The following is a 282,902-nucleotide window of genomic DNA, read 5'->3' on the forward strand; positions in this document are numbered from 1 at the left end:
TGGTATGAACTGCATAGGTGATCTCAAGGGAAGAGTGGGAGAGCAGCTGTTCAACATGGGCTGAGGTGGGATTCTCCTGACTCAATTTCCCCACTGATACCTAGCAGACTTTGAGCCTGACTGAATGCAAGTGGACAATCTACTCCTGCCTGGAATAGACATGAAGTTGGGGAGATAATGTATCCCTACAATGTCCCTACTCTTGGTGGCGATTTCCTATAGTCAAAAGATTTGTAAGCTTACTACCAGATCTACTCAATTATAGATTATGGGTAGAGGAACATCCGAGGCTGTCTAAAATTAAGCTATTAGGCATAGGCCTTTAGACCAACAACATTAAGTTAGGGTCCTTTTATTCTTAGTAATGCTGTGGAGACAATTAGGTCAAAAGCTTGTGAAGTGAGCAACATCAATATTATCTGTGTCTCAGCTGGCTTATGTTTTAAAAAAAATTCTTTTGTGGTCCATATTGTAAATGCTTTAAAAAGATGTATCACCTGACTCCCAAAAAAAATCTACCTGGTCATAGTGTATGATGATTGTGATATATTTCTGTAATCTCCTTGCTAGTATTTTATTTGAAATTTTTGCATCAATATTCAATAGGGAAACTGGCCTACAGTTTTCATTTCTTGTTTTGGCTCTTACTAGTTTAGATGGGGGAAGCTAGGTGGTGCAGTGGATAAAGCATCAATGCAGGAGTCAGGAGGACCTGAGTTTAAATCTCCCCTCAGACACTTGACACTCACTAGCTGTGTGACCTTGGGCAAGTCACTTAACCCCAGTTGCCTCAACCCGGGCCATCTCCAGTCATCCTGATGAATATCTGGTCACTGGATTCAGGTGGCTCTGGAGGAGAAGTGAGGCTGCTGACCTGCACAGCCCTCCCTCCCTCAAAACAAAGTCAAGTGCAAGTCATGTCATCATTTCTCTGATGGCGTGGTCTTCTTCAGCAACAAAGGACGAACACACACGCACACAGACACACACACACATGCACGCACACACATGCACGCACACCTGTTTAGATATCAGCACCATATTTGGGTCAGAAAAGGAGTTTGATAGGACTCTGCCTAGTTTCCCAAATAGTACACATATATATGTAGTATTGGAATGAATTGTTCTTTTAATGTTTAGTAGAATTAACTGATGAATCTATATGATCCTGGGAATTTTTTATTCGGGTGTTCTTGATGAATTGTTCAATTTCTTTTTCTAAGATAGGGTTTTATAAGTATCTTATTTTCTTTTCTGTTAATCTGGACAATTTATACTCTTATAAATATTCACTAGGGGCTGATAGGTGATGAAGTAGACAGAGTGCCAGGCCTGAAGTCAGACCTGAATTCAAATCTGACCTCAAAAATTTACTAGCTGTGCAAGTCAATTAGCCCTATTTGTCTCAGTTTGCCCATTTGTAATATGAGCTGGAGAAGGAAATGGCAAACCATTTCAAGATCTTTGCAAAGAAAATCCTAAATGGGGTCCCAAAGATTCAGACACAATTGAAATGACTCAAGAACACCAAATACTCACCCATTTCAGTTAGATTGTCAGATTTATTGGCATATAATTGTGTTGGGGGTGTAAGCTCAGTTCCATGTGGACAGTCTCAGGCGGGTAAAGGTGAGAGCTTCTAAACCTTAGAGTTCTCATGAGGCCCCCCAGGGAACAGCAGGGAATTGAGGTGTGAGACCAAGCTATCTCATGCATTTCCACCTCTTCCCGTGAGAAAAGTGCTGGGAGAGAGCATCCCCGCCCTCAAGATTGGCCCAGATCTGAGCACACCTATTGTTATCTAACAGGCACGGTATTCAGGTGCAAACTATGCGGCTGGAGAGCTTAAGTAGGGTCAGGAAAGCCTGAAGGCACTCTTAGCGCTGAGGGACCCTTACAGGACAGAAGGCCCCTCTTCCCTCTCTCCCCACTTCCACTTCTGCTTTCATTCTCTTACTGTAAGATCTTTGCCTCCTTGGGAGATTTCTCTCTCTCCTAAGGAAGAGTTCCCCCTGCACATGTAACCAAGACCCTGAATAAAGCCTAACCCTTGTTCGACTCTGGAAAGTCTCTTCTCTCATACGTTTATCCGGTTTGGCCAGCCGAAGACCTGCGATACGTAAGGTAAGACTCGGGTAGCCCTCAGGCCTCTAGGCCTGGCATAATTGGGTCGAATAACTCACAAGAATTACTTTAATTTGGGGGAGGAGCCAAGATGGCAGAGTAGAAAGATACACATATGCTAGCTCCAAACCCACAGCCCATAAAATACCTGTAAAGAAGAACTCCCAACAAATTCTGGAGCAGCAGAAGCCACAGAACAACAGAGCAGAGGAGATTACTGTTCCAGAGAGAACTGAAAAACTGACTCGAAAGGTCCGTCATGCACTGGACCCAGAGCGGAGCCCAGCCCTGCTTTGGCCACGGCACCGAGGGGAGCAGATCCAAGCAGGCTTCAGGGAAAGAATCTCCAGCAGCTCTGCAGGTCCCTCCACCCACAGGTGACAAAGGTCAGTGAGAGAGTCTTTCTGGGTGGCTGAGAGGGGAGTGGGGTGTCCCCATGATTCAGGCCCCCTCGGAAGGCAGCAGCGGAGGCAGCAGCAGACAGGGGCTCCCAAAGCAGACAGGAGCTTGGATCCATTGTTGAAGGTCTCTGCATAAATCCCCTGAGGGAACTGAACCCCAAGTGGCAGCCCTGCCTCCACCTGAGCAGCTGAACTTAATCTCACACTGCATAGCAGGCCCACCTCCACTGAAAGCCCTGAGGCTGGGAAGCAGCATTTGAATCTCAGACCCCAAGCACTAGCTGGGAGGATCTGGAGGTGAGGTGGGTGGGGAGAGGACACTCAGAAGTCAAGTAACTGGCTGGGAAAATGCCCAGAAAAGGGGGGAAAAAATAAGACCACAGAAGGTTACTTTCTTGGTGAACAGATATCTCCTCCCATCCTTTCAGATGAGGAAGAACAATGCTTAACATCAGGGAAAGACACAGAAGTCAAGGCTTCTGTATCCCAAACATCCAGAATAAATATTCAATGGGCTCAGGCCATGGAAGAGCTCTAAAAGGATTTTAAAAATCAAGTTAGAGAGGTGGAGGAAAAACTGGGAAGAGAAATGAGAGAGATGCAAGAAAAACATGAAAAGCAGGTCAACACCTTGCTGAAGGAGACCCAAAAAAATGCTGAAGAAAATAACACCTTGAAAAATAGGCCAACTCAACTGGCAAAAGAGGTTCAAAAAGCCAATGAGGAGAAGAGTGCTTTCAAAAGCAGAATTAGCCAAATGGAAAAGGAGGTTCAAAAGCTCACTGAAGAAAATAGTTCTTTCAAAATTTGAATGGAACAGATGGAGGCCAATGACTTTATGAGAAACCAACAACTCACAAAAGAAAACCAAAAGAATGAAAAAATGGAAGATAATGTGAAATATCTCATTGGAAAAACAACTGACCTGGAAAATAGATCCAGGAAAGACAATTTAAAAATTATGGGACTACCTGAAAGCCATGATCAAAAAAAGAGCCTAGACATCATCTTTCATGAAATTATCAAGAAAAACTGCCCTGAGATTTTAGAACCAGAGGGCAAAATAAGTATTCAAGGAATCCACCAATCACCTCCTGAAAGAGATCCAAAAAGAGAAACTCTTAGGAACATTGTGGCCAAATTCCAGAGTTCCCTGGTCAAGGAGAAAATATTGCAAGCAGCTAGAAAGAAACAATTCAAGTATTGTGGAAATACAATCAGGATAACACAAGATCTAGCAGCTTCTACATTAAGGGATTGAAGGGTGTGGAATATGATATTCCAGAAGTCAAAGGAACTAGGACTAAAGCCAAGAATCACCTACCCAGCAAAACTGAGTATAATACTTCAGGGGAAAAATTGGTCTTTCAATGAAATAGAGGACTTTCAAGCATTCTTGATGGAAAGACCAGAGCTGAAAAGAAAATTTGAGTTTCAAACACAAGAATCAAGAGAAGCATGAAAAGGTAAACAGCAAAGAGAAGTCATGAGGGACTTTACTAAAGTTGAACTGTTTACATTCCTACATGGAAAGACAATATTTGTAACTCTTGAAACTATTCAGTATCTGGGTACTGGGTGGGATTACACACACACACACACACACACACACACACACACACACACACACACACACATGCACATGCACACACACGCACACACACATAGAGACAGAGTGCACAGAGTGAATTGAAGAGGATGGGATCATATCTTAAAAAAAAATGAAATCAAGCAGTGAGAGAGAAATATATTGGGAGGAGAAAGGGAGAAATGGAATGGGGCAAATTATCTCTCATAAAAGAGGCAAGCAAAAGACTTATTAGTGGAGGGATAAAGAGGGGAGGTGAGAGAAAAACATGAAGTTTACTCTCGTCACACTTGACTCAAGGAAGGAACAAAATACACACTCATTTTGGTATGAAAACCTATCTTACAATACAGGAAAGTGGGGGATAAGGGGATAAGCAGGGTGGGGGGGATGATGGAAGGGAGGGCATGGGGAGGAGGGAGCAATTTGAGGTCGACACTCATGGGGAGGGACAGGATCAAAAGAGAGAATAGAAGTAATGGGGGACAGGATAGGATGGAGGGAAATATAGTTAGTCTTATACAACACGACTATTAGGGAAGTCATTTGCAAAACTACACAGATTTGGCCTATATTGAATGGCTTGCCTTCCAAAGGGAAGGGGTGGGGAGGGAGGGAGGAAAAGAAGTTGGAACTCAAAGTTTTAGGAAAAACTGTCGAGTACTGTTCTTGCCACTAGGAAATAAGAAATACAGGTAAAGGGGTATAGAAAGTTATTTGGGCCTACAGAACAAAAAAGAAGATGGAGACAAGGGCAGAGAGGGATGATAGAAGAGAGAGCAGATTGGTGATAGGGGCAATTCGAATGCTCGGTGTTTTGGGGTGGAGGGAGGGGACAAAAGGGGAGAAAATTTGGAACCAAAATTTTGTGAAAATGAATGTTAAAAGATAAATAAAGAAAGAAAGAAAGAAAAAAAATTAGAATGAAACAGATGGAGGCTAATGACTTTGAGGCTAATGAGAAACCAAGAAATCACAAAACAAAACCAAAAGAATGAAAAAATGGAAGATAATGTGAAATATCTCATTGGAAAAACAACTGACCTGGAAAATAGATCCAGGAGAGAAAAGTTAAAAATTATGGGACTACCTAAAAGCCATGATCCAAAAAAGAGCCTAGACATCATCTTTCATGAAATTATCAAGGAAAACTGCCCTGATATTTTAGAACCAGGGGGCAAAATAAATATTGAAAGAACCCACCAATAACCTCCTGAAAGAGATCCAAAAAGAGAAACTCCTAGGAATATTGTGGCCAAATTCCAGAGTTCCCTGGTCAAGGAGAAAATATTGCAAACAGCTAGAAAGAAACAATTCAAGTATTGTGGAAATACAATCAGGATAACACAAGATCTAGCAGCTTCTACATTAAGGGATGGAAGGGCATGGAATATGATATTCTAGAAGTCAAAGGAACTAGGACTAAAACCAAGAATCACCTACCCAGCAAAACTGAGTCTAATACTTCAGGGGAAAAATTGATCTTTCAATGAAATAGAGGACTTTCAAGCATTCTTGATGAAAAGACCAGAGCTAAAAAGAAAATTTGACTTTCAAACACAAGAATGAAGAGAAGCATGAAAAGGTAAACAGCAAAGAGAAGTCATAAGGGACTTACTAAAGTTGAACTGTTTACATTCCTACATGGAAAGACAATATTTGTAACTCTTGAAACATTTCAGTATCTGGGTACTGGGTGGGATTATACACACACACACATGCACATGCACACGCACACACACTCACACACACAGAGCACAGGGTGAATTGAATAGGATGGGATCATATCTTTAAATAATGAAATTAAGCAGTGAGAGAGAAATATGTTTGGAGGATAAAGGGAGAAATGGAATGGGGCAGTTTATCTCTCATAACAGAGGCAAGTGAAAAATTTTTCAGGGGACGGAAAAAGCGGGGAGGTGAGAGAAAAAACATGAAGCTTACTCTCATCACATTCGACTAAAGGAAGGAATAAAATTCACACTCATTTTGGTATGAAAACCTATCTTACAATACCGGATAGTGGGGGAGAAATGAATAAGCAGGGTGGGGGGGGGATAATGGAAGGGAGGGCAGTGGGAGGAGGGAGCACTCTTGGGGAGGGATAGGATTAAAAGAGAGTATAGAAGAAACGGGGCAGGACAGGATGGAGGGAAATATAGTTAGTCTTACATAACATGACTATTATGTAAGTCATTTGCAAAACTACACAGATTGGGCCTATATTGAATTGCTTGCCTTCCCAAAGGGAATGGGTGAGGAGGGAGGGATGAAGAGAAGTTGGAACTCAAAAGTTTTAGGAACAACTGTTGAGTATTGTTCTTGCAACTAGGAAATAAGAAATACAGGTAATGGGGGAGAGAAATTTATGTTGCCCTACAAGACAAAAGAGAAGATGGGGATAACGGAAGGGAGGGATGTTAGAAGGGAGGACAGATTGGTGATAGGGGTAATTAGAATGCTTGGCCTTTAGGGGTGGGAGGAGGGGAGAAAATTTGGAACCCAAAATTTTGTGGAAATGAGGTTGAAAACTTACATAAATAAATTTAAATAAAAACAATCCTTTTTGATCTCTTCCAGGAATTCTTTCTGGGGGCCTATGACCAGGCTTTGCTTGTTGCTGTTTTGATATCATTATCTTCTTCTGAGTTTGTGTCTTGATTTTCCTGTCACCATAGTAACTTGTTATGGTCAGGTTCTTTTTTTATGCTTTGCTCATTTCCCCCAGCCCATTTATTTCTTGACTTTCAACTTTTTATTAAAATTGGGTTCTGCTCCTGGGGTGGACAGGGCACTGCCCAAGCTTCAGACCTCTCTTGCTGCTGTTTTCAGAGCTAGCCCTGGGGGTCTGTAGGTTTGACAGGAAGTTTGGGAGGGCTCAATTTTGTGCTTTTCTTCTAGACCATCTTGGCTCAGTCCCCTGTACTTTTTGTTGGCAGGTTACTCTTCATTGTAATCCTAGCTCCTATGTCTTCTGGAGTGTTGTATTCCAAGCCCTCTGATTCTTTCCTGTGGCTGCTCAATCTTGTGTGATTATGACTGTAGCTCCAGCTTTCTTTCTTTTTCTTTCCAACTGCTTGTAGCATTTTCTTCTTGATCTGGGAATTCTGGAATTTGGATATAGCATCCCTGGGAGTTTTCATTTGGGGATTTTTTTCAGGAGATGATCAGTGGATACTTTCAATTTCTACTTTGTTCTCTACTTTTAAGATAACTGGGTAGTTTTCCTTTATAATTTCTTGAAACATGATGTCAAACCTCTTCTTGGATTTCAGATAGACCAATAATCCCTAAATTATTTCTCCTTGATCTGTTTTCCAAGTCAGTTGTTTTCCTGTGAGATAGTTTACTTTGGCTTCTAGTTTTATTTTGTTTTAAATTTTGTTTTATTGTTACTTGAGGTCTCATAGAGTTTCTTGCACTCAGCCAATTCTGATTTTTAAGGAGTTTTCTTGAGTATTTTTTCTTTTACCAAGCTGGAAAATTTCCAGTTCTTTCTTCCATAATTCTCATTTCTTATCCAGTTCCTTCCTCAAGCATTTGAATTTTATTTATTTAAAAAAAACCATTTCAACCTTTAAAAAAAACTCTGGCTTTGTCTCTTCCAGGATTTCTACTTGAGTTTGCACCCATGCTGGGTTTTCCTCTGAAGTTTTGTTTGTAGATGTTTTGGAATCATGCTCTTCTTCTGTGTTTGTGTTCCTGCCACCATGATAGCTCCTTCTGGAAGCATTCCTTTTTTGTTTGCTCATTCTTTCAGGATTCTTCCTGACTTTGGATTTGCTGTTAGGACTGAGTTCTGTTGCACTTCTAGAGAGCAGGTGTAGGATGATCATGTTGCTCCTTTCTTGGGGTATTGAGTGTCTCATTCAGGATCTCAAGGACAGGTTGGGGATCTACAAGTTTTCTGTGTTCTCCAAGGATCTTTCTGATCCAGGGCTGTGTTTAATTTCTGCCCCTTTGACTTGACCTCTGCAAGTTCCTGACTTGGGCTTGGGTCTCAGGAAGTTGATACGGCTGGACTCTGCCCCTATCAACCACCGAGAACTCTGCTGATTCAGAGAGCAGAACTATAGGTTCTCCTCTGTCCTAAGATTTCTGCCCTGGTCATTTCTCTGTAGACTGGGCTGGACTTGGAAGTCAGACCCTGCTCTGTGCCTGAGGTCTGAGCTATGCCTTTGCTGCTGCCCCTGGCTATTTCCTCCCTTCTTTTTCTATAAGTAGCCCAAGGCCTCCCTACCTGGAATGCCACCACTCTAGGCAAGTCCCTTGTTTAGTCTGCCCTAGATCTGTGAGCCAGAACTGGATACTGGGCAATGAAGCTGCCAGTGCCAAAAGGCAGTTGGAGATGTAAGTCCAGAGGTCAATGGAAGTTAGGGCTGGCTAAGTATATTTGACAGTCTTCAGCACTGAGATGACCATCGGATCCATGAGAGTGAATGGGAAATGATATAGGGGGAGAAGAACTCTGAGAAACACTCATGACTGGAGGGGATGGGGAGAGCTTTTCCCAAATGCTCTATCATTGAAGGAGTGGCTCAGGGCATTCACCTCATGATTTCCCACTCCATTACTCTTCTACTCTTCCTAATTCCTAGAAACTCAAGAGGAATCAGCTCTCTAATGGTCACCTCAGATTATTTCCCAACCAGCCAAAGGACTTCATAAGACCCCAACTCCAGATAGCCTTCCCCTCCCCACTTTAAACTTTTTATGTGTTTTCTGTTCCTTTATACTGTAAGCCCCCAGAGGGCAGGAACAGTCTTATGCCCTTCTTGGTAACTGCAGGGCTTAGCAGAGTGCCTGACCTACTATTAATAAATGTTGATTGACTCTGATTCTCATGGTTAGTGGGCATGCATGACCTGGATGAAAATCCAGGAAGGAAGACTGACAGGGAGTGGTCAGATGGAACTAGGAGAGAGAAGCGTCCTGGAAGCCTAGAGAGGAGGTGAGTAAGAGAAGAGGGTGACAACGGTACCCAAGGCTGTAGAGAGAAGACCATTAGATCTGGCACCATATCTGAATGTATCTTGCCTTTGGCTTACTTCACACTTGCATTTATTGACTGGGTTCCTAGAAGGTTAGGTTCTAGGGGATGGGGTGACTGTAGGTCTGCATTCCCACAATTACAGTTTTTACATCTCCACTGGTGTGTTCACATTAGCAACCAGCTAGTGGACAAAGTTAATTAGCACTTACAAAGTCATTTAATGAGATGGAGTAGTGAAAACATTAGCCACAAACATCCCCCTAACCCTGGGGTGCGCTCTTTCTCTAAAACATGGAGAATGTTTCAGTGGAAACAATATATTTACATCTGTTGTGGCTGTGAAGCAGTTTCAGCAACCGACTCTTTCTGATCCATGTGGGGTTTTCTTGGCAGAGATACTGCAGCAGTTTACCATTGCCTTCTCCAGCTCATTTTACAGATGAGGAAATGGAGGCAAACAGGGTGAAGTGACTTGCTCAGGACCACACAGCTATGAAGTGTCTGAGGCCAGATTTGAACTCATTGAGTTGCTCTGATGGGAGTTGCCACAGGACTGGCCAATGGCCATCCCATCTAGGCTCCAAGTTCTCCAAGGTGTCTTAGCTACCATTTGGTGAGGCATCTGTGTTGTCCAACTGGCCAGTTCCAGTTTGGCCCCCAGTGGGCAGCACCTTTTCTACTGACAGGGGTTATTTGTCCTTCATTCTCAAGGAGGATCATGATATCAGGGAGGTGATCCGATGCCATGCAAGTGAAGTGAGTTTAAGGAAGGGAAGCCTGGCAAAGTCATCAGCCTCACTTTTGCCTTCACAATCATCTGGGTCCAGTGGCTGGATATAGACCAGGACAACTGGAGATGGCCCTGGGTGCAGGGGTGGATCCTTGGCCTTTTTAAGCTAAATTCATTAACAGGTCTGAGTGATTAAGGCTTAATAAGAAAAGAAGCAAAGAATGACCTCTTAAAAAAATCCATTTGGAAGGGGAAGACCCTCAGGGCTTTTGGTCAGAGTGTTAAGGCTGGTCTTGAAGAGAAAAGAAGAAAAAAGTTTCAGAGATTACAAATTTATATTGCCTTTGGGTAAAGAACCCTCAGGTAAGGGTGTGAATCCACACCCTATGTGGACAGAGGGGTGGGAAGAAAGGAAGGGAAAGGAAAGGAAAGAAAAGAAGGAAGGAAGGAAAGAAGGGAAAAGAAAGGAAAAGAAAGGAAAGGAAGGAGGGAAGGAAGGAAAGGAAGGAAGAGAAGGAAGGAAGGAAAGAAGGAAAGGGAGGGAGGGAAGAAGGAAGAAAAAGTCATTTGGTCAACTGGGCAGGTCAAGTTTGGCCCCCAGTGGGCAGCTACTTTTCTTTCTTCCCTCCCTCCCTTCCTCTCTTCCTTCCTTCCTTCCGCTTAACTGCCAGTGCTCTGTCCAAAGGGAATGTAAATTTTAATCCCAAGCACTCTAATTAGTTTGAGAACGCCAAGGAGCCATCTCCATTTGTCTGTATCTGAAGCCAAATGACTCCAGAGGAGACCGTGAGGCTGGTGGCTTTGCCAGGTCCTCCCTCACTTAAACTCAATTCATTTGCATGGCATGACATCACCTTCCGATTGTCCTGGTCCTGTGGACAATGAAGGACAAACGGGCAGGATGTAGTAACTTTTAGGGAGCTGTCATGCTTAGGCAGTTCTTCCTGACCTCTAGCCTGAAGCTGCCTCTCAGCATTTCCTCCTCTTGCTTTATCTCAGGCCGAGTAGAGCCGGTGGACCCCTCTGCCTTTTTCAGTTCCATGAAGCCACCTCATATCTTAGGACTTCCAAATACTCCCGTTGCTTCAGCAGATTCTCCTATGACTCTAGGCCCTGTATCCCCCAGGCCCCTGCCCACTTTCCAATTCATCTGTGTTCTTGCTGAGCAGAGAATTCCCAAACTGGGCCCCAGCCTCCACGCGACGGGAGAACTGTCACCTTCCGAGTCCTGCACGAGTTCTAGAGCTCTTCATGTATGTGTGTATAGAAGTTCACGTCCAGCGGAGGGCGTCGGGCATCTGGGAAAAGAGCTGACCGAGCTCACCCGGGCTTGGGGCTGGGGTACAGAGGGGGAGTTCCAGCCTGCCAGCGGCTTGGTGAAGGAAGAAAGGTGGCGATGGGCCCTGGCACGGGACACAGAGAAGTCCACTGGGACAGAGGCTCAGGAGAGAGAGAGAAGGGCCAGCGGCAGGGAGACACGGGAAGGCACACGAAAGGCCACAGGAACGAGAGGAGGCTGGAGGCCGTTCGGGCTAGCTGGGAAAAGGGAGCGGAGCAGGCATCAGAGTGGGGCACAAACAGGGTTAGATAGAGCTCCAAGGCCAGGTGCCCAGGACCGTGCGGAGACCTAGGGTGAGCCGGAGTCCGTGGGCAGCGAGTTCCCCTCCCGTTCCGAGGCTCGATGGTCACTTGCCAAGGCTAGTACATTGGGTGGTTGGTCCAGCTCTGGCAAGGAGAGGAGGGGACCGGGCGTAGGCGGAGGGGCAGATTGGTGAGGCAGCGACCAGGGGTCTGCACCTGAGCCCGGGGGGGTGGGGGCAGGCGCAAAGAACTCCGAGAAGCTGTTGGGGAGTGTGGGGGAGGGGAGGGGCGCCTTAGCGTCCGTTACTGTTTCTGTGGGACAGTGCGGGAATTCCGAGACCAAAAGTTTGACTGTGCTGCGTGGCACCTCCCGGCCCCCTCCTCGGTCACTTCGCCCTTACTACCTCCCCCTGGATAGGGGTGGGAGCTGAGCTCAGAGGCGCGTTCCTCGGGCTGAGCCTTCTACTGCGGGCGAGAGGGTATAACAGGGTCTGCTCCCCCAGGGCACCTCCCCATTGCCTGGGGGAACGGGGAGAGCAGAGAAAGCCCCTCCCCCATTAAGACGCGCGGCGCTGCCCAGGTTGGGGCGAACGGGAGGGAGGAACCAAGGTTGGGGGGGGAGAGGGGCCGGACCCGGCAGGAGCTGGGAGGGAGGGAAGGAGGGCGTTTCTCCCCCCGGCCCTCTCCCCGCCCGGGCCCCGGGGCCCCCAACAGGCTCTATTTAAGGCGGCGGCGCCCGCAGCCTTCCCTCGCGCTCCTGGCTCTCTCTCCCCTAACGGACGATGGCTTCGGTGCGGAGCTGCCTCGCGAAGTTCAAGTCTTTCCTGTTCCTGTTCTTGACCCCACTGCTGCTCCTGCCGGTCATGGTGTTCCCCCAGTCCAAGGTGAAGCTGAGCTCGGAGGCGGGGGGCCGGGGCTGGGATAGAAGCGCTGTTGGGGTTGGGACCCAGACCCGAACTAGGGCCTGGGCGAGAAGCAGGGGCCCCGCAGTGCACAAGAGATATATAAATGGATTGTGGATTGAACCCCGAGCTGGGCCGGGATTAGGGAGAGAGGGAGGCACAAGACTCCTGGCTAGGACAGCGGAGACCAAGGCCGGGCAGAGATTGGATTAGGGGCTGGAAACAGGAGCTGTGCCAGGAAAGAGAGCCTGGCAAGAGAAGCTTGGGGCCACTGGAAAGGAGCTGGCGGCGCGGAGTGGAAAGTCTCAGGGAGCTAGGGCTGTGAAGATGCCTTTCAAAATGACCGCATTTAGAGGGTGAAAGCCCCGAGAAGGGGCTCGAGGCTCGGGATCAGGATGATTAAACACAAAGGCACTCGCCCTGCAGTTCTGAGCGCACCCCCCCTCCGCCCCGGGGCAGGGACCCGTGGGGAGCGGTCTGCAGCCCGAGGCCGATTGGTGCTCCCTTCCTGGGGGATGCCTCTGATACCTACATTCTGGCCTAGGTGGCGACTTGCCTCCGTACCTCTGGGCTTTCTTTCTCTGTCCCTCTCTCCTCTCTATCACTCTTTCTCCTCTTTGTCTCCCCCCATCCCCTCTCCTCTCTTTTCTGACTCTCCATCTAAATCTGTTTCTTTTTCTCTCCCCCTTCTCCGTTTTCTCTCCTTCCTTCCCCTCTGTCTCTGCTTTTTCCTCCTTTTTATCTCTTGCCTCTCTGCTTTCTTTCTTTGTCTCTCTCTCCTCTTCTCCCCTCACTCTGGTTCTTTCTTTCTTTCTTTCCCTCTTTCCCCTCTTTTCTAATCTCTCCTGCCCCTCCCTCTCCCTCTGTATCTGCTTTGTCTCTTTCTCTACCTCCCTCCTCTCTGTCTCTCTCTTCCCTCCCTCCCTCTCTTTCTCTTTGTCTCTTTCTCCTCTCTCTCCCCCTCTCCACTTTCTCTCCTTCCCTCTTTTTCTCTGTGTTTCCCCTTTCTGTCTGTCTCTCCCCTCCGTCTGTCTCTCTCCTTTCTCTCCGCTCTTTCTGTGTCTCTGTCTCTCTCCCGGGCCCCTCTTTCCCACTCCCACCCTTTTGCCCCCGCTTGCATAGTCTTACCCTTGAGCGGACTTGGGCTTCTCAGTGTTGCTGGTCTCGGAGCCTCGCGGCCAGGTCCGAGCCATCTTGAGCCACTGGACTTCTTCCCCAGGCTCTGCATCTCCCTGGGGGCTGTGCCCCAGAGCACTCTTCCCTCTACGGCGCCTGGGGCTCCCCCACCTAAAGCTCTCGTACGTCCCCTGGCGGTGGTCCTCGGGAAGGACAGGAGAGGCGGTAGACCTGCAAAGAAGCCCGGAGTAGTCTGAGCCTAGGCTTTCGGAGCTTGGCCACACCCCCGGAGCTGTCCAATCCAGAGGCTCTTTGGGGCCAGGTCTTCTGCCGGTGTCCTCTGCTCCTGTTTCTGCCTCCCTAAGATATCTCTCCTTGCTCCCTCCCCGCAGCCGCCGGCTCCCCCCACCTCCCAAGTAGTCGCAGCTCCTCTTTCCTCCTCCCTCATCCATTCTTTGACAGGGCACCAGTGAGCCCAGGCACTGTCCTGGATGTATACCCCCTGGCATCCCGAGGAGCCCAGGGGCTCTGGTTAACTCCAGCCCTCTGGAGTTCTGCACCTGTGTGATAATCTGGCTATTATATGCCTGGGGCCAGGGAAAGTCAAGCCAGTGGATCTCTGCTCTGGGGCTCAGTGCGCATTACCACCTTCCCCCCCACCTGTTGCCCCAGAGGTGCGTCTAGCTTGAGAGTCTTTGTGGTGACTCAGGGTCGTGTGTGTGGGAAGAGACCAGTCAGGGTCAGCCTCTGGTCACCAGCTCATGGTTTCTAACTGAATGAGGAGAGCCATAAGGAAATGAGGGGTAGACGCACGGAGTGGAGGTGGGTTCAGAGAATTCTTACCAACACTAACTGGGTCCCCTGTTGTGATTAGACTTGCGTGGCTAATGGTAAGTGACTGGCAGCCCAGGCTTCTCCAGTAGGATTGTGCATACACACAAGTGGGAGGGGGGGAGGGAAGCCTTTGGAACCATGGGGCCCTTCTCCTTGACCAGACCTCAGGGGCAGGGAAGGGGGCTGCCCAAGAAGATACCCTCAGTTAGAGGAGGGAAAAATAGGAGAGGCCCAAGTGAGCTGACCTGGGACCCTGCTGAACCTAGAACAGGAACTCTTAGAGGGCAGGGACTGACTTGGCTTGGCCTCCCTGTAATGAGTGCTTCAGAAGTGCTGTGTGGGTCGTCCTGAATGACATGATTTGGGTTCCTTTGCTCCTCCTGGTCTCAGCTGGATGCTCCTCCACTATCCACCCCCACTGATTTCAGGGAGCTGAGTAGTAAGCTGAGGATCATGAACTGGTAGTGGTCGGGAAGGTCTCTGAGGAAGAGAAGCTATCTCAGATTTTGACTCGCTGAGTGACCCTGGGCAAGTCTTCCTCCAGCCTTGGGGCACCATCTCCCTCTTCCTATGTGCAGGAGACCAGGGCCTGTGGCTGGTGGGGAGAAGAAGGTGCAGGAGGGCCACCCAGCCAGGGGAGGTGAGACCTGCCGAGTCCAGTGCCCCAAACTTTCCCTGACTGGTGATGGGGAAGGGGCTGAGTGGCATTCAGGCCCAGCTTCCTCTGCTGGTTCCCTCTTATTTCATTATCTGTGCAGGTATACCATGTATATTACCATGCCCACTGTGTATGAGTGCACAATCATGAACACACCAACACAATCACTCATGTGCACCCTGGCACACATTTGCGCATGCAAATAATATGCCCCTCCTGCCCAGGAAGCTCTCTTCATGGACCTTTCTTCCTCTGTCCCTTTTCCTTGTCTGGCATAGCCTGTCTGCAGGGAGAGCAGTGGGAGGCTGTGAGGCCTATAGACAGAAATCCCTGCCTCAGGGGAACCCCAGACTTCTGAGCTCAGACAGGGCAAAGACCAAGGTACCCAATGGTGTTGCTGAAGCGAGGGCATTTAGCTGACATGCTCCATGGACAGAGCTGTATCCTGAGGTCTCTGGACATGGACATTATGGACTCCCACTCCAGTTCATCCCTGCTTGCCTGCCACAAGGATTGTGTTAAGGAGGGGCTGACACATTTCCCTAATCCTCTAATTTGGAAGTGAAATCTGCATACTCCTTGAGTCCTTCTCTCACGGAATGAATGTGGCTAATTCTGTGGCCCCTGGGCATCTCAGGCTGACCCTCAAGCATGGAATATTCTGACCTTCACCCTCCTTCAAGGAGGGTGCATCCTTCAAGGTTAAGCTGGGGTTCCATGGCCTCTCTGAAGCCTCCCCAATATGGTCACCATGTATCAGGGCTCTCCTTCCCTCCCCCCCAAGAGAATGTCACCCCCAGCTCCCGGAAGAATGCTTGGCCCCTAGTAAGTGTGCCACCAATGCCCTCCCCCACCATGGGGCACATGGCAGCCCAGTCCATGTTGTCCTCTCTGGGTTCCATGTGCTTGTCCCAAAACTGCTCTCTTCCGTCTTTTGGAGGATCAAATGATCATTACATGTCCATTTCAGATTCATGATCAGCCTCGATTCTATCCATCAGTTTCTTTCTGCCTGGGTGGTCTGTAGTTTACTCCCCTGAAACTACGAGCCTCTGCTGGGCATCCCTGCTCTGACCCCTGGATTCCCCCAGATGACCGCATCCTTTTGAAACACAGTTTTGCTAACCTCCCCCTCTTTTCCCTCCCCTCCCACCCATAGTTTGATCTTCTGGTCACTGGTCTCAGCCCATCAAGTCTCACCTGAGGAAGCTGTGAGGTCAGGTCTTAGTAGCTCTCTGGAGTGGTTGCCTGCACTTTGGAGAGGATGGGAGGGGGCTGGGGATTTCATTATTGGCTTCTCTCATGGGTGTAGAACCCTAATTCAAGGAAGTGAATGGACTTTAGAGGTTACCTAGTCCAATCTCCTCATTTTATAGAGGACACTGAGGCAAGGCTGCTTGCCCAGATCACGCTGTGTTCGATCCTCTGACTCCAGAACCAGGACTCTTTCTTGTGTGCCACTGTTGGCTGCTAGGGGGTGCCTCAGTAGAGAAAGCAATGAAGTTGGAGTCAGGAAGACCTGAGTTTGAATCCTGCCTCAGACACTTCCATAGCTGTGAGACCCTGGGCAAGTCACTTAAACCTCAGTTTGCTTCACTTTCCTCATTCATAAAATGGAGATAACATCAACTTCGGGGGGATTGTAAGCATCAAATGAAATTTCTATTATGCTTTCCAAACTATTCTTATTGTCCTGTGTTTCTCTCCTTTGCCTTGGCTCTAGCACCTTCTTGCCTTGGGCTTCTGATTTGGAAGGTGCACGTGGACAGCAGAGGGGAGATGGAGAGCCAGGGCACTGTCATGCGTGCCAGTCTGGGGCCCTTCATTGCCTGGGGAGCTCACCCTTTTTTGGCTGTAGAAATACTCTAGCTTGTTCTGGAGGGCAGGCATGGCAACACACCCAGCAGACCTCTCTTAGGGCAGCTGCCACCTGACCCCACTCTGGTTTGTGTTGCAGTCGGGTGATTGTGCCTATGTCATCCTCCTCATGGCTGTGTACTGGTGCACAGAGGTCATCCCCCTGGCTGTGACATCTCTCCTCCCTGTGATTCTATTCCCTTTGCTCAAAGTCCTGGATGCCAAGCAGGTAAGTCACACTAGAGGGGCTTTGGGCAGAGGGGACTTTGCCTTTTGGGCATCCAACCTGCCTGCCTGCCATGCCTTCTTCTCATGGTCAAGGGGGAGGTGCTTCCTGCATCTTATTGCTAATTTTTGGAACTAGATACTCAGAAATGAGGATACCTATACTCGTCATTCCCACCTTGTAGATGAGCAAACTGAGGTTCTGAGTAGTAGGACTTGTCCAAGATCACTTGGATGGTAAAGTCAAGCCCTTCATGCTTGAATTGCAGAGCTCTCTGGCAGGTATCATCCCTGTCCCTGGACAGGGTGTGAGATAGAGTGACAGACAGAAAGGCAGACAGGCAGATGGACCCACAGACACAGATAGACAGACACTGCAGGTTTTTTCTGCCCATCCTGCAGGTATGTATCCAGTACATGAAGGACACCACAATGCTCTTCCTGGGGGGCTTGATCGTAGCTGTGGCTGTGGAGCATTGGAAAGTTCACAAGAGGATTGCCCTGCGTACCCTCCTCCTCATTGGCATCTCACCTGGCCTGTACGTATCCTGCTCTGCTCTTCCTGACTATCTGAGTGTGAGCCTGAAGAACTCATAACTCAGCACAGACAGACACATGTGAGAAGAGACTTGACAAGGAGGAGACTAAGGCCCCCAGAATGGCAGGGATGGGCCCATGCTCCCCCAAGGAGAAAGTGGCAGGACAGCTCACCCTGAACCTAAGCCTACCGAGCATGGGGAACCCATTGGGAAAGATGGCAGGGCAGTCCATGGGGAAAGGAATGGTGATGAGGATGGCCAGTCAGGGAGGTCAGAGTCTTCCCCTTGGGTGCCCACCCTCAAGAGGCCCATGGTGGGCAGGAAGCTGACTCTTACCCTAACTCCTCCCTGCAGTCTGATGCTGGGTTTCATGTCTATCACGGCTTTCCTGTCCATGTGGATCAGCAACACGGCTACAACAGCCATGATGGTGCCCATTGTCCAGGCTGTGCTAGACCAGTTGAATGTGACGAGCAAGGACAGCATGTTTTACCCATCCAGTATAGAGCTCTTGGATAAGGATGAACAGGAGCTCAAAGGTGAGCCCTAGTTAGTGCACAAGACCAAGGATAAGTGTGGGCCCGTTTCCAGGATGGACCCATAGGATAGCTGTGGAGGGCTTAGCCACTTCCTCTTCCTTTACCTTCTCTGACCCAAATCCTGCCCCTTCCATCTGAGAGGCAAAGGAGAACAGGTGCCCCTGCAGGCTGTCCTCCTCTCTGTCCTGGTTGGTTAAGGGGCAGATTCTGGGCAGGGCCAATCATTTCTTTGAATAAGCCAGTAGGAGCAATGGTTGTTGGTGGTGAAGGCTGATTCTCCCAGAGTCAAGCAAATTTTATTACCCATTGTTCTAAGTAAGACCTGGCCTCAACAGTGGTCATGTGGCTTATAGAGTGGATGCTATTTTTCCCTAGATGGGGCTTCCAGGTCTCTCCTTTCCAACCAACCCACTCTCTGGGACTACCTGTTCTCGGCCTTCAGGCTGTGAGCCTTCTTCCTGCCTTGGGCTGGCACCCTTGGCCTCAAGTACCTTCTCCTCTACTTGGATCATCGGTGTCTTGGCATTGACATTGTCCTTAAAGTATGAATGCTCCCTTCCCATGTCTGAGCCCTCATCAGGTTTGGTGTGTGGGAAAATCATAGCTCTAGATGATGGATGATGTGGCCAGAGAAACCTTGCCTGTCTTGCTGACCAGCACATTTTGTGGAGCTTTCTGGCCCCTTCCTGCAGTGTGTGAGCAGGCTTGGAGCCTTGGGAGGGCTTGGCCAGGCTGGTGCCCAAGGTAATTACTCCTATTTCCTTTCTAGTGAAAAGTGTGGTTCCCCAGGCCAAGAGCAAGGGGGCAACAGCAAAAGACAGAAATATATGCAAAGCATTGACGCTGTGTGTGTGCTATGCAGCGAGCATTGGAGGGACAGGGACTCTGACTGGTACTGGACCCAATATAGTGCTTTCAGGGCAGATGAGCACGTAAGTCATGGGCTTCTCCTGGGCTCTTTAGAGTCCCATCAACTTTGTAGAAGTTGGGCACAAGGGGAAGGATTGAGAGGCAGACATTGGGACAGCCAGTTACCTCCCCCCTCCCATCTTGGGGTCCATGTGGCACTAGCAGTTCCAGGAAGGAAAAGTTAACCCAGACACATTTTCCTGATGGCTTCCTGCCCAGACCATGCCCAGATTGGCACCAAGGATTGTGACATTTCAATGCCAGGTCATTCATTTACACCAAAATGGTGCTGGGTGCCAGGGGAAAGAAGCATGAAATAATTTCTTGATGGCCAGTTAAAGTCTTTCATTTTTAAATAAAATAATTGTATTCCCTCCCACCCCATTACATGTGAAAACAATTTTTAACATTTTAAAGTTTTGGGTTCCAAATTCTATCTTTCCCTCCTGCCCTTCCTTTCCTCCCCTAAGATGGTAAGCAATCTGATAAAGGTTATACATGTGTAATTATGTAAAACCTTTCCATATTAGTAATTTTGTACAAGAATACTCAAAGAAAGAAAAAGAAAAGAAAGACAGTGAAAAATAGTACGCTTCAGTCTATATTCAGTTAGTATCAGTTTTTTCTCTGAAGGCACATAGCATGTTTGTCATGAGCCCTTGTTTGGGACTGTCTCGGACCATTGACCATAGCTAAGTAATCCACAGTTCTTCATGGCATAACACTGCGGTTACTGTGTACAGTGTTCTGGTTCTGATCACTTCACTCTGCATCAGTTCATGGAAAGTTTTTCCAGGTTTTTCTGAAATCATCCTGCTTGTCATTTCTTGTAGTATAGTATAGTGTATTCCATCACAAGTCATATACCACAACTTATTCAGCCATATCACTTTTTTTTGAGGTGAGAGGGAGGGATGAAATTCAGCATTAAAAAACAAATATCCACCACCACCATGAGGGTCCTATGGGAGAGGCTGAGCCTCATTGCTGAGGCTGAGCTGTGTCCTCACCCTCCTCCTTCCCTCCTCTTCTCCTCCTTCTCCAGCTTGTTCCCTGAAAGCAAAGACATTGTCAATTTTGCTTCCTGGTTTGGCTTTGCCTTCCCCAACGTAATTCTGATGCTCACCTTTTCTTGGATCTGGCTCCAATGTGTGTTCCTGGGCACCAAGTAAGTGGGGGCTGCCCCATGGGGAGAGAAAAGTGAGAACACTGCCCAAAATAAAAGAAGGGAGGGCAGGAGGGAGGCAGGAGACCCTATAGCCCCCACTCTGGTGGATTGCAATCCTTCTGAGATTCCTCAGATGTGACACATCCTGATGTCACTTCAGCCTCAGGGCCTAGGACCCCTTTCACTCCTGGGGGGGTAGCTGTCCTGCTCCCATTTCCTGCAAGTCCCCAGGGAGGAGGGGGCTTTGAGGTCATCAGACCCATCTATGTCACAGGGGATGTCCCCAGTCTAATGACATTGCTGGATTGCAGATCTTTGAGGAAGGCTAGAAGCACCAATGAAAGGGAAGCAGCTCTCCTTCCCCATGTCTGTCCTCAAGTAGTTGTTTACCTTGTGTGGGAAATGGGGACCAATGGACCCCCAGGGTGAGAAGGGGCAAGATGCCTCCTGAAGGCCAGCCATGCTAGCCTTAGACTGACTGCTCCCCAGGCTTTCTACTGGTCATGGTACGGAGCATTCATCCTGACTTTGACTCATGTTTTTGTTCCAAAGTTTTAAAAGAAACATGGGTATTGGTGTGGAGAAGACAGAGCAGGAGAAGGCAGCATACGTGATGCTGAAAGAGGAATATGAGAAGCTGGGTCCCCTCTCGTACGCAGAGATCAGCGTGGTCATCACCTTCCTGCTCCTGATCTTACTGTGGTTTTTTCGGGATCCTGGCTTCATTCCTGGCTGGCAATCACTTTATTGGGTAGACAGTAAGAAAAAGTAAGGGGCTGGATCTCTTCCCTAGAGTGTCCCCTAGCCCAGCGTCTGCTTGCCCCTTCAGTTCTTTCCACAAGGGGGCCCACCTTGCTCTGAGCAGCTGTCATGAAAGGGCCAAAGCAGGAAGAAAGGGGAGGCAGGCCTGTGTGGGGTGCCTGGAACTCAGAGATGACTCTTGGGACCTGGGCAGCATCCTCCCAGCACTCAGAAGGAGGGAGACCTAACCAGGCTTTTCCCTAATCCTTCAGGCAGAGAACTCCTAATTTGCGAAGGAATGGGATGATGGGAGGGGACTCCCAAAGGCCAGGCCAGAGTGAGGAGGAAGGGTACATCAGGCATAGGGAAATTCTGAGCATTGGCCCAGAGGTGGGATAATTCTACATGTTTTCAAAGTTAAAGGGATAACCCAATGATAGGGAAAAACGCTCAATAAGTCTGGAAGGGTTTGGTAGCGCAAGACACCAGAAAGTCCAGATGCCTTGGGCAAAGGAGGCTGACCTCGATTGTGGGCTTGAGGCAGTCACTCCAGGTGGTCACTAAGCCCAGGCATGACTTGACCAGCCATGTGCAAAGGAAGGAAGATTGTTCTAGGGGTGGCAGGTTGGACTAGAGAAAACTGAATGTGGGAAGACCTGTAGGGAGGGTCCTACAGTAGTCCAGTGGTTGGGTGGTGATGAGGGCCTACGTGATAGAACTGACTATAAGGGAGAGGGAAGGAAGTGAAAATGGTCCCAACAGAAAGTGGGCAAAGAGGAGACTCAGATAGCTCTTGTCAGAGAGATGGAAGAGCATCACCAGAGTTCACATTGTGCCAGGCACCATGTTTCCTCCAAGGGCCTGGACAGGGGAGCGGTGGGGCCACAGCAGAAACCAGAGAGTTAGCAGGGAAAAGATATTGAAGGAAAAGTAGCTTGAGGTACTGGGAGAGACAATTCACGAAGGAAATGTCAGGGATGGAGGTATAGCTATGGAATTCCTCTACTAAGAGTCAACGACTGGGCAAGGGAGAAAGTGAAAAGAGGTAGAAAAGTGGCTGAGGACACCATCAAAGACACCCAATGGCAGGGTTTGGAAGAGGACAAGGAGTTCCACCCTTGGCCTAAAGCCCAGGATTACCAGAGCATAAGCTCTGATTACATTTTCGGACACCATCTCCGCCCTTTGCTCCTTTTCTAAATCCTTTGGTCTCTTCTGAAGCTTTCCACCACACTGGTAAGAGTGATGAACTCACCACCTGAGCTCCTCACACCTGCAGGACCCTCATCCTCAGCAGTACTTCCTACGTTCATTGTTGTGTGCCCTGGCTGGACCAGACTTGGGAAGTCCTTGTCTTGGATGGGTGCCCCAGGAAGCCTGACAGGCCACGTGTCTCTGACTGGGTGGAAGGGAGGAGTCACTGGTGTGACCCCTTGTGGAAGCTCAGTCTGCTCTCAGGATTTGTGGGATGCTCAGCAGCTCCCTCTCATTTGGGAGGAACTTCTCATCCCAGAGTTAGCTCCAATGCTTCCACAAGCTAACTCCTGACACACATCAGGATCCTCCTCAGCCTCTCCAGAGCCCTTTTCTGTTCTCCATCCCTGAGGAGCATTGAGTCCCACTGAGGCAGACCAACCTGTACTTTACTTGTGGAGGCAAGAGTCTCAGTATTCTGTGGTTCTTATTAGTAACCTTTGTCCCAAGTCCTCTGTTAGCAGGGAAGTGGCATCATTCTGAGGTCTTGGGGTCGGGAAGGCTGAGGTGTACCTGCTGGCAAAGGGTCAGCAAATGCTTGTTTAAAGAGGGGGGAGGGGAAGGGCTACAGAGGGAGACTTGTGAGCTTGGGACAGAAGATGAAGCTGGAACAGTAACCTGTAGGGTGACAGATGATGACAGTGATGCTTCTCTGAGGGAGGGGACCTCAGCAACAAGGAATGGGTCTACCTCTCCTCCTGGTCCTGTGAATTTGGTGGGAGATTGTGGAGAATATGAGCTCCAGTGGAGATGCTAGCCAAGACGGTGTTATCTCAGGTAGCAGGAGGCTTCAGTTCCAGCCAGGGGAATCCAGGGGAATTGTTGAGGGTTTTACTGAGGACACCGTAGATGAGTGAACTGGACTTGAGTGTCCTAGAAGGAGTTGTGATGTTTAGCAAGGTTGTGAACCTTTAGGAGGAGGGGCATGTGGCCAGGAATGGCAGCCAGATCCACCACGAGGTGGACAGTATGCCAGTATGGACCCTGGGCTCCTGACATTGGGTTCATTGAGCTGGGGAATGGCCAGTTACTAGCTCCAGGAGGGAGAACTCCCCTGGGCTGGGTGTGGCACGCCAGCCAGGAGGCTTGTCCCTTGATCTGGCTCCTGCTGGCTCTTCACTCTGTGCTCTTTAGGTACGTGTCAGATGGCACCGTGGCCATCTGTATATCCGTTCTGATGTTCATCCTGCCTTCCCAGAAGTTCAAGTTCAATTTCCGGAGCCAGACTGAAGAAGGTGAAGCCCCTGGGTGGGGGGAGGGATAGCTGGCCTAAGCTGTGGGGGGCCCTGGGCCATGGTCATTGAGGAGGCACCTCTTCCTACCCCATGTCTACCATGGTTGTTGGGGTCTTTTATTTCAGAGTGGAAAGCTCCATTCTACCCATCACCCCTGCTGACCTGGAAGGTGGTTCATGAGAAACTTCCCTGGGGCATTATATTGCTCCTGGGTGGGGGCTTTGCCTTGGCTAAAGGATGTGAGGTAACTGTGGGTTCTTCTGTGGCTGTGTGGGGACACCTGCATTGGGGGCCTGGCACCAGAAAGGGGGACCTTCTTTCCATCTTTGTCTGTCCCCCATGCTGGCACTCAGCAGCAGCTCAGATGAGGTGGGATGGGGAGAGATGGGGAGATTGTTCTCTGCTTGGACCCAGATCTAGAGTCTTTAGCCTGGCAAGAGTTGGAAGGGAGGATGTTGGAAAATTAAACCCACTAAGGCCACACATTTCACTTTCCTAATGAGCAGATGGGGACAGACAGAGATATGCATCCCCCTCCCCACATGGGCTCCCTCTGGACCTCTGTGTCTTCCTTACATGGAGATAGAGACCCATATGCAGTGGGGCTCTAGGGCTTTCTGTCTTCCCAGTGAGACATCATTCTACAGCTTGAGTACTGGGCCTATGTACCCCCATGCTCCAAGGCTATCCAGACACTCCTCTGCTAGGACAGCAGTCTGAGAGGACTTGTCCAGAACTTTCTTTGCTGGCACCAGGGAGTCCCTGAGGAGGAGGACAATTCTCCTGGCCCTGGGGACCAGTTCCCTTGAACAAGAGCCAGGAGACTTTAGCTCCAAGGAGCAGCTAGGCCACCAAGGGGCTCGGACATCAGCATGATGGGGAAACTGAGGAAGGGCCACTGAATGAGAGACCTAAATTAAAGGCAGGCATTAGGTCCAGCCATACCATTGCCCAGTGTGCAGTCCTGAGCAAGGCATGTCTGAGCATCAGTCTCCCTATCTGTAAAGTGGGCACCAAACACTGGATGGGAAACCCTACAGGGAAGGTGAGGAGTTGGCAGCAGGGGGGCGGTGCTTTTGCTTGATCTGACATCTAGGGATGGTCATATTTTCCAAGGGCTGTCCTCATGTTTGCAGGTCTCGGGGCTCTCAGAGTGGATGGGAAAGCAGATGGCACCCCTGAAGTCCTTCTCCCCACCAGTCCTGGTCCTCTGTGTCTGCATTTTAGTAGCTGGCATCACCGAGTACACTAGCAACATTGCCACTGCCACCCTCTTCCTGCCTATCTTTGCCTCCATGGTGAGTGGACTCAGCATGGCCAATGTTCATGGATGGCATCCTTCCTGTGGGGCCAGAGCATAACCCTCCCGCCTTCCTACCACTCCACCCCATCCCATTCCTCTGAGCTTTTCAGGCACCTTGGATGGGTATCTGTGGTTAGGTCAGCATCTCATTTTCCCCTCCAACCCCCTACTCATGCTTCTCTACCCAGCAAGGGGTTTTGCACACAGTACAGCTTAGCTAGGGCTTGTTGCTGAGGGTAGGCCCTGGGCTTCAAAAGCTTAGCTCTTGTGGAGTCAGTAGGGAAGGGAGGCCACACGCAGTCCCAATGTATATTTGGAGACATCAGGATTTCTGGAAACAGCTCCTCCCCTATATTAAACTGACCAAAGCGAACCTGACTTTGGAGCAGAAAGGAACCAAAGAGGCCCTTTAGTGTAGCCAGGGCCTCTTCTGAATGAGGCTAACTGGTCCTCAGACCCCAGGCACACAACATTCTATGGAGACCAAATCTGGGGCATCTGCCCCAGTCACTGAGGTGGCTGGTGAACGTCAACTCCTGGGACCAGCCACCCTTCCTTGAGATCCAATCTTTAGCAATCCTCCACTGCCCTTTGCCCTCCTCCACCCCCTCTTCTCTTAATAGGTTGATTCATCAGTGTTACACTATTGGCCCCTGGTCCTGGGATCGGGAGGGGTCTTCTAGAGACAAGAGTCATAGAGGTCTTGGACTGTCACTAGAGCCAAGAGGCAGTTAAAGCAAAACCAAGTGAGGTTTTCCTCTTCTTACATTAAAAAAAAAGATGAGAAACCTCCAAATAGCAAAGTGCACTGTCCCGCTGAGAGTCAGGAAGTGAACCTAATGGATGGCTGAGATGGGTTCGCTTCTCTTGTGGCCACCAAAGGCACCACGTCTCCCCGGGGAGGCCCACAACAGAGGCCTAGATGCCTCCCCAACACCCTCTTTAGGGCCTCCTGTCATCTGGTCCTGTTGTGGTCACAAGCCCTCCCACAGTGAGCTGGCTGGCTTTCACCAACATGCTGGGCTTTGGGCTTTCTGGGGCTGAGTCCATCCCCTCATAGCCTGCTGAATCCAAGACTAGACAAGAGGGTGGGTCAGGGTCCCTGGGCCCTGGACCTCTGCTTCTTCTGGTATCATTGGGAAACCTCAGCCATGATCCCACGAGAATCATGCCCCCTCCCCAAGACAGCCAGAACAGCCCTCAGAGAAGGGCTTCTCATGGGATAGACAATAGATGCCAGCTAGTTATCCAAGGACATATGCTTAGAGCAGGGGCTGAATGGTGGCTAGACCACCCACTGGTGTGTCCCCTCTGTTTGTGCATGGAGGACAGAGGGCTTTCATTAAGTCTTCAGGCTCTTGATGGACTCTCCCACTCCTCTTTTTATGAAAAGGAAGACTTTCTATCACAAACAGGAAATCTAATTGTTCTTTTGGGAAGTGTCTCCTATGCCCCCAGACCCCAGACTCTGGGATAGTGGAGATATTTCTGCTGAAGTGACTGACATGATGTCATGGATCCCAAACCAGAATGTCTGATTGAGTTCCCTCCCAACCTAAATCGTTGGGTTATTGGACTGAATTTATGAAATAAAGTCCAGACTCTGGGCTGTATAGATACCCCAACCACATGTGAATGATTCTCTAGTGCTGGGAGCATCTGCTCCTTCCCGAATACTTATAATGTCATTTTTTATTCTTCTTTCAGTCCCAGAAAATTCAAATCAACCCCCTGTATATCATGATTCCCTGCACCATGAGTTCATCCTTCGCCTTCATGCTACCTGTGGCCACGCCTCCGAATGCCATCGTATTCTCTTATGGTCACCTCAAGGTTTCTGACATGGTAAATAAGTACAAGAAAATTGTAAGATAGTGACGGAAGCTAAGGCATGGGTGTGCCCACCCACATGGGAGGTGTAACTCCACATGGGCCCTTGACTATTCCCCTCCAGTTGGGATAAGGGGCCACAAAGTCAACTAGACTGCAACGCATCTGTCTCCTATTTTGCTGGTCTAGGAGCAATGATTGTTAGATCCAAGCTCTTTCCTATCCCTTCAAGGACAAGGGGCATGGCTTAAATCCAAAGGCAATCAAGCCTTTCTCTTCCTACCAAATAGTGGTAACCACCATAAAGAGTGAACCTTAGAGAAGCTCATTTGTCTGAGCAGATTGCAGACAGAAATCCAAGAAGTTATACACATTAGCATCTATCAAGCAATACACAAAGAAGATGAGCCTTACCTACTGGGAGGGAGATACCTCATGGTAAGAGAGAGGATGAGGAGAGGAGAGTGAGAAAGCTGAATTTCACCCAAGGGTAGAATTTGGGGCGGAGGGGGATGGTGAGAGAGGGGATTCTTAAAGTCTGTAGAGAGACAATAGCAATGAGGGACATGTTGGGGGTGAGAGGAGCTACTTTCCCAAGTTCTTTTTCTTCCTGGATTCCTTTCCAAAGAAAGTCTGGAACCATCTGTGTCTTCTCATAAAGCAGGCAGGAAGGAGGCCTCTACCTCCATGCTCTCATGCCAGATCTGCCCCTTATACAGACTTGTAACATCAAGTCCTCATCCTCTCCACCAATAATGAGAATCATGCAAATATTCCAAGTTTGCCTTCCCATTAATGGAAAAACTTCAAAATATAGTCATAAAATTGAGGAGGAAAGACCATTGTCCAACTGTAGGGTCAGTTTTTGCATTTATATAATGCACTTTTCTCTAGATGAACTCAGTTTCATTCTTTGGACTGCTCTGCTACTCACAGCTAAATACAGGCTTATAGAACCCTGAATCTATAAAGAAACTTAGGGACAGCCATTTAAAGAGGTGAGTGTGTGTTTGCACAGGAAGCTCTCCAGTGAGCTGGAGGAAGGGTCTAAGCCAGCATCACCAACTGGACAGAGCTCAGGGGAGGGGTGCATTAGAGCTCCTTTGAAGCCACTGCATGGTGATGAGCATACCCCGGAGGATTCTGGGATTATTGCCGTTTGGCCGAGCAAGAAGAGGAGCTCCAAACAAGTTAAAGAAGACATTGCACTGTGAGAGAAGACGCAGGAACATCTGGCTGCTCTAGATGAGCTGCTCTCTCCAGACGCAGAATACTAGCATGTTTGAACATTTCCAGAACCACTGTCCTTGGTCCTGACAAAGTCTTCCGAGTTCATTAAGAATGGAAGAGGTGCAATAGGACTTGAGGTAGGCAAATGTCTTGACTTTCCCAAAGGATTCCAGGTGTTGCAAAGGCTTCTGGTTAGGTACATCTTGAACAGAGTTTTAGAGCTGTGTTGGGGCCAAAGGAGGCCCTGAGGATGCAGAGCTGGTCATGTGGGGCGTGTTTTTAGTCTGTCTCAGATAAGCTCTTCTGTCTCCAGACTTGTGAGTCTTTCCAGGTGAGACCTGGGAACTGGGCTAAGCCCAGCTCCTGAGAACCTTCCCTCCCTTAGCATCACATGCCCTCAGGGAGAGCTTCTGGCTGTTGGCCCAGTGCCATCAGATTGTTTAGTCTGATCCTAGTGGTCCCTTCTTCCCTCAGCCCAGGCTTGCCAGCTTTAGTCCTTGGTTACTTGACCACCCTCCTGCTCTCTGGCTTTCCTTCAGGGATGCCAGCCACCTCAAATCACTCAAGACCAGTCATGACCATGGTAGCATTCTAGGAATCCTGGATTCTTAGTATCTCTACCAGCTAAGGGCATCAGAAAAGGGACTAAGCTGTGTTTCCAAGGATCAGTGTGTAAGCCCAAGTCAGCCTAACTTGGAAACCCTGCTGCCTATCTGATTGGCATTCTGAATATGGGATTCTATGCTACCAAAAGTGCTAGGTCCTGACCATCTTAACATTTTTATTACAAATGAGAACAGATGAGAAAAAGAAGTTGTATTTACCTGAAAGTATTGCCCACCTTGAAGAGGAAGACTTCTCACCTTGGAGAAACAGAAAGGCATTGTCACAGTTGGTTTTAGTGTGTGCGCAAAGGTAATAAGAAGAGTTGCCTCATGGACATTCGGTCAAACCATGCTGCAGGGCTCAGGATGAGTTATTTAGCATGGAGGATTAGGAAGTGGCTAATACGCTCCAAATTAAAGCACCATAGACTTTAATAATTATTGACTGCAATGCAAAGGTTGGGGGTGAGGAGCTGCAGGCTTCCCACCCCTGAATAGGCAACAGAAATGAAAGCATTATGGGGAGGTGACCCTAAATATTGACAATACTTCTAAAAAGGGGGTTCTAGAAGTGAATTCTCTTTGAACAGAATCACTGATTACTCTAATAGGAAGGATTTCCAAATCAGTTTTCTATGTTAGAATAAAGATAAAATACAACAAGAAAATAATGGTGTGAAATTTAAGCAGTTTCAAGTTGACATGTTTCACCAAGCTTTTGATGTCAAAAAAGGAAATTTAGGGGCAGCTAGGGGGCGCCATACTGGGTAGAGCTACTGCCTGGAGTCAGGAAGACTCATCTCCTTGAGTTCAAATCCAGCCTCAAACACCTAGTAGCTGTGTAGCCCTAGGCAAATCACTTCACCCTGTTTGCCTCAGTTTCCTCATCTGTAAAATTAGCTGAAGAAGGAAATGGCAAACCACTATCTCTGCCAGGAAAACCTAAAATGGAGTCATGGAGTGTTGGACACAGCTGAAAAATGACTAAACAGTAAGAAGGAAATTTAATCGATGTGAATCCACCCCCCAGTGAGCCAAAGAGCCTAAATTCTGCTTCCTCTTTGCCAAGTGGAACAAGATGGCAACTGAGGACAATGCCAACTGACAAGAGCAGAGCACAAAAGCATTATTATGTCTTCAGTAAAATGAGAGAAAGTTGTAGGACCAGTGAGCTCCTGCTCAGGGAAATCACAGGAAAAACTGGGACCAAAAAAATAGGCAGAATGAAAGGCCTTTTCCAATAGACTCTTTGCCATTCAGAGCAGTGACCCAAGCCCACTGGGATTCTCAGCATCATGTGAGCAAATACAGAAGACAATGGGGAAACAGCTGGACTAGACCAAGTCCACACCAGTGATGGGGGCATCAAGGGAGCTGAAATAAGGGACACTAAGAAATGCCTGAAAAAACCACCAAATCCCAAGTGACCAAGAAAAACTGTATGAATTCATGACCCAACTTTCCTATCTCCAGAAAATGTGGATCTAAAGAATCTACCCAGGAATCAAGGTCATACTAGACACACAAGGGGAGAAAAGGTGGATGAAGAATACCAATTGTTTGGAGCATGATCCACAAGCATACAGACACACTGGATGATTTCTAGCCAAGGTCAGATGCCAGTCTCCAGTATCTCTAGACATTCAGTGTGGGGTCATTAGGCTTCTGGTGGAGGTTTGACCTCTGAGGTTCCTTCAGCTGTGATTCTTTTTGAATGAATGAAAAAGCACTTATGTGCCAAGTGCTAGCTACACATGTGTAAAAAACAGGCGATCCCTGCCCTCCAGGCGTTTCTACGTTGTCATGGGAGAATAGTGAGGAGTGGGGTGGGGATTACTTGGTTCCGGCAAATTGTTGTTTTCTGTTGTTTGCCCTTCATTCTCCAAGAGGGAGAATGTCATGGGGACGGTGACATCATGACATGCAACTGAATTGGATTTTAAGTGAGGTTGGGCTGTGCAAAGTCATCAGCCTCCCTCGCTCCTCCTGAGCCATCTGGATTCAGTGGCATGGTGTAGATCAGGACACCTTGGACACAAAGTGTAGAGATGGCCCTAGAAGCAATGGGAGACCTTGGCCTTTTTAAAGCTAAGGTCTCAGTTTGAAGGCTAGGTAAGAAATGAGGCAAGAAATGACCCCTTTTACCTAGTCAAAAAAATTAATCTTGGAGAGGAAGACCCTCAGAACAGAAACAATTGCTATTTACATTCACTTTGAGCCACTGAACCCCAAACAATGACCAAGATGGGCTTGGGCTGAGATCTATTGTTAGCTGATCCACGTGAATCAGATTTCTTAAGGCACGGTCCTTAAAGAAGAAATCTAGCCAGTAAACCTCAAGTTACTTTGCAAGGTTTCATAGGGAAGCAGGTTGACATAGCCCATGCAGGTACAGTGGTCATGCTGATTTCCATCAAAGTTTGTGGTTCTACCCATGTGGGGCCAGATGTCTAGGGAGGTGAATTTGGTGATAGTGGTAGAATGTAAGTGGAGTGGTGTCCACAGTTCCACAGCAGGTGTGAATCACAGATGTGCTTATCACCAGTTTTCTCTGCTGCCCTGCTAGTGTGTTCTCAGCGTAGGCAAAGACTGCCTGGGGCAATGCAGTGAGAAGAAGGAATTTGGGGGCGGTCTGCCTTTGCTTTTACTCTGTCCCATTACCCAGCCTGGTCACTACCCAAGTGTTGACTTGTAATCTCTTTGTTCCAGGTGAAAGCAGGCTTCATAATGAACATAATCGGCTTGATCTGTGTCTCTCTAGCCATCAACACCTGGGGACGTTTCTTATTTGACCTTGACACATTTCCAAGCTGGGCCAATGGCACAGGGACCAACACTAGGAACTAAAGGTTAAGTGGGTTGGCTGCTGTGGTGGGAGGGGGGAGGGGGGAGGGGAAAATGGTGGTAGTCTCAGGGGCCAGTGTCCCCAGCCGTGGCCTGGGAGCAGCCGCTGTGACTCGCTCAGAATAGCCTTTTTGAACAGCCTGTGTCTGCTTGCAGAGCTATGGAACTACTTGCTCCAACAGGGTGAAGATGTGTAGAGATTATGTATCTCAGCAAGCTCCTGTGGCTTGAGTAGATATTCCACACACTAGATAGAAGGCCAGCCACTCTTCCCAGTGTCTACTCTGAGAGGCCCTTTTTGCTTCTCTGGCAGTCAGTGGAGCATCCTGCAGCAGACCCCAGAGCCCACTGACTGGGGCAGGGCTGGGGTTCCAGTGCCTGTGTGTGAGGCCTGGAATCAGGCCCTGATGGGTGTGGGGACTTCCTGTGTCTGCCCCTTGGGTTAGTGAGGAGGCAGGGCCTCATCCCTCTGCCGTGGGAGTACCAGACAGTAGCCACTGAGTTTCCTTTCACTGACTCAGCTGCTGGAGGGAAGGAAATCTTCCCCAGGTTGTGGTGAGAGAGAGAAAGGAACCTTTCAAAGTTACACCAACCATCCCTATTTCCCAGACGCTGTCTCAGAAGGAGTCTCCAGAACAAGAGAAGGGCCCCTCCCCTACAATTCTGCTCCAGATAGATGTTGGCTCTCTGAAATGGTGCAGATGGCCAGGGTCCTCTGGCAGGTGTGGAGGTCTCTGACTTTTCTGGCCTGAAGCAAGCTCGACTTTTTAGGGACTGCCTCCTCTCACTCATCTACCTTGGTCCACACTCGGTCAGCAGCTCCTTCTCTGGCCCAGAGGCCCCCCAGCCCCTGGATCTGTAGAAGGCTGGACAATAAAGTCACCAGGCTGAAGAGATCCCACTGCCTGCTTTGTGTATCACAGCTGCCCAACACTCTCGCTTGTCCTGGATCCCTTAGGAGGGGACTGCTGCACAGTCCAGGGAGGGAGGTGGGCAGAAGGCTGCCCCACAGTCCAGGGAGAGCAGTTGCAAAGGGGAGGATGTAGGCAGGGTTAGTAGCAGGAAAACCTCCTTAAACAGCAGACCTGTCCAGCAGAGGACTGGTCTGCCCCAAGAAGTGGTATACTCCTCACTGGTCCTCTTCAAGTAAAGTCTGGACAGCCACTTGGCCAGTATGTTGTCCAAGGTGGGTTGACTGGGTACCTCTAACAGTCCCTGTAATGCCACCAACTCCCTCCTCCTTTCCCCTTGCCTTTATACCCAGAATTGGTCAGTATGAAAGGGAGGAGGGGGCTCAGACATCACCTGAAGACTCTGGTCCTAGAGGAAATGGGGAGCCACTGGAGTTTACTGAGTAGGAGTATGTGACATGGTCTGACCTGCTCTTCAAAAAAAATCAGTCAGCTGGATGGAGGATGAATTGGACCATTAAGTGCCTACTATGTGCCAGGCCCTGGGGATGCAAAGTCAAAATAAAGTTGTGGCCTTCAAGGAACTCAGCTAGGGAAGCTGGGACTTGAGGGAAACCAGTGGAGGAGGCTAGGGGGTGTTGGAGAGAATGTCCATGGCTGAGACCCAGGGGCTTTGTGGGAAAAGCAGAAAGGGAACCAGTCTTAGGATCCCAGAGTTTGGGGAGGGGAGAAGGCTTCCACTTTAGACAGGAAAACAACCCATGGAAGCCGAGCAGGCAATGTGGAGTTTATTGAACGAGGAGGTAAAGTGGAGGGAGCTGCCCTTTGGTCTCTGAGTAGAGAAGGGATGGGAGGGGGCAAAGATGAAGAGGCAGTTTAGGGGACACAGTTGAAGGCACCTAAAGTCTCCTGATTGGCAGCCTGGCTTTCTGGGAGGTTGAGAAGGCATCTGGGAAGAGGGCTGAGGACAGACATGCCAGAGCAGGACCCATCCAGGGGCCCCCAGAGTCTTTTCCCAGCACCCACAGGCTGAGGTGCAGGGTCTCAGGTGGCATGTGCCAGGAGGCACTAACCTGCCATGGTGCCTGGCTTGTAGGAAGAAAGGCCAGTCGCCTTCATCCACCCATTGTGTGGAGATTTTCACACACCTTACTACTCAGTCCCTCCTCCTCTAAGTGCCTGTCCAGAGTGGTTCTACAAGTCCATAGGGATCTCTCTTCACACAAGGGAAACCCTAATCATCTCTATGCCATTCAAAGAATCCTGTTTCAGAGCTGGAAACATTTGATTGCTGTGCCTCCCTCCAACTGGCAGGGTCCTCCTCGAGGCATGATTACTCCAAATTCAAGGCGCCCTGTGGCTCTGTGCTGCAGCATAAAGCCCCCACTAGTGTGCTTCCCTGGTGTAGGCAACTTGGTTACACAATTAGCTCACAGTAAAGACATTTGCTGAAGTGCCTAACACCAACAGTGGTTACAAACTTTTCCCACAGAAACTTGAGCCACACTTTGCCACAAACACAGCAGTAAGGAGTGGACACATACCACAGTGAAGCATATATTCAGGGAAGAGACAGCAAATATAGATGTTTGCTGTGTGCCTGGTAGTGTGCCAAGCACAAACAACCCCTACTCTCCAAAAGTTTGTGTTGCTGGGGAGATGAAATGTAATTAAATGTACATAAAAGTGGATGGCAGGTTCCCCTGGGGATCCCACCCCCACCCCCACCGAAGGCAGTGTATGTGCTGCAGGAGAGGGGAGGGAGGAAAGTGCTTTAGACAGAGTGGATGGAATGAAAATGGGACAAAGAACATGTTTCAGGACTGGCAAGGAGGCTGACCTCCTGGAGCCTCGCAGGTCTAAAGGGGAGTAAAGTATAAAAAATACTGGAGAGACAGGAAGAGGGAAGGTCCCAAAAAACTTTAAAATCCAAACAGGCTTTTCCAGGCCTTTTCAGGTTCTGGGAGAGTACTGGTAAATTATGAGGAGGGGGCAGAGGTGACATGGCCAGCCCCTCGTTTCAGAGTGATCACCTTGGCAGGCATGTGGAGGATGGCTTGGGATGGGGAAGGCTGGAGATGTGGAGACCCCCTAGGAGAGAAGATGAGGGCCAGAGCTGGGGGTAGATGGAAGTGACATTCCCTCCATGCCAAGGTTTCAAGCTCGAGTCTAGAAGAGGGAGGGTGGGGAAGGAGCTTTCTTTTGTAGAACTTCTGTGGCCAAGATGACTGACACATCTCTGACACAATGGGTCCCTTCTGACCTCCCCCTTCTTCGGCCATCCTCTGGCAGCTTTCCCTAGGCTCAATCACCTCTGGGCAGCTCGCTCCATGGGAGTTTGGGAGCTGCTCCTCCTGAAGCTTGACTTCTGGTTGGGGCTAACTCCTTATTCCAGTCTCGTACCTTGACTTCCCCTATGCCTGCCTCTTGCTGAGCAGTGTCTATCTTCCACTGAAAAAGAGCTGCATGCCGAGATGCCCTTGCCAGTGAGTGAAATCCTACCTCCCTTTCCCACTACCCTACAGAGGGAGGTGAGGTGTGAGTCTTTCTCCAGGATGGTTTTCAGCAGAGGTTATGGTTGTCCTCTGAGCAGGAGCCTAGCTCAAGTGCCCTTGAGCACTGGCCATGCCCTTGGAAGACCTTCCAGCGGCATAGATGACCCTGTACCTCCTGGGATTCACTGGAGAGTCACTGACCTGGGAACCTCAGCACTCTGCCTGTCTCCACAGACCTTTAGGGTGGGGGCTCCCAGGAGAAAACATCCGGAGACATTGCAACCAGCTTCACTGTGACCTTGACCATTATTACCTCGAACTCTAAGGGACCTCTCTTCGCCCTCAGTGGTGCTGTTATCACTTATCAGATCTGAGCAGGCTGAACTCTTTCTACCACCTTCACTAAGGTGGACATTGAGCTTCTGGGCAACACGAGTCCTGCCTGGAGCTCTTGGGATTCAGAATGTAATGTCTCCGACAGGAGAGTGTGGTCTCTCCTGGCCACAGGCCCTGAGTCACCCTGTACCACCCAGCCCTCACCTTGATTTCTGATAGAATGGGAGGAGCTCAGAAAACACCCATTTCAGGATAGGTGTAGAAGGCTCTCCCTGGCAAGCTGCCATCACAGATGTCCTAGGAGGGGGTAGGAGAGCAGGGGTGTTCAGGGCCCTGAGGGTCACCCCTTCCACGTTATACCCTTCCTCTGAGATCAGGGGTCAGTGCCAGGGTGACCAGCCAGCTTTGCCGTTGCTCTGGTGCTCAGCCTTCCACTGAAGGGTCCCAATCGCTGTCCTTTCTCCCATCTTCCACTTTACCTTCTGAACCCTGCCAAGGTCTATCCTTCACCCTCTCCCTATCCCCAATACCAAGGCCCCAGGCATTCCCTACAAGGAGTCCCCAGCCCTTTCAGTACCAGTCTCCCAGGGCTTCTCCATTCCCAAATGGCCCCCCAGGATCCTGGACTTTGGACAGGGTCTGAGGGCTGGAGATGAAGATGAAAGGAGAGAAGATGCAAACTCTTTTCTGCTGGAAAAATCACTTCCTATGGCTGGGACTTGCTCAGAGTTGCTGCTCAGTGAGGAGGCTCCACCAGGAAGACCTGGAAGGAGGGAGCTCCTCGGGCTCCTGCCTGCCCTCCTCATCCTTCCTCATCTCCACGAGGCCCAGTCCATGGGACTTTCTTTTGCTTCCTGGCTCAGCCCCCTCCCTCCAATGCTCACCTAGCTTTGCAAACCTCTTGCTCTCCCTAAGACAACTCCTCCAGCCCTGTCCTGAAAGCCTAAGAATGCATTCAATCTTTTGGGCTGCCATATCACACAATTTGCTCACATTAAAACTTGAGGTCCACTAAGACTCCCCAGATCTTTTAGGAATGGTTCATGCTTGGGAAGTTGATTTTTTGACTTCATATTTATCCCATTAAAATGTCATCTTACTAGAGTTAGCGGGAGGTTCTGGCCCATTGGGGACATTCTGTGTCCTGGTCTGCCCTGGTCAAGTCTTAGCTGGAGTTCTGTGCTCAGGCTTCTGGATGCTAAGAGTTGAAGAATCACATAGATAACCCAGTGAAAAGGCCAGGGATTGGACAGCTTTAGCTCTGAGTAAGGAAAGAAGACCCGGCTGGAGTGGAGGTGAGGAAGGACTGGCAGCTGGCTCCTGATGTCTGTGTGTCTGCCATGGGGCACTGACTAGATCTGACCTCCTCAGCCTGCACCAGAGACAGGAGCAGAGGGGAGAATTCTGAGGCTAGAGGTGAGTCAGTGTACCTACTATGTGCTGGTCAATGTTCCTCATGGTAAACACCTGAGAGTCCTCGCTCTCAACTCCCATATTGAGAACCATGGTTGCCTGGCTAGAAGGATGCAAACAGGGAGCACAGAGATATGCTGATAAGTGTTTAATAATCATCTCTTCAGAGGAAAAAAATGTACACTCCTGCTCAATCTGCCTCATTAGCATTCTTTCTACGTCTGTCTTAGGTCTAGACAATAGCAAAACAGCAAAGCAAGACTGGACATGTATTATTGCCCAATTTATGAGGTATAAATGCACCCCCTGGATATTTAACAATAGGCTTTTAAGACCTGCCTGGAGGTGGGACACTACCTGCGGGGCCTGAGGGAGGCTCTTTCAGATCAGCCCATACTCCTGAGAGTCTGCGATTTCAAGCCCCAGGACCCATTCCTTTGGCTCTCACTCCAATGGGATCAGGTGGAAGGTATCTTCTTCTGTGGCTCTCCTCTCATCTTGAGTGCCCAAGCTCCCAGTGGTGAGAGCTGGTGACCTGGCCCGACCCTGCCTGTCTGCAGTGGGGATGGCTCTTGGCTTGGGGCTGGGAGAAGGCTGACCAAGAAGGAGGGACTGGTTCCCCAGCCCTGCAGCAGTGCTCGGGTAATGACAGAGCAGAGGTATACTTGGGGTTTACCACTTGGCATTTTTAGCTTCAGAGCTGCCCAATTTATCATCGTGCTGTCCTGGTCAGTGCTCCACAGAACCCCCAGGGCCTGCCCAAGAGGCCTCCTGCTTCTAGCTCAGCTTAGGACAATTCCCACGATATGTTTCTCTTACTCAGTGGGTCTTGAATGGCCACTGTGGGCAGTCAGCAGGAAGAGGGCCAGGGCATCCTCCTGTTCAGGCCTCCTGGCTGGCCTTTGAACAAGACCTGCCATCTCTTGGCTCTGGCCACTCCCTCTGGCCTCTCCCCAGGCCTGGCAGCTCTCCCCACTCTGCTAGGACCACTAACCTCCTGGCTTCCTTCAAGTCCCAACTAAAATCCCCCCTTCCCCAGGATGTCTTCCCCATCCCACTTAGCCCAGTGTTTTCTCTCCCTTCCTTATCCTTTATTCATCCTGTACAGACACCCTTTGTCTATTTGCACACTGTCTCCTCCATTACATTGTGAGCTCCTAAAGGCCAGGGCCTGTCCTTAGCCTCTCTTTGTGTCCTGAGCACTTAGCATAGTGCCTAGTGCTTCATAAATGTTGACTGTTGATTGACTGATGCCCCAAGGGGAGCAGGAGGCAATCCTCAGCCCCCCCCCATTTGAGGAATGTCTTTGCCCCATTTATCAGGGCAGGGATTGGCTGCCCACTGCCTGGAGGTAGCAGAGTCATCATTGTCCTGTGCAGAATCTGGGGGCCTATTGGGCAGAGCACTGGACTTGGAGTCAAGAACACCATGTTCCAATCCTGACTCAGATACTTACTAGCTCTGGGACTCTGGGCAAGTCTCTTCCCCTCTCACTGTAAAATGAGCAAACTGGACGCAGTGGCATGGAGTGTCCCTTCTAGCCCTAACTCTGGAGGCCCTGTTGGTGTTAGAGAGGGCTGCATCAAGGACAGAGAGGGTGAAGAAAGGCCCTCCCTTTGTCCAAGGTGGGCCTGGGACCAGAGGTGTTGAACAGCTCCATGAGATCAGAGAATTCTGGGGGTGCTGGGAGCAAAAGCAGCAGAGCCTTCATGCCCCCCCCACTCTTGGGCCTGCCAACTCACACACAACTCTTCTTGAGTCTTGGCTGCAGAACACAGTGACCTGGACATTTAAACAAGTCAAAAAGATAAAATACTTTTGTGTGGGATGACGAGGCCCCTACTCAAATTGACTAGTCGGAGGCATCTCAAGATAAAAACAGAATGTCCTTTTTTCGTTCTCGTGAGAAGCGGGCATCACCATTCCCAGGCAAGTCTGGAGAAGAGAGGCACAGTAGAGAAGCAGAAACATGATTATATAGCTAATAACCACAAATCCATCCCCCTTACCCTTTTGGTCAAGAGCCTGAGCAAGCAACTTCTTTTCAGAAATTGCCCCAGACGCAAAAGAATTGAGGAAGAGACTGAATAGACATCTCCCCTATTTGGCAAAAGGTCAAGATTGTACAATATGATTAGGAAATGGGTAAAGCAAATCTGGGGAGAGGGGAGATGGCTGGTTTCACAGCTTCAAGTTCTGAGAAATTGAAACTCAGCCCTAGAGTCTGATCTACTTCAGATTTAAGTTCTTGAGAAGTTTTCACTAGCCATCACACTCACTTTCAATGTGGTTCCACTGGCCCTGGAGCTCTAAGGGGACCTCAGCAGAATTGGGAGCCCAGAGTCCCCTGGGGCTACCACTCACTGACCAGCTGGGCCACCTTGGGCCAGTTCCTTCCCTTTACAAGACCTTTTGTTAGGGTCTTCTAAAGACTTCTCCAGGTTTATGTCATCTTCCCCAATGGCATGGAAGGTCCTTGAGAGGAGACTTTTCCTCTGACCTGTGTATCTACAGCAAGTCATACTATGTGCCTGGCACATGGTTGGTGCTTAATACATGCTTGTAGTTGGACTGATCTTGAGGAATCAGCATGGCTTGGTGAGTATAATGCTCATCTTACATTCAATCAAGGTTGACTTTAAGAAAACCTGGGTTCAGATCCCTTCTCTGACAAATACCGATTAAGTCATTTCACCTCGGAGTAGGCTCAGATATAACTCAAAGGCCATAAGTTATGGGGCAGATGTTGCTGGGAGTCCCCTAATCAAGGAGTTCATTTAACCCTAAACTTAACCCTAAATGGGCACCTAGTCCCTGTCCCCTCAGCCTTGGGCTCAATCATAAGGACCAGTGTGGTGGGCACCTTAACCAATGAAATCCCAAGGGTGGTCCCCATCCTCCCAGACTCAGGCACAGTTATGAGTTTCCATGTGGGGGGCTCCTGCTCTGGCTGCCCTGCCTGCTCTGACTCTGGGCTCAGGAGGCTACGTCTCCAGAAGCCATCCTGGGTTTCCTTAAATGTTAAGTCCCAGAGGGCAGGGGCTGTCTCCTTTTTGCCTCTGTTTCCCTGACCCTTAGCAGTCTCTGGCACATGGTAGGTACTTAATACAAGCTTATGTTTGATTCTGATGGGAAAGTCAGAACCACAAGGGATCACAGCATTGAGAGGTGCCAGAGATTATCTAGGTAAACCTTCATTTCACTGATGAGGCAACATGTGCAGAGGGGGAAAGTGAGCTGTCCCAGGAAGGAGCCCAGCTGGGACTAACCAAGGACCCATTGGAAACAAAAAATTTCTGAGCCAAAAGAAACCTAGCAAACAAACCTTCCTGTTCAAATAAAAAAGGATTTTGGGGGGAGCTTTCTGGGACATCCTAGAAGCTTTGATCTGCCCCTTTTCTCTGAGCCAGGGGCATGATTTGGGGGTGGAGCAGTCTCCTGGTCTCCCTCCCAAAGCAGTTACAGTCAACCTGACCTGAGTGGGATGGTCATGTCCCACACAACAAGGCTCCCAAGGGTCTATTTGAGTTACTCAGCAACATCAAACCCATGGGAGGTGGCTTTCATCTCTCCTTAGGCTTCCTCTCAGAAAGGTGGGGTTCATCTGACCAGACTGGGAGGGCTGGGCAAAAGCCATAAAGGCAAGCCATGCCCCTGAGAGATCCCTGGGTGGTCAGCTCGAGGCGATCACATGAGCCAAGCTGAGCTGAGCTCAATGTCCTGGGGGGGGGGGTGCCTCCTGGCACCCCCTGCCCCCAACTCTACCTAACTCTCCCCTCCTTTGAGAGAACTGCAGCTGACAGCCTGACTGATAAGGTTTAGCAGAGGATGAACTCATTCCTTGTTCATTTGTTTATTCATTTGTCCGTCTCCCACATACTCAGCCCTGAGCTAGACAGCCTTTACACAATGACGACATCCTCCCAAAGCTGGGCACATACTTGAAGGATACTCCCTTTACTAAAAGTACATTTCTTTGTTTGAAATTGGGGGTTAGAAGAGGTGCCACTATAACTATGGAGGATTCCAGGAACTAGAAGGCAGGCTCCCTATCTTGCAGAAGTCATCCATACCTATGGAGTTAAAAGGGTCACTCTGGCCCCAATTCTGACATCACCTCATCTACCCTTTGCCTCCCTCCAAGAAGAGACAGGAAGGTGGTGCTGAGCAGAGAATGAGAGAGTTTCTGAAGGGGAGAGATTCAGAGACAAGGAGAGACAAAGGCAACCAACCTGTCCCAGACTATTGTTGGTATTGAACTTGTGACAAGAAGATAGCAGCCCCCCATGGCAGTCAGCAGGGTATTAGGCTTGGGGTGTTTGCCCAGCAGCTCTGTTTTAGTGATGGGTTCACAGGGGTAGACAGGTGCAGGGGCCAGACTCTGGAATTGGGAGCCCCTACAGGGCAGCCATGAGTATCACTGAAGACTTCTAGAAATTCACTAGTTTTGGTCACATCTAACTCCTTGAGACTCCATTATGGGTTGTCCTGACAAAGATATTGGAGTAGTTTGCCATGCCCTTCTCCAGCTCATTTTACAGATGAGACAAACAGGGTGAAGTGCCCAAGGTCACACAGCTAGTAAGCATCTGAGGTCAGATTTGAACTCAGGTCTTCCTGACTCTCAGCCCAGCACTCTATCCATTGAGCTGGTAAAATGTCTAGACAAGTGTTGGGGGTGTAAGCTCAGTTTTCACGTGGACAGTCTCGGGCAGGTAAAAGTGAGGACTTCTAAACCTCAGAGTTCTCACGAGGCCCCCCAGGGAACAGCTGGGGATTGAGGAGTGAAACACAAACATCTTGTTTTTCCACCTCTTCTCAGTAGAAACTTGCTGGGGAGAGCATCCCACCCTTGAGATTGGCCCGTGGTCTGAGCACACCTGTTGTTAATTAGCTAGGGGCTGAGAGCACGCATGGTATTCATGTGCAAACTATGCGGCAGGAGAGCTTAAGTAGGGACAGGAAAGCCTGAAGGCCCTCTTCTGGATGCGGAGTCTCCTCTGGGGGCTCTTGTTGCTGCGGGGCCCTTGGAGGGAAGAGGGTCCCTCCCCTCTTCCGTTCCCATCCTTTTGCTGTATGATCCTTGCCCCTTGGGAGGAGGAGGATTCCTCTCTCCTGAGGAAGAACTCACCCTGCATATGGATACGTAACTAAGACCCTGAATAAAGCCTAACCCTTGTTTGACCCTGGAAAGTCTCTTCTCTCAATACATTTATCCGGTTAGCCACCGAAGACCAGTGAAAAGGTGAGTAGACTCGGGTAGCTCATCGGCCTCTAGGCCGAACAGACAAGCTGCCATAGATGAGTTAACTGGCTACACCCTGCTCTCTCTTCCTGGGTGCTAGGAGATGGGAGGCACCTCTGATTGGCTCTGCCCTTTCCTTGGCTGGGGCATGGAGGCAGATGGGATTTGGGGAGGAGAAGGAAACTGACTCCAACCTGAAGGGCAGTACCAATCAGTGGCTGGATCAATTCTCTCCTGGGAAGGTTGGGAAAGGAAGGATGGGGAAGCTGCCCTGGAACGATGCATGTTTCTATTGGCATCATAGTTGACTATTTTCAGTCTAATTAAGCAGTTTGTTCAGCCAAAGCCTGGCATGAAGGACAGCGATCAGAGCCACCCATGAGGGCATCAGGTCCTGTTCTCATCAGAGGAAGGAAGCAGCAGGATTCCTGCTTGTGGGCGTGGTTCTCCAGTTATTGAGGGCCCCTGATGGCAGGTGTCCCCACTGATGACAACAGCAGGACCCTAGAGCTGTAGGGGTCAAGGTAAGTCATTGAGGGTCCCTCCCGAGGCCCTGCCTTGCTTGAGGCTGCTCACCAGCTTACACAGGAAACACTCAAGTCTACTCCAGTACCAGTCACCTGGTATCCAGCAGAGGAGGGGGACACTACAGCCAAGGTGCAGAATTTGTCCACTTAATTTTATTCTCCAAAGTGAGGATCCAGGGAGAGCTCCAGTGTTTATTATTATAATACTGAGGGTGAAAGGGGTCCAGTGTTTGTTGGAGGCACAGGGGGGTGTGGAATCCTAGTTCTTTTAAGAAGATCCTAAGAAGAGCCGGGGCTCTTCAAGTTCAGTTTTCAAGTTCAGAGATCAGCCCCAACTCTCTGGTCCATGACTGCATCGTCTCCCAGGATGCCCATCCTGGGGTCCCCTGGCCATCCCTTTTTCTCAAGTACCAGCTGGACTTTGTAGATGACCAGAGTAGGGTGATCTGGCCCTAGAAAACAGGAGTGCCTTCAGCTTTCTTCTCTGTATACCTCAAGGTACAAGAGTGAATTGCATGTTTGGGGAACTCACACCCTACCATAACCTGGGGGAAGGAAGGGAGCAATACCCAGAAACCCACAAGGAAAGCTAAATCCCTGGTCAGACTTCAGGTTTTGCCCTGCCTAGGGCTTTCTGGGATGAAAGGGGCACTGTCTGGAATCAAGATCCCACCTTGAGTGTTGCTGGCTTTTTAAAAAGAAGTTTACTTCAGGTGTATTTATAGTAGTTCATTTTGACCCCAAGTATACCCTCCCAGCATCTTTGACAACCATGGCTCCTGTGAGGTGACCACGAGGATCGTCTCCTACAGGGATGTCTGGGGCGGAGACCATTCTGGGCAGGATTTGATGATGAAGATGCTAGAAAGGAGGGAAGGTCAACATCTAGATCTGGCCCTTTTCTGCCTTGTTTCAAAATGATCTTTGGGTAAGTGGGGCATGATGGGGGCTGAAGGAATCCTGTCCCTCAGCTATGCTTCTTTGCAGTTTTGTTAATTAGTCTCTGGGAATATTTGAAGGGACTCAGGATACGATAAGAATTGGAAAAAAAATTTGGGCCATCTCTCAAACAAGAGTTTGGAGCAGCTAAGGGACCTGAAAAGGTCTCTTGAACAAGGTGGGATTTTAGGCGAGTTTTGAAGGAAATCAGAAGGGGAGGGGGGAGAACATTCCAGCCTTCCCTGAGGCCAGACAGAGAAAATGCAGAGTTCTGGTGGGTTTTGTGGGAATACCAGAAGAATCCAGGAGGTTGAGTCCAGTACAAGAAAACCAGGAGGGGACATTGTGGAGGGCTTTGAATGACAAACAGAATTTTATATCTGATCTTGGAGCTACTGGGGAGCCAGTGGAGTTTACTGACCTGTCCTTGGACTTCCTTCCTTTTTATAAATTCAAAAGCCTGGCTTACATCATATTATAATGTAATATATTATATTATAAATTCATTGAGGCTGACTGCTCAGGCCCACCACTCTGGTCCCTTGGATCCCACACTCCTTCAGGAGAAAGAACTTGAAATTACCAAGACTTGGCTGGCCTCGACCCCCTCTGCTGGCTGCCATTGGTATTTTACCATTCTTTTAGTTTTTCAGGCTGTTGACCCAGTAAAATGAAATTGGCTCACCAGTCACTTCCAGCTAACAGTGGGAGAACCACGCTGAAATAGGGGCTCAGTCCATGAAGCCATTGGTAAAAGTGCCAAACAGCACAGAGTTGAGACTAAATGCCTGGGATCCTCCATGGGAGGCCTCCTTCCAAGTTGGCCTCAAATCATTAGTGCAGATGGTTAATTAGATCCAGATCTGCCTAATTGTCCCTGCGACCAGTCCCCTCCTCTCTAGCTTTTCCAAAAGAACAGCATGACATGTATTCTTAAATGCTTAACTAAAGACTTGGTGAACTCTTATCTACATCACATTTCCAGTTCAGTAACATTATTTAAAAAAGGAAATACGCCTCATCTTCTCTGACTCCTCTCAATAATCACCACTTCCTTACCTAGACGGTCACTGCCAGGAACTCTATAATCTGTAGACTCCTTTTGCATTCCTTTTTGGAAAATCAGGACAAGCGGTCCTGAGGCCATCCAGCTGTGTCCTCAGCTAATCTCACCTTTCCATCTTCTCCATGAGGACAGTATCAAATGCCTTATTAAAAGCTTTACTAAAATAGAAGTAAATGATGAACAAAGAATTCCTCTCATCTGCCAGCTTACTAATTCTGCCAAAAAATGAAATGAAGTTAGTGAAGTACAACACACACACTCTGGTCTCTCCCTCCCAATCCTCCAATGTGCTGGTAAGCTGGGTCCCCAGAGAGAAACTGATGACTATTCCCATCAGGGCTCTGGAGGCAACAATATTGCTTATGAGTTCCCATCCAATAACTTTGTTTTTAAATTCAAATTTTTACAAGTTCTGAATTCCCTCCCTCCCATCTCTACCCCCACCCAAAGAGAAAGCAAGAAGACAAAACCTATTACAAATATAACTAATCAAGCAAAACAAACGCCCACATTAGCCTCATCCAGAAATATATACATCACTCTGGAACTCCAAGTCCTTTACCCGGTTCTTTTCATGAGCTCTCTGAAGTTATGATTAATTACTCTGTTGATTAGAGTTGTATTTCTCTAATTTAGATATTTCTCTTAAGGCTATTGATAGGTTGAATTTCTTCCTCTAAAAAACGCTTAATCACATCCTTTGAACACATTGATTGAGAAATGACTCTTATTTTCATAAATTTGAACCAGTTTCCTGTAAGTCTTAGATATGAGCCTTTATCATTTATAATGAAAAATGCTATCCACCTCCAGAAGAAGAACTGACAGAGTCTGAATGTAGGTGGAAGCAGACTATTTTTTACTTTTTTTCATGTTTTTTTTTTTGGTCTGTGTTTTCTTTCACAACATGACTAATATGGAAATATGTTTTGCATGACCGTTACAACCTTTATCAAATTGCTTGCCATCTTGGGCAAGGGGCAGCAAGGGCGAGGATGGAAGGAGAGAATTTAGAATTCAGATTTTTAAAAAAGAATGCTAAGAATTGTTTTGCATGTGTTTGGAAATTATATATATTATACATATATGATTGTATGTGTGTACATACATACATATATACATGCATATGTATACACATAAACATACACATTTTATATATATATATATATATATACATGAGATTATCAGAAATACTTGCTGCAAACATTCCCCCTCTCCAAATTTCCTGCTTCTCTTCTCATTTTAGCTGCATTGGTTTTATTTGTGCACACACTTCTTAGTTTTATGTAATCTAAATTGACCGTGTTCCCTACTGTCAATGTCTCTATCTCTAGTTTTATCAGAAACTCTTCCCTTCCTGCCTTGCTCCTCTAATTTATGATGTCATTCTTTATGCCTAAATCATGTACCAATTTGGAGTTTTTCTTGGAAAACAATATGATATTTTGGTCCGTGCTTACTTTCTGTCAAGCTACTTTCCAGTTTTCTCCAATCATTTTTGTCATATAGTGAGTTCTTGCTCAATAGTTGGGATATTTGGGTTTCTCAAACCCTAGGCTATGATGATCATTTGCTTCTGTTTGTGGTACATTAATCTATTCCATTGATCAACCTCTCTATTTTTCACCCAGTACCATTTTTTATGATTGTAATTTTGTAGTATAGTCTGAGCTGGTAGTGCTAAGTCTCCTTTTTCAGTTTTTTTCTTCATTAATTTCCTTGATTTTCTTGACATTTTTTTACTCAAGATGATTTTGTTATTTTTTTTCTAGGTCTCTAAAGTAATTTCTTGGTAACTTGGTTTGGCACAGAATAAGCAAATTAATTTAAGTAGTATTGTTATTTTCAGTGTATTGGGCTGGCCCATCCACCCATGAGCAATGAATATTTTCCTATTATTTAGATCTGTCTATATGTGTGTAAAGAGTTGTAATCATATTTGTATGCAGTTACACACACATCTATCTTGACAGGTAGGCTCCCAAATATTTTATATTGTCTATTGTTATTTTAAATGGAATTTCTCTTTTTATCTCTTCCTAGCAGATTTTGTTGGGTGTACGTAAGAAATGCTCAAATGTGGATTTGTTTTCTATCTTGTGACTGTTAATTGTTTCACTTAATGTTTTTAGTTGACTCTCCAGTGTTCTCTAAATAAAACATTATATTACCTGAAATAAGGGAGAATTTTTTCCTCTTTGCCCATGCATATTCTTTCTGTTTCCTTTTCTTGTCTGCATGCTAGATCTAGCACTACATTGAATGGAAGTGGTGAAAATGGAAAGCCTTGCTTTATTCCTATTCTTATTGGAAAAGTATTTAGCTTATCTCCATTACAGATAATGCTTGCTCTTGGTTTTAAAAAGATACTAATTATTTAAAGGAAAGTCCTAATTATTCATAAGTTTTCTAGGTTGTTTGCTGTTTTTTAACAGTCATGAATGTTGTGCTTCATCAAAAGCTTTTTCTTCATCGATTGATGTAATTATATGCGTTTGTTAAGGTCAATTATATTTATCATTTTCCTAATATTGAGACAGTCCTGCATACCCAATATAAAAGCAGGCTGTACCATACTTGGTATAGTATCTTTGTGATATGTCACTATCCTTTTGCTGAAATTTTGTTGACAACGTTTGATCAATACTCATTAAGGAGGTTGATCTTTCGTTTTCTTTCTCTATTTTGCCTCTACTTGGTTTAGGTATCAATACCAAATTTGTGTCACAGAACAATTTTGGTAGAGTCTCTTCTATTCAAACAGTTTATATGGTATTGTAATTAATTGCTCTTTAAATGCTTAGTCAAATTAACTTGTAAATAGATCTAGGCCTGGTTTTCCCCCCAAGGGAACTCATTTATGACTTGTCCAGTTTATTTTTCTAAGATAGGAGCATTTGAATATTCTATTTCTCATAGTGTTTATCTGGGCCATTTATATTTTTGTAAATATTCATCCATTTCATTTAGATTGTCATTTTTATTGGCATATTGTTGGACAAAATTGTTTCAAATAACTGCTTTTCTTTCATCTTCATTGGTTGTTAATTCATCTTTTAATGATGAATTTTGATATTGGTAATTTAGTTTTATTCTTTCTTTTTAAATAAATAATCAGATTACTCAATGGTTTATTTAATTTATTGTTTTTTTTTTTTTAAAAATCTCTTACTTTTATTTATTAATTCAATGTGTTGGTTTTTTTTACTTTCAATATTGTTAACCTCTCCTATTTTGTTGTTAAATTAGGAATTTTGAACTTTCTAGTTTCCTATTTTTTTAGTTGCATGCACAGTTCATTAATCTGCTCTTTCTTTTAGTGACGTAAATGTTTAGAGGTGTAAAATTTCCCCTAAGTACTAATTTAGCTGCATCCCACAAATTTTGACATCTTTTTCATTGCCATTATCTTTAATGAAGTTATTGATTATTTCTGTTAGAGACACATGTGATGCTAATGAAGTATCAAGGAAACTTTATTGCATCAGAGTTCAGAGGAGTTGAATGTCTTGGCTAAAGTGGGCTCAAACACCCCGCTGAGTACAGAAGTGAGATGAGCTATATACAGTTAATTCAAAACAAATCCTCGAATCAGGGAACAGATTGGTTAGTTCCCTTTAGGTCACCACCTTCTTTACACATCTATCACGTACCTCCTTGATGTGCTTCCCCCCTTTCTCTAACATATGAAATGTGTCTAATTTTGTGCTTTTTCTCTCCCGGGGGCAGAGAAGTTAATTTGCAAATAGCTTATTAAACAAGCACAAAGAAGAAAAGCTTTCTCCTGGTTATTCCTAGTCACATTTCTGAACCAGTTCAGACCAAATCAGCCCCTATCCTGGTTCTTTGGTTTTCTGAAGGCCACTGTCTGTCTCCTGATTGGTTGAGTTCATCTGTAGTCTGCTAGCCTTCTTATTATCTGACGTATTCTCGATGACTTCATCAACTAGTAACAACTTCTGTGGAAACTTAACTTTTTGCCGTCTCTCACGTTTCTATAATTTGTTATTTAACCTACCTAGCATTCTTTATGATTGTGTTTGTTTCCAGTTAATTGTTAATCTTTGCTTCAAATGTCCTTTATTGAATATAATTTTATGGTGTTATGTTTGGTAAAGGATGCATTTAATACTTCTACTTTTCAGAATTTGATTGAGGGTTTTGTATCCTAATCCATGGTCAATTTTTGTAACTTGTGTAAGCATAATTGAAAAATAGGCATATTTCTTTCAATTCCCATTTAATTCTCCAGAGATCTACCACATCTGACTATTTTAAAATTCTATTCAGTTACTTAATTTCTTTGTTTGTTTGTTTATTTATTTTTGGTTAGTTGACCATTGTTGAGTGGGGTAAATTTTAGTTTTATTATCAATTCCTCCCTGTTACTTAACTTTTCCTTTATGAATTTATACAATATGAAATTTGGCGTTTATATGTTTATTATTAGTGTTAATTCATTGTCTATGGTACCTTTTAGCAAACTGTAGTTCCCATGTTTATCTTTTTTAACCAGATCCTTTCTCTCTCCCCTCCCTCCCCCCTAAGCCCTGTCCAAGGATTATACTTAGTTTTTCTGGGTAAGTTATTCTTGATTGTAAACCTAGATCTTTTACCTCCCAGAATGCCATATACTAAACTCTCTCCTGTTTTATAGCGGTGGCTGCTAAGTCTTGTGTAGTTGTGACTATGGTTCTTTTGAACTTGGATTCTTTCTTTATTACAGCTTGCAATATTTTTACTTTGACTTTGGAGCTCTGGATTTTTGGCTATGATATTCCTGGGAGTTTCCATTTGGAAGCTGTTTTCAGGAGGTGACTGGTGGATTCTTTCAACTTCTACTCCACCCTCTGGTTCAAAGTGATCTGTGCAGTTTTATGATTTCTTGAAATATGATGTCTAGGCTCTCTCTCTCTCTCTCTCTCTCTCTCTCTCTCTCTCTCTCTCTCTCTCTCTCTCTCTTGCAGGGGAAGAGACATGGCTTTTGGATAGTCTCATAATTTTAAAACATCTTTCCTCATTCTGTTTTCCTGATCAGTTTTTTGTTATGAGATAGCTTGCATTTTCTCCTATTTGACTTTGTTTTAACTGTCTTCTGGAGTCTCTTTAGTCAATTTTAAACTTCAGGGAGTTATTTTCTGGGGTACAGTGTCATGCCTCTTGTTCTAAGGTCTTCATTCTCTTTTCATGTTTTTCTTCCAAAGCTTTCATTTGATTTTAAAATAATTTTTGGCTTTTTTCTTTAAACTGCCTTCTTTAGCTCTTCCTGGAATTCTTATTGGGCTTGTGTCCCAGCTGCATTTTTCTCTGAGGCAAGCTTGGCTCATAGATGTTTTTAAGTCATTTTCTTCTGTGTTTTTGTCTTGAGCTTCCCTAATACCACAGTAGGTCTTTATGACTGAGTTATTATTTATTTGCTCCTTCTTCTAGCCTACTTCTTGATTTTCAACTTTATATCAGGGTTTGGATCTGCTCACCTCTGGGAATGTCTGGCCTGAGCTTTGGTTCACAGTTCAGTCTAGGGGCCTGCAAGCTTTCAGTGCTCCCAAAAAGATATGATCTTGAGAGAGGTCTATTCACTGCCCTGCTAGTCTGAACTCTGCCTGCTTACGACCCATGTTTGGGTCTATTGTCTTGTCCTTAATTGAAGGTGTCAACAGACAGCTGCTGGACTTACCTACCCACTGTTAGACTGCTGGGAGGTTCTGTATGTCCAGAGGGATTGAGCTCTGCTTTGCTCCGGTGATCCCACTGCAGGCTTAGGCACTAGGCTGCTCCAGTCCTGGGCTCAGAGACTCACAATGCTGTTTCCTTCCAGATTTGTCCTTGCTCAGAGATAGGGCTCACACTCCTGACTACTCCTCTTTCCTTTGGATCTATGACTGGGACATGGGTAACAGACAAAAGAGCTGCCAGACAGCCCCTACTGCTGCATCCAGAACTTGTTCAGGAATGCTCAGGATCTCTTGCCCCATCTCAGCCCTCTTTAGTGTCTGGCTCCTGGAATGCTCCCTTCCACCATGTGTGTTATCGGGCATCTTCCTGTCTCCACTGTCCACAGACTTCTCTGTTTGTCTCCCTAACCCACACTGGCCTGGAGAAATTATTCACTATGACTTTCTTGATAAGAATTTTTTCTGAAGCATTTTCTAGCTCTTTACTGAGGAGATATGCTGGGCAAGCTAAGGCTAAAATGCTTTCTCTCTTGTTCACCTTGACTCTGCCTTTGCCACAGGCTCAATGAAGAATGAATCTTGGGGAGGGGGGGAAATGAGGGGGCATGCCCTGGCACCTTCAGTAGGAACTAGTTTTTCCCAGTGGGCATCATTCAGTCTTTCCAGCAATTGGTGGGTAAATCATATCTCCTTGGGAAGGTCCTAAGTCAGGGCCCCGAAGATGTGCATTTAGGGTTTGTTGGGTCTCTCATAGCACTACACACATCGCAGGGTCCATCCCCTGCACACAGAGCAAGGGACCAGAAGCCTACCAGGTATTCTGAATGGCTTCCCAGAACTTGGTGAGGGGCTTCTCTCAATGAAGAATTGACTTGCTCTACATGTCCCAGTACCCAGACACCTCAGAAGCCCCCTTGGCCTTATCTTGGAATGAGGGTAAGTAAGGTCTTCAAATGAGTCTGTGACAGAAAGCTTTAGGATTTTAGGACTGGGTGGGGATGGATTGCACTGGCACCACCCCTCAAGTCCCTTCCCCACCTGGCCTTGATGCCTGTTAGTGTCCAGGTTGGGAACAGAGCTGTTCTCTAAGCCAGCTCTCCTGGGCCTGAATCATTTTGAGCAGAGGTTATAGGGGGCCGCATGTGAGACGCTAAGACGCGGCAGATCTGGCAGCACATCCAGCCCTGTGGCTCACGTTGGACCAAGCCTGACATTCCAGGCCCCTCCCGTGCAGCCACAAGTGCAGCCTCAGAGCCAGAAAACTCTGGGTCTCGCCCTCAGAAAAGCCGCAGGAGCTGCCTCCTCACCTGTGGCTGTGGCTGCCCTGTGGGCCGAGTCAGCAGCTCCGCCCTCTCACGTCGGGGATATTGGGAAGCCAGGGGAACAAGCTGGCTTTGGAAAGGCAGCTTACCTGCTCAGCCCTCCCTTTCCAAAATAGAATCCCAGCGAAGAGCTCAGCCTCTAATTACCTCTGTCCTAACCATCAGGCCGACCAGTGATGACTGTGATCGGCCGGTCTCGAGTTATAATTATAGAGCTGGAAGGAAAAACTGCCGACTTTGTCCTGGCTCGTTATAAATATCACGTACCCCGTCTTCTCTTCTCTATGATTTACTGTACTGGAAGCAGACGGTCCTAGAGTTGGCCCCCAACTGGCCTGATGTTCTGGAGCAGTAGAATCTTGCAGCCCAGGCATGGATGCTCCAGGCTGTCAGCCCCCACCAGCGTTGGCCTGGGGGGGAGGGAGGTCTGGCCTAGAGTCCAGGTTTTGCTGCTGGCATGCTGTGTGGATGGGGGAAGTCACCTGCAGCTGCTCTTTGATGCCTCCTTGGCCTCCTTGTCTGAGGCAGGCGTACAGTAGGAAGCCCCAGGTACCCGGTGGTGAAGGCCTGGGTTATGTCCACCACCCCCACCACTAGCTAGAGATCACTGTGTGCTCCATGCTGGCTCACACACTGATTCTTAGATGTTCTCGGGCTTTCCTGAGTGATGCTTGATGTTCACTATTCAAGGCAGACATTCCAGTGCCAGGGTTTGTAGTGCCCAGTACACATTTGGAACTCAGCTGGGCTCATTAAATAAAGGACAGTTAAAAGGGCAGGGGTGTGTGTGTGTGTGTGTGTGTGTGTGTGTGTGTGTGTGTGTGTGCATGTGTGCGTTGGGGGACATGCTAGAGTAACTCGAACTATTGAGAAGCTTTTCTTTCAGTCTCCCATTATTTGGGCCACCCTCCCCCACCCTGCCAAAGGGTCTCCATCCCGATGGGTTCTGCAGGTGTGGAAGGTGGGCCAGGTCCCAGGCTTCAGGAATGGAATCTACCAGGGCCACTCTTCCTCCTGACAAGTGAGGGCCTGTCCAAAACTCTTCTTTCTGGAAGAGTTGGTGGCTGCCTGTAGCTTTGGGCTGAGCCCTAGCATGTCTAACTGGCCTTTGAACAGTTGCAGGCCCTCCAGGGAAGGCCAGACATAGGCACGCTCAGCATACAGACTGCACTCCCACCCAGACCTCAGGGGTGGGACCACATGTGACACAGGAGGATGCTGAGATCTAGGGGGAGAAACAGCCTGACCAAAGCTGGTGGCAGAGCCAGAATTCAAGGTCAGGCTTCCAAAATCTCGGCCTGGTCATTAGGCCAAATCTGTACTCAGACCCACGTTCTGATGAACTCAGTCTTGTGATCAGCAGGACAACATGAGACTTGACAATAAGGACATCTGGCCCTTCCTGACCGCCTCTCCCTGGTCAGCATGCAAGCCCAGGACAGGTTAAGTTAGGTAGACAGAGAATTAGAATTGGAGATAGGACCACCTGAGTTCAGATCTTGCCTCAGACACTAGCTGTCTAGTCTTCCTAGATTACTGACGCTGGGCAAAGCCCTTAACCTGCCTAAATCTCAGTTTCCTTATCAGGAAAAGGGGACAGTAGCCATGTGTGCCTCCCAAGGTTGCTATAAAGATCAAATGAGATGGTATGGTAAAGCATTTTATATGTGCTTCTATGAGACAAGGAAGCAGGAAGGACCAGCTGGGGACTGGGATTCTCTCATGCTTCCTGGGAGCTTTCCAAAAGATGCAGCCTACCTTCCCTTGTCTCTACTGTGTGTCCTCTGCATATCTGAAAATAATTTTACCTCCCCTAAAGGGTGGCCTGAGTCTCAAAGGGTGGCCTGGGTTCTAAAGGAGTGGCCCGGGTTCTAAAGGAGTGGCCCAGGTTCCACAGGGAGGCCCAAGTTCCAAGGATAGCCCCGGTTCTAAAGGAGTGGACTGGGTTCCAAGGATGGCCCAGGTTCTAAGGGGTTGCCCTGTACTGGTGGGTACTCTCTCTCACCCATACTTCTGCTGCTTGGTGGTTCAAAGCTCTCCTTCCTGCTTTCAGGGGCCCAGATCAAGCACCAGGTGGGGCCTCCCTGTGACTCCAAGCCCTCCCCTGCTCTTCTTTCAGTCTAGGGGTGCATTTCCCATTTCCATCCAAGACCTAAGAACTAAGCCCAACCCCAAATCAGCAAACAGTGAAACAATCCCAGGAAAGATCAGGGCCTTTGCCAAGAGAGGAGCTCAGGATCAAAGACAAAGGAGAAAAGCCATCTTTGGAGAGCCCCATCATCAGATGAAAGGCCAGCGCCAGGTCAGGGCCACAGGAAATCCTCAGGGTCTGAGAAGCCCCTCACAGCTAAGGCTTCAGGGGACTTGGAAATGAAGGCCCTGGATCTGAAATCTACCTCTGCTATTTCTCACGAGTGACCTAGGGCAAGTTATTTTCTCTATGTGGACCTCAGTTTTCCCAGAGGACACTTAAGATTCCTCCCAGCTCTCCATCTGTGAACTAAACTGAAGACTGGGGATGCTGAAGCAATGACCAGATGGCTCCTGCCCCCTTGGCCTCTCACCAGCCTTCTCTCATTGCCCAGTGAAACCTCTGCTTGGGCACCTGCTGCCCCCTACTGTCCATTTTTAGCCTTAATGAGGGCAGGCTTCCGACATCCATCCAATTCTGCCAAGGTGCGAAGGTCCAGGCTGCTTCTGCTCAGCTCCGGGGCAGTACCAGGGCCAGTGAGGGGGAAGGTGGACAGGAAGATTAGGGCTCTATTCCTGCCATGAGAGCTGTTCAGTGAAGGGTGGAGAAGAGCAGGGTCCCTAGAGAGGCAATGATTCCTGAGGATGCTGAGCTTTGGAGGGGCTGCTGTGGGACATCCCTCAGCTGCACACAGGACAGTCTGGCTGGCTTGGAGAGCTTGTGAAGGTAGCTAAGTGAGTCTGGAAAGGCAGACTGGAAACACACTGTGGAGGCCTCTGCCCACCACTCTGGGGCATTCTCACTTGATCTGAGAGTCAGTGGGGAGCCATAGTTTTTGAATGAGGGAGTGAGGTGGTCAAAGATTTGGGCCTTTCCCATCCACCATCATCCCTTGGCACACAAGAAGCAGCTTTGTCCAGGGATGATCCAGTTCTCCCCATGCTGGCCAAAGAACCTTGGTCCATGGCTTTAGGAGGCGAGCTTCTCTTTCCCTTCCTCCTCTTTGACCCCCAGTCTCCTGAAGTGGATTTGGACTCTCCTTGCCACTGTGAATCTTGATGACCTGGGGCATTGCCTTGTCTTCCGGGATGTAGATGACCCTGAAACCTCTGTATGCAAAACTATTTGCTCCAGGAAGAACTTAATGCACAGGGCACTGAGTAGGCCATAGGAAAGTCCAGCTGCCTTCCATGCTGCTGGGATCCTCTGCCTTGGCCATCTTGGGGGCTCTCTAAGGAGCACAGTGACTTGGGAGCTCCAGGGCCTGGTCTGTTAGGGATCCTTCACCTCCCACTGCCTGTCATCATTTTTAACCCAAACAGAAGCTGTTCCACAAAGGCAATCCAGTTTGTTCCCTAGTATACTAAGGAATCATGACTCACATCTGGGCCTCCTGATGGCTAGCTTCGAAGCCTATTTCCATGTGCTGAACTAGACTTGCGTATTGCCCAGACCCCCCATTCCATGCTTTCTGAAGAGCTCCTGTCTCTAAAGAACTGTGCAGTGCATCCTCAGAACAGCCCTGCAGGGTGAGGAGGGTCTATTACCTAATGCATGTTTTTCTGTTACCATTTTAGCCAGAAGAAGTGACAAGCCCAGGTGACAGGGTCAGTGAGGGTTAGAGCCTGGGCTTTAACTGGAATCTCATGGGGGGTGAGGGGAGGGGGCTTCCCACGATGTCTTGTTCTTTCTTCTACTCTGATGCCCTCCCCCAGTCCCATCTCCCAGTTCGGTTGAGAGGGATGAAGGAGAAGTGACCCACCCTAGCAAAACAGGTCAGATTTACCCTAGCCAGAAGGAATGTCTCCCTAGCACAGACTTTGGAAGGAACACGTCATGTTTCCTCCTCTCTACTAGAGTATAAGCTCCATGAGTACAGAGACCTGGCCAGCTTTGTTTTATATCATCCCCAGGCCCTCACACAAGCTGTGAGCACACAGCAGGCACTCCAGAAGTATTTGTTGGGTGCATGGATAAGTAAGTAAGGAAGAGAATGGAAGAAGGAAGGAAGGAGGGGAGGAAGAAAGGAAGGAAGGGAGAGAGGGAGGAAAGGAACGTCATGTGGGAGGGGCAGAGAGAACAGTTGGGCTGGGTGGCTGAGTGCAAGAGGGAGAGGAACAAATGTGAAGTGAGTCTGAAAAGGCAGGTTGGGGCCAGCTGTGAAGAGCTTTAAAGGCTAAATGGGCAGTGGTGTGCAGATAGATGGTTAACAAGCAGTTCTTGAGGGGCAAATGAGACACTTTACAGTTTAATTTGTGTAATTAACATTTTCTCCACCACTTTCTTAAGTCTAGACAATCAGCACAACAATCCCTCCAACTGTGATGTGTGGGGTTCACTGTCTCCCAAGGTGTAAATGATCACACTGAGCATGGAGCTGTGGGCTCCCCCACTTGCTGGGCAGCTCTAGGTGACTTCAGCAAAGCCCTGTTAGCAGGGATTTTATATTTCCTTCTAGAAGCTGTATAGAATTGTTGGGATTATTGAGCAGGAAATCACATGACTGGATCTGTGTTTAAGGATGTTACTTTGACAGCGCATTCTAGGGCTGACTGGAATGGGGAGAGACTTATCCATACCATGGATTTGCTTGAGTTCCTGGTGTGAAAAATAACTCATTCAGGCTCCAGAGAGATGAAGATAAAAGAAGAGTTTACAAATGCACTGCAGCGTCCTGCTGGATTGACACACCCTCCAGAAACAAAAGGAAGCCTTAAAAACCCATGCCCCACCACAAAGTCCCTCTCCTGTCTCCCTAGAGGCTGGGTAATGCAGGGCGTACAGGTTTCTGATCCTCCCTCACATGTTCTCCCTCTCCTGTACACACATCGTGTAACCACTGAGATGAAGCCTTAGCCCTCCCAAAGGAGGAGAATGGGCATTCCAAGCAAGACTTTACTCCGTTGACTTCTAACCTCAAAGCAAGATAAAACCCAGCTGGAAGCATGCTTTGCTGCGTGAGACACGAGGAAGGAGTTATGTCTCCCACTCTGCTGGTTGTTATTCTAAATTTATGGACACACACTTCTCTATTACGTGTCTCAATTTTCCTTCTGCTGCTGGAAGATACTCTAGTGCTAGTCTATGCTGTTAGTGTCTTCTACAGCCAATTTACTTTCCTGCATTTGCTGCAAAGTCAAAAGACTTCCTGGTACGCATGCATCCCCTGGATTAAAAAAGTCACATATTACATAATTTTGGTGGAAACAAAAGGTTGTTTTTATCATTCCTCCCAGTCCTTCTCCAGCTTATTTTACAGATGAGGAAACAGAGGCAAACAAGGTGAAGTGACTTGCCCAGATACAACTAAGAGCCTGAGACCAGATTCTAAACTAGGTCTTTCTGACAGCAGGCCAGGCACTCTAATCACTGTGTGCCACCTAGCTGACAATTATGAGGGAAGTGGCCCTATTTCACAACAGAGGAATGGGGAGAGACTTGTGTCAGGCAGACCACCAGCAGGCTTCTTCAATAGTCCAAATATGAGATGATGAGGGGACTGCACAAGGTGGTGGCACAGGTAGAGAGATGTTACGAAGGTGACAGGCCTTGGTAACTAATTAGATCTAGGGGTAAAAGGGAGGAGTTCAGAACATCCCCTAGGTTGCAAATCTGGGTGACTAGGAGGATGGCAGTGCCTTCCACAGTAGTGATTGTGTGGTTTGTCCTTCATTCTTGAAGAGGACCATAACATCAGGGAGATGATGACATGATTTGCAATTGACTTTGATTTGAGTGAGGGAGGGCTATGCAAGGCAACTTTCTTTTCCAGAGCCATCTGGGTTCAGGGGCCAGATATCCATTAGGATCTGGAGGAGGATGCAGTAGGAGATCTCAGCCCTTTTAAGTCTTCTCAAGGGATGATCTCTTTAATGATAATAATAATAAAATCAAACTGGAAGGGGAAGACTTTCAGGGTTGCTGGCCAAAAGAGAAACAGTTAATATTTGCATTCACTCTAAGCCAGGAGGGCCAGTAAAACAACCATTAAGGCAGGGATCTACTGTGGTCAGTCCTTCAGATCCAGGGTAAATTGGGTTTAAGGCTTTGTCTTTGAAAAAGAAATCTAGTCAGTAAACCCCAAGTTTAAGAAGGAAGCTTTCCACCATCAAAATTTACATTCCTTCGGACAGAACATCAGAGAAGGGAAAGTAGAGGAGAAGGGATCGGAGGAAATGGAAAAAGAAAGGGGAAAGGAGAGGGAGAGACTTAGGAGGAGAGGAGCCTTCCACATTAATAGAAAAATGAAGAATGGAGGCCTGTAATGTTTGAGACATGCTGAGCTGAAGAAGTCTACAAGACATCTTATGGGAGATGGCCAGTAGACAGTTGGAGGTCTCCCTCCCAAAAAAATCGGCAACGCAGGAGACCCAGAGAGGCCAGGCAGTAGAGTGAGCTAGGTCTCGGGGCTGCACAGCAGGATCAGTCAGAGATTAGATGTTTGGTTTTTCTCCAGGGCATTTTTCCGGAGTTACAGATAGTAAAGTAACAGTGTAGCCCTCACGCCCGACCCCAGGGATTGGATTTTGCGCCCTACCCAGGTAGTTACTTTGTATACATCCTCCCCGTACAGCTCCTAGTATAGAACGCGTTAATTTCAAGGTTGCTCCTTCCGCCCCCTGCCCATGGCTGCTTGTGGTTACTTTGTATCCATCCGACAGTAATCTGTCCGACTTAATTTCAGGATCGGGCTCCCCATCTACAGTTACTTTGAATCCATTCTACCGGGGAGAAGTCTCCAGACCCAGACAAAGTCAGTTTCAGGGGCTCCCCTCGCGCTCCGCCCCCGTAACAATAGCTGCTACATTGTAATTCAGCTCCTCAGCAGGTTGACCTGTGCCTCGGGTGCTCGGCGGCGGGCACTTACAAAGCACCCAGCCCCATGCGGCCCGGAGCCCAGGCGGGGTGGAATTCTGTAGGGCGCAGTGATCCCGAGGTAGGGTGGCCCCGCTCCGCGCCCCCTTTCCCAGGCAGCTGCGCGCCTCTCCCTGAAGCACCGCCCGCAGCCCCTCCTCCACCGCCCATCTCCCGCCCCCTCTCCCACAAGACGCCGCGGCACGCAAGCGCGTGGGGTGGGACGCGGCGCAGGGTCTTAGGGCCCGCGGTGTCGCTGGCGCGGCTGCGGGAGCGGGGCGGGGCGGGGCGGGAGCTCGCTTATGGCCGCCGCCGTCGTCATGGAGACCTCGGGTGAGTGCAGGCTCCTGGCCGGTTCCGGGCTGGGGGGGAAGTGAGCTCCTGGCTGCGGCCCATTTCGCGGTGGGAGGACTGCGAGGCTCGGCTGGGGCGGGAGCGGAATCTCACGCGGCTCCGGACGCGCTGAGCTCTCCTCTCTTCCGCAGACGACGCCGGGAACCGGCTGCGCTTCCAACTGGAGCTGGAGTTCGTACAGTGCTTGGCGAACCCCAACTACCTGAACTGTGAGTCCCCGAGGCTGCTGAGCTGGGTGCTAGAGGCGGCTGGGGAGGCAAGGGCAGGGTCCCGACTGTGTGTGGTTTTTATTGACAAGAGCAGGGCTCAGGGCACTAGGGCCAGCAGGTAGGGGAAACTGAATCTGCTGCCAGGGAATGATTTTGAGACTTTGGGGTAATCCTGGGGCTGAGCTGCCCCAAGGCATTGAACATCATCCTTAGTCATACTCAGCACTGAGAAATGCCAAAATGCCCCAAGCTGTTCCCTTTTTCTACCCGAGCTTCGACTCTAGTAATTGAGCTTTGTTCAGCCTTTCTCTCCAATCACCTGTTCCTGCTTACCTCCTTATCTCTTTTCATCCATCCATTTCAGTGTCCCTCCCTCCACCCCTTTCACTTTCTTAAAAGACCTAGCTGAGTAGTTGGTCTGGGATGGTGATCTGGCCTATCGGAGAGGGGCTGGCATGCCCAGCCCTGGGAGGGTTTCTCTTGTCTGCATCCTGTGGGTGAGCAGGTGGGCCCCAGAGTGACTTCTTTGTCTTCCAGTCCTTGCCCAAAGAGGGTACTTCAAGGACAAAGCTTTCGTCAATTATCTGAAATACCTGCTTTACTGGAAAGAGCCAGACTACGCCAAGTACCTGAAGTAAGTCTCAACAGCGAATTCTGAATTTGGAAGCTGATGTTTTGCCTTAGAAGAAATAATACCTGACTGGCTTCCCAGGTGCCTTCTGGGGGTTGGCAGAGTGCCAGCTGTACTTCATCCTTAACTCAGGCAGCTGTTGGGAGTCAGGAAAAGTCAAGTTGAAATGTGGCCTCAGACACTTCTAGCTGGGTGACCCCCAGGCAAGTCACTTCCCCAATGTCCTCCTGTTTATTCTACTGTATGAAGGGGATAAATAGCCCCTCCCTTCCAGGGCTATCAGGAGGAGCAAACGAGGTTATAATTGTAAAGTGCTTAGCACTGAGTAGGTATTTAAAGGGGCCTTCTTTTCCTCTCCTTTATCATAAAAGCACAAACTGAGGGTCACCTAACCCCATATGCAGAACATTCTCCCTTCCCTGCCCAGGGTCACTAGACACCAGCTCCTCCAACGGCCCTGCCCCCACCCTGTAGAACAAAAGTTCCATGACATCAGGTTGTCCCTACATTTGAATGATTTGAGAGAGATGGCCTGTAACTGTCCCACTGAATTAGGGTAGATGGCCAAAGTTGCTGCCACTCCCCCCCTTCCCCACCTGATTACTGCACTTTGGGCTTGGCCCTCTCTGGGCCAATTCAGTGGCACGGTCATCCCTCCCCAGGTATCCCCAGTGCCTGCACATGTTGGAGCTGCTGCAATATGAGCATTTCCGAAAGGAGTTGGTGAATGCCCAGTGTGCCAAGTTCATCGATGAGCAACAGATCCTGCACTGGCAGCATTACTCCCGAAAGCGGATGCGGCTGCAGCAGGCCCTGGCTGAGCAGCAGCAGCAGCAGCCTCAGCAGCACAGCACCAGCAGCGCCTCCTCTGCGGGAAAGTGAGGGAGGGGAGCCTTCCACAGGCCCCTCCTAAAGGCTGCTCAGTGACTCTCCAAACCACCTGGTGGCTTCTTTGTTCTAATTCCCAAACTGAAGCAAAGTAAAGTTCTTTGTCAGAAGGGGCCAATGAGGCAGCCTGAGTGTCTCAGCTGAGAAGGCCCGTTGGCCTTAAGGGGAGGACCGGGGACCTGCATGGCCTGCCGGGTGAGAAGGGCCACAATCATGGGCACAAGGTCGAATTCTCTGGCCCTGGGTGTGGGGGAGGCTTGGCCCAGACCTTGGGTGGGAATAACCAGAAACACAAATGACAAAGAAGCCCTTCCACCCTTCACCAAGGGCGCTGTATTGGCAGAACACTCATTAGGGGCGTTCTTGACATTATTTTGGCTAAAGTTACTATCACACAGTTGATTGCGAGGTTCCTTTACAATCGCGACATCGGCGCTGCCGGCGAAGCTTGCCTAATCCTCCTCTGAAAACAGCATCTCCACCAGGCTGGCTTTCAGACATTCCGCCTCCACCAACTTCTGAGGCTGGAAGACAAGCCCGGGAGTCAACCAAGGCTCCCCTTACCCTCCTCTCCACCCCGCCGTAAGTCAATCATTGACTTGGCGGTTCCCTGAGGGCACTTGGGCCGAGTTCCAGCTCGGCACCGCCCTCCACCTCCACATGCCCCCGGGCCCGGGCAGAAAAACAGCTGGGGAGGGAGAGGAGGCCCCCCAGGGGGCAGGGAGGCGGGGTGCCCCAGCCCGAGCCGAAGAAGGGGCCTGGCCACTCACCGTCCCGTACTTGAGCAGAGTCGGCACTGCCGTCAACTTGAGTTTCTTCTTAAAGTCATTGTTGGGATCTTTCCAGCTACGGGGCAAAAAGCGCGCGAGCCGTGGGTGCCGGGGCCCGGACCCTCCCCCCCCCCCCACACCCTGCCCCGGCGCCCCGCCCCGTCCCGGCTCCGAGGAGCACTTACTAGGGCCGGTCCCCGACTTGGCAGTAGATGAACACGGCGTTCTCGGGGATGTGTTTGAGGGCCTCCAGGACCACAGGCTCGGCTGCGAGGGGACGGAGAGAGGAAGGGGAGGTCACTGGCCAGGGGGAGGGAGAGGCCAGGGCCTGGGCGCGCGGGCTCGCTCACCGTCCTGGAGCCCCGGTCCCCCGCCCCCGAGCCTCAGTTTCCCCCGGCTCACCCTGCACGCAGTCCGGGCACCAGCTGCGGCCCTCGGCGTCCTTGTCGCCCGTGAAGTAGACGAAGATGGTCTTGTCCCTGTGCTGCTCCACCGCCCCGCAGAAGTCGCCGAAGCCCGACACGCGCACCTCCTCGCAGTGGGCCATGCCAGGCTAGGCTCACCGGGACGCTCTCTGGCCAGGGCGGGGCATCCACGTGGGGGGGCGGGGCAACAGCCACTTCCGGGGCTCCTCGCTCCGCCCAGGGCCGCCCGAGAGGCCGGAAGGCCTCGGCCAAGTTGCTACGGGAGGGCCAGACCAGCCCCGCCCCGCCCCCCTGACTGGAGGGGGGGGGGGGGGGGTTGCCCCTTCTCGGCTCCCGTCGATTGCCTCCCTCCTTAAGTTCCGGCTTCCCGGCAGCCCCTGCGTCGTTGTCCTGGTAACGAGCTGCGCGGCCGGAAACGCTGGCCCGATCGCCGAGAAGCTCCGGGAAGCAACTCTCGGAAAACCTGGCCGGAGGAAGTAGGGCCCGCTCCATCTCCCGTCTCCTCCCCTTTGCCCAGTTCGGGCCTCCCGGGGCCGCCATGGGCCCCAGCAGCCTGCAAACCCAGGTACCCCCGCCCTGTGCACCGTCCTCAGCCACCGGCCGCCATCCGGAGGGGGTGGGGAAGGGTCTGTAGGACCCGCAGACTCTGAGGAGCCTTCTGGAGACACCCATCCCTCTTGGGGGGGGGGGGGTCTGCCCGCGATCCCCGCCCCCACACACCCAGCAGGAAGCACCTACTGTGTGCCGGGCAGCGCTGGCGACTCAAGGAAAGCACACCCCCTCCCCTCCGTGGGGGAGAGGCCAGACCAGGCGGGAGGGAGTGGGGCGGCCAGCTTCTCCCCATCCACCCCAGCCACCAGCACCCCCCTAGTGTGCGGGGCACGCTCACGTATGTTCCTGCAGCTGTGCGAATGCATTTACATGCATGACCACACCGCCCACCCCCACGTCCACGTGTGACCTCACTCTGTCTCCCCCCACCCTCAGCTGCAGTTCAACAGGAACGTGCCGGCGCTGCCCGATAACCTGGCCGTCCGATACTCAGGCCCGCGCCCCATCATCATCGAGAAGCTGAGGCCCCCGGACAGCGCCAGCGCCCCCCCGCTTCTCAAAGGGCCCCGCCGCCAGGCCTCCATCCCCTTCACCGTCGTGTCCGAAGAGAAGCTCAGCCTGGCTATCCGCTTGGCCAAAAGAGACGTCAAGAGAAAACAGCTTGGGGAGCTGGTGATGGGGGGCGCCCCCAAGCCCAACCTGAGCCGGACTGAGCTGACCAAGCAGCCTCGAGGCCCCCTCCCAGGCCGCCAGCGCCCCTCTCAGGCAGAAACTGCCAGTGCCAGGGCCAAAGTCCATGTCTCAGGGGTCCCTGGGGCCGACTCCCTGCCCATGAGGGACCCTGGCCCTCAGCCCCAGGCCCCGAAGGTAGGGAAGTCCCAAAGCATGCTAGAGCTCCAGCGGCTGCACAAAGAGCTGAGTGCCTGTCTCCAGAGGATGGAAGGGATGGCCTCCAAAGGTGAGGGAATCAGGCTCCCCAAGGTCAGCTCAAGGGCCACCTACGAGTCTGTATTTTTCTTGGAGGGGCTGCTTGGGCCTAATGGTGAATAGGCCTTTGGGGACCCTTCCTCTTTGTTCCCTGAGGAGGAGCCCTCTCAGGAAGCCTGTCCCCCTCCAGGCTTTTCCCCGTGGAATGTCCTTCCCAGGGTTTGATCATTGCTATTTGCAAGAGAAGTCTCTGGAAGAAGGCAGGTGGTGAGCCTCTCAGCCAAGCAGGAATCCTGTTCTTGGTGGGGGTGGGGGCAGAGAAGGGACAGAGCATGCAGGTATTGGAGAGCGGCTGGCAGCAGGGCCTTTGGGGCTGCCTCCTCCTCCTAATGCTTGGGTAGAGTCCCAGCGTGATGGCCTTACAATCTGGGGCCCCGTCAAAGATTCTATAGCCCTCATCACCTGCCTCTCACCCAGCTGGGGAAAATCTCCTTTCAGATAGACTGGAGGAAGACCTGGATCCAGCTGTGGCTGAGCGGAGCCGAGTGCGGAACCAGGAGCAGGCTGTCCGCACCGCCCGCACACTCTACGCTCTCCAGCAGCAGGTAGGGACCTCTTTTCTCTCGTGGGCCTGTTGGAGGCCCTCTTGATACCCACTCTGCTCCCCTCCCCTAGGTGGGCTGGCTCACCAAATGCCAGGGTCTGGGGATTTTTTTAAGGAATGTCTCACCCTTGCTATGCCCTCCCTGGATTCAAGGGCTCAGGCTCCCTTTGTTCTTCCTTCTGTCTCGCTCCTTGGCGCCTTTGTTGCCCCATGTCCTGCCCCAACCTGCTCAGGTCTGCTTCCTCCGCCTCAGGTGGCAAGGAATGTGAGACTTCATTTTACACAGAAAGGAGTTGAGGTGACTTGCACCAGGGTCACGGGGGAGGGAGTCTCCAAGGTAGGATTCAAAGCCATGTCTTCCCTTTATCTTTCTCATGACCCTTTCCTAACGTCTCCTCTGCCCTGAGCTTTTCTAAGTTTTAATTTTTTTATTACAAACAAATACATCTCTGTCTTGAAAGACCTGAGAAGGTTGATGAGCAGCCATTTGTATGAAAAAGTGGATGCGTGAGGTTTCCCGAGCATGTCTCTGATTGTTCTCATCGTTAGACAAGACAGTAGATTTCATGAGCAGTTTTGGTCTGTATCTTCACCTCAGACATGACTAGGCACAAATTAGGTCAATGGGTAGGATTTCAGCAGCTGTCAGAGTGGGTGGAGAGGCATTCTAGGGGTAGAGAATACCCTGAGCAAAGATGTGGAGGCAGGAGAATGCCTGGTGTCCAGTTTGCCCAGAGGACAGCACCCATGGAGTGGGGTCGGAGGGTAGAGCAGTCTGAGGGCTCCTGCAGGTGCTTGATAGGGGGCCCCTGAGTGAGGATGGGGGCAGCAAACCAAGGATATCTGTTCTTTGGGGCCTAACATCTGGAGAGTGATTTGGGGGGACCTAGAATCTTCTAGTCTGCTCTTCCACATATGCACCCCTCCCCCCCAGAAAAAGGACTTGGTTGGTTTTTTCATGGATCAAATGCTCACAGAATGGCTTGGGCCCAGGAGCTGAGAAGCAAAAGGGCCAGTGGGACTCATTCCGAGGTCCCAGAAGTCTCCCCTTGGTTCCTCTGTTTGGAATGGAGAAATGAGGGCGCCTTGGCGAGAGTACAAGACTAAGCATGTCCAGTCAGAGTTATAAACAGAGGAGACTGGAGGAGAGAGGCGCTTGTCCTGTCTCCAAGCAACGTCTGAGGAGGGCACCATCCACACTGATCTCAGCATTTTCACCATGAGAACGTTGGGAAGAAACCAACTCTGCAGACAAACAAGCAGGAAGCCAGCTGGGGAGCTGGTCCCACCAAAGGAGGAGCTCCTCCCTCCTCCCCGGGGGACTCTCCAAAGGCCCACCTTCCTTCCTTTGCTCTGTGGGTGAAACTCCACCTGCATCAGCACCCCCCCCTCCTCCTGCTGAGCTCTGACTGAGGTGGGGGTCCCGATGCTGAGGCTCTGCTGCCTGGTGGCCTCATTGGTAGAGGTGGGCTGAGAGCTGGAAGGAGGTCAGCCTCTCTGGGCTTGGCTGGCATCAGGCCTGTCTGTACTCTTTCCCCTCCGTGGCCTCCTGAGGTGGCCACCACTGACCTGACCAAAACCATGAGTAGAGAACATGAGGATAATCCAAGCAAGCAGCTCTGAGAGTCAAACATGGTGAGAAGCTCCCCAGAGAGATTACGGCAGCCCAGCTGAGGCTGACAGGGAGCAGCCCAGGCAAAAACATGTAGGTGGGAGATGACCAGTTGGTCTGAAATGTACAGAGAATGGCCGATGGGGAGAACTAGGGAATTGGTACAGAAAGATGGGTCAAAGAAATACCAGGCAGAAGAGTCAATGATTTGGTGTGGAGCATGGTCTGGACACAGGAAGACCAGTCAGAAGTCCATTGCAGTCGTCTGGTCAGAGGGGACGAGGGCCCAAATCAGGGAGGTGGCTCTTTGTGTGGAGGGAAAAAGATGGAGGACCGAGGTTAGCTACCCACTTGGGAGGCAGACCAGGAATTTGGTTTTGGATATGAAGAGCTCAGGATGTCGTTATTAAAGATCTACGTGGACACTTTCCCAGACCTAAAGTCATGGTAAAAGGTCTATGGAGAAGTTCTTGGATAGGAAGGATAAAGACCATGGGCCTGGGAACGGGGCAGAGCTGGTAAGTGGCGTCTGGCCCTTCCAGCTTGGAAACCCCCCCTCATGGTGCCTGGGGAGGAGCCTGGAACATATGTATATGGATTTCTGATGAGCTTCTGTGGGTGTTAATTAAATGAGATTTTCAGGAAAAGGGCCCGAATGGCAGAGACTTGACCAGCAGTGACCCTTCCAGCCAGCCAAGGCCCAACCAGCACCCTGTGCTGATGTCAGGGGTGGGGGTGGGCACCTCCTCACACAGCTGATCCACCCACTCCTGAGGGCTCTTACACCGTCTTATTTGGTTTTGATTAATTGTGACATTCTTAAAATGTCACACAATGCACACAAAAGAGCAAAGACTGAATTTCTCCATGAAGAAGCCCAACAAAATCTTGGCATCTGGATCTTCCAGGAAGACTGCAGTGGACTGAGGGAGCCCAGTAAATCCTAGAAACTCACCTCAGGGATGACCGGGGGCAACTGCTCCTTCTGAGGAGACTGCCTGGTGCCTTCCCTGTCCGGTTTATGTCCCAAGGATGTAGGTGGAGCTGGTGAAGGAGCTTCATCCGAGCTCTGTGACTGCTGGAAAGAAAGGCGGGCACCCTGGACAGTGGCACAGCTCCTGGGCCTGTGGTTGGAGTCGGCTGCACTTTGAGGGCCTTTTTTCCCTGGAAATCGGCAGAGGTTTAGCACTCACACAGTCAGAACAGGAACTTGACCTTGGCTCCAGTCTAGGAGAAGCTCCTCCCTGCCATGCACACTCATATGCGCCCTCTCACATGCATGCACACACATGCAGTTAACAGTACAGGCACACGCAGTGACACATACCCTCATGTACACACACATGCAATACACATACCTTCACATGTACCTAGATACAGTACATCAATTCATACACATGTAGACACTTGCACATATGCACATGCAATACTACACTCATGCATACAGATGTACACACAGCACATGCATGTATACACGCTTGCATATGCAACATACATACACTCAAACAGCACAGGTGCTCACACACATGTACTCACACTCAGATGCACACAGTACACACACACACACACACACACACACACACACACACACACACACACAATTTGTCCCTCACAGCTGATTCAGAGGGCTGATGGCAATACCACCAATCATGTGCCCCTACCCTGGGTTTACACTGGGCCCCCTTGTCCCCACCAGCTCTTCAAGCCCACTCTCCTCACCTGTTTTTTTCTCTTCTAACGAACAGGTTAAAGAAATCCAGGAGGAGCTGGCTAAGTTAAGTCCTAATAGAATCACGCACACTAAGAAGGTAAGGCCAGGAGGGTTGGTCACACCTTGAGCCCTGGGGGGGGGGCAGGTTCTCAGCAGCCCGTATCTCCCATTTTCACCAGTCCAGGGCCATGTCTCGATTGGCGGCTGCCCACCGTGGAGCCATCCGAGCCTTGCGGATGTTTGTCAGTCAGTTCACAGACTCAAAGGAGCAGGTGGTTTCTGAGCGCTACAGAGAGCTGGGCAATCTCATTCGGCAGCTTTCCATCTGCTCCACGAGACTGGACGCTGATCCTTCTGTCCCAGTTGTGGTCCTCGATCTCCTGCAGCAGATTGAGGTATGGCCGTGGGGAAAGCGGGCAGGTGTGGGTCCTCGAGAGAGCACCAGCTCCATCACTCAAACTTGAGTCCTTCCTCTCTGGCCCCTCCTGATGGAATATAAGCCTAGCAAAAAGCCATATTAACCTGCTCCCTAGAGCTATCCTTGTTATAGATGAGGAAGACCCTGTATATACGTGTGATTGTGGTGATGGGGATGCAGGCTGGGGGTGCTCCCTGCCGAGGCCAGACTGGCCCACATCCTCAGAAAGGTGGGTTGCTTTGTTAGAGTACATCGAACAGATGGGATGAGTGAGCCCCACTTCAGGCTCCCCCTCCACACCCCTCTCCCCCTTCTGCTGCACCTCCCCCCCATTAGACGATAGGCTTCAAGGGCCCTGTGTCTGGCTCTTCTTTCCCCCTCCCCCCATCTATTTCCATAAATTACCAGGTAGCTGGCCAGCAACCTCAAGGGCTCCCTCCAAATCTGCCTGTACTCAATGGATTTCCAGGCCTTTCTTGGGCTCTGGTCTGTCTGTGTAACCTTTCATTCCAGCTTGTGTGTGTGTAGGTGTAGGGGAGGGTGCCAGGGGCACTTAGAAGTGTTACTCTTCAGAGCCTTGAGGGGAAGCCAGATCATCTTTCCAAAAGTTAATCGTGGAGGATTTTGGGGTTTTGCCATGGTACTGGAGAAGTTGGAGGAGTTTGTAGTTTGTCCTCCTAGTGATTTGTCATCGGCCACAAAAAGGCTCTGAGCCTTCATGGTAGCTAGCTTGGGGCCAAAGAAACCCCCCTTGTGAAGGCCTGGTGGTGTGGGAGATGGGACGCAGTAGTTGTTGATCTCCTAATGAGCTGCCATTCCGTGCCAGGTCATTTGATTTTTAAATGTCCCTTTTTAGGGCTAAGCTTCGTGCTGGTTACAAATCAGTCCTATAAAGTGCTCATTTGAGTGGTTGAGATTTCCCTGTTTTTGTCTTTAAAGATTGTCACATTCTGTGACCTAAGGGCATTCCTGTGCAGGAGGCAGATGGTGAAGAGGGTGTTTGATAGCTGGAGAACAGCATTGATTTCTCACTGATTTCACAGAGTTTCTTGATGAGTTGAAGAATCCCTTTGCCAGGGGCTGCATGGGGGCCACTCATCTGGACCTTTGAGTGTGTCTTGAGTCTTTGGAAGATAAGTTTCGTGTTTCCTGGCAGGAGTTAGATTCCCTCCTGGAAAGGAAACAGTCACTTGGAAAGATAAAGAAATGCTTCCCCAGAGTTCGAAGCCAATCTCCGCTGGGTTTCCCAATGGCCTTGGAGAAGTCTTTTAGCACATCCCCAGTGAGAGAAAGGAAGCCCACGGTGGCGAAGGAGAAACTTGCGCAGGAAGGGAGGCGGCCTGTCATGCACAAGCTCCCGGAGGGTGAGTCTAGCTGGCTGGTCTCAGTGGGGCTTCTCTTGGAGGTAGCCTTCCCTGGCTTGGATGACATTGTGCTCCTGGAACCTCATGGACCTTCAGGAGTGCCTTTCAGTAATATGGGAGTGGGAGGAAGCCCTGCTTAGTCTCTCTCCATATGGTCAGGTCCTCCCATGCCTGGAGCCAGAGAGCCTCTTCTTAGCAAAGCCCCCAAGCCTGGGCTTCAGGAAGTTAGACTCCTCCTCAGGGATCAGAAAGAAGGGACCCAGGCCAAAGAGGCCTCAGGAGCAACCATAGGTTGCCCATTCCTCTCTGTCCAATAACACATGAACTTCCCTGAGGAGGACAGCAGGTGGCCAGCTGCCCAGAGCTGCTCCACACAAAGTGGCTGTAGAGAGAGCCCTCCAGTGGCCAGTCGATGCAGTTGGAGGCAACCTTGCTGTTTCCAGCCCCCATACTTGGCCTCTTATGGCCTACTGAGCAATACCTGATGGTTTGGGTGCCGCATGCAGACCCTCAAGTGGTAGTGGGGTGCAGGAGAGATGGGGGGCCTCCCTCAAGTAAGCAGGATGGTGCTTCTTCCTTGGCCCAGGAGGGCCAGGCTGGAGTCATCTCAGGAAAAGAAGGGGCAGCAGGTAGGAAGGAGCATGCTTTGGGCTCTCTGGGCGCTTGGATGGTTTGGCCCCTCACTTTACATTTGAGGAGCTGAGATGCAGGGAGCTCGACTGAAGGAGAGACATAGAGCTGGTTTGAACCCTGGCTCTCTGGGCTACTTTGGCTCTCTCTGTTCTCAGGGGGAGTGGAAGAGAAGGCCCCAGGGCTTCCTTCCCCCTGAAGCTCCCTTCCTCTCCATCTTCCTTTCTTTGTTTATTTTGTGTCTCCATCTGTGGGTCCTGCAACCAAGGCCTGGTGAGGAGTGTGCCCAGTTTCAGCTGATGCCAAAGTCGGGGACTCTGGGTGGGCAGCCTCCCTAGCTCAGGATGCTGGCCTCAGTGCTGGGAGTCCCGCAGGCCCTTGGCTGGCCTGGGAGGGGGTGGGTCGCAGCCCTTGGCAGTTGCAGGTTCATAGAGGTCAGAAGCCATGGGCCTGCAGCTCTAGGGCCAGGCTCTGGCTTCCCATATGTGAACTTCAGGGGCAGGGCCTGGGGAAGGAGGTGGTGAGAGCCAGAGGAGTCCTGCTAAGCAGAAGTCAACTCACCTCTTGGGTGATCCTGGCTCCCAGAGATGGGGGAGGTGGGGGTGACCTGGTCTGACATGGGCACCTGATCTGGACTGATTGTTCCTGTGTTCTCCTTCTGTGTCCTCTGGGTAGATGAGCACCCATCTTTTGCATGGAGTCCCCTGCACCAGATGTTGGGCAAGGGGCCGAAGAGCCAGGCCAAAGAGGACCTCACCTCCTCCGACCAGAATACTGCTTTCGAAATAGGACTGGCCTCAATGAAAGCGAAAGGCGTGAAAACGCGGCCACTGTGTGCTGCCAGGCCCTTTCAAAGGCGAGGTGCTCACACAGCTGCCAAGTCAGAGCAGGTATGTCTTGGTTCTGGGGTTCGGGACGGGTTTCCAAAGGCGGGCGGTGGCTACCCTAGGAGCCCCCAGAATTAGGGCATCACTGAGGCCTGCCTGCTCTCCCAACACTCTCCTTGTCCTTGTTGGGTTCACTCAGTCATCACAAATGGCTGGGGGATTGAAGTGTCTCCTCCGGGCTTGGGGGCCCATCTGACTTTGAGGAGCACTTCATACCTGTGGGATGGCACAGCCTCTGGAGTCTTTCCTGAGTCACAAATACCAGGGGAAATGAGGCAGCGTGGTCAGTGGAGGCTCTGAGTTTGCTCAGTCACAATTCATTTCCAGGTACAGTGATTGGCAAGGCTTTTATTCTCTCAGTGTATTTAAGTGTTTATTTTCTCTTTCTCATTTCGTACCCCATTCCCCCAAAAAGAATACCAGAGAAGGTCAGGCCAAGCCCCTCCAGTGTATGTTGGGTGCAGCAGGTGCCTGCTCTGTCCTGGGGGGCAATCACTGTTCTCTGCAATGGGTCACATACACCTTCCCTAGGATGGCCAGAAAAGGGGTCAGAGCAGGGAGGGGACAGTGGACTTGTTGGGAGGGGGCCAGGATGAGCAGCTCATCTCCTCAGGGTCCAGAGGTGGTACCCGATTCCCCTGAGAGCAGAGGGGGTGCCCCGCAGCAGAATTAAGGCTGCAGGATGGAGGCCTGGCTGCTCTGAGCTGTGCTCAGGTCCCTGCAGTTGCCAGGAGGGTTAGTGATGTAAAGGGGAATGGCTAAGGGAGCTCATTCAGATGCCTGCTGATGCCGTCTTACTCCATGCTTCCTCCGTACCCAGCCATCTCATGGGGCGGGAGGCTGCCCAGGAATGGTCAGGCCCATGCACTTAGCATGGTCCCTCTCTCAGGGCCTCCTTCTGGCTACAACCCTCAGTCTTTCCCTCAGCTTCCTGCCTAGCCGCCTCTCATGGCCCATTGCTCTCCGAGGGGCTGCCTGGGCACAGTGAGCCGGCTTCGTTTCTACACTGTCCACTCTGGCCAGGAGAAAGCCAGTCAGCAAGCATTTTTAAGTGCCTGCTAGGTGCCAGGCAGCCTCCAAAGTATTGGGGTTACAAAGATGATGTGATCTGTACAAAGTGGAAGCAAACCAAGGAGGGCTTCATGGGGAAGGTGGCAGCATGTGCAGAGGTTTGGAAATTGATAATGGGGGTCCCTGGGGCCCTCCTGGAGATGAGCTGGTGAAAGCTGGGCCACCATCACTGTCAATAGATGAATGGGCGTTTCTTGTATAACAAAGTCAAACTGGTAAAGCTATGCGGTGTCCTACGTCTGTAGCCCGCCACTTTTGTGTTTTAAAGAAATTTGGTTAGTCCCCTCCCCCACGCCATTGAAGAATAAAAATCCAACATTTTTGCAACCGCATCAGAATCAGGCAGAGCCGTTTTCCCCTGGTGGCTGTACATGTGCACACGCACACACATGCGCACACATGCACACACACACACATGTGCACATGCACGCACAAGGAGGACTGGCATGTAGAAAGAGCCATGGCTGTGTCTGGCACCACAGAGAGGCAGTGTGGGATGAGGACTCCCTCTGCCCTCTGGTTTCATGTTGGTGGGTGCTGGCAGGCGCTCCGCTCTTCTGTTTCTGCTTCTTTCCTCGTTGTATCAATGTCCTTGAAGTTGTTCCTTTTTTTATCGTTGTATAGAAGTCATAGCAGGAGCAGTTCTGGTTCTGCTGCCTTCCCTCGGCTCGTGGCACTCCAGGTGCTCTGGCCTTGTGCTCCCCAGAATAGCTGGACCAAGTGGGACTGTGGGGGGGGGGGTCGGCATTTGTCCCCAACCTCTCCAGCCTCTTTTGTTTGGAGGAGTGGGAGGGGAGGCTCTCCGAACTGGCCTTCACAGAACCCAGTTTTCTTCCCTTAATAACTGCCTATTCATACCTTTAAACTGGGAGCTCTTTTCTCCTGGAAATTTCAGTCAGTTCCTCATAGATCTTAAAGATGAGACTTGTCTTTACCAGAGAAACTCTTTGCTCAGACTTTCTTCTCAGTTAATTGTTTCATTCTTAATCTGTTTTAATTTTCGCTGTCTGGATGGTCCACTTTCTCTTCTCTGATCCTGTCTTCCTGCTTGATCATGACCTTTCCTAGTCTTACACCAGTGCTGCATTCTTGGCATCAGAAGCTCATGTGTTGTAGCTTCCAGTTACATAAAGCATTGTGTCTGCTCATCGAGGCTTCTGCTTCGATCACTTTCTTTTTCTAATGCATTTCTCCCCAGTTTGTGTACAGAGACCCTGTCTGTGTCTTCTGTTGGAAGCTGAGCTTAAAGTGAGGCAGAGAGGCCCCTCCCTGAGCAGGTTCCCACTGTGGGTAAGGCCGTGATGAGAGGAGACATATTCAGAAGCAAGAAGAAAAGTCGAGGGCTCTTCTCCCAGAGAGGGGGTGGGGGGATCTGCTCGAGGAAGGAGAGCGAGAGAGGCTTCAGGGATGTCCAGCGGGCAGACTGGAGGTCAGGAGAGAGCATCCTTCAAGCTGTCACTGAGCCCACAGGACATGGCAGAGACCTGGGAAGAGCCTGGGCGCATCACCAGCGTCCCTGCCAAAGGCAGCCCTGAGTACAGTGTTTCCTCCCACTCTCCACATAGGCCGTTGTAGGCTCCCCCTGCTCTTCCTCCTGCCCTGTTCCTCTCACCCCCGCTATATTTATAGAGAAGGATGGAGGCTATTTGTCATGAGTTTCCTTTTTGTCCTCTTCTATCCTTTCTGAGCCCCTCAGCCTCCTGCCTGCCTCCCATTCTCTCCCTTTAGTCTCTGATAGAGCGGGTGTCCTTCTTTCCCAGAGCACCCCCAGTACATGCGAGGAAAGGGGCCCCCCTTGGTCCCTTTCTGTTTCTCTGTCTCTGTCTCCTCTTTCTGTCTTGTCTCTCTCTCTCTCTCTCTTCTTTCTGTCTCTGTCTCCTCTCTGTCTCTCTGTCTTTCTCATCTCACCACTATTTCCTTGCAGAGAACCCCAGGTCCCTAGGCCTGGTCTGCAGCTGCTGCTGTCCATTGGACAACTCCATCATGTCCCGTAGACATCTCATGTTCTCCTTTCTTCCTGCTGGGATTTCCTATGCAGGCCCAGACGATGGCAGCAGCCTTCTGGGAACCTTTGGACCCCCAGTCTCTTCTTCTCTGGTCCCACTTCCACACAGAGGGCAGAATTGTTCTCTCAGGAAGTATTCCTGGCCCCCTCTTGCTAGGATAAGGAAGAATCTGGCATCCGATGGGATCAGTCTGGCTCCCATGTTCCCTCCCCATACCCTCTGTGTTTGGCCAGATGGCCCTCCATCTCCCACTGCTGGGCCTTTGTACAGGCTGTATCCTCTCACTGTCGCACTTTCCTCCATGCCCCCATCCTCTGGTGCTCCTTCCTGACCTTCCTGACCGCCCTGCAGTCACCTGGGAACATTTCCTCTTCCTTGTGTCAGTTCCAAACACAGTGCCTGGCACATGGGAGGGACTGAATAAGTGAAGGCTTTGGGATTCAGTTGGACATGAGTGGCTGAGAACATGGCTTTTCAAGCTTGGTTTCTTTTATTTTGGGCCCTGGTGATGGTTGAACTCACCTAGTGGTGTGTGTGTATGTGCGTGCATGTGTACTTGTGCATGCATGTCCTTGTGCATGCGTGTGCATGTGCACCTACCCCCCACATTCACACACACCTCTGCAGGCCCTGGGAGGGAGCCTTCCATAAGACTTCTGGTCCAGCCCAAGGTCCAGGGGACCCAGGGGGAGCTGGGAATCAGGGCTCCTATGGAGTAACAGGTCAGAATTCCCTGCAGGGCTTCCATAAAGCAGAAAGGCTGAGATCCCACCAGGCGCAGGGCCAGGATCACAGGTTCCAAAGGACAACCGTATCATTCAGATTAAAGAAGAACCAGCCCCCTGTGAAGGACCACCGTGTGCCCTGGATCCCTCCCAACCCCACCTCCCCGTCAGCCTCTCCTAAATGGTAGGTGCAGAGGTGCTTGGAGCCCCCTGGAGTCTCTGGGGAGGGGACTAGCTGCTTCCTGAGTCGCTGTGCTGGGGCCTGTCCATGCATGCCCTGTGTTGCAGCCTCTTCATGATCCCATGCTCCCCCAGGGCAGAGAAGGCGGCCCTGTGTCCCAGCAGGAACGGGCCTTGAGAAGGCATTGGTAGCACCAGTGGCTATGGCAACACTGTGATGCCTTTGGGGCTGCGTCCACCTGCCTGCTCCTCCAGCTCCTGAGTGTGGGGAGATGGTAAAGAAGGCCTGTCTTTCTTTTCTGTAGCATTTCTTGGGGGAACGGGAGCACCAGTTCCAGAGATGCCAAAAAGGAACCATCTCTCCAACCAGAGGCAGTCCAGGAGGAAGGAGCCTGCACAGACCCCATCAAACATGAGGCTCTCAGGTTGGCATCAGCGGCCCCTTCCTGTGTGTGGGCCCCTGGGCTGCCTGCCCCCTGCCCCCCACTCCCAAAGGCCAGGCCTCTCAAATACTTCTTCTGTGTAGGGAGCTGGCCTGGCGCCATCCACAAACCAGAGTAGGGAGGTCCCAGCCCCAAAGGAGGGGAAAGCGAAGGAGCTGCCTCCAGACACCCCTGGCACCTTTGCTGCAGACGAGGTGAATGGGGGAGCTGGGCATGGGAAGCTCCCTAGGGACCTCTGAGGGCCACGGCTCCACAGGGCATGGTGGATGTCATGGCCAGCTTTATCCTTGGGGGGACCTTAGATGAGTCTGGCCCAGTCCCAGCCCTGCCCCCATTCCTGGCTCCACTGATAGGATGGTGCCTGTCCTAGAGCTGGCCAAGCCCTGGGGCCCGATATTCCCCAAAGAAATGGCCGATCAAAAAGCCAAGGGGCTCAAGCCCCAAAGGCCCAAGTGGGTCTGGCCAGGCTCTGAATGGTGGGGGTTGGGGGGTGCCATCCTGGGGCCACTGGGGCCCTCTGAGAGCAAGGACCTGTCCCCAGGAGGAGGGGTGCCTGGCGAACAGCCTGGGCACCAGCAGATGCCCCTTTCTCCTCTCAGGCTTGCCTGGCTGGACACTGAGAGCACCCGGAGAGTGACAGAGCTGGAGGAGCTGAAGGCCCAGGAGCTGGCTGATATCCAGAGACTGAGGTAAGTGGGTGAACGAGCGAGCACTGAGGACGTGGGGGGAGGAAGAGCGTGCATACTTCCATAACATGCACATGCACATGTGTGCACAGTCACACACATGCTCACACCTGCACACATGTTCCCATGTACATACACATGCGTGGGCATCTTCGCAGTACACATACATGTTCACATGCGTGCGCATGCACTTACACCTGCACTTGGTCACATCTACTCACAGGTACATAACACATACCTACAGTATGAATACATATGCACACTCACATGTACTCACACATACATGTGCTTGTACATTTATGTACGCATGTGTGCACACATGGCATACTTAGACGCCTTCACAGCCCATGCACACAGACACATTTATGTGTGTGTACGCATACTCGCATAGACAATGTCTGCTCACTAGTACCTATACATGCCTACTCACACCTGCTCACATATCCAAGGTACTCATGCACACATGTGCACACACATGCACATTCACCTACCCACCCTCAGACATATAGGTACACATGTTCTGTACATTGGATTACTGGTGTAGACACACCCAGACACACTCAGACACATTCACCTCTAAATCCAGTATCCGGGGTGTGTGCATGTGTGCATGTTATGTATTCTCACGATCGTATGTAACCATGGTACGGTAATCTGTCCCACACGTCCTTACACATCCCCCATTCATACACACCTTGGACAGTGGGTCATAGATGGGAGTTCTGCCTGGCAGAGCCTTGAAAGGAGTTAGTTAAGTCTACATGCAGGATATGTGTAACGCCATGCATCTGCTCGTGTTTGTGGGGCTTCCAGGCTGGCCCTGGGACCTGAGCCCTGCCAAGGGAAGCCTCTCTGGCTCCCACCTCAGCCCTCAGCTGCCCCACCTGGTCCAGGGTCCGACACAGGCAGATAGCTGCTATGGAATTCCCCTGCCCACATGGGGTGGCATCTTTTCCCATCCGCCTCCATACACGCCTGTGCTGGTGCACAGGGAGGGCATCACCCTGGCCCCTTCTCTGCCCCACAAGAGGGTTAGACCCTGACTGCCACCACCCCCACCACCGCCCTCCCAGGAACTCACTTTGCGGTGCCATCACTGGCGAGTGAGGCTAAAATGACTTGGTCCAGATGCCAAAGTGCTAAACCTGGAGTCAGGAAGTCCTGAGTTCCAGTCCAGCCTCAGATATGCTCTAGCTGGGTGACCTTGGGCAGGTCACTTCACCTCTATCCACCTTGGTTTCCTCATCTGTAAGATGCGGATCACAGTAGCCCCTATTTCTCAGGGCTGTTGTGAGGATCCAAAGCTCCTGTTTGTAAAGGCCAGTGTCTGGGCGTGGAGTAGGTGTCACATTAATGCTTATGCTCCTTCGCCCTTCCCCCGCGAATCTTGAGAATTTGAAAGTCTTTTGACAGATTGGACAGATGATTTGGCGGCAGTTTGGCCTGCCCTAAACTGAAGGTTTCCCATTTTACGGCCAGTCAGCAAGTATTGAGCGCCTACTGTGTGCCAGTCACTGTACAAGTGCTGGGAACACAGAGGAAGGGAGGAAACCTAATGGTTTTGTTTCTGAGCAGCGCATCTACCTCCAAGTTGGCAGACAAGGTGGAAAAGGCAGTCCTAGAGCGTCTGAAGCCCCTCTTGGACCATGCGAAGGTAATGTCACCCTTCTGCATGCATCGCGGAGGGCCTGCTGACCTTCTCTGTTGTTGGAGGTGGGCATCCCCTCTTCTCCCTGGCCTGTTTGGGGCCTGGCTCGAGGTCCCTTGTTCTTGGGACCACCCTAATGGTTTGGCCCCATCTGGAGATGCATCTGCCCAGAGCAGTGGACCCCAAGGCCACCTGGGAGCCCATTTGCTGGGGCGACCTCCCTTCGTGTCCAGTCATAGGCTTTGTATCCAGGCTTGCCCCTAAACGCCCCTGAGCCTGAGCCTGTCCCTGCACAACTGGGATCCAGCTGCAGGGTCTTTGACCTTGTAGGTGCCCACTGTGGCATCTTGTGGCTCATTTGGTTCTTTAACAGCCCTGAGAAGGGGCACTGCTATTGGCATTCCCATTTTACAGACAAGAAAACTGAGGTGCAGAGTGATTAAGATGCTCAAGAGCATGTGTGTAAGGAGCATTGGAGGCAGAATTTTAGCTTGTGCCTTCTCACCTCCCAAGTCCAGAGCTCCCACTGGCTCTGGGGAGCCATGTGGCAGAGTGCACAGAGTAGGGGACTTGGAGTCAGTCTGTGCCAGGCACTGTGCTAAGGATACAGAAAGAGGCGCAAGACGATTCCTGCCCTCAGCATCAATGGGAATGATTAACTGAGGGAAAGTGGCTTCTAGGGGAGGAGCAGATTTCAATTAGGAATTTAGAGGAAGCCAAGGAGGTCAGTCATCAGAGAGAAGGGGAGAGAGTGTTGCAGGCAGGGGGATGGCCAGAGAGAATGCTGAGAGCCGAGAGGCAGAGTGTTGAGTCTGTGGAGCAGGGAGGAGGCCGGGATGGATGGAAGAATACAGCATGGGGAGGGAGGTGTACAAGACCTGGAAAGGGGGAGCTTGTGAAGGGCTTTGAATGCCAGACAGAGAAGTGATGGGAGGAGGAGCCCCTGGAGTTTATTGAGAGTGTGTATATGCACGCATGTATGTGTATTCGTGTGTGCATATATGTGTGTGTGCATGTGTGTGTGCACATATATGTGCATGTATATGTGTATGTGCATTATGTATCTATGCGTGGTGGGTGGGCATGATGTGGCTAGGCCTGTGCTTTGGTGGCCGATGGGAGGAGGAACTAGAGCAGGAGATACTTGGGGCTGCAGCCCTTCCCAGCAGCCGTTATTGTCGTTCAGTGTGAGGTGATGGGACAGGGTCAGAGCACAGAGGATTAGGTTATCAATCCATCATGGTCCTGGAAATCCTTCTCTTCCCTCAGTGTCTGTATTTTAGGAAGGGTCTTGTCGGTGCTAAAGCGATGATCAATCACCCTAGCCTTCAGGGAGTTGGGCCTCAGCGGGGATCCGTAGTCAACTGAGGGTCACTCCACTGCCTGACCACTGAGTGACCCTGGGCAAGTCCCTTCACCCGTCTTGGTCTCAGTAAGATGGGAGAAGAGCACTCCTGGGCTTTTGCCCTCCCTCAGTGCCCACTGTTGTGCCCCCTCCCCAGAGGCAGCCAGCCAGGGCATACCAGCACACTGGTCACCAGCTTGTCTGTCTCCTGCCAGGAAGCCGATGCTCCTTTGGATAATTCTTCATCAGGACATAGATCCCTGGCCCCAACTCCAGAGAAGGTAAGTCACCTGTGGATGAGGTGGTAGGAACCATGTGCGTGTGAGTGCGGGATGGCTCTCGGCTCTGGCCCTGAGCTCAGGTCCCCTGGTGCTCCTTAACTGTCACTGGTACTCAGAGGAGAGGAACCTGCCCAAGGGCCACAGAGAGCCAGCCTGATGTCCATTATGCTCAAGGCTCTACCCAACCAGGTGTCTCTAGGCCTTTGGAGGATGGGAAGCCCTGAGGGAGGGGAAGGTCTTGGATCAAAACTGAGTGTGTTGTCACCCTCTCTCTCAAAGCTGGGGTTGTCCAGGATAGCCTGGCATTTTCCTTGGGTTGGTTTCAAAAGCCCTTTGATCAGACATCAGTGTGTCTGAGCTTCACAGTGCCATTGCAGGACCACGTCAGGACTCTTTGGGTGTTTGCTGCAGTTGCTGGATAAGGTCCTGCCCTCCTGGGTAGTCCTTCAAGGCCCAACCCTGGTGGCCGCATCTGTCTGTCCTACTAGAGATTAAAATAGGACATTTGAGCCTGGAAGGAAGCTAAGTGTCCTGAAAGAGTGACCACAGTCTGTGTCTGTGTCTGTTCCATTTTCTGCTGGAGCAGATTGTCTCAATAGGTCAGTTTGGAGGGGTCTCCCCTTCCTGCCTCTCATTTTTATCCTGACTATGATCAGTGTGGACCTTGGCTCTGCCAGGCTGGCATTCTTACTGCGTGTGGACCCCAGTTCGTGACTGATGCCCACACTGGTGGTCAGTCCTCGTGACTTGCTGTGTCCTGCCTCCTGGCGCTGCTGAAAGAAAATAGTTATTCTCTCTCCAGGCTTGAGCTGTGCCCTGAAAGCCAGGTGCCTGGGATCAAGAGCTTTACTAATGAGAAAGAAAAACTATTTTTCTTATGAGTAATGCAGGGCAGAGGCAAGATTTGAACCCAGCACCTTGGGCTCCAAATCCAGGGCTCTTTCAGTGGACTAATTCATACCTGTTTTATTGTGTATTTTGGGGGGTTTTTTTGGTGAGGCAGCTAGGGTTAAATGACTTGCCGAGGGTCACACAGCTCGAAAGTGCCGAGTGTCTAAGGTCATATTTGAACTTGGATCCTCTCAGCTGCAGGACCAGTGCTCTGTCCATGGCACCATGCTTGTCTTTGGGTCGATAGCTCTATCATCTGGCAGTTAAGAGCTGTGTGACATATGCAAATGTTTACATAGAGCACTGGCTTCAGAAAACGTATACACATTTGCTCCCACCACATGGGAGGCGTCATTTGTCTCTGCTTGTGCCACCTCCTTCAGGCTCAGCTCCCAAGTCCCAGGCCCCTGGCATCTCAGGGCTGCCCTGCCCGCTCTGCACCCACCTGTCACCCGGGATCCAAGACAGGCTGGGCTCAGACTCCTGGGTCTGGGGACAGAAGGAAAACAAAGAGGTAGGAGCTTTTGACATCAGGCAAAGTCTAGAGAGAGAAGAGGAGGGGGGCCCATGGTCAGAGAAGGAGGAGGAGGATGGACAGACTGCTTGCTTGGTCCAGAGGTGGCCTTTAGCCAAAGGGCCTTCCTGATGGCCCAGCTGCCAGGCCTGCCCCTTTGTACTTACATCTCTCTGTCCCTCTGTCCATCCCTCTGTCCTTCTGTCTATTCCTTCATCCCTGTCCATCCCTCCATCCCTGTCTGTCTCTCTATCCATCCCTCTGTCTGTCCCTCTGTCCATCCCTCCTCCATCCCTCTGTCCCTGTCATCCCTTATTCCTCTGTCTTTCCCACCTAACTTCTTATCTTTCCTTCCTCACTTTCTCACTATCCATCCCTCTGTCTGTCCATCCCTCTGTCCATCCATTCTCCATCCCTCTGTGTGTCCCTCTGTCATCCCTCATCCCTCTTTCCCACCTTAATATCCTTCCTTCCTGGCTGTCTCACTCACTGTCCATCCCTTTGTCTCTCCCTCTGTCCCTCCATCCCTTCATCCCTCCTCCCTCCCTCCGTATGTTATACCCCACTTCCCCTCCTCCTTCCTTCCTCACCATCTCATTTTTGTCCCCTGTGGCCCAGCACAGTGCCTGGTGCATAGTAGGTACTTAATACTGATCCCTGTTGACTTGAAAGCAGTGGAGCAGAGTGCAGTGACAGACCTGGGACGGCTTCCGCCCCCATGCACATGTCCTCCTTGCAATGCTGGAGAACCCTGTACTGGAACAGTCCAGATGACGGGGCATCAAAGGCCTTTTAAGAGATGTGTGACTGGAGATGCTTGTGGGGTCACCACAGGGCAAAACGAGAGAGCAGCAGGATTTGGGCCTGGACCCCTAACCCAGTGGTCATGCCCTCAGTGGAGCATTCCTAGGGAGGAGCCCCAGGGCTGAGGAGTCACCGATCCCCATCAATCTTCAGATTAGCTCTGGATCTCAGGCCCCTGTGGGCACAGACCAGGGGTAGGGAGACAGATGGCAGCCTTCTTGAGGGTGCTTCCAAGGCCTCACCCGTGCCCTTGCTCACTGTGATGCTGCTGAGGTGACCCCTTTGTCTGATCAGTGCCTTGGGTGAACTGCTGAATTAGGCAGGTGGCCTCAGGTCAGGGAACTCACCATGACACAATGGCTCTAAACCCCCTCAGAAAATAGGCTGTTTCCTGTTCTGTGCCTGGAGAGATGGGGTCGGCTCATGGTCAGAGCATTGGCCTGGGGAAAAGCCGGCTAAGTCCTCAGCCCAACCGTGAAGACTTTGGAGGGGGAGAGGGGGTGTCCACCCCGAGAGCTCCCTAGACCCACTGAGATCGGCGATGATGGAGACTGAGCATGGGACAGTAGCCCTCCCTGATCTGCATGCCCTTTCTGTCTTACAGGCATTGCCCAGAAAGGAGCTCTGTGACCATACAGACCTCCACAGTGGGACACACACTCGGGTCTCACAGCCCAAGGCTGCGGCCTTCCAGGATGAGGACAGCCCCGATCTGTGGATCATGATGCACCGCATGGAGGAGATAGAAGTGTGTGGCCGGAGATGGGGCGGGGCAAGAGAGGGAGGGGTACAGATTATGGCTCCCCAGCCAGTCCCCTCCCACCTGAGGACACACCTGTCCTGTGTCCTGGTCCCTAACACCAGCTTCTGGAGGAGGGGCTTTCTGTGACCCGCTCCAAGTGAGGAGGTGTGCTGTGGTGACCCTAGGGCCCAGGGACCTGGGTTTGAATTGAGGCTGTGTCCCCTGTCAGAGTCTTTAGTGCCTAGTCTTGATGTGGCTTTCAATGCCTGCACTGAGCCCCAGGACCTCCCTCTGAACTAGGAAAACTACCTGAAGCTCCCACATCACAGGGTCATTGTGAGGGTCAAGTGAGGTCATGCCTGGGAAACACTGCCTGCCACCAGAAACATGTTGGTCTGGCCTGGAGGGGAACGGGATGTTCTGGTCAGAGCCAGGAGCTTTTGGGGGTTTTGGTGGCTGGCTGGTTTATCTGTCTGTCTGACCAACTGGCCAGTTTGTCTGGCTGTCTGACCAGCTGGCTGGTTTTTCTGTCTGTCTGTCCGACTGGCTGGCCAAGTGTGTGCCAGTTTGTCTCTCAGTCTGCCTGGGTCCTGAGTGCCTGGCTGTGTGACCTGCTGGCTGGTTATCTGTCTATCTAGCTGGCTGACCGGATGTCTGTGTGACTGGCTGACCAGGTATCTCTGTGTCTGCCTGTCTAGCCAGGTATCTGGCTGTCTGACTAGCTGGCTGGTTGTCTTATATGTGTGTCTGTCTGTCTGGCCTGGTTTCTGTCTTCTGATTAGCTGGCCAGATATTTCTCTATCTGCCTGACTGGCCAGGTATCTGGCTATCTGACCAGCTGACTGGCTTGTCTGTCTGACTGGTTGACTGAGTGTGTGCCGGTTTATCTCTGTCTGACCAGCTGACCAGTTTGTCTGTCTGTATGGCATATGTCTGTCTGTCTGAGTGTCTGTCTGTCTGACCATCTGGCCAGGCATGTGTCTGCCTGATCAGTTGGCAAGGTGTCTGTCTGTCTGACCAGCTGTCTGGTTTGTCTGTCTGACTGGCTGGCTGAGTGTGTGCCCATTTGTCTCTATCTAACCAGCTGACCGGTTTGTCTGTCTGTCTGACCAGCTTGTCTGGCTGTTTGGCCAGCTGGCTTGTTGTCTGTCTGTCCTTCTGTTTGTCTGTCTGGCTGACTGGTTTGGGTTTGGTCTTGTTTGTCTCCTCAGCTTCTGCCCCTCAAGGTCGTTGCTGAACAGTTTTTCTCCTGGGTCTAGTTCAAAGCCCTGGCTGGCTTCCTCCTCATGCCCCTTGCCTGTCTGTCTCTGATGGAGGAAGGGTGGTCATTAATGCTCACTATTCATTTGCTCATACTCAGCGGTACCAGGAGGCTGTCCGGCAGAGGTTCAGTCAGATGGTCTACGCTGATCTTGATTTTGGGACCGCCAGGGGGACAAGCAGTGAGTAGCACCTCCTCTTCCTTCCTGAGTGCACTGGGCCTCCATGATGGAGGGTGGGTTTGTGCTTGTTACGGGCTGTCTTTCTGGATGGAAGTTAAGGAACAGACACTCTGAAGGACAAGGGGCGCTGTCCCTCTTGTCTCTGTGAGGAGGAGGGCACCTGTGGGCCAAACCCTCTGGTGACTGGCAGGATGAAGGATGGATAGGAAATGAGCTCAGGTCAGGAAGGGCAGGGGTTGAGGGATGATCATTTGACTTTGCCCTCCTTGGTGAGAGGCCCATGATACTCGAAGATGAGCAGTCCAAAGAAGGAGCTTAAGGTTCCAAGTAGACCTCAAAGAGGATGTCTGCAGCCCCACGGCCCAGCAGTGTTTCTGTGATAGGATGTGCCCTGCCCACTGAGGCCTGGTAGTACTGGGATTGGGAAGGATGTCCTGTCTTCGGAAGAATCGCTGCCACTATTGCTGCATGGAGCTGTCTCCTTCTGAGGAGGGGCAGCCAGAGCCAGGCCACTGCACCCTGCCTCCCTCAGGCTGTGGTGCTGCCTCCTGTGGCCTTGGCCATCGGAGGGATCCAACGTGCAGGGGCTCGGTAGCCAGCACCAGCCGCAACCCAGTACCATCCACTTTGGGGGTTGTGGTTTTCCAGCGGATCATCCCAGCCAAGGGGGATTGAACATGAGAGCTACCAAACAAGCGAGCAAGCATTTATTAGGCATCAGCTGTGTGCCAGGCCCTGCATTGGGCTCTGGGAGACCAAGACAGGTGCTACCATCTCTGCCTAGCTGACGCCCTCAAGGCAGGTGTGTAGCGGAGCATCATGCCTTACCCTGGGAAGACCTTTACTTCTGTATCCTCTAAGTCAGGCTGATCAGTCTGGACCACTGCCTCTCCCCCCTCCTCCCCCCATCCTAAGTTCAAATCTGGCCCGAGACGTGTGACCCTGGGCAAGTCACTTCACCTGTTTGCCTCAGTTTTCTCATCTGTAAAATGAGGATAGTGGTGGTACATCTCCCCCAGGATTGTAGTGTGGATTCAGTGAGATCTTATTTGAAAAGTGCTTAGCACAGTACCTGGCACACAGGAGACACTTCATAGATGCTTATTTTCCTCCTTTCCTCCTTCCCTGATGTTGTGAAGAAGGCAGGTCTTGGGGGGAGGGATAACGAATTGGGTTATCTCAGGGTCAGGACTGACTGCGGCGGGGTGTAGAGAAGTGGGTCATTCAGAGGGCCCAACTGAGGGAGGCTGGAGTCCGAGGCTGCAGACAGTGTGAGGGGAGGCTGGGTCCCTCTGGGCAGAGGTGAGATGAGGAGGGAGAGAGGCAGGGCCTAGAACTATCTCTCTGGGTGAGACAGCCTGAGGGGGTGGGTGGGAGGGTCTCCTCCAGGGCCACGTGGGCATGTTTGTGATAGAGGAGGCCTGAAGATGAGGGAGAAGGTGCTGAGAGGGACCTCACTGTTGAGTGGGGGGCGAGGGGACCCTGGCACTAAACTGCTTGCCCCATCACTCCTTTGATTTCTCCAGTTGAATTTCCCATGGGGCTCCACAAACCAGGGTGGGAGTGTCTGCATTAATCCTTTCCTTGTCCCACTGTAGATAGCAAAGACCCCAAGGTAGATGAAAGGCCCCGGCCTCCTCACCCCATCCAGTTCACCAAGAGAGCAGCGCGTGCAGAGCCTGAAGCTAACATTCTGCTTGAAAAACCTCTGGATGAGAAGTGAGTGAGAGCCAGGGATGTGGGGAACTTGGCTGGGGGCGTCTGGGTCTGTGCCGATGCCTCCACCGTCCAGGGTGCCAGTTTCAATTGCCTTCTTTTCTGGGGGCTTTTCAGGTATTTTGATGACAGTATGGACATGGAGGAAAGAGGGGATAAAGGGGACCCCCTGCGGCCTGTGCCTTCCGCAGCAGCCCCTCAGCAGCCAGAGGGTAGCATCCTCCTGTCGGTGCCTCGGGAGATGTTGCAGGACCTCAGTGATTACCAGGACAGCTACCAGCAGTACCTCCGGACCATCTCTCACGAGTCCATTGGCTCTTTCAACCCATGGATTATAGTGGAAAGGTCAGTGGTGCTAAATCTTGTGACTAGAGCTGGGTGCCACCCACCCCCCAGCCCCACAGCCAGCCTCGGGCGTGGGGGATGACCACTCACTCCATCCCAGATGGGTTAGTGGGCATCCAGGTGTGGGCCTGAAAATTGTACCCATCACATCTCTATGAAGAGAGATGTTAAATGTTTTGTGGGGGGGGAGGGGACAGGAGCTTCATTGTTTCAAAAGATCCCTTGAATGACTCATTTGTTTATGCAAATGTGGCCAGCCCACAGCAGTCCCAGATCTCTGTGGGCGCTCCCTCACCATTTGGGGTGGGGGGCAGGGAAGAGGGGCAGCTCCTGACCCTGCTGTGTCCTGTAGCCTGGCAGAAGAGCTGGTGGAGGAAGCCCTGGAGGACGTGACAGCTGAGCTCCAGAATGTGTGCGAGGATTACGCTGAGGCCGTGTTCACATCTGAGTTCTTAGAGCCCTCAAAGTGAAGGCTGGGCCCTGCCAGGGGGTACTGGACCCTGCCAGGAACCTTCCCTCATGTCTGTTCCCCCTTGAAATGAAGCCTGGCAGTGCCTGCCATCCTCTTTACACACGGTGTCTCGCTTGCCATGTCTGGTCACCTTGTAAGGGGGGGGCGAGAGCAGAGAGGATGAGCCGGCCCACCTTCTCTCTGAGCATCAGGCAGAAAGAGAGGGGTCCTTGGGCCAGGCAGTTGCAAGTGGCATCAGCCTTTAAAGGCAGGCCCAAGGGAGCTTGTCTCCAGCCCAAGCAGCTGCCCCCAGGCTGCCAGGAAGCACTGCCAGCAGGCTTAGTTATTGTTGCTTCCGGGGGAGCCAGGAATACTGAGTCACCTATGGGAGAAGGCCGAGCTGGGCAGCAGGCCTGAATGGTCATGGCACCTGATCTCTGGAGACAGTGTGTCATGGGGCTGGCAGGCAGGTGGGCCTGGGAGCTAGGCCAGCTTGGACCCCCCAGGGTGGGGGCCAGAGGGGAGCACTTGCTGGGATGGGCTTGGTGTGGTGGCTTTGTAACCTCAGGATAAATAACCCTTTACCCTAGAATCTTCCAGGCCTTTGGGAGAGAGGCGCACTGTGCAGCCTCCCCTTTGGAGATTTCAGTGGTTTGTAGGTTGGTGCAGCCATTTTTTAAGACCTGATAATTTTTTTTTAATAAAATCATTGTTTTTGAGAACATCTCTGTCCATTTGTCATTAGATTTCTGAGAACATCTACCCCAACCCTGAATGTCTTAGGTGTGTGGACTGATTGTGATGCTCTGCTGTTGGGGTCATCCTTGGCACAAGAAACGATCATGGACACTTCAGGTTTTGTGGATCCCGACATCCCTTGTCCCTTGACTCCTGGGCCCCAGCCCGATCCTTCTCAGTCCTCAGTCCTGAGCAGCCAGGCTGTGGCCTCTCTGTATGGGTGGCTGAGCTCACTTGATGTTCCCAGAATATCCCAAAGCTCCCACAGGAACTGGTGCCCAGCCTCGCCCCACAGACATCTGTCGAATCCAGAGGTTCCCAAACTTTGGCCTACTACCCCCTTTAAAAAAAATTACCTGCCCCCCTGCCCTGAAATCAATTTTCTTTAACTTGTTAACATTTGGCTTTTTTTTTTAATTTGTATCATTTCAAAATAATATAAAAGTTTTTTTTAAATGATGCATTTTAAATTTAATAATTTATTATAAATTTGTGGGCTTTTTTCCTGTATTGAAATTTTGATAATGCAGTATTGCACCATGTGTTACACAACAAGTCTTGTACATATGTTGTGCTGAACTTCCTGCCAGCGCTCAGCACACTCACCTGCCAGCACTTGCTTGTTAAGACCTGTTGGCAGACGACCACTGACGGGTTATAACTTGCATTTTGTGTTTACTTGCACAACAGATGAAACGTGTGACTGGTTTTTCAAAATTCTCTTCCTTCCTTATGCTTCCACCTCCCCCTTAGTTTTATTCAACCCTCCCTAAATGCACCCAAGACCACCACCCCCCAGGGGTCAGTATTGCCCACTTTGGGAACCTGTGGTCTGATCCTGACTGACCTGATGTGTTGCCTTCCTCCAACGTGTCTCAGGGGGCCATTAGAGTTCAGAAAGGCTCTGGACCAGCCGACACATTAAGAGCTTCCTCTGGGAAAGGCTTGTATGAGACACAGAGAGGGCTCACTGACATGATGAAACCACCACTGCCTCTGGGAGTTCGTGTTCTCTAACCAAGGAGCAGTACCAAAAGGCTGGGGTGTTGGGGCGTGGGGGGAGAACCAGGACAGTATTGGGGAAGGCCTTCAGTGAGCCCTGAAGAGAAGCCAGCCTGGAGACAATAAGGCAGGGGTGAGGATGAGCAGGGAAGCACAGCCCACATAGGTATCCAGGCAGGGGTGGCATTTGGGACCCCCATAGGTCACAAGGAAGGACCTGGCCCAGTCTCCTGTCTCCAAACCCTCATTTTACAGATGAGGAAACCCAGAGAGGGGTAAGGGGCCAGCCCAAGGTCACCCTGGGGGGTCTCAGCTAAGCCAAGATCACAGTTGACCTGATCACATTACTAACCTCTTGGGAGTCTCTTGCCCAGGGTAGGCTCAGCCCTTTGGAGAGAACATGCCCACTGTGCCAGTTTGGAAACATGACCTGGGAAGGTGGTTCAGGAGCTGACAGCCAGGCTCTGGGCCGAAGGAGACCCTACCTGGGACCCCATTGAGCAGCGGAAAGCCATCAAATCCCAGACCTCAGCCTGAGAAGTCCCATGGGAACCTGAGTGCTCATCTTCTCAGGGATGGAGATGTCCAGCCTCATCTGTCTGTCTGTCTGAGCACAACCCTGAGACCAGATATCTGTGTCTATCCAGGACAGGTATGTCATGTTCTTGTCTGGTTTGGGATGGAGCTGGTAAGCCAGCCAAGCACTACTGCGGCCTTAGAAGAACTTCCAGTGTGGAAATGCCCTGCACCAGTGTAGATGATCAATGGCCTGGAGTACCAAGTGGCCAAGTCTAGGAGCCTCTGGCCATACTACCCAAGGCCAGGCTCATCTTGCCTCTCCTAGAACCCCTACAGCAGCCTCTATATGGTCTCCCTTGCCTCAGTTTTGTCTTCCATGCAGCTGCCAACGCAACTTTCCTTCAGTGCATATCTGACCACATCACTCCCTCCAGTGGCTCCTGCCCCACAACTGTCACGTGAAAGGCCAACTTGCCCTGGCCCTGAGTCACCAGGTTGGGCTCTCTCTGCTCCTCACCCATGGCCACCTCACATATCTAACCCCATGAGAACATGGATTCCCAGGTGCTTGTATCCTCACAGGGCCTTCCCTTATAGCAACTCTTTCGAAATCAAGTCTAACCCCCTTGTTTTACAGCCAAGGAAGCTGAGACTTAAGTGGCCAGCTAGTCAGGGTCACAGGTCTGGTTGTGTGGGAGGAGGGGAATGTTTGCTGATTGCCCGGTGGACCTGGCCCACTACTTCTTCACATCACTTTTCTCAAAAACAGCATAGGAGAAGTTTTGACGCTAAAGTCTAGGTGAACTGTAGCAATCAGTGCCCTTCACTGCCATTCTAGCGACCCCATCCAAAAAGAGATAGAGTTGGTCTGAGGATTCGATCTGGCCCTTGGCATTCACCATGCTCTTCTCTGCGTTCATGAAGCAGAATTTTGCCAGGAATTGAGGTCAAGTTTACAAGGACAACATTTGCCCTCTCAAGTCTTGGGTCCCTGGGGATCTTCCCTTCCCGGGCTCAGTGATCATACCTGGGCCCTGGCATTGAGCTCTTCTGAAGCCAGTGATGCCCAGCTCATCCAAGACAGCCGGGCACTCCTTGCTAGCTCCCCACTCTGGTCCACCCTCCCTAAGCCAAATGTGTGTTTCTCTCCTTTGGACAGAAAACAGGAGTCAACTTCAAGCTGATGGGCTCTGCCTTCTCTGCCACTGGTGGTCATTCATCTCTAGCAGCTGTCCAGCCCTTTGAACCTTCTTGCGTTCCCAGTGTCCTACACTGAAAAAGAACACACACAGAATTGGTCCTCCATGCTTTCCTTCTTCTGTCTCAGTGCATCTTTGAGCCTTGAGCCTGCCTACCCTATCTCTGACAGTACTGCACTACCCTTTGGCATTTCTCTTGGGCCCCTCCTACTCTTGTTTCCATCTTATGAACAAGTCTTTTTTAAAAATCTCATTTGTTTAGGGAGCTCCCTGTGCAGCCACATTGTTCTCCTCGGATACCTCCCCATTCTCGTCTTCATTCAAAGCATCCCATTGCCCCTCACTGGCCTCCCAGCCCAGGGTCATCCTGTCTCAGTCATCTTTCTTAGGGATCTTTTGAAATCTGCATTCCCCTGGTTGATGCCTGTCAGACCATCACAGACTTTCCTTTACCAATAACTCTCTTTTCCTGTTTCTGAGTCAAGTTCAGAACAGAACTTTTGCTTATTGATGCCTCTTCTTCTTGAAGGATGGCGTGATCATTAAGGCACATAAAGCTGTGGCAGAGATAGATGCAGCAGATGTCTCCTCACTGGCCTCTTGTGCCTTTGGGCTGGGCTTAGTATCTGCTTTCCAAGCTTTTCCTGCCTTTCCTCTTTCTGACCAAGTTGTATGGAGTCTACTCCAATGACAAGATTCCATCTGGGGCTGCCTTCATTGAGCTGAATTGAATATGACTCATTGGAGTATCTTGGATGATCTGGGATCTGGCTACTCTGTTTCCAAGGACCATGGCTGGTCTACACTGCCAGCCTGGTGAGTGAGGGGCAGGTGGGAGAGAGGCCAGCTGCGGCTGGGTGACAATGCCATCATTGTTCTGGCTCCAACAGGAGTGTAGGAGTGTAGAACAGCAGTCTAGGGATACTTCAGCCTAAAGGGCAGGAGAGTACTAGTGAATGTTTTAACTACCTGCTCTCTCCCTCCAAAATGGACAAGGGACACTTTCAAGTTTAACCTGCAGAATTAACATTCTCACCATCACTTTTCAAAGTCTACGCAATCAAAATAATCAAGCTCTGATTTGTAGCGTGTGCTGATGTTTTAGGTGTAAATGCAAACCCTGAAAATTTAACAATTAGATGCCAGGCTCAGCATCCCTGAAGGAGTTCAGAATAAAAACCACTCTGCCCGGTTGCTGTCAAGTTTGGCTCTCTCCCATTATATGCCGTTACACGAAAGTCCATCCCCAAAGCTGCTATAGTTCTTTATCGGGATACCAAGGTGGGGGGTGAAGGGGGATGCACAAGTGAAAATGAGCTCTTGGGAAAAGCAAGACAATCTGTGAGCTCCTATGGACAGAGCTGAGAGAGCTAGCTGGCGGGGAGTCTTCTAGCACTACAGCTGCTGGAATGTGGGGGTGGGGGTGGGGAGGGTGGTCTCTGTTCTAGAGGATCTACAGCTGCTGAAATGCAGGTCCCTTGTTGGACTGGGGCTCACAGAGACCTCCTGTTGGCTTTTCAATCTGCACCACACCTCTCTCTCCCGCGGCCTCCCCTCAGATCCAAGGAGACTCCTTTATTGAAACAGGCCTGTGGCTCAGCGGTCTCTCAGCCAGTAGAAGTCCTAGGAGTGGAGCTGCAGTACTGTGCCTCGGGAAAGTCAACCCAGGCTTACGGGCCAGGGAGGCTTCGTGAATGCATCAAGCTCAACTTTTTTTTAAAATCTATGATGCTTCTTTTGAATATGGTAGCTCCTTCCAGAATCATGTTAGTGACTGGTCTCTTCCCAGCAGGGCTTTAGGACCGCCAATCTGTCTGGCTTACTACCTAGCCTTTGTGCATTTTTGTAGAGACATGTGAAGCTCTATGTCTTATATTGGCTCCTTTTGGGTGATTTTAGCTCCTGTGAGTTTCTGGATATTTCTACTGCCAACGCTCCATGGTCTGACTTGAGAAACATCACCAAGCAGCTTTCTTCTTCCTTTCTTTCCATGTTAAATCCTGATATGATTTGATTGTCATGGCCACAGACACATATTCTTTTACAATTTGAATTCTTATATTTTATTTTTAATTACATGTGAAAAAAAATTTAACATTCATTATTTAAAAAAATCTTGACTTCCAAATCCTCTGCTTCCCTCCTTGAGCAGGCAAGCAGTTTATACATGTGCAGTGAGACAAAACATTTCCACGTTAGCCATGTTGCAAAGGAAACACAAACCAAAAAACCCCAGGAGAAAAAGGTAATAAGAAGTCTGCTTCCTTCTGCCCTCAGACTCCACATCCTTTCTGTGGACATAGAGACTGTTTTCTATCATGAGTCTTTTGGAATTGTCCTGGACCCTTGCATTGCTGAGAAGAGCCAAGTCTATCGGAGCTGGTCACGGCACAAGATTCTCCTGGTTCTGCTCATTTCACTGGGTGTCAGTTCATGCCCGGTCTGTCTTCTTAGCCACCTCTGCTCCTCTCTCCTGAATTGCTTACCTTTATCAGTTCAGTCATATCTGGCTCTTTGTGACCCCATACACCGTAGCAACCCAGGCCCTTCTATCCCCACTACCTCTCCAAGCCTGTCCAAGCTCATGTTCATTGTTTCCATGCAGGGGGAAGTGACTTGCCCAGGGTCACACAGCTAGTAAGTGCCTGAGGCTGGATTTGAACTCAGGTCTTCCTGACTCTGGGATGGGTGCTCTATCCACTGTGCTTCCTAGCTGCTGTTGCTTTCAATAGGCAGAGGCAGTAAAGGCTTCTTCATCCCTGAGGATTCTTGACCAAGACTTTGGAATCATTGTCAGCATTTTCTAGGTTTTGGCAGTATTATTTATGCCCACTCGAATCACCAGAAGTGGGTAGTAGTAAACTGATTTGACAAGTGTGAGAGTTCTCTGGCCTGTCCCATCCCATCCTCCCTCCTCAATGAGTTCCATACCTGGTTCACAGTTTTTCCACTCCTTTCTAAATCCTACCCTCAGAGAAGAGGGCTTCACTATCTAGATTCCCCCAAATCTAACCCTAACCACTCAGCTCCTCAGGCCACCCACCTCCCAGGAGATCCACCTCCACCCATCTCAGCCACAGAGAAAGACAGTGAGCAGCTTGATCTTGCCAGTCCCCTTCTTGCTCAAGAATGTCAAAGTCCCCTCACCTGACCATAATCTATCAAGGCTTCTACTCTGCCTTCCCTTCTAAACACTGCTCTTCATCCAGTGACCTCCCATCCCTTGAACCTCAGTTCTCTCCCAGGCCAGCTCCCTTGCACCCAGGCACCCTGTCCTCTTCTCATCTTGACTCCTTGGTGAACCAGTTCCACACCATGCTGCCCTCCCCTCTCAAATCGCTCTTCCTTGAATCTTTTGTCATTTCCCCAGTATTGTCTAGCAGGGCCTCAGCCTCGGATCACTGCTGCCAGGCACCATGGGCTGCTGAAGGTGGGGAAAATGAGGCAACCCTTCTTACTGAGTCTGCTACCCATTTATGCTATACAGCTTCACCTGGACCCTCAGTGCAGGAGGGAAATACCATCCCACTTTCTACCAGGATGATAATAAACCTCCATTCTCACATCTACTTATTATACATCTTGAAATGGATGTCTTAAATGTGTCCCAAACTGAACTTTTTTCCCTAATTATTTTCCACCTGCCCTCAACTTCTCTGTTACTGTCAAGAGCAGCCCCAACCTCCCAGACCCTCAGGCTTGCAACCTAGGAATGATGTGGGGGGGGGGGGGGGAGGAGAAGTGACAGTAAGGCAGATATAACCTGGATGTCAGGAAAAACCTACTCCCAAGAGCTATTCCACAGTAGCCTGGGCTAGCTGGACTCCTCTTCCCTGGAACTTTCCAAATAGAGAGACCACCTGTCACAGGCAGTGTAGAAAGGACTCTTGGTCAGTGACAGAATGGATGGATTAGAGCAGTGCTTCAAGAAACCCTTGGGGATTGGAGAGATGATGGACCAAGGGTTCTCAAGGATATTTCTTTAGTGGCACATTAAGCAGGAAATAATTGACTAAGTTCCAAATAGTTTTCCTCTGGGAAAACAAGCATGTTGTGTTGTAAGCATGATAGATTTGTTTCAAACCCATTATGATCACACACAAAAAGATTTTGGTGTTTCACATCAAACACTGATCACTTCTGACTGAGCACAATATGTTTCTGAAGTTTCTCAACCAGTCATCAAATTGTTTCCAAACTGTCACAAGGGTTCAACATTCAAGTGCGATGGATTCCCAAGGGATGGTCAGACACGTGCATAGCTCACTTATATTCTGGACAAGGTACCAGGCTGCTTCCTTGTTCCCCTCTTTGACCTTGTAATCCTATCTCATGTTCTGTTTAATCACGACCCAGATGTTATGAATGTTTTCATTCGTGCCCCACAAAGTCAAGCTGTTTGAAAGCCACGATCGCTGGGCATGAACGTTCTGAGTCATCTTAGAGCTCTCCTGGACCATTACAACGGTTCTGCAGAAATAAACAGCCTTTCTCTCATTGGCATATTCAGGTGGTGTTCCTATTTCATTTTCTCTGCTTCAGGTACTAGTTTTCTCTCTGGTGTATTTTCAGATGAATGGTTGGCAACACTGGTCAGTTGTCAGGTAGTGTGTTTCACCTGATGTGCCAGTGAGTGGCAGAAGGGAAGAAAGTCACCTCTTCGAACTCACGATCCTCTGTGCCCATGTCTCCTCAGCCTCTGGGAATCTCTGCTGTCTTTCTGGAGGTCTTTCCTGGCCCCCCCCAGCCTGCCCTTCACACAGCATTTACCTTGCCAACTTGACCGTGGCTTTGTACCGAACTGCATAGCTGTGTGTCTGTCCTTGAGGCCAGGCACTATCCTTTGACTTTGTGTCTCTACCTCTAGCACAGGAATTGGTAAGCAACTGCCACAGCCCGTAAGGTGCTCCTTCTGGGCACTACAATGTGGGCAGGGCTTCAGTACTAACTAGTTTGTGTAGGGTTGGGATAACATTTACACTGGATCTGAGAACAAGAGTTGGAAGGCCCTCCAAGGCCACTGAGGGCCGACTGGATGACAAGTGAGGAAACTGAGGTTCTGCCTGGAGGATGAGGCAGGAGGATCAGCTGCCTCTGCCAGCCCCCTGCTCTTCCCTTCTGGCACTGGAACCAAGGAGAGCTGCTGTGGGGGTAGGTGATCCTGGGCTCTATTCAGAGCCTTTCCAAGCTCCCCTCCTGTGCCCCTGGGGGGGGGGGTCCCTTCTGCCTTCTCTGGTGTAGGGCCTCCTGAGCCACTGCTCTGTGGTCCGTGGACTTGCTCTTTCACTGGGGCACAGAAGAGGGCCTGGGATTTTGCACTTTCCTTCAACAGAATTGGGGTGAAGGGCCTCGAAAGTGCTTTTTTGGTCTTTGTACCTCCAGCACCTCTACTGTGGCTGGAACACAGAAGGTGCTTAATAAATTCATGGTAAGTTGAAATGGCTCCTTGATTTTCTCAACAATCCTGCAAGGGTGGTGTTACCGTGTTACTCCAGTTTTACAGATCAGGCAACCAAGGCTAGAAGAGAAGAAATGCTTTCCCCCAGGGCCCTACAGAACCAAATAGGAGTAGGCCCAACAGGTTCTCACTGAGCCCAACACTCTGGGCCTACCAGAGGAGGTGAGGGTGAAAACCCAGGGCAAGGCATCTAGCTTGGGGGAGAGAAGGTTCAGAGGGTGCCAGTCGGCAGCTCTCAGGTCTCTCAGGTCTCTCAGGTTCTGTGGTCTTGGGGGAAAGGGGAGAGCCTCCTGGTCGGGTAGGGGTGGGTGGGTGGAATTGGCTGAGCCACTCATTTGGGCTTCCTCTGGGGCCCCCTGCCCTGGAGAGCTTGGAGCAGAGAGGCTGAGTGAGCCGGGATTCAGGGCCGGGTCTGTCCGACCGGGGGCCCCGGGGATGGGGGTGGGGGAAGGCTACCATCTTCCCTCTGACCTCCGTGGCCTCTGAAGGGGGACCTGCACCCAGCTCCCTCGGGCTGGCGGCAGGGTGACCTCCCTCTACTCTCCCCAGACCTCCGCAGGAGCCAGAGCTGGGAGGGGGCCGTGAGACTGGTGGCCCCGAGGCCTCCGCTTGGTCTCTGTTCGAGGTCTGGAAGCTCCGATCTGGCCCGGCCGCTTGCTGTGTGACTCCAAGGCTCTCGATGTCAGTCTCTGGTGCACCCCTCGGGGTCTCCAGGCTGCGGCCCCCCGGCCCGCTCCGGCCTCCCCGATCGGGGCTCCGGGGTCTGGGGCGGGGGCAGCAGCCACAGCTCGCTCCCTCCTCCCTATTCCCTCTTCCTCCTCCCTCCTCCCTCTTCCTCCGCCCTCCTCCCTCTTCCTCCTCCCGCCCCCGCGTCGGAGGCCGCTGCTCGGCGCCTTTAAGGCAGCGGGAGGACCGGGCGAGGAGGCGGCGGCGGCCGCGGCAGCGGAGCCGGGAGGGAGGGGGCCCGGGGCGCAGCCAGGAGCGGGCAGGAGCCGGGCCATGGCCACGGCCGCGGGGGCCGGCCCCGACAGCAGCCGCGCAGGTGAGGGAGGGGCCCCGGGGGCGCATTCCTGCACAACGACCGCCCCCCCACCCCCGCCAGGTGAGAGGCGGGGAGCCCTGGCTGGGGGAAGGTGCCAGCTCCCCCGGGCGTCGGGGCTGGAAAGCGGGCGGGCAGGGTGGGGTGTGTCCGAGGCGGGGGGAACAGCCCGCACCGCCCCCAGCCCTGCTCCGGCCCGCTGCCCCTCCCCCTAGCGCCGTCCGTCCGGACCCGGGCTCCCCGCTCTTCGCCTGCGCAGGGGCCCCAGCGGGTTTGGGGCATCGGGGGCGCCCAGCCCTGGCCCCGGGACCTCGCCTCCCGCCCACCTGTCTTGGAGACCCGGCCCCGCCCCCAGGCCGAGGCCCCCCTGCCCCCTTCCCCGCCCCTTAGCTTGTAGCCGGGCGGGGGTGGGTCCGGCTCGGGCAAGCCACGGGGCGGGACACCTTTTCTCCACCCAGCCTGCCCAGGAAAAGGGAGGGGACGGGCATGAGCGGGGGGGGGCACTAAAGGTATGTGTGCGTGTGTGTGCTTGCCCGTTTGTGCGCGCTTGTACAGAAGCCTGGCCAGGTCGCCCCCCTCCCCCATTCTCTTCTCCCATTGCCGGGTTACTGGTCAGGGAAGGCAGTTCCTTGATGGGCTGGGGAGGGGTGCGGTTTGAATGTGGCTGATCACACTCCGTATTCCCCCTACCCCATGGGCCTTGGATGTGCCATGGGTTGGGTGCTGCTGCTGCGATGGGATGGGAGCCTCTTGGTGATTTCCCAGGGTGACCCTGACCCTGACATTGGTGACTGGCAAAGGACACCTAGGCCCGGACAGGCACACCTCTCCACTTTACGGGAGACTTCACGCCAGAGCTGGGGGCGGGGGAGGAGGAGGGAAAGGGCTGGCTGACCCAAAAGCAGCTGGAGCACTAGGGAACTTTGCTGAAGCTGGGGCCAGTCTTCTCTGAGCCCAGGACCCCCTTGGGGTCAGGGGGCAGAAGTTGGCCGGGATTGGACGACTCCTGAGAGCCTTCATCCCTGGACAGAGATGTGTGAGAGTCACTGTTACAGGCAGGCAGGCAGCCTTCCTCTCTCCTGTCTCCCTCCACCTGCTCTCTCCCAGGGACAAACTCGGCAAATCTTCCAGCCTCCTTTATCCATCCCTTCCTTCCAGCTATACTCCCCCCACCCCCAGCCAACTCTGAGCCCCTGGTCCTGGGAGTTCTTGCCAGGAAAGCTGCCTTCTCCTTTGCCCCTGCCTACACTCATACGCGCGCGCGCACACACACACACACACACACACACACACACACACACACTGTCACACACACACACAGTCTCACACACACACACACACACACACACACACACACCCACCATGGCTTTGGCTTTCTCATTGTATGCCCTCTGCCAAGGGAAGGCCTGCATGCCCTTGGCTGCTTGGTAGGGCCACCATGCCAGGCCCTGTGGGGAGGGGGTGGGGGCAGTCAGTGCCTCTCCCTCAGCCTTAGGCTAAGGGGACCCTTCTCTCATAAGGTGTCCCACCCTTCTGGTTCATCTACTCCAGGCAAAGTGCTTGTTCTCTTCAGAACCGTAAGTCCACATTCCAGCTATAGTCACAACTCTGGATCTCAGCTCGTTACAGACGGGCCAGAGGTATTGGGGCACAGGAGAAAGGAAAACTTCAAATCCAGTTATGAACAAGAGAACGAAGCTGGAAGACCTGGGGTCAAGTCCTTTGTCAGTCAGTCAGACCCCTACCCTGTCTTGGCTGTGTGACCCTGGTCAAGTCCTTTCCTTTTCTAGGGCCCTAGGCAATTATCTAAGACTCTCCTTGGCAGAGGAGGCGCCAACCTGCACCTGTAGGGGAGTTTCCTCCCTCAGATGGAATCCCAGGCCCAGCCCCTACTGCTCACTTTCTCCCCAACCCCCCTCTCCCATCCCAGTGCCTCCTGGCCCTTCTCTGGGCTCTTGGATCAGAAGGATTCTGGGGGTGACTGAGCCTTTCTTTTCCCAGAGTTTAGCTTTCCCTGATTTGTGACCTCCCAGCCCCATTCCCCTACATTCTGCCTCCCTCCTCCCTGGCCCTTCTGCTGGCTCATTCAGCTCTTTCCTGTCCCCCTACTCCCTCTGATGGTCTTAGCCACCCAGTACTTAGGCCTGGGCCCCCCCTCTTTTCTCTCTTTCTTCTTCTTTTCTCTGTCCTCAACTTTCTCCTGGTTTCATCTCTCTGGCAGCCTGTTCATCTCTCTCCTGACTTCTAATGCACTAGTCTGCTTGACATCCCTCCCCGACCCCCCTTTTCTCAGCCCCCCTCTTTCTGTCCAGGACACCACTGTCCCTTCTTGTCACCCAGGTTCCTGCCTTCAGAGCGATCCTTAGCTCTTTTCTCTCCCTCTAACCCCAGGACCCAGAAATAGCTGTAAAACCTTGTGAATTCTGCCTGCCCACCCTCTCTCCCATTTGTCCCCTTCTCTCATCCTGCACCACTAACACCCTATATCCCTCTTACCTTGGTTCTTATCCAAGCCTCCTAACTGGTCTTGATGAATCTGGTCTCTTTCCTCTCTGCCCTGCCCCCTTAATGAAGCTGTAAAAAGAGTGGGGTGAGGGAATGGATCTGCCCTCTTGAAGGGCTGGGTTGGGCTGGGCTGTGAGGCCTTTTGTCTCTTTTCCCTAGGAGTTGCTTCTCAATCCTTGCCTGTTAGGTTACCCAACCTGAGATGTCCTCCTCTCGACTTGGGTCTTATCTCCTACAGGGCAGTAGTCTGACTGGTGAATGACCATTGTCCTGAAGGCCGTTGCCTACTTCTTGGCCTAGAAGCCCCAAGATCCCAGGCCTAGGGCTAGAAATGCCTGGGACCAGGCTTCTCTGCCAAAATCTAGTCATTTTCCCCCTGGTCAGTGTGAACTCTCTGAGTGGGGATCCCTCCCAGGATGGTTGTGGAGAGCAGGCTAGTCTGGCTTTTCCATCTTAGAACTCTTCTTTCCTCTAAGCAGAGGGGCTAGGAGGAGGGCTTTCTGCCACAGCAGCAGTTCTGGGATCAGGAGCTGAGCACTTGACACTTGCCTGGCCTCAGGCCTTGCTCAGGACTCTGAGGGCCTCTTTGAGGACCTGGCTTCCTCCTTCTCAATTGGACTGGGAGCTGGGGAAACAGGTGAAGCCTTCCTAAAGTTTGAGAGCTCACAGCTGTATTCTTTCTTAGTTTTGGGTCTTTCCCTTCTCCCCTCTTCCCCAAGCCTATTCTTTTTCAGACCAAATTTCTCTCTATGGATAGATTACCAAGCACCTTCCCCCTACCCCCATCTATGATTTATGCACCCTCTCCCCTGAGCACCAGCCCTGCATGACTAACTGTTGTTAGACATTTGTCACAGAATGTCCTGTAGGTGTCTCAAACTCAACAATCCAAAGAAGGCCTCATGATCTTCCCCTCAAAACTCTCCCCTCCTCCAAAGGATTTATCCTGAGGCCCCACCAACCTTCCAATGCATGACCTTGGAACCTCTGCTCTTCCCACTCGAAAATTCCATATGATGCCAAAGCCTGTCAGTCTCACCTCTGTAGCATCTTTTGTTGATTTCACCTGTGCAACATCTCTGGTCAGTCTCACATCTGCAATGTCTTTTGTCCAATTTCACCTCCAAAGTATCTCTTGCCAATTTTACTTCTGCAGCATCTCCTGTCGATTTCACCTTCATAGCATCTCTCAAATATGCCCCCTTCTCTCCTCTGACACCGCTACCTCCTCCAGTGCAGATGCCCATCTTCTTATACCTGGATTATTGCAACAGGTGCTGGGGGGATGCTTGCTCAGTTCAGGTCTCTCCACACTCCAGTCCATCCTCCTTTCAGCCACCAAAGTGATTTTCCTGAAGCACAAGTCTGACTGTGTCACCTCTGCTTGATAAACTCCAGTGGCTCCCTATTGCCTCAAGGATCAAATACAAATTCCCCCAACTGATTTCTGGATCTGGTAACAGCTTGATGTCTATTTCTAACCTGACCTTTGCAGGCTCTCTGCTCTTTGGCTCCCTTTTGACCTCTATGTACCAGCCAAGCTTGCTGGTTCTGCTATACAACAGGGCATCTGCACACCTTTACACGGCCCCATCCTTCCGAACTGGAATATACTCCTTCCTCTGTTCTGCCCTTCATGTTTCCACTGAAATGTTTTCTCCTACATGAGGCCTTTTCTGACCCCTTCTGTTTCTAATGTCCTACTGATTGTTAACATGTGTTTGTGTGCATGTGTGCACATGTCCTTGCACATGCCATGCATTTCCTTGACTGAAAACATGTTGTATTCAGGGAGGAGAATGCTTGCTTCTTGAGGCAGGGCTGGTTTTTTATTTTTCTCCTTGTGACCCTAGTGATTAGTAGGTAGTGAGCACTTGAGGAAAGAATGAATGATCACATCTCCAGACTGGCCTCCTATAGCTCCTATTCTAAGTCTGGGTCCCTGTTCAGCTCTTTCCAGACCAAGTTTCAGGGCTGAGGGCCAATCAGGAGATTTATGTGGAGGGCATGGAATTGGGAGATTTGAGAAAATGCAGACACTGAAGATAAGTGGGCACTTTGAATGTGCACAAGTGGGAAGGATGCTTTGTACTGTGGGGAAGTGGGTCTCTAGGGAAATCTCACCCTGTCAGGGAGGGGCTTCACTGGGGTAAGTCACAGAACCAGAGAATCTTAGAGAGGTCGAGTCTAACCCTTTCATTTGACAGACAAAGAAACTGAGACCCAATCAAGTCAGAAGTGGCTGGGGATCATGGATTGAGGGTTGAGCCATCCTAGACATTGTATGTTGGGGAGGAAATGACAATGAGATGAAAATGAGAAGCCCATGCTCCTGCCTGGGGGTGCTCCTGAAAATTGTTGAGGAAACTTGAACTTTGGCCTGGCATCCCAGGCACAGTAGGGATACTCCTAAGAGAGTAGGTCTCTCCATAGGCAGGAAGTCCTTCCTGGTGGGGCTAGGTTTTGGAAGAGGGCCTTGAAGGGTAAGTAGAGGACTTTTGATTTAGGCCTGGGAGCAGACATGGAGGTGTTGGGGCACATTTCATATTTGGTGATGAATACCTTTCTCTGACCTTGTTGATGGTGAGTTGGAGGCTGGCCAGGAGCTGGGGAAGAGCCCAGAAGGCTGCTGAGCTTGGATTAGGTGGGCTGGCATCGCTGATGGCCTGTTACAATCTGGAACATGAGGCAACTGTGTACAAGAGGCACATCTTCCCAAGGCACATATCAGGCAGGGGATGGGGAATTTCCAAAGACTTGTCCAGTCTGATGACTACTCCCCACTGCTGGTACTTCCAGAAGGTTCCCAGACGGGCATTAGAATGGAAGACTATAGGGTGGGCTGGGGCCAGGGTCCACCTAACAAGGGGTAGAAGAGTCTGTTAGCTGCCCTGTCTGAAAACATCAATTCATTCAGGTGGCACCTGGAATGGCAGAGGAAGAGGACACAGATCCCAGACTGGGATATATCACTGCCCTCTGCATCTCCTCCTCCCCTCCCCCTCCCACATGGGGCTGCAGTGGGAATTGTGTGGAACAAGGGAGGTGCCAGACTGAGGACTAGCTCCCTGATGCATTAGGCATTTTTAAAAATCCAACCCAAGATCCAGGTAAGGGATTGGTCTTGACCTTGCCAGGAGCTGTCCCAAATGTCTGACTGTGTGTGAGGAGTCTGGGCATTGGGCCTGACCAGGCTGATAATTGGTCTCTCCTGGGGTGAGTGCCCCAGGTCATGGGCCCAAGTCGGAGAAGTTCTCTGACCCCAATCCCAGGGAAGGAGGGACCAAGAAGAGAAAGGGATGGAAAGACTGTGTCACTAGGGTTTCACAGAGAGCTGGCTCATAGAGAAGGTCTCCAGTGGAGAAAGTGGGGGTCCCATCATCCCAAGGCAGAGAAACCTGAGTTTGGACTTTGTCTTGTCCACTTGCAAACTGGGGAATATTGGGCAAATGATTTCGCTTTCCTGAACCTCCATTTCCCCATTGCCCCCCGCAAGGTGGCTCAGAGCAGGGGTTCTCTGAGTTTTGTATGTCTGAGCCCTCTCTGGGAATTTGCAGAGGTTCAGGGGCCCCTCCTCAGAACTGTATTCTTGAATGTATAACATGCAATAGAGATGACAAGTCAAGGATATTGAAATTCAGGGACATCAGATATAACCCCCCATGTTTCAGGACCCCTTGGAATCAGGGCCTATGTTTGTAAAAGGGCAGGAGAAGTGCCCCCAATGCCTGGGACCCATCTCCACTGCTGTATGCAGCACATAGACTAGGGCTTATTGCTGTCCTGACTCAGCTGGAACGTTGGGGTCAGCCTCAGTTTCTCCACCTGTAAAGTAAGTGGCTTAGACCCATATAGTCTCTCAGATCCTTTCTGGTTTGATTTTCTCAGTCTCAGGGAAGGCAGGGCCCAGGTGCAGTCTCTCCCATCCGCCCTTCACTTCCTCCTCCCCAGAGGCACTAAAAGTGTGTTGGAGAGGATGGAGTGGGGGAAGGAGCCACACTTTTCTAACTGTTTCCTCCCAATTTGTCTTCCAGAGTTGTTAGATAGCCAGGGGTGCTCCAAATCAGCAGGTTGGCAACCTTGCCTGGTATCTTCCTGGGTACTTTTCAGTGTCGGTCCTTGAATGTTTCTGGCCCACACCCCTTAGGTGGTGAAGTGAGTCACCTGCTTCTGAATGAAGCTGCTCCCTGGGAAGGGTTGGGCAGGGCTGGGCTGGCCTTGCCTTGCCTTGCCTTGACTTGACTGGCCTTGTCTGGTTTTCCCTCCCAGGTTCTTCTAGATCTGCCTCTGCCCCGCTGTAGCCAACAGCTGGGTCTCCTCAATTCCACAAGCATTCATTAATGTGTGCTAGGCTCTGAGCTATATTCTCCTATAGAATATAAGAGGCTGGGGATCAGCACATGTGGACAAAGTACTCTGGGGAGGAGTGGGGGCAGGGCATGCCAGTCAGTGGCGGGGGGGTCAGGGCTTTGAAGAAGAACACACGTTTCATGAAGCTGGCCTGAGCAAGATCTGCCCAAATGCATGGAAGTAGGAGAGGGTGGAATGCTACATATGGGTCTAGCGGGCTGGAACATGAAGCGGGCCATAGACAGTGGTGTGAACCGCCAAATAGCAGGCAGGTTTGATCCTGGTGAGGCAGGGAGAGGCCCAGGACCAGCATTTCTACGCCTACAGACCTGGCTCTCAGGCCTGGGAGTCATTGACTCAGAGGTAGGAACGTGGGAGACGCAAGGTTGTGGAGCCAGAGTACAGGGAGAGAAGGGAAGGGGGCTCAGAAGAGAGCCCTGGGGACACCCCTGGTTAGACTTAGAATGTGGGTGTAGCCTGGACAAGGGACACCAGGAAGGAACTAGAGAGGGCTGGTCCCTGGAGAAAGTGCTTCCCTTGCAAGGTGGGCCAGGGGTGGGAGTTAGAGTCAGTAGGAGGAAAGTGAGGGGAGGAGGCCAGAGGAGTTTGGAGCTGGACTCTGGAAAGGGTGATCTGGCTGGGGGCTTCAGGCTAAGCCCAGCCTCCTTACTGGGTCAAGTGTTCAAGGCTGCCTCTGAGCCTAATTGATGGTCACCATGGCTATTAATCACCAATTATCTAAGAAAGTCAATGACGCTGTTACAAGGGCAGGTTGATGGGATCTCAGCAGGTCTGGGAAGTGTTAGGTGAATCTTCATAGAAGTCACCAGAAGCCTGTGGACTGACCAAGGGCTGGGCCCTAGTGCTGGCTTCTCTACAGCCAGCAGTGGGACCTGGGGCAAGGCATTGAACTTCCCTGAGACTATTCTTACCTGGAAAATGGGGTCAGTGACCTAGCCTTTCAGGGCAGGGCAGCTTGGAAAGGTATAAAGGCTTTCCCTGTGGGAAGGGGTGGCTGGCCCCACCAGACCTGTCAGCTGCCCCAGCACCTTGGGCCGGAGCTCACCCTCTGTGTTGATGAGGGCTGCTCTGTGGAAGGTCTGGGGGTCAGGGCAATGGGGCCGGATTGAAGCCTCTGTCAGCTGCTACTCTGGGATCCATGAGTGGGCAGCTTTGTGGCTCAGTTTGGGGGAGTGGCAGTGGTCTGTGGGAGGTATAACCTGGGAATGGCAGTCTCTCTCCAAGGGCATTGTCTGTAAGTATTGACTACCTCTGTGGAGAAAACCCTGAGCCGGTCTCAGCCTCAGGCTCAGGAGCCACTTGGCAAAGGTCATCAGCCATGGGAGCTCTGAGAACTGTCGGTGGGTTGGGTGGGGACTGTGGCTCCTGTTTACAGAGACGTTGTATGGAGCCTGTGAGATGGGCAGAGGGGCAGAGAACTTAAGCCCTGAGCCTGGCTGCCCCACCCCCCTTCCCTGCTGGGCTCAGAGAGGCTGAGCTTTCCCGGTGACAACCCCACATCTTGGGAGGAGCCTCCGCTATCCTGGGCAGGAGCCTGCTTCTGGACACAGAAGCCCGGGTTCAAATCCCTCCCTAGGTGTGCCTTCTGTTTATTTTAGACTGAGGACAGGGAGGGGAACACTGGTCGGCCTCAGAGGCCCCTTCTGTCTGAGGACCCTTGGAATCGGACCCATTATTTGTAGTTACAATCCTGTCCTCCTCAGGTGTTGCCTGTATCAATGGTCAGGTAGCTCTGTCTGGGATTTCTCACCCTCCACCTCCTGCCCCTACCCCAGATGGGCTCATTGATGACAGCTGAGTCTGGCCTTCTCTGGGAGCCATCTCGGGCCTGTGTTTGCCAGGTCAGACAGGCCTCTTCAGGGGCTGGACAGCTAGCCCCCTCTTCCCTCTGACTGATCGGGCCCCCCCAGGGCCCCTCCCTTTGAGGCAGGGGATGGCTGGGACTGCCCAGTTTCTGACCACTTTCCTGGGGATGCACCTTTGTCTCTCTGGCCACTGTTTAAGCCTCTTGAGCAGTCCTTCTTGGGGCCCTTGCTGATTTCCCTCATTCAGTGTCCTTTGGGCACCAGCCCTAGTGACACCTTCCAGAAGCAGGCATGGGGACAGGGAGGAAGAGAGAGAGGGAGCCTGGGGGTGCATGTGAAGGCCTGTAGATGGGGGATGCGATGGTGTCAACGGGAACAGGTGAGTTGCCTTGATGGAGGTTTGGGCAAATTTGGGAAAATGAGTGGGACCAGTGTGTGGCCAGCAGAGGAAGGCAGGAGTGAGCCAAGCAGGAAGTGAGGAGGAGGCCAGGTCTGTCTGGGGCCTGTGGAGGAGGGGAGATGGGAGAGAGGGGCTGATGGCTGCTTCCTACAGTTGGGGACACCTTCCTATTCATGCCTCCCTGTGATGGGGTTGCCTTCCCAAGTTCTCACTACTCAGGGATCTTTTCAGGCCTGAGACTGCTGAGGGTTTGGGAGAAAGCCTTGGTCCAGGCCTTGGGGGCCCAGGGCTCTGGGCCTGCCTTTAGGGGTCCCTGTGCTCAGAGCCTGGGCAGGCCTACCTCCCTAGCTCCTCTTCCTGGAAGCCCTGACTCCTCTCAGCGTCTGGTCACAGGTCTCTTCCTTCTCTGCTCTCACCGTTCAGAGCTTCTCAGCCACCCATGGAGGGAGGCATTCTGCACATAGCCCCTGTCCCTTCCCCACCCTAGTGTCCCACCTGGACCTTGAGCCTGTTGGATGTGTGTGTCTGCTCCCTCTCCGCTTTCTCCTTCAGCCCCCCTCCCCACAAGTTGCCTGGGCCAGACTGAAGGAGCTGGAGCAGGGCGGGGGGAGGGGGAAGGGGAACGATGACATTATTATGTCTGTCACCGTAGCCTCTTGTCCCCTTCCTCAGGCTTCCCTGCCCATTGGCCCATCTCAAGGCTGTGTTCTCCCTGTCATTTCTCCCCTGGTCAGACCCTGAGCACCTGGCTGGCCATTCCTGCCTGCAGCCCTGGCCCAGACAGAGTCCTGATTTTGGCTGTGGGCCGGCCAAGGTACTGGTGGCCAATGAAGAGATGATCTGAGGGACTGGGGCCTAATCAGGGTGGGCTTCAAGGAGGTCCTGCCTTGATGGTCATCTTGGGTTACAGGCTCATTCTCCCCTGACTCTGGGAATGATATGTGCCTGGCCCCCATTGCCACCTCCCTTAGGAGTCACCTAGCACCACATTTGTCATCTGTCCTGGGGGAAGGCATAGAGCAGTGGTCAGGCCACACCAGAGCCACTAGCCCAGCCTGGACAGGTACATTCTGGTGACTGGGCAGGACAGTAAGATAGTGAGATGGTCTTCCCAAGAGCCTACAGGTAGCTAGGCTGCCCTCTGCTCCATCTGACACTGTGGTTGGTGTGTCTGTGAGAGAGAGAGTAGAGGAGAGACTGATGGAGAGAGAAAGAGAGAGAGAGGGAGGGACAGAGAGAAGAGGAGAGAGAGGGAGGGGAGAGAAAGAGGGAGGGAAGGAGAGGGAGAAAGAGAGAGACAGTGAGAGAGGAGAGAGGGAGGGAGAGATAGGAGAGAAGAGAGGAGAGGAGAGAGGGAAAAAGAGGTGGAAAATTAGAATAAACCATCTGATGCCATCCCTAGCTCATGAGCTCCACTGCTGTTGCCCTTGCCCTGGTACTGTTTTCCTTCCCTCCCAACCTTAGCCCTCACCAGTTCAACTATCTGGGTCTTTTCTGGGTGAATCCCCTGCTCCTTGATCCTATCCACACTCATCCCACACCGCCAAGCCTGGCCTGCTCCCACCATCTGTCTGCAGCAGGCCTCCTCAAAAGCCAATGAGTGGCGCTGGAGCCAGTAGGTCCCTCTGAACCTCCTACATTACAAATGGGGAACTGAAGCCCTGAGGAACTGTCCCATAACCTTGCTCACTGGGTCCCCGTTAATCTCACTACAGCGGGGCAGCTCTTTGGGTCTCAATTCTCAGTCCTGTTCTGGACCTTTCCTCTTCAGAGCTCCCACAGGCTTCCTCCCCTGCTCTCCCAGCTGAAGGAAATCCTGGTCTCCTGCGATGCCAAGAAAATGGAGGCTCTTGGCTGGGCTCCCCCCCCCCAACCACATCCTCTCTGGTATCTCCTGGCATATTCCGCCCTAACGTACCCTCCCCCCAAGTCTTCAGTCTCCTCCATCTCCTGGTTCCTCTCTTGATGCTCACAAACATGCTCGTGTCTCCCCCAACCTCAAGAACCTTCTGCTGCCTCCACCTTCCGTTTGGACCCTCACTGTACACCTCTCCTCCCCTTCACAGCCAAACCATCTCCACTGGACTTCTCTTCTGAACCCGTTACCGTCCAGCTTCTGACTTTGTCATCATTTCATAAGCTTCTTTTGATATTTTCCATTTCTCTATGACCAGAGTACCCCATGTACCTCATCCCACCCCGAGCCATCCCCTAGGACAGATGATAAAACATCAGCACTACTACAATGAATCCATTGGGTCTGAGCACACCTGGGCAGGACATGTCTTCTCCTAGCTTGTCATTCAAGGCCCTTGCACTTCATCATCTTGCTACGGTGTTATGGTTTCCATTTCCATTGTTTCTTGGCTCATAGTTCATAAACTTTTCCAGGCTTTTCTGACTTCACCACACATATCATTTCTTAAAGCCCAGTAGTATTTCATTACTTTCATGAATGGACATTCTCTTTCCAATTCTTAGCTATCTCAAAAAGAGCTGCTGTAAAATATTTTGGAGTATATGTGAACTTTTTTCTCACTGATAGTTTCCTTGGGATAGAAGCTTAGTAATGAAGTTTCTGATTCAAATGGTATGGCCATTTTAGTCCCTTTATCTGCATAATTCCAAATTATTTTTCAAAATGACTGTTGCATTTCACAACTCCACCAGCAATGTATTAGTCTGCCCATCTTCCCACAGCCCCTCCAACATTAACTGCTGCCATTTTTTGTTATTTTTGCCAATTTGTAGTGTGAGGTAAAATCTCAGAGCTGTTTTAACATATTTCTCTATTATTAGTGATTTTGAGCATTTTTCATGTGGTTGCATATACTTTGCAATTCTTTTAAGAATTGTTTGTTTATATTTTTTGACCATTTATTGATTGGTGAATGGCTATTCATTTTTTTTTTTTTACTTATATTGGATATCAAACCCTTATCAGAGACAGTTGATACGACTATTTTTTTCCCCATTCAACCACTTTCCTTCATATCCTAGATACATGATTTTTGCCTTTGCAGGAACTTTTCAGTTATGTGTAATCAAGGTTATCAGTTTTCTCTTTTGTAATTGCCTCTATCTCTCGTTTGGATAAAAATCCACTTCTTACCCATACCTGTAAGAGGTCCATGATCTGTTCCTCTTCTAATTTTTCAGTAGTCTCATCTCTAATGCTGAGGTCATGTATCCACTTAGAATGTATTGTAGAGTGCGGTGTAAGGGTGTTGGCTTGAGCCTAATTTCTGCCAGATTGTTTGCCAGTTTTCCCAGCAGTTTTTTTTTTAACTCAAACAATGAGTTTTCCCCATGTTTTCCACTTTATCAAACAATGGGCAATTGGGTTCTATTATTTCTGAGTCTCCTTTGTCTAATCTGCTCAATTGATGGCTTCTGCTTTGTAATATAGTTTGAGATCTGGAAGTGCTATTCCTTCTTCATCCTTACTCCTTTTCATCATTTCCCTTGATATTCTAGATCTTTTGTCTTTCCAAATGAATTGTTATTATTTTATCAAGTTTGGTAAAGTATCTCCTTGGTAATTTGATTGGTATGGCATGAAAAGTGTAAATTAATTTTGTTATATTGGCTCGACCTATCCATAAGCATCGAATATTCCTCCAGTGACTGTGTTGTCCTTTATTTCTTTATGGAGTGCTTTGTAATGGAATCTATACAAGGTTCCAGCCTTATCATTGATGTGAATCTGCTGTTTTCAGATTTGCCAGTGACTCTTAGTTGCCCAGCCTGATGATCATTTCTCAGTCGGGATCATCTCTGACCTCTGTGCAGCACCTGACCTTGATGACTGCCCTAATTCCCTCCTCTTTCTTTGGCTTTTCCTCCGTCTGCTCTAGTCACTCATTAGCTGCTGCCTACGTGTGGCTCTGTCTGTCCTGGGCCATCATCTTCATCTTTTGTAGTTTTCAACATTTACTTCTATAAGATTTTAAGTTCTAAATTTCCCCCTCTCCCCTCCTCAAGAGGGCATGCAATCTTACATAGGCTATACATGTACAATCATATTAAACATGTTTTCACATTAGTTGTGATGTGAAAGAAAAATCAGAACAAAAGGGAAAAAACAAACAGAGGAAAGAAAATAGTACGCTTCAATCTGCATTCGGACTCCATAGCTCTCTGAATGTGGATGCATTTTCCATCAGGAGACGTTGGGAGCTGTCTTAGATCCTTGGATTGCTGAGAAGAGCCAAGTCTGTCAAAGGTTATCGTAGCACCATGTGGCTGTCACTGGGTGCCATATTCTCCTGTTTCTGCTCTCTTCTTCTTCTTCTTCTTCTTCTTCTTCTTCTTCTTCTTCTTCTTCTTCTCTCTCTCTCTCTCTCTCTCTCTCTCTCTCTCTCTCTCTCTCTCTCTCTCTCTCTCTCTCTCTCTCTCTCTCTCTCTTGTTTTTACAAGGGTAAAACTCCTTTAGACTTTATTTGATTCTAGGCACAAGTCATATCTGATAGCCAGTCATGTTGTCACATGGTATCAAAAGCAAGAATCAGGACTAACCAAGTGGGGAAATTCCTTTTCAGAAAAGAAATAGCACAATGGAGAAGTAAAGGCAAGAGGATCCTCTTTTAGGCCATACCATGGTTGTCCTCAAAACTCTTCCCAGACACAGACATCCACCTCTAGCAGTTTCCAGGCTGTAGCACGTCATTTTCTGTTACTGGCTTCATGATAATTCAGACAACTGTCCCTGTAATCAAAGCTCAAAATAATAGAGAAAGAATTTTTATCTTAAATAGCAAAATTTCACTAATCACAACTTAAGGCTTAAACATCTTTTCTGATGTTTCCCTGACAGATAACATTTCATTCATCCTTTATTTATAAATTAAAACTAACCATAGTCTTCAAACATACAGCAAATACCTGATAGTTGACTCATCATTAATATGTTGAAGCTACATCTTTAAATCACTCTATAGTTTCACAATAGCCTGGATTTTCTCCTTTTTTTCCTTGTTAAATAGTTGTTTATTGGAAAAAGTGGGCTGGGGGGGCACTAGATCCACTGGAGAGCAACAATCCCACCCAAATTAGGAGTGATGGGAGAGATGAGCACAAAGCTCTGGGTTCTCAGCCTCCTCCTGGACTGTACGGGATGGCCTGGAGTGTTAGGGCATACCCAGGTGGAAGGCTTTGACTTAAGTTTGTAGGCATGGTTAGAGATAAAGAGAGAGAGAGTCACTGGCTGCAGCTCCTGACTTTCCACTTGGAGTATACTTGCCTGGAGCAGCTTGGCTATTGGCTGCTGTGACCTGCTTAACATATTCCTCTTGGGTAGCCTGGACATTTTCCTTCTTTCCATCCCAGGTCTTGAGGGCAGATGCCTGCAGGGCTCGGCCATGAGAGAAGGTCAGTGCCCATGGCTTGTGCAGGGTGCGGGTACTGATAGCACTGAGGTGGATGGAGGCATCCTCTTCACTCTGACCCCCAGAGAGGAAGGTGATACCAGTGACTGCAGGGGGCACTGTCCGGTGAAGGGCAGGTACTGTTGTCATTGCAGTCTCCTCATGTGAATATTTCTAGGTACAGGCATGGCCAGGGTGACCATGTTAGGCTTCATCTGCTCACTTCTTTCAGCATCAGTTCATCTAAATCTTTCCAAGTTTTTCTGAAGTTGGCTTGTTCACCATTTCTTATGGCACAATAGTATTCCGTTACATTCGTATACCACAACCTGTTCAGCCATTCTCCAATGGATGGGCATCCCCTCAATTTCCAGTTCTTTGCCACCACAAAAAGAGCTGCTATAAATATTTTTGTACATGTGGGTCCTTTTTCCAATTGTATGACCTTTTTTGGATACAGCCCTAGCAGTGGTATTGCTGGGTCAAAGGGTATGCACGTTTTTATAGCCCTTTGGGCATAGCTCCAAATTGCTCTCCAGAATGGTTGGATCCATCTGGGCCATCTTCTTGATCAGTGCTGTCCCTCTTGCTGATCTCATTGGCTTCTGTGGTTTCAGTCATGACTCTCAGATCTCCTCGTCCAGCTCTAACTTCTCTCCCGACCTCAGCTCCGGTCCCACCTCTCCACCTGCCCGTTGGATATCTCACACTGGATAGACCAGGGACATTTTAAATATAACATGTCTGGGACTGAGCTCATCAACCTCTTCCTCACTTCCCTCTTACTGTTGAAGGCACCTTCATAATCCCAGTCTCCCAGGCTTCCAGCCTCATTATCATTCTTTACATCTCACTCCAACCTCCCAGGGCTTCCAATTTGTTGCCAAATTCTCAGAACACCTTGCCTATAGGCTGCCTTTTTTTCTGGTCACACAGCTACCACCAAGGAATAAAGCTCTGAACCTGGAGTCACGAAGACCTGAGTTCAAATCCAATCTCAGACAAACACTAGCTGTGTGACCCTGGGCAAGTTACATCACCTTTGTCTGCCTCGGTTTCTTCATCTGTAAAATAGGGATAATAACAGCACTTGCCTCCTAAGATTGTTATGAAGATGCAACAAGATACCATTTGTAAAAAGTGCTTAGTATGGTCCCCAGCACACAGTAGGTATGTAACAACTTTATATCTCCTTCCTTCCTCTGCAGTCAATCTAGCCTCCTTCCTCACACAGGCTCCTTGATATTTCATCTCCATGCCTAGAACACCTTCTCTCCTCACTCCAGGGCCCCCTGTGATACAAGGTCTTCTCACACATCCCTGGGACCCTTTCCCAGCCTGGTCGTCCACCTCTTGACCTTCTCTGGCTCATTGATCTTACTCAAAAGTGGTGCCCAGAACAAAGCCCATCCTTCATCCCTGGGTCTGACCAGGGTGGAGGAAAGAGAACTCATCATACCCCTCTTCTTGGCAGGTTCTGGACCTCTCTCTGTGCAGCTGCTGATGTTCTCAGCTTCTGTGGCCTCCTCCAGTCTTGTAGTGAACCCCTAGCCCTACCCTGATCCTGTGCCATTAGAGCTGCTCCCAACAGCCCTTTACACTGGCCTCTGTTGACAGATGTCCTTTTGGAGTGAGCCTGGTGGTCCAGCCCATTCCTGCCTGACACATTCCCTGGGTCAGCTCTCCATCCTGGCTTGGTGGCCTCTATCAGCTGGCTGAGCAGGTCCTCCATGCCTGCCCCTGCTACCTTATCCTTCAGTGTCAGCTCCTTAAGCTCCTCCTCTAGTTTTTCCTTCTGTCCCGGTGGTCTGGGGTCCATTCTGATCGCCAGATCATTTCTGTCTCTCCCTTGTCTGACTGTTATCGAAATGTTGACATTCAGTCATTTCTATTGTGTCTGACTCTCTGTGACCCTATTTGAGGTTTTCTTGGTGAGGATACTGGAGCACTTTGTTATTTCCTTTTCCAGCTCATTTTACAGATGAGGAAACTGAGGCAAACAGGGTGAAGTGATTTGCCCAGCTAGTGTCTGAGGTTGAATTTGAACTCTGACTCCAGGCCTGGCACTCTTATCTGCTTGGCTCCTAGCTGTACAAAGACTCTCATGTTTCCTTCTTTTCTCCCTCTCAGGTTCCTGGACATCGCTATCCTGCCCACCCTTTACCCCCTTTAAGCAATCCTACTTCATCCAGAGCCATCGGTGAGGTCCATTGGCCTCCTTGTGTGCAGACAGCTTGGCTCCCTTTGGGCATCTGTGTGTCCTTGGATTTGTATGTCTTTGGCTCTTGGGACTCATTTCCCCTTCACCTAAGTTCCTTATTCTGTGTCCTTTTGTTGAGAGGATACTGGAGAAATCCCAAGTGAATTAGCCCACGAGGCTCCTCCTGCAAACAGACTGTGTTCCTGGCCCCAGGGGTCAGCCCTGCACAGCCCAGTTATTTTTAGCAGGGAGGGCAGCTGGTTGAGTGACCCACTAGAATTTTGGATTTCTTCTCTTTTGAGCAAGTGGCTCAGATTGGGGCAGGGGTGGGGGAGAGCTGTGCTTCTTTTGAGGAATGGAGGGTGACAGTCTTGGGTCTAGGAGTGTCAGGTGTGAGCTAGCTCAGCTCAGCAGGCAGGGAAACAGGACCACTTTCTTTGGACTTCTCTGCCCAGAGGAGAGATGGGGCTTTCTGGCCCTATGGAAACCTACTTATTGGTTCATGTACAGAACACTGATGGAACTGGCTGGGTGAGGCTGCTGGGCTAGGAGATGGGGAATGGGGCACCTCAGGGAGTTTCTCATCTACTAGATATCTGTGCCCAGCTAACTGCCTGAGTGTGACTCTTCATGAGATAGACAGAGACAGAGACACAGACAGAGGGCCTCAGGGTTACTTCTGGGGCAAGGGAAACAGGCATGGGCACTTCCCAGGGGAGGCAGCCCTGGACTTAGGTCATCGAGTGGGAAAGAGTTTCAGTCATAACAGATAGAGGGGTGGGTATGAGAAAGGCCCTTCGGATCTGGCTACCCTTCGCTCCCAGGGAATCCAAGAAGGGTCTCTCATGGAAGCCGGAGCTGCCAGCCCTCCACAGGGCAGTCTGAGGTTGGCATGTGGTTGTTCCCAGCTTCCTCAGCATTCAGAATCATTGCTCTTCCCGACCATGACTCTGTGTCATATGGCTCTGGAGAGGGATGCCTTCACTCACCTCATGTTGTGGGCAGGAATCTCAGGACTGAGGAATTTGTGCCCCAACAGACACTGGATTTCAGTGGGATCCCGTCAAAGGATGGATGAAATCACAGGTTCTTAGCTTAAAATCTGGTGTTTAGGCCATGCCTGGAAAGGAGATGCATCTCTCTGAAGCAGATGCTTCTGGTCAAGATTCTACCTTCCCCACCCCCACCCACCCCCAGGCTACCAGAGCTGTGCTAGGAGGTTCTGGGTGGGGGCTTTCCTGCTCCTAGCCTCAGTGGGCCTCTGTGCTACCCTCCTGCTACTATCCCTTGCTCAACCCTCTGGGACCAAGCAGTCTAAGCAGCTCCCCCACCTGTGCCTCAACTCCCCGCCCCCACAACCCTTCACTTACTTAGCAAACAGCCATCACATCTCCTGAGTGCCCATGTGTTTCCTCAGATGCTGTGGACTGGAGGGCCTGCCCAGCCTGCCCATCTTCCCCTGGACCTCTCCAGCTTGTCAGCTTTCATTCCACACAAACTCCCAAGCTCCTACTATGAGCCAGGCCCTGTGCTGGGCAATAGAAACAGACAAACAGGAAGTGCTACCCCATTCTGGGAGGCAGGAGAGGTCTCCTCAAGAGGGAATCTAGGAGGGGAGGTTGAGGACAGAGATTGTTGGCAAGGAGTCGTAATCAACAGTAGGAGAGAAAGTGGGCCAACCTCCACACTGGGGAAATACCTCTCCCGAAGGAGAGCTAGACTAGGAGATAGCCTCTCATTTAGAGGGTCTCTCAGGCCAGATGGACAGGCAGATTTGGGGCCATCTGAATGCTGGGTGGACAGCCCAGAAAGGAAAGGAAAGCTAATGGAGAATCAGCTGGGGGTAGGTCTGGATTGGCCCAGGGATGTCTCCTTGGCTCTGGGGGGGCACCATGGTTGTCAGTGACTCAGGTGAGGCATATATAGAAAGATGGGCTGGGCGCACAACCCTGTGACAGGGCAGTTGAGAGATTTGTGTGATCCTGGGGTGGGGGCTGAGGAACTTCAGGATTGCCCCTGATGACTCTGAGGTCTCTAGACCAACTCATTAGGTTTGCATGGACCACTATGCCAATTAGTCAATCTATCAACAATGGATGGTAACCCAATAGAAAATTACTGGGGAAACTGCAGAAAAGATGGCGCCATCCTTCCTCAGTGGGCTGGGTTCAATGAATATGTTATCTAATGGAGCTTGTCTGAGTTTTATGTCCCCTGTGGTCAGCTCAGTTGTTGGCATGCCCCACCAGAGGCGCTTGGCAGGGTGGAGACAAGGTACAAGGTGGGATGGGCAGCCCCTTGTGGGCTAGGAGCTGGCATCCACTCTGAGGGGTCTCTGGGGGCTGGGGGAGTGAGGGGAGGGACAGATGGACAGCTGGACGATGGACAGGCGGGATCCTGTTGTGCCCGGGTACACCAGCTGCCTGGAAATCTCTTCACCCTCCTTCGTCACAACTTTAAAAATATCTCTGTAATTACAGAGCATTACTCACCCAAGGCCTAGTGCACAGACGCCCCGTGGGGTGGGCCTGTCCGCCCACCTGGTGCTCAGTCCTGGCAAGATTCTGTGCCCCACAGTGCCTTGGGGAGGTGAGGGAAAAGGGTCCTATGCTCAAGCTGGCAGCTGGCATTGGGTGCTTCCTTCTTGTGACATGTTGTATTGCCTTCCCCAGATGCTAAGGGTGGCAGTGTGGATGCCCCAGGCCTTAGGGTGGGAGAGTCCAGGGGCACCTGGCTGTGTTCTGGGTGCGATGCTGTGGGGACTGTGGGGAACACTTTGGCCATGCAGAGGCTGCCTGGGGTGCTCTCTGGGGAGGGGGGCTTTCCATGTCTGGAGAGCTGAGCCCTGAATAAGACCAGGGGGACAGTTGTGCTTTGGGCTCAGACTGATGAGATCACATGGGTCCCTTCCCTTCTTTCCTCCCTGCCTTCGTTCAAGGCAGTCCTAGGCAGTGGTCTGGGGCACAGGTGGGATGTGAGCTTGGGCTCTCTGATCAACGGGCCAACTGTTGTTGCTCAGGGATGAAGAGAGCTTAGGCATGGCCTTTGAGGTTGGCTGCATGTGTGACATTTGTCATCTCCACAACCCATGATCCCATTTCACAGATGAGAAGACTGAGGCAGGATTTGAAGCTGGCTCTTGACTCTATAGTAGTCCTTCTCCTGCTGGGCTGTCTAACCTCTGAGAGGCAGTGTGGGGCAGTGGAAAGAGCCCTGAGTTCTGCCCCTTACTAGCTGTGGGAACTACTCTGAGCTTCCAAGTGCCCTCTAGCACCCCCTCCAGCTTTAACCCTGTGGTCCTGGAGTGGAGAGGGAAGAGGTTTTGAGTTCTAGTCCTGCCTCTGTCCCTTGTGACTTTGAACAAGTCTTCATCTCTCTGGGTCTCGATTTCCATCTGTCACATGGGGCTGACCTTGGCACATGGCTGTTTGAGGCTTGATCAAAGTTTGTGTGAGTGAATGTGGAGCAGAAGTATTGGGGGGAGGGGAGGAAGGAGTGGGGAAGGAGAGGAAGAAGAAGAGAGGGAGGGAGAGGGGAGGAGGGGGGGGAGCCAGTGTCCTCACTTATGCTCATGCCCTCCTGACAGCCAGGGGATGAGAGAGTGGGCATGGGGATGATGCTGCAGCCTGCCCCCAGGCCCTCCACGCAGACACCTGGGAGAGGTCCTACCTGACATGCCTCTCTTTCTTTTAGCCGGCTCTCTTCCTTGTGGTGGGGCCCAGTGGCACATACGTGACATCATGAGTGCTGCCGTAGAGAGCTCAGATGAGGAATTCTTTGATGCTAGAGGTGAGTGATGGGGCCCATGCCTCTAAGCCATGGGCTCATCTGGGGGAGCATTTGGGATCCTGTTAGTTTTGGGGGTCTGGTGATGGCTAGGAGCTGGTCCCAAGCTGGGGGAGGTACCTGCTCACTGCACTGGCAGGAAGACCTGAGTTTGAATCCTGCCTCAGACCATCTCTCAGCCTCAATATCCTCCTTTGTAAAGATGGGACAATCATATTACCTCTCTGCCAAGACTGTCATGAGGATCCCACGAGATAAAGGGAGAATGCTTTGCCAATCTTAAAGGATGCCATCTCTGCTCTCGTTGTTATTATCTGAAGAGAGGGATAGGGACACCAGGAACTGAACCCTGGGGAACCCACTGGTGTGAATTCTGTTCCAGGCTAAGTGCAGTCACCTTCCCTTTCCCCTCTGTCCTATGAGTGCCCAGGACAGATGGCAAGAGCAAGGGATTGATAGATGGAAGGAGAGACAGATGGAGGGATGGATGGAAGGAGGTAAGGAGGGACAGAGGGATAGAAGAGACAGAAGGAAGGATAGGAGGGATGAATGGATGGATGGATGGATGGATGGAGGGATGGAAGGCTCTGGGCTATACCCTGTGGGCAGCCGGGGCCTCCAAGCCTTGCTGGAGAATCGGGTTTGAGCTTGGGAGCAGGACTTCTCCATAGCAACGAGCACACAATGTGACAGAATGAGCTTCAACATTTTGATGCTTGAGAGCTTTTTTTTTTTTTTTAAACGTACGTTTGCAGGTAGGCAGGGCTTAGCGCTGTTGGTGTTACACCAATGGCTGGCGCTGTATTACTGGTGGAGGCGCTGAGGTGGACCATGCGCGATGTGCAGTCGCTCCCTGACCCTGAGCTTGCTGCAGCCTCAGGGCTCTCTGCCGGCATCACTGAGGCCAGGAGGAAGCTTTAAAGGATTTGTTTAAAAAAGAACATAAAAAAAATGGATGAATCCCCTCTTGGTTCCTTCATGGACATGTCTGGATGTGCAAGATGCAGATAGTTCTGAGTAGAGAAGGAGCTGCAGCTGTGGTTTGGGGGAGGGGCACTCAGCAGCTAGTGACTTCCTATGCCTTCGGCATTAGCCTCCCCCACACCTGGGAGCGCCTGTTCAGAGTGGAGGGACACCACGAGGCAGCTCAGGAGGCAGGATGTTTGGAGAGCAGGCCAAGGTCTCCATATGGCCCCAACGCCAGACCATGCGCCAATGGCCTCATTTATACTGAAGCAAAGACCTTGGTGTTCTGGGGAAAGAACTTTCTTTTTTTAAAAAAATCGCTTATTCTCAATTTAGTGAACCAAAGCAGAACCGCAAATAAAGTCCACCAACTGAGCCCACAAACACTGATCATCTGCAGTCTGTGCAGAGAAGGGCAACGTCCTCGCTTTAACCAGAGGCCCTTGGTTCTCTTGCTGGCTGGCTCTGCAATGTGGCTTGGTTTCCTCTGGGCGCTGTCCCAGGTGCTTGCCCCAATCACTCCCATCACAGTCTAAGTGTGCAGAGACTTTTCCTGCTCTGGCTTTCCTCATTCCACACCCTTCCTTTGTCTTCCCAGCTTACTTGGGAGCGTTCCCATTCATCAGTTCTTGTGGAGAAATGAATGAAAAGGTCTTGGTTAATTGCTAGCTGTGGGCGAGCTCTTTGGCCACGAAGATGTCCTCAGGGAGTTTATATTCCACTGAGGGAGATTTGGTTTGAGGCTGCCCAAGTGCTGGTGCCCAGATGCTCAGGGAAGGATGAAAGATGTGCCAGAGTCACGTCAGCCACAGCTCCCTTTTTGGATAAAACTGGACTATTTCCTTTTCTTTCTATTATGGGCAAAGATGCTGTTGCTTCTATCATTCATTTGGGTCTTCTTGAGCCTGTCTCAGGTTTTCTTAGCAGAGATACGACAGCTGTTTGCCATTTCCTTTTCCAGCTCATTTTACAGATGAGGAAACTGAGGCAAACAGGGTGAAGTGACTTGCCCAAGGTCACACAGCTAGTAAGTGCGTGAGGCAAAATTTGAATTCAGGTCTTCCTGACTCCAGGTCCAGCACCCTATGCACTATGGCGCCCCCTAGTGGCCTCTAAAATTCTCTCTCTCTCTCTCTCTCTCTCTCTCTCTCTCTCTCTCTCTCTCCTTAGAGCAGTCTTTTTTTCTCTGGATACCCTCAGATATATATGGTCATGGGTGAGATCTTGGGGGAATTGTGGGATAACTGGTCATTGTCTGATGAAGACTACCTGGGTCTGTGGCTCCACAAAGGGCATCACGATGCCTGTTTCTCCATCAGAGGTGACATGGATAGTTCTTGCCTTTCTTTCCCGCTCAGCAGATGGCAGCCTGTATGTCAGGCTCTTAACTGTACTTTTCTGACTCTTAGAAAGTTTGGACACCATTTCCAAGTGGTCATTGATGGTGGTTCTTCTTGGGCCTGCCAGTTCACGATCTTCACCTGATTTATGGATTGTTCTATGACCAGGAAACAAGACAGCTGGGTTTGTTTGTACCAAAGATTGAGCTACCTTTTCAGGGATTGACCCCATGGGCTATGGCCCCAGAGGACTTGAGCTTCCAGATATTAGAGCTACAAGGATAAAGAAGCCATGGTCCTTCATCTTATCATGCCTTCTAGTGGCAGGGGACAGTAGGCCCAGAGGCCCTAGGAGCCCAGGAGAAGGGCAAAGGCATGTCTATCCCTTCTACTTGGTGGGATGACTGCATGGAGAAGGGAGATGGGCAAATGTTATTTCCATTTGACAGGTGGGGAAAGTGAGTCCCAGAGGGGTTCACAGAATTATTGCCTAATCAGAAATGTAAGCTGCAAGGGACTTTGGAGAATATTTGAACATCTTTTTTTTTTTTTTTTTAGTTTTTCAACATTCACTTCCATAAGATTATGAGTTCCAAATTTTGTCCCCATCTCTCCCCTCCCATCCCCCCAAGATGGTGTGTAATATGTAAAGAAGAATTACAACCAGTGGAAGAAACCACAAGAAAGAAGAAGCAAGCAAAAAAAGAGAGCAAATAAGATGCTTTGATCAGTGTTCAGAAACCACAGTTCTTTCTCTGGGCATCGATGGCACTTTTCATCATGAGTCTTTTGGAATTATCTTAGATGTCTCATTGCTGAGAAGAGCCAAGTCCTCACACACTGTGGCTGTCACTGTTACAATGTTGCTGTTACTGTTACAGTGTTGCTGTTACAGTGTGCAGTGTTGCTGTTACTGTTACAATGTTGCTGTTACTGTTACAGTGTTGCTGTTACTGTGTGCAGCGTTCTCCTGGTTCTGCTCACTTCACTCAGCATCGGTTCATCTAAGTCTTTCCAGGTTTTTCTGAAGTTCACCTGCTCATCATTTCTTACAGCACAATAGTACTCCATTACGTTCATATACCACAGCTTGTTCAGCCATTCCCGAATGGATGGGCATCCCCTCAATTTCAAGTTCTTGACCGCCACAAAAAGAGCTACTATCAATATTTTTGTACATGTGGGTTCTTTTCTCATAAGAATCATCTCTTTCTTATACAGCCCTAGAAGTAGTATTGCTGAGTCAAAGGATATGCACATTTTTATAGTCCTTTGGGCATTTGAACATCTTTTTTTTGCAGATAAGTGACTTGTCCAAGGTCACACAGCATGTCTAGAGCCTGAATCTCCTGACTTCTATGTCTTTTGACATTCTCCAGCCCATACAGTCAATCCAAGAACAAAGTTATTCCAAAGGATTGTCTGATGGCAGCAGGGCCTCATCTTCTGGGTAGGAGAATGTGACTCACTCAGGGAAAGGAGAGGAGGAGAACTCCTCCTGCACCTCTGTAGGAGCAATCATATGGTTCCTATCTCCCAAGGCAACCAGGACTGGTTCTAGGAGATTTGGGGCCAGAATGTGGCTTCCTCTCATTCTTACCACTGGGCCAAGCAGATCAAGACACTGCTGTTTCCCATGATAGCCCTCAAAATCTGAAAACAGCCAGCCTGTCCTTTACCAGGCTCAGTACCCCAAGTCTCTCCCATGGATCTTGTGGAGTATCTCTCCAGTCCTCCCCATCCTCTGGCCTGCTCCCCAAACAGGGCACCTAGAACTGAGCTCAGTGCTCTGGAGAAGGCAGTATGGCCACCTCCCTCACTGTGGACACTAGGCTCGCACCAAGTGTATCCTTGCTTTCCAGATCACAGAGAACCCTAATCCACCAGCAGCCTTTTTTTCAGACTATTATTGGGTGACAGCCCTTCCATCTTGCATTTGTGACATTAAGTTTTTGGAGACAGAATCATAGATTTTAGGGTAGGAAGGAAACTCAGTAGCCACCTGGTCCAATCCATGCCTGACAGAGTCCTCTCAATAGCACACCTCACAATCCTGGTCATCTGGTCTTTAGGTCTTTCCTTGAGTGCCCTTCAGTGAGCTCCTCTGAGGCTCAAACCCATCCCACTGTGGGGCAGTTGTCATCAACAGGCAGTTAAGGCAGCCTCTTTGCAGCCCCCCTCCCCTCACTGCTCAAGGTTCCACCCAGTTGGGCCAAGGTCCCTTCTCCACAGAATGGCCCATCAGAAGCTATTATGGCCCCTGAATCTTCTCTTGCCTTGGGTATTTATTCTCAATAAAAAGTTCATCATTTGATTCCAGCATGCATTCTAGTCTGTCAGGATATTTCTGGATCTTGACTCAGCCAACCTTCTCACTATGCCTGCCTCCCAGATCTCTGTTGTCTACACAGATGATAGTCATGCCATCTGTAGCATTAACCAAGTCATTGATAAAAATGTTGCACAGCACAGGGCCAAAGGAGGGCCCCAGGGTATCTGCCTGCTCTTTTCCAAGGATGAGGTAGGGTTCAGGTGGTCTCTGAGGCCCCTGAAGCTCTGGCCTTGTGTGCCCGGAGCTCCATGGTCTGTGGGCTTGTGAGCATTCAGAGCTGTCCAGCAGAGAGAGAGGTCTGGGGAGGGGATCTACTCCAAACAAGCAGAAATACTCCCTTGAAAGGCAATGTGGGTTCTTTGGCCTGCTGGAGCCCTGGAGCAAGGCTTCCCTTCGGATCTCTAAGGTGCTCTGTGGTTCGTAGGGCCCATGAGGAATAGAGCTTTTCAGTTTCCAATAAACTTCATAGATATGTTCTCACTGGCTATGTCAGTAGCATGAGGTAGACAGTGCAGGCAGGGTTGTGCATCATCTCTGGAGGCCGGTGGGTGCTGGGAGACATTGGGTCATTTGCCACAGCCCCCACCTAGGAGAGGACTAAGTGAGAACCCAACATGGAATTGGTTTTCTGCTTTCCAGTCCATGGCAGTTACTACCTTCCCACATTGCTGGTTGGAAGGAAGCTTCCATTGGAAGGAAGCTTCCTTAGGAAGCTGCTGGGAATGACTCAGGCTTGGGTGTGATGGGGCCAGCTGGTTTATTCTGCTTTGTGAGGGCTTACAGAACTCATATTGTTACTACTACGTGTGCTCAGTGGTTGCTGCACCCAGTTGTTCCTCCCACATCAGAGATGGAAGGTAACATTTCCAGTGGCACCCAAATGCTGCCAAAATCAATCTTGGGGAAAGGAGAGGATGCTTCCTAGGCGGGGATGGAACCATGATGGTGGTCTGGTATCTCATCTGCCAAGGAATGTTGTCCTTGGCCTGGAGAGAACTGGGTGAGAATGACCACTGGGTAGTTACATCTGAAGCTGAGTAAAGGGATGGGAGGAGAGCACTCAGCCGCCTTGAAAAAACTGACAATCTAGATGGCTGAGCCCTCGCTGGGGGTCACTTTTGAAAGCCTGTGGTGCCCAGGAGAGAGGCCAGAGCACAGGCAGGTGGGGCACAAATGTTTCAATTTTCAAAAAAAGGGAGGAGGATGGAATTTGTAAGCCATCAGCCAGTCAGTTTGACTTTGAAAGTTCTAGGATGCAGTTTAAAAGGAGTAGTTCATGATCATCTGGAAAAGAAAAGGAAAGTTACCAAGGGTGCTGGAATGGCTCACCATGGATACATTGTTCTTAAAGAATGTTACATCTTTATTTTACTGGATCACTAGACTGGTACGTCAGGAAATCACTATAGCCAGATGGCATTTCCATAGATTTTTAACAAAGTCCTTGAAAACCGCTGACAGGGCAATGTTATGGAAGTGATGGAGAAATGTGCCAAGGTGGGGAGAAAACTGAGTGTCCCAGGAACTGGTTGAGTGTTCAAACTCATGTAGTTATAGTGATTGTTAATGGCTCAACGTCAGTTTGGTATGGGGTCTCCAACGGAGTGCCCCAGAAATATGTGTCTAAGTCTAGGCTGCTTAACATTTTTATCAACAACTTGGTTCAAGGCATTAGTGCTCTACTTGTTTGTTGATGACAAGAAGCCAGAACACACTGGGCCATGGAGTGAGGGCTTTCAAAGACCTCGACAGATCAGAACACTGGGCTTAGTCTAATGAAATGGTATTTAATAGGGACAAATGCCAGCTTCCCAAATACAAGATGGTGGCCAATGACTTGAGGCAGATCCTATGAAAACTCTCTTGGGGCTTGAATGGATTACTGCCTGAGGATGAGCTCACAGTGGGCTGGGGTAACTTTTTTGACTGAATTGGGAGAGCCACATTACATTCAGGGCCAGGCTTGTGACAGTCCCTCTGTGTAGAAAGGATACTGACAAACTAGTGCCTGGAAGAGACAGCCAGAATGGGAAAGAGCCTGGAGACCAAGAAGTAGGAGGATCAGTTGAGGAAAGTGGGAGAAGAGAAGTAGAGGATGGGAGAAGGTGAGGAGAGAAATGTTGTCTTGATATTTGAAGGGTTTTCATGTAGAGGAAGCATCAGGTTTATTTTTCCCATACATGGGGGTAGAACCAGGTGCAACGAGTGTGAATTATGGAAGAGGCAGCTTGAGGCTGGATGTCAGGAAAACTTCCCCTCTGAGGGAGCTCTCCCAAAGCTGAAGGGGGTGCCCAGGAGGTGGCAGGTTGCAAATCAATCAACTGACCACCATTTATTAGTCATCTGCTATGTGCCAGGCGGCATGCTGCATATGGAGATACAAAGACATGCCAGATGCCCACTCTTCCCAGATGAGTCAGATTGGATACCCCCAAGGGCCCTGCCAGCTCTGGATAACTGGGCTTCTGTGAGTCAAAGAACTCCAGGCTTAGAGGCCCTGAATGGAGCCTTTCAGGAACAACTGAACTGGGCAGAGCTCCTCTCTGGTTGTGCCCAGTGTCTTTCTGTGATGTCCTCTACCACCATCTCCCCCGAAGTCAGTCAGTCCCTTTCTAAAGTTTCAGTGTCTTTAGTTTTGTCCATCTCTCTGTCTGTTCATTCATTCATTCATTCATTCATGAAACTCTTTGAGCTGCCTGAGGACAGCCAGGTTCCTCCCCCTGAATGTGGCTCAGTGGGGAAGGCTGGAGGGAGCAGTTCCTGCCTCTCCTCTTAGCACAGGGGCAGGGGGTGGGGGAGGGGACATGCATATGGAAGATTTGGATAATTTTAGTCATATGTGGCTTTCAAGAGTCAGCCCAGTGGCACCAGGATATGGAGCTGAGAACATCGGAGTTCAGGTATTTTTCCTTTGTAGGCTGTTACTGGACTATCACGCTTGTTGGTTGGCTGACTAAGGGTGGGGTGGTGGTGGTGCTGAGCCCCCTTCTGATGACTCCAGCTCAGGTGCACCCCTGGGCAGCTCTGAGCTCACTAGCTAACCCTTATGTCAGGTAGTCTTGAATCCCTGTGCCCATCTCCCCTGTTAATGGACACTGAGCTATTTGCCTCTAGCAGTGGAGATGGGCAGGGCTTGTGAAGTGGCCATGGGGTGGGTGCTAAGCCCACAGCCAGGACATAGGGTCAGTCTGTGGGTAGTATTGGAGGCAGGTGGAGGAAAAAGAACATTTCTGCTCCCCTCAGTAAGCTCATCCTTGCTCCCCAAATCCTTATTTTTGTTGAGGGAACCTTGGTACCATCCCCCTTGTATCCCTCTCCAAGCCATCCTGGAGTCCTCTCTCCAAGACCCTGACTTGGCACATATATAGGCAGCTGCTGAGTCTGGTCAGTCTGACCTCCACGAACCTCTCACCTCCACTTTTCATTCTCACAGCCACCTCTTAGTTCAGGTGACTTCTCATCTTATCTAAACTGCCCCACTGCAACTGCCTCCTAACCTCCCTTCTGGCTTCCACTCTCCCCTCCCCAATTATCTGTGGAGTTAATAACCCCAAACTTAGGGTGGACCACATCTCCACCCTACTCACAAACCCTGGGTCTCCCTGGTGCTTCTGGAATGCAATACATGGGACTCACCTGGCCATTAAGAGTAGCCTCACCAGTCGAGCTCCAACCTCACTTTCAGAATTCTGTCACAGAGCTGACCACATCCCCTCCATTCCACCCATACACTCTACTGCTAGTCCCTCTACTGGATAGGCCTTCCACCTTGGGCCTGTGTGTGGGCTTCCTCTCCTTCCTAGAAGGCTGTTCCCCTCAGTCTCCCCATTTTAGAGCTTCAGGTACCACCTCCCTCGTGAAGCCTCCCCTGATTGCTGCCCGCATTTCTCTGTGTTCCTCTCCACTGAAGTCAGCGTAGGTTCCTTTTGGCCTGGTGCATTCCTCCTGGAGAGTAAACTCTAGATTGCTCCCAGATTGCTTCCTGGGCAGGGCCTGGGGAATAGTAGGCACCTGACAAAGGCACTTTGAGTCCATTTGAATCAGAAGACTGTGATTGAGTCTCCCCTTATTAGCTCTTTGGTCCTGGGGAATCCATTCATTCCTCCGTGCCTCAGCTTCTTCGTCTATGAAGTGGGGCTAATGAGGCTGTTACTCCCCACCTCCCAGGAGTGCGAACATTGAAGAAGCCCTGGTGGTGGTAGGGAAGGTGATTGGAGCTTCCTAGTGGGTCAGAGGATCCAGCTTGCATCCTGGGGGTTCTGATTCAGGCAGCAGGAGCCAGAGTTGGGCTGGGTTAGAGACTCCTTGGACTGGGGCCAGGAAAGACAAGATCTGCTTTAGACACCAGAGTTTGAGGTGCCTCTGGGACATCCTAATGATGATGCGAAGCAGTGACTGAGACCTTTGGACTGGAGCTCTGAAGTGAGATTAGCCCCGGGTCCGTGGCTTTGACAATCAGGTGCACAGAGAGGCTGATGGCATCCGTGGCAGCCAATGAGATCGCCCAGACAGAAACTGTGTAGAGAAGGGAAAAAGAGCCTCAGGGGCCATGGACTCTCCCCAAGGGCTGGGACAGGGATGGGAACTAGTTCGCCTTTTCTCCTATATTTTGGTCCATTTCTTTTCCTTGATTTCTTGGAAATGTCCAAAACCTTGCCATCCATATGCATGAGAAGACCGGCAGCTGACAACTGCAGAAAGCAGCTCTTCTTCAGGCTGTGGGTTTATGTTCTCCACCTATCTGGCCTTGGGCAGTAAACTGAGGCAGGGCATGCACCTCCTCTCACAGCAGACAGACCAGAGTTTGGTCCAAGTTCAGCTGACAAGTGTTTCTACATGGAAGCCTTGGTCATGGTGCCCCACCTCTCCATCTGCTGCACCTTCCTGCCCACCTTGAAGGGAGATGAAGTGCTCACACGGCAATCCTGGGGAGAGACAAGATGGCCTAAACTAGGGGGTGACCATGAAGGTGGAGAGAGGCCATGTAGCAGGGTCCCTGATTGGCTGGAGGAGAGAGCATGCTTGGGGAAGCAGCTTTGCTAGCCCAGGAAAAGGCTAGCAAAAGGCAGTGGTCCAAAGTGCCTTCTTCCCTCAGGTTGTCTCCCCTGTCACCTCGTCTGAGTCCCTCCAATGGACAGAGAAGTAAAGTAGCTTGCTCAAAGTCACACAGTTGAATGGGGTAAACCCAGCACCTGCTGTGTCCTAGCCCTGGGAATTATCTGGGAGACCATATTTCCCCTGATAATAACCCACTGCCTCTGGGTGTCAGTGTCTTGTCAAGATACCCACTTTGTAATGGTAGATAGAAACCATGGGGAGAAATAATGAAAAGCAGTATTTCTCAGAATCTCAGACTCTCAGAGAAGACAGGGCCTCAGGATCATCTTTGTCCCCCAGGACAGCACAAGAATTGCATAGAAGATCCTCAGAAAGTGGCTGTCTGCTGTCTGCTTTGAAGGGGCTTGGGGGTAGCCTCAGGCTTCCAAGGCAGCCCCTTTCCCCACTCCACTTAGTCCTCTGCCATTTTGGTAGTAACTTTAAAATGTATGACCTTGATATTTATCAACAAACGTGAACATTTCCATATCCAAAGAAGGATGGAGAAAGGATCTCCACTGTGGACATCTGAGGTTTTTCCTTAAGTATAGCATAACATATATAAGCGTGCTACAAGCCTTAAGATCATTCCATGTAAAAGGGGGGCAAGGTGTTACCATCTGACCTCCCCTATTTCTCAGTCAAACTCCTTGGAAAAGTGACCTCTATTCAATGGCGCCTCTTCTCCTTCCCTAATTCTTTCCTCAGGACTTCTTCCTGGCAGATAGTAGGTGCCTAATACATGTTTATCAACTGACTGACGGACTCTTCTCTAACTCTGTACACTTAACTCTGTTGTCTGGCCTCTGACCTCACCACTGAGCCCAAGCCACTCTCCAAAGTCACCAATGAGCTATCAAACACCTTCTCTTCATCTTCATCCTTCTCAGCCAGTTGGCTTCAGTAGACACTTGACCTCTTCACCTCGAGGGGCTCTCATGATACTACTGTCTCCTGATTCTCCTCATCTCTGTTGTCATCTCTGTTGCTTCCTTTACTGACTTGTCTCTAGTGGCAGTGACCCAGCATGGGTCCTGAGACCTCTTTTCTCCTCCCTCTAACCCCTGCCTTCTGGTGACCCCATCAGCTCCCATGGCTTCAGCCTGTATTGGCGGATATGCTCCCACATAGATATCTGGGTCCCCGGCTCTGGTTCCTTCCTTGAGCTTCAGACTATATCATGGCCAGTTGCCCATCAGACGTTTTAACCTGAATGTTCCAGAGATGACATCTCAAACTCACCGTGTCACAGTTGGGTGCACTACCTTTCCCCAAACCTTTCTCCCTCATCTCTGGCAGGAATATCATCACACATCCTTCCAGCATTCCAGGGTTATGGCCTTGGCACCACTCTTGGTTCCTCATTCCCTGTGGCCACCAGATGATCAGTTACCAAGTCTTCCTGTTTCTGCCTTCAAGATCTCCCCCCGCTCCAGACCCTTCTCTCCTCTCACATTGTGGTCACCTCCTCAGTTCAGGTCCTGACTATTAGATATTGGCACTGACCTCCCGGCCTCAAGTCTTTCCTGCTTGGGTGCATTTCCTACGCGGCACAAATCTGACTGTGTAACTTTCGTCAGGGGCTCCCAATTACCCCTGGGAAGACACAGAAAATCTTCTGCTTAGAGGTTCTGAAGCCCTTCCCAGCCTGGCCCCTCCTGTGCAACCTCAGTGGGCATCATGCTCCTCCCACTCTCTGTGATCCAGCCAAAATGCCTGCTCCAGCTCCTGTCTTCATGCCTGGAATGTAGGCCTTCCTTACCCTGATCTCACATGGTCTCTGTTCTTTAAGACACAGCCCAGGCACAGCCTTGTGCTCAAGCCTTCCCTGGTCTCCTCCCTCAAAAGCTACCTTGCATTTTAGTGCTTGGTATGTATTTGTATTCATTCCCTTTGAGTTCATGCTGTAAACTCTGCCTGCCCCGTTTTGGAGAAGGGATCATTTTGTTCTTTGCATCCATGTCCTGGTGCTTAGAGTGCCTGGCTGGCATGCACTCAGTGGGTATTAAATGCTTGCTCATCGATTGACACACGCACTCCTTTACAATTCTGCTGTTGGTGCTTCTCCTGCGTCTGCTCCTTTCCCTCTGCATCAGTTCACATAAGCCTTCCCAGGACTCTCTGAATCCCTCCCTTGGGCGTTCTTATAGCAGCAGTCCTATTCTTTGGGGCAGCTGTTCCTGCAGAGGATTTCCCTGCAGGCCAATCTAAATTCACCTCTTCACCCCTTCCACCCACTGCTGCCAATTCAGTCTTCAGAGGCCAAGGAGAGCCAACATCTCATCCATCTTCTCCATGACAACTGATCAGTTCCCCCTGAGCCTTCCTTCCCCAGGTAACATCTCCTGCTGCTTCAGTCAATCCCCACACCCCCAGGCACTGGCTATTCTCTCGCTCTTCTGTAGCTAAATATTTCATCCTGAAGCGAAGAATGCTGTAGCTCCATTCTGATGTGGGCAGAGGACAGCCAGATCCTCAGAGGAAGTGGCCTTGACCCCCTGCTCCAGTCCTACATGCTCACAATTCTCACACATTGGCTTCCAGTGTCTTGTCCTAGCTTCTCTGGGGCATTCATTCCTCTGACACGAGAATGCAGACTTGAGGTGTTTGGCGCATCCCTGGGCACATCTGTCCTGGAAAGGCACAAGGTGGGAAGGTGGATTCAAGCCGGCTGAGAAGCTGGGCTCAAAGGTAGCCATGCCCACTTCTATGTCACTTTAAAAGGAAGTCTGCAGTGGGGTGCCCCAGGGCTCTGGGCTGGGCCACCCTTGTTTACTTCCCCAAGGCTATCAGATGTTCATCGAGGCAGATTAGCTAACAGAGAGACACAGGTAAGAGTTAAGATCTGGTCAGGCCAGTACATTGGCCCAAAGTTATAAGAGAATACAGTGGAGAAAATGTTAAGTTTTTCCACTTGTATTCAAAAGACCAATTTCCCAAGAATACGATGACAAGCATTGGCTCAATAGCGACCACGTAGAAATAGCTGGGATTTATCTGGATGTGAGCGCTATGTGAGCCAGCTATGGAATCGTGGCTGAGAAGGCTAGGTTAAGCTTGGACTGTCTGTTGGGGGCAGAACCTCTGAGGAAAGAGAGGTGAGGGTCCCTCTGTCCTCTGCCATCTTCAGACCCCATTGGGAAGGCATCGTCAGTGTTGAGCACCACAGTGTGTCCAGAGAACAGCCTGGTTGGGGAAGAGCCTTACATTCATGCCATAGGAAGATCGATCAGTCAGCATTGATTAAGCACCTACTATGTTCTAGGTACTATGATAGGTGATGGAAATACAAAGGCAAATTTGAAACAAAGTTTATATTCAAGTCAGTGTGTATGTGAATGTGAGTGCGTGAGTATGTGCATGTGTGCAAGTGTGTATATATGTTGTGAGTGAGCATGTGGGTGTGTGAGTGTGTGTGAGGGAGTATACACAAGGCAGTTTCATCGGGATGGGGGGTGGAGAGGTGGACTTAGTGACTGGGGAGTCAGTAAAGGCATCATTCGGAGCTTTAGCTGAGTGTTGGCGGATAAGATGGGTATGAAAAGGTGAAAGCCCATCCACAGGCCTAGAGGCTCAGTCATGAGTGGGGGTGGGGGAGGGAGTGGCTAGGGGCCCCTGCTGCCTTCCCCTGGTAGAAAGGCAGCTCCCTGAGGGCAGGCAGGGGCCACCTCATTTTTGTCCTGTGCATACACTAGGTGCTGGGGAGAGCTTGCTTGTTGATTTCTTGGAGTGCAGGAGAACTCCAGCTCCCTCAGCTGTCAAGATCTCGGGGGCTCTCTCTTCTTAGGCAGTGACAGGGTGCTCAGTGATAACAGTCTGATGGGGACCTCCTGTAAACTCAAGCCTACTTCTCCCAGAGTTTAGGTGTTCTCTGTTGGTGGTTCCAGCTTGAGAGACTCTGCTGCCCTCATTAGGGTCACTGCAATCAATGGCTGCCTCGAAGCCCCTGTGGCTTAACTGTGGTGACCAGGACAACTCTGCTAGTCGAGTCTGACTTTACATTACCTTAGGGGGCTGCCTAGAGAGAGGAGCCCTGGAAATGCCATTGGGTAGGAAGCAGGTTGCCTTCTCCGCTAAGCCTCAGAGCACCCAACTTCTGGGGGAATCCGTTTGAGAGCCTTGAAGAGACTGGAGTATTCACAGATGCTCCTTGGTTTCGCTTCCATTGACATCGTCTGTATTTGGGTGGGATACAGTGGAATCTGGGGAGTTTGTGTGTGTGTGTGTGTGTGTCCGTGCGTGAGTGTATGTGTGTCCGTGTCCCCTCCAGACAGAGGAGCAAGGGTCCACCTCTTGGAATACCAGGCCCCCTGGGCTAAGGGATGCCCACTCCCAGCAGGGCAGTGACCTCGTAGGGGATTGTCCTGATTGGGAATGACCTGACTTTGCAGAACTTGTTGCTGTGAGGACAAAGGGACCCTAAATGCACCAACCCTTGCCCTTCTCCAGGAAGCTCATGGCTCCTGGGGAGCCTTTTCAACCTGCCAGGGTTGTAGGGAAGTAGAGGGGCATCTGTATCAGGTTAGTGCGTTGTGTTGGTCTGAATGATGTGTCTGATGCTGGAAGGGGCAGCTTCATTTGTGGGTCTGGGGTGAGAGCTCTGCACCCAGACCTGCCCCCTCGGCTGGACTCCAGTCATCCCTGCTGCCCTGGGGAGAAGGGGAAGGGGAAGGTGTCCAAGAACTGACCCTTCTTCCAGGCTAGGAGCCGTGCACACCTATGTCAGGGAGGTCTGTGTATGTGGTGTGCCTACAAAGAGTCAGGGGAGATCTCGAGGTGACTTCATGGAGGAACTGGCTCTGAGCAGGGCACCAGAAGCCACCCTGGTGGGGGGCAGTCAGGACCCACATTTCAGTACAGGCCCCATCCCCAACTTCCTATATGACTTTGGGGAAATCTTCTTGCTTGTCTGGGTCTCAGGGTTCACCTTTATAAAACCTAGGGGCAGGACTATCTGTCAGAAGAGAAGTGAACCTGACCCAGTGCAGACTGTGGAGATGAAGGGTAGGTGGCCCTGGGAGCCTGGAACAGCTGGAGCTGCCTAGGGAATCCCTACTGCCTTCTTACCCTCCAGAGGGGGAGCATGACTGGGTGCTGAAGGAAGGAGGTCTGGCCCAAACCCTGCTTCTTCTGGGCCAGTTGGACCAGCCATGAGAGGGAACCAGAGCCAGATCCCTTTCTTAGGTCAGACCAGACCCATCAAGAGTTGGGTAACTGACTCAAGGCCTGCCAACTTAGGGATTTGGGATAAGTTCTCTTGGTCTACGGATCCACTGGGCACCTGAGCCTAAAGCAGGTAGTGTGTGTATATGTGTGTGTGTATGTACACATGTGTGCTATGTGTACGTATGTACATGTATGGGCTGCGCCTGGTGTATCTATCTCTTCCTCTCACTACATATCTTCTTACGTTTTTTGTCTTATGGAGAGTACTCTTGGTGTTATACCCATACCACAGATAGGAAAATTGAGGTACAGATATTTTTCCCCCCAGTGATTGCTTGAATGAGGCCTCTCAAGAGTGACCTTTCCTACAAGCTTCTTGAGATGAATGTAGAAAATTTAGGACAAGTGGGGACTGTGAATCTCCCTGCTAGGATGTCTAGCCCATCATCCTTGGTAATATTGGGAAATGTGTCTCTGGAACCATCTTCTTCCTCTCCCGCCAGGTCCTTTGCCCTTATTTGGTGCCTAGAGGTCAACTGGCCTGACGGGGAATCTGGCTGGCAGCCAGAGCTGGGACAATCACAGATCTGGGAGTAGGAAGAGAGCTCAGTAGGCATCTGGTCCAATGCAGACCTCAAAGACATCCCCTCCTCCTCAGCCTGACAGCCTCTCCTTGGAGGCCCCCAGGGAAGGGGAGACCATTGCACAGTGGGATGGCTGTCAGGAGAGGGTGCAGCCTCCCTCATCCCCTGGACACTCCCCTCACTGTTCCTGGGTCTGCCTGCCTGGGACTGATTTGAGCATGGCTGATCCTTCCTCCCCAGAGAGGATGCCGTCACATCCCAAAACGTGGCTGTCATGCTTGGGCTGCGTCTCCAGAATAACCATGTCCTTTTCCTTCACACTGGGTTTGGGGAACAGCCCAGAGGCCTGTTTAACTGAACCAGTGGGTGTGAACGGGGATGCCCTGTGATAACTCAGCAGAGTTTGGTGGTGGGAGCCAGGCTGGCAAAGTGTTAGAGGAGGAAGTGAGAAGCTTGTTGTATCAGAGGGCACTGCCACTGTGCTTTTCTTCAGACCCCCCAGAAGACCAAGGGATGAGGTGCCTAGTCACTGGGGCAGCCCTGAAACCTGGCCTGGTGGCCGAGATCTGGTGGTCTCATCTGCCATTGCCTCCCGCATCCATTGCTGTGCCCATTATCAGGTCAGCTTGAGGGGGTGAGCCCAGTGCCCCAGGAACAGGATGCCAGACAAGACCTGAGGCAGGAGAAAGATTCTGAAAGGTAGGACTGTCCCAGAGAGGGATGAGTGGGCTCTCCCTCTGAGAGTCTTCTGGCCCAGCTGGATGGCTACTTGTCCAGGTGTGTTGTGTGCCAGCGAGGGCATCCCTGTGCAAGTACAGATCAGGCCACGTAGCTTCTGAGGGAACTGCTCTGAGATTCTCTTTGTATTTCCTCATATGTGTATCTGTCCTTCCCTCCCATGGCATGTAAGTATCCTGAGGGCAGGGTCTTTCTGTCATTTTGTCCCCATGGCCCAAAATGGTACTTGATACATAGGAGGTCCGATAAATGCTTGCTAAAGGAATGAGAATGCTTGGATCTGCAGAGTGCCAGAGGGCAGTGGGCTGGCAGAAATGGGCCCTGGAATCATAGCATTTTATGTGACCAAAAGGGATTCCACCACTGAATATCCAGATCATGGATGGACAACTGAAGTGGACGTAAGTCATGGAGTCCAATTCTCTCATTTTACAGATTAAGAAACTGAGTTCAGTGAGTCACCAAGGTCACACAGGAAGGGATAAAGGCAGCATCTGAACCCAGGTCCTCTCTTTTTGAATCTTGCTCAGCCTGTTACAAAGCCTTCGACTGTCCTCTTTCATCTTCTTCCTCACCATATCACACCCCACAGTTCTGCTCCTGATACCAGGGCTTTTTTTTCGTCTTATGAACCTGGAGCTCCAGGACCTGCCCCCAATCCCAGAAGAAATCAAAATGGAAAAGAGAAAAAAGAGACACTAAGTTTGTGAAGGAGGATGAAATGATGGTGGGAGAGGGCTGACCCTAACTCTGGGAAAGCTTGGGACAGTAGGTGGTGTAGGTGAGGCAGAACAGGGAGGCTGAAGAAGGTCGGGGCTGTGGGGGAGCCAGAAGGTCAATGCTGGGTGACCAGGCAAGCAGCAGGTAGCCCCTTAGGAGCCAAAGGGCAGAGGCAGTGAGGACAGTCAGGCAAGTGACCAATGGAGCCAGAGCCAGACAGGGCCCAGGTGAGGACCATGGCACCAGGCAGAACCCGCCTCATACAGGTGACAGCCTTTACTTTTCTTGCTGTGGTAGGAGTGGAGGTAGGGAAGGTCAATGCCTAGCCTCCTCTGGTGGATCTAGCCGCTGATACTGAGAGGTTTCTCCAGGCCCTCCTTCCCTGACCATCCCCAGCCACCTGACAGGCAGACCAGGTTCAGGGGTTGCATGAGTGAATGGAAGAGCAAGAATCCCTTTGCAAGCTGAGACTGAGAGGTGAAGAGCCATATGAGCACATGGGTGTAAATGCTAGCATGGCGTTGTAACGACAGGTCCTAGACCTGAAGGGCTCCTTCCATTGTGCAGGATGCCTTCTCGGCGTCCTCAGATTTACAGAGAAATAGAAAGCCAGAGGCAGGAAAATGCCTTGTTCAAGGTCACACAGGGAATGCATGATAGGGGAGACCAAAGTCGAGGTTTATGCCTGGAGAATGGGCCCATAGTAAGGGGCTGAGAGTGGCTGTCAGCACCCGAGAACTCCCTGTCCTAGAGGTGTTCTAGTCTTTCACTCAGCTCGGGACCTTGACCACTCTCTTTAATGGTGGTGGTTTGGGCCTGTGTAGCAGCCACTGGGGAGATGGTTTGAGGTGGGTGGGTGCTTTCCTAGACCCTTTCACATTATTCCTGTCTCCAGACCTGTGGAGCCATCCCAGGGAGGCGGGAGAGGTAGTTGGGTGGGTAGTCTGAACATATCTGTCAGACTTGGTGCCAGCCCTAGCATCCCTGATGTGGGAGGGTTGCGTGCGTAGACAGTTTGCCTTCAGGAAGGCTTTAAACAGCTCAGAGTCAAAGCGGATGGCCTTATTTTTTTTGAGCCTCCAGAGCTATAAATATTTCATGGCTCCCTTCAAAGGTTAGCTCTGTCTGCCTGGTGCTGACGATTATTTTGGGACTGGATGCTGTCCAAAGGGCTTTGTGTTCATGCCATCTGGGGCAGGCAGCCAGGCAGTGGGCCACCCCAACTGTGTTGGTGGAGGGGATTTTCTCACCAGGAGTTCCTTATACCAATGAAATCCCAGGCCTGGTTCAAATAAGAGTCTGGGGCCATGGACCACATCTGCCAGGGCACTGCCAGTGGCTCAGTGACCTCCATGCTGCCTCTGGCTCTCCCTTCTTCCACATTTCTCATATCCAATATGTACAGAAGCTCAGTGTTTCTTAGAGGCATCCACACCTAGCCAAGTATGCCCTCTCCATGGCTCCTCACCTTGGAGCCTTCCAGGGGCTGGGTCCTTTGTTTTATGCCCACCCAGGTCTCCTCTCTCCCCTGGCAATCCTTCTGAGAGTAGCCGTTGGTCCTCTCCACCCAGGTGATCCCCTGTGACCAGAGATGCCATAAAGAAGGGCCCTCCTGCCTCTGGTCTTCAGCCTGTTGTCCTCATTCATTTTCTCTGAGGAAAGGGGAAGGAGGCAGAGCCACCAATGACTGGTGCTCAACTGAGAAACTTGATGGTTGAAACGTCTGTGTCTGGGACCTGTTGGCTTTATGGTCCTGAGTTGGAACTGTATCCCTAAGTTACAGGAGAGAGGATGAGGAAGAAAGGGGGAGAGGGTAAGACTAGGAGAGGGGGAGAGGGGACAGAAGAATTGAGAAAGGCTAGAAAGCACTTTGCAAACCCTACGGGGCCATGGCAATGTCAGCTCTCAGTTGTTTCCAGGTTGGGGTTGTGGAACTCCTCTTCTAAGCCTCGGAGGTCTTTGCCCCAGATGCTCCCCAGCCCCCCTCCTTCCTTCCTGGCTTTCTCTGCCCAAGCAGCCCTTTCTGTAGGGGGTCCTTCCTCCATCCCTGCCTCTCTATCCCCGTCCTCAGTTTACCTTCTTCTTCTGGGGAGGGTTGTACCTTGATCTTTGCTCACTTATAGCTCTCCCTGTAAAGTACAAGACTTATTTCATTCTGGGTACTTGTATTTCTCCAGAGCAGGGCCTGGCATACTGTAGTTACTTTGTAACTAAGGGAATAGGGAATAACCTGGTGATCGGTGGCTATTAATCATCCTGAGCCCTGGACTTGACCATGATGATGACAGCCCTGTGATGACCCACATGTACCTTCTCAGGGCTGAGTCCAGGGCTGAGATTCTGCCCCAAGCTGGCCTTATTCATTTTCCTCACTCAATAGTATTTTATTTTTTCCAACTACATGTGAATATAGTTTTCAACATTTGCTTTTATAAGATTTTGAGTTTGAATTTTTTTTCCTCGCCGCTCTCCCCTCTGATTTAGGCTCTACATGTACAATCATATTAAACAGATTTCCTCATTAGTCATGTTGTGGAAGAAGAATCAGAACAAAGGGGAGAAACCAGGAGAAATAAAAAAAAAAAAACAAGGAAGAGCAAACAGCGTGATTCCATCTTTGATCAGCTCTTTCTCTGGATGTGGATGGCACTTTCCATCATGAGTCTTTTGGAGCTGTCTTGCATCATTGCATTGCTGAGAAGAGCTAAGTCTATTAAAGCTGGTCATTGAACACTGTGGCTGTTACTGTGTACAGTGTTCTCCTGGTTCTGCTCACTGCACTCAGCATGTGTTCATCTAAATCTTTCCAGGTTTCTCTGATGTCTGTCTGCTCATTATTTCTTATAGAATAATAGTATTCCATTACATTCATATACCATAACTTGTTCAGCTATTCCCCAGTTGATGGGCATCTCCTTGATTTTTTGCCTTCACTAAAAGAGCTCTAAAAATATTTTTGTGTATGTGGGTCATTTTCTCTTTTTATGTTGTCTTTGGGATACAGACATAGCAGTGGTATTGCTGGATCAAAGGGTATGCACAGTTTAATAGTCTTTTGAGCATAGTTCCAAATTGCTTTCAGAATGGTTGGATCAGTTCACAACTCCACCAGCAATGCATTACTATTCGAATTTTCCCACATCTTCTCCAACATTTATCATTTTCCTTTTTTTGGTCATATTAGCCAATCAAATAGGTGAGGTGGTACCTCTGAGTTGCTTTAATTTGCATTTCTCTAATCAATAGTGATTTAGAGCAATTTTTTCTTATGATTTTGGAGGCTGGTAGCTGCCTGTACTTGGGCTGCCTCTCGGCTGCCATGGGAAGCCCAGAGGGTCAGATGGCTTATTGGGATTGCTTTCCCCCTTTGGATTGGGATAAACATATGGAGCAATTTCCCCTTGCTCTCAGTTCCCAGATCCACATCTCTTGCAACCACTGCCCTAGTTCAAGCCCTTCTCACCTCCCCTAGACCATTGTTGTAACCTCCTAGAGGGGTCTCTCTATAATCCTCGCCCCTTATGCAGCTGCCAAACTAGTCTTCCAAAATATGCTGCTGTGTCCCCATCACTCCTCTGCTCCAAAAGCTCCCCTGGCTCCCTTTTGGCTCCAGGACAAAACTCTCCTTTCCACATTCATTCTAAATTCCAACCAAACTGACTTGTTCTTTGTTCTTCACATATAACATTCCATCTCCCACCTCTATTCCTTTGCACAGGCTGCGCGCAGCCTGGCTCCCAAGCCTGGAATGTCTTCCCTCCTCAATCCTGTCACTTAGAATCTCCAGCTCTTTTTCCATGGCCCCTCCCAGAGGCCTGCTCTGATTTCCCCTCCTTCAATCCCACCCCAGAACCTTTGTTTCCCTCTTTCTGAAATGACTGGTTTATTTTTCCCTGTATACATTGTCTCCCCCCAATAGAACATAAGCTCCTTAGAGACAGGCATTGTTTGGGTTTTTGTCCCTGTCTCCAGGGTCTGGTACAGAGGAGGAGTCTAATGTCTGGTGAAGGAATGAATGAATCACATTCTGTGTGATTTTCACAAATTGTGAGTGAGTGAATAACTGACTATGTGCTATGCACTGTACTGTACCACTGAGGCCAGCTCCTGGTGTCTAGGAGCTCACCCTCTTATTGGAGGAGACAGCACAGAGGAGATGATTCAGGTGCTGGGTGGATGGGGAGGCCCGATGGTCCTTGGGGGGATGTTGAGAATTCCTGTCTCCAAGTCCTTCCAACCAGAGCTCCCTCTCCCTGTCCCAGATATTCACCATTCTGTGAGCTTATGCCAAAATGTAGACTCTTGTGCCTGGAGAGACTGTCAGCCACAGATCCCATCCTGGGGTTGGACAGTGGTCTCCTCTGACAGATCTTATTCCAAGGTTGGTCAATGAGTCAGACAGTCAGAGAGTGAGTGCTTAGCCTGTAGAGTTGGAGAAGCAGATTTCTGAGGCTGAGTTCATCCATAATCTAGTTGATGAAACCAAAGGGACATCAAAGAGACTAGCCCCATCTCTAAATGACAGATTCTGACAAGTACTGGACATGCTCCAGAGAGGAAGGATGAGCACAGTCTAGAAAAGACTTTGGACTGGACTGGTGGAGAAGGCAGCCAGACAGAGCAGGGGAGGCAGGAAACAGAGGGGCAAAGGGCCAGACTGCAGAACCAGCATCAAGTTCCTGCTGACCAGATGGATAGGTCCCTAGGCCAGGTGAGTGCTCACAACATGACTGCTGCCTACAGGGGAAAAGGTCACATTTGTCAAATGACCTGACTTCATACCTTTACTGACCCTAATTCTGAGGTCAGTGTTTGGCTTAAGGTCCCCTCCATCTGAACCCTACTGAAGGACAATCTCTGGGAGGCAGGGGTGATGTCCCATCTAATCTAAGCTCTGTTGTTTCTAGAGGGGTGAGAACATTGCAGGTGCCTCCCAGATCCTCCTTGAAATGGGCTAGTCTATTGTTATACTAAATGCAGACAGCTGAGTGTGCTTGGGAAAATTAGATCCCTCCATGCAAGGGTATGGGTAAGAGTGACTGCCAAGAATGTTGTACTGAGTTCCTAGGAAGATGAGGCAGCAGTAGCAGCAGCAGGGGCAGCAGCAGCAGCAGCAGCAGTAGAAGGCATGGTTCTGGAGGGTCTTTTAGCAACTGGAGCCTTCTCCATGAAAGGAATGAACCAGCCTTTGGGCACCAGCGACAGCGAGGCTGTGATGCTGGTGATCCGACTGGCCAGTTGTATAACACTCTGCAGTAATCTGTAGAACTCTTTCCCTGTGGCTTGGGACCCATTCTTATTGTGCGTCTGTGTGAGCAGGTATACTTATGACCTCCTAATCCCCCATCAGTTTGGGTCTGGATAGGCGGAGCCCTGACTTGTTCATGTTATCTCAGGAGAGTGGTAGATCCCTGGAGAAAGTCACTGGGAATATATGCTTGACTTTCATATGCTCTTCTAACCCACTGAGTGGATTTGAGGCCCTACCTGATTGGTCATCAGCCAAGATGGTTTATTGGGGTGTGCCTGCCATGAGTACTATAACTTCTTGGAGCCACAAGTGAGAATTGAATGAGAGGTGTACACCAAAGGTGGATGAGCAGCCCTTACCCCAGAGGTGTCAGTTCTTCCAAACACCCCGTACACCCCAGAACGGACAGATGAGAACAGTTTGTTGCAATAGCCATAAAGTCCACTGACGTGTGTGCAGTGGAGAGCTTAGAACTCAACCAGACACTGAAGATGCCAAAATGGGACATCATTTATCATCCCGACTTTTGTCCTGCCACTGAACTTTGATGACTCTGGAAGACAGCGATGCTGACGACTGCACAGCTCTTCCTCACTTAAATCCAATTCTTGAACAAGTCATGATGTTATCCTTCTTTGAAATGGAGGACAACAATAGCAATGCTTGGGTTATCTTGTTGGGAACCTAGGTCTCCTGAGGTAGGAAGGTTCTGGGGGACTGGCCTGAGCTAATCACTACCAATGAGAATTGATCCCAGACATGGGTAAGTAACATGTTGTCAGGAGAGAGTTGCACTGAGATGTATTATATCTCTGTTCTCCATTGTAAAGTGCCCTCAGGAATGATCTTGGTGTTTTCAGCAGGTAGTCTGTCTCCTGACTAACAGTGGATTTTCCAAAACCATACCTGGAGTATCCTATGGGCCTAAGAAGTACTTTCCTCCACTCTACCTCTCAGATGTTATCTTCCTTATAGGATCAACTAATCTCTGCCCTCGTCCTCTCTGTGTGTCCTTTCTTTATGCCCTGGTGGTTAGGGCTCCCCCCGCCCCAATTATCTTGTAGTTATATGTGTGTGTATGTATGTATGTATGCATGTATGTGTTGGATTCCTTATTCCTGGTCTAGTAAAATGTGAGGGACTTCTTGAGCATGTTTCCCCAGTATAGGGGAATGACAAAAGTGGGCATTTAATGAGTTGTACTGTTATTTAACTCATTAGAAGCCTATATACTGGGGAGCAGTTGCCACCAAATTGGGATGGGGGCACAGAGTGGGTGAGGGAATCCTAGGGGACATGTGATGGTATGTGTTTTGGGGGTGGGGTCCTGGGGTGCTGCCCTGCTTCTCTCAGGCTCAGCCTGGGCAGGGAGCAGAGAGAAGTGGCCAGTGAGGCACGGACCACACTCAGGTCAGGGCAAGAAGCTACCATCCTAGAAGGGAAGCAGTCAGGACCATGGAGAGCTCCATTATGGCTGCCTTGCTGGGCGAGTACTCCTGGCTGACTTTGCTCCTACCCAGACTCCCTTTGGCTCCTAAATGGGCTGCTTCCCTTTTAGACCAGAATTCATCAGTTATGGGTGATCCTGAATATAATCTGCCCACATCTGGGCTACTGTGCTGGTCCCACATCTCAGAAGGCAGCTGACAAGGCAGAGGGGACTCTGGAGTTTGTCCGAAGGGCTGTCGTTCAGAAAGAAAAGGGAGTAGACCTGTTCTGCTTGGCCCCAGTAAGCAAAGAACAGGTAGATTACCTCTCTGTATGAGAAAAGCCTTCACAGTGGAAGATGCTGCTTGGGGAGAGACCAGGGAGGCCCCAGCTCTGGAGGTGACTCTCCCAACCAGAGTAGACCATCCTTGTCATCCAACTGGCTCATAGAGAAGGAGTCTTAGAAGTACAGCCCTGCAAGGGCCCCTAAAGGCCATGCTTTGGGGAAAGGCTGGACCCAGCAGTTGATGGTACCTTAGGAGCAGGTACCACATGGGGCCAGTTTGGCTTCTCCCTGACCTTGGATGCTGGCCCTGTTTCCCCAGCCTTTCTTATTAGTGTGTGTGTGTGTGTGTGTGTGTGTGTGTGTGTGTGTGTGTGAGCTCTCATTTGAGCCTTTGTCTCTTTTTCATCTTCTCTCCTTGCAGAGGATGTGGCGGAAGGCAAGAGTGCTCTCCTCATTGGCATGAGTCAGTGGAACTCCAATGACCTTGTGGAGCAGATTGAGACAATGGGGAAGCTGGATGAGACTCCAGGTGAGCTTGCCCCTGCCCCTTCCCCTACCCCGGCCTGGAACCAGGGCTTGACTTCAAGCATGGAGACCTGGACCCCAAATGCTGAAAAGAGGCTGCAGGTGCCCTCCTCTCTGACAGGGATAATTCCTGGCCTCCTGGCCTCCTGAATGACTTCCCAGTCCCCAACTCCTCCCTCAAGTACTTGGGCAGGAGTATCACAAGGAACTTTTCAAGGTGATCTTTTTCCTTCCCTCACTGACACCCTGCCCTAGACCCTGGGCAACCTACCTTAAAACTTAGGAGAAAGGAATCACTGATGTCTGAAATGCCAGGCCAGGTGAGTACTGAGGCAACCTAGAATGATTGGGAGGGCCAGAGGGAAGACCTATCAGTACTGTAGGGATCATAGGATCAATCAGTCATTAAGCATTTATTAAATACCTACTATGTGCCAAATGCTGTGCTAATCACTGGTAGATACAGAAACAAGAATGGAGCCATCCGCGCCTGTAAGGACCCGACATTCTACCTAGGGGACCGTGTGCTCACCAAGAACTAAATACAAGTGATACCAAAGATCTACAGATGGGGGTGGGGGTGGGAAGGCCCCAGTGGCCAGTGGATTGGGGTAGGACCTGGAAGGCATCTGGTCAGGGCCCTTTTTCTCTCAGAATCTGCTGCCAGCTCTGAGTTATCTAAGCTGAGCCAGGGTGTCAGGCCTTTCATGCTGGTACTGTTCTGCCCATTCCTGGGGTCACCACTCTTGTCTGAGGCCCCCTTCCCATGGCCTCCTGGCTGTTCTTGTTCTCCCTTGGCTGACTGCTGTCTTCCCTCCAGTCCATCCTCTGTACCAGAACCAGGTTCTCGAAGATCTTCTGGTTGTTTCCCTATCTAATAGCAAACCTATCTAACCTATCCATCATTGTCAAGACAAGGACGTAAAATGTTAATCTGCTTCAAGGCCCTGCCCCAGCCTGCTCTTCCTGAGGCCTGGGTATCTATCCAGCTGCATTTCTTGGCCTTTCTGGGCTGTGACAAGCTCACTAATGCCTCACTCCTTTGGATCATGCCCCTCCCTCTCATGGAAGTCCCCTGGTGGTACCATGAGCTTCCACTTATGGGCATCCAGTGTGTCCAGCCATGTGCCTTCTCTGGATCAGCTAGCCCTTTACACTTCCCCTATCAGTGCTCACTGGCACTGCCCAGGCTCTTCTCATCCTGTTGTTCAGCCAGTGGGCTGTTCCTGCTTTGGCTCTGTGTGTACCTGTAGATGCTCTGAGAACAGAGATGGATGGTGTCTCATTCTCTCTCTCCCCACTCCCTGCTCCTGGGAACAGCATTGATACTTGTGGAGGGGGTTGCTTCTCTAATGCCGGAGGGCAAACCCTGGGGCACTTGTGGACATGGAGCTGAGCTGACATCATCCCATCCAGACAGTCATTGTAAGCTGGCCTCTCTCATGTGTCAGCTGACTGCAGCCTTCTGTCCATTCCTGGCCCCATATCATGACCTTGCAAAAGTGGCAATGCTCAGACCTGATGGACTTGGGGACATTTGAATCTAGGGCTAAATGGCTACTGGGTGATTCATGTCCCATGACCTGATTTGGCCTAAATTGTTATTTACAAGATCCAATCAGCCTTCATTCTGATTTGCCCCAGGTATGCCAGGCCTAATAGACTTCTTCTCTCCTCATTAAATGTCCAATATTCATTAGTGAGAGAAAGCAGCTTGGGCAGTGTCCTGATAAAATTCCCTTGTGCTGACCCATGCCCAACTTCTCAGCGTGGGGGGGGGGGGCGCTGCGAGACTTCCCCCTTTGTTGTTCAGCTTTTCTGCTGGGCAAGAGTGGGCAAGAAATAGGAAGTGGGTCATTGGAAGGCACCATTGGTCAACTTCACTCACTAGTACATACACACCCATGTGTACAAACATGGACATGCACCCATGTGCACACACTTCATAAGGCAAGACATGCAGCTGCACCAACACACACGTGTGCAGACATGTAACAGTGTACAATCACTCATGCTTGTGCGCATATACAAACACATGTGCTCATATGCATACACATACCCTGTGACCCAGAGCCTGGAGGATGCAGCACGAATGGAGTCTCTTTGTATCTGCTTCCTCAGGTTATATCTTTTTCCCCTTTATGCCAATTCTCTTTTCTCTTCTTTTCCCTCATTTCTTCTTCCTTTTCTCTTCTTTCCTCAGAATCCCACACTCTCAGAGCTGGCAGAGACTTAGTGACCTCTAACCCAACCCACACCTGAGCAAAAGTCTCCTCTTCCAACGTCCCTACCTAGTGGCCAACTGGCCTTCCAGCAGCCAGTCCATCTCTCTCTGAGATCCCTTCACCCTCATTTCTTCACCTTTTCTCTCCTCCTTCTCCTCTCTCTCATCCTTTCATTTCTCTCCTCATCTCTACTTCTTCGTTAGGTAAGTCACTCTTCTTCCTCATTAGTCCAAGGGATTTGGCAATCCTTGGGCTGTGGTGAGGCAGGTGCCTTGGAAGTTTGTTATGCAAATATGAGTTATTATTGTGGTGATGAATAGCCTTGGGAGGAAGAGACTAAAACTCAAGGCAGTTGGCTTCCCCTAGAGTCATGCAGTGATTTGTTTGCAGAGCCTGGCCTGGATCCTAGGTCTCCTGACTCTCATTTTTGGAATCTGCCTATCATTCTCACCATCCATGGCCATGACACTTGGGTGATTTCTCAGACATGTGAAAGGAGGGAGAAGCTGGCCATAGACTTATGGGTCGATTGCCTCATTCTTGGCACCTTTAGGCTCTTACCCGCTTGGCAAAGTGGGTCACTCTAGCCTTCTCCTTTCCATCCACCCTGCTGCTGTGCCCTTCAGACCACTGGATCTCCAGAGACCATGCCTTGGTAGACCTAACTCACTTATCCTTGAACCTCCTGCTCTGGGTCCCAAGCTGTCCTGAATCCATGAGCTGAAACTTGTTTCATGAGCTGCCTTTCCCCCCTAGGCAGCCAGCCTTCTGTGTTCAAAGCACCAGGGATGTAAAGCAACCAAAGCAGGGTCCCTGTCTTCAGGGTGCTCCCAGTCCAATGGGGGAGACAATGTGTGAAAAACTCTGTGCAAACAAACTCTATCCAGGGAGGGAAGGCACTAGCATTGAGCACCTTCTACTCCACCCTGACTGCCTTCTGGTCTTCTGTTACTGCCAGGAAGACCAGAACGCAGATGGATTGCAGGCCAGGGGTTCCTTGTGCCAGGCTTCGCGGTCAGCCTGAGGGACACTAGGGGGCCCTGGTGGTTTCTTAAACAAGGGAAAGATGCTTTTTAGACATGGGGGAGGGGGAGAGGAGCCATTTGGTCCTTGCTTTTCATTCAGCAGGTGCTGGATGAGTTCAGGGAGCTGTCCAGTGCTAGGTGATGAGCCACTTCTGTGACCCGGGAGGGTAGGGCTTCAGCTGCAGCCCTTCCTTATCAGCTCCTTCATTCTGCAGCTCTTGACCTTACATAGATTTCCACCAGGATAAGGTGAGAATCGCAGCTGTGGGACTCCACAGATTTTCTTCGATCACCTCCAGTCCTTCAGGCCCCAATCTTGGAGATGTAGAAGTCTCTATTTGCACATTAAAAATCACTTTTGCTCTCCTTTGCTGAAGGCTCTCCTCTTGTACCCTTCTCCACTCCTCCCCCAACTCCATGGGGGCTCTGCTCTTGGGCCTCGGGTCAAGGAACCCAGGGGCCCAGCAGCCCAGTCTCATGGGACCAGACCTAGTGGCATCCTTTGCACAAAGGACATTATTTATTAACTCACTCTGCCCTGATTGATTTTTCATTAAGAACCATTAGTCAGCACAGCCTGACATCTAACACCTAGCCCCCAGATATGACAGGTGGTCTAAGGAAAGAGGATGTGAACACCTAAGACAGACAGGAAGGAAGGGGTGGCCATTCTGGGGTAAGGAGAAAAATGTGTGAGCATTAGTCATCCATCACCATGTCACTGATGGGAGCTGTGGGCTGCTTATCCTGCACACCCTAGCTCCTGCCCCTCCCTCTTAGCACCACCCCAGCTCCTAGAGGAGCCAGTGTGGGTGTCATGGGGGTTGGGGGCTCAGCCCCTGGGCTTTCACTGATGCTCCTCAAGTGGTGAAGCCCTTCCTGGGGCTACAACCTTGGGAGGGTCTTAGGACACTGCTCCCCAGCCAGCCACACCTGCCCAGGCCAGGTAAGGCCCATCTGGTGCCTCCTGGTGTGAGAAGGACTTGGCTGCTAAATCTCCAGGACAGCATCCCAGGAATGGAAAGAGGCAAGTCCAGGCTCCCTGGAAGGGAAAGAGGAGTCTCCTTTAACCCTCCCCATTGGGTCTGAGTCTCCCCAATCCTGCTCCCCCCCCAACTTCCCAGTCCAGGCCCAGGGATCTTCCCCAAACTCATAAGTTCCTAAGGATTCCATTTGCCTTCCCTGACCCCCTGACCCTCTTGGGGTCCTGAAGGAGCATGGTTTTCCTTTGTTTTCAGAGGGAACTGTCTTCTCGTTCCAGCCTTCCTTTGCAGACTCCTGGGTCCTTTGCTCCTGGCCTCTGCTTTCCTCCCTGCCCATCCTCATTTGTCTGACTTTATGTGTTCCTATCAGGCCTTGTCCTTCCCTGTTGACTTGCTCGGAGAGCTCAGACCTTCTGTGAGGCCTAGTCCACTTGGCCCTTTTTGACACCTGACTGTCAATAAGCCAGCATCTGTGACCTGAAACCAGCCTTGTATTTGGCTGAGTTTTAGGGACAGAAGGGACATTATATTCTCTACCTTTGAGGGGAGGAACCCAGGCTCCCTGGTAGTACAGTGGTGACCATGAGCTGAGCTGTGTGGGCTAAGGAGTTCAGAGGACACGATGTGTGTGTGTGTGGAAGGGCTGGGGGCAGAGCCTGGCTGGGAACTTGGGGGAATCTGGGTGCAAGGCTTCATTGTCCCCCTCTCCTGAGGTGCCTCAGGACCTTGGAGGTGACTTCCTCACCTGCCTCCAGGCAGGATGCCAGGGACCCCGACTCTGGGCCAAGGGGATCATTGTGTGGGAGGGCTCATGGGGGCTCATTTAGTCTCACTTCCAAGAAGTCCTCAAGTTCTGGCCTTGTTTCTGTCTCCCCAGCTCCCACATCTCTCTGGCTAGTGTACATATGGACTGTGTGACATCTGTCTGCCAGGGACACCTCTCCAGCCTTGAGCTCCTCACTTTGCCCTACCCCAGCCACTTCTCCTGCCTTCCTCCCACTAATGGTACCATGCCATGCCAGCCCCGCCTCTCCCCCAGACCCTGGGAGTCTCCTTCAGCACCAGGCTTGGCTTCATCCAGGTCCTTTCTAGTCCCTTCTGCTTTCATTGATTCTTATTTCCACAGCTACCCTCAAAGGTCAGGTTCTCCTTAGCCTGGTTAATGGTTCCAGATAGCTGCCTGGACCCTCCCTCCACCCAACACACACATCTAGTGATCAAGGGCCTTGTGCCCATCTTCAGTGACCCTTACTATCAGCCTGGCATGTAAAGGCCTTCATGACTTTGCTTCAAGTCTCCCTTCCCAGTCTTGTCCACTCGCTCACCCCAAGTACTCTGTACTTAGAATCCTCCCCTGAATTTCTATGGATGGCCCTTGTAAGCCACTCTCTGTGCCTGGAATGCCTTGAGTGCATGCATTTGCCTGTCTGAATCCTCCAAGGCCCCAATGGTGTGGCCACAAGAGGGTCAGGAAGGGTTCAGACCATGCTGTTGATGGCAGGGATATTGCAAAGTCATTGGCCCTGTGATCCAAGCAACTGAACTCCATTTACTGAGGTGTCTGATGACAGATCTGATCACCCCCAGGGCCCCACCTCCCAGGAGCAGCCTTCCTCCCTTGCCCTGTCAATTCAGAAGAGATCAGTGTTTTTCTGCATTCCTGGAAGCTGACAGATGCCCTCCCACTCCTTAGTCAGTCCTGGATGGTCTGTGAGTCCCTGCTGTCCAGGCTCTACTGAGACCCACTAGACCAAGCACCACCGCATGACCTCAGGGGTCTTGGAGGACAACATTCATGGACATTATCATCATGTAGGCCAGCGACTGACTCCTGGAAGAGAGCAGACCAAGTGCAGGGACATTCTTCCTTACAGCATCATAGAATATCATAGCAGGAAGGAACCTCAGCTAGGCCAGCCTGAGCCTGAATAGGAATCCCCTATATCCTTATGAGTGCTTGTCCAGCCTCTCCTTAAAGACCACCAAGAAGGGGGAGTTCACCACCTCCTGGGGCAGCCTGCTCCATCCTGGGACAATTTACTGCCAAATTCACAGCCCCCTTCACCGTTCCTCATTCTGCCCTTCTGGCCTAGCAAAGGAGGCTGATCCCTCCTTCACAGGACAGAACATTCATGTTCCCTTGAGGCTTCTTATCTCCAGGTTAACCATGCCCCATTCCTCTGAAAGGCAGGCTCTTTGCCCTCCTAGACCCCCTCTTCCTCTGAACCCTCTCCAGCTTAGATGGTGGCCCCAAGAAGTGAGCACAAGAATCCAGATGCTGAATGCAGCCCATACCAGGGCAGAGGACAGAGGTATCAGCCCCTGTCTTGGATACCCTGGGTGCCCCCCAGGGGTATCTGTGTCCCAGCACTGACTCCTGTGGAGACCACTGCCCGCTCATCACCTGCCAACTGTTCCTTGCCCCTGCCAAGATCTTATTCTGAAGAATGGACCCACTGCCGCTTTGTTCCCACCCTGCATTCATGTTCTCAGTGCCTGGCACACAATAGGTCCTTAATCAGTGTGTCTTCACTTGACCAAGTAGACGATTTTACATTTGCCTGGACTAGATTTCCTCTTGTTAATTTTTGTCTTATGTGCTTGTCTGTCACAATCTTTGAGGATCCTGACTCTAACATTCAAAATGCTGGCTGTCTAACCTGGTTCTATGTTGCTTGAAATTTCACTAAGTTTGCCACTTGTGTCTTTAGACCAGTCATTGATAAAAATGTACAATAACACGTGACAAAGAGCAGATCCCTGAGGCCCACTCCTGGAGACCTCCTTTTTTGCCTACATTTAACCATCAGAGACTCTTCTTTAGCCCTGTTTTATTGATCCCACTGTCCAACCCACAGCTCATCGTGCTCATGAAATCTAGGTGAACTATTTTTAAAGCCTTGCCCTGGATCTCCTAGTCTAGTAACCCCACCCAAAAAGGAAACGGGGTTAGTTTGACATCAGCGTGTCCTTCCTTTTCTGACTTTCTTTTTGTGATGCATTTGGAATCAAAGCCTTGGGAGTAAATCAACTCCATTCTCTTGACTCCTGGGGCAAGTGGGGACATTGCCCTTCTCCTTCCCTGGGTGTGTTCCTCTCCTGTTCTAGCTCTTCCAAACAGCATGAGCACATTCCCCAGTTCTTCCTTTGACCAGGCCCAGGGACTTGAACACATCCAGGCCAGCCAGGCGTCTTCCCACCCTCATCTCACTTTTCTTGGCTTCCATTTCTTTTTGTTGTGTTTTCGGATCCAAAGCTCAGTCACTTTGGCAGAGAAGCAAACTTTGAGTTGAATGTGTCTGCACTTTCTTTTCGGAGTGAGTGACACCCTCTTTCACAAGCAGGGTTCCTATCCCTTCTCCCCAGAAGAGTTAAGAAATCCTTTCATCCTTAGCTTCAGCTCCCAACACTGTTCCTACCAGCTGTGTCCCACTCTCATTGTCATCTATTGTGAGCTATTCCCTGTCACCCCCATCCCCTGCTCAGTAACTTCCCATGGCTCCCTGTTACTTCCAGGACTTTATATAAAGGCCTCTTTTGGCCTTCAAAGTCTTCGTAGCCTGGACCCTTCCTACCTCGCTCTGGTGGGTGTCCAGCACTGGGGCCTCAGGAGAGCTTGGAAGGTTAACTCACCAGAAGTTACTGGGCTGTAGTTGGGGGTCACCTCTACCAAGTTTATGGTTCATTTCTGGGGCTGACTAAAGGCAAATACTGTTGGCAACTAGGCTGGAGGAATGCAAGGCAGGAGGCTGCTGACCCCATAGCAAAGGTCCTGGGATGAGCTGAGTGCAGGATGAAACTGAAGGTCACCACAGTTGTGAATGAGTGACATGGATGGGTGGGAAGTCATGGGCTGCAGTCATCCCCACTGGCATAAGGGCCTGCGATAACCCACCTTCCAGACCCTCAGTTCCCCTGGGATCTTCTTTCCCCACCTCAGGGCATTCTCTCCCTGAAAGAGTCTAGGAAGACAGTTGGGGATGCCCTCATCAGCATCCATGGGGTCAACTACTCTATTTCTCTCTAGATGACTCTCAAACCTACCTCTCCAGCCCTCCCTTGCCCTTCTCCCTCTGTCTCTCTCCTCCCCTACCATTCTCTCTCTTCTCTTTCCCCCACTTCTTCCTCTTCCCTTTTCCTCCTTTCCTGCTGGACAGCTCCACCTGGACCGTTCATTTACATCTCAATCCTAACCTGACCCTTTGAGGGGAAAAAGAACAGATTTGCTTGTTCACTGTGTGCTGTGATTTAGTTGGTAATACTTATAGGGAGAAGAAATGCCCTTCACCCAACTTAGGTATTAACAGTATTTTTATCATGCGGTTCTCATTTCCCTCATGTCATGTGGTTTCTAAAGCCTTATTAAATTTTATTGCACCTTTAAACAACTTCTTCCCCCCATCTCCTCCCATCCCCCCTCCCCCCAGATGATCTCTAATAATTTAATGAAAGTCAGTGGAAATATTAGCTTCTGGATGCAGACATAGACTCCACAGGCAGCTTGTCAGGGACACCTCTGTTCTGTGAAGGAGAAAAACCAGTGATAGAAAAACAAACCCGTCCAACTCTGCTGTGGTTTTCAATAATTACTGAATTCCCCAGGGCTTAAGCTGGATGAGTGTGGAGCAGAGATCTGCTGCAAAGTCAGTAAGATAAGAAGCAGGCAGATGGAAATCTTAAGGAAGATGTCAGAAATCAAAACGCTTGAGCCCAGAACCCTAAGAAGGGGCCGAGAAGGAGCCTGCAGATTGGCCATCTGTGTAGTACGGTCTAGAAGCATGGGGACTAATGAGTCTGACTGTGAGCTCAGCCTCCGAGGAACAGTCTCCAGGACTCAGCACCAGCCACAGGATCTCAGCTCAGCCACTCAGTCTTTCCGCTATCTCATCCCCAGACTCAAACCCAAATGGATCTGTGCCTGGCACCTGGCCCCATTCACACCTTGGGTGCTGCCATCTCCCTGGCCATTTTCTCTCTGAGCTAAGTGCTGACAGGTTCTCCACAGGACGTTAGACTCATTTGCTTTTCTCGCTTATCTCCAGGTAAATCTTATCACAGCATCTCGCACATAGTTCCTTTCACTAGACAAATTCAGGCAGTGTCAAAACCAGAGACTGGTGACAACAGAAAGGCTTCCTCCTGTAAGTAGCATATATGGAAGGATGCCTCTGGGACTTGGTTTATTCACCTCCCAGAATCTCTGATGGCTCAAATATTAGGAAAGTAACCTAGCTAAGGATGAGGACAGGCCCTGTATAAGAGGGCACCTGAGGCTCCTGCTTTCTTCTCAGGCTATGGCCCTTCATGGGCTCCACCATGGTGCATCATCCCCAGACTGGGAGCTGTTTCCCTGCTCTCAACCTCTCTGGACTCCATGGTAATGGCTTACCTCATCTCTGCTTCTGTTCTAGCTGCATTAAAGAGTGGCAGTCACAGAATCCTAAGGGCACCTTGTCCAATCCCCATCTGACCAAGGACTCAGTGATACGTCATCCAGCCTTTACTCAGCATTTAACATTCCTTGCCAGTTGTGTAGCAAAAATAGAGTAACAACCTGGCGTCCTTCCATGAGACTTCATCGTTCCTTTCCTTGCCTCTCTCCCTAAGTCAGATGGGAGCTCCAAGCTGCATCTCTGCTTGTGGAACATCCTTGGGATTATTCTCATCAAAACATAGTTTTCCACAGTCCAAGAGAGGGTGGGGTGCTCGCCCTCCGATTGTCCCACTAAGGAACTCCTCTGCTCTGCACTTGGGCATATGGGTTGGGACTGACCTCTAAAGAGGGAAATCCTGTGACTCCTTACATGCCAGCTTGCCTTTATGTGATCTCTTCCTCCAATAGAATGGAAGATCCTGGAAGGCAGGGACTGTCTTGTTTGTTCATATGTTTTTGCGTCCCCAGAACTTGGCCCTTGGTGAATTGGCCTTCCATCTCCACCTTGACTCTGCACTGTCTAATCACATCCCTGGAAAGCCACATCTTGGGCTTGGGCTTCCTCTATCTGTCTGTGGTCATCTCCAAGGAGGGTTCCACTGCCAGCCCTCCTGCTTCAGCTCTGATGGAAGGCACCAGGAGCTCCTGACCTCTCTGACACATGTGGCTACCTCTCATGCTGGACATGGCCATCTGAGGATGGCAGTTCAGGGCAGGAAAACCTAAGCTGCAACTAGTGACCCAAGAGTTGCTGAGATGTTGGAGGATTCAGAGTCCTATTATTGGCCAGGGCCAGTGGGAGATGAAGCTTTGCTGGGTCATTCTAAAGCACCAGGACCTTCTACATCTCCCTAGGAGTGGCAAGAACAGAGTCGGGGAGGGAGAGTAGGGGTGCTGTTGTTGGCCCCTAGGACACTTAGAGGGTTAAGAGTCCTCCTCAGGCAGACTCCACAAGGCGAGGCTCAGCCTCTACCAGAAGGCCTCTGGGGAGGAGAAGCTGCTGTGTTCCACCCCAGGCAGCTTTCCTGGTTGGGATGGATTCCCTGGCATCAGTTGGCCCAAGTCTGCCTGTTCCCAGCTTTCTCTGCATCGCTCATGATTCCTTCCTCCATGGCCAGCCAAGTCAGTCTACCCGACAGCCTTCAGCTGGTGATAGGGAGCTCTCCTGACTCCCTGAGCCTTCTCTTCTCCAGGATTTGTGTCCCCAGAACCATGGAATCCCCCCCCCCGCCCTCACTCCCACCATGTGCTCCATGTCCTTCACCTTCCAGGTGCTACAGAAAGGTCAGCAGGGTGATCACGATACATAGAGAATTTGACTGTGGCAAGCAACCTCTGGGAATGATGAGGGAGATGCAAGGAGACATTTCCTGGAGAAAAGACCAGAGGACTGGTTTTGTGAATCATCCATGGGGTGTGGAGCTGTAAAGGGCTGCAGGGAGACAGGCTGAGGACCCAGGATGAGGCCACAGCAGTGGCCCCTGAGCACTCACTGCCTGGAGTCCTGGGTTCCACCTTGAGGGTAGATGGCCAGGGAGGATGGCCATCCCCTGGGTGACCTTCTCTCCTCATCTCTGCCTCCTGGCTTCCCTGGTCTCCTTCCAGGCTCAGCTTCAATCCCACAATCTCCTGGGATGCCTCCCCCATCCCCCAACTGCTCCAGCTTTCTCTTGGTTTACAGCCTTGTCTGGGGCTGGTTTGGACTTGGTTGGGAGCTCCTTGAGGAGAAAGCATTGTATCTTTCTTTGCACCCTCAGTGGGAATCCAGTGCTTGGCACTCAGTAAAGCCTTAAAAAGAGCAGCCTGAGAGTTTGTGGGCCCAGGGCTCCCTTTTGACCTCACCCTCCCCACCACGGCAGTCCCTGTGGTATCCTAGGACTCTGGAGAGTGTGTGAGCAGGTCTAGTGGGCTTCATGGTGCACTCTTGTCCTTGGATGGGTCTTCTTGGCTGCCACTTTAACACCCGGCCTCATGGTAGCTCCCCCAGAGGATGGGTCATAATTCGATCTGGTGGAAGGCTTGCATCCCTAAGAACTTCCAGTCCATCTTGCACTATCCAACTGAGGTGTGATTATCCCTCATCTAGATGGAATGGGGCAGGCAGGAAAAGTAGCCTGAATGAAGTCAATGGCACCCCAGACCAGTCAGTGCCTCTCCCACATCCTTGCTGGGGGCATCCATCTGCCATGGGCCATATATCCTGACTGAGCAGGGAGGCCTGCCATATCCCAGAATAGAGGGACCTTTGGGGTCCTGAGGACGGATTATTCTCTGATCTTGGCTCTATGTCTGCCCCGATCTGAGGGTGGGAGTTGTTTCCTGGGCTGCCCTGGGCCTGGGCCTTTGGGGCTCCTATGGGGCAGCTGCCAGGCAGAATGGGCAGAATGGGGGTATGGGACCAGGGTGTAGTGACAGAGTTCAGCTGTGGAGGCTATGGGGAAATATGTGTCGGCAGGTTGGGCCTGGTTCCTGCCTGGAGGTGGTCTCTATTCCTTACCCCTGGCTTCCCATTCTGGCCAGCTGCAAATAAACCCATCCGTGCCAATCCCCACCCTCACCCACCCCCCAGTCTGTTCTGAGAACTCCAACTGTCTCAGGGAAAATACAGCCAGAGCCGAGGAGGGCCAGGCAGGAGGAAGCTATTTATAGATTCTTTGTGGCCCCAGTCAGGGCTGCCATGTTGGCTCCTAGACCCCTGGGAGGTTGATTTGTGGGAAATGGAATACACTTGTTCTCATCCTGTTGACCGTGGGCCCCACTCCCAGGCCAAACTGTCTACCCGAGCCAGGTCTTCAGCGGCAGGGGGAGGAAGAACTCCCATCTCCCTCCTTTGGCTCCTGGTACAGGCTCCCTCCTGTGTGTAGCTGAGGGTGGGGTCAGGCTGGCCTTTCTCAAACACTGGCCTGGAAGGACCAAAGATCTTCAGGCATCCTGTTCCTGCCTCCCTTGCTGTTCTAGTCAAGGTTTGTCATTGCACAGATTTCTCTTTTTACTGAACTTTTCACACAAGGCTCATTTCCTCAACAAGAATGAAGCTTTAGACAGGCCAGGCCTGCAATGTCACCCCTCCTCCGCTCTCGAAGGGGACCCTGAGGGAGGATTTGGTGCTTGATGTCCCTGGACAGTCTCAAGCACAAAACTGCGGCTGGAGCCAGCACGTCTGGGGTCTCTATCCTGAAGACCTCCTTTGGTCCAGAGCGTGGTAGACAGCAGTGACCCTTGCCTTTGCAGGGGGTGGGGGGAAGGGAAAGGGGGGGGCTTTCCCCACACCTACTCCTTCCAGGACTCTTGGAGACTTTTGCCCCTGTAGACCACGCCTGGCTCCTGGGCCCTGAATGCCTTGGCCTTTCTGCCACCATTCCTCTCTACTCCTTCTCCATCTCTGGTTGGCCCCTAACTGGGGGTGCTCCCCAAGGCCCTAACTGGGGTCTCTTCTTCCTCTTCTCTGCATCTTTCTCTGTCTCTTTCTCTGTCTCCATCTCTCTGTCTCTGTCCTCCTCTCCCTCTTTCCCCTTCCTTCCTTTCCTCCCTCCCTCCCTCCTCTGTTTCTCCTCTTTCTTTGTCTCTGTCTCTATCTCTCTCTGTCTCTCTCTCTCCCCCTGCACCCCTCCCCCCTCTCCCTCCCTCCCTCTCATCTCATCAGTTCTCATGGTTTAGTTCTGTACTCTCTGTAGACCATTCCTACAGCCACGGTTCCAGCACCAGTCTCTCCCCCAAGCTCCAGGCCACCAAATGCACACTGGACAATTCACATGAGATGATCCAGAGTCGTCTCTAGCTCTGCCTGCCCCAAACTCATCCCTGTTTCCTCCCGGGACATGGGTATCCTCCCAATACCCAATTTCCCTCCTGCTCTCCGAGGCTTCCTTTCCTCCATCAGCCACGTCCGCCAGGGGCCCGGGCATTCTCTGCCCTTGTTCTCTTTCCTCTCAGACGAAGGCTTCGCCAGCTCAGGCCCTGGCCCTCTCCCTAGCTGCTGCAGCCTGCTAGGAGCTCTCCCTACTCCATGTCGGCACAGTGGCCACATTCATGTTCCAAAAGCAAAGCTCTGACTGGGTCACTGTTGTCTTAAAAATCGCCCTTTGCCTGGCACTGAAGCTCCTCCACCATCCGGCCCCCACTAACTTTTTCTGCCTTAATTCTCTGCCTTCTTTCACTCTCTGCATTCCTTACCTCTGCAGCTGTGCCCATGCTGACCTGCCCCGTCTCTTTCCCAGCACAGCTCAAGCGCTCAGTCCTTCACCAGGTCCTTCTTGACGCCCAGCAGAACTCTCCCTCTCTTGGAAGAACTTTGTAACTATTATCTGGGTGTGTGGGGAAGGAAAATTGGGCCTGCCCTGATGTAGAGAAGCCTGAGAGGAGGAGAAGATCGAAGAGAGAAGGGAGGGGATCCCAGGGAAGGGGAGGAGAAAGAGGGGGATAGCAGGGGAGGGGAAGTGGTCCCATATGGTCTCACACTCAGGGTTCGCTCTCTTTGGGTACAGAAAACCAAAGGCTAGAGCCAAAATCCTAACATGTTCCTTTTCACGTCCTCCCACAGATTCAGGGTCTGGTGTCTGCACATCCAGCGTCCTTCAGGAAAAACAGAGTGAGTGCAGCCTTAAATTCTCTTTGACTTGACTGACTGCCTGTGGCTGCTTCTGTTTCCTCCAGTGGAAAAGCAGCAGGATCCCAGTGATGGCGAGCCTTGCCCCTGCCCCTGCCTAGGTCTCTCAGGATCTGGGGTGCAGGGGGGGATTATAAGCCAAACCCTCCTGGGCCCTCAGGTCCTCGAAGACTTGGGAGCTCAGAGACTAAGGACTGGGGTTGGAAAGGGGAGAACCAGGGAAGCAAGGAGCCACTTGGAGGAGGGGTGTGTGTGGGCTGCAGTGTCTTTTCCTCTGGGAGGGCTCACAGGGGAAGGGCAGATGACAAGAATCTTTGGGCCCAGGGGCTCTGGACTCCCCTCAGTTCTGGGGTCTTCAATGCAGAAAGCTTTCCCTGCAGAAGCCAGGGAGTAGATGTCAGGGGAGAAGAAAGGCTCCAGGCTGCTGGGGGTTAGAGCCTGACTGGGAGAGGTTCCCATCTGTCCTGATCCCTTGGCTCTCTGGGTCCTGCCATTTGCCGTGCTCCCAACACCAACAAGTGGTTGCCTAAGATGCATCAGAGATCAAAGGAAGGGCCAGGAGGGAGTCCATTGCCCCAGAGGCAGGTCAGGCAGATCTGGCTCGCCCAGCAGGCCTCATGATGGTCTTCTAAATGTGCATCTCCAGTGGGGGCCAATTCTTTGGTCCAAGCATCAGAGAGAGAGATCATGGCAGAACTGGAGGGACAGAGAGACAGGTCCAGGCCCAGAATAGGAGAGACCCATGGAGGGAGGGACAAAAACCCAAACAAAGGCCCTCTGGCTCTGTCTGGGGCACCACCAAGCACCTGCCATGGGGCAGGGGGCTTCAAAGGTTGGTGACCACTTGCCAACTACATTGTAGGGGGTGGAGTGCCTCTTGGGCAGGCCCAGGGTGGACTGGCCACCTCCTGGCCTGTGACCTGGGTAAGCACCACGCTCAGGAGCCAGGAGGTGGCCCAAGGTATGCCCACTTCAGGCTGGTACCCCTCATGGTGGAAGCGGCTCTAGGCTGTACCTGGGGTTCCTGTTAGCAAGGGTCCACCTGTGCTGACCCTGGGGAATCCTGGCTCCTGGTGCCCACCAGGGAAGGGAGGGCTCATCCGTAGCCACTCCTCAACACATACTCACATACACACATATATACACACATATATACACGCATACACAGGAACCCACAGACACCCTCCCTCCCCCAAGTGCATAGTGCCTGGAGGGCTGATAGGCTTGATCAGAGACCTGTGGCCCAGTGATCCCCACAGCCCCTTCTGCTCTCCCGAAGGGGCCCTCCCCCTATCTCTTTCTGTCTCCCTGCTTCTGTCTCTCTCTGTCTGTCTCTCTGTCTCTGTCTTCTCTCTCTCACACTTTCTCTTCCCTCTCTCTCCTCCCTCTCTTCTCTCTTTCTTCTCTCCCCTTCTCTCTTTCCCTCTCCCTCCCTCTCCCTCTTCATCTGTCACTTTTCCCTCGTCAGGGGGTTAGTCTTCTTCATTTCTCTCTTGTTCTGTCTCCTTTGTGCCTCGGTGGAAGGCCTTGGTTCCACCTGAGCCCCTGGGCTCGCAGGGAGTCCTCTGCCTCTGTTCCCAGCCCTGCCCCCTGGGTCCCCCCTTGCCTCCCCCCTGGAGCGCTCTCTGTGCATGCCCGGCTCCTTTCCCCTGCAGACGAGGCTTTTAGGATGGCTTTTCGTTTTCTAATTGACCACATATGCCGCCAGTGCCATGGAAACATCTGTCCTGATGCATGAAGTCATTCAGCGCAGCAGCAGCCTTGGGGAAGCAGATGCTGGGAGAGCCTTGATTTCCCGGGGGGCTTCCATGCCTCCCACCATCCCCCCTGCCCCCACCTCCACCTGGTGGCCCCGTCTCTGCAGCACCCTCTTCCCCATTCCCCACGCAGGGAGGTTCTAGTCTGATCGAGCCTCTGCATCAGGGTGGGGGCAGGGAATGATCGGATTCTCCCACTAGACCAGCTTCCTAGGTAGGATCTTGAATGGGGGGTGCGGGAAGCCGGGGTCACTGGAGCGGAAGGGGAGCCATTCCCCCTCCCCCACACCGCTGCTTCCTACAGGATTTAGCTCCAGTATGAAGCCAGGCCTGCTCCCCCTCCCTAGTGTTTCTCCCCAAGTCGAGGATGGAGGGCCTCTAACTGAGGAAGGTGTTGGGACCCTCTGTGCCTGCTCCCCTCGAGCTTCTGAGCACTCTGCGCCTGAAGAGCTCTTTGGTACCCATGGTCTAGGTGCCACAGGCTGGAGGCGGGGCGTGGAATGGAGGAAGGCCTCCCAAGGGGGCCTGAGTGTCCTGGCAGGTCTCCTCTGATCTCTGGGGCTTAGAATGGTAGCTTCTGGAGAGCAGCCTCTGTCTCCCTCTTTCCCTCCCTCCCTCCCTCCTTCCCTCTCCCTCCCCACCTCTCATTTCTGGATCCCCAGCCAGCTTTACTAAGCACCTACTGTGTAACCTGTCAAGCTCTTGGAGGTGCTGGGGACCATGAGGGTAAGACAGGTCCTGCCCTTACATGGGGGGGGGGGGCGGGGCGGAGCGGGAGGAGTGCAGTTATAAATAGATACATTAACCAGGTGATTTGAGAGGCTCCCCCGGAGCCACAGGACTGAGGGAAGGATTCCTTTGGGAGGGGGTGCCGAGGCCTGGAGGGGGGTGGGGTGGAGCCACATGAGGAAGGACTCCTCTTACCGGATAGGTGCCATTCACGGTTCTGAATTGGGGAGGGGGAGGCTCAGCCTTGGGCTTCAGGAAGATGATTCCAACATTGGGGAGAGGATGTAGAGCTAGTAGGCCAGTGGGAACTGAGGGCTGTGTGAGGGCCGGAAGGGGATGGCTGAGCACATAGTCTGGGGCGAAGGAGGGGAGAGAGTCAAGGAGGGGCGAAGACACTGTACCTGCTATGGGCAACACACCTGGCAGGAAGACGTCATTATCCTCATTTTATAGATAAAGGAAGGAAGGCAGCCAGAGTGTTAAGTGACTCACACCATCACCATGCTAGCAAGAATCTCAGGGCGGACTTGAACTCAGATCTTCCTGACTCCAGAAACAATGCTCTATCCACTCAACCACCCCATGCTGCCTCAGAGGAGGTCATAAGCCTGGGTGATCAGCATGTGGACGTGCCTTTAACCAAAATAGGGACGTTTGGAGGTGGACAGAGTCTAGGTGGGGAGGACGTTGAGTCCTGGTTTGGACATGGCAAGTTTGAGAAGCCCAGGGGACACTGAGTCGGATGACAAAGAGATGTCCAGGAGAAAGACTCCGGGAGGTGTGGAGGGTGGGGAGGACAATGAAGCCGAGGGCTGGGATGAGGGGGGGAGAGCGGTGCAGGGACAGCAGCCCAGGGGAGGGGCCTGAGCTCAGGCAGGGGGCTCCTGGCCCTGGGGGCGGAGTCTACTCTGTCCTCCCTCCCCCTCCGGGTAAAGGGCCCCTAGTTAGGGCAGTGGTAGACATAATTTGTGATTAAAATAGACAAAAGTAACCCTTTTTGCAACTGGAGGGGGAAGGGGGAAGGGCGCATCATCCTGGGTAGGGCAGCTGATGAGACTGGGTTCAGGAGAGGAGGCAGTGAAGTCCCCTGGTTGGGAGATCACCATTCAAATGCCACTTCAGGCTTTTTGCAGCTGGGTGACCATTTGTGATAATGCCTCAGGATTGGGTTGTCATCATGATAGGGTGGTCAAGGCTGAGGCTGCCACACAAAAGCACCCTTTACCCATCTGGTTTTAACCTCTGGGACCTCCTTACCTGAGCCAAGCCAGGGCTGATCCCCTTGTGCAGACAAGCTTGCTGTTGAGCAGTGGTAGAATAGGGTCAAGGTCCACTCGGTCGCTGGAGGGAGCCCTATGCCCCTGCAAGCTTGCCTTCTTCATTGAGAAGGTGGGGGGTGGGGGAGAGCAGACCTCTTCTGAGCCAGAGCCCTGAGCCAGACCTGGGCAGCAGGTGGGGGCAGGACTGGGCTGGCAGAGGCACCCAGTGACAGATGTGGGCATTAGCCTAGTGCAGGTGAATAGTGGGTGACCCATCTGAATGGGGCAGGTGGGCCCAGACTGTAGAAGGCCTAGAATGTCTGGCTCAGTATTTAAGATGTCTGTGGTGTGACTGTGAAGATACAATCTTCTGGAGAACAGACTCTAACACTCATCTGACTTCCTCTGGTCTTTTCTCCAAGTGCACCCTCAGTGTGTACTTAGGGCTCCTTACAGCCATGGGAAAGCAGGCGTAGGGACCAGGAAGGTTGATAATGCAGTGATAATACTTAATAATAACAATATATTCATACAACACTCGGGGCCGCCACGAGGCACCATAGTGCACAGACCACCAGACCTGGAATTGGGAGCTCTGACCTCAGACGCTTACTAGCTGTGTAACCCTGGGCAAGTCACTTCACTCTGTTTGCCCTAGTTTCCCCACTTGACTCTGCATTACCTCCCTCTCAGGGTTGATCCAGTGAAAGTATTTTGTAACACTCTTCAATGTGGGAGATGTCACCCCTTAGTATCATGGCAGCGGTCTTGTCGGCTACTTCAGGAAGAAGGATGCCCCTGATGGAGACCTTGGTTCATGACAGCTGTATCCCTGCTGTATGGCCAGGCCCCTTGGTTTCTGCTCAGATGGGGCTGTCTGGCTGGCGGTTTTTCCTCTGCGAGGGACATCCTCTCCTTCACCTGGCCCAGAATCCAGTGGCCCTGACCTCGACTCACCTGGGGCAGCCAGCCTGGTGTTCAAGGTCTCCAGGGAAGAATTTTGGGCAGCTGACTTACAGCTCCATCTTGTGGGCCTTTGGGTCCCTGGGGCCACTCCACACCATGATGAGGCATGAATGAAGGGGGCCCCAAGCAGAGGGAAATGAATATAATCTAGTCTGTGGCCAGGGGTCTCAGCCTCGGGCAGAAAGGACTGGGATGGCAATAGTGGTGAGGAGGATGGGGGTTCCTTTCCTCTGGACAGCATGGCTCCCTCTCTTGCTGCCTTTTCTCTCTACTCCCATCTAGATGGCTCCTGTGGGTAATTCTGAGGGCTGCTGCTGCCTCTGTGTGACTCCCAGGGTGATCCTGGGGTGGGATGGGAGAGTGGTCATTGTAGCCTTAGTAGGTCCTCAATGAATGTACAGTGAAATCTGAGTAGGGGTGGGGACAAGAGGTCTACACAAGACAGCGTGGCCAGCACATCAGGGAGATGCCCACTGAGACAGATCTGGCACCCCTTAGTCCTCTCACCTCACAAAAGACTGGCAGATGCCCATGAGGATGATATGGATTGCCTCTACCAGGGCTCTGGGTTGGAATTGAGGTCTGCCTCTGGATATGAGCCCCCCATAGAGTCAGCCTGAAGACCACTTTATGCTTAACAATTATTGAAGATCTCCAAATGCTTTTGTTTAGGTCAGTTATAGAAATAGCATCTTAAAATTATTATGAAAAATAGATTGGACCATGTGGAGCCTACCTCGAGAATCACTGAGCTAGGGGATGGGGAGCGCCAGCTCTCTGAGAACCACAGAGAACCTAGACTTTCCTGGGCATGCACGCCCTCTGGTGTTGGGTGGAGGGGATAACCCTTTCCTAAACAGACTACAAAGTGCCCTGTGTGAGCAATGACCATGAGCCTTTCCTCCGCTGTTTGTTCTTCTTCCTCCACACAGGAGAATTGTACCGAGTTTCTTTGAGAAGACAGAAATTTCCAGCCCAAGGCAGCATTGAGATTCATGAAGATGCTGAGGTGGGTGATGCAGTGATGAGGGTGCAGATCCCTGGTGCAGAAAGGCTCTTTATCCTTTGTGAAGACCCTTCATTGCCAAACTGTGGATCTAGAATTGAGTCGAGAGGCACTAGGGAGCCATGGCCTGCTTGAGGGCAGGGGAGGCACATGACAAACAAGTTGTCACAAAGCTCACAAAGTATTTTGTCACATGCCTGAGGTGGGGTGTGCCTATGACCCCTATTTTACAAATGTACAAACCTTGGCCCCAATGAGGAAAGTGCTTGCTTACTCCCCCAGAGTGGTAGGTTCTGGAGCCAGTCTTGAACACATTCGGGCTTGTGCTCTGGGCTTATTCTTCTGGTGAATGGAGTAGGAGTGGGAGGTAGGGAGATTTGGAAGGAAGTAGTTACTGCTGTGGTCCAAATGTTGAAGCTGGTTCCAGGCTAAGCAGACACAAGAGGACAATGAGCTCTGTTTTGTACAGATTTGGTCTGAAGTGCCAGAGGACCATGACAGGGGGTGTTCAGCAGGCAGCTGGTAATGGGGCCCTGGGGAGATGGAGTCATCTGCAGAGCAATGGCAGTTGAAATGGGGGAGGGTGGGGAGGGTGAGACAAAGATAGGCCTAGAGAAGAGGATGCTGGACAGAGACAGAAACAGGCAGTGGGATGAGCTGAAGGATTGGGGGCAGGGACTCCTGTGGGGAGGAAAGCTCTCCTTTGGCCTCAGTTGTCTCTCCCTTCTGGCCCCTTCCCTTCCTAGTCACTGAGACTTTCAGCCTCAGAACCTTTTCTTCTTAGCTCTGAACCCCCATGTCCCCACTGCTGCCCCAGAATCTTTCCAAGGTAGATGCTAATTCTATCCCCTCTCTGGCTGCCAGCCTACTTCACCTCATTGCCTTTCACCTAGACCTGTATGGTGTCTAACAGGTTTCCCTCTCCACTTTGTCATCTCAAATACATCTGTAGTCCAGCCACCAAAATCATCTTCCTACAGTTCAAGTCAGGTTGAGGAGTCATTGAGATGCTGTGGAGTTGGCAGACCTGGGTTCAAATCCATCCCTGGTATTTACTCCCTGTGTGTCCTGGGCTCAGTTTCCTTTCCTCTAAAAGGAGGGCCTTGGTGTAGCTGACCTCCAAGGTCCCTCTTGGCACTAACTTTGATTTTATGATTCACTCCCTTTTTCCCAAACTTTCCATATCTCCCCATTTGTTCTAGGATAAAACAGACCTTTCCCCTGGTGTATAAGCCCCTGGCTTCTCCCCTCCAGGTAGAATTTCCAGACTGGCATGACTGTCTCCTAACTGCACTCCATGCCTAGCTCACTTCCCTTCACATCTCCCCCTGTTGAGGTCCAACTTCAGTTCCATCTCCCAGCTTTCCCTGACCCCCACGGCCCCAGAACTTCTCCCTCCTGAAATATCATTTTCCTCATTCCACCCACATTGTGGGCATGGCAAGTCTCCCCACTGAGGTCACAAGCTTCTCAAGGGTCAGCGATGGGACTGGCAGAGGGGCAAGGTAGGGAGGGTGGCACCCAAAGTTGGTGGCCCCATGCGGGGCAGTCTTCCTCACCCACCCCTCTCCTCCAGGGAGGCTCTCAACAGCGGGCTTGTAGAACACATGTCCTCCTCCTGGTGCTTCACGGAGGTAACATCCTGGACACAGGCAGCGGGGACCCAGGCTGCAAGGCAGCTGATGTCCACACCTTCAGCTCAGTGTTGGAGAAGGTGACTCGCGCCCACTTCCCTGCAGCTCTGGGCCGTGTCCTCACTCAGTTCGTCCCCTGCCCGGCCATCTGCTCCCAGGCCTTCTCTCTCATTTCCAAGTAAGTTGGGCTGGTGTGGGGATGCTGCAGGCCTGGTGCCACCATGCCTGGTCCTGGGCATAGGTGGGCACCCAGTGCCAACTGTCCATCTGGTTTCATTTTTGTGCAAACATGTAGCTGGCCCCTCACCCCAGAACTTGTCTGACCCCACTGGCACTGCCAGTCTGGACCCTGAGTAGCTGGCAGGCACTCTCACTGTGGCCTGGGGGCTCTGGGAACCCTCCTTCCATAAGGACAAGCCCTTTATGTGCTCTTTGTGGTCATCTGTCTGTTGGTGAAATAGACTTGAAGGGAATATTCGTGTCTATGTCACGTGATCTGAGGTCCCTTAGGCTGGGCACCAATGTGCCAGCATTCCTACAGCAGAGGCAATGAGGCAGGAGGCGCTTGGTGGGATGGGAGGGTGGCATTCTCAGCAACACTGGTGTCCAGGAGAGAGCAGAAAGGAAGGAATCTGGGGGTCAGATGTTCCTCCAGAATAGTACTCCCTGGGGAGCATGACTTAGGCTCCCCGGGGGTCTGTCATCTGCTGCCCCAGGCAGAGGTGGGTATGTGGGTGTCCCAACTGAGATGGGGCTCTGGGCCCCATCAGCCATCAGTAGGAGCCAGGAGATCCCCTGGAGTCTGCCCAGCAGGACCCATCACCTCTCCTTCTGCACTACCCTCCCCGCCATGTTGGTCTGGAGGGCACCTTCTAGACTGTCTTCAGAGAAACTTTATCTGCTCCAACCCTGCTATCCGAAGGTGCCAAACACTGGATGTGCCAGGGAAGATAGGGTCTAGTACCACAGAGCATGCTGCTTCTTTGGACCAGGAAGCTTCCTGCAAGAGTGGAGGGGGCAGTTTGGAAAGACTTGGAGTTAGCTAGTAGCCAGGCAGAACTGAGGCCCTTCTGCAGCTGTGACTACAGCTGGGGTGGCCTTCTAGGCCACAGCGAGCACCCTCCTGGGGCAGCTGGGGCTGTATGTGTGACAGGCCTGACTCCCCCAGTGTCTGGGCTGACCCATGCTGCAGACCTTTCTTGTGGAGTCCAACCACTGCTTCTGCCCATTGCAATGGAAGCTGTCTCCCAGGGACTGGGCTCAGCTTTGGCACACTTGGGCCCTCCAGGAGCCTGGGACCACCAGGTACTGAGGCTAGAGTTTCTCCTTAAGGGTCTGAACCTGTGAGCCAGAGGACCAGGGTACAAGGCTTTTGGGTCATGATTGAGTCTGAATGGAAACCATGCCATCCCTCCTTCCTCCCCTCCTGCCCTCTCTTTCTCCTTCCAGTCCCCCTCCTGCCCTCACCCCTCCTGCTCTCACCTCTGCTGCTCTCCTTCCCTCCTCCCCCCCTTCCCTCACTCCCTGGCAGTTCTGGGTCCTCCTTTAAGACCCATGAAGGATTGCACTCTGCTCCCAGCCTCCAATTCTGCTGTCACCACTGCCTGAGGCTGGGCCCCCAAACTTGTGCTCCTAGGGACCTGAATTTGAGGGATAAATTTAGCCCAGGTGAAGCAAAGAATGTCTGACCCTTGCCCTGAGGTGACACTAATTAACAGCCTTGGGAGAAGTGTGTGAGCCTTACCCTGCCCCAGCAGCTTCTCATCCATCGTAGCTGGGGGAGACCTGCTTCGGATGGTCTATCACCTCTTGTGATAGAAGGGGGAAGGGTGGTAGATAAGCTTCTGGGCAGCGGGGGGGGTCCTCTAGAAGCCTGGCTTAGAACCCCCCTCTTTCACCCCCTTGAACATACATATGCATGTACACACATGCACAGATGTCAACCAGAGGAAGAGATGTGGGGTGAGGAGGCAGGTCCAGAAGGAATTTGAGAGATCCTAGTGTGATCAGGATGACCTGGAACCTGGCAGGGGGACAGCTTCTTCCAACTCCCTACCACCTCTAACCCTCGATTTTTCCCATTCTAGGGTTGGGTGCAAGTCAGAGAAGCCAAGGCTGGGGGTCAAAGGACAAATGAGAGAAGGACCTCAGACCTTAAGCCTGCCTAAGTTCTGGAGATAACACCTCCCATTCCACCCCTCACCACATCCCCCCCTCCCCGCAGCCCTTCATGTCCCTGGGCTTGGGGAAGATGCACCCATCTCCTGGTGGATCTGCCTGCCCAGACATAAGGAACCTGGGAAATCTGGTACCTTTTGCCTTAGGACTCCTCCGCCCCCTGCCCCTACCCCCTGTTGTCTTACCTGGGTCAGGAAGGATCTTAGCCTGAGAGTGGGTGGCTAGGGCTCCAGAAAACCAGGCAAGCAGGCATGCAGCTGTTGGCCTCTGTCTTAGAGCCCCAGGGATGTGTCTGGGCACTTAGCCTCGTTGAACTCCATGCATATTTGACTAATAGTTAACTAATTAACTAATTTACAATTGATGAATTGTACATTAAACCTTCAAAGAGGCTACCAAGGAGAGGAGCCCCTCCACGGAGAATCAAAAGCTTGGGTAGTAATTGAAGAGCTTTCTTCTTGAGCGAGTTCTTGGGGACAAAACAGTTGATTTGGCCACCAGCTCCAACAGACAGAGGGCAGGAAGGAAGGAAGAGAGGGAGGGAGGGAGGGAGGGAAGGAGGAAGGCTTCTTACACATCAGGCTCACTTTTGGCTCTCCTGTCTGAGCTCCAAGCTTCCTCCCATCCTCACCAGGGAGGGCCTCAGCAGTGGCAGCAGCACAGGGGTCTAACCACTGCACAGCCAGTCCAAAGTGCTACATCCTCACACCAGAGATCTGAGTGGTCTTCCTGAACTCATGCTCATAAGATGCAGGCTTGATGTGAGTACAGTCAGTGAGGATCTGAACTGGGTGTGTGTCAAGAGAAGTCAGTCATTAATGGGTTGGGTCTCCAGTGGAGTGCCCCAGTGATCTATGTTCGACCTTGTGCCATCTGTCTTGGAGAAAGGCACATGTGACCTGCACATCCAACAGGCATACGGCCCAAAGCTGAGGGAAGTCAGAGGTAGAGTTCAAAAAGCCCTTGGCAGGCAAACTCAAGGGGCAGAGTCACAGAAGATGAAGTTTTAGAATGTGCCGACACATTTTTGGCACCATCAATCTTTCCCAAGGTACAGCCTGCCCTCAGCGCAGTGCTAACAGTGCCTGTTGGACAGGACCAGGGCTCTGCAGTCGCTTGCTTGCCTTTACTTAGATAAAGAAGTGATACAAATCTGGTTTCATTCACTGCACCATTGCTCCTGGCTCTGGCCTCTGGGCCTCAGGCTAAGGGTCAGTCTCCTCCTTTTCTGGCCAGTGCTGGGGACACAGGGACAAGGATGACCCCATCCCTGCCTTCATCAGGGAGGCAGCATGGCTAATTTGGGAAGCAGGCACTGGCTCTGCTGGCCCTGTGGTCTCTGCTGGTCACTGGGGCTCTGCTCTGACCTTGACCCTGACTCTCCTGTGTAAAAAGTTAGGGAGTTTGTCTGGGCTTTCAGCTTCTGGGTTCAGTTGGAGCTCTTAGCGAAGGGGCTGCTGCTTTTTACCCACTAGAGGAAGAGTGAACTCTGTTGAATTGGATGCCCTCTTTCCTTCTCTTCCCTCCCCTCCCCCTCTCTCCTTCCCTCCCCTTCCCTCTCCTACTCTCCCCCCCCCCCCCCACTTACACACACATACACACAGAAACTCTTAGGGGAGAGTTTGAAGGAACCTTTAATTTAGCGACTAGAAGAGGGGCAGGCATGATAGCTATTTTCTTTGAGAATTTGAGAACTGTCTTGGCAAGGACTGACCTCAGCGGAAGGACCAGAAGCGTTAGGGGGGAGGAAGAAGTCAGATTTGGAAATGGCCTCGGAATGCCTGGTGCCAAGTGGCTGGGGCTGCTCACTCTGTGAGGGGCGTGATATCCCCTTCCAACCTTCAAATTCAGGAATTCCATATGGTGTTCCCTCTCCTAGAGGATGTTCATTATCTCTGGGACCAAACTCTCCATGCTTACTTATGCCTACATTGGTAGGCTCTCTGGCTGGGTTCAAGATCCTCCCAGTTTTCAGTTCCCCAGTTTTTGAGTCTCCCAAGCCAACGACTAGGAAGCACAGGGGACAAGCAGCTTGCCCAGGAGGTGGCGGCATTGTTTCCTCTTGCTGGGTCACATTCCTGCTTTTCTGGATTCCCAGAGAGATCAGTGCCCTTCAGTCTCCCTGGCCACAGAGCTGGCTAGGCTGCTCCTCTATTCAGCCTCTCCATGGTCTGACCCAGCCTCCCTTTGCTTGCACACTAGCAGGGCTCCAGCGGGCTGGACAGCTCTCTGCGCTGAGTTGTCCTGACTCATCCTTTGCTCAGGTCCTGATCCCTTCCATTTCGCTTCTCCCCCAATTTGCCTAATTTGACACCATCCTTTAGAGCCCACCTCTAGTTCCATCATTTTCCTGGTGTCTACCCTGTTGCACAGTGACTCCCTCAGGCACTTTGGCTGGCCTTCTGAGCACTGCCATTCTCTGGGCTGGGGTCTTGGATGGGTGCATGATTCTGTCAGGGGCTCCCTGAGGCCATAGGCCTTGTCTTACCTAAGCTTGTCCATCACATCCATGGACAATTCTTACCAAGCCCTTAGTCATTGAATGAGTGTGGTCTCTGATAAACTGAGACCTGGGAAAGACCTTAGTGCAGAGAGGCCAAGGTCCCCCGCTGCACTGGGGCCATCACCCATTGTCCTGACTCATCTCCCTGTTGGACTCCGATGACTGGAGGGAATGGGAAGGCTGATGACTCAGTGCAGCTCCACCTTGGTTTAGTCCAAGTCATGCACAAGTCAAGATGTCCCCCCATGACACTGGTCCTCTTCCAGAAGGACAAACCATGCCATGGGTGCCAAACCCCAGGCATCTGTGCTGGGCTCTGGGCAGTTCCACTTCTTTATCCATGGCTTGAATAGAGGCTGAGAGGGAAGGCTTATTCAATTTGTGGTGGCCCATATCTGGCATGGCCAGGGACCACCATGGAGGGTGGTCAAAACATTCCACGAGTCAGTGAAAGGTTAGCCCACTGGGATGGACATAGTCACCTGGAAGCTGGACTGTCTGGGATGAATGGAGAGGTGTAATGTTCAGGGCTTCCAGGAACTTTCCCACCAGTTCATGGTGGGTGGTCAGCCTTCAGCAGGGAGGATGTAGAATTTAAACTGAAAAGGAAAGGGGAGGTGGGATGGAGAGACAACAGCACTCATGGTAGTGGATGAATCCAAGGAAAGAGCCAGGAGAGAGTCTGGTGGCCTCAGGACCCTGAGGACCTCTCAGGTTAGGGATCAGTCTGTTCAGGCTGCAGCTTCTGTTACTCTGTGGGGTCCCTGTCAGTGGGAATCCCCCTCATCCCCCGGAGCCAAGAGGGGATCATCCCCAGCACCTGGCACCATGCCCTGCATAGAGTAAGTGCTTAATAAATACTTGTGGATGGATTGGATGACTCAGGATTTCTGTTTCCTGGCCTGGCCTGGGTTGGTCCAAGTGCCCAGGACAGGATGAGTTGGGTGGGAAGGCTGAGGGAGCTGAGGGGATCTGGAAGTCTGGGGGTTGGGCAAGAGGGCAGGGAGGCAGCTTGAACAGGTGGAACATGCTGGCCCCTGGGTAGACATATGTGTTTCCATGTATGCTGTGTTCCTAGTCTGTGTTGGCATGGATGTGTATGTGTGTCTGTGCCTTAAATGCCCTCATGTTTGCAAGGAATTGTGTGTGTTTGGGGGAGGGTCCCCAGGGACTAATGCCTGTGCTCCAATAAAGCTTGGACCAATGAGGGGGGGAGGTGTTGGGGGTGACACTGCTGTGGCCAGACATGCTGACATGCTAACTTCCAGAAGTATTTCAGTGGTGGCAGATTGTGGCGAGAAGCTACTGAAGGCTGCAGGCCCCCCTTCCCCCAGCCTGGCCTCCAGGCCCCACAGGGTCACCTAGACCACAGGAAGAGCCAGGATCTGAACCCCGTTTTCTGGCTCTGGGTTCTGAGGTGCTCCATTACATCAGGCTGCCGAGCCTTTGGAGTGAATGACATGCCCTCCACACCTTCCTCCCAGCTGAACCAGCCAACCAAGGCTAGAGGAGCCTGGGTGCCTCTGGGGGCGTCTCTGGGTACATGCATGTAATACACGTACACAACTCATGTCAGCCCATCTGTGTGTTTGTGTGTGCAGGTGTATGTTTGCTCAAGTTCCTAAATGTGGCTTTCAACACCCTCTGATTCCTTTCTGGAGACCCTGCCCCCCAGCTCTTGGGTCAGGCAAGGTACCTGCTTCCCCTCCCAGAATGCCACGAGCTGAGGCCAGGTCAGGCCAGGGTCTGAGCCAGTTTTAGCCTGGAAGCCTAATGTATGGGCTGTAGCCAGACCTGTGGCCAAAGCGGTACCCTGATGTCTGGGTCCTCTGACTGTCCACAGCTGTTCCCCATGGCCCTCCTGTGATGCTCACCCTTCCTCCTCCCTCCTTCTCTCCCACCTGGCAGGTCAGGCCAGGCTCTTTTCCATCTCCATGCTTTTGCTCCCCCATCAGCCCTACTGCTAGGGGCTGCCCTCTCCTCCTTCTGCCTGGCTCCCTTCTAGGCTCCTGCTTCAGGAAGCCCCCCTTTTCTTGCTCCCATCTCCCCACGGGCTCACCATCTGAGCCCTCTGCCCCATGTTGGCACCCAAGGGTTTCTCCTGATGAGGGGGGGCCATACCCACCTTTTAGACCTGAATCTCTTCTCTTCCATGAAGTGGAGCCTTTCCTTGCTCCTCAAAACCTCAGTGTCCGAGTTCCTGCCCCACTCAGCCCAGCCTACTGAGCCGGGCCCCTGACTGCCTGCCACGGTGTTTTCCCTCCAGCCTGAACCCCTACAGCTACGATGAGAATTGGCTGAGCAGCAGTGAGGACCACATCCCACTGGCTGCCCTTCCCCTGCTGGCTATCTCTTCCCCTCAGTATCAGGATGCAGTCGCCATGGTGATCACTCGAGCCAACCAAGTCTACAGCGAGTTCCTCAAGTCTCCGGATGGGATCGGCTTCAGTGGGCAGGTAGGGCTGGGCTGTCCCACTCTGGGTGCCAGCCCCGGGAAAGGCTTTGCTTCAAGGGGCACCTAAGACTCTATCAGCCTGGGCACCAGCCACAGGACAAGGAAGGCTCACCAGGATCTTCCATGGTTGGTGGGGGCGTAGGTAGGGGAGTTTAGTGTGAGTGAAAGGAGGGCAGGCAGGAATTGAAGACCTTGGAGATAGGCAGAGTAGGGAGGAGGCCTTGTCAGCCTCCTTAGATTTCATTGTTGAGGACCCAAACCTAGGAGTCTGGGACAAAGTCCTGCTCCAGTGGAGTCAATGCCCTGATCCTCCAGGGTCCCATCCTGGGCTGTGTCCTCAATAGCTGTGCTGGGATAGTCACCCCCCTCCGGGCTAGTCACCCCCTCAGGGCTGGCCTCCTAAGGACTGACTGTGCTGGGCTAGTGGCCCTCTCTGGGCTAGTCATTGCCTCTGGGCTAGTTGCCCCCTATGGGTCAGTCCCCAGAAGACCAGCTGTGCTGGGCTAGTGGCCCTCTCTGCGCCAGTGGCCTTCTCTGGGCTAGTCTCTCCACTCTGGGCTAGTCACCCCTCTGGGCCAATCCCCGGAGGACTGGCTGTGCTGGGCTAGTGGCCCTCTCTGGGCCAGTGGCCCTCTCTGGGCTAGTCATTGCCTCTGGGCTAGTTGCCCCCTATGGGTCAGTCCCCAGAAGACCAGCTGTGCTGGGCTAGTGGCCCTCTCTGGGCTAGTCTCTCCACTCTGGGCTAGTTGCCCCCTCTGGGCTATTGCCCCTCTGGGCCAGTCGCCCCTCTGGGCCAGTCCCTGGAGGACTGGCTCCAGCCTCTGCGACGTGGTGGGGTCAGCCTGGGGCAGAGAACAGACAGGGATTTCTTGGCCAACAATTCAAGCAATGAAAGCCACTGGTGAGGTGTCATCGACAATCCTTCATTTGTCCATTCAGTCTCCATGAAGCGAGGGTGGACACTGTGGCTCTGGAGTGTGGGAGGAGTGCTCCCTACCCTCCCACAGCTGCAGTCTCTCCTCCATTCTTTTTCTCCTGGCACCTGCCCCCTTGCCCCGGCAGGGGTCTGTCTCTCCATGGCCCGAGCCTTAGGGGCGGAGGCCCTGTGCTCCTTCTCTTTGGGCCCAATGATCCCTGTTCCCACCTTCTCTGATTCTGGGGCTTGGCGCCTGGGTGGACCCAGCTGGATAGCTGCTTGAACCCCTTCTTCCCCATCGGTCTTCTTCCTCCTGTGCATTTCCGCTGTGACCAAGGCCTCACCCCTGCAGACCTGGACTTGTGCACTGGCCTGCCTTCAGTCTCCCATCCATGTCTCCACTGTCCCTCCATCCCCAGGTCTTCTTTCACTCCATAGCTGGCTTTCCCATGTCCCTGCTCCCTCCCACTCTCTGTCCCCTATGGTTATGGCCTCTAGCTACAGGATAAATGCCATGGAGAGAGACCCTATGGGAGCTCCCTGCACCATCCTATCATTTCATGCCTCCTGGACATGCCTTCCAACTTGCCACCTCCCTGCTTTTGCCCAAGCCATGCTACCTGCTAGACAGACCATCCCCTCTACTTTCTCCCTGTTTAACACCAACCTTGCTCATTTTTCCTCTCCTGACTAGCTCCTCTCCTGAGCTCCTGGGGCCTTTTGCCAACCAGCCCTCTCCCTGGCTCTTGGCATATGTTGCCATCATATATTTACCCCACATAGGTTGGGAGCACACTGGCCTTCATGGCTGTAATGGGCCATGTTAGCTAACCCACCCCACCAAGGAGAACCAGATGTTTAATCTGGTCTATGAGTTGTCTCTGACTCTTCATATCCCTATTCAGAGTTTTCCTGGCAGAGACAGTGGAGTGGTTTGCCCTTTCCTTCTCCAGCTCATTTTACAGATGAGGAAACTGAGGCAAATAGAGTGAAGTGACTTGCTCAGGGTCACAGAGCAAGTAAGTGTCTGAGGCTGGATTTAAATTCAGCTCCATTTAACATTACAGTTAATAGTGAACACTCAGTTGTTCTAAGGCCCCATCTGTGTTCAGCCCTGTGGGGTACGGAGGGAGGGAAGAGGATGGAGTCCGGGCCCTCTGGAGGCTGATTGATAATGAAGGACCCCCACACATCCAGATTGAGGTTTGAGGCAGGATTGAATTCCAGGCTCCACTGAGCTAGAATGAGAGGCCAGAAGTAAAGTACAAGTGGGATAGGGAGTGGGGAGTAGGGGAGGGTCAGATCAGGCATCCAGGAGGAGCTGGGCCCTGAAGGATAAGACCAGATCTGAATGGGCAGAGAGATTGAGAAGGGGGTCTGGGCTGAGAATCCCAGAGAGATGCTATCCCTAAGCTGCTGTCCCCAGTCCTCAAAGAGCCAGAAACCCAGCTTGGCCCAGTGGGGTGGGGGTAGGGTTCAACCCTGGCATGTTTGTGGCAGAGTGGCTGAGATTACTGGGTGAGTGATGTCAGATGGATGTGCAAGAGGCTGGGAGTGTGTGAGAGCAGAGTCTGTGCTCCCAGGGAGGGAGGGGCCCCAAGCACTTGAAGGCTGTGCAAGGTGGACACTGTCTGAGGAGCTGACCCTCACTTAGTGGGACAAAGATCTCTCAGGAACAAAGCGGGGGCACAAAGGAGCCAGCGTTGGTGAGAGAGTGTGAGCAGGGCCACAGCTGGGAGCCGAGCTGGGCCACTGGGATCCAAACTGGGTCAGATGCCTCAGAAACCAGTCAGTGCCCAGCCTAGTAGCTGGGGCCACGCACAAAATCCCTCTTGCAGCCCAGCAGTTATGGGGGTGCTCAGGAGCATTCAGAAATGCCTGTCTACTTTCCAAGGTGTCTCCCTTTGGCAGTGATGGTATGGGGAGTTGATGGCTTCTTCAGTGGATATGGGGGCACCTCAATGTATGGACCCTCTCTACAAGGATGTAGGCCTCACCCCCCTGGGTGACCTTATACCATGCCCTCCAGAGAAGACCCTCCCGATGTGCTGAGGACCATCCTCTGGATCTCCTCATGTCCTGGGGTACTGATGTACTTGGAAGCTCACTCACCTCTGTGGCCAGTTGGCCTCCTCTGCTACTAGTTCATCTCTTTGAAGGCACAGAATATTCTAGACCTTCCTGTAAAATGCTGTGGCCTTCTGCAGCCCGCCATGTACCCCACCCTTTAGGCACTCAGAGTTCTGCCTCCTTGGAGAATGTATGCTTCTGTGGTATGCAGCCAGACAGCCCCCCTGGGTCTGGGGGTATCTGTATATGAGCATGCACACTGACGTGTATGAATGTGGGTGTGAGTGTGTTGTTGTGGGTGGTGATGTATGTATACATGGATATGTGGCAATATGTGAGTGTGAACACACATATTGTGTGAGTATGGGAGTGTTTCCATGAGTACATTTTTGTGTATGTGTGAATGTATGTCTGTGTGTGAGTGTTTTGTGTGCATATATGTCTGTATATATGTGTATGTGAGTGTGTGTGTATGGGAGTATGTGTGAGTATGTCTATATGTGTGTGCATGTGTATACATATGTGTGTATATCTGTATGCAAGTGTGTGCATGTGTATGTCTGTATGTGAGTGTGTGTGTCTGTATGTGAGTGGGGGGGCGTGGCATGAGAATAGGCTATCTGGGGTCCAAATGAGAAGGGAGAGGGGAACTGGTTTGGGCCTCCCCACTGGCCTCTGCCTGGGGGTGGTGAGGCTGGGCAGCTGTCTGGGCTGGCTTTCAGGAAAGGCCTGTGTACATACCCCTTGGGTACAGCAAGTGTCTCTCCCTTGAGTCCTCTCTATTTTCTGCATCACCCAGCAGGCTAGGAAGGAATGGGGGGGAAGGAAGCTGAGGGAGACCCTTGATGGGGGGCAAAGATTGGCAGGTTTGGGAGTGCTTTGGGGGCACTTACTGACTGTGACACGGTAGGAAAAGCTCAGGTAGGCTTGTCTGGGAGACCTGGAGTTTCTCTCCTATCTATGAATCAGTCATGAAACATTTACCAAGCACCTACTATGTGCTGATGATGCGCAAGTGCTGAGGTTACAGAGAAAGACCAAAGGCAGCCCCTGCCCTCAGGGGGTCCCCCACGTCAAAAGGAGCTGGGGGATATGGCAAAGTCCAGAGGAGTTCAAGCAGGTGGGAAATGAAGAGAGGGCGTAAGGGGCGAGTCTGGGAGGAACTCTGCCCCCCAACCCTCTGCCCTCTGTGATGCCTAGGGGCAAGAAGTTAGCAGGTCAGCTAGTCAGTCAGTTGATCATTAGGCCATTGGTTAGTTACTCAGCTGCTCAGTCCCTCAGTCAGTCACTCGGCTGGTCAGTTAGTCATTCGGTCAGTCAGTCAAATCAAAGAAACATTTAATAAGCCAGATACTGTTACAGAAGTGAAAACACAGTTCCTTGCCTTCTAGAGTTCATAAGATGGTGTAGACAATGTAACGAGGTACTTGTGAGACATGGCTGGATTGTATCCTCTCAGAGGGAAGGCACTGGGGACCAGGGAAGGCTCCTTGCAAAGTGGAATTGAGCTGAGCCTTGCAGGAAGGCAGGGAAACCCGGAGGTGGAGACAAGGAGGGAGGGCATTCCAGGCAGGGGAGTGGCCCGGTGGCAAATGCAGTCTCATGTCTGAGGAACTTCGAGCTTGTGACCCTCCCATCTCAAGCATCCTCTGCTCTGGCTGTGCGTTGTGGCTGGATGTGTGCCTCTCTGAGGATGAGCCTCGAGAAAGGCATGACCCTAGTTGAACCACAGGCTACATATCTGAATAAACTCTCAAAAGACCCCTGCCCAAGAAAGCCTCCAACTAAATGGTTTCAGCCCATCTGCAGCCCTTGGCCTGGATGGCCTAAGGTGACTTGGTGACCTGGTCTGCTTCCTACATCCTGGTGTGTGCCACTCCCCAGGAGGGATACCAAGCCATAGCCTGGCCCCTGATACATCTGTGATTCTGCCTTTCTTCCAGGTGTGTCTCATTGGTGACTGTGTGGGGGGCATCCTGGGCTTTGATGCTATCTGTTACAGTGCCAGCCCCGCGGGGGACAGTCTGAGCAGTAGTAGCAGAAAGGGGAGTATCGGCAGCAGCCAGGTAGGTCCAAGCTGGGCAGGCAGGGAAGGGGGAAGGTTGCCAGGAGGTGGGATGGGGCAGCTGTGTGCCTCAGGGGCCACTGGCACCGGTGACACAGATGCCTGGCTTCATGGTCCAAGCTTTAAGCCCACAGAGAGGGCCAGATCCCAGTGTCCTTCCTGCCCTGGGCCTCACCTTTCCACAGGAACATTGACAGACCTGAGCAGGTTGAGGGGAGGATGGAGCAGGGTGGGAAGAGGTCTGGAAAAACAATCACAAGCTTTTAGTTGAGAAAAGTCCCAAGTAGGAGGGGGATGCAGCCCCAGGGGCTCAAGCGAGGCCTGAGCCTAATTCCATGTGCCCTGACCTCCAGCCTCAGTGGGCTTCACTGCCACTTCCCTGAAGCTGCTCCTGGGGTTCAGAGCTCTGGGCTGGAGGCAGGAAGACCAGAGTTCAAATTCAGCTTCAGATCTTCACTAGCTAGGTGATGCTGCTTCAGCTTCCCCAGTTATAACATGCGGGTAACAACAGCGTGTCCCTTCCAGGGGGGTTGTTATTCACAGGATCAATGAGACATTATTTGTAAAGCCCACAGCACATTGCCTGGCACACAGCAGGAGCTTAATCAACGCTTGGCTTCTTTCTTCCATCTTCATACAGCCTACAGTCTCACTCTCTTGCCTATCAGGGCTCACTGTTGTCTTCTGGTGAACTTACAGCAGCTGGCTCCTGCCCTTGATTCTCCCCCTCCCCAAGAGCAGTGAAAATTTCCTCATCTTATGTGGAAAGATGATTTCTTGATCCCAAGTGTGAAACTTCCCATCATCCTCATTACATTACCATCTTCCGTTTGCCCCTTCCCCTTCAGACTTGTGGACATCTTGTGGCTTCTGACCCTGTCACCCAGCATGTGGGCTCTCCACCCCCTCTTTGTGCACCTGAATATTGGATAGGTGTGCCACCTTAGCCCTGAATCCAGTCATGGATACGAGAGTTGAACAACATAGGACTGAGGCTAGATCCCTGAGGCACTTGGTTGGAGACGCCCTTGTTGGTCAGTGATACCTCATTTCTGACCACATCAGACTCTGTCCACCTAGACTCTCCTGTGGCCCACACTGGGCCATTGTCCACAAGAATGGCTGAAGAGACTTGCTTACACGCCATGTGAGGACTGAAGTGTGCTCCATCTCCAGAATTCTGGAAATGGTAAAATAAAGATGTGAAGTCAATCTGGGAGCTTAAGCAGGGTCTGAATCCAGTCCAGCATCCTTTCCTTTGGGAGAGGGAAATGCACGACCCCTTCCAGAGTGTCACAAGCAATCAAAGTTGAGGTCCTTGGGCCAGTGTGCAGGCCAGAGTCCTGGGTCCTTTTTGGGAAAGTCAGGACAATGTTCACCCTTCTCCTGACACAGCATGGGAGAACCACAGGTGAGTTCTCATCAGGGTCCAGAGGCTTTAAAATAGCAAGGTGCTACTTTGTGATCTCCCTACTCCTTTGGAATTGATTGTGTGTCATGGGAGTCACTGGGACGGAACCATCCAGCACAGAAAGTGCCGGACTCTATGAACAAAGCACAATTACAGAAACTCAACAGAAATGAGAGATGCCCAGATTTCTAGCCATCTCTTTTCCACATGTCCAAATGAACTCTTTGTGCCTGATCTGTGGCAGAGCCTCCCAAGCTCAGACTGGCCTGGTCAGCCACAAGTGAACACACTGGACCTTGACCCTGGCACCATGATGTCATTTGGAGCATCTTAAGCCCAAGGACAGCAACCAACCAACTAATTCATTTTTTATTTCCTGCTGGTGGTATTTTCTCTGTCCTTTCTGGCCAAATGTCCTGCTCCTTGGTAGAGAAAGCAGGAGGAAGAGAGCTAAGGAATCTGTCTTTCTATAATCAGTTACCATTGTCCTGTCCAACTGAGCAAGGACTCTATCCCTACCTTAGGTTTCTTCTTATCCCTCCTCTCTCTCTCTCTCTCTCTCTCTCTCTCTCTCTCTCTCTCTCTCTCTCTCTCTCTCTCTCTCTCTCTCTCTCTCTATCTCCCTCTCCCTCTCCCTCTCTCTCTCCCTCCCTCCCTCCCTCCCTCTCCTCTCCCTCTCTTCCCTCCCTCCCTCTCTCTCTCTCCCTCCCTCCCTCTCTCTCCCTCCCTCCCTCTCTCTCCCTCTCTCTCCCTCCCTCCCTCCCTCCTTCCCTCCCTCCCTCCCTCCCTCCCTCCTTCCTCTCTCTCTCGCTATCTTGGCCTGTGATTTTGGTGGCCCAGAGGGAATCCCCCCAGCTCAGGTCAGCACCTGCTTTGGATCTCAGTCTCCACAACCAGTCTGCCTCCAAGTCTAGCTTGGACCGGGTCTTCCTGACTCTGAGGCTGATTCTTTGTCCACTGCTCGAGGCTGCCTCTCACAAAACCCTCCTTTCCCAGTCTCCCCTAATATAGCTTTAAGAAAGTCCTTGGTCTCAGTTCCTTGGGAGTCTGGCATACCTGACCCTCATTCCTCACATCCTGGGCACAGCTCAGACCAGGTCTAGGCTCCCTCACCTAAGATGGAGATGCTGCTTCCTTCCATGTCATCCTCACCATTTATGTCCAATCAGCCTGTTTGTTCCTCCTTGTCCATCTAAGTAAGGTCCGAATCATGGATCCCCTCATCCCCTTCTTTTCAAGAAGGAAACAAACATTAAGGGAAGCCCACAATGTCTCAGCTGTTCTCATAGCGTGAGAGCTGTCCAGATGGCTGATGTCCCCTGCACCCTTATCTGCTTCCCACTACCATATCTTGCCTCCAGCATGGTTCCAGAATGCATCCCCCTTTATTTCTTCTGGCTGGGTGGACTATAGAACACTCCCACAACATGGTAGTGCCCTTTAAATGTCTTCAGTGCTGTTAGGTAGAGGTGGTAATAGATTTTCTGGGTGCCACCAGAGAACAGAACTAGTACTAATTAATGGGTGGGCATGACAGAGAAGCACATTTGGGCTCTTAGAAGGAAGATGTTGCTCATCACTTGAGCTGTTCTCGAGTGGAACAGGATGCCTCAGCATCACCAGTGGTGGTTGGCCATTAACAAGATGCCCCCTTGCTCTGGTTGTCCTGGAAGGGGCCTCTGCACTGGAGAGAGGTGGGCCTAGAATAGTGGCTCTCTAAGTGGGATCCAAGGACTCTTGGGGTCCTCAAGGCCCTTTCAGAGTGGCTGTGAGGTCAAAACTATTTTCTTAATAGTGTAAAGATATTTTCTTTTTTTCAAATTAATTTTTGAACTTTTAACAATTACTTCCATAAGTTTTAAATTTTCTCCCCCTCCCTCCCCAAGATGGTATGAAATCCGTAGGAGCTCCACACATACATTCCTTTTATACACATTTTCACATTAATCATGTTGCATAGAAGAATTAAAATGAATGGGAGAAACCATGAGAAAAACCAAACCGAACCAAAATATGACAGAAGAGAAAATGGTCTGCTTCATTCTGCTTTCCAGTTCCATAGTTCTTTCTCTGAATGTGGATGGCATTTTGCCTCAAGAGTCCTTTGGGAATGTTTTCCCAAAAGGTCCTTGCATTGCTGTGAAGGGCTAAGTCTACCAGAAACAGTCCTCACACCATGTGGCTGTTACTGTGTACAATGTTCTCCTGGTTCTGCTCATTTCACTCAGCATCAGTTCATCTAAGTCTTTCCAGGTTTTTCTGAAGTCTGACTGTTTGTCATTTCTTATAGCACAATAGCACTCCTTTACATTCATATACCATAGCTTGTTCAGCCATTCCCCAGTGGATGGGCATCCTCTCGACTTCCAGTTCTTGGCCACCACAAACAGAGCGGCTACAAATATTTTTGTACATGTGGGACCTTTTCCTGTTTTTATGATCTCTTTGGGATACAGCCCTAGAAGAGGCATTGCTGGGTCAAAGGTGAGCATGTCCCCTGGGGGCTGCTTTATTTTCTCTTGCTCTGTTTGAAGGACAATCCAATCTTGTCTGAGGAAGACTGCAGCCTCAGTGACACCACACGACTCAGTAAAAGCAACATTGACATCTCGGGGACCTTGGAGGACGAGGAGCCCAAGATGTCTCTGCCTCGGAAACAGAGTGACTCTTCCACCTACGACTGTGATGCCATCAGCCAGCACCACACCTTCTTGTCCAGGTGAGTCCTCTGCTAGCTGAGCCTCAGTGGTCACACAGAACTGGGGTGGTACCACTCACAGGGTCTTGGGGCTGGGAGGGCCCTTGGAGACCTCTGGTCTGAGTCCTGCCTGACCAGCACACCTCTCCAGCACACCACTCCAGTGGCCATTCAGGCAAGGCCCAGAGCCCTCCCGTGAGGAGGAACACTGCTCTGGTCACTCTGGCACAGCCTTCACTGGGGAAGTTCCAAGTCCCTAGTTCTACTTCTGAGCAGGCAGTACCACCTTGTACAGCTGACCTGCTTCACTCTGGGACCTCCCGGGCAGTGCTGAGATTGGTCAGCTCTCATTGATGCTGACCAGTGGAGCCAAGGCAGCTGCCTTGAATCCTAGAGTGGGAGGTCTACTAGGCCTAGGTACTGGGTTACTGGGGTCTTCTCTGACCCTGAGCTTCTTTCCTTTGACTCAGCATTCACTCCAGCGTTCTGAAGGAGAGTGCTGAGCCCCCCACAGCTGGGACCCCCCAGCTCTCTGAAACCAACCTGAGCCGGTTTGACTTCAATGTATCTGATTTTTTCCTCTTTGGCTCTCCATTGGGCTTGGTGCTAGCCATGAGGAGAACGGTCTTGCCTGGACTGGATGGTGAGTAGGGCCTATGGCTGCTCAGCAGAGTGTGACAGCCGGGCCTTCCCTGGCACCATGACAGGTGGGGTGTCCCTCGGAGGAACCTGCACAAGTATCCCTACCTTGCTTCCTTCTTAGGGATGGTGAGCTCACTGCCACTCATTCTGCTTGGGGTCAGATCTCATTGTCCAGAAGCTTTTCCTAAATAGGCCTCCCTGCATGTCCCTGCATTGCTCTTGGTTCCACCCTTTGGAGCCAAGCAGAACAAAGCTAAGCCCTCCTTTATCTTCTTAGAGCCCTACAGATGTTTGAGGCTGGTCATCATGCTCCCCGAACTTTCTCTTCTATACATCACGTTCTTTTCACATACTCTTATCTAACATGGGCTCCAGACCCTTCAGCCTAAGGTGGCATCCCTTCCTTTCCTCCCTTTCTTCTTCCCTCCCTCCCTTCCATTCTTCCCTCCCTTCCATCCTTCCTCCCTTCCTTCCTCCCTCCCTCCCTTCCTTCCTTCCTTCCTTCCTTCCTTCCTTCCTTCCTTCCTTCCTTCCTTCCTTCCTTCCTTCCTCCCTTCCTTCCTTCCTTCCTTCCTTCCTTCCTTCCTTCCTTCCTTCCTTCCTCCCTTCCATCCTCCCTCCCTCCCTTCCATCCTTCCTTCCTTCCTTCCTTCTTTCCTTCCTTCCTTCCTTCCTTCCTTCCTTCCTTCCTTCCTTCCTTCCTTCCTTCCTTCCTTCCTTCCTTCCTTCCTTCCTTCTCCCTCACTCCTTCCCTTCTTCCCTCCCCTTCTCCCTTGAAGGGCCTTGCTATGTCTTCTTGGACAGAGGGAGGAGGGGCACGCAGGGCCAGGGGCTCCCTCTGCCCTTGTGAACGAAGTCACATGTCGCCCGTTTGCTTCCCACAGGTGCCCAGGTCCGGCCTGCCTGCAGCCAAGTCTATAGTTTCTTCCATGCAGCTGACCCCTCAGCCTCAAGGCTGGAGCCTCTCCTGGAGAAGAATTTCCACTTGCTGCCCCCAGTCAGCGTGCCACGCTACCAGAGGTTCCCTCTGGGGGATGGGCAGTCTCTGCTCCTAGGTACCAGTCTCCTCCCCCAGTGTCCTGGGCACTTGGTTGCCCTTGGGGCCAAGAGCTGGCACAGGGAGGGGGCCCAGGCTAAGTGGTTATGATGCCTACCATCCTGGGGCTTTGGCATAGACACACCTTCAGCTGATGCGCTCTGGGGAGAACAGAATGGACTGACTCTAGCCACCCAGCACCATCTCTACTCTGCCAGCAGGGATCATCATCCCTACTCCTGGGCAGTGGTCAGCTTGGCCAAAGGGATACGTAGCACTTCTGGGGTAGGAATGCCACAGGCACCAATGCTCCAAGAAAGAATTGGGAGAAGATGTCATTATCACACTGGGTGGTCCTTCCCAGCATCTGATGGCTGGACTCCCATGCCCCATGATTGTGTCTAAACTTTCTCCACTCACGTTCTTTCTTTGATACCATGTAGAGATTCAGAGAATCTCTGGGAGCAGCTAGTTTAGTCTGTCTTTGGTAGAAGTGTATTCCACAACACACCCAGTCTCTACTTGAATACCTCCAGGGATGAGGAATCCATTACCTTCCTTTGAAGGGTGCCTGTTCCCTTTTAGAATCTGGCTTGAAAAGTCATGTCCCAGATCTTCCCTGCCTGACCCCCCTAAATGCACTGTCAGCCCCCAAGGGTGATACAGCTGCTCCTGCTCCCTCAAGTCAGGAGTGTACCACCTCCTTGTCCATTGTCCCTCATGCTTGCTGGAGTCTTTCCCACCACTAACTCCATGTTCCTTGCCAGGATTGGGTGGACTGGGCCAGCTCTGCTCTCTAGGTTGCTGAAGGCTGAGAGCTGCAATGCTTTCCCCTCTGGTTTCCTGGAAGCCCTGGCTTCCTTGTTCTATCAATTTGGGCATGTTCCCCTGTAGAATGTCAGGGGAAGGATCGTCTCATTTGGGGCTCTGCTCCCCTAGTACCTGGAGCATAGTAAGTGCTTAATAGATGCTTATATAATTGAGGGGAATCAACCCCTAAGATCTTCCAGCAGGATAAATTATCTGAGTCTGTGCTTTCTAGGGGGAAGCAGGGAAGATGATGTCCCTGACTGATGAGGTGCCTGGGCAGGAAGGAAAGGCCACACTCTCACTGAGTATCCCTTTCCTGTCCAGAGGACACTCTGCAGGCCCACAGTTCCTTGTTCTTGGAGGGTGGCCCAGCAGATAGCCCGTCATCCCCAGATGCCCCAGCCCTGGCCCTCCCACCTCCTCAGGACCAGAAGCCAGGAAGGAAGTTCAGTGTGGACAGCTCCAACAGTGACAGCTCAGGATCCAGTGAGAGCCTGCCTTCAGCCAGCATGGCACACAGTAAGTAAGAGAGGCATGGGAGCTGTCCCCTAGCCCAGGTGCTAGGCCCAGGGAGGTCGTCAGAAGAGCCTCCCCTCTCTGGCTGTTCTGTCTGGCACACAGTGAGTCAGAGGGGTTCAGGAACTGTCCCTAGCCTCTGTGCTAGGCCCCAGGGCGGTCCTCAGAGGAGCCTCCTCTCTTTGCTCCTCTGTCTGTCTGGCCGCTGAAGGTGAAGAAGAGGGAGCTGTGGTTCAGACCTTTGAACAAATGTAGGAAGCCTAGCACACTCAGGGCTATAGACTGTCAGCTGGTACGTGGGCAGTCTTGGCTGGCTGGATCAGTACTGGCAGACCCACTGCAAAGGCATAGCCTGATGCCCAATCCTGGGGAAACTACTCTTCCATCTGGACTGTGAGCACCCAGGGAATGGAGCAGAATGAGGGTCAGTGTGGACTATGCCTTCCAGGAGTGAGGGCTATGAAGGTGGGACTATGCCTTAGTTCTTCTAGGCCCTGGAACTTTGTAATGCTCCCCCTCTGGGTGAACACATGTAAAACCCCTCCATCTTAGCCTATCTTCAGGAATGAGCCCTCAGGATCTTCATCCATTTGCTGTGGGCCCATCTACAGGCCTACTCCTGAGGTCTTTGCAGCATGTACCTGAGCTCCCAGGACCTAGGCTGTGCCCCCAGGTCCCCCCACCATCCACCCCAGGCTATGGCGAGAATTTCCATGTTCTGGCTCCTGACTGTGTTCCTAGTTTGGTCACAGACTTCAGTTGGATGGGAGCTTAGCCTGTCACACAGGGGACAGGGAAGTTTTGGACAAAGCCCCAGTGTAGACACTGCCAGTGTAGACATGTACCCTCCTCTGTTTCTGCAGTTACCACCAAGTGGTGGGGAACCAAACGGCTAGACTATGAACTCTACTGTCCCGATGTGCTCACGGCCTTCCCCACCGTGGCCCTTCCCCACCTCTTCCATGCCAGCTACTGGGAATCCACAGATGTGGTGGCCTTCATCTTGAGACAGGTACTGACTGCCAGCTACTTCCCTAGGCTGATGACAGAGGGCTGCAGAGGGCCAGCTGCTTGGCCTTGGCTGCTCTTTGGAGCATCCCTGAGCTTGATGGCTGGGAAGGGCACTCTGTATGTCCACCTGTTTGTCCTGTCTGTCCATCACCAGTCAGTTCTTTGGGGTCCTCTGAGTGCAGACCTGGAGCCAGCAAGGCCAGGAAGAGGGCCTTCTGGCCTCATCCTCTCCCCGGGTCAGGTGCTCATCTCTGTTCCTTTGCGGCCTCCTTTCATCCAGGAGTCTAAGCTGCTTGTGTGTTGACTGGGCAAAGCAGAGACTTCTGAACTTCCTTCTCTGTGCTCCCAGTGTACTGGGGGTTGCTGTCTGAGAAGAATTCTCATCCAAGTCTTCCCACCTGCGGTCGCTGGCCCATCCCCAGGGGCTCCCTCTGAGCCCTCTGGCTCTGCTCTGAGCAGGGTCTCAACTTCAGGGCAGGGGCCCCCTGGTTTGAGGGCTGGGGTCTTTGGCAGGAAGTGGCACTTCTGCTGGGTTCCTTGGGTCCCAGATTCCCCCATGTGGAGTTAAACAAGATAAAAAAAGATTAGAGGAGGGCCCCTTCCTAACAGGTGAAGAAACAGGAAGCCCAGGGAAGGGGGACATGCTCAGCCTCTCCTGTCTCCCAGGCCAGGGGGTTTTCCCTTCTGCCTCTCAAAGCAAGGGAAGCCACAGCTTTCTTTTTGCTTGTGTTGAAGTATTAATGGTGATGATAGCTAGCATTTACATAGCACCACTTCATGCCAGGCATTTGTGCTGAGCACTTTACAAACATTCTCTCATTGGATCCTCACAGCGCCCCCTCCTGGGAAGGAGGCACTACTGCTATCCCCATTTTGCAGATGAGGAAGCTGAGGCAAACAGGGTCAAGTTACTTGGCCAGGATCACACAGCTAGGAAGTGTCTGCTGGTGTATTTGAACTCCGGCCTTTCTGGCTCCAGGCCTTGACAACCACAGAGAGGAATTCTACTGTTTTTGCAAGTTTTTAAGCTTATTTTAATCTTGAATACACAATAAGAAAAGGCAAAAGAAACGTTGCCATGTGCACAGCAGACTATGAAACAGGATGCAACGTAAAACGATAAATTTCCATTTCAAGGAAGCCTAAGTAATAAATACTCCACATTGTTTTCAAACTGTTCAGCTTTTCTTTGCTTCCCTGCTGTGCACTGCTTATCTTATCCCCCCTCCCAAGGCTACAATGAAGCACAGATATATGTATATGTGTGTACACATGCACATAGATATTCTATAAGCATGTGCCTATGTACACTTCTACATTCATACACATATATGTAAGGTGGCACCATACTTACATCCACTTCTCTGTTTCTCTGAAGTGGAAAGCCTCTCCCTCACAGAGAGGGGTTTTGATGGAGGGACTGGGGAATTATGAGGGTGATCTGAGCAGAGGAATCCCATAACTTTAACAAGTAATATTCAATGAAGACAAGGGGGGGATGGGATGACAAAGCCCAGACCAGGACCCAGATAAGGAGGAAGGGGGAGAAGGGCGCCATCATCCTCAGGACTGCGGGGTTGGAGTGATGGGCAACTCCAACTGTGATGGGCAGTCTGGACAGCAGGAAGGCCAGGTCTGCAGCAGCTTCAGAGAAAGCAGGTCCCTCTGTCTGTGGTCAGAGGACAGGACCTTGAGAAAGGTGTCTGTCCTGCCCACACAATTGGGGAGAATCAGGCCATCCATCCAAAGGGTCTCCGAGGAAAGCAGATCTCCCAGTCTGCCTTAGACTCTGCTGGTTATGGCCTCCCCACACGATGCTTGACAGACTCCCATAGAAATGCCCAACATTAAAGAGAATGAGCTGGGGAGGAAAACCTCAGACCCCAAGGACTCCTTGTTTTGGGAAAGGATCATGCTGAATTTTCTCCTTTTTATGTAAAAATGGCCAAAGTCTCACCTCACAGGTTTGAGTTGACCTGTGATTGTCAGGCGGTGCATTGTACACTTCGTGAGAGACCCTGCCTCCTAACCAGGGCTGTGTGAGACACCCGCCCACACACACCTCCATGTGAGAGACCCTGCATGTCCACCTTCCAGCTCAGATACCTCAGACCCAGGATACCTTCCTCATTGAAGAAACAGCTGGAGACAATGTCTTGGAGCTCCTGCATCTATCATCTTAGGCTGTCACAGAAGCAGTTTTCATGTTTTATGGTAACTTTCTAGCTCCTGCACAACACAGGAAGACCCGAAGACACTCCCCAATTGTTCAGACCCTTCTTCCTCTTTCCCTGGGGCCTCCTTCCCCTTGAGGATGAAATCAGAGAAAATGATCACAGAAATTCACTGCTAGGTCATCCTTGGAGATCACCAGATCCTGAGCGCTAATCTGGGAGGAATCTGGCCAGCTTCTTTGCTTTACTGATGTGAAACTGAGACTCCCAGAGACCCTGGGGTTTGTTTATGAGACCCTTTACTACTCTTCACCGAGTGTTCATGAGGGGGGCTGGGCACTACAGGCAGAATGATGCAGCTTACTGGGGCCTTCTGGAGACTGTGCTCTCTCCTGCCTTTGCAGGGTGGGGAAGAGGGAGAGATGGGACCTTCCCAGCACCCTTTGCCTCACACTTGACCTGATTCCGTGTCTGGCCAGCTTTGTCTATGTGCAGAGGGAACAGCAGAGATTCTGGGGACCTCCCAGCATGAGCTTCAGCTAGGTGCTGCTAGGTGGAGAAAGGATGGGACTTGGAGTCAGGAAGGCCTGGGTTCAAATTCTGCTGAGACACTGACTTGCTGTGTGAGCCTAGGCAGAACACTTCCCCCTCTCCACAGTTTGTGCATCTGTCTACTGGAGCTGGTCATAGCCCCGACTTCCCAGGGCTGTTTGTGGGGATTGAATGAATTAACATAGATAAGGTGCTTGAAGCATATAGAGATGCCCCCTGTGTTATCATCAGGACCCTTATTCCAAGAACCACAGGAACTACCCCCTCCCAGTCCTTGCATGAGCTTCTGGTGCCTTGAAACGCAGTGCTTGGGGCTTCCATCCTGGCCTGGTCACTGCCCCAGCTGTCTGCAGGTCTAGGTCCTGAGAGGAAGCCCTAGGTGGGCCATCGGTTGGCGATCAGTTGGTCAACAAGTATTTAATAAGTCCCTAACATGTGCCAAGCTCTGGGCCAAGATCTGAGGACAGAAAGAAAGGGGAGGCGCTCCCTCACAGTCTAACGGGGGCAGGGGAACTCAACAGGTAAATGTACAAACAAGATGGTAAATGACAGATGATTGGGGAGGGGCTTGAGCACTGGGGGCAGGGCAGAGCAGGTCTGGGAAAGGCTTCTTGGAGGTGGAATTTTAGCTGTGACTTCAAGGTAGCCAGGAGACAGATGAGAATTCTAGGCATGAGCGACAGTCTGAGAAGAGGCCTGGAGTGCGGAGGTGGAGGCCCTGGGTCACTGAGGGTGGAAGAGGGGAGCAGTGTCATTGAGTCACTGAGGGTGGGGGAGGGGAGCCAGTATCACTGGGTCATGAGGGTGGGGGAGGGGAGCAGTGTCACTGGGTCATGAGGGTGGGGGAGGGGGATCAGTATCACTGGGTCACTGAAGGTGGGAGAGGGGGGCCAGTATCACTGGGTCATGAGGATGGGGGAGGGGAGCAGTGTCACTGGATCATGAGGGTGGGGGAGGGGAGCAGTGTCACTGGGTCATGAGGGTGGGGGAGAGGGGACCAGTGTCACTTCGTCTCTGAGGGTGTGGTGGGTTATGTGGACCAAGCAGGGGATGGTGCGTTGGATCCTGGAGGTAGTAGAAAACCACCAAAGGTGACAGCAGGGAAGTGACAATCCTGCCTGTGCTTTAGGAAGACCTCAGTCTCAGAGGGCTTGGGAGGGAAGCATGACACAATGGGAAGAGCTCTGGGTTTCAAATCCTGACTGCCTGTGTGATCTTAGGCAGGTCACCTATTGTCCTGGGCTTCCTCAGTTTCCTCCTCTGTAAACTGAGAAGGCAGTTTCAGAGCCCTCCCAGCTCTCAGCTCTCCTCCCATTGCGCACCACACATCTCTGCCTACTTTGTGTGTATCTTGTGGTCCCCCTCCCCAGTGCTTGGAGGTATGGCTGCATTGTCTCTCCTTTATCCCCTGCACAGTAGCTGGCACACAGTAGGTGCTTACTAAGCGCATGTAGCTGGTCCTTAACCCTGTGGTGTCTGTGCTTCTCTGTGTGACCCCAAGGTAACCGCCCCTGCCAGCATTTCCTCTCTTTGTTCCTTTGTAAGGACAATGGCTCATTGTTTCTTCCCCCATCCCTCTCCCATCTTTGCTCCCCTGTGTGGCCTCTGAGATGCCTGCCATGGGTCCATATTTCTTTTCTTGGCTCTCAGGTAACTCCCCCCAATCTCTACTGGCAAAGCTTTCTTGTTGTTCGGTGTCTCCTTTTTCTGTCTGGGGATGGGAAGATGGGGGAGAGAACTGGAGGATAGGCGCCACCAATGTGTGTGTGTACTTGTGCATGTGTGTGATGTGTTGCCGTAGGTGATGCGCTATGACAGCCGAACTGTAAAGGAGAGTGACGGACTTGACCCATCCACACTGAGCCCATCCAACCCCAGAGAAAAATGGCTCCGCAAGCGGACCCAGGTCAAGCTGAGGGTAGGTGAGGCTTGGGGCCCCCCAAGAAGGGGATAGGTCAGTGGCTGCACCCTGTCCTCCATGTCCTGAAGACCTGGTCAGACCTCATGATGGAACATCAGGAAATGGTCTAGGCACCACACCACAGAAAAGCAGGTGCTTTCAGGTTCAGGTTCAGGAATAGGCTGGTATTTCCCTGAGGGTCTTTCCACAGCTAGGCTCGAGAATGGGACCAAGCCCTCACCCCTGGGGTGCTGGCTCTTCCCAGGCACACACGGGTCCTTCTGAATGTCTCTTGTGTCCTTCTACCCTCACCCCATGGAAAGGGAAGGAGCAGCAAATTTGGGCACTGTCCTGAGGGACCTTCCAGTGTGGGCTGGGAAGACATGAGACATGGGCATTATTGGAGAACAGTGTGATTGATGGCTGACTCTGTGGTCAGGTGCCGAAGCCAGTCAGCTAACATTGATGAAGAGGATACTATGTGTTAGGCCTTGTGCTAAGTGCTGAAGGAGTTCAGAGGAGGGAGAGACCAGTGGGAGCTTTGGCCTTGTGGGATGGGAAGGACTCCCTGGTCAAAGAGGAGGGGAGAGGGGCTGGGGCTGACACTGGCTGGGGACTTGCTGCCTCAGCAGGCGGAAGCTGTCTCAGCCTTGGGGAGAGGGCTCTTTGCCTGGTTGGCAAGCTCCCTGGCAGTGATGCCCATGTTCCCCATGCCAGCCACCTCTGCAGCCTCAGGCGTAGCTGGTCAGTGGGCACCATGCTCCCCTCTTCAGCTGACCAGCACTTCTGCCACATGTCACAAGTGTGAAATCTCCTATTTCCTGCTTTTCCTCAGACCTGAGACCTTACATGGGAGCTGTGGAGTCATATGACCTGTGAACCCCCATGCTCTTATTCCCCCTATGAGTGGGCCAAGGGGACAGTCAGGTTCTGCCCCCTAAGCTGGGCTCCCCAATACCTGTTCTCTCCAAGGTATGGAGGGAAGAAGCCCGAGGGTAGAATGTTGGCTGAAGAAAGGGAGACTCCTGAACATTGGCACCTTACCTGGCCATGTGGGCTTTGGACCAAGGCTGCACGAACACCGTGATTGTTTCAGGGTGTCTTTTGTTAGCACCTGATGGGATAGGTGAACAAATGAAGCAGCATTATTAAGCACCTACTGTGTGCCAAGTGCTGTCATTAAGCAGATGAAAACAAGAGCCTTCCTTTCTCCCGAGGAGCTTACGATCAGATTGGGGTGTGTGTGGGAGAATAATGTGCATGAGGGGAGATGGGGGGGGGGTGAAGTTAGAGGGCATATGGCTTTTTCAGCAGAAATTATTATTCTAGGATTATTCCAGAACCAGAAAGTATGTGGCGGGGAGGCAGGGGTTTCATGTCTGGAGGGAAGATGACATTCAGGGGGCAACTTGGGCCAGCCTAGAAGCACTGGACCCCAAGATCATCCTCGAATGGAAACCTCAGGATAAATATATTGGTTTTATACCCTCCTTAGTGACACTCCTTGGGCATAAAGCTGGCCATACTGTTCTTGGATAGGTTGAGCCAATATCCCTATCCTTTCAGAATGTGACGGCCAATCATCGTGCTAATGACGTGATTGCTGCAGAAGATGGTCCACAGGTCCTGGTGGGGCGGTTCATGTATGGGCCTCTTGACATGGTGGCCCTCACAGGAGAAAAGGTATAGAGCTCTGGGACCCAGTCCTCTCTGCCCCTCTGCACCCAGTTTGTACTGCCTAGAAAGCTCCGATGAGGTTAGAAGGAGATGCTGGGTGCTTCTTTGTAGGCACATCTTCTCTTTCTGCCCATTATCTGTCTTGGACCCATCTTGGCACAGGGCACAGATGGAATTCTGACTGGGAGTTCCCATCCACACCCCATATTCATACAGGACTGGGAATAATTCTCAGAGCCCACTCCCTGTCTGAGCTCACTCCTCCGAGTCAGGACCTTCCCTCTGTAGACTTTGGCCCTACAGGAAATGGGTTGTCAGACCCTGTCAGTAGAGCTGCAGACCAGGGGCCAGACCCATAGGCATTCGCTGTCAGTGCCTTCAGTGCCAAAGCCTTCAGGGTCCCTGGTCTCTGGCTGTGCCAAGGGCTCCTTCCTTTCCAGGGTTCCCCAGGGAGGCTTGGTCAGGTCAGCTGACTCCCTTGGGCTCCTCTGCCTTCTAGTGGGGTTACACAGGCCAGTCCTCAAACAAACCCCAGGTAGCCTATGCCAGACATGGGGCCCATGGGGACAAAGCTTGGGTCCTGGCCCCCTTGGGGGACTTAGCACTCAGCAGCCCCCAGAGTCTTCCTCTGGTAGGGCAGGCCTCGGCACTTGGGGACAGATCTTGGGGCCTGGCACTCCTGGGGAGGCTCAGCTGGCAGGACCCTTGCAGCTCATCTGCTCCTACAGGTGGACATTTATGTCATGGCAGAGCCGTCCTCAGGGCGCTGGCTGTTCTTGGACACAGAAATTACCAACAGTAGTGGACGTATCACGTACAGTGTGCCCAGGGCTAAGCGACTCGGGGTTGGGGTCTATCCCATTAAGATGGTAGTCAGGTAAGGTGACCTTCCTTCCCCTGCTTCCACAGGCCCAGGTGTCCTTTTCCACCCCATTCCCCACTCAGTAAACTCATCCCAACTCCCCAACCTGCGGAGAGTTTAGAAGAAGCTGACCTCAGTCCCACTTCCCCAGGAGGCTCTGGGTGGGGTAACCTGGAGAGGGACCAGCCATCCCAATGCTTGGAGGTGACAGTACTTGGAATGGAAAGGAGAGGCCTCCAAGCTCTTCTCCAAACTAGCCCTCTGGGTCACTTCAGGCCAGGCCTCTTTGTGCCTTTCAGGGGTGACCAGACTACTGCCATGAGCTACTTAACAGTGCTCCCCCGTGGCATGGAATGTGTCGTGTTCAGCATCGACGGCTCCTTTGCTGCCAGCGTCTCCATCATGGGCAGCGACCCCAAGGTCAGGGCAGGGGCTGTGGATGTTGTCAGGTGAGGAACAGTCAGCCTTTCTCCAGCTCCCGTGTCAGTGGCCCTGAGGGAGGACGTTTGGGCAAAGAGCCACTTGTGGAACAAACTGATACTAAAACTGGGCTCTACCTTCCCCTTTCCTTCCTCTCTTCCTCTTGTCTAGCCCACCTGGGAATCTGGAGACCTGGATTCTAGTCCTGCTTATTTCCTTCACCTTTCTGGGTTTCAGTTTCCTTGCCTTCTTCCCTGCCTCCCTGGCATGCTGTGTGGATAATAAATGAGAAAGAGCTTGTGTGCTAAGCACATGCTGCAAGTCAGTCAGTCAACAAGCATTTTATTTAGCATCTTCTATGTGCTAAGCACTCTTCCAAGTGCTGGGGACATAAAGAAAGGCAAAAGACAGTCTCTCCATCCAGGAGTTTAACCGTTGAATGAGGGAGACAACAAGCAAAGAGTTGGGTGCAGGTGAACTACAGCCGAGAGAGGAAGGAAGTTGTCAAAGGGGAAGGCATTAGCGTTAAGGGGGATCAGGAAGAGGCTTCCTGTAGAAAGTGAAATTTTATTCGGGACTTAAAGGAAGTCAGGAAGGTCAATGGGCAGAGCTGAGGAAGGAAAGTGTCCCAGGCCTGGGGGATGGCCAGAGAGAATGCCCAGCCTGGAGCTGAGGGACAGAGGGTTTTGTTTGTGGAACAGCTGGGAGGCTGGGGTCACTGGGCCAATAAGCGCTTGTGTGTATGGAGAGGGGAGGAAGGATATGTAAAGTGGATAGAGACTGCAAAAATGAAGAGGCAGGTTATTTTTTTTAAGCTTTTTTATTTTTCTTTTCAGTTCCAAATTATCTCCCTCCCTCCCGCCCCTCCCCCATCCACTGAGAAGGCAAGGAATAGAATACCCATTATACATAGTTCCACGTTAGACATGTTGTAAAAACGAAAACAAACAAGAAAAATAAAGTGGGGCAAATGCCTCCATCTGCACTCTGAGTCCATCCAATGTTTCTCTAGGGTTGGATAGCATTGTTCATCGTGGGTTCTTGGGAATTGTCTTGGATCGTTATATTGCTGAGAAGAGCTAAATCTTTCACAACTGATCATCATACAATGTTGCTGCTACTGTGTACAATGTTCTCCTGGTTCTGCTCACTTCACTCAGCATCAGTTCATCTAAGTCCAGATTTTTCTGAAAGCATGATGCTCGTCATTTTCTTATAGCACCATAGTATTCCATCCCAATCGTATACCACGACTTATTCAACCATTCCTCAATGTATGGGCATATCCTCAGTTTCTAATTCTTTGCCTCTACGAAAAAAACCTGACAAATATTTTTGTACATATAAATCCTTTTCCATTTTCTTTGATCTCTTTGGGTATAAATCTAGTGGTGCTATTTCTGAGTCAAACGGCATGTCCAGTTTTATAGCCCTCTGGCCATAGTTCCCAACTGTTTTCCAAAGTGCTTGGATCAGCTCACAATTCCACTGACAGTGCATCAGTGTCCCAATTTTTCCACATACTCTCCAGCATTTGTCATTTTTCTTTTCTATCATCTTAGCCAATCTGATGGTTCTGATATGGTACCTCAAAGTTGTTAAAATTTGCATTTGTCTAATTATGAGTGATTTAGACCTTTTTCGTATGATTATAAGTAGCTTTGATTTCTTCTAAAAACTGTTCATATCCTTTGACCATTTATCAACTAGAAAATGATTCTAATTTTTGTAAATTTGACTCAGTTCTCTACATATCTGAGAGTAATGAAAGGAGAAGTCTCACTGTGAATGGAGGGCCAGGGGATGATCTCCATGACTTTCATCAGAGAAATCTTGCTGGGAACCCCTCCGCCCCCCCCCCCCCCCCATTTCCTACTTCTAATTTTGGCTGTGTAAAAAATTGGCTTGTGTAAAAAATTTTCATTTCATGTCTTTAAAATTATCCATTTTATATCCTATGAACCTCTCTATCTCTTGTTTGGCCATAAATTCTTCCCTTATCCATAGATCTGTAGCTTACAGGTAAGCTATTCCATGATCCCCTAATTTGTTTATAGTATCACCTTTTATGCCTAAATCATGTACCTGGTATATCTTGGTATATAGTGTGAGGTGTTGGTCTATGTCTAGTTTCTGTCAAACTGTTTTCCACTTTTCCCAGCAATTTTTGTCAAATGTTGAGTTCTTATCCCAAAGCTTGGCTCTTTGGGTTTCTCAGACACGGAGTTTCAGTGGTCATTTTCTACTGCACATCTATTCCACTGATCCACCACTCTGTTTCTTGGCCAGCACCAAATTGTTTCGATGATTATCGCTTTGTAATATAGTTTGAGATCTGGTAGAGCTAGGCCACCTGTCTTCACATTTTCCCACTTGACTTTTTGCTCTTTCAAATGAATTTTGTTACTCTTTTCCCTAGCTCTATAAAGTAATTCCTTGGTGGTTTGATGGGTATGGCACTGAATAGTAAATAAGTATTGTCCTTTTTATTATATCAGTTCATCCTTATCCACAAGGAATTACTACTTCTCTAGTGATTTGCCTCTATCATTATTTGTGTGAAAAGTGTTTTGTGAGGGGATTCATTTGGTTTCTGGGTTTGTCTTGACAGGCAGACTCCCATGGATTTTGTGTTGTCTGCAGTTACTTTAAGTGGGATTTCCTGTTCTATCTTGTGCTGCTGGGCTTTGTTGGTTCCTCGCAGAGATGCTGATGACAGGTGTGGGTGTATTTTACATCCTGCAGGCACTGGCAGGACCTGGGCTATTTGATCCTCTACATCACTGGGCGGCCAGACCTGCAGAAGCAGCGGGTGGTGTCCTGGCTGGCCCAGCACAACTTTCCCCAAGGCATGATTTTCTTCTCTGATGGGCTGGTGCATGACCCTCTGAGGCAGAAGGCCATCTTCCTCCGGAACCTCATACAGGAGGTGGGTGTTGAGTTGGGCAGGGCAGGGCTGGGCATTATAACATACCCAGTCCTGCATAGGCTTCCTGAAGGAGGTGGTAATGTGGAGCCTTGAAGGGAGCTGTGGACTCCGGGGTGGGGGGGCACCAAGGAGGGAGAGCATATGAGCAGAGGAGGTGGTCTTTGCAAAGGCTCTGAGATGGAAGATTTATGTCTTGTAGGGAACACCAAATAGCCTAGTGTGGCTGATGTCTCATATGCCCAGACTGCTTTCTGGGGGATGTCACCTTGGTGAGCTCAGAGCCAACCTAGCCACAGCCTGCACCTCCCTCCAGTGGCTGGGCATATGGCAGCTCACCCAAAGCTGAACTGGCATCCTAAAGGTTGGCTGTGGCCAGACTGAGATGTGGCTGGCTGAGCAGTGTGCATGGGGGCCTGAGTCCAGGTCTCAGCTTCTGAGGACAAGATGGTAACTGAAACTTCAGTTGCTTTAGACTCAAGAAGGTCATAGACCCATTGCTCAGGTCATGGAGATTACCCCCTGGCCTCCACTCAGAGTGAGACTTTTCCCTTTCCCTTCCCTGCCCTGAGTCTTATCTGGTTATGACCAATGGAGGAGGCCAAGGGAGAATGCTTACAGAGCTGAGGGAGCAGCTGGTGTGGGGCTAGACCAAATCAGACTTCTTCAGCCAGTGGGGAAACATTACCCAAGCTCTGGGGTACAGAGCCCATATTAGACATCATGGGGAAGAAGGCGTTATCTGGGGCACAGCATGGCCAGGGACATTTCTAGTGTGGTATCAACAAGCATGTCCATGTGATAATGAAGCAGGGAGATTGCTAAGAGCTGGGGGAGTTCCCTGGCCTGTGCCATCAGCTTGGGAGGTCTCTGGCCTGTGCTGGCAACCTGCTAGCCTCCACTGGTCTCAGCCTCCCTCCTGGGGGCTTTGTGTGCTTTTCAGTGTTTCATCAAGGTCAGCGCTGCCTATGGCTCTATGAAAGACATCTCTGTCTATAGTGCCCTGGGTCTGCCCTCCTCCCAAATCTTCATTGTGGGTCGCCCAGCCAAGAAGTACCAGCATCAGTGCCAGGTACTAGAGGGTGTGAGGTGGGGCAGCCAGTCCTGGGTGGGGCTCTGGGGGGCTGCACGGTCCCTTCTGAGCCTCCTCTTTTGGCCCCAGTTCCTCAGTGAGGGATATGCAGCTCATCTGGCCTTACTGGAATCCAGTCACCGGGCCCGGCCCAAGAAGAACAACTCCCGAGTGATCTTACGCAAAGGCAGCTTTGGCCTCCACTCTCAGCCTGAGTTCCTGAGAAAGAGGAACCATCTGCGCAGGACGATGTCTGTCCAGCAGCCAGACCCACCAGTGGCCACCCCAAAGCCAGAGCGGGCCCAGAGCCAGCCAGAGTCGGACAAGGACCATGAGCAGCACCTCCCATCAGTGGCCTGGGTCCGGGGTGGCCCACACAAGTTTGAGTCAGTCCCCTAAAGTTGGGGAGCTATAGTTTGGGGCTGCCTTCCTGAGTGGGAGGCCTGCCTGGAGGAGGTGGACGTAGAGGAGGGGGGTGGGTCAGGGGTCAGTCTGCCTTCTCCCAAACACAAGGAGTTTTTCCTCTTTGTTCCCCTCCCTGTGTCTGTCCAGAAATGCCCCCCTAGAGAAGTTGTGACCCAAACCTTGTGAGTGTGGGCGCTCTGGGGAGTGTTTGTGGGGCCTTGGGCACTGTTTGTGACCTGAGGCTGTGGTAGCCCTGGGAACAGAATAGGGGTGCAGCAGGCTGTCAGTGCTCCCTTAGTCCCCAGGGACCAGGGATGGACCAGCTCCTGGGGGCGGGGTAGATGGGTGGGCCTGGTCACAGTAGCATCAGCTTTGGTCCAAGAACTGGCCTCCTTTCCCCAGGCTTGGGGCATTCTGGGGACTCCCTGGTAGGTTGTCCAGATGTGGGAAAGGTCTGTGGCTGCAGGCCAAGGCTGTTATGTCCACAGGGGAACCTGTGGGCACAGAGGTGACTAACATGCATGGGTCCGTCATATTTTCCAATGGCCAGCAGCACTCCCTACCCCCACCTCAGGGAGGTCTTGAGAGATGCTGTCGCTGCTGGTGATGGCCCTCGCTCTTCCCACGGCAAGGTCTCAGGCTGCAGAGCCCCCAAACACTTTGCAAAGCGACGGGGCCTTCCCTTCACAGAAGGCGGCCGTCTTTGTCAACGTCTCCCGCTAGGGGCCGGTGCTGGTGGTGCTGTCCCCACCCATGCTCATCAGCTGCCCTCTTGGAAGGGCTTGGGGTTACTTTAGAGTCCCTGAGTCCCACCCAGTGTCCCGTGGGCTCCCTCCACCCTGACCCCACTGGACTTGGAGTGAGGAGCCTTGGAGGCTGGCCAGGCTTCTGTCACAGTGTGACCACAGGCAAGCCCCTTCCCTTGAGGGGCCTCAGTTCCCTGAGGGAGTTTGACTTGATAATCTCGAGATCCCATCTCATTAACTACCAGTGATTATGATGGGTCTCTGACCTTCCTTCCGCTTCACCCATTTTGTGGACGGCCCCCTCCCCATGCTTCCCCTGACCTGCCAAGGCTCAGCACTCCCCTCTTCAGGAAGGCTAGCCCATGGCTGGTAGTCAGTGAGGGAGCTGGCCTAGGACAGAGGGAAGGTTAGAAAGAGGCTGGTGAGGGTGGGAGGGTGCCCTGGGTTTCCCAGTCACTTCCAGGGAGCCTGTCCCATTTATATTTGGAACCTGCCTGCCTGGGGCCACTTCCTGTAAGGCGCACACCTTCACGCACCATGACCATTGGTGTCTAACCCCTCTAGGGAAGCTCCTCTTGAGCCCCTCTGCCCCTAGAAGGCTGCCAGAGCTGCTTACAGATGGACCAAGGCTCACCCTTGTCTTCTTTCACTCATTTACATGCCCACCTGGTTTGTGACTGGAGGGTTTTGGAGGCCAAAGCCCCGGAGCTGATTTGCTCCCCAGCTCGATTTCTCCTAGCCTTGGCCCCTGCCTCCATCACTAGCCTGGCTGGTGTCCAGCTGCCACCTGGATGATGCCTGGCTGGATCCCTGCCTAGCTTATGTTCCAGCTGTTTCCTTGGGAATTTCTTGGGTTGAGAGCTGGGACAGCGCCTCCCTTCTAGGGAAGCAGCTGTGGATGGTTGAGACGGCCTGGTTTGCTTTGGCCTTGGTCTGGTGAGTACAGCCCTGCTTCTGTCTCATGTCTACCTCTGTCAGTGGGGGAGCTGATCGTACTCCAGTCAAACCCTTCTTAGGCTGGAGCACAGTTGTCTGTGACCAGCAGTCTGTCAACAAACCTTTATTAATTAAGTGCTTACTGCTGATTGCCTGCAGGGTGCCTGCCCTCCTCAGCCACAGTCCCTTTTGACTGCTGGGCTGACCACCAGACGTGCTTCATTTCTTTAGGTCACCCCTGGCCGGGCCACTCTCCCCTGGGGCTCAGCAGAGCTCTGGTTGGGTGGTGGAGGGGTGAAAGGGACCTCATCTCTGTCCAGTCTCCTTGACTTGGCTCAGCACAGGCTCCACACTGGAGCTAAGTATTGGTATATACAAGGCCCTGGCTCATTAGGAGGGCCCTGGCCCAGGCTTCAGCCTTGCCCTGAATTCCATTCCCCAGTCCAGGACCCTGCCTTGTGAGGCTGCTCTGAGGGGCTGGTGAGAATCCGGGGGTGTCTGGAGTACAGCCTGCCACATTTCCTTCACACATCAGGCCATGGGGACAGAGGCCTTCAGCTCCCAGGTGGAAAGCATGTGGGCTCTTGTTTCTCCTCGGAGGGTCAGTTGAGCTCAGTACTGGGGTGTGATGGAGAGGCCTGTTGGCCTGGAGTCCAGCACAGGTTTGACCATCTCATCTGGTTGAGCAAGGCTGGGCTTGGCCCATTTGTTGTTCAGAGTGCTGAGGGCCTACTGGCAAACTTCCCATGTTCCCAGGGAGTCAAGTCAGGACACTAATACCCCCAGTGAGGGTGCTGGGGTGCTCAGCACACTGGCTTGGGCCCCTCCTCACATGGGGGCTGGAGGAGGCTCCCTTTGTTCTCCAGAGCCTGCTGCAGCTGCCCCACCAGCCCCATCCCCTTCAGTGCCCCACAGTAGCAGGAGGGCCCTTCCCAGATACCACCTCACCCCTCGGGCTGATATTGTGTGTGTGTGTGCATGTGTACATGCATGCACAGGCAACTCCCCGTACATCATTGGTTAGTCTGATGTCTCCCTGTGAAGCTGGAGAAAATGTACTTGGCTGGTGAGGGCTGAGCACAGGTGACATCCATCCATCCCCAATGAGGTCAGCTCTGCGCTCCCCTCTCTTCACCCCACTGCTGACCAGGCTACAGCTCTAGGCATGGCTGCCCAGCTAGGGTTTGCCTGTGCTTGGGTCTCGGGAGCCAGGAGCTCTCCAGCTGCCCCTAGGTCTGTTCACTGCACCTGCTCCACAGGAAAGGTCTTGCTCATACATTTCATTGGATAGCTCATCTTTCCCTTCAGTCAACACCTGATGATTCTGGGCTAGAGGGAACAAAGGCTGGGAGCTGTTCCCAGAGGATACTTGTGGGGGCTGGGAGGGAGCCATTGGCTGGGCAGGAGGAGATGGTTAAAAGCAATCACTTTGAGGCCCATGCCCTAACTCGCGATATGACTTGGTAATATGGCAGCTGGGTTCTACAGAAATGCGCCATGGTCACCTTCCTGCATTGAGTAACTGCTTTGCCCACATAGACTTTTCTTCCTTTCTTGACAAGAGGGGGGGCCCTGGAGCTCTGCCCCCCTCTTCCCTGACTCCTTGGGCCTTACCCTTTGTTCCCCCCCTTTCCCGGTCAACCCTCCCTATCCTTTTTTTTAGACTCAAGACTTCTGTGGGTCCTGTTGGGGCAGGAGGGAGATTGAGACTCTTGCATGGCTTTTGGGGAGGCAGCCAGGAAGATGGACCAAGTGAGTCATCCATGATTGAGCTCTCTGGGCATGTGGGCAGAGGAGGGCGGCCATGACCCTCACCAGGGACCACTCCACTGAGGTCTCTGAAATGTCCTTTTTTCTTGGCTCTTGTAATGGTCTCCATTAATCCCATGTAGTTTCCAATATCGTTTGTCAGTGAGGTCATGTGGTGACAAAGGTTCTTTCTTATGCCTCTCTTGTACAAAGTGGGTCTAAACATGTAAACTACCAGATTTCTTAGAACTGTGTTGCGATTTTTACACAAGGTCTCACTTTTGATGGGAGCTGGTCTTTGCCTCTCCAGTACTGTCACAAATAAAAACCTGCCTTGCCTTTGAGGATACTGATTGGTGTTCCCAGAAGTGTCCTGGGCTTCAGGCTATACTGGCTAGGGCCTGATCATAGACACTGCTTTCACACACTTACCCAGCTGTAGCTTGGGAGCTCAGCCCTGCTCTGGATCCCCCATTCCCTAGGTACAAGGATCAGGGTCAGGTATCTGGGGAAGGGCCTATTGAATGGAAGAGACAGAGGCCTAAGGCTGGTACTGGCTAACCAGGGCCCCTAGCTTCTGGGCCCATGTCTATGCGCAGTGACGTCCCTGCCACGGTCCCATCTCTCAATCTCCCACCCATATTTATAGGGGGCATTCCCTGAGTGTCTCTAGACCAGACACATCCTGCTATGGACCAAAGGCCCCACGGTAGGAGAGAAGAAACAATATTTATTATCAGTAGGGGACAGAAAGCTTTTCTTCAAAGGAGGGTCACTGTAGTGGTTTTGAACAACCAAAGTCTAAGCAAGGGGCAGCATCTGTCAGTCCTAGGTCAGCAGGGTCAAGTCTGGGTGGGACAGACAAGAGGGTGGAGCCACCTGGGGGCTGGGAGTGTGTATGCCCAGCCTGGCTGGGCTCAGCTGCTTCTGCATGTGACCCTGATGCCACCTTGTGGCAGCTGCTCCTTTCTGCCCACAGAGGGGCAGGCTTACAGAAGAAGCCCTCTGGAAGTTTGGAAGAAGCTTCGGTCCCAATGTGAGGTTTGTGGGTGTCCGACCAGGGAGCCGCCCTCTTTGCCAGGGGGCCACACCTTAATGTTGCTGGCCACCATGGGTACGCCTCCATCCAGAAGCCCAGGAGCACCTCTCAGACTGGCGCACAGCCCTCAGGTTGTGGGTCATGAGCAGGCGGTAATGCGCTATTGCTCGCTTCCTGCAGAGGACCCATGGATCCTTTAGGCCACAGGGTCCAGCCAGCCCCACCCTCTGGATGCCTCCTCAGGCTGGATACCAGAAGACCCTCCCCCAGGAAAGGAGAGGGATAGAGGTGAAGGGCTGGGCCACCAGCCCCCTCAGAAAGGGCTCCTCATGCTGGGAGTGTACCCTGGGCAGGGGCTGTTCCAGCTTCCCCAAGAAACCCGCAGGCAAGGCTGGACCTTTGGGACCCTGGAGATGCCCTCAGGACCACCCCCCTGACTGCCCGCCCCAGTCTTTACCTGCCATGCCCACGCCCCCTCTTCAGTTTTGAATGAGAGAAACAGTCAAGTCACTAAGACAAGAGATAGGAGAGGGAGGAGGCCTTGTTACCACCCACAGCCCAGGGAGCCTGAGGGCAAGGTGCAGGACCTCAGCCCAGCCCCAAACCTGTACGGGTGAGTGATGTGTGGGGGTGGGGGGCACTGGCAGGGCACCTGGGAACTGGGCTGTGGTGGGTGCTCCTGCCCTGGCTGATAGGATGAGAAAAGGGCTTCAGGGGCAACACCCTCCACTTCTGCCCCCAACCCTGGCCCACACTCACCTCTCCTCTGTGGCAATGGCCTCATCAAAGGCCTGGGACAGGTGCTTCAGCTGCTGGATGCCCGTGGCCACAGACTCCACCTCCTCCTCCGAGCACCCATCTCTGGATGGAGTAAGGACAAATGAACTGGTCAGGAAGGGGTTAGGAAAGCCCTGGTGGCCAGACTTCCAAGCCCTAGGCCCCCAGGACGCTAGACTGTGACCAGGTGGAATCCAAACCCAGGTCTTCTGGCCATACTCCCTGTCTAATCCCCCTGGACCAAGGGCCCTGGGGGTCCAGGAAGGAAAGGGGCAGGCTTGCCTTGTGGACCAGAGAGGAGCCGGGGATGAGTATGGGCTTCGGAGGGCTGCTTCCCGCTGGGAACACCTCCGCAAAGGAAGGAAGGGGTCCTTGGGGATCCACCTGGAGAGCCTTCTCAGTCCTGAGGCCTGCGATGGAGGCGCGGCAGTCCACTGCCTAGCCCCAGAGCTTGGCGAGGGAGCCATGGACAGCCGGGCACTCCTCCTCCTCCCGTGGGCATGGCCCATGTCTCTCCTCTGGCCGCTTCCCTGGCACGACTTCTGGATTTTCTGTAATGGAAAGACACACAGAGTCAGCCAGGACCACTGCGTGCATGGGCGCGGAGGGGCCAGACTGAGCCCTTGCGAGGAGGTTCGCCCTGGGTACCTGAGCCACGGATCCCAAGGCCTTCCTGGCACAGCCGCCAGTCCCCCTTGCTCTCTCTGAGCCTTCCAGGGGCTTCCAGCAGGGCCCGTCTCGGAAGTTGGCATCGAGGACTCCCAGGGGCAGGCGTCTGCTCAGGCGGGTACACAGGGTATCCGGCTTCCTGGGGCCCGGCTGAGGGCTCTGCTGCTCCTCCGTCAGCATCTGGTGGCTCCTGCGGCCTCTGGCCACCCCCAGACCTGGCCACACCGAGGTCATCGCTGCACTTGGCCTGGGCCCTCCCTGCGGAACCGACAAGGGCGGGGTGGGCTAAGCGGGTCCGCAGCCTTCTCCACTGCTGGGTGCTGGGGGTGTCCGTAGGGCCCGGGGTGGGGGATGGGTGGGAGGCCCCCTTCCTGCTGCCCGGGGGGCGGGGCGGGTGCTGCGGGCGGGAGGGGGGAAAGGGAGGGTCCTAAGTGGGGAAGTGGGGACCCGGGGCGGGGGGAAGAGGACAAAAAGGCCTTGGTGCGCGGGGGGGAGGGGAGAGGGGGGCTGGAGGAGGGGCAGGGATCCTGGAGCCCTGGAGGGGTGGGGGTGGGGTCAGAGGCTGTGCTGCTCCCCGCGGGGCACCACGTAGCCTGGGCCTCAGTACCCCCACCTAGTTCCAGGCGCCTCTCGGGGACCCCCTACCTCTGTGCGTCCGCGCCCCGCCCCACCAGCGTCCGGCTCCTCTACCCACCAGGTTCAAACTGGCCGCCGGGCCCGGGCCCGCCGCCCATTGGTCCAATGCTCCGCCCCCGGACCTCAGCGTGTCCTCCCATTGGTCTATTGGAACCCAGGGGGAGGAATCCTCTTCTGCAATTGGTCCGATGCTCCGCCCCCACTGCGTAGACAATTGTTGCGGTGCCCCAAGATGCCCCGCCCCAAACCTGCATACCGCCTCATCATTGGTCCGTAGAAGGTCGGGGAGCAGTCCCGTTTCCCGCCCCGAGTCCGTAGCGCCTTCCCACGGGTCGGTTGGAGCCCCGCCCTTGCTGTTTGTCTGGCCGGCCCAGGGCCAAGCTCCTTGCAGGAGGCGTGGAGGCTGTGGAGTGGGGGAGGGGAGGAGAACGGAGGGCATCTGGCCCGCCAGAGCTGGAAGTGATCAGCCAGACCCTTCGGCCGCAAAGCATTTCCGCTGTGGCCATTTCTGAAAATCCTGGCCTCAGGCTGCCTTCGAGGGCTTTCTCTCGAATTGACGAGTTGGTCGGTGACCGTGGGGCGCAGACTCCAACCTCACGGCCCACCGAAGCTGCAGAGTGACCGGTGATCTCTCAATGGCCTTTTCTCCGACCGCATCCTCCCCGACCTCGCTGCCGCCTTGGACGCTGTTCGTCACTGTCTTCTGGATTTTCTTCTCTGGGTTTTTCTGTCTGTCTGTCTGTCTGTCTGTCTGTCTCTCTCTCTCTCTCTCTCCTACTTCTTTTGTGTTTCCTCTGCTGGATCCTCCTCCGGATCCTGCCCTCCAACCATTGGTGTCCCTCAGGTTCAGTCCTGGGTTCTTTGCTCTTCTCCCTCTGTCCTTCTTCGATTGGTGATCTCCTCAGCTCCCATGCATTCAATGACCATCTCTATGCTGATGATTCTCAGCTTTCCCTGTTCTGCCCCAGTCTCTCTGACCTTCAGTCTCGAATTTCCAACTGCTTTTCAAGACATCATAAATAATCAGATGTCCAGCAGACTTCTTAAACTCAACAGGTCCAAAATTGAGTTTGTTATCTTTTCCTTACACCACCCCACCCTTCTCTCTTCCCTATTACTGTAGTAGAGAGCACCCCCATCCTCCCAGACCCTCAGGCTCCCAGCCTAGGGGTCATCCTGGACTCCTCATTCTTTCTCACCCATCTATCCAATATGGTTCAAAAAAATCCTGTCCATTTCACCACTGCAACATCTCTCATTAATATCACCCGGGCAACACAGGTTGTTAATTTCCCCTCTGCAACATCTCTAGTTGATTTCATCTTTGCAACATCTCTCTAATATCACATTCTCCCCTCTGACACTACCATTCCCCTGCAGATTCTCTTTTGCTGTGGGGTGGTGGGGAAGAGGGAGGCTGTCTGCTTGCCCCAAGTCTCTCCCTACTCCAGTCTATCTTCCGTTCAACTACCATCAAGCTCAGGTCTGACTATGTTACCCCCTACTGAATAAACTCCAGAGGCTCCCTGTGTACTCCAAGAACAAATACAAACGCCCTATCTGGCATTCAGTGGTTTTTATCACCTGCCCCGCCTCACTTTCCAGACTTCTTACACCTTTCCACCTTCCACCACCTACTCTTCAGTTTAGCGACCCCAGCCTCCTGACTGTTCGTGAACAAGGCCCTCCATTTCTTGGCTCTGCCCCCCCCCCCCCCCCACAACTGACCTCTGTTTCTTTAAGTGCTCACTAAACCCAACTCAATGAAGACTTCCCCAAGCCCTCTGAATTCCAGAGACTTCTCTCTTTTCATTTTCTTCTGCTAATCCTGTATGGAGCTTGCTTTGTGCATATTTGTTTACATGTGGTCTCCCCTGCTGGATTGTAAGCTGTTTGAGGGGAGGATTGTCTTTTGCCTCTTTCTGTATTCCTATGGCTTAGCACAGTGCCTGGAACACAGCAAGTGCATAATAATTGTTTATTGAATTGAATAGAATTGGAGTGGATCTGAATCTTTGTGATTTTCATCCTGTGAAGCCAGGGAGGTCAGTAGTTGGTGCAGAGGAGGGAGACCATTCCAGGCACAGGGGACAATCTGGGCAAATGCCCAGAGCCCAGAGATGGAGGGCCTTGCTCTGCACAAGAACACAGGCAGAGGCCCACAGCCTACAGAGCAATAGCTAACCCAGGAATGTTCTGACCCAAACCCAGAGATCCCAGCTCCCAAGCATCCAGAAAGAAGCGGTTCAAGTGAGTGTGTGACTGTTCTCCCCGAGGTATACCATGGAGCATCTGGACAGAAAAAGGAAGTAGATGTACAAGCCTGGCACACATCAGTCAGGCACCTGGTTAGTCATTAAACATGTTTTAGGACCTACTGTGTGCCAGGCACTGTGTTCAGCACTGAGGACACAAAGAAGGGCAAAAGAGAGTCCTTGCTCTCAATCTCATGGGGAGACAAAAAACAAACAGATGTGAACAGACAAGCTATAGACAGAATGAGAAGGGGGGCACTAGAGGTAAGAGGGTGTGATGGGGGAGGAATCCCAGGCAGAGGCTGATCTGGAATAGGATAAGGGAAGAGGGGCAAAGGAAGGCAAAGCAATAGAGACAAGCACAAGGTAGCTTCACTGAGGGGTCAAGATGGCAAAGGGAGAAGAGTGCAGGCAGTGCAGGGATGACAGAGAGCTTGGGCTTCTTTGGACCTCTCCATCATGCCTTCCTTCTCTCGGAAGAATTTCCTCAGGAATTCTCACTCTCCTGTGAGGCTGAGTCTGCTGTGGTCCTCACACCTCATCAGCTCCTTCTGGTCTTCTAATTGCTCCCTTGACTGTGGGGTAGAACCATGGGCTCCAGGACTGCTATTTAAGGAGGGGGCTCAGCACAATCTTCTCCCCATTCCCCAGCAGCTGCACTGCGTTGGGATGACTTTGGATTTCCCTGTCCCTCCCCCATCGCTACCTTTTTGGTATTTGTTAAGGTAAGCTCAGTTCTCACATGAACAGCCTCGGGTCAGGTAAAGGTGAGGGCTTTGAAACTGCCGAACTCTCACGAGGTCTCCCAGAGAACAGCTGGGAATTGAGGAGTGAGACACGAGCTATCTCGTTTTTCCACCCCTTCTCAGTGCAAACTTGCTGGGGAGAGCATCCCACTCTTGAGAATGGTCCGTGGTGTGAGCACACCTTTTTGTTAATTGACTAAGGGGCTGAGAGCATGCACGGTGTCCACGAGTGAACTATGTGGCTGGGAGAGCTTAAATGGGGACAGGAAAGCCTGAGAGGGTTGTTGTTGTTGTTGTTCCTTGCTCCTCGGGAGGGAGAAGGGGGCTCCTGCGGGGAGCACTAGCCCTGCATACTGACATGTAGCTTGTATCCGGAATAAAACCTACACCCCTGTTTGACTCTGGAGGTCTCTTCTCTCATATGTTTATCCGGCTGATCACTGAAGACCTGTAGAGAGGTAAGAGGACCCGGGCAGCCCACGGCAATTAGGCCGTACAGGTATTGTCCCCGTTAGACCACGAGCTCCTTGAGGGCAGGGATTGGCATACTGCCTGGCACATAGCAGTATTCGGCTGACTATTCGCTACCGAGAAATTGAGGGCTTGAAGTTTTAAGGCAGAGGGAGAGGTGGAATAACACCTGATTGTGATCAGATAAAGGAATTTCAGAGTTTATAAACATGGAATGGGTGCCTTTGTGAGTGAGGGCAAGATCAAGGGTGTGGCCATCTCTATGTGTAACTCCGGTGGGTTGGAGGAGAAGACCTTGGGAAATGAGAAAGTGGAGGAATCCGGAGGTTGGGTGTTTGAAGGAGTCTTAGCCTGGATGTTTAAGTCCCCTCTTAGGAGGGGAGGAGTAGGGAAGGAAAGAAAGACAGTCAGGCGGCAGACATTGAGTAAATACTTTGTTGCAAGCACTAGGGCTGAGGGTACTAGGAAAAGCAAAAGTCTCTGCTGGGAAGGCACTCATGGTCTGAGGGGGGAGATATGTGGGCACACTAAGAGGGGGGTGAGACTTTGGCTGGGATGTGGAAGAGACCAGGGAATCCAGCAGTAGAAATGAGGAGGGAGGGAATTCCAGGCAGGGGGGGTGGGATGGGTGACCAGGGCAAAAGCTTAGAGTTAGGAGATGGAGGGATTTGTTGGAGGAATGTCTAGCCAGGCTCGATGGATTTCCAGTTACTTGATGGGGATAGTAGTGTAACCTAGGCTAGAATGGTGGGAGGCAGCTTATAGAGGGCTTTGAATGCCAGAGGATTACATATTTGATTCTAGAGGTGACAGGGAGCCAGTGAATTATATTGAGGAGGAGGTGACATGGTCAAAGATGTCCTTGGCAGCTGAGGACTGGGAATGGGAAGAGACTTGGGGCATACGGACCAACCAGCAACTATTACAGCAGTCCAGGAGTGAGGTGAGGAGGGTCCATACTGGGAGGGGTCAGGGTAAGAGGAGAGGAGTGGGGGGATAGGAGACATGGGAGAAATTTATCAGCCTTGGTGACAGGGGCAGACACTGAATCTCTCAGAAAGGAAGGAAGGTGTTGGGGAGGTCAGTAGGTAACAACCACTGGAACCCAATTGGTTGATAAATATGGGTTGAATGAACCCCAATGGAGGAGAGGTTACTGAATGATGGTGGTAATGGGAGATCCTGAAAGTGGCGATGGGGAGCAAGGAATGTCAAACTCCCCTCCCATGACCAGGGAGTCTAGGGGAATGAGTGAAATGGCAGCCAGTGCCAGAAAAGGGAGGCCAGGTAGGGAGAGTCACAATGTGGAAGGACTGGGGAAGGAAGAGGTTTAAGGTGAACGTGAATCTGTTATCTGTGGAGCAGGCATCCCAGCTAGCACTGGGGAGGGGTGGGCCACTTTATCAGGCAGGTTGGTGGGATTGGGTTTAGAGGGAGGGGAATAAGGGAACTGTCAGTAGGGGATCAAGAATGTGCTCGAGCAATGGCAGCTGGGGGTTCAGAATCACTAGGACAGGGAGGGAGGATGGGCTGGGGTCTGATGGGCAAGAAACAAAATGGAGTCCAGTTTGCCCAGATTGGAGCATTCAAACAAAAGGTACTCAAAAGGCTGGGGCCAGGTTGGGGAGGGCCTTCCAAGCAAGGCTTAGGAGTTTGTACTCAACCCTACAGGCAATAGGGAACCAGGGGAGTTCTTGGGCAGGAGAGTAATGAGACAATCTGGGACTGAGACAATTTCAGCAGCTCTGACGAGGATGAATTGGACAAAGAGCAAATGTAAGACTGTGGCAGCACTGGGGTCTTTGAGGTCAGGGCTGTTCCATTTTGTGGAGGGCACTGGAGTTCATGGTAAACCAGAACTTGAAGAGTAGTCAGGATCGGAGTTTTCTGTTTGGGATCCATCAGTAAAGAAGAAAGGGGATACATTTTCTTCCCTCCTAACTTCCCCTCACCCTAACTCTACTTGATTCACAAAAGAATAGTAGTTAACATTTATATATCACTGTGTACCAGGAACTGTGCTAAGCACTTTACAGTTATCTCATTTGATCTTCACAAATACCCAGGGAGAGAGGTGCATCTACATTCTGCAGATGAGAAAGCTAGTGACTTGCTCAGGTTCACACAGCTAGTAAGTGTCTGAGGCTGGATTTGAACTCAGCTTTTCCTGACTCCACGTTTGGCACCCTTTCCACTATGGCACCACCTATCAGTTTGGATTGAGAGCTGGGTGGGACATTAGACATCACCAGTTAGTCCACTGCCTCCATTCTAAGAAGGAGCTGACTGAGGTTAAGTTGCTTTCCCATGATCACAGAGGTAGAAAAGGAGAGAGCCAGGATGCTCCCAGGTCCCAGGTTTTCTAACTCTCAGCCCAAAGCTCTTTCTACTTTGTACCTTTAGTGAAATCTCACCTCCTCCTGAAGTCCATCAAGGACCCCTCCCCCAGCACTTCCTCTCTGGGCTCTGCCCTCAGCCCTGGCCCATCTGTCTTGTGTTTATAAAGCCTTTTGTCTTGTATCCCAGCTGAGCTGACAGGAAGTAGAGCTGCCCTACCCCCCACAGTAGAGGACACATTTACTTGCTTCCTACTCTGCCAAAAGTCTTTAGAAAGGCAATATTTCCCTCATTGTGAGATACAGTAAGAGTCCCACCCCATTTGCTAAAGAAGACAACCCACAGACACTCCTGGAGTGCCTCCTAGGGATGTGGTGGGAGCTGGGAGGGAAAGGCCTGGCCAAGTCCCCATTCCTCCAGGACAGCTACATGGATCTTGGGTGCTGCTTTTTGTTGAGGAGAGTTCTTCACTGGGCACTCTTCCTTACCAGAAAAAGAGAGAAGAGGAAAAGACAGGGGAGGAAGGAGAGAGAAAGAGGGAGGGAGGAGGAGAGAGAGAGAGAGAGAGAAAGAGAGAGGGAGGAAGGGAGGGAGGGGGAGAAGGAGAAGGAGAGGGAGAGGGAAAGGGAGAGAGGGCAGGAGTTCTTAGGTAAAAGCAGACATTTCTCCTCTGGTTTCCATGGAGATATTTGCTCCTTGGTCAGGATTTACCAGTCAGTACCTCACACAGAAATGCAGTGGAGGGCCTTGGAAAGACTAGAGGATGTGGGGATGCCCTGAGATCTGGAGGCCTCACTATGAGGAGTCAGAGGCAGCCCACAGAAGTCTTGCCCAGGCCTATGTCCCTCCTGTCTGTGCTATCTCTCTGGCACCTCTGACCAAAGGCTTGGGGTTTTACGGGTTTTTTCTCTTTTGTCTTCCACACTGAAGAGTGAGCTCTGCACTTAGAGGTCAGATAAGACTGTTATGCACTGAGGCTTGACTGTCTTGCCTCAGAGGGAGGGTTCTCCAAGATTGCTTTCCACAGTGGGGTGGGGTAGGGGTGGGGGCTTCCAGAGAATAGCGCTTGTACTTCTTCTCCCAGTTGTCTGGGCTCCTAGGGAGAAGGACTGTGTTTCCTCTCCAAGGGCAGGGATTTTCCTCCTAACCTTCCTTGTTCCTGAAAGCTCAGAAGAAACCTATTACTTTTTTGCTGGTACCCTTGTCTAAGGAACTGTAAGGATCAGAGAAGGACACCAGAGGGTGCCAGAAACTCACTATAGGCCTTATGCATCCAGGTTGTTGGAGAGCTCTCCAAGGTGCTGAGAATTAGCATTAATCCTGGAAGACTTGTAGCAGCTTGGCCCTTCCAGTACCTGGGCTGATTGTTGGCGCCATGGAGAAACTCAGGCAGGCGGTTCCACAGCCAATCAGATAGAGCAGGACAGTCAGACTGCTGGAAAGGAGGACCTCCTCGGATGACACCCGCAGGACTCCCTGAAGCAGAGAAAGCCCTTGCTGGGGGAAGTGAGGGAGTGGATGGGGAGTAGAATATGGAAGTAAAGGGTCTTAGCATTATCTTGTATCTTCTTCACTCACCAGACCCCCTGGAGTAGCATGGAGTTCAGCTGTGGCACCACAGTTATGGAAGGACATCTGATAATGGCCAACATTCACAAAGGCTATAAGGTTTGCAAAGCATTTCGCATCTGTCCTCTCACTTGGTCCTCACAGCAACCATGGGAAGCAGATGCCGCTATTATTCCCATTTTACAGACGAGGAAATGCAAAGTGGGAGCTTAAGTGATTGCCCAGGGTCACACAAGGTAGCATTTGAGGCAGGTTTCCGGCTGGATTCTTCCTGATTCTAGGATCAGCACTCTACCCACTGTCATGCCCCCCCAGTTGCTTCTTGATAAGATAGACAGTGCATGGTGCTTGGGGAGGGCAGTAGGGAGACGGAAGGACCTTGAGTACCCCACGGATGATAAGCTAGGGGAGGGGAAGCCTCAGGAGGCACATTCAGGTAGGCTGGACTACCTCAGATGTGCCGGGGCTTTGGAGGTGTTCGAGCTGCTGGGCCACTTACTGACTCTGTGGGAGCAGGGGCTCCTTTCAGCTCTGGGTCAGGCTAGGTGAAGAGCCCTCAACCACAGTCAACGAACTTGGTAGTTTTCCCAAGTCTGCTAGATATATTTCAATGTGATCGGTTTCCTTTGTAGTCCTGTGTATTTTATGTATTACAAACATGATTCTGAGCAGGGGTCCATAGGCTTGAACTGGCTGCCTCCCAAGGGGTCCACGACATACAAGGTGATGTTTCTTAACCAGGGAGTTAGGACCCCATGCTCTAGAGGGTCTTTCCAAGGTTAGTGAACCTCATTCTCTCTGTCACATTTTATGTTCCAGACAAAGTGAATGACATTTCCTTTTCAGGTGCCTTACTCCATTGTTTGTAGTCTTCAAGGAGCTCTATGTCTAATGGGGGAGACAATGTACAAACAATTAAGTACAACCAAGATCTCACAGGATAAACTGGAGATGATCCCCAAGGGTCAGGAACTATAATTTTTTATTTCTTTTCCACACCTCACCCCCACTTAATCTTTGACTAGGGGTATCAGTTAGATGGCTGTCCATGGTGGGACACAGAAGAGTGACATATTTTAAGTATCAGGGTCCTAAATGCATCTGTTCTACCCTAGATCCACTTTCCAGGCAGTGTGTGGGCATTTATTTTGTGATAAGTCAAACCGCCATTACAGAGAAGTCTCAAAGTCTCAGTGGACAATAATGTCCAGGGGTAGAGGAATTTCCCAAACCCAAGGTCAGGCTCTCATGACTAGTGAGTGAGTGAGTGAGTGTCAGCTGGGCTAGCCCACTCTGCCTAGCTCAATCAGATCATGCTTCCCATACCATCCACAGGCCATGGTCCACTTTCTATCCTTGTCCATCTCTGGGCTCAGCAATGCAGGGGTCCTGCTCAGTGGGTGCCTGACTTTGAGTGCATGGCCTTTGTCAGGATTTTGTCTCTTCCTCTAGAAAGCTTCCCCTCTTGGAGTGCTAAGACCTATGTGGGCTGCTTCAGAGGACAAATCCCAACCCTCCCTCTTCATGCATTCATGCTAATCTTCCTGTAATCAGAGCTGGATTAGCACAATCATCCAGCTGGCTGATAGAAAGCAGATAGTGCCCTTTTCATTGCTGTCCAACCTTACCAGCTGACAGAGCCCCACCAAGCATGGAGAAAACCATGTTACTGAATGTAGAAGGCATTAAGAAAACCATTCTTCATGGAGGGACTGGAGAGCTCCCTCACTTCATCAATGGATCCAGAGTAAGTCAGAGGCCTGGACTTGGGGCAAGGGACAGTGAGGATGGGGAAGGGGACAGAAAAGTCCTGCCTAGGACATTGATGAGGGGCAAAAAACCATGAACTGGTGGTAAAAATGACAGACTAGCATGGCTGGGTCTAAAGGGCACCACCATGACCAGTGAGTTTGTGTGGGAGTGGGAGGCACCAATCCAACTGGAGCTATGGAGTGATAAAGAGGACTGGATGCATTTTTGACCCTCTATCTCTTCTGCTCTTCTGGGGCTGGTCTATCCAGCTGGGAAGGGCCCAGCTTATGCCTCAGCCATAGGTCTGCCTCAGTGACATTTTGGGAGCCCTAAAGGCTAACTCCCAAGGAATGGGACTCCTGTCTCCCTTCTTCCCCCACCTGACACGGCTCACAGATATGGTTTCCTTTAAGTTGGTCACTAAGACTGCAGACTTCAGCTTGACTAGAGGCTGAATGCATCCACAAAACCTAATAAGTGGGAGAAAGAGGTCAGAGAGGAAAATGTGATATGTACAGGGGATGTACAGAGTCTGTTGTTTTTGTGAAAAAGGTGACATTTCATTTCCGAACTATGAAATGTGATGAGGAGCGGACAGTCATAGATGACAGCAAGCAGGTTGGCCAGCCCATGCACATCATCATTGGAAACATGTTCAAACTGGAAGTTTGGGAAATCCTGCTGACCTCAATGAGGATAGGAGAGGTGGCTGAATTTTGGTGCGACACAATCGTAAGTGCTTTGTGCCACTTCATTTATGTAGCAGTTCTTCTGCTTTGTGGACCAGAGATGTCACAGGAAAAAAAAAAACTTTAAGTCCACTTCCTCATTTTCCTCTGTTACTAAAGCAACAACATTTTCTGCTGGGAATCTCCCCACTCTGTCCCCCTCTGTCTCTCCTGGCCCATAGTGGAAAACCTTTAAGCAGTCATTCATTTTCAGAATGTGCTCAGCCTGAGACTGACATCTCTCCTGTGAGCCTTTCTACCTCAGAAGCCTCAACTCTTTAAGCCTCAGTCGTTAATCATCTCCTCAGTCTTGAGTCCTGGTGTAGGGAGGGATCTCAGGAATCCCTCCTGAATCCCTCACTTCCCAATGTCTCATAAAGCCAGACTGCAAAACCCCACTTCACCACTAGTTGCTGCCAACTAAAGCAGAGGTTCCTGGAGTTCATAGAAGGAAGGGTTTCTTCATCTCCTTCAGATGCTTTATTCCTCAGGAGGAAACAAGCCCAAGGAGAAAAAATGCCTTGTGTGGACTCAGGAAGATTCCTCACAAGGATGTTGTCTCACCTGCATATTCTTTAAGTTTAAGCCTTGGAGAAATAGTCATTTAGTCAGTAAACATATAGTAAGTACCCACTACTCACCAGGCCCTGTGTTCAGCACAGGGCACACAAAGAAAGTCTCTGCCTTCAGAGTAGCTTACAATATAGTGGTGAAAAATGTGTACAAGCAAGCGATAGACAGAATACGTAGGAAATAATGAACAGAGGCAAGGCATTGGGATTGAGAGGCTTGCTGTAGAAGATGAGATTGTTGTTGGGACTGGAAGCGAGCTGGGGAAGCTAGAAGGTAGAGATCCAGGAATGAGGGACAGCCAGAGAAAATACCCAGAGCTGAGAGGTGGAGGCCCTTACTAGAGGACTAGGCAAGTTTGAGGAGTGCTTGGGTGGAGGGATGTTGGAAAGGTTAGGAAGGGCTTTGAATGCTGGAGGTCAGTCCTATAGATCTGGAGCATGGCTATCATGTTTGCTTAAAATGAAGGGTGCTTGTATAGGGTCCTTCTGGGAGGGCTTGCAGCAGCTCCAACCCTTTGGGAAAGGTGCTGCTGTAGAAAGCTTGCCTCCTCTCTCTGAGGCCAACCTGTGAACTGAAGTTCTGGCAACAGAATAAGTTTGGGATGGATGGCTCGCTTTGTTTTCAGGCCCCATTTTGTCAGTCTCTTGATCCTTGCAGCTATTTCTGTATCTGCTTCCTTTGCAGCCTAACCTAATCCTAATCGGATCATGGCAGGAATGTCAGCCTGTCCTAAGGCTTGGTCCATGGGCTGACCTAGTTTCTTCCCAGGACTGGTGAGAGAGGGAGGGACAGTGGCCCCATTACTATCTCTATGACCTTTCATGGAGCAATTCATCTCCTGGGGCCTCAGTGTCTTCATCCACAAAATGGGATCGTGATTGTGTGTTTACTTGGTTTGGTTTTTCTATCTATTTATCTGTGAGTTTCTTTCCCCACCCCACCCCCAATATCAGAGATGCTGGTTGAGGTGGGCATTGTTTTCACAGGGTTGATGTGAGGAATTTGCTTGGCAAACCCCAGAATGATCTAGAGATGGGAGCTAGAAAAAGGGCCGACCTTCACCGAGAGCAGCCACTTGGAGGGGAAAGGGTGGGGTTAGAAGAGGACAGGGCCTTGAAACTTGGCTGTTTTAGAGGCAGCAGCTCAGCAGTCACATAGAATCAGTCCTTTGCTTCACAGTGACACAAAACCAAGTTAGCAGAAAGAACAAGGGGGTCAGCCCCCTGGCAGAAATCAGGGTGGGGAGAAGGGCTCCGGAACTGGAGAGTCTCTCCTCACATGCTCCTCACCTGGTTACTTCCTTCTCCCCTTTGGGCCACATATAGGCTCTTTTGGCTGGAGAGAGGCAGCAGGGGGCAGCAAAGGGTGGCTCCACGAAGCCAGCTGCATCTCCAAATGTTGTTTCATCCATTCCACCTATGTAATGGAGCAGAACTGGTCCTCATTATTGTCAGCGGACCTCCAAGCATCAGCTCCAGCCTTTAGAGAAGAGAGAGGGCTGTGTTCCCATCTCACCTGAGAGCCACTAATGTTCCAGTTAATGACTGCTGGAGGGTCCCAGCAGGTTCCAGAATCCTCCTCCTGCCTCCTCCAACCCAACTGTCTGACTGATGACTTTGACAGCAAAGTAACTGGCAAAATCTGAAATGTATCCCAGGCATCCTTAGTTAGCCAGTGACTACTGTCCTTAATACAGTCCCAGCTGACTCATTCCCAGCCTTGAGACCAGACAAGACCATTTGAACCTCACAGCTCCTTCCTGACTCCAGAGATTTCTTTACTGTACCTCACCACCATTGGTAGATTTTCTTTTTTTCTCGTTTTTGAACATATATTTAATTTTTTTCCTGATCATTTGATTTTACATTCCCTTCATTTTCAAATATATTTTCTCCATCTGTCTGTCTGTCTATCTGTCTATCTATTCTCTTCCCCTTCTCAGTGAGAAAAGGATTTTTTAAAAAGAAAAAACAAGTTCACAAAATCAGATCAACCAACTGTGACAATACATTTCATGTTCCACATCCATAGTTCCCCACTTTTACAAAGGAAGGACACTTTTTTTTTTTTAATTTTAGACAATCGTGGTTAAGTGACTTGAACAGGGTCACACAGCTAGCAAATGTCTAAGGCTAGATTTGTACTCAGGTCCTCCTGTCTCAGGACCAGTGCTGTATCCATTGCACCACCTAGCTGTCCTTGGAGGGACACTTTCTCATTTCTTCTTGGAGACCAAACTGGATTGACTTTAATTGTCTTTTAAACATTTTGTTTTTAAAATGAATTTTATTTTTTTTTTGGGGGGGGATCATGAACTTAACACATGGCCACAAACACAAACATTTTGACATACAAAGAACTGAATAAAAGCTTTGTTTACAAAACTGTAAAGTTCCACTGATTGTAGCCTGATTTTCCCATTTAACTCAACAGTACTGATCGTGCCTGTGTCCCTTGAACTTCCTTCTGCTCTCTTGGGGGTATTTTTCATTGCTGTTCTTTTCTTTTTCTCCTCCTCCTCCTCCTCCTCCTCCTCCTCCTCCTCCTCTTCCTCCTTCTTCTTCATCATCACTATCTTTACCTCTTCACTCATCCGGAAAAAGCACTTCCTTGTAACACATAGTTAGGCTTAAGCAAAACAGATCCCACATTGACCATATCTGACAACATCAGTCTCCTTCAGCACCCCTAGACCATCTTTCTCTCTGCCCAGAGATGGAAGATAGACTTTAACCTCCATTGTGACATTAACAGAACTCTGAAGTCTTTCATACTTGGCTTTCTTTACAATACTGTGGTTGGTATCTAGGACAGCTAGGTGTTGCAGTGGATAGACTGCTGGGCCTGGAGTCAGGAAGACCTGAGTTCAAATCTGGCCTTGGATACTTAGCAACTGTGTGACCCTGGGCAAGTCATTTAACTGTGTTTGCCTCAGTTTCCTCATATGTTAAATGAGCTGGAAAAGGAAATGGCAAACCACTCCAGTATCTTTGCCAAGAACACCTTAATTAGGGTCATGAAGAGCCAGATACAACTGAGCAACAACAAAAGTCAGTGTCTAAGTTGTCCTGGTTCTGAGCTCTTCACTCTGAATCAGTCCATACAAGACTTCCCAGTTTCTCTTTACTCATAATTTCATCCTGTTTTCATAATTCTCCTAGGTTTCACTTTATACTTTCATTCTCTTTTCGTTCACTCTCTTTTAAAAAAATTATTATGACTCAATAACATTCCATTATGTCAATATACCATACCTTTTCCAGCCAGTTCTCAACTGATAGACAGTCCTGTGTTTCTAGCTCTTTGCTACAAAATAGTGCCCTTCTGAATATTTTGGATACGTCTCCTTTCCTTCCTTCTGGGATCCCTTTGATGTTACAGGCTTGTTAGCAGCATTGCTGGGTCAAAGGGTAACACCCAGTTTAGTAACTTGGGGGGCATCCTTCCGTAGTGTCTTCTGCAATGACAGGATCGATGCCATGCCACTCCTCTTCCCATTTATCCACTGTCCCTCCAGCACTGTCATTTTCTTTTGTTGTCTATCATCTTTGCCAATCTGATGGGTATGAGGTGGTATCTCAGAGTTAGTCTAATGTGAATTTTTCTAGTTATTAGTAATTTGGAGCATTTTAAAATATGACTGTTGATAGCTGACATTTCTGTTTTTGAGAACTGCTAGTCCGTATCCTTTGACTATCTATAGGGGAAACACTTGTCCATATACATTTGAATGAGTTCTCTATGTAGCTCAGAAAGCAGACCTTTGTCACATAAAGTTGTTGCAAAGGTTTTTCCCACAGTTAGTTAATTACCTTTTAATTTGAGTGATTGATTTTGTTTGTGTTAGAAATTTTAAATTTTCTTGTAATAAAAACAGTACATTTTCTCTCCTGTGATACTTTATCCTTTGGCTAAGATGGCTTCTCTCCATAGTCACAAAAGGTCTCCTTCCTTATCTCTCCAATTTGTTTATTGTATAAGCTTTCTGTATCATGCCCAGATACTTTTTCCAATTTCCCAAGAGTTTTGGCTGTCATTGAATAACATGTCTTTTTTCCAGGAGGTGGAATAGGGTTAGGGTTAGACTACGCTACTGAGCTCTTTGGCTTCTGGATGTTGGGCATGGCATCTCTTCCCCAAATTGAATTTTCTAATCTTTAACACTAATTCCCAAATAATTTGGGGGATTCCTGCCAAAGCTGCCTAGATGAAGGCTTGGTACAGTTAGCAATGGCCCCTCCTAGACACTGCCTTTTACTCACTATTCCCCTGGAGATCTCCAACAGGTTTGCAAAGCCAACCCTTCTATTTGTGTTGATGCCTTCTTCACTGCAGGAAGAATGTAAGAGCTCTGGACTTGCAGTCAGAGGACTTGGGTTCAAGTATTGCCTATGTGGCCTTGGGCAAGTAGCTTCACATCTCTAAGCCTCACTTTCCTTATTTGTAAAATGAAAGGGTTGGAATAGCTGACCTCTAATTGTCCTTTCAGTACAAATCTATGTTGCTGTGACCTATTAGGGATGTTATCTCTAGCCCTAGAAAGCAGGGGGGCTATGGACTGGGCCAATACGAGTATGGAGGAGGGGTTACGGGCTTGGACCCAGGAGATGCTCTCCTCTTCTGGGGAAGATGCCTTAGGCACCCATCCCATCCGCAATCTCTCTCTGTCTCTGTCTTTCTTGCGTGCTCTCTCTCTTCCTGCTCCCAGCACACTGGTGTTTACCCCATCCTCTCAAGGAGCCTAAGGCAGATAGCAGAGGGCAAGGACCCCACAGAATGGCATGTTCATACATGTGGGCTGGCCAACATGTTTGCCTACCACACTCTGGGCTATGAGGATCTGGATGAGCTGCAGAAGGAGCCCCAGCCCCTGATCTTCATCACAGAACTCCTCAAGGTGAGGACAGAGGTAGGGGGGGAGCCTAGGTCCCCAAGGAGAGCCTTCCAACCCCCCGTATAGGAGCAGTTGGGTAAGCTGAAGGGGATAGGGTACGCAGGGAAGACCAGCATGGTGGCAGTGCCCATGGGTAGGTAAGTCCCTGAAGATGCTTCCTCTGGGGGCGGGAGGAGGAGAGTCTGAGGAAAGGCTCTAATTCCTCCTACATTTCCTCATCTTTTGCATTTCCCCCTGGGGTTTATGGCTTATTCCCCATTGAAACACCTAATTGATGCTTCCATTTTTAATTCATCAGGCTTGGCTTCCTCGGTTGGTTCCACAACCTTTCCAATAAGCATCTCTTTTCTGTGCCCCTCACCCAACATTTGGAATCTTGCCCTGTGTCTGCTACAGAATCGAGAGGGTCTACATAGACACATCTGTCCTCTCTTCTAGACCCTTGTTCCAGCTTCCTGGGTGGTGTTAAGGGATCAGTCTGAGGCAGAGGCTGGGCATCTTCCCAAGGCTAGAACACTGGCTCAGTGTAGAAACCCCCAAGCAGGTCTGAAGCCATGGTGCTCACTTACCCCATGAGGTCTCTGCGGGAGCCACTGGGTTCCCTGCTTAAGTCAGCCAGGCTCAGCGCTCTTTCTTGAACTTGGCCTGAGTGACAGAGAAGCAGGCCACATGTTGCTGGCCTCTGCTTTCTGGTTCCTTGATTCTCTGGGCAAGTGGAGATGCCAGGGTTGGGCCTTGGAAGCTTCCCTGTGGGTTGTAGGCAACATGGGGAGGGACGAGAGAAGCAGTGGCCTCACAGGATCAGCCTGTGCGCTGTGCTTCCTCCTTCACCTGTGTTAACAGGACTGTGAAGGGGAGGTTTGCCAGGGTCCAAGGCCACACTACCACCCACTGCGGGTGTGAGGGAGCCTGGTCTGGGGAGGCCCTCCAGGAGCCAATCCCTGACATCTGGCTCATCCTGGACAGGTGGAAGCCCCGAGTGATTATAAGAGAGAGACCTGGAGCCTCAACAATGCTGAGAAGATGCATGTGGTGCCTGTCCTCCATGGCGATGGCAATCGGCTCTTCAAGCTGGGCCGCTATGAGGAGGCTGCAGCCAAGTATCAGGAGGCCATCATCTGCCTGAAGAACCTGCAGACTAAGGTGAGGGCAGCAGGGCGAGCTTGTCCCTGTCCTTGGCTTCTTGGCCACTCAGGTCCCTGGGCTTGGCCGAGCTGTGGGTGGGTGGGACTGAGCTGTCCTGGCCAGACTGGAAATACCCCAGAAATGGCCTAGTCAAGCCTGGGACATCAGACTCCCAGGCAGAGATTTTGAGGCTGACTCTGGTCTAGATGGTCCAAAGCCCTGGAGGAATCACTTCCTCTGGCTGCATGGGAGTCCTCACCCCACACAGTGCCTAGATCTCTGCCCTTGCTGTCACTGAGGGCCTCAAAAGTCCTCCATGGGGAAGACAGAAGCCTTCCTCCTCATAGGGCCCAGCTCCCAGAGATGCCTCCATGGAGTTCTGATTGGGGGGGAGGGGGAAAGGAACATTTATTAAGGACTTACTGTGTACATGGCACTATGCCAAACACTGTACAAGTACCATGTTTGAACCTCACAACAGCCCAGGGAAATGGGTGCTGCTATTGTTCTCATTGCACAGATGAAGAAACTGAGGCAGACCGAGGTGAAGCAACTTATCTAGGTCACAGAACTCTTAAGGGTCTTAGATCTTTCTGACTCTAGGCCCAGTACTCCACAAGCTGGGGTGCCCCCAGCCACCTCAGAGCAACTGCACAGAATGTGACGAGCCTAAGGGAAGGAGATCCAGAGGGGCTTTGGGTGGGGAAGCCTGCCAAGTGCCCTTGGAATGGGAGACCAGTGTGGGTGCCAGGTGCTCACATGCCCCCCCCCCCCCACGCACATGCACATTCACACACACACACACACAAGCACACACTGCATGCACATACTCCATGCACACACTCTGTGCACACAGGCACGCACAAACACATGCACACATGTGCACACACCCCATGCACACATGTGCATGAATCCCAGTGACAAGGGTTACTGTAGGAGCAGACACACAGTGGAAACACCAAGAGGGATCATGGAAACAGTTAGCATTGTGGGCTCAGTCAGTCAGTCAACTAGCATTCATTCACTGGACATGAATTCTAAATGAATCCGGGCCCCAGTTCTCCTTGGTGCGTGTTTTCTGATTCTGTGGGGTCTTTGGAGCAGCATAGATGTGAGTGTGTGTGTATTTGTATTGGGGGGCATCCAGGATGTATCTTGATGGTTTTGGGAGAAACCCTCTCCCACTTGCTGGAGGAATCCCCAAAGCAGTGAGGGGAGCTGAGGGGAACCCAGGATGACCAGGGAGCGGGGGAAGAGTGGCCTTCCAGTCTCACTCTGCCCAACTCCTGCAGTCCTGGACTGGGGACACCCACTGCAGAAAAGGCGCCACACCAAGCCTTTGGAGTCACCCTCTCTCTATCTCCCTCTTTTTCCTCCCCCACCCCACCTTTCTGGCTTTGTCTCTCTCTCTTTCTGTCTCTCTCCCTCTCCTCCTCACCCTATCTCTGTCTCTCCTTGTCTCTGTCCCTCTCTATCTCTCCCCTTTCCCTGTCTTTCTCAATTTTCTCATCCCCCTCCTCCCTCTTTCTCCCTCTCCCCTCCCCCTCCCCAATCTCTCTGTCTCTGCTCTCCCACCACTTCAGGAGAAGGCTTGGGAGGTTCAGTGGCTGAAGTTGGAGAAGATGATCAACACTCTGATTCTCAACTACTGCCAATGCCTGCTGAAGCAGGAGGAGTACTATGAGGTGCTGCAGCACACCAGCGACATCATCCAGCACCACCCAGGTCCGAGCTGGCCTCAGGGAGGGGGTGGGGATCAGGGAGAGGGGGTCAGAGGAGCCAGCAGTATCCTCAGACCATCACAGAGGCAGAGAGACCTCCTGGGATGGGGGGGGGGGGAGAAGAGAGTCCCCTGGTTCCTCCTCTTCTTTCCTCTCCTCCTCCATGAGTTTAGCCAGGTTTCTCCACAAATCCTTTATCGAGGAGCCCTCCCTTCAATTCCACGCATGCTGGAGGCCTCCCTCCCACCTTCACTGTCTGAAAGTAGGTGACGACTGGGATGGGGAGATGGGACGTGGTCCTAAAGGGCAGAAGAGCCAAAAGGCAGACTGAGGTTGGAGGGCAGGAGAGCCATTGCAGCGTGGAAGGAGCCCCCAAGGTCTCCAAGCAGCATCTGTAGGACCCGTTGTTGGGGATGGCCAGGCCTAGAGTAGATCTAGGAAGACTCTTACTCTGGGTCACTTTGCGTTCTGGGTGAAATGTGATTCCGTGAGGAAACTGACAGAGAACCCTCCCAGGCCAGTGTGAGTGTGTAGCCCCTTCAGCCATGTCTCTGGCTGCGCTACCCAATACCTTGTCTCCAGAGGCCGCTGTTCAGGATCCGAGGTGTCACTGTGACGACAACAGTGTCTAGTCCTTGTCTCCTGCAGGTATTGTGAAGGCCTACTATGTGAGAGCCAGGGCTCACGCAGAGGTGTGGAATGAAGCAGAGGCCAAAGCAGACCTGCAGAAGGTGCTGGAGCTGGACCCAGCCATGCAGAAGGCAGTGAGGAAGGAACTGAGGGTGCTAGAGATACGCATGGAGGAGCAGCGGGAAGAGGAGAGGCGCCGTTGCAGGAGCATGCTGGGCTAGGCCTGGACAGGGCCCCCAGTCAGGGGTCTCTGTAGCCTGCTGAGGCTGTGCTGAGTGCACCAAGGTGGGATGGGCCTAGGGGTTGGGCCTACCGACCTGACACACAATTGGGCCATTGTGTGCGGTGTTTGAAAGTCAGAGGGTCCCAGGGAGCATGCTTGCTCTGGCCTTGCTCCCCTGGAGCACCCTACCAGGCCCTCCCTGGGCTGGGCCAGCTCTCAACACTCTGTAGTACATTTAGAAATAAAAATAGAAATAAAAACGAAACCAGTTCTCAGGCCTCTTGTTCTATGACTGTGTCCAGAACTCAGAGCTCTCTGACACCCCTCAGCAACCTGCTCTAGAAGGGCCTCTTCTCACTCTTTTCCCCATCTCCATGGGTTCTCTGGGCTTGGGCCCATTCCACAGATCACTGAAAGACAGTGACCGCCCTACCCTACTCTGGGTGACCTTGGGCAGGGAGGCAGGTCCTCCAGGAATTCCTGACCTGGTTGTGCCTACAGAAAGTTCAGAGAAGAGATAGTCAGAGAAGGCCTGGGGCAGGGCAGGAGCAAGGCTGCCTTGGGAGTGAAAGGCTGGAAAAGCACTTTGTGCTGAGCCCTGGGGATACAGATGGAAAAGTCAGACAGCTCCTCCACTCAGGGAGCTCTCATTCCAGTGGGGGAGGGCCAGCCATCTAGAGAAGGACAAAATTAGAATCAGGTAGACCTGGGTTTGAATCCTGTCTCAGACACCTAGGAGTTAGTGATCCTGGCAAATCACTTGACTACTCTCAGTCTCAGTTTCCTCATCTGTAGAATGGAGAGAATGGGCAACTAGGTGGTGCAGTTGCTAGAGTGCTGGACCTGGAGTCAGGAAGACCTGAGTTCAAATTTGACCTCAGATACTTAATAGCTCTGTGACCCTGCATTTGTCTCAGTTTCCTCATCTGTAAAATGAGCTGGAGAAGGAAATGGCCAACCACTCCAGTATCTCTGCCAAGAAAACTCCAGATGGGGTCACAAAAAGTCAGAGATGACTGAACACCAACAACCAAATGGGGATGGTAAGAACACCTCCCTCCCAGGGTGACTATGAGGACTGAAGAAGTAGTTTACCTATGTCGAGCACTTTGCAGACCCTTAAAAGGCTCCCAGGCTCTGTGGTCTTTAGGGTCCAGTGAGCTGTGGATGGGGGTCTGTAGATGGGGGTCTGTGGGTTGGGATCCGTGGATGGGAGGGTCCATGTCCTTTGACATCCATCACTTCCATGGATACTACCACACCCCCTGTACCACTGGATAGCCCAGCGATTCTGAAGGAGGATTTTCTTTTCAGGCCCTCACTAGATGTGGTCACTGGGGGTGTGGTTGGTCAGCAGCACTGTCCCAGGCAATTGTCTCATCTTTACAGGGGTTGATGACAGCTGCAGGGCTGGACTGGAAGCAGAGCAAGCTGCCTAGGGCTGCTCTGTTCTTGGGGCTCTTGCCCTCAGCGTCTGAGGCAGGGTGGTGATAGTTGTTTGACCCACTGAGGATAGAGGATAGACCCTCTCCTGACTCTTCACTGGGATACTCATCTTTCACAGAAGGTTTCCTGGGGAAGGGGGCAGGGAGAGGGGAGGGACTTGAACTTTCAGAGGTATAGGATCCCAAATAATGGTCCAGCTGAGCCCTCTCAGTGACCCCTCAGTGGGGTCAGATCCCCTCTGAGGGCAGGAGGGGTGAGTGGGGCACTGCCCAGGGCTGGTTCTGATGCTCCTTTACTCACAGGTATGGGCTGAATTAAGTAATATATGGGAAGCATACACCATCCTTTGCTTCTGTAGATAATGTTCTGACCCTGGGGAGCACTGAGCTGTCTGCTCAGCAGGGGGACATGTCCCTTGAATTCATCCAGTCCTCCTCAGTCACACATCTGGGGACTGACTGAATGGACCTAGGACTCTAATAGGCCTAAAGAGAGGGCAACTCTCATCCTCAGCCTTGTTCAATCTACACCGTCTCACAAGGGTGTAGACCAAAGAGCCCTGGCACCGCAGTGTCAGAAACTACCATGCAGTAGCTGGGGGACTATGGGAAGACCGTAACCTCTCTGAACCTCAGTCTCCCCATATGTAAAAGAGGATACCTACCCCATGGGCTGGTTATGAAGCCTGCAGACCCTCAACTTTTCACCTATGATCAGGAGGAGATGACTTGCCTCTTGGCAGCCCACCCAGCCTTTTAGTGCTCCTGCTCAGTCCTGTCTGAGCCAGGTTCTGTCTGTCCTTGATCCTCTCTTCTGTCTACATTGTCTCATTATTCCTCTGGCATCCTCTCACCTTTAGAATTCCAACTCTCAGATCTCTCATAGGGAGTTCTCTGATCAGCTGAATTAGCGTTCATGGTGGTCAGCTTTTGCCTGGGACTTGGATTTCCTTGACTGAGGAGGAATTGATTGGCTCAGACTCTCTGGGGTCAGGGCCACCCTCTTGTTCTGCCTCCATGAAAAGGGATCTGATGCACAGTCCTTTTTGGAAGGTGGACCAGAAAGCTATGAAAGGAAGAATGGCCCTGGGCTGCCAGGGGTGCAAAAGCTCAGAAATCTACATCAACCACCCCCTTGGCTGCGTGTTCCTTCCATATAATCCAAGAGGAGGTGGAAAATTCCAGTCTCAAAGAAGGAAAATGAGCAATTCCTTGGCAAAGTCAGCCTACTGGAGAGGAGAGGACTGGACCATGAGACCAGAGGCACAGCAAAGGTCTAAGGACACAGTAAAGGCGAGACTGGGAACAGAATCTGGGTGTTGCCCTACTCTCCATGAGCTATTGGGACAGTGTGAGTGTTGTGGGAAGGGGAAGGGGAGGGGAGAAATGGACTTGGTCTGTTTAAACCTAGAGCCTGAGATGGTACCTCGTGGCTTAAACCACTTCCATGTTCCAAGTCCAGAATTTCTTCTGAACTAGAGCTTTGCATATTCAGCTGCTTACAGGACATCCTCTTGGAATTCCTACTGGCACCTCAAACTCAACATGTCCCCAGAGAAACCCAGTACCCTTCTCCTCTTCCTCCTCCTCTCCTTCATCCTTCCATGGCAGGGGGTAGGAGTACCTTTGAATAGTGCTCCATCCCAACACTATCAGGGAGTTAATCTGTATCACTGGATGGTCTGATTAACCTTTTGTTAAACCCTGAGCCACTTTGGATCAGAACATAATGGGGCCTCCTCTGGCTTGGACTGGACCAGGAAGATGTTGGGAGACAAGGAGTTTAGTCTTGGGTCTTATACTAACTCATCTTGTATTCTCTGGCATGCCTTTTTGGTTCTTGTGCCTCAGTTTCTCCTGCTGTAAAACAAAGAAGGCACCTCATCATCCTGGAATCCTGGGCTTCCCCTTTTGATGTGGGCACCTGGAAAATAATAAGATATTCTGGCCTTTATCTCTCACTGCTAGAAATGGTTCTCTTGGCTTCCTCCGTAATCATCAGTTCCTGATGCTGAGAAGTGACAGGTAATTCTTATTACGGTGATGACTCCCCTCAATAAGCTTCTTAAAATAACCTCCAAGGATCTGCAAGGAGCCTTCCATCTGAGGATTAATTATGCAGCCCTCTTTTCAGGTGCTCCAGAGGCAATCAGAACAAGGGAAGACAGTTGTCTTTGTTAATTGTCAGGAACAATCATTGGCACCCCCATCCCAGAGCTTGCCAGTGCTCTGCTGTAATGCATGCCTGGCTGTGGGTTCCTTTCTCAACTCCTTGCTTCAGCAGGACCAGAAAGTGCCTCCTTTGTGGGAGAAGAGGCATCTCCTGTTCTCCTGTTCCCTGGCAGCAGAAGGATGCCTCCTTTGAGCAGGGTCACCCATAGTGTGGCTGGTCTGAGCTGAGTCAGGCTCATCAGTTTAAGGTCTGAACAGGATCCCATCTGCAGCTAAAGTCGGGGACAATCTGTGTTCTGGGTCAGGGGTCAAAGGGATCCTTGGGAAGCAGACAGACATGGCAGCTGCCTTTGTGGTATCATATATGCAGCCCTGAGAAAATCCCCCTCTTCCCCCATCTCTCTCCCACCCTTTTATCATTAGTGCCTGGAATTTAGCTATTATAAATGAATTTTGTTGAAGAAAGAGGTTTAGCCTTAATGAGAAAATGTGTAGGGAAAAATGCTGGCTTAAGTGTTTGATATTATAAGTATAGCTTCCTTGTAAAGTGTGGAATAATCCAAACCTTCTCTTCAGCTTGGGTTGACCTGTGCCCATGACCTTGTGATGTGCACAGATTGGCTCTTGGCAGACCTTAGAGGAGGTGATGTTTCCCTAATCCTCCTTCTTTGAATGTATTCACTAAATGGGGGTAGTAGTGGAGGGGTTTGGGGTCAAATAAACAGCCTGAACACATGAAGTTAATGACAGGCGAAGTGATAACACAGAGTCGGATGCTCCTACATGGGTGTAGAGCAAAGGTTACTAGCTCCACTCTGTCCTTTCAGTGCTGCTAAAGTAAGACTTCATTGTCATCTGCATGGCCAGTGCTACCTGCCAGAGGCATGATGGGAAGAGAGGGGAAAGTTTCTACTAGTAGCTCTAGAGGAGTGGCTACTGAGGTGGAAACAAAGCAGCTCCAAGTACAGACTTGACCTAGACACTTTGACTGGGTGACTGGCTGGCTGGGGCTGTGGGGCTGACTCACAAAAGATCTGGAATAACCTTGGGGCTGTGAGTGATCTCCCTAAAGAGGGACTACAGTACAGTTACTTAGTGGGGAGCCAGCAGAGGATGGTGCAGCAAAGAAAGAAGATAGCTCACCACAGTTCACTCACAAGTGACTGGAAAAGCAAGGTAGCAGGTCACATTGCCAGACCCAACACATGGCGTCAGCCGATGCTGAGAAGGAGCGAGGGGTGGTTTCAGAGGCAGAGGAGAGCTGCAGCTGGAATCCAGTGCTCCCAGCATTGTGAGTTCTCCAGGCTGTACATATTCCCTGTATGCCCCATGTATGTTCCCTGTCCCATACATATTCCTGGTGTTATGTAGGAAAGTGTGTACCTGTGTGTATAGAAGTCTTTTCTTTGTTACTTACTTTAGCGGTTTGTTTTCACTAAATGCCCTTTGTTTTTGATTGATGCTAACTTTGGTTTAGTATGGCAGAAGAGAACAATTGCTGGGGACTTGCCAGCGGGGGTTTTGGGGACTGATCAAAGCAAGGTGTTCTTTGAATGAAGATGTAGCTTCCATTGGCCTCCATTCAAGAAGAGGGGGTTGGGAGTAATGATAGACGACCTGGAGCTTCCTCATCTGTAAAATGTTGGAATGGAAAGAGGTCACCTAATCTACCCTCCTCCTCCTCCCCCATTACTTAAGGGGGAAGGAGATTGAAGTCTAGACAGAAATGGCTCACCTATGGCTACATGGCTAATTAATGGTGATACTGGACTTTGTATCCTTCTCCCCTCTCTAATACTCTGCACCATCCCCAAATATCCTGCCGCACCTCCCGCCATCCTATCAAACATTCTGAGGAGAGATCCAGCTCACTTGGCCCCCAAGTCATGTGTGATGTGTTTTCTGTGTCCTCTGTGAGAGCTCCCTCCCCCCAAGTATCTGTGAGTTCCTGAAGGTCTGGGCAGTTCAGCTCAGCTCTTGTCTCAGAGGCTTCAAGTGTCCCAGGGTCCCAAACTCTTCCCTTTTCTCTATGTCCCATACAGTGGGGGCTTCGGTGGGGTCTGCTGTCTCTGCCCAGTCCTTCTCTTCTGAATTATTAATAATTATTCTCTACTTACTCAGGGGACACATTCACTTCCTTTGAGAGAGAATTTTCTCTTGAAATCAACCCCTCCTAGGACAGTGCCAGTGGTTCCCTCACCTCCCCAGGGTGCCCCCACTGCCCAGCCTGAGTCCCTCCCCCCACCTCCAGTGAAACCCGACACCCAGACTGACAGACAGGCCACCTGCAGCCTTTGAAACCTGGTGCCAATGACAACCCCCTCCTCAACTCCCATCAGCCCTCGGTAAATTGACATGAATGGGGTGACCTTTCACCGTGTTTTTGCCTTGCTCATAAATATTCCAGAAGACTTTTCTGCAGCCCAGTTCCTGCAGCTATTTTCCTGAAGTAGGGATGGGGGTTACATGACAGGGGGGAGGGGGAAGGGAAGGGAAAAGGGAGGGGGTTCTAAGTGGGAGCTCCTCTACTGTCTGCAGACATTTCAAAGTCCCTCTTCATCACCCTGACAACTTGGCTTCATTTACATCCATGTGGCCCATCTGTCCTGTTCCCCTCTCCACGGCCTCTCAAGGACCAGTCACATCCTATGCTCTTGGTCCCTGTGGGAGCTAAGGAAACTGCGCAACCTGGTGGACCCAGGTCTGGGAAGAGAAGTGACTGCCCAGACTGGAGCTGGTGCAAAGAAATATTCATCAGAATTAGTGGACTCATCTGATGTCTCTCTGAAGGTGGCTTAGCTTCCAAGCCTGAGCCTGCTTCATTTCAGAAGAAGGCAGACAGTGGCAGCTTGGCCCCAGAATGAGGAGCTAGGGGCCTGGTGAGACTCTGTTACCGTGGTCCTTCAACCTGGTAACATCCCCGTGGCGTTTGGAGCCCAGGCAGCAAGCTTGCGTCACTGTGTATCAGTGACAGGGGCCAAGGTGCCGGCTGAGGCTGGTTGTGCCTGCATCCGCCCTGCCACCTGCCTGAGACCCAGCAGCCCTGGGGACAGTTCCCTGGGCCATCCTCAGAAATGCACTGTCCAAGCGCCTGTGCTGCTGAAAAGCCAGGAAGCTTGAGCCAGCCTCAGCTTTCCCAGAGAGAGCTTCTGAGGTCTGGGGGTGAAGGACAAAATGCGGAGAGCATCATTTGTGATTCCCAGGCTCACCCGGCTTCCTGGAATGTCTGTACTAGAAAGAGAAATGAGTGACTGACTTACTCTGACTCAAGCTGTAATTCTTTCATTGTACATCTCCAGTGTCCCTCAGGCCCCGGAAGGAAGTGAGGGGGGCCAGTGGGCTGATACCTGGGGGCTCTTTCCTGGAAGACCCTCTAAGGTGTGGATGAGGAGGGGGAGATAAGACAAATGCAACTGAATGAGGACAGAGAGCAGTTCCAAAGTCCTGTCATCCCTGAGCCAGTCTGTACAGACAGGTGTAGACCAATGATCAGAAATGCAAAATAACTTATCACAAGGGACATTGGATGAGGTCAGAACTCTTAGCTCACAAAATCTGGGGGACAGTTTCTAGCCATATGACTATGGGCAACTCATTTAACCTCTCAGCCTCAGTTTCCTTATCTGCAGAATGGGCATACCCATTTTGCATATAGCCAGATAATAACACAACATCCTCTCAGGCCTGAGATGAGACTCAAGCTAAGAAACATCTAGGAAGTGCTTTACAAATGTCCATGTGCCCTACATTGTCAGTCATTGTTTAGAAGGAGGGGGTGAGGATGTTCCAAAAACCCTGAAATAAGAAAGTGTTGGTGAAGTGAGAGAGACCTACAGGGTCAAAGGCTGCAGGCAGGTTGAGGAAAATGAGCACTGTGAAGAGCTCATTGGATTTGGTGACCAAGAGATCTAATCACAGGGTCAGAAGCTGGATCTTTAAAGGCTCAGAAGAGGGTGAGAGCAGAGACATCAGGAGGCACCTGGTGTAGATGCCTTCTCAAGGAGTTTAGCCACAAAGGGCAAACAAGACATACGATGATAGTTAACAGGGATGGAAAGATCCAAGAGAGGGTTTTATCAGGATGGGGGCGACTCGGGCATGTTTGTGGGGGATGACAGAGGGGGCAATCTGTTGGAGGAGACAGGTAGGAAGGGGATCACTGGTGCAGGTAGAGGTTGGTAGGGAGCAAGGTCACTTCATCAAGTGAGACAGGAGGAGGAGGAGAGAGGGGGAAAGGGGGAACCACAGGAGAATGGCCTCAGTTTTTTCTGTTCAATATAAAGAGAGGGTCTCACCTGAGAGGATGAGGGAAGTGGGAGCCACAGGAGGCTTGAGGATGGTAAGCTAATTAGGGAGGTGTAGGATTGCCTCACAGGCCCAATTAATGAGAGAGATAGAGAGACAGAGACAGAGACAGAGAGACAGAGAGAAAGAGAAAGAGAGAGAGAGAGAGAGAGAGAGAGAGAGAGAGAGAGAGAGAGAGAGAGAGAGAGAGAGAGAGAGAGAAGAAAACAGGAAGGGGCAGAGTGAAAGAGACAGAGATAGATAAAACACAGATTGGATCTGAGAATCTCTTAGCACACTCCCAGCTCAGATACTCCACACTTTGCTGTTGGGGGTGTAAGCTCAGTTCCATGTGGACAGTCTCGGGCAGGTAAAGGTGAGGACTTCTAAACCTTAGAGTTCTCATGAGGCCCCCCAGGGAACAGCAGGGAATTGAGGTGTGAGACCCGGCTATCTCGTGCATTTCCGCCTCTTCCCGTGGGAAACGTGCTGGGAGAGAGCATCCCTGCCCTCGAGATTGGCCCGGGGTCTGAGCACACCTATTGTTGTCTAACAGGCACGGTATTCAGGTGCAAACTATGCGGCGGGAGAGCTTAAGTAGGGTCAGGAAAGCCTGAAGGCGCTCTTAGCACTGAGGGGCCCTTAGAGGACTGAAGGCCCCTCTTCCCTCTTTCCTCTCTTCTCTCTTCCCTCTCCCCTCTCTCCCTCTTCCACTTCCGCTTCCAATCTCTTACTGTAAGATCTTTGCCTCCTTGGGAAGAGGATTCCTCTCTCCTAAGGAAGAGTTCCCCCTGCACATGTAAGGCCCCTCTTCCCTCTCTCCTCTCTTCTCTCTTCCCTCTCCCCTCTCTCCTTCTTCCACTTCCACTTCCAATCTCTTACTGTAAGATCTTTGCCTCCTTGGGAGATTTCTCTCTCCTCAGGAAGAGTTCCCCCTGCACATGTAGACATCATGAGCCGCCTGGGGATGAGGCTATCAAACCAAGACCCTGAATAAAGCCTAACCCTTGTTTGACTCTGGAAAGTCTCTTCTCTCATACGTTTATCCAGTTTGGCCAGCCGAAGACCTGCGATAGGTAAGGTAAGACTCGGGTAGCCCTTAGGCCTCTAGGCCTGACACTTTGCATTCTTTGCTCCCAACCATATTGTCATTCTCATAACACTTAGAACCAGTAGAGACAAGGCTTAAGGTCCTCATGTTACACATTGGGAAACTGAGTCCCACACAAATGAATTGACTTGCTCAAGTCTTGACTCAGACCCAGGCCCCTTGTCTCCCAAGCAAGGGTTTTTTCCACTATGGATTTCTTCTCTGCAAACTGCTCTCCTTGTGCTGTTCCTGCCACCATCCCCTTGCTCAAGCTGTGCCTGCCGAAGTTTTCCCTCTCCTTAAAGACTTAGTCCCCCATGAAGCCTGACTTTGATTAGCTTCATGATGCACCCCCTCTCTGACCTCTCCTCCTCTATCTCTTTTGCTGGATCCTCCTCCAGACTACATCCTCTAACCATAGGTGTCCCTCAGGGTCCTGGGCCCCCTTCTCTTCTTCCTCTAGATACCTTCACTGGGTGACCTCATCATGGATTTAATGACACTCTCTATGCTGCTGGTTGTCAGATGTCCTTGTCCTCACCCAATCTCACACCCCCAGTTGCTCTTCAGACATCTCAGACTTTACTGGTCCAGTAAACATCTTAAGCTCCTTTATATCCAAAACAGAACTTCTCTTTTCCCCCAAGCCCACTTCCTCCCCTATTATTGTAGAGGGCAACGTTGTCCTCCCAATCCCACAGACTTGAAGCTAGGTGTCAACCCTAGCTCTTCACACCCCCTACGTCCAATTTATTGCCAAGGCCAGTCAACTTCACCTTTGAAGCATCTCTTCTTCTTTCCTCAGACCCCCCCCCCCCCCCCCGCCATGCAACCCTCAGGCCTGGGGGGCTGTCTGCCTTCCTTTTCCCCTTCTCCCTCAGTTCAGCCTCCATTCAACCTCTAAAGTGATTTTCCTAAAGCTCAGGTCTGGCCATGCCATCTCTTACTCAATAAGCTATCTCCAGGACCAAATGCAAAATCCTCTGTCTGACATTCAAAGCCCTTCATGATCAACCCCCTCCTACCTTTCCAGTCTTTACTTCCTCCTCCCCACTCACTCTCTGATCTCATGACACTGACCCCCTCTCTTGCTGACACCCTCTGGACTCCAGACATCTTCATTGACCATCCCCCATTCCTGCACAGCAATCCATTCTCATCTCAGCCCCTGACTTCCTGGGATTCCTTCAAGCCCACCTAAAATCTCACTTTCTACAGAAAGCTTCTAATCCATTTCAATGCCATATCTCCCATCTGGGAACTACTTCCTACACACACACACACACACACACACACACACACACACACACAGATACACACACAGACATTTTGTTGTAAAAGAAATATATAAGAGAAAAAGAACACAGTCTGGTCTGGTCACTTACTTGGCTGGAAGGAGAGAGGGATCACTGATGGATGGAGGACTATGCTCAGTGACATGTCCCAGTGCACAGAGAAGGATGGCCCTTGGCATGTTGGGTGGATCACCTGTGGCAAACTTATGGGAGATCATGGAGAGGTTGTATGGGCTTGACAGGTGGGAGCAGAAGGAAGTTGGGCTGAATTGTTGGTGAGCACTGTCACATCTCGAGGAAGGCTTGGGTACATTTAATGGGGCTCGTGATTTCTTGCAGTGTCACTGCTCTAGGGAGATGGGCACTAGAGTTCCATGAAGCTCCATGAGGAAGTCATTCCTGAAGGTGCCAAGTGGGCAGCCACCCCATGAGCTAGTTCTGGTAAAGTTTGGAGGCAGCACCACTTCCAAGGAAAGGAATAAGATGAGAGTCCACATGGATCTCAGGTGCTCCATCCTGACCTGCTCAGATGAGCTGCTGAGCCAGAAAAGGGGACAAAGGGCAGAAGGAAAAACCTCAGGGCCAATGGCCCTCCTTTGGGAGACCCTCAAAGCTCTCAGGTTGCCATTGCCAGCCCTCCTGGAGCTGCAACTAAGGGTTCAAAGATGAGCAGTATCATCAGGGCATTGAGTTCAAGTCTTTCTTCTTGGGGTGTGACTTAGCCTTTCCTATCTGCTGGGGGTACAGTGGAGAGAGCTGGGCCTGAAATCAAGGAGAACCGAGTTCAAATCTGGCCACAGACACTTTCTAGCTGTGTGATCTTGGGCAAGCCTCTTCCCCTGGGCCTTTCCTCAGCAGAGATATGGGGAAAGTGATAGTATCTGCTTTCCAGGGTTGTTGTGAAGGTCAAATGAGATAATATTCATAAAGCACTCAGCACTCTGCCTGGCACATAGTAGGTACCCCACAAATGCCAGCTATTACTATGTGTACCAATGAAGTTCTTTAGAAAATAATGAGTTTGTTGTATCTGAGCCCAGAGAACAGAACTAGGGGGGTGGACAGAAATGGTAGGAAGTTCGCTTGTGATGGAGAGAGTGAGCAGTAAGAGAAGGAATGCCTGCCAGGAGGGTGTAGGGCAGACGAGGGGTTCTCCCTGGGCTCCACTGACTCTATTTCAGAGAGATCTTTTGTGATCCTGTGAGTTTCATTTGGGTGTCTAAGGAAGGAAAGATTTCCCCAGACCACCTGTGGGGCAGTCTGGTGGGTCCAGGACACAAGTTTTATAGAATCATAAGATTTAGAGACAGCTCTGTTCATAGCTTCACTTTCCATGGGAGAAAGCTAGCATGACTTCATCTAGGTCACTCGTGTAACTTCCAGAGGCAGGATTCAAACCTAGATCTCCAGACTTCAGAATGGAATGCTGATAGGTCAATGATCTTGAGGTGGGGACATCATGGAGGGGCCACCTGGAGGCCCCTACCGCCTCTGAGATCAGGTAGTTTACACCAGCCATGAAGACCTGAATGCCCCAGAATCTTTGTCAAGGCTGGGCACCACGGAGTCAGGAGAAAGTCAAGGGTGACGTGTGAACTCATTCAACCTTGGCTATAGCTTTTATTAATTGAAATCAAGGGAAGCCCATTAAATTTTGTGTTTTTTAAATTAACAGCAATAAAAACAGCACCCCTCCCCCCCCAGCCTTGACTCTAACCTAAATGCATTTTTTTTCCTACAGAGACTCACAAGGACAGGCGGTTAGGCATGATGGGAGAACACAGTTAAATCACAAATCTTTGGAAATATTAAATGATGTTAATGCCTACTTGTGTTCCCTGACATTTGGCTCATTTCCCATGGATCCCACTTGATTCCAGAAAATCCTGGCTTGGTGGGAACTGTGAGGCAGATCATGGTTCTGTCGTTCTGGCTCAAGCCCCCAGCCACGGCATTCTCTACCAGAAGACCGATGGAGAACCAAGCCAGTGAGCCATCATCACCTATGCCCAGAAGGGGTCCCCAAGTCAGAGAGTGGGAACCTTCTCAATGGTCCAGAAGGGAAGCCTGAGTCTAAGAGAAGCAAAGCAAGGTATCTGCTTCTAGTCCCTTTCAAGGCTACACATCGATGCAGACCCAGGCTTCACAGCAACAGCAGCCATTGTGTGGTGTCTGGAGTTTACCAAAGCTCTTCCCACATAATTCTCTCACATAGGGACTGGGGTTATTATCCTTATTTTACAGATACTACTACTACTACTACTACTACTACTACTACTACTACTACTACTACTACTACTACTACTACTACTACTACTGCCACCATTTAACATTTATATAATGCCTATTATGTGCCAGGCACTTTACATATATGATCTCATTTAACCCTCACAGCACCCCTGGGAGGTAGGTACTGCTATTATCCCCATTTTACAGATGAAAAAAAACTGAGGCAGGCAGAGGGGAGGGTGCTTTGCCCAGGGTCACACAGCCAGGAAGCGTCTGAGGCCAGATCTGAATTCAGTTCTTCCTGACTACAGGCCCAGCGCTGAAGGTGCCGTGCTGTACTGAATGAAGTTCTGGGCATTTCAGTATCTTGCTCAAGGTCTGACATTGAGGGAAGATCAGAGCAATTTCCACAGCAGGCCTCCTGACTATTCCTGCCCCATCCCAGTGTCTCTCATAAGCTCAGACCAATAAAGTGACCATAAGAGCTTGAGAGTGGCTTAAGAGAAGATTCCAGATTCACGAACATATCTCTTGAGGTCTGAATATCAGAGAAGATGGCTGAGGGGTGGGAGTTCGGACCTGGGCAGAGCAGGGAGCTGCAGTGCCAGGTTGCTACGGGGATGGCTTGGGCTTGTGCCCAGAGAGTGAGAGTTTGGCCACTAGAGGGACCCCTAGCCCTTATCTCCCTCAGGCTGGAAGACTGTTTGTCAGTGGGCAGCACCCTTTCTCCCAGGGATGACCTGCTCCTGTCTGTTACCCTCATGCCTCACCTGGCTCCCTCTTCACTGTAACCTTACAGGATCCTTAGTTTCTTTCAGCCCTCAGCACAGGACCACCTCCTATGTCATGCCTTTCATGACCCCTACCTCAGCCTTAGTGCTCTCCCTGCAATAAGGAGAGACCTCAAGTACAGAGATGTCCATCGATGGCAGGAGCTGTTGCTGTATGACTTGAAGGCAGGCAGAAGAGACACCTCTCCATCTGATATAAGGGTGATGGAGGAGAGAGTTCTGGGGCGGGTTGATAGGTCCTGCCTTTTGATCCTATTTCTGCATTTTCTGAGACAATCACAACAGCCTCATTGCCTGGGTCAGCTCTGGGCTCTCACTGCAGCAAAGCAAACATTCTTTTCCTTCCTCATCAATTTCCTACATCATTCTCTATGGAAACGCTTCCAAATCTTCTCATCCCGCCTCTAACTTCCCATGGCTCCTCCTTCCTCTCAGCTATAAAACCCCAATTCATGTCCCCTAAAATTGAGACCATTCACCAAGAAGAACCCCTTACCCCCTCCCCCCCAGCTTCCATCACTCAGACCAATTCCCCCATTTTCTTCTCTTCAGGTCCCCATCTCACATGACAATGTCACCTTTCTCCTTACTGAGCAAATCCCAAAGGTATGTGCGCACCCCTTTGTTCCCATGCCCTCCTAAATCTTCCAGAAGATTATCATAACCTCACGCTTATTTCTAATCTCTCACTACCAAGTGGCTCCTTTCCAGCTGCCTACAAACATGCCTCTATCTCCTTCCTCCTTCAAAGAGTCTTCACTTGATCTGTCCATCCCCATCTGTCTATCCCCATGCCTCTCTTCTCTTTTCTGGCCAAACTCTTGTGAAAGGCATCTCTGCCTCCACTTACTGTCCTCTCACTTTCTTCTAAGCCCTCTACAGTCTGACTCCTAACTCCAAACTGCCTTCTTCCAAGTTACCAATGATCTTGGCGAACCTTTCTCAATCCTCATGGTTCTTGACTCTACAGCCTCTGACACTGTTGAACACGTCTCCTGTAGACTCTCTTCTCTGGGCTCTCATGGTGTTGCCCTCTCCCAGCTCTCATCCCATATGGCAGACCACTCACCCCTCAGATCTCTGTTCTTCAACTGTGGTGGGCTCACCAGTAGTGAGTACTGCCAAGGCTCTGTCCTGGTCTCTTGTCCTGAAGGATCAAATGAAGTGACATTTGTAAAAGTGCCATAGCAGGTACTTAATACACATTTGCTCCCTTTCTTTGTTCCCCTTCCTGCTTCTGTCTTCATTCTACATGAGCTCCATGGCAATTTCATCAGCTCCCATGAGTTCAATGACCATCTCTATGAAGACAGTTACCAGATGTACATAGCTACCTCTAGTCTTCCCAAGCTTTCAGTCTCATATCACCAACTACCTGTTGGATGTTTCTAGCTGGAGGTTCCAGAGGCATCTTAGACTCAACATGCCCCAAGAGAACTCGGCATCTTTTACCCCTAACCCTGCCCCCTTCATTACTGGACACTTCCAGTCACCAAGGATTCCAGCTGCAGAATCATTTTCTCGGTTTCTGTCACCCACCTCACTTATGCAGTCCCTTGCTGAATCTTGCAATGTCTACTTCACCATATCTTCAACCTGGCTCCTTCTCTCTATCCACACAGCTACAGTCCTAATTCAGCTTAATCACTTGGGCCTTGGACAATCTCAATAGGTTCCTAGTTAGTCTCTCTGCCCCTCTCTGGCTGATCTTCCACTCATTGGCCAAGGTCTGATTGTATCATCCTCATTCCCCCCTTTAATGACACCTTCTCCCTTTCTTTGTATCCCCAGAATTTAGCATGGACTCTGGCACAAGGTAAGTGCTCCATATTTACTTGTTAGTTGACTGACTGACTAACTGACTAGAGGAGTGGGGAATGTTGAGAGGACTCACACTTAGCCAACTCAGCATTGCCCCAGGACTCCAGGGTCTGACGAAGGATCTAAAAGCACACGAACATTTAGCACCATTGAACTGACATGTTTGGGCCACCAGAGCACTGGCCTTGGAGTCAGGCTGACTCATCTTCCTGAATTCAAATCTGACCTCAGACGCTTACTAGCTGTGTGACCCTGGGCAAATCACTTCACTCTGTTTGCCTCAGTTTCCTTATCTGGAAGATGAGCTAGAGGAGTAAATGGCAAACTGCTCCACTCTCCACTCCACTCTTTACCAAGAAAACCCCAAGTGGAGCCATGAAGAGTTGGACACAACTGAAAAACAACACAGCAGCAAATGGTCATAAGAAGTTCATCTATGTAGAACACCAGAGTTCAAATCCCATCTCTGCTAATTACCACCTGGCTGAGCCAGGCGTCAGTTTCCTCCCCTGGAAAAAGACAGGTTTGGCCTCAGAGGGACTTGAGACCACGCCCAGCTATAAATGTAGGACCCCACCTAAGTAACGTCATATACAGGAGATCTGTCTTAAGAAGTTAACGTTCTCTCTCACACTTGAAGGAGGCTGTTTGAGCACCCTGGCTTAGTGTCCCATCAGAGCACCCTTGAGCAAATCATAGCTTTGGGGACCATGTTTTGAAAGAATCCTGACAATCTGCAGCATGTCCAGAAGAGGAAGCGAGCAAGGGCTGCCCAGAGCATGAAAGCTGGGCCATATACAGACCAATAGGAGGAACCAGGAAAAGATGCAGGGGAACTTGCTTAATTTTGTTCAGGCTTGGAAGGGTTCTCATGTGGAGGATAATAAGAACTGATCTGTGCAGTGACCACTCTAGCAGGGTGCTAGAGCACTCTTCTCGGTCCCTGGAGCATCACCAGAGGTGAGCAGTGGCCCTAAGGGAACTGCCTCTTATTCTTGGGTTTGGTAAAGACTGACTGACCTGGAGAGGGGGATCTTATTTCTTTCACTATTTTCTTTCAGTATTTTTCCTTTGACTTTTCCTCCTCCAGGCTTGGATGTTGCTTAGCGTCCAAACCCTGTAGGGTGTGGAGAGCTGGGTGCTGGCCTCAGAGGCTCAGGGGACTGTCCCTTCTCCAAATTTGAGCTCAGGACCTCCCACCATACAGAGGATGCCCTGGGGAGGAAGACAAGCTGGCTGGTGACAAACTGAGCTGGCACTGGGGCTGCCCTTTCTCCTGCCCTCAGCCTTCCTGGTTGGCACCACGAAGGAGGGGTCTCTGCCTCTGCACTGGACTGTGGAGCTGTCATGTACTGTAGAATGTTGAATAGGAAGAGATTGGGAGCTTCCCAGCTCGCCCTTTTAATCTTGTCCGTTGCTATAGAAACCGCTCGATTGCAGTAATTACTCATGGTGTGTGGTGAGCTTCCCACTCCCTGATGTCAGTGCAGATTTGGAAAATAAGAAATAAAAATCTTGTCTTGGTCATGGCAAATGTTTATTCACAACAAATCACTGCCAAGTTCTAGTGGACTCTAACTTTCTGCCCGGTGGCACAGGGCTCTCTCTGAGTCTCCCAGGATGCCTCCCTCTCCACCCCCTCACTCACACTCAGGCACCACTCCAGATGACCTTGTCCTCTGGGCTAGAGGATTCTCACTGGGCTCTGAATGCCGCTCTGTGTGCCTGGGGAGTGATGAGCTGGCAGCCTCCCACCCTGGCGCGGCATCTGCCATATTTTGGCACCAACTGTAATGGGACATTCCAGGTTATTTGATGGTGATTATTATTCTAATTCATGGTGATCACGATAACTATCATTTCCTGAAATGGCAGGTGTTGTCTGAGGCTCAAAGTCCTTTGAAAATAAAGGTGTGACCATTATTTGGGGGGTTGATTGATAGTAATGTAGATGTTAGGATTCCTTGGCTGGAGCTTCCTCTCTTAGCAAGAAGGCATTTCACCAACATCTCACTTCATTAGCTCTCCCTCTCTGTGCCTGCCAAGGCTCAAGGCAGGCAGCACTGGTTGGGGATCTGTGGGGGGCTGACTCCCACGTCAGCAAAGGTCTTCACAGTGGTGCGGTTGTGCCAGGTTCCATCCACACAGCCAATATGGGCAGGGAGCTGCCTGAGAGCTCCAGGAGTCAGTGACAGAAGACTGGGCAGCTCTGAGGACTCACAATCCCCAACTGCACAGAATTCAGTAGAAAAGTCAAACATTTTGGCAGGTGGCAATTATCCTCAGATGAAGGAGGGTGTTTTGAATTTGTCAGACTGCTGTTACATCTATTAGCCAAAAGAATTTTCTTTGGGTCTTCTGTATGATCAGTCTCTGGCCATACAAGCCCCTGCCTCATGAACCCACTGCCTCACAGGGGAGACCAGATCAGCATGGACCATGCTGGACTTTTGGTGTGAATGATTCCTTTCCAAGGGCCTTCCTCAGACCCTCCATTTCAGACCTAGTCTCCTGTTGGACAAGGACTAGTCTAGCCCCGCCTTTCTTTCTTTCTTTACAGAAGAAATGCCCCTTTGCTCTTCCTCCGCAGGAAGAGAAGAAGAATGAAATGCCCTGGCTTTCTTCAAGTCCCAGGTAAATTCGCACCTGGGGGACCATCTCCAGTCCTCCTGATCTATATCTGGCCACTGGACCCAGATGGCTGCGGAAGAGAAAGTGAGGCTGGTAGCTATGCACAGCCCTCCCTCACGTTCCATTCACTTGCAAGTCATGGTTTCACCTTCTTGATGTCATGGTCCTCTTCTAGAAAGAAGGGAAACCACAACAACAGTATCCCACCTCCAAGTCTTTCTCCATCCCCTTTCATTTTACAGATTCCCTCTGTCAGCTGTTTCCAACTTCTTTCCATGGGCAGTTCTTTTAATCTTCTCTCTCCATTAGACTGTGAACTTTCCTTTTTCTTTCTGCCCTCATCTCTTAGCCTGGCACATAGTAGGCACTTAATGTTGATTGACTGACTAACTTTTGGACCCTGCCCCTGAGACTCTGGGCTCTTACAGGCAAATGTTTGCCTTGTCTGGATCAGTTCTCAACACCACTTGGTGGCCATTTCTACACCATGCCTTTATTAGAAGGTAAGCTTCTGGATAACAGCAACTCTCTTCCATGTTTGTATTTTTACCCCTTCTTCCTAGTCTACACTTGGACATGTGGCACAGGCTTAGTATACTTTTTTTTATCTTTCTCTGTCTCTCTTTCCCTCCTGGATCACTGCCTTGTCATGAGGGTTGTTGGGGAATTGGAGGAGGATTGCTTAGTTCAATGAAATTATGAGCTATTCTGGGCAGGGTTACCAAAGACAGATAGGTCACAGTGGAGAGTTCTGGCAAGAGGTGATTCACTGGAGAAGAAAATGGCAAACCACTCCAGGATCTTTGCCAAGAAAACCCCAAAGCGGGCAGTAAGAGTTGGGCATGACTGAAACAGCTGAACAAAAACAACCCAGGGAAAACCATCAGGCTATATAAGTACAACCAAACAATATCCGTTATGAATATGACAATGGAAAGGATGAATATATTTTCCTTAGACCTGGTAGATAGAATGCCAGAGGAATTATGGACAGAGGTTTACAGTATTGTGCAAGAGGTAGCAACAAAAACATTCTAAAGAAAAAAGAAGAGGAGGAAAGTAAAATGGTGGCATGATGAAGCTTAACGAATAGCTGAGGAAAGAAGGAATGCAAAAAGTGAAGGAGAAAGGGAAAGACATACTCATGTGAATGCAGAATTCCAGAGAGTAGCAAGGAGAGAAAAGAAGGTTTTCTTAAATGAGCAATACAAAAAAATAGAAGAAAAAATAGAATGGGAAAGATAAGAGATCTCTTCAAGAAAATTAGAAATAGGGAATTTTCATGCAAAAATGGGCATGATAAAAGCCCAAAGTGGTAGGGAATTAGCAGAAATAGAAGAGATTAAGAAAGGTGGCAAGGATACACAGAAGAACCAAGAAAGATCTTAACATTCCCCATAACCACAGTGGTGTCATTACTGATCCGGAGCCAGATATCCTCGACAACCAAGTCAAGTGGGTCCTGGGAAGCATTTCTAACAACACAGCTAGTGTAGGTGATGGAATTGTAGCTGAGCTACTTTTAAAAAATGTAATATTTTATTTTCCCCCCAATAGATGTTAAAACAATTTTTAAATTTTTTTTAAAGTTTTGAGTTCCATATTCTATTCCTCTCTCCCCCTCTCTGAGATGGTAAGCAATCCGATATAGGCTATACATGTGCAATCATGTAAAAATATCCAAATTAGGCATTTTGTACAAGAAGATTTAGAAAGAAAGGAAAGAAGAAGAAAGAAAGAAAGAGAAAATAGCATACTCCAATCTGTATTTAGAAAATTTCAATACTTTCTCTGAAAGTCGATTGCATGCTTCTTCATCTTGGATCATTGTATTAATCAGAATAGCTAAATTATTCATGGTTCTTCATCGTACAATATTGCTGTTACTGGGTACAACATTCTCCTGGTTTTGCTCACTTCACTTTGCATAAATTCATGTAAGTCTTTCCAGGTTTTTCTGAAATCATCATGCTTGTCATTTCCTATAGCATAATAATATTCTATCACAATCATATATCACAGATTGTTTAGCCATTCCTCCATTGATGATCATCCCCTCAATTTCTAATTCTCAGCCACCACAGAAAGAGTTGCTATAAATATTTTTGTACAAATAGGTCATTCTCCTCTTTTTAATGTCTTTGGGATATAGATCTACCAGTAGTATTTCTGAATTAAAGGGCATGCACAGTTTTATAGCCCTTTGGGCATAATTCCATATTGCTTTCCAGAATGGTCATATCAGTTCACAACTCCACCACCAGTGCATTAGTGTTTCAGTTTTCCCACATCCCCTCTGACATTTATCTTTTCCCTTTTTTGTCATATTAGTCAATCTTATAGGTGTGAGGTGGTATTTCAGAGATATTTTAATGTGTATTTCTGTAAATAATAGTGATTTAGAGCATTTTTCATATGACTATAGATACCTGTTTTCTTCATCTGAAAACTGCCTGTTCATATCCTTTGATTACCAATTGGTGAATGACTTGATATTTTATATATTTGACTTGATTTTCTATATATTTAAGAAATGAGGCCTCTAGCAGAGATATTTGTTGAAAAGTTTTCCTGTTTTCTGCATTCCTTTTAATTTTGGTTGCATTGGTTTTGTTTGTGCAAAACCATTTTAATTTTATATAATCAAAATTATCTGTTTTATATTTTGCAATGTTCCCTATATTTTCTTTGGTCCTAAATACTTCCCTTATCCATACATCTGACAAATAAATAATTCTATGCTATTCTAGTTTACTAATTTTCTAATTTTATGTATAAATCATGTACTCACTTTGACCTTATCTTGGTATATGATATAAGATGTTGGTCTACACCTAGTTTCTGCCATACTGTTTTCCAGTTTTGCAACAGTTGGTTTTTTTTTTTGTTTTTGTTTTTTGCCAAATAATGAGTTTTTGTTCCAAAAGTTTGGAACTTTGGATTTATCATATATTAGATTACTGTGGTCATTTACTATAATGTAATGTGTACCTAATCTGTTTCACTGATCCATCATTCTATTTCTTATCCAATGCCAAATTGTTTTGATAATTACAGCTTTATAATACAGTTTGAGATCTGGCACAGCTAGACTATCTTCCTTTACATTTTTTTCATTGGTTCCCCTTGATATCCTTGACCTTTTGTTCTTCCAGATGAATTTTGCTGTTATTTTTTCTAGATCTGTAAAATATTTTTTGGTAGTTTGATTGCTATGGCACTGAATAGATTGATTTAGATAGAATTGTCATTTTTATTGTGTTGGTTCAGCCTACCCATAAACAACTAATATTTTTCCAATTGTATAGATCTGACTTTATTTGGGTGAAGTGTTTTGTAGTTTTATTTATGTAGTTCTGGGTTTTTCTTCTTGTTTGATTCTCAAGTATTTTATATTATTTATGGCTATTTTAAATGGAATTTCTTTTTCTGTATCTTGCTACTGAACTTTGTTGGTAATATAGAAAAATGCTGATGATTTATGTGGATTTATTTTGCATCCTACAGCTTTGCCAAAGTTGTTCATTATTTATACGAGTTTTTTTGTTGATTCTCTAGGATTCTTTAAGTACAACATCATATCATCTGCAAAGAGTGATAGTTTTTCTCCTTGCCTAGTTAAACTCCTTCAATTTCTTTTCTTATTGCTATAGTCAACCTTTCTAGCACCAAACTGAATAACAGAGATGATAATGGGCACCCTTCTTCATCCCTAATTGTATTGGGAAGGCTTCTATTAGTTGAACTATTTAAAACCCTAAAAGATGATGCCATTAAAGTGTTGAACTCAATATGCCAGAAAATTTGAAAAATGAGAAGGTGGTCACTGGATTGGAAAGGATCAGTTAACATTTCAATCCTAAAGAAGGACAATGCCAAGAGATGTTCAAATTGTTTCAAATTGTACTCATTTCATATGCCAACAAAGTTATGCTTAAGATACTGCTCGCTACACTTCAGCAATATGTGAACTGAGAATTATCATAAGATAAGGTTGGTTTTTGAAGAGGCAGAGGAACTAAAGACCAAATTGTTAACATTCCCTGGATTATGGAGAAAGCAAGGGAACTTCAAAAAACTCTATGTCTGCTTCATTGACCATACTAAAGACTTTGAATGTTTAAATTATAACAGAATGTGGCAAGTCCTCAAAGAGATGGGAGTACCAGATCATCCTATCTGTCTCCTGAGGAACCTATATGCTGGTAAAGAAGAGACAGTTAGAACAAACATGGAACAACTGATTAGTTTAGATCACAAAAGGAGTACAATAAGGCTGCATATTGTCACCTTATTTGTTTAACTTATATGCAGAGTGCAACATGTAAAATGCCAGGCTGAATGCGTCAAGAACTGGAATTAAGGTTGCCAGATATATAGACAATCTCAGATATGCAGACAATAACTACTCTGATGGCCGAAGGTGAAGAAGAATTAAGAAGCCTCTTGATGAGAGTGAGCAAGGAAAGCTTAAAAGTTGGCTTGAAGCTTAACATAAAAATTCGGATCTTGGCAACTGGTCCCATCACTTCCTGGTAAATAGAGAGAGAAGAAATAGAAGCAGTGGCCAAGATGGCAGAGTAGAAAGACACACATATGCTAGCTCCAAACCCACAGCCCATAAAATAATCTGTAAAAAAGAACTCCCAACAAATTCTGGAGCAGCAGAAGCCACAGAACAACAGAGCGGATGAGATTTCTGTTCCAGAGGGACCTGAAAACCTCTCGCAAAAGGTCCGTCATGCTGTGGACTTGGAGTCCAGCCCAGGTCTGCCTTGGACGTGTGGCATGGAGAGGAGGAGATCCGAGCAGGCTTCAGGGACAGAATCTCCATCAGCCACGTGGATCCCTCCACCCACAGGTCCCAAAGGTTGGTGAGAGGGTCTCTTGGGCTTGCCAACAGGGGAGTGGGGTGCCCCCGTAACTCAGGCCCCCTCGGGAGGCAGCAGTGGAGGTGGGAGCAGACCAGGGCTCCCCAAGCAGGCAGGAGCTCGGATCCATTGTTGAAGGTCTCTGCATAAACCCCCTGAGGGAACTGAGCCCATGAGGTGGCCCTGCCCCCACCACAGCACCTGAACTTAATCTCACACTGAATAGCAGCCCTGAGGCTGGGGAGCAGCATTTGAATCTCAGACCCCAAGCTCTGGCTGGGCAGATCTGGAGGCAAAGTGGGTGTGAAGAGAGTACTCAGAAGTCAAGTCACTGGCTGGGAAAATGCCCAGAAAAGGGAAAAAAATAAGACCATAGAAGGTTACTTTCTTGGTGAACAGGTATTTCCTCCCTTCCTTTCTGATGAGGAGGAACAATGCTTACCATCAGGGAAAGGCACAGAAGTCAAGGCTTCTGTATCCCAGCCCACTCAATGGGCTAAGGCCATGGAAGAGCTCAAAAAGGATTTTGAAAATCAAGTTAGAGAGGTGGAGGAAAAACTGGGAAGAGAAATGAGAGACATGCAGGCAAAGCATGAAAAACAAGTAAACACCTTGCTAAAGGAGACCCAAAAAAATGCTGAAGAAAATAACACCTTGAAAAATAGGCTAACTCAATTGGCAAAAGAGGTTCAAAAAGCCAATGAGGAGAAGAATGCTTTCAAAAGCAGAATTAGCCAAATGGAAAAGGAGGTTCAAAAGCTCACTGAAGAAAATACTTCTTTCAAAATTAGAATGGAACAGATGGAGGCCAAGAAATCACAAAACAAAACCAAAAGAATGGAAAAATGGAAGAGAATGTGAAATATCTCATTGGAAAAACAACTGACCTGGAAAATAAATCCAGGAGAGACAATTAAAAATTATGGGACTACCTGAAAGCCATGATCAAAAAAAGAGCCTAGACATCATCTTTCATGAAATTATCAAGGAAAACTGCCCTGAGATTCTAGAACCAGAGGGCAAAATAAGTATTCAAGGAATCCACAGAACAACGCCTGAAAGAGATCCAAAAAGAGAAACTCCTAGGAACATTGTGGCCAAATTCCAGAGTTCCCAGGTGAAGGAGAAAATATTGCAAGCAGCTAGAAAGAAACAATTCAAGTATTGTGGAAATACAATCAGGATAACACAAGATCTAGCAGCTTCTACATTAAGGGATCGAAGGGCATGGAATAGGATATTCCAGAAGTCAAAGGAACTAGGACTAAAACCAAGAATCACCTACCCAGCAAAACTGAGTATAATACTTCAGGGGAAAAATTGGTTTTTTCTATGAAATAGAGGACTTTCAAGCATTCTTGATGAAAAGACCAGAGCTGAAAAGAAAATTTGACTTTCAAACACAAAAATGAAGAGAAGCATGAAAAGGTAAACAGCAAAGAGAAGTCATAAGGGACTTACTAAAGTTGAACTGTTTACATTCCTACATGGAAAGACAATATTTGTAACTCTTGAACCTTTTCAGTATCTGGGTACTGGGTGGGATTACACACACACACACACACACACACACACACACACACACACACATGCACATGCACACACACGCACACACACATAGAGACAGAGTGCACAGAGTGAATTGAAGAGGATGGGATCATATCTTAAAAAAATGAAATCAAGCAGTGAGAGAGAAATATATTGGGAGGAGAAAGGGAGAAATGGAATGGGGCAAATTATCTCTCATAAAAGAGTCAAGCAAGGGACTTATTAGTGGAGGGATAAAGAGGGGAGGTGAGAGAAAAACATGAAGTTTACTCTCATCACATTCCACTGAAGGAAGGAATAAAATACACACTCGTTTTGGTATGAAAACCTATCTTGCAATACAGGAAAGTAGGGGAGAAGGGGATAAGCAGGGTGGGGGGGATGATGGAAGGGAAGGCATGGGGAGGAGGGAGCAATTTGAGGTCAACACTCATGGGGAGGGATGGGATCAAAGGAGAGAGTGGAGGTAATGGGGGGCAGGATAGGATGGAGGGAAATATGGTTAGTTTTATACAACAGGACTATTATGGAAGTCATTTGCAAAACTACACAGATTTGGCCTATATTGAATTGCTTGCCTTCCAAAGGGAAGGGGTGGGGAGGGAGGGAGGAAAAGAAGTTGGAACTCAAAGTTTTAGGAAAAACTGTCGAGTACTGTTCTTGCCACTAGGAAATAAGAAATACAGGTAAAGGGGTATAGAAAGTTATTTGGCCCTACAGAACAAAAGAGAAGATGGAGACAAGGGCAGAGAGGGATGATAGAAGAGAGAGCAGATTGGTGATAGGGGCAATTAGAATGCTTGGTGTTTTGGGGTGGGGGGAGGGGACAAAAGGGGAGAAAATTTGGAACCCAAAATTTTGTGAAAATGAATGTTAAAAGTTAAATAAATAAATTAATTAATTTTAAAAAAAAGTAAGCTGTATACCAGATAAATGGGAAACAATGAACAGACAGAAGGCCCTGAAGTTAAGAGGAATTGGAGAAAGCTTCCTGTAAAAGGTGGGATTTTAGTTGGGACTTCAAGTAAGCCAGGAAGGGGGGGAAGGAGAGTGTGGAAGACCCCCAAAGAGGAAGCCAGGATGTCAAGAGAATTAGGGAAAGGTCTCTGGCACTTTGGGTGGACCCTCCGGGGAGGATTTTCACAAGGAAGTGGACCTAAGTCATATAGGATAGGCAGCCATGGGTGACTTTTGACCTGAATCTTTAGAGGAAGTCTCCTCATTGATTCCTTCAGATTTATTGGCGTATTCATTGTAATACTAATATTGCTTAATCCCCATGAATCAGGCATATATATGTCTATATTCATGGTTTAAACTGGGCATTCTTAACTTGGGGCCCATTAACTTGTTTTCAAAAAAAATATTTTGATAAATATTTCAATAAAAAAAAAGAAATAGAAGATTTTATATTCTTGAGAACCAAGATCACTGCAGACAGAGACTGCAGCCATGAAATTAAAAAAAAAAACCACTTGCTCCTTGGAAGAAAAGCTATGGCAAATCTGGACAGAATACTGAAAAGTAGAGAGATCACCTTCCCAATCAAAGGTCTGTATAGTCAAAGCTATGATTTTTCCAGTAGAGATGTAAGACTATGAGAGTTGGATAATATGGAAAGCTGAGTGCCACAGAACCAACACCTTCAAACTGTTGTGCCTGAGAGGATTTTTGAGAGTTTCTTGGACAGCAAGGAGATCAAATCAGTCAATACTTAAAGAAATTAATTCAGGCCATTCAATGGAAGATCAAACACTGAAACTGAAATTTAAACACTTTGACCACATAATGAAAAGACAGGACTCATTGAAAAAGTCCCTTATGGGAAAGACTGAAGGCAAAAGAAGAAGAGGACAGTAGAGGAAGAGATGGATAGATAGTGTCATGGAAACAGCAAACATGAGCTTGGAAAGACTTCTAGAAATAGTGGAAAAAAGAAGGACCAGTGTGCCATGGTCCATGCAGTTATGAAGACTTGGACACAGCCGAATGACTGAACACCAACCAACCAACCAACCAACAACAACTCTTTCTCCATCACTGGGATAGTATTGATATCATGTCCAGAGAAAGACATATTAGTGGGCAGTTTTATTGGTTTCTGAGGGAAGATGATTTCAGTTCTGGTCATGTTGAATTTGAGGTGATGGTGAATGTTTTTAAAATCACCATCTTTCAAGGTCATTGTTGAGATATTTTTAATTTACAAAATAATTCTAGGAAACCAGAGATTTCCAGATGATGTGTGAACCAAAGGCACAAGTCTCCTCAACGTTTGGTCCAAAGCTGGCTCCCTTTAGTGAAGTGATGGTAGATGATGGCATGGAATCCCAAGCAAAGGCTGGAATTCAATTGGTCAGAAAAATCATAGCAGAGATTTTACTTTGGGTGTGAGTAGAAGTCAGTGGGTACCAGCATCCTTTATACTCCTAAAATGCTGCAATTTGGTCCAAATATCTCTTTTCTCCATACCCTTTGAATGATGGCTCAGAATTTTAGTTGAAGGCACTCTTCCCATAGTTAAGTCAGTGAACATTTATTAAGTTCTTTCTATGTTACTAGCACTGTGCTAAGCTCTGGGAATGCAATTACAAGCAAGAAGACAGTGCCTATTCTAGTCCCTGAGAATCTAAGTTCGAGGAGTTTATATTGTCTTGGACACGTAAAAGGGAACTGAAAAGTGTGGGAAGGGGTAGAGGGAGACAAGTCTAAATGATCAGGAGCAGAGTCCAGAGAGGAGTGGAGTGAAGCTGACTGGCTTGGGCTCTTCCTCAACATGGAGGTTCTGGGAGCAGCTCATCAACCAGAGGAAGTGGTGGTGAAGGTGGGGAAGGGATGGAAAGATAGTTGTGAGTGCAACAATGAGCTTCTAATTATCAAGAAGAAGAGAAAAGTTGGACCAATATTCAGACATTTCTAAGTAGCTTTGTCATTGTGCAAGTCTTTCAGTACTCTTAGGGAGTATCACAAAATCCTTTCGAAGGAAGTTACTATCTTTGACTTGCTTTCATCTTAGGTTCAAATAAATGATAAAAAGCAGGCAGTCAAATAAAGGCAATTCAGTTCTACACCTCTTTTCCATGTGACCAGGAGTGCAAGCTGAGGGGCACTGTCCCTGTTCACCCCAAACACTTCCCCAGAGACATTCACAGCTCTGGCCTGGGAGCTCTGCCTGCCTCCGTCCTTCAGGAGCCCACTGTCCCACCCATACAGGTTTGCTGAGTCCCCTGTAAGTCACAGAATTTACTCCATTTTCATCTTTTCTGCCTCAATGGAAACCATCATCTTTTGATATTAAAAGTCTGTTGCCCGCTTTAGCTCCTCTGGGCCTCCCTAGGACTCGAGGCATTCATGGCTCCATTCTTTCCAGTCAGAACCTCACCAGGGGCTTCATGGCCTTCACCATGACATTTTCTTTGAGCCTCCTTTCCTCCTCCTCAACAGCAACAGTCGATTGGTAGTTGTCCTTTGAGCTTGAAAAGGACCAGGATGACATCTCTTTGTTAGGGTCAAGGTACAGTGTGTCTGACTGTGGCTGATCAGACCAACATGAGCTTGGAATGCTGTACCACAGGCTGGGCACAAACATTTGAGGTGAGGATGTCTCTAAACTTGCGCATCTCATATTTCTTTTGAGTTACCGTAATTATGCCTTGCTCAGAGCACGTCACCTTCTCTGATGAGGTCATGATACGTTTGGCAGACCTGTGTGAGTGTCTCCCATGTCTAGCAATTGATTCCAGAGTTCTTCACAGAAACCTTGAAAGTGTCCTTACATTGCCTCTTCTAACCTCCAAGCAAGCATCTGCCCTATGTGAGTTTTAATCCTAACCCTAAATGTATTAAATCCACATGTCTGAAGACCACTTGTGTTTGCCATAATTACTAACTGAATAACAGGCATGTCCCCAAACCAATCTCTTCTATGGTCCCCTATCCCAATAACAGGTTGGCATTTCACCCTCCAGACATGTCATGGAAGCATAGAATGGCACTTGAGAGACACCTTAGAGATCTCCTGTATACAACACCCCCCTCTCCATCTTACAGAGGAGGAAACGGAGGCCCTGAGAAGTCAGTGACATATCCAAGGTCACACAGAGGCTTCATAGAAGTCACCTTAGTTTTTCCATTTCTGTCATGCACCAGCCACAAGAGAGCTGAGTCCAGTTTCCCCCAGTATCATCTATCAAAGCTGTGGGATCTTGGAGGGAGAAAAACAGAAAGGAGCAACCAAAACCGGAAAGGAAGAAGAAGCCCCATGGCGAGGGGGGCAGTACTGAAAACTGTCTTCCGGTGTCCTTCTTCTTGAGCCTTTTCCCTTCGAGGCTCTCCTCACTCTCGAGTCTCTCTTTCAGGAGAGAGGCCTCAAGAGGCCACTACCCAGCTCCCCTGAGTAGGAGGGTCCCACCACCGAAGCTGAGTGTATCAGTGATCTTGGACATTTACATCCAGATTCAGGACCCGAAAAGTGAAATAAGAAAATGGAAAGATGCTTCCTTCACCCTCAGATTTATGATTTCAATGAAATCCAGTGTTTATCACAGTGCCTAGCACGTAGTAGGTACGTACTAAATATATATTGATTGGTTGATTGATTGAAATTACTGGCGTTCTCTTCTTTCTTTAGGTGTGCACTCATGCGTGTGGCAGGGAGTGAGGGAGGGATGGACTGTAGGATATTTGCAGTGGTTGGATCCACATATGCCAGCAGAGGCCTCAAGGAAGAGCTGGAGGTCACAGTGAAACTCATTTATTTAGATTGTCAAGAAAACCAAGAGAACTGGGCAGGCATGCAACTACCAAAGCTTCCTCCTGTAATGGGTCCTGGCTCAGGAATGGTCATCTCTGGAGGAGACAAAGGAGAGGGGGTCCCCAGTGAATGTACTCTCAGCTTTGAGAGGAGAGAGACAGTGTGCTAGAAGTGGGGGACCAGCAAGGAGAGTCCACACTGGCTCAGGGGTCTAAGGGAGGTGGCTTCTTGGCTGTTGGTATTTGTATGGACCCCTGGGAAGAGCTTTGGCCCAGGAGTCAGGGGACCTTGATGCCACCTCTCTCTGTTATGGGACTGTAGGTCAATCCTTCCCCTCCTCAGGTTTCAGTGTTTTCATCTGTGATGTGATGAAAGGTCACATCTGTTCATGAGATGCTGATGGTCCCTGGGAGGAGGCCTCTCAGAGTCTGCTTTGTGAATCTGGAAAAGGATCATTCCCAGCTTGGCCGTGGAGACAATCCAACGAGGCTCATGGTCCACCAGGAGGCCAGTCACTTAGATGAGTCCTTTCCCTTCTGCGCTTGTGGCCGGACTGAGAAGCAGACAGTGTTAGAAGGGTTTTGTCTCAGAATTCCCACTCACTGGTCTTCTAAAATGTGGCTCCTGTCACAAAGTAGGGGTCCTGAATGTCTAAACAAGAGGCAGGGGTAGAGAAGGGGCAACTCAGTTCTGGGGATACAAGATGAAGGAGTCATTTCTCAATATCAGCCTCATTAAAGGAACTATTTCCTAATCAATGACAATGTAATTTAGCTGCAGTGCTTTGTTCTTTCAGTTCCTCACTTCATCTTTAGTCTTCATCCTTAGAAATGCCCACCCCCCCATTCCTGCCCCACGAGTTGCCAACTTGGTCCTCTTTGGTTCCTGGTTAACTTCTCAATTTTGTGTGTTAGATTAGTCTGAGGAGATTGTGTTTGTGCAGGGCTGCTGCTGTGGTAAGGGAGATTCATTGGCTGCCAAAAACTGAGGACCTTGCACTAGAAAAATGGATAATTCCATGTGGGTTTTAATAGAACATTATTCTAGAAATTATTTTTTAATGTTCTGTGGAAATGGGCCTCATGGAGCCAGCTCAGCAAAAGGCCAGGGGAGTGAAATGTGGTTTGGGACCTGCCAAGTAACGGAAGAGCTGAAGATGTCTCTCCCTGCTGAAGGGACCTCAGAGGGGGTGCTAGCCTGAGGAAGGCAGCCCTGTTGCATTCCTGGGCGGGTAGGACCTACCAGTGGTCAGGCAGCTGAGACTCTGGAAGCACAGGGACATGCATGCACACATACGGACATGTGAAATGGTGGCCCTTCCTGCTTTGGACAATTATATTAATAGAAAGAGGCAGAGATGAGAAAAGTGGTCAGAGAAACTCCAAGAAAGCAGATCATAGAGTAAAGACTCAATATAAAGAAGGCCATGTTTCTGTCCTGTTTCTCAGGATCTATTTTGCATGTGAAGATTTTAGGGTGGATAACTGGTTAACCCTGATGTCTGGGACTCCTTGGTAACTGTGGGACAATTGCAAATCGTGGATTGTGGCAGAAATGTGGATATGGGCTTTTCACCATGACAGCAAGTCATTTCACACAAGGGACCTTGCTTTGGTCAAGACCACACCAAAGCGTTCAGAGCAGGACTCAGCTGGGTCTAAGAAGAATTCTCCAAGCTGAGATGGTTGTCAGACCTCAGAGCCTGCACTGTCAGCAGATGCCTCAAAGGACATCTGCCCCCCATTTACCATTTTGGAGCTGAACTGAAGGTGCAGAGTTTATGAGAAGACCCCCTGCTGGTCTTGGGAACAGACTGAAAGATGGGACTTCCATTTGCTGCCTAAAAGGCTGACTCAGCAGTGGTATGGCACAGACTCCAGTAGCAGAGAGGAGTCTCGGTTCTAGCTTGCAGCCCATTCTGAAATTGATAAAGGAATAATCAGAAGAGCAATCACAGCCCAAAGGAAGCCCAGATTCTGTGATTCTGATCCAGAACTGTTGTCCAGCTGGCAGACAGCAGCTGAGTCATGCAGCATCCATTCCAAAAAGGGCAAAGCCACAGACCTATTGCTCAGACCCCAAATCAAGTTAGAAACTTGCAGAGCTCAGCTCAGAAGGGCAGTAAGCAAATGTCTCCCATTGTCATAATCAGACCATCTGGGGAGCACCAAAAGCTTGCGGGTTCCCAGCCTGATATATCTCAGAGATTCTGGAATAAAAAGTATTAGCAGGAACAGCCCAGACATTTCCTTCCAAAGTGTCCAGAGCTTAGCCCTAATGGAAGTCTAAAGTCAGGACATAGGTCAGAAGGTCAAGAAAGCAGACAACAGTCCCACTACAATAGGTTTTATTAGGGGTTCAGGGACCTAGAGTGGGTTCCAGAGAAAGGGTGCTCAAAAACCTTGGGCAAGGGGTGACCTATGCAATGGGAGCCAGAGTAGTCACTGTGACACACAGAAAGGCAAATACGAAACGACAGAGACGATGCTAACCCAGAAGAGAATGACTTCAATACATTTACAAGCCAAACCTCAAAGGAAAACACAGATTTGGAACAAATTCAACTAGAGTTCCTGGAAGAGATGAAGCAACAGTTAAGAAAGAGCTAAAAATGTTTTTATAATTGAAATGAGAGCACTGGAGGGAAAAGAAATGGGAAAACAACGAGAGCTAGGGAAAAGAAAGACTTAGAAAATTAACAGCTTGGCACAAGAGGTACAAAATCTTATTCAAGAAAAAATTCCCTGAAAATCTGAAGGGATCAACCAGAATTCAGTGTCTCCACAAGACAAGAAACAGTAAAACAAATTCAAGACTGAAAAAGAGAAGAAAATGTGAAGTACTGAATAGTAAAAATGAAAGAAAACTCCCCCACCAATAAAGACACAACTGACGGAGAAGGGATAATGTAAGAGCTCCAGGGCTACCTGAAAGCCAGGACCAAAAAAGAATCCAGATATTATCTTTCAGTAAAAAACCACCCAAGTCTCTTAGAGGGCAAAGTGGAAATAGAACGCATCCCCAAGTCACCTCCTCAAAGAAATCCCCAAATGAAAACTCCCAGGAATATCATAGCTCAAATCCCAAGCTCCCTGGTCAAAGAAAGGACACCACAAGTCACCAGGAAGAATTCAAGTACAAGGAAATTGCAGTCAGGATCACACATTATTTAGCAGCTGCTACTATAAAGAAGTTGGGATATTCCAGAAGGCAAAGGATCCAGCCTCAAAACCAACAATAACATACCCAGTAAAACTGAGTGTAATCCTATAGTGGGGGAAATGGACCTGTAATGAAACAGAGGACTCCCATGTGTTTCTTATGAGAAGATCAGAGCTGTGGAGAAATTTTGAATTGCCAACACAGGACCCAAGAGCAACACATGGACCAAGTCTTTGCTTTGCACATTCCAGTATCACCTAACATGGAGGCAACCCCCAGAGGACATGCCTGGGACCTGCTCTTGGGAGATGACATTCTTCGTTCCTCTGTTTTCTAGTCTCTTTCTTTTGGCTGTGCAGCTGGGACAGGCTATATTTGTGACATCAGATTGGGACAATCTCTCTCTCTCTTTATCTGGTAGCAGCCAGGGTGGGGGTGAAGGTGCAGTTCACTCACACAATTAGCAGGAGGAAGGGAAGGATTATCTTCCCCTACTCTCTTTTGTGTCCCTTGCCCCAAGAGAGGGGATTGAGGTTTTGTTCTGTTTGGTCTGTCCTTTTTATCTCTGAAGTCAAGCAGCAGAGTTCCTGGAGCCATGGCAACCTTGGAAGCAGGATTCCAGGCCAGATGTTGTAACCAGCCCAAGAGGGAAGTCCTGAAAAGCCACAATGCCCAAGACTAAAGCCTAAAGTAGGGCTTTGGATTTGGAACTTAGTGGGAATTAGTTATGTAAGAACTAAGTTAAGCTATGAACCTAATCTCTTTCCTATCTCAAGACAGAGGCGGCATAAAGAGGGATTATACCTCCTAAGTGTTGGGGAGGAGGGAGAAATATTTGTTCTTTTTATAGCTTTGAAGTAAATATTTCTTCATAAAAACTAATCTATGAGGGTGTTAAAAAGAAATGGGAAACTAGATACTCCCACACTCCCTAAAGGATACCAGGGAATCCCAAGGGATCTGGACTTCAGGCAGTGGGAGCCAGAGTAGTCACTATCACACACAAAAAGGTAAACATAAATGATTAATGAAAAAGGACAAAGAAAGGATATGAGGGGATGATACATGTTTCCTCTGATTCCTATCATTATCTGGAGTCACAGATAATTAGATGAGGCCCTGGTGTGGTTTTGTTAGGCTTGAATGATCTTAAAAGAGAAATAGAAAGAAGTCATCCTTTCTGGGCTGATTGCAAAGGTTGTCATAGATTGAGGCTGTGTCCGAGGACTCTACCACTTACCCTCACAACTGAAAAGGATAACTGTGGGGGAAATGATCTCCCATAATCTGGTTGTGTAAGTAGAAGTTTATTCAATCAAGGAGGAGGGGTGGGAGGAGTGGTTGACCTTACTTTCATCCAAACTGGGAAAAGGAAGGAAGAATTCATAAAAACAGGTAGGTACAGAAATACATTCTATTCAACATGGAAACAGGAAGGCAAAGGAAAAGAGAGAAATAAGGGGGAAGGTAGATTAAGGAAGGATTAGTCTTAAGCTCTAAGATGTAATGAAATATTTATAGTGATTTTTTTGTAGTGACGAAGAATTGGAAACTGAGGGGTGATCATTAATTGGGGAATGGTTCAACAAGTTATGGTATATAAATGTGATGGAATACTATCGAGCTGTATTAAATGATGAAGGGAATGGTTTCAGAGAAACCTGGGAATTCTTGCATGAACTGATGCAGAGTGAAGTGAGTAGACCCAGAAGAATAATTTATACTATGACAGCAATGTTGTGAAGACAAACAGCTTTGACCAGTATAGTGACCATCCATGCTTCCCAAGGACTTATCATGAAACTAATTTCTGATAGAGAAGTGAGGACTCAAAGTGCAGAAAGAGATCCTTTTTGGGACTTGTGTGTTTTCTGAAATACATAATTAAAAAGGTGATTTATGGATACTTGAAGCAAAGTGGGGTATTTCTCATCACCAGGCTGACCACCAAAAGATGGATTCTATGGTAACACTGAATAGTCATTGAGTAGTCACTGAAGAATCTGGGCAATGCCCACTATAATGAGATTTAGGACCTTCTGAGACATGAAAATTCTGTTATCTACAGGGCCTGAGGGCCCTCAGGACCAATGACATCATGAGAATGACACATGAATTGGATTTAAGTGAGGTGGAGCTGTGAAAAGTCATCAGTCTCACTCTCTTAGCAGTGGTATTGCTGGATCAAAGGACATACATAGTTTTAATAACTTTGGGCACAGTCCCATATTGCTTTCAAGAATGGCTGGACCAGTTCACATCTCCATTAACTGTTCATTGGTATACCTGTAGCGCTTCCAACACTTGCCATTTCCTTTTTGTGTGTATATGTATATGTGTATGAATTTTGTATGTATGAATTTTGCCAACCCAATAGATGTGAGTTGGAATCCAAGATTTGCTTTAATTATTAATTTTTCTAATTATGAGTAATTTGAAGAATTTTTACATGGTTATAAATTGTTTGGAATTCTTCCCTTGAGAGTTACCTCTTCATATCTTTTGATAATTTATCAAATGAGGGAATGGATCCTATTCTTACACATTTAAATTAATTATTTACACCATGTAATTGAGACCCTTATCAGAAAAATTTGCTGCAAAGCTGTTCCCCCAGCTAAGTGTTTCCCTTACAGTCTTAGTTTTATGGATTTTTCTGGGTTGCTGAGAAGTCAAATGACCCGCTCAGGGTTACACACAGCCAGAATACATCAGAAGCAGATTTGAACCCAGGTCTTCTCCTTTTCCTGACTCTGAGACTGGTTTGACATCCATTGCGCCATGCCATTTCCTGACTTCTCATGTAACTGGGAGGTCTCAAATCCCACATCACTATACAGAGAGCATGCCATGACTCAGATACTGGCTGCAGACTGCAGGTGCAGAGGTTATAGGACTCTCCTAGTGTCACACAGCCAGAATGTGTCATAGGGAGTCATGACCCAATTGAGAGAAATTAACAATAGCACTGCCAAGGAGAAAAAGTTGAAACCTAGGATGTCGCACTGATTTGGGATCTGGCTAGGTGCTGCAAGGCTAAGAATGCAGCAAGAGTTCCAAGTTAGCAGCTAGAGCAGGAGTTCTTTAGGCTGTCCAGCGTCTGTGGCCACCAAACTCACAGGTTGCTATGAGAATCCAAGGAGAAAATGCTTCTGACTGCTTTGCAGGCTTTAAAGTCTTATATAAATGAACTATTCTTAGCGTCCTCATTAGATTTGGCGCTCTGCTCTGTCCTGCTGAGACTTTCATGGAATCATAGAATTCAAGAGTTGAGAGGGACCTTAACAACCACCTAGTCCAACCCTTACCTGAACAAAGGATCACTGCGACAATATACTTAAATGGTCATCATTTTCCTAGGAGGGAGAGCCAAGCTCATGACCTCTAAAGGTAGTTCACCTAACTTTAGGACAACTCTCATCATGCAGCTTTTCCCAACATTAACCCTCGATCTCCCCCCCCCCCCCCACATTGCTCCTGGTTCTGCTTCCTCGGGTCCAGATTCTGCTACTTAGAACATTCAACCTTCCTTCCAGTTTTGTGTCATAGTCAATTTGTCTTAACCACAACCACATTTCTTTCAGAAATGTTTGTTGGATTGAACTGAAGCTTTCTCATGGAATAAATAAATGAGTTTGAAGTTATTATGGTGTCAGATCAGCACCAAAGACAGCACACACAGGCTAACTGGAGTCCATGAATCCAGCTGAGCACCCACGGTCGCTCAGTCGATTCTAAACCTCCCTCACTGTTCTCTTGTCCAACCTGGACTTGTTTATCATCTTCACAAAGACATCATCAGAAACTTTGATAAAGACCTTGCTGAAAGCTGGGCAATGTCCAGCCCTGCCTGTTTTGTCACCCTGCCAAGTAAGGAAATGGAGCTGGCCTGGCCTGATCTGGATGGATCAGACTGAACTTTTGGGGATACACTCTTCTTTCTAAGGGCTCACAGTCCTTCTCCTTTATAATCTGCTTGAGGATGTGACCACGCTCTAAGGCCCATTGCTTGAAGAACCCATCTTCTTCCCTTTAAAAAAAAAAACATCAGCACAGGCTGCCTGTCTTATGGAATTTCTCCAGTCTCTACAACTTTTCAAAGATCATAGATGCCATTTCTTCAGTCCTACTTGTCCCATTTCTTCCTCTTCCCATGGAATGTAGTTTGTCTGACTCTGGTGACTACATTCACTGTGAGCAGGGGGATGCTACTCTTATCATCTTCTCACTTGTCTTGAGCCTAGACTCATCTATTATGTCTTCTAATGTTATGTGATCTGCAATTAATGGAAGTGTTAAATAGCACCAAGTCAAGCACAGATCCCCGGGGCACTCTACTGGGGACTTCCTTCTAGGATGGCATTGAACCATTATCCACTTCCCTTTGGGTCCAATCATGCTTCAGTGTAAACTCACCCACATCTCTCACCATTGTCCACAAGAACAGCATGAGAAATTCTGTCAAATGTTTTCCCCAAATGCAAGTAATTAGTATCTACAGCATCCCACTTTTTTACCGGATGAGTAACTTTGCTGTTATTTTTTAAAAAAGAAATAGGGTTAGTCTAACAAGATCCCTTCTTGTTGAGATCACTGGTTTCTTTAGCAATCTGTTGATGTCAAGCTAATCAGCTAATTATTTGAAGTATCCACCTTTATTTACTGGGACCGTATTTGCTCATACCCATTCCTGTGGCACCTTTCCCATTCTTAAATATCAGAGACCTGTCTCAATGAGCTCATTGGCCTATTCCATGAGGACTGGGCCAGCTTCCTCCTCCTCTACTCCAAGCCAAGGGTCTGATGAAATGGATCTAAATTCTTATATATTCATTCAGAAAAATATACTGGCTATGCACTGTCATGTCTTGTGGTGACCAAGGAAGCATTGGCCTCCATTGACTGGCATGAAGGCTGCTGCTGCTGCCCCTGAGATGACCAGGAGGCTGAGGGCAGCCTATCATCCCCCAGCTTTAATTGAGCTTGTGATCCAGCTTTTTGTGGGAGAACTTACTGCAAGAAGGTCATGTAAAGAGGATCTTTCCACCAGACATTAAAATGTCCTTTCCCTTCCTTTGCTTCTTCTCTAATGACATGTGTCCCTTCCTGGTCTCCCTTATAGACCCAGGGAGGGCAAGATCATGGCTGCTGAGGAGTCCAGGAGACATAGACTTAAAGGCTCCTCAGAGGGGAAGGAGGGCTGCAGGGATGCTGAAGGCAAACACTTGTTTGTTCAAAGTTTCAGGTCTCAAAATCGCTAGCAGATCTCAGATAGTAAATATGTGACAGTGCTCAGTAAGGGAGGGATTACATCATTTTTCTGAGTTTCCAGGTCAGTTAGAATCGAACCCACTATCAGGCTTGGAGAAGCAGCTGCCAGTTCTGCCCAGGAACTCACAGCTGTCCTTGGCCTCTTATCCCTAATAGGATCAATAATCCCAGTGGCAGCACTACTATTTATGCTGTATAAACATCCACCACTTCATCTGGGTGCAGAAGAGAGAGTTGTTACTCATGACTAAAGTATAATTGTTTTCCTATAATGGTGTATATGACACAGAACAAAGGGGCAAAGAATATAGGATTTAGAGATATGGGCTTGTCTTGTTCTCAGGCACATGTGACACACCCCAGATTCTACATAGTGAGGCATGACACCTTTCTGTTCATGAAACCCATTTGTTCACTCCACTGGGTGCTCAACACTTCTCATTTCGGGTGCCACCAGCTATATGAGTGATCAGTGCTTCGCCATGAGCATCAGCAGAGCACTCTGGGGAAAGACTGGGTCCTTGCACTGTCACAGCTTGCCAGGACTGGGGTCTAAGCCACGAGGAGCCAAAACAATTGATCACAAAGTGAAAAACTGTGAAACCGCTAACAGAATTAAGAATTATAAAATGCTTTCCTTACACTAGACCCATGAAGTCAGAAATAAAGCTGTTGCTATCCTCATTTCACAGATGGGAGACTGAGAAAATCCCAGAGAGGTGAAGGAAATGTCCAGGATCCCACATTGAGTTAGGATTTCAGATTGAGGTCCACCTCCTTCCTCCACAATGGGCTGTCTCTGGTCAGGACCTTGGAGAGCATCCAGGTGAATCTTAACAGAAATGAAGGGATTCAGTCATACAGCTAACACAATTTACTTGTGTTCCCTAACCTAGATTGATTGGCAGCAGCTCCATCACCATCCATCACTCAACTGCCTGGGTCTCTGAGAGGTTCTGCATCTTTCCCAGGGCCGCACAGACAGAATGGGTCAGAAAGGGAACTTGAACCCAGGTCTGACTGACTTCTAAGGATCAGTATCTAGACACTTTATCATGCTGCCTGGCAATTAGAGCTTCCCCCAAAGTAAAAGCCCAATGGAGGGTCAGGTGAAGGTGCTAAAGATGTTTCACCTAGAGAAGCAAGATCTTGAAGGGGCCATGTCCAAGTATCTGAGGGGCTAGTGTGGAAGGGTGGTTAGCCCTCTTCTGTTTGGCCTTGGTGGGGCAGAACCAGGAGTAATGAGTAGAAGCTGCAGAGAGGTAGATTGAGGCTGGAAGTCAGAAAGAACAAGACACGATACCCTAACTGCCAGAGCTGTTCAAGGATGGCACAGACTACCCTGGAGGTAATGGGTATGGTATCACCAGGGGCCTTCAGTCAGTCAGTTCATAAACAGCTAGTATGTGCCAGGCTAAGTGCTGGAGGTACAAAAAGAGGCAAAAGACTGCCCTCCCCAAACCTGGAGGACCTCATAGTCTAGTGGAGAAAACAACAAGCAAATATGTACAAATAAGCTCAATGTAGGATAAATAGGAAATAATTAACAGAGGGAAGGTTCTAGAAGGAAGAGAAAGTGTTCCTGTAGAAGATGGGGTCTAAGCTGGGACTTCAAGGGAGCCAGGGATGCCAGGAAGTAGAGATGAGGAAGGAGAGCATTCTAGGCTGGAGTGTGTGAGAGGGTGAGAGCCAGAGAGAATGCCCAGAGAGGAGAGGGACAAAGGCACCATCCAGCAGCTGCCTGGAAAAGGCATCAGTTCATCACAGAGTGAGAATGGGAGGGTAGCTCTGGTGCCCTGGAGGTAAGAGAAAGTTGTTCTGCTCCTTGGGTGAAGGAAGGGGAGTCAGAAAGCCTCCTTGGAAGATTCAGGGAAGAACATGGGCAGGGAAAGTACAAAATGAGAAGCATGAGGGGTTCATCCTGAGGTGAATGAAGTCACAACATCATTACACCTCTAATGATTAAAGTCTGATTTCATAGGCCAGCTGTCCTACCTTTTCAGGAGACAGAGTCCTTTTGCACACCACCCTCTCTAGATAGCCTTGCCCCAGCAGCATTCCTGGGAGGGGACAGGATGGAAGAAAGGCTGAAAGTGGATCTTGGGAGAGCAGAGGGGTGCACATTAAGCCAGAGCTTAACATGGGCATCTCTCCATTCAGGGCTTGGGCATCTCACCAGGATCTCCCTTAGAGGGCAGAGAGAATGCTTCTATTATTCAACCCAAATCTATCCTTGGCCCCCAAAGGCACCTAGTGTGATAGCTTCAGGATCCTGACCATGTTCTGGAGGGACAGCAAGGTCAGTAACCGATCTCCACTTCCCCCTTCCTGGCAGATACCTCTTGATTCTCAGGAGCTGGTTGTCCATTGGTGTGAAGACAGCATGGGCTGGGGTAGGGGCAAAAGAGATTTTCCTTTAGCTTCTCAGCTCAGGATGCCATGACTCTTTTAGGAATTCTGGGTTTGCCAGAGGCTTGTCTAACGCCCCTTATCTGGTGAGAGATGGACAAACTGGTCAATGGAAAACCTGTCTCATATCTTCTTGAAGGAAGAGAGGCTCAAGAGACTTAAAGGCAGTATTATCATGGCCATGACAGATTTATCCATGAGCCCATACCCATTAGTTTATGCAGAACTGAGGATTCAGGCCACCACCATATAGAAAACGGACCCAGCGAACACTGCCCTACGATTTACAGCTTAACTGTGTTGAGCAATTGGGAAAGCCCAGGAAAACAGGGGACTCTTTCAAAGGAACGCACTTGTAATTGTTTGTGTATAGAAATAATATCCAATTTGCTATAAAATATTTGCAGACAGCCATATATCTATCTAAAGCTGGGCACACACGTGGGTGCTTTCATTCCCACAATTTATGGCACCACAACACTCAGTCTGTCAGGAGCTAATGTTGCCACAAGAGCGCATGATTTATTTTTTTCTGTTGAACAAAACATAAATTACCTGCCTCATTAATATCCCAGCTTTCCAATCCATTATGAGAGCAGAAAAGTAGAAATTTTGCCCAGAGATGAAGACTTGCTTTGAAGTCCTCCCTTCTGTGATTAATAATGTGCAGGCCTCTCAGATTCATCACTCTGCCATGAGCCCCAGGCAGGGGAACTAGCAAATAAAGTAACCTCAGAATCTCCTTCCTGCCCAAAGCTGCCAGCCTAATCTTCCCCCCAAACTCCAATGAGCTCATACCTGCAAGCTCCTTTCAGAATTCTAGAAAGGGTCCCCATCAGGCAGAAGATGAAACCCATGCTCCATCTTCTGTTGCTTGAGACCTTGTACAATGCCAGTCCTTTTCTCCTTCCCTCCAGGCCCATCAGGGGTCCAGGGCTGGTCTAGTTGCTGCCTTTGAGACAGGGAGAAGAGAGGACTCAGGCCCTGGTCTTATGGAGCTCATGGTCAAAGTGGATAAGAATGATCTGGAAATGAGGAGGGCCCAGAAAGAAGGCCCAGATGGGGCAGTCAGACTATGGGACCCTGACAAGTGTCCTTGGCCTCAGAGTGGAAGACGTTGTTGTTGTTGTTGTTGCTGTTGGTGGTGGTAGTAGTGGTGGTGGTGGTGGTGGTGGTGGTGGTGGTGGTGTGTGTGTGTGTGTGTGTGTGAGTTTCCTCATTAGATTATAGCTTGGTATGTGCATGGTACATAGTAGGTGCTTAATAAGTGTTTATCGACCTCAACTGCCAAGGTAATGTTCAAAGGTCAAACTCAACTGATGAGCACACATTAAGGACTTTGTATACTCGAGCTTCCAGGGACACAGACTGTGACCTTGGAGACCTCATGATGTAGGGGCAGTATAGGGGTGGGGCATGTGGACACTGAGATGCCCCACAAGAGAGGAGGTGTATCAAGGAGAGACATAGGAGTGGTGGTGGCCATGAAGGGCAGGCTACTTCAAGCTCGGGGTACGGTATGAGCAAAGACTCAGAAATGGAAGTGGGCAGACAAAGCAGGGACTGCCTCAGCTCCTTTGTCAAAAGGGCAAAGACCAGATTGTAAGCTCTTCAGGGCAGGGATCCTTCCTCCCATGGGTCCGGGGCAGCAGCACAGTGCTGGGCACAGATTTTGCTCACCAGGCACCTGTTGAATGTATTCAGCAACATACTCTCCCAGGAGACCCCACATAGTACATAAGGATTCCTTTGGGTTGTGGGCTGGACTGCTTGGTCAAGCTGCCCAGTGCTGATGTCTTGAGATTCAGTGGATCGATTTTCAGAATAAGCCGGAATATGCCTGAGCTGCTAGCTCCAGCTTGCCAGTGAGTTGAAAGCCAGACTTGGAGTGGACATGCAAACCACCAGACCAGGTTTTGGGAAACACCAAATGCCAGGGGCTGTCAGAGCTAGGCTTGGGGAAACTCCCTTCTCCTTGAGCCCTGCTAAGCTTCTGAGGTCCTCATCCCTCCAGTCCTCCTCCAACCCTGGACACTGGGGGGCTCAGTGAAGGCAGGTCTGAGTTTGAGAGATCACTTGGTGGTTTCTTTGCAGTTCAGTTTTACTCCACATAGTAAGTTATATGGCCACAGATACATTGATTATTTATGAATCACCAATGCAGAGTGTTGGATTGAGCTAGGAAATTTCTCAAGTCAGCCACAGCAGGTAAAGCTAGGAGTACTGAGTAAGGTTTGTAAGCCATATAAATGTCCATTTTTAAATGTTTCTGGGTTCTATTACATTTTCATACTCTTAGATCAGGGGTTCTGGGTTTTTTATGTGTTATGGACCCCTTAGACAATATGCAGGATCTAACCCTAACCCTATGAACCCTTTCTCAGAACAAAATGTGTTTTTTTATTCCATAATTAAAGGAGATGCTGAGTTTCAGTTAGAGATTCATGCAAATAAAGATGGTCACTTATCAGTTAGTGAAGTCAATAAGATGAAATCCATCCATGAAGGATTCCAGGTTAAGAACTCTTGTCTTGGAGCCTTGTTAAATCCAGGTTAATGGTTTATGTGCCATAAGGAGCCATGCAGAGTTGGGGAAGTGGCATCAGAAGAGGAAGAGCTTGTGGTCTGAGCTTCCTCTGTTGATTATCAAGATTCCACAGTCTTTAAGCAGGCCCTTGCATGAGCACTGAAGAGGGGGAGGACTGGGCATTGTTGTGGAATAAATCTCAAACAAAACACGTGGCTGGTGACCTACCAAGGTCACCAAGGGCAAAGCTATGGCTGATCCTAATCCTTTGCAATAAATGGTAAATGGTAAAATCATGTCCCGACTCTGTTAACTCCATGGGAGGCAGCCGGTGAGCCTGAAGTGGGCTGCTCTTGCTTCTGTCTCACCTCAGGAGATCCACTGAGGGATTCTGCAGCCCATGCCCCCTCCCACTCATTATGTGGCAAAGACCAAGCACCGCAATCACTCTGGGCTTTAGGAGCCAGACCTGGGCTTAGCTCTCACAGGCAAGAAGAAAGAAGAGACAGAGGGATCCTACCTCTGGCCCACCAAGCACTTTGTCACTTCTTAGGAAGACTGCCTTTGGAATGTGCCTTTGGACACCAGTCCTGCATTCAGAAAATGATGGACAGTGGTCCAGTAATGTGAGACCTTTCCTTCTACCCCCTGTTACTCTCTTAGCACAGTGCTAAGCACACAGTGGGTGCTCTGGAAATGCTCTTTGGCTGGCTGGGACTCAGGAAGGAAGTTTCCCCCCTTCCCTTTTCCCTCTTTCAGCAGGGACCTTCTTCCTGCTGTTCTCATCCTCCATGCCCGTGACTCTTTTCTTTTTTTCCCTCTCCTTGTGGTGTTTATTTATTTGTGAGGAGCTGTTGCTGCCTTTTTTTTTCACAGCAGTCCTTTCACCATAGCACACTCCTCCTCCATTTACTGAGGTTAGGTGATGGACCTGAATCCAGGTCTTCCTGACTCTGAGTCCAGCTCTCCCTACACCATGTCGCTTCTTGCCTGGCACACAGTAGGAGCTTAGTAAATGCTTGTCAGTTGATTGGGCTTCCTCGTGACTGTTTAATTCACTTCCATCTCTGCTCCCACTCTATCTCTCTTCATCTCCCCATGCTCTGCTGCAGGCTGGGGCAGATGGTGCATGGCTATGAGGGAGAGAGGAGAAAGAAGGACGGGGTGCCTGCCTCAGAGGTCAAGTTAAAGTGGATGGACAAAATCTCCCTCAGAACATGAGGGAATTGTTCCAGACAAAAGATTCTCCTGTATTCTGATTTGCGAGGTGCCCACTGAAAGCTGGGCAGGTGTGATCAACCTCAGAAGTCTACCTCTTTGGTGTCACATCCATTCTGGGGCATTAGCAGTAACGATAAGAACCCCTCTGTCTGCACAGCAGCCCCAGGGAACATGGTGCACACTGTCCAGACCAATTTAGCAGGTAGGTCCCTTGAGGGATACTACATTGCTTTGGAATCTCTCTAGAAGGAGGGGAGACATTCATAGGCCTTGAATTCTGGTATTCCTGTCTACTCATTTCACCAAAAAACCAGGACAAACTATAGGGTCTTTCTGGTGAGATTTAGCTCTATGCAGAGACCTTTCTCAATGCTCCCTCTCTGGGGGCTCAGTAGATTATCCCCTTTCTGCCCCCCATGCCCAATGCATGCTTACAGTGACAGGCAAATCTCCTCATAGGTTATAGAGTATTAGAATTCCTGGCCACTCTGCGAAGCTGCTGGATCCAAATATGTTTCCCCATATGTCTGAATGGTTTTGCGTTTCTTCCATCTGTTTGGGAAATGAAATGGAATTTAATGATCTTTTCTAGGGTTATTAAACCCACAGCTGTTGTCATTAATAGAGGACATCCTTCCTTTCTGGTGGCAAACAAACTCCAGGCAGAGTGGCAGCCTTGGAGCCCCTGCTTATTCCTCTTCACTCTGGAAGCATTTGCCTCCAGGGTGGGGCTTGGGAATAAGGAGGATTCTGGCCCCATCTTTCTCAAGGTGTCTTGGATGGTTCGGTGGAGGAGAGCTCACTTCTGGCATCCTTACTTTGTGATCCTGGGGCTGCCCCAGCTTCCTAATTTATAATAAAAAGGGGTGGGAGATCCCCAGGAATCCTTCCACCTCTCATATTCCATGGGCATAGGCCACCAAGTGCCTTAGAGTTATTTCTTCATGGGAGGTGGGGGGCGGCTTTTGAGTTAAAATATATGATTAGCAAATGACCAAAACAAGATACTTTCCCCAATCCGTGTTGCTTTCCCTCGGGGAAAGGGAGGGCCACACTACCTTTGGGGTTTGAATTAATAACTCCATTTTTTTCTGGCTTCAGACACAGAATGGGATCTGTGCTTTAAGCAACTCCTGGTATTTCCACTCAAGGTGTTCTCTGTGAGGCTCATTTCTGTAATTCGAATTTTCTGCCAAGCCTGGATGTTGTGTAGGAGAAGCTGGACATAGTTCTAGCAGGTAGCCCTCTCTTCAAGGAGACCAGAGTGGCTAACCTCTTTGCCTCTTGCTTCCCTCAAGGCAGGAATTGCTAGCAGCTTCCCTTGGAGAAGGGTGGGCCATATTCTAGAGATCGTCATCAATGTCTCCTGGGAGCTGTATTTAGACAACCCAATGTGGATACATATAACCTACATGGGCAACACACATCTCACATTTTTATTTCTGGCAACTTGTAATTTTTCACTGTCCTAAGGATTACAAATATTTTTATGGGTGTATTTTAGGGCTAGTTATATTTTCGGGTTCCATGTCTGCTACTGAAATCTCAAACTTGGGAATGCGTAAGAAAGGTTTAGAAAGTGGCATCAAGGCTCTGGCTATTGCTGTCCTTGTGTCATGGAAACATCATTGCTTGGTTCTTCAGCACCTTTCGCACCGGAGACCTCAGGTCTAACCCAACACCCAAGGCTGTTTGGGGGGAGGAGCACACAAAATAGAGAAATAGACCCGTGTTCATCCTTTGTTGCCGAAGAAGACCATGCCATCAGAGAAATGATGACATGACTTGCACTTGACTTTGTTTTGAGTGAAGAAGGGTTGTGCAGGTCACCAGTGTCACTTCTCCTCCGGAGACATCTGGATCCAGTGACCGGATATTCCTCAGAATGACTGGAGATGGCCCAGGATGCACTGGGAGACCTTTAAGACAAGGTCTTTGCAGGTATTCACTTAGGATGAGGCACTGCCCATTCATTGGATAGGCCTGTTTAAGAAGTAGCCAGGACATGGCCCCTTTAATGAGGTCAAGAAAAACAAAGAGGAATAGACACAGGCACAGAGGGAAAGGCATGTTCTCAGAGCTGCGCTGTTCTACCCTAGCATGGTCTGGACTGCCCCAGTTCTCTTGCTCTCCCTCCCATCAGTACAATTGGCTTTATAGGCACCAACCCAGGGGCCTGGGTTTGCTTTGCTTTTATCAGCTGCCTGTACAGAGTGGGAGAAAGGCAGAGGACTTTGCTATGGTTACGGACAGCAGCTGCTGCCTTTCTGCTCTCGAGGTTCAACTTGGCCTATCTTCCAGATCACGGGAACAGCAAACACCAGGTGACTTTGTAGTAAATAAACCTCTGTATCACTGTTTGGTTTCTCAGCCTTTGACTTTTGTGTTGAGGTTTTCACATTCTTCCCTAAACAACAATTATACTTTAAAGACTGTTGAAGGGGATGGAATGATGGGGAAGGCTCATGTCTTTCCCCGAAATGACCTCACTGCTAATTGTTTTAATAATGTTCTTGGCCTTCTCGTTATCTACTTGGAATGAGAATCCTTGTGGGAGTCAGTCCCAGAGAAAAAGGTCAGTTCTGAACAACTGGAGAGGTCAGAGATTAATAACCTGCAGGGAAATCCACTGTCTTTTGGTCTTTTCCATTTCCTGTCTTCACTGAAGAATTATTGACTCGGGCTGGGGATGTTAAGCCTAGAGAAAAAGACCTGGCTTGGGGGCCAGGTGATGGGTGAGGGGCAACTTCCTTTCAAGTAGTCTTCTGCTCAGCTCTGCCTTTGTCTGCTCTTTCTACCTTCCCAAGGTTCAGTGTGAGCTGTAAGGTCTGAGCCCCTATCAGTGTAACACTTTCTATCCCCCAACCATACAAGAGCCATAAGTCAAATAGTGAAGCATTTAATTAAGTCGCAGAAAAAGATAAATACCAGGAGGGACTCCTGGAGATGAGTCATTCATTGTACCCTATACACAAGTTAGTGGAACCTCCTATTCCTTTTGAGGTAGTGGACAGAGGAGAAATTCCCTGGGTGAACTTTCTCTGGGGAGGGGGGGAGGAGATGATCTTTTCCTTCTTTGCTTGTAGGTGGATGGAATGACGTAAGGGTCAGTTATTTCCCCCAAGTCTCTCAACATAAGTCCCATAGCTATTTGGTACAGGGACCTATGGCCTGCTCACAAAGCTGTGTTTGCCTCATATCTGGCTCTGAGCTGCCAGATTCCTCCCCAAATAGCTACTCTGCTGGCATTCTGTAGCCTCTTGACTGAGCCAGCATGCCCCCAAATCAGATATTTCATGATATCAGATTGTCCCAGTCGAGCTCTTCATCTGGGCACATGGATCTCTGACTACTTCCTCCTATCTTGTAAGTTCTCACCTCCTGCCCCAACCCCGGCATTCAGGCAAAAGACCCTTTGACATTTTGGAACTTCCACCAATGGTGCCTTGGCCACACCATCTGGAAGTCAGGCAGTAGACTCCCAGTGAGGACAACTTGATGTGTTCCTCATCCCTGCTATACGCATGGCAGGTTAAATGTGTTCTACCTGGTCCGAGAGGCTCAAACCCTCCAGGATGTCCCGAAGGCCACATACAGAAGCAGGATCCCAAACTCAGATCTTCTGACTCCCTTCAGCAATAGCACACAGATACCTTAACTGTTCTAGCTGACTTTGGGGAAATGAAATTGTTACCCAGCTAAGTACAATGTCTATTGGGTGTTTCAGTCCTAATAAGAGGTCTCTGACGTCTTCATGTGCTCACTCCCTTACCGTAATTTGTCTCTGTTTTGTGTCAAAAATCTATATTTTGTAAGTTTCATCATAAAATTTGAGGTTTGGAAGCAGTATGGTGTTGGCCAGCGTTTAACAATAGGCACTTGGAAAAATGTGGGTTACCCACTTGGAAGATGAATCTGCACTGTTACCATTTTCTTCACCACTTTCTTAAGTCTAAATGACCAACAATGGGCTGATTTCTGAGGTGTACAATATTCACACTGAACATTTAACAATCAGCTCTGGCACTAGCACAGTGGCCTCTGAGGATTCCCTCCATGCACAACACACCCAACAAGTGGCCATCCAACCTCTACTTGGAATCCTCCAAGGAGGGGAGTCATCAGCTCCAAGGCAGCTCTCATGGAAATGCGGTCATCAGGAAGTTTCTTTACTCTGAGACCAAATCTGCCATCCATTGGTACTGGGTCCAAACAGAACAAGTCTACATCAGCCTCCAATGCTAACTCTAAAATCTGCTTCTGCCTATCCTTGACAGGTCTCAAATCCTAGGAGCCACGTGTCAAGTTCCACCCAAGCCTCCTCCTCTCAAGACTGACCATTGCCAGCTCCTTGGGATCCTTAGATGGGATCCCATGGGTTTGTGCTTTTCTCCTAGGCTGCTGGTTCCTCTCTTGCACTCTTCAGCTTATCCCAGTCCTTTCTTAACTATGTGGCCCAGAACTGAACAGGAGGAGGAGCCCTGTGGAAGCACATTAAAAATTTCCTGTTTAGTTTCCATAGAATTATTAAGAAACACCATTTTTATTTATAGCCCTTTCCAAAATTCTGGGAAAAGTCCCTGGGTCAGGACAGAAAGGATTGGTGGATTCATTGGATTAAGGGCAATAATCAGAAACCTCCCATTAGACTGGGAGCTCCGTGGCAGAATGACTGGTTTTTGCCTTAATAACTGACAAGACGTTTCAGAAACGCTAATTGACTGACTTCACAAAGAGTCTTGGGGCAGTGAGGGGACACCATCGTCCACAGAGCACCTGCCCTGGAGTCAAGAAGACCAGAGTTCAAATCTGGCTTCAAACACTTAATGCACAAGCTGTGTGACCCTGCACAAGTCACTTCCCCCCTCAGTTTCTTCATCTGCAAAATGAGCTCAAGAAGGAGATGGCAAACCACTCCAGTATCTTTGCCCAGAAAACTCCTTGGACAGCACTGGCATCCTGTGGTCCACACTTCATCACCTCCTGTTCAGACATGAACATCGCCATTCCTCCCATGACTGGGTCCATCCAGGAACACTCTCCTCACTCTTTCCCCTGCATCTACCTACTTCTGATAGGAATTGCTCCCTTCTCTTCCCAGGGACTTGAGGTACTACAATCACTTCCTATTCCCTTTGTATTCTCACCATGGATCTGTAGGACTGATTCTGTTGATCCCTAGAGAAGAGGGTCCAGGAGGAGAGGAAGAGTGATGTCGAGCCAGGCTACATTTTAAGAGTTCTTTTTCAAGATTCCTCTAATTGCTACCTAAAATTATCTTGGAGCAGAGAGACATGCTCGAGGATGGTGCCAGTTCAGAAATTTTGCTTTCCAAGACAGAATTAGCTTGGCTGTGGACTGAGTTGTTTCCACTAGACCTGAGCCTGAACATTTAGGATTAGTATTTGTTCTTTGACAGCTGCATCCTTGCTCAGCTTGGAAGAGCTGCTTGCAGTGATAACCAAATTCCTACCATAAAATCACTCTGGAGACTCCCCTTTTCTTCTCCCCCAGATTCTCCCAATCACATGGCTACCCTTAGACCAGTGGGCCATTGTGTACCCATGGACCATTTTATACTCAGGGTTCATCTCATCTCCCCTCTGATTAATCCATTTCTCTTTATGATCAACCTTCAACCCTCCAACACTTCTAGACTAAAATGCTAGAGGCCCCAGACTTAGCGACTTTCCTGATGTTACCCACCTGCCCTGCCCCTTATTCCTACTTCCCTCTGATACTATTTCTCTCCATGTCGACCTCTCTGCCTTCCCAGGATCTGGTCTTCTAGTTGCTTCAGAACTCTCTTTGTCTTCTCAGGGAGCTGTCTATCCAAAGCTTTCTTCCTCAGATCAGTGCCTCACATGACAAGAGCACCTGGGCTTGCTACGCTTTCTGTAGTGCCAGATCCTATTACTTTGTTTTCCTAAGTCAAAGTTGAGAAAACACACTTCTGCTCTGCAACATCAGAGCCCTGGATGCCCCCCCCCAACACACACACACACACACACACACACACACACACACACACACTCTTCTTGTGGGAATACGGAGATGAAGATGGAGGGATGTGAATGGGATGAGAGTACACGAATAGTCCTGAATGGAGGGATGTCAACTTGGTGGGAGGTTGCTAGTGGAGTGCCCCAGGGCTCTGAGGTTGAATCTGTGCAAATGCAGAATTAGAGTGTCTGTGACATCAGCATCTGGCCCAAAGCTGTCCAAAGCAGGGGCCAAGGCTAATTGCTAATAGCATTGGTGTGAGACTTTTGTCTCCTGCTTAGAACCGTATGGCTGGAAGCTCAAGTTTTCTTTCTGTGGGCTGGTTTGATATGGCTTGTTATCTAATGTTGGTGTTGTGTAGACAGACCACATAGAAGCTTAACAGAATTTTTCATCAGACGGTAGACAAGAAGGAAAATGTGCCATGACTCAAGAGTGCCTGACCTTCTAGCACATTTTTCCTGGTGCAGAAGTCAACCAGGGACCAGGAGGATGCTTCTTCTTCCCCTGACCTAATGAAGTCAGGTCACTGGTGAGAAAGGTTATGAAACAGGGGAAAAAGTGCTTGTTTCTGACCCCTCCATGGCTCCTTAGAGGCCCTCACTTGGTTACATGACCAGTCTGTTAGTTAAAGAGGATGAGAAACTCACTACCATCCCAATTAGAGAAAGGCCGAGCAGGTTAAGGACTGCTCCCTGGGTAGGGAAGGTGGGGAGCCAGGAACCTCTGGGAGTTTTGCTTTCAATGCAATGCCAGGTCAGATTTACTTTCTGATTAGAATTTTTAATGTAGAAATGTCTCTGAGGTTCTTGGTGCTGCCTCTCATCCAGGCTCCATTCCAGCTTCCCATTCTCAGTGCCCCATCTGAATAAATGGAAAGACTTTGAACAGGCAGCTGATTCGTGCTGAACTTCAGCCTGCTGGATGTCTCTGAGTTTGGTGGAGGATGTACTCAGCTCTGCTGAGGCTGACCTGAGGAAGGAGAAATGGACAGACTAGATAGAGAGCAAGCTCAGCCTTGCCTCTTGTCTCTACCATTTCACATCCACAGCTCTGCATATGTGTTTGGTTGGTAGGAATCGTGATTTCTATTTTACAGGGGGAGAAAGTGAGGTACGGGTAATAAGGATGAATACAAAAGAGTAACCTCATGAAAAAGAACAGATTCCAGGGCTCTGAATGAGTTGACACTGGCCAGGGAAGGCTGGTTGGTTGGTTTGTTCCTTTTCAGGGGAAGAGGGATCCTGAAGAATCCTTGCCTGGGGGCAGGAGGTAGTATAGGATGGCAATAACTGCCAGAGAGGAGACAGAGCTGCTCGCTCCACATTTAGTTTGTTTGCTTTGTCAAGGAATTTGACCTTCACACCAAAAATGACAGAACAAAACTGATTTGTGGGGAGTCCATACCCAAGATAAATGAGGGACTGGGAAGAAAGCACAGAGCTACTGCTGAGGATGGCCGGGGTATTTATTCCTGATCTTGTCTATACAAACTGTCTCCCCAAGACACCCACCCAATTGCCTCCTTCCACAAACAAATGGCATCTAGTCCCTCCACACCATATCTCTCCCCATCCCTAGCTCCCACTCCTGCCAGATTCCAAGATGGTGATGGGGATGAGGTTAGGGATGGAGGGGGTAGGGACCAGTAAAGGACTCCTGTGGAAAGTGGGGCTTTGGTTGAGTCTAGAAGGATACCAGAGGCAAGAGATAGAGACAAGGAGAGAATGTATTTTAGACTGTACAAAGGCATGAAGGATTCCACGTGGGAGGAACAAGACCAGTTTGTCTGAACCATGGATGGATTTCAAATTTCTACTCCAGATTATGGTGGCTGGGGAACACTGGTGCCACCTCATTCAGAATCTTTTTGCTTTTCTTTCAAGGTAAACATAAAACAACATTTTTCAGTTCTTCATTGAATCTCAACACACACACACAAACACACACACACAATATTGGAAATAAAGTTGGGATATTGTGAACTTTTTGCTCTCTATGAGCAGGTGGTTAACCCCTCCCATCCATGCTGGACCATGTCACTACAATCGCTGGATTTTCTGTCAGTTCCTTTACAGCATGGGGATGGGATTCAAATCTTTCCCCAGTCATCCTGTCAAACTCAGCGATGACCACATTGACTTCCTGTGGCCCTGAAGCAGGGTGACTGTATCCAGGTCAGAATCCTCTGACAATTCCAGCAGAGATGGCATGGTTATCCCATTTGAAAAGAACACAGATGAGATCTGGGAGGACTGTTAACATACTGGATGGTTGAATCATGATCCCAAGAGATTTTCAAAGGCTACAAAACTGGCCAAACCCAGGAATATGGCGCTTTGTAGGGATGTTCAGCCTAGAGGCCGATGAGCTACCTGAGTCTTCTTACCTTTCGTCCAGGTCTTTGGTGGCCAACCAGATAAACGTATTGAGAGAAGAGACTTTCCAGAGTCAAACAAGGGTTAGGCTTTATTCAGGGTCTTAGTTACATATCCATATGCAGGATGAATTCTTCCCCAGGAAAGAGGAATCTTCCTCCTCCCAAGGGGCAAGGATCATACAGCAAGAGGATGGGAGCGGAAGAAGGGAGGTACCCTCTTCCCTCTAAGGGCCCTGCAGCAAGAAGAGGACCTTCAGGCTTTCCTGTCCCTACTTAAACTCTCCCAGCCACATAGTTTGCACGTGAATGCCTTGTGTGCTCTCAGCCCCTAGCTAATTAACAACAGGTGTGCTCAGACCATGGCCCAATCTCAAGGGTGGGATGCTCTCCTCAGCAAGTTTCCCACTGAGAAGAGGTGGAAATACACAAGATAGTTTGTGTTTCATGCCTCAATCCCCAGCTGTTCCCTGGGGGGCCTCGTGAGAACTCTGAGGTTTAGAAGTCCCCACTTTTACCTGCCCGAGACTGTCCATGTGAAAACTGAGCTTACACCCCAACATAGGGATACAAAGATTCTACATCTGGATTCAATACATCAACTTCATCTATACAATAGGAAGGAGGCTCCATCAAATATATTTGTCTGGGGGAAAAAATCTATGAGTTTTGGTAACCTGAAGACTCAGCCTGAATCAGCAACTTGATGTGCCAGCTACAGAAGTGAATATGACATTAGATGCATTAAGACAGGTGTGACTTCCAGTCCTGGGGAAGTGGTAGTCCTGGGTCACTGTCTATCTGGAATATGGTGCTCATTCTGGGTGCCACATGGGGGGGGGGCACATTTGATCATGTCAGGGAGGAAGTGTCCTTCCCATCCCACTTAAGGTAATCCCAGAAGGCACAGAACATAATCTCAAGACATTAAGGATACCCTTTCTTACAACCTCAGGACAATGTAAGAATAGGACTTATTCATTAATGTGAAAAGATCATTGGATGAAGTCAACTAGCCACACAGGAAGCATCTCGTGATGAGCTGAGAGAACTGGTCACACCCCTTGCACCAAATATTGATAGAACAAGCCATTCAGCAAATTAAGAGCCCAGGCTTGGGAGCACTCCGTGGGTGAGACCATAGGGCATGACATCAGGACTGTTGGAGATGTAGGAAATGATGCATCCACCCAGGAAGAGAGCCACACACCTGAGGATAGATATGGAGACACACTGAAGAGGGGAAGATGCTTCATGGCACTTGGAAGCACAGAAAAGAGCCAATGATCAACTCAAGAAGTGAGTCCTAGATGTCCAAGTGAACAGATGGATCAGCAGAGATGCTGCCCCCACAAGAAGTGATGTGAAGACTCAGGACTGCCAGGCCCTGTAGTGCCACCCAACTGCTTTATATTCCGAGCACCTAACAGTTCTCGGCATATAATAAGTGCTTAACACATGAGTGTGAATGAAGGAATGAGTGAGTGAAGAAATGAAAAGTAGTCATAAGGCATTTACTCTGCCCCAGACTGTACTGAGCATTGGTGATCCCAGTACAGAAGTTGGATAGTTCCTGCCTTCCTGGAGCTTTCAGGAGGGGCAGACTCCATCAGAGACAGAACTAAGAGTAAGAGTCAGAGATTGGAAAGGGGCTAATTTAGGCTGGAAGTCAGGGAGATGCCTAGCAAGGAGAAAGCTCCCAGAGCAAGGTGGGCTCTGCCCACTGGAGGCCTTTGAGCAGATCTTGGATGACCCCTTACCAGGTGGTCACTGACCACTGAATGACAACTGGGGTCCCTTCTTTGGTTCTGGGAATACTGAACAGAAGAGGCCTGGGCACTCTAGTGTGGGATCTGGCTGAAAAGCAAGCAATGCCTGGAACCTGAAGTGGGAGGACTGTCTACTGAGCATTCTGTTCCCTCCCTCCTTCCTTGTCTCTTTGTCTCTGTCTCTCTCTCCCCACCTCTCCCTCCTCCCTTCCCTCTCTCCCTCCTTCTCGTTCTGTATCTGTCTTTCCCCCTCTTCCTATCTCTCCCCTTCCCTTCCTCCTTCCCTCCCTCTCTCCCTCCCTCCCTCCCTCCCTCCCTCTCTCTCTCTCTCTCTGTCATTTCTGAGATCTCTGTCTCTCATTTTTCCAGTGGGCAAAGGACTCCAAGGCAGTGACTTTCTTGACTTTCCTTTCTCCTGAAGGAGCACACCACCAAGCTCCTTCTCATCCATGGGAAGTGGCAGGCACATGTGCGATGTTTTCCTCACTTGAAGATGGGAGAGAGAATGCTAGCAGCAGTGAGGGGTTGTGAAGTCTGTCACCTTGGTGAAGGAGTCCTGATTCTTTACTGTTACCTGCCTTAGACAGGCTGGTATAGTTTGCATCTTTATGTTCTTAATTTTTAGAAGTCATTTTGATGGGTTCATTTGTTTGTGGTTGAGCTAGAGAGGTCCCTGGCCATGTGCTTGCAGTGGTCCATGAAAACTTCTCCTTTTCCCTTGGGCATAATCCCGTGTTTTTTCAGTGTGCTACAGCTTACCACACCTTCCATCATCTGTGGTCCTCACCAGATGAAGATAACTTGGCACTTAATGACTTTACTGTGAAGATGGAGACACATGGGAAAACATGGTTTAGGATCATGACAAGGAGGGGCCCAGAGTTTATAGACGTTTCATTCCCATAAATCATGAAACAGTTAGGGGTCGACTGATGACTTTCTGTCCTGACTCAGAGGAGCAGGAGCCATGTCTGCCTGTGCCTGAGGGTGTGCCTATGGCCTGGTTGAATGTCCCATGTGGACATGGAGTGACCAGAGAGGAGCACCACTCACCAGGGCTGGCTTCCTGGGGGAGGTTACTTAGGGGATTTTGGCTATTGTTTTAGCTAAAGGAGGGAAGAGCAGGCCAACACAGAAGGATCTTCCATCCCAGAATGGGCGCACGCTACTGTACACTCTTCTTGCCTAGAGGTGGTAGCAGGAATGGGTTCCATTTTGGAATTTTGTCGTTTTCAGTATGAGATAAGGTGGCAGGTGGTAGTCCAGCTGTCATGGTCATTGCTGTTGCTGTGCAGAGATACTCAGCTCTTGTCCTCTCTGAGCTCCACCCCTTACCCCCAATAGCTCCTTTCTTGGACCCGCAGCTATGTTTTATACATATATCTGTGCACCTCCCACCTCTCCCATGATATGGTGGTGCCTCCTTCATCTTCAGTGTCTGCAGACTTTGGCATGGTGCCTTGTATATTTATAAAATGTTTATGGTACTACTCTGGGAATTGGGATGGGGTGTACGTATTCTCCCTCCCAGCCAGATTTTTCGAGATCTCCAAGCAACAGCCAATAGATTGAATAATCCCTGAAAAATCAAAGGCTGCTCTTCTCTAGAGAGAGATAGGAATCCTTAATGAGGAACTGCAAATCTGAGAACTGTCAGGGAGATGTCCAGTTTAATTCCAATAGTAGGGAAACCCTGGAAAATGACAGCTGTGAGTGGAGATTAGAATTCTTTATAAGCCTACAAGTTTCTGCATAGTTTTCTGTTTCACCTCACATCTGTCCTCTGTCCTTTGGAGAGCTCATCCCATAGCTCCTGGGTGCCTGGCAGAGAGGAGCAGCAGCTGTGGCCAGAGCCAGCTGTGTGGAGCAGGTGTTCGAGGAGCTGGAAGGCAGAGCGGGCTCCACCCCACTGCCCCCAGTCTCCTTCCATCTGCCTGGGGTCTCTCCTTCCCTTGGCAAGAGGGCTCATATTGTGCCTTCTTCATTTCTGGCTTCACGTCTTATCTGGACTTGACAAAGATACTTCCTTTTATTTCTCCCTCATCAATGGACAAGTCAGAATAAGCCTGGTGACCACAAGAAGCACCCTCCTGCTCAGACACATGACCAGTGGCTGTCCCACTCCTAGGACCCATAATTCCAATGGCAGGCAGCAGTGTGTAGTACACTAATCAATGCCCAGGTGCCAAGACACGATGATGCTCCACTAAGGATTCAAAACAAGAACACTCCTGGCAAACACAGGCAGTGAATGCTATGGACTTTGTTGTGTCCACAAGAACTTCTAGTGGGGGCCCAGGGAAGGACTCTCAGTTCTTGTGGGCTTGATCTCACATAGCACCTGGTCCAGCTTCCCTTGATAACTTTATCCATCCTTAGAGGGAGCTTTTGCTTTGAATGTAAAAGCCTGAAAACAGGAGACATGACAGGATGCCTATAGGAAAAGTCATTCTGACCTTCCTAAGGATGAAATCAAATTGATTTTGTAGAAATGCCATTGACTGCTTAGCACCTGACCTGCAGAAAGAAAATGTGCTCAGAAACTGGGATGAAGATGAGGGGCCTGTGCCTATCACATGTAAGTGTGGAGCAGGGGCTTCTGGGGACTTGACTTCTGGGAAGAAATGTGATGGCTACAAAGCAAGACAACCAAGAATTAAAAGGAAAGCAGCTGGTAGCTGAATTATCCCTCATAATGGGATCTTAGGATTTTGCAACCCACTCCTCACCAAGGATGTTCCAGCCAAGTGGACTCCAGCCTCCCTTCTGGGGTGGGGCCCCTCTGCAGGAGGCAGACTGTTCCCCTTCTGCACACCTGCTCACCTCAGGTACTCCCTGACACCTCAGCTCAGTTGGCATCTTTCCAGCTTCCACCATTTTCCCCTAGTTCTCCCCTCTGGGCCCAAGAGAAACAGGTCCAGTTCTTGTGCAGGAAAAGCTTTAGCACACTTGAAGACAGCTCTCACATCCCCCTGACTCTCCTATTCTCCAGGCTGACTATCCTTCATCCTTTCAAACAGGACTCTAGGCCAAGGTCCTTTTCCTCTTCTCCCACTCATTTACATCCACTGGCGGAGACCACCAAGAAGTACCCAGAGAAGCAGATGCAAGATCGAAACAAGGTACATGCAAGGTGTTGGGGGGAGGGAACCAAGAAAGACCTCGTGGAGGATGGGGAACTTTTAGTTTGAGAAGAAGTCAGGAACTCTGAAGAAGGAGCAGACACTGGGAGACACGGCCATGGTGGGAAGCCTGCATAAAGGGGGCATGGAAACAAGAGATGGAATGGAATATAGGAGAGCCTGTTTGGTTCGACCAGTCAGCAAGTAAAAAGTAGTTAATATTTCATTAGCCCAATTGGGAGCGGCATTCAATGCCCAATCGAGGAGTTTGTATTTCATCCCAGAGACAACTGGAAATCACTGAAGCTTGTTGAGCAAGGAAATAGTACAATGAAACATGTGGTGTAGTGTCATGGAGGAATAAAAAGGAGAAGGAATTGGAAGCATGGAGATCAATTAAAAACTATTGCCATAATCAGGTGAGAAGTTCTGAGGGCCTGATTTCAGGTGACACTCATAGTATGAGTAAAGAAACAGGGATGGACACAGAAGGTGTTGTGGTGAAGGGTTGAGACTAATGAAAAGTGACCCAGTGACTGGAAGAGTGGTGGTATACAGTAGGCATTTAATAAATATGTATTGATTTTTTGAAGTAAGAAAATTGGAAAGAGGGATGGGGACCTGTGTATGTACATTGTTCTCCACAACTGAGGGAAAAAGCACTCAACCATAGTCCTTTTATGAGACAAGTATAGTACAATACCCAAACCAGGAAAAGATAAAGCAAAGAAAGAGAATTATAGATCACTATCACTATTGAATATTGATGCCTAAATATTTTAGAAAATTTTTTAGCAACACATCCAGTTAATTATTCATCACAACTAAGTTGTGTTTATATCAGGGAGGCAAGGATGTTTCAACATCACAAAAACAATTAATGTAGTTAAACATATTAAAAATAAAAAAACCCCTCAAACTACGTGATTATATCAATGAATTCAGGAAAAGCCTTTGGAAAATGACAATACCCATTTATGCCTGGCATAGAAGAGTCCTTTCAAAAATGAGAAAAAGTATACGACTAAAACTAAAAAGAGAAATTCCAGGTGCTTTCCCGATAAACATAGGAACAAATCAAAGATGCCCCTTTCCCTACTGTTATTTAATATAGAATTAGAAATCCAAATCACTGAAATAAGAAAATAGAACCAAATAAAAGGTATACAAGTTAGTAAAGAGGAAACAAAATTGTCTGCTGCTGCTGTGATAGTTTACTTAGAAAACCCTAGAACATCATCAAAGAAACCAATCAAGATAATTAAAAGCTTCAGCAAAGTAGACAACCACAAAAAATTCCACTAAAGAAAATCTAGCAATAATAAATTTCAGGAGGAAATAAAAAGAAATCCTATTCAAGATAACTACAAAATGTATAAAATATCTGGGATTTCATCTATTAAGACACAAACTCAATTTTATATAAATAAAGTTATAAACCACTCCTTAGAGAAATACAGGATCATTACTCATGTTTGGCTTATTACTCAAAGTAATTTACAGATTCATTCCTGTAACAATCAAGTTACCACACAAGTATTTTATAGTGCTATGCAAAGTAATCCCAAAATTCATTAGGAAGAACAAAAGTTTAGAATCTCGAGGAAAATAATGAAAAAAGGGAAATACAAAGGGAAGCATAGCCCATCCAGACCTCAAATTATACTATTTAGTATTTACTGATGAAACGAAGAAAAGTGGATGAATAGAATGGAGTAGCCAAAGAAGCTCCGGAAGCAACAAGCCCCATAGCCCAGTGCTTGACCATTCAGATGTTTAACAACGATGGAGCCACTGCTCCGCATTCCTAACCCTAAATGCGAGCTGGCTTAACCATGACATAATTCTTGATTGCTTTCAGTTGCAAGGGGAGAGACATTTAAACACAGATTCAGGGAATTAGTACCAGAAAGAAGCCCTCCTGGCCAGATAGCCAGAGCAAGCCAGATGTTAATCTTGGCAAAAACAAAATCAAATGGCCCACACAAAGGAGAATTGTGAGACACGAAGTTTGGAGACTGATAAGAGAACACAATGTTGGGAGAGTCAGCGAGACTCGATGACCTTGGGGGCTTAGGGAGTACTATGAACCACATCAAATGAAATCAAATCAAATCAAAAATGTGGCATCACCTTTCTATTGTTTTGTCTAGGGACAACAAGGTTTCCCATGACAAAGATTTCCCTCCTCTTAGGTTTTTACTGTAGAAGCACAAAAGATGAGAGTGGCCTCAAACTTTGTTCTTATACCCAGAATATAAATGACTTAGGGAAAACTCCCTGCTTGACCAGAGCTACCCGATCAGGAATCATGAAATCCCTTTACCTCATATATAGCCCATGTGTATGCCTCATTCTCACTGCATTTTAATTTTGTGTCCACTCTCTATACACAAGTCAGTGTGTACTTGTGGGAGAGTGTCCCCATATAGTGGAGGAATGCTTTGTAGGCACCATTCATACCATGCACCATAAGTAAAAGCCTTTGCTAAAAGATAATGTTGTCTACGGGCCCATTGTTGATGAGTAGAATACTGATGGGGAGAGTCATGTGGCTCAAAGCTAGGAAAGATGGACATCTCTAGCCTCTTCTCCCTCTCCCCCTTCTCCAATGGAGACTAATTCTTGCCAGGAGGGGAAGCAGGAGACTGGGGAGGAGGAGCAGAAACTTGGCTACTCTGCTCTCCTAAGAGAGAAGGGGAACCAGATGAATTCTGTCTTTCTACTCCCTTAAATATTGTCAGCCTAGGTTTAAGTTTGTTTCACAGATTCAAGATACCTTCTGACTACTATTTCATTATTGGGGAAAGCAAACTTTATATCTGAGACTTGATCTCTTTCCCACCAGATACCGGTTCCACAACCATAGCCAAGAAACTCATTTATCCAAATAGCAAATCAGAAATCAGAGAAAATATGCATATGGTAATATAAACCAGGCAATACAGAATGAAGGAGCTCTCCCATTGGGAGTAAGGTATTCAACCAAGAGGAAGAATCTCAGCTGTCACTCAAGAAGTCCCTAGTGTAGCAAACCTGGGAAAGGGACACTTTGGAGTCTGCTTCCTCCTCTTCTGTTGGCTTCTTCCTAAAGTCTTTTCCTTCAATAATTTGAAGTATGGTTGGCATCTTCCATCTTTTCTCTCAAAGCCAGAAGCTAGGAGTGCCTGAAGTGACTTGAAAAAACCTGAAGAGACTAGGAGTTTGAAGAGAACTGAAGAGTTCTCCTCTCTCTCATTCTCATTAATTCCATCCAGCCTCTCATGTGGTTGTAACACATTCCTCCCCACTAATGTGGAGAGAGTCCAATACCGACAGACTTTAGGGCTGGGGTTGTATAAATATACGTCTTTGAAAGAGCTAATGTCTACTGCTTGATTGTTAATGAGTAGCACATTGGTGGGGTCTTATGGACTAATAATGGTGAATTATATCCTCACAAGATTATCTCCAGAACCAGGGGCTAGTTGGCCCAGGGTATCCAGGGCTGCCTGTCTGCAACCTACAAGCTGTCAGTACAAGTTTGGGGAATATGCAGAGGAGACGTTTGAATTTCTTTTCCTCTCTCTCTGTCTCTCTATCTCTCTAAAATCTTTGTTACAAGGGAGTAGTTTGATGGGTAGGGGAGTGAAAAGGAATTTATTTAGAAATACATGTACTGTAGAAAAAGTTATCAATAAAATAATTTTTTTAAATAAAGTTTTTATGAAGATACAGGAAAGGAGACTGGTAAGGAATAGGCAGGCAGGTAGGAAGAGAACAGAGTAAGAGAGTAAAGCAACTTTTGGTCACTAGGTCTGGGTCTGATGAGGCAGATTTTTAAATGGTTTGAATTCATAATAATTCTGCTTTTGAAAGAACAGTTAGGAAATGGTATGTGATGATGCCCCCAGTGAGAGAAAACTCTAGTCACGGGCTAGGGGTGGTGGTGAGGGTGCTCTCCCACCCACCCCACCCCACCATTAGTGTTTATGAGAAATAGGATTTGTTCTGTCAAAAGCACTTTTTGGCAAAATCAATAAGAAGACACAATTAGAAACAGCTGGCAGTTTGCAATCCTCTGAAGGAAGGTGGGGGTGGGGTCGGGGGAGGGGGTTGACGACACCCACTTCTGCTACATCCTCATGCTTGTTTGTTTTTTTATTTTTTATCAGGGCTCCAGCTACTGGAGTGAACACTTGTGATTAAAAAATAAAACAGAACTAGACATAGTCATCTACACTGAACTGTCTGCTTCTCCTTTAAGACATTGCCTCTCATGGTCTCAGGAGACCTTTTTTGAAGGAGGGGATGGCAAATGTTACTGCCACTATCCCCCAAAATTGTGCTGCTGCTCTATAGGATTAAGTCCCTCCCTTCTTCTCTCCTCCTCTCTCCTCTTTTTATCTCATGAAAATTTCCCCAAATCCTGCTAATGCTAGGAGAAGTCCTGCCTTCTGGTCTGCTTCATTAGCTTCTCTTGCCAAGCCAGACAGGGAAAAAAAAAGCCCTTCCCAGGATTTTTGCAATGATGTCCCAGAAGAATCAAAGCAATTTAAAGAAAAGAAAATATCTGGGATAATCCACAGTGTCAAAGGCTTCAGAGAAAGGGCCAAGAAGGATGAGAGCCGAGAAAACATTAAGAGCTCCTTGGTGACTTATGGAGGGAGTGATTTCAGTTGAGTGGTGAGGTTTGAAGTATAGTCAAAGATTTTAATATTATTGAAAGGCTTGGATGTGGAAGACGGACTGGTCTCCCTGCTTGGTTCCAGATGTCAGAGCTAGGAGCACTGGGTCCCAGGTATTCCATGTAGTGTGTTCAATAAATTTGCTGAATGAATAAAAACATGAATGTGTGATTGATTTAGAACCACTCTTTTATAATGTGGAACCTTTTTTATAAAAGCAAATCCTCAGCCACTTTCTTCTCTTGTATGAGGTCAGATTTTTCAAGAATGGTTTATTTTAAATGGGACTCTCCTGCCTTCACCCAGTGACCATGGAGGTCACCTATGGCTCTCCTGACTGTCCCATCCCACCATCGTTTCAAGCTCACAATAGACTCTGAGACATTGTCTAAAACATGAAAAGAGGCTTATCTTGTTTTTCTGCATTTTGTATTAACAGGAGAACCTAATAATATACCTCCTTTATGTAGTGCAAGAGAAAGTGATGTTATAAATATTAGTTATTTGAGATGTTGAATGAAAGTGTCCTTGCATTTGTATGCAGCTGCTAATTCAGCCCAGGAGCATGTGCTCCATGAATAATGCATCACAACATCAGGCTGTAATTTCTAATTGCTTTTTCCTCCCCGTTGGCCTCTAGCTCTCATTGCTACTCTCATTTTTGAATTGATATGTTGAGTCCTACTTAGCCAAAGAACAAAGAAGAGAAGAATGGCCCAAAGTAGAGGTTTTGTAAAAGCCCGACAATCCCAGGCTGATTTGGGGGAGAAGAGCGATCAGCCCTTGTCTGGGCTACAGTACGATTTCTGGAAACAGCCCAAGATACTGTCAAATCTATGGCCCATTGAAGAGACTCATGATGGGTTGGGCTGTTCGGGCCAATCCCTACGTTGTCTTCTTCGTTCTTGATTTTCTGGGGGTACATCTTGTGAAAACCAAAGCTTGCTCCATGCTTGCACCCCCAAGCTCAACATTTCTTTTCCAAGGAGATGGAGTCTTTGAAATGGGGCTGTGATAGAAAATATTTAAGCATGAGGCCTCCAGCATCTTCCCCTTTCCAAGCGGCAGTAATTGAAGGATAGATTCATGTAATTCTAACATTTCTAATTCAGTGGTGGAAAAGGTCGTCTTCCTTTGAGTTCCCTGTGAGCCAGCAGGAGATGGCTTGGAGGTGTCACATTGAGTTTCTGATATTTTCAGTGATGCTTTGATTAATAATACCCCTAATTTGCAACAGATAATCATGGAATTCACAGTCTCCTGTAGGAAATGACAAAACCATAATTTCACACCATGGAAGGTTTTGATTAGAAGCCTACAAGAGCTTGGGTAGAAGGGAAAGGGGGGCGGGGAAGCTCTGTGACCACATTCTCTGGCTTTGCCAGGCCTGATTGGCTTAGCTGTTTCTGCAGCTGTTGCAGTCTTAAATGGAGGTGATGTAGAACTGGGCCATGGGAGGATCCAAAGCCACCCTTCTCTTTATTTGACTGACAGATCTGCACACGTAATGTATTCCAAGACTCACAGACTATGAACTGGAAATTCAGAGCTGTGGGTATTGCCCCAATCTGTAGGCACTGTAAGGCAAACTGTCCAGAGACCAGGGAACCCAGTATCTCCAAGGGATTCAGTGAGCTCTCAATGCCCATCAGTGTTGCGAGTCTTGTACCCT

General features: G+C 50.0%; 7 protein-coding genes across 8 annotated transcripts; 5 read left to right on the plus strand and 2 right to left on the minus strand.

Annotated features, from left to right (window-relative positions):
* Positions 1-11,712: 11,712 nt before the first annotated feature.
* Positions 11,713-32,102, plus strand: SLC13A5 (solute carrier family 13 member 5). The gene is made up of 13 exons (XM_072619048.1): positions 11,713-12,301; positions 16,885-17,013; positions 17,412-17,548; positions 17,903-18,087; positions 18,857-19,019; positions 20,042-20,164; positions 20,717-20,932; positions 23,294-23,394; positions 23,520-23,638; positions 24,531-24,692; positions 26,405-26,542; positions 31,072-31,211; positions 31,816-32,102. Exons 1-12 carry the CDS (start codon positions 12,200-12,202, stop codon positions 31,207-31,209), a joined length of 1,713 nt encoding a protein of 570 aa, XP_072475149.1. The 5' UTR covers positions 11,713-12,199; the 3' UTR covers positions 31,210-31,211; positions 31,816-32,102.
* A 24,439-nt stretch (positions 32,103-56,541) lies between these two features.
* On the plus strand, positions 56,542-60,380 carry MED31 (mediator complex subunit 31). Its single transcript, XM_072619053.1, has 4 exons — positions 56,542-58,513; positions 58,666-58,743; positions 59,281-59,377; positions 60,037-60,380. The coding sequence occupies exons 1-4, from the start codon at positions 58,483-58,485 to the stop codon at positions 60,254-60,256; spliced, it is 426 nt and encodes a 141-aa protein (XP_072475154.1). The 5' UTR covers positions 56,542-58,482; the 3' UTR covers positions 60,257-60,380.
* A 188-nt stretch (positions 60,381-60,568) lies between these two features.
* Positions 60,569-61,844, minus strand: TXNDC17 (thioredoxin domain containing 17). The gene is made up of 4 exons (XM_072619055.1): positions 61,435-61,844; positions 61,218-61,299; positions 61,033-61,108; positions 60,569-60,786 (listed from the first exon to the last, which is right to left on the minus strand). The coding sequence occupies exons 1-4, from the start codon at positions 61,577-61,579 to the stop codon at positions 60,715-60,717; spliced, it is 375 nt and encodes a 124-aa protein (XP_072475156.1). The 5' UTR covers positions 61,580-61,844; the 3' UTR covers positions 60,569-60,714.
* Positions 61,820-86,176, plus strand: KIAA0753 (KIAA0753 ortholog). Of its 2 annotated transcripts, XM_072619050.1 has the most exons (18): positions 61,820-62,022; positions 62,445-62,967; positions 63,435-63,541; positions 66,898-66,960; positions 67,043-67,258; positions 68,438-68,645; positions 69,951-70,165; positions 73,967-74,148; positions 74,450-74,569; positions 74,671-74,781; positions 75,187-75,276; positions 76,849-76,927; positions 78,482-78,547; positions 81,361-81,504; positions 82,859-82,940; positions 84,539-84,659; positions 84,774-85,001; positions 85,354-86,176. In XM_072619050.1, exons 1-18 carry the CDS (start codon positions 61,996-61,998, stop codon positions 85,469-85,471), a joined length of 2,700 nt encoding a protein of 899 aa, XP_072475151.1. In that variant the 5' UTR covers positions 61,820-61,995; the 3' UTR covers positions 85,472-86,176. The 2 variants fall into 2 exon arrangements, with proteins under 2 accessions (XP_072475151.1, XP_072475152.1); XM_072619051.1 differs by lacking the exon at positions 74,671-74,781.
* An 8,647-nt stretch (positions 86,177-94,823) lies between these two features.
* On the plus strand, positions 94,824-197,971 carry PITPNM3 (PITPNM family member 3). Its single transcript, XM_072619049.1, has 20 exons — positions 94,824-95,410; positions 115,748-115,843; positions 140,170-140,277; positions 154,481-154,528; positions 160,190-160,266; positions 161,840-162,075; positions 168,845-169,034; positions 173,963-174,085; positions 178,030-178,214; positions 178,664-178,836; positions 179,720-179,890; positions 181,006-181,200; positions 182,061-182,209; positions 186,736-186,852; positions 188,401-188,517; positions 189,240-189,388; positions 189,673-189,822; positions 192,539-192,722; positions 193,663-193,791; positions 193,882-197,971. The coding sequence occupies exons 1-20, from the start codon at positions 95,368-95,370 to the stop codon at positions 194,188-194,190; spliced, it is 2,949 nt and encodes a 982-aa protein (XP_072475150.1). The 5' UTR covers positions 94,824-95,367; the 3' UTR covers positions 194,191-197,971.
* A 366-nt stretch (positions 197,972-198,337) lies between these two features.
* On the minus strand, positions 198,338-219,579 carry PIMREG (PICALM interacting mitotic regulator). Its single transcript, XM_072619052.1, is given in 8 exon segments — positions 198,338-198,774; positions 198,777-198,840; positions 199,426-199,527; positions 199,726-199,994; positions 200,092-200,370; positions 208,626-209,014; positions 212,469-212,658; positions 219,491-219,579. Coding segments are annotated over 5 exon segments (1,065 nt in total). The 5' UTR covers positions 200,347-200,370; positions 208,626-209,014; positions 212,469-212,658; positions 219,491-219,579; the 3' UTR covers positions 198,338-198,399.
* AIPL1 (AIP like 1 HSP90 co-chaperone) lies at positions 209,732-219,772 on the plus strand. Its single transcript, XM_072619056.1, has 6 exons — positions 209,732-209,873; positions 210,431-210,610; positions 215,888-216,076; positions 217,040-217,216; positions 218,782-218,923; positions 219,568-219,772. The coding sequence occupies exons 1-6, from the start codon at positions 209,778-209,780 to the stop codon at positions 219,768-219,770; spliced, it is 987 nt and encodes a 328-aa protein (XP_072475157.1). The 5' UTR covers positions 209,732-209,777; the 3' UTR covers positions 219,771-219,772.
* Positions 219,773-282,902: the final 63,130 nt, after the last annotated feature.

The sequence above is a fragment of the Notamacropus eugenii genome, chromosome 6 (assembly GCF_028372415.1).
Source record: "Notamacropus eugenii isolate mMacEug1 chromosome 6, mMacEug1.pri_v2, whole genome shotgun sequence".
NCBI lineage: Eukaryota > Metazoa > Chordata > Mammalia > Diprotodontia > Macropodidae > Notamacropus > Notamacropus eugenii.

Coding starts and splice junctions, on each gene's coding strand:
- SLC13A5 (XM_072619048.1), top strand. CDS start 12,200: ATGGCTTCGGTGCGGAGCTGCCTCGCGAAGTTCAAGTCTTTCCTGTTC. Junction 18,088..18,856: donor GGATGAACAGGAGCTCAAAG/GTGAGCCCTAGT, acceptor TTTCCTTTCTAG/TGAAAAGTGTGGTTCCCCAG. Junction 23,395..23,519: donor CCGGAGCCAGACTGAAGAAG/GTGAAGCCCCTG, acceptor CTTTTATTTCAG/AGTGGAAAGCTCCATTCTAC.
- MED31 (XM_072619053.1), top strand. CDS start 58,483: ATGGCCGCCGCCGTCGTCATGGAGACCTCGG. Junction 58,514..58,665: donor CGTCGTCATGGAGACCTCGG/GTGAGTGCAGGC, acceptor TCTCTTCCGCAG/ACGACGCCGGGAACCGGCTG. Junction 58,744..59,280: donor GAACCCCAACTACCTGAACT/GTGAGTCCCCGA, acceptor TTTGTCTTCCAG/TCCTTGCCCAAAGAGGGTAC.
- TXNDC17 (XM_072619055.1), bottom strand. CDS start 61,579: ATGGCCCACTGCGAGGAGGTGCGCGTGTCGGGCTTCGGCGACTTCTGC. Junction 61,300..61,434: donor GTGCCCGGACTGCGTGCAGG/GTGAGCCGGGGG, acceptor GTCCCCTCGCAG/CCGAGCCTGTGGTCCTGGAG. Junction 60,787..61,032: donor CTCTGCTCAAGTACGGGACG/GTGAGTGGCCAG, acceptor CTTGTCTTCCAG/CCTCAGAAGTTGGTGGAGGC.
- KIAA0753 (XM_072619050.1), top strand. CDS start 61,996: ATGGGCCCCAGCAGCCTGCAAACCCAG. Junction 70,166..73,966: donor CAGCTGCCAAGTCAGAGCAG/GTATGTCTTGGT, acceptor GTAACAGGTCAG/AATTCCCTGCAGGGCTTCCA. Junction 85,002..85,353: donor CCATGGATTATAGTGGAAAG/GTCAGTGGTGCT, acceptor TGTGTCCTGTAG/CCTGGCAGAAGAGCTGGTGG.
- PITPNM3 (XM_072619049.1), top strand. CDS start 95,368: ATGGCCACGGCCGCGGGGGCCGGCCCCGACAGCAGCCGCGCAG. Junction 169,035..173,962: donor GGATCGGCTTCAGTGGGCAG/GTAGGGCTGGGC, acceptor CCTTTCTTCCAG/GTGTGTCTCATTGGTGACTG. Junction 188,518..189,239: donor TGGCCCTCACAGGAGAAAAG/GTATAGAGCTCT, acceptor CTGCTCCTACAG/GTGGACATTTATGTCATGGC.
- AIPL1 (XM_072619056.1), top strand. CDS start 209,778: ATGGAGAAAACCATGTTACTGAATGTAGAAGGCATTAAGAAAACCATT. Junction 216,077..217,039: donor TCATCACAGAACTCCTCAAG/GTGAGGACAGAG, acceptor CATCCTGGACAG/GTGGAAGCCCCGAGTGATTA. Junction 217,217..218,781: donor TGAAGAACCTGCAGACTAAG/GTGAGGGCAGCA, acceptor CCACCACTTCAG/GAGAAGGCTTGGGAGGTTCA.